The sequence below is a fragment of the Amblyomma maculatum genome, chromosome 6 (genome assembly GCF_055883805.1).
Source record: "Amblyomma maculatum isolate TAMU_Amacu chromosome 6, ASM5588380v1, whole genome shotgun sequence".
Classification (NCBI taxonomy): Eukaryota; Metazoa; Arthropoda; class Arachnida; order Ixodida; family Ixodidae; genus Amblyomma; species Amblyomma maculatum.
In genome coordinates this window covers 56,552,577-56,811,344 of record NC_139349.1, presented here as the reverse complement: position 1 = coordinate 56,811,344, position 258,768 = coordinate 56,552,577, and the positions used below count along the sequence as shown (strand labels likewise).

The following is a 258,768-nucleotide window of genomic DNA, read 5'->3' as shown; positions in this document are numbered from 1 at the left end:
TCAATATTGTAATGTTTTAGTACCTCCCACCGAAGCATTTGTATATAGCTCAAGAACACTAAACATTTCAGTAAAACAAGCTTTTGGGCGAGTTGGAAGCTTACATTCGACATAGCCGCAGCGAAAAAACACAATCACAGAAGGAAGACACGTACACAAGGACCAACGCTGCACTCACAACTGGTTTATTTCCGAGAAGAACGCGAAATATATTGCTTAGAACGCGCATGCGCGCAACAGGTATAACGAGAGAGATAGATAGATAGAAAAAAAGAATATATATATATATATATATATATATATATATATATATATATATATATATATATATATATATATATATATATATATATATATATATAAAACACACACATGTGCCAATGCCAACCGAAAACGAAGCTTGCACAGGAGAATACATTTCATCTGGCGCAGAAAAGCTCGTATTCAGACTTGTGCAAAACGATAGAAGCCACACTTATACAGTTTCCCCCCTTTTTTCTTATATAATACGACTCTAGCAGCTCACGTGCTGTTTGATTACTGCTTTTGCCTAGAATCTTTGCACTATCGAAAAGCGGCTTACAACGCATGCATGCCCTGCAGTGCTCAACCAGGTGCACATTCCGCCCTGCAGTGCTCAACCAGGTGCACATTCTCATTATTCTTTAAATTTAGGGCATGCATGCGTTGTAAGCCGCTTTTCGATAGTGCAAAGATTCTAGGCAAAAGCAGTAATCAAACAGCACGTGAGCTGCTAGAGTCGTATTATAAAAGAAAAAAGGGGGGGAAACTGTATAAGTGTGGCTTCTATCGTTTTGCACAAGTCTGAATACGAGCTTTTCTGCGCCAGATGAAATGTATTCTCCTGTGCAAGCTTCGTTTTCGGTTGGCATTGGCACATGTGTTTTTTTTATATATATATTCTTTTTTTCTATCTATCTCTCTCGTTATACCTGTTGCGCGCATGCGCGTTCTAAGCAATATATTTCGCGTTCTTCTCGGAAATAAACCAGTTGTGAGTGCAGCGTTGGTCCTTGTGCACGTGTCTTCCTTCTGTGATTGTGTTTTTTCGCTGCGGCTATGTCGAACACTAAACATTGTTTCTCTGCGAAAAACACCAGGTTTTCAGGGACAGAAATACCTTAGTGGCCAATAAATACCCGTACCTGTCTCGTAAAGAGGAGGCTTGAGATTCAGTTTACACTGTCATCCAACGTAATGTCTGATGTTATTTCCAGCTCAACTACTTTCATTTGATTGCAGGAGCTTCTACTGTAAGTTGGTCGTCAATCCAAACATTTGATGTGTTCTTGAATCATTGTTACATTAGGGGTTTTCGCTCAAAACCAAAGATGCTGACGAATGACTACGCCAGATTTCCTGCGACATGGAACCGTTTACGCTATGGCTTTGAAATGGGCCGAGAAGCGCGCGTGACAACTCCAAGCACAACGTGGCGCATGCAACAGCTCGAATACATGACAAACAAGGAAGTATCCGCCCTCATCGCATCAAATTGGAGGAAGCAAGCGTCGCTGTTTGTCTCGCTGGCTTCCGCAAAACGGGGCGGCTTATCCTGCTCGGAATTCGAGAATGCTACTGAATGTTTCGTCAGCGTGCTTTTACTGGACGACTTGATTTGGGACATCTGCGTTGTGAAACAGTGGCGGACGAAATTCGCTAAAAACGCGTCTACAAGGTGAGTTGCAGTGTATCCTTTCTTAAAAGCAAATTTATCGGAGTCTTTTAAAAAGCAGTGTATTTAGGGGGTTCAGCCTTCCAGGAGTGGCAGCTTCATACATTTACTCCGTTTCGCACGCTGTTTTAAGCACAGCGAAAGGCAAGTGCGGCCTGGGCCAACCAGAATAACGCGCACTACACGAATGTATTCCTACGCGCCTGCCGATAATGGTGTAAGATTGTGGTTGGAGCACGGAGCGCGCTGTGTGCGCCATTCACGTGGGACCACTCCTTACATTTCATAGTGCTTCATAAGAGAGTACTTGCTCATTATAATCTATTTGAGCGCAGCTATTCCACTGAAATGAAAGCTATAAAGCTTTCTGAAACTCGTCCTGGTCCGAGGCTCAATTCGAGAACCCTGCACCATCTGTTCAGAGCAGTCGCTCCGTCAATTCAGCTAACCAGACGGCTAGCAATCACATTTCATTAATAAATTTGCGTTGAACCAACGTCGTTCTCTAGCTTTCGGTCAATTTCCTCAACGTCTTAACATTTGATCGCTGCCCCGGGGTCAGAGTGACGAAATAGTTGATTGATCAAGAGTGGTCGTTACGGATCTTGACGATAAACATCTAGCGACGGCGTTTAAAATAAAAGTAGAGGGTGGTCAAATGGTGAAACTGAACCTCTAACCCAACAGGATGGCAAGTCTCCTGACCACCGAGCTCTGAGCCACCGAGGTATGCTTATTCGACTGGGGTAAGAAGCAGCATGTAGTGGCTAAAAGTTTGTCCATCTCTAGCTGAGGGTGCGACAGAAGATCTTTTAAAGCTATCGCTTCATACTCTTAACGTGAACTGAACTATCTCCCAAGTTTCCCTGACTCATACGGCTGACCTTGAGCGCAAAAGTCGCCCCAAAAATCATAAACATACCTGTGACAGATGGTAGATTGCAGGAGACATTGCCGGTGCGTGATTCGTCGGCCGGTTGCATGTCGTGGCGAGACTGCATGACTTGGACTAGTTGGTAGAGGCTTTGCGAAATATGTAGGATATGGAATGGGAATCAAGCCTGGGACACTTCAAGCCTGGGATGGAGGGAATCGAGCCTGGGATCCCCAAAAGACATGCTACCCTTATGGGTCATACAAACACGTTCGCAGGCTTTTGTTTAAGTGGGGCTTCAAGTCTATGCCAGGTGGTCTTTCACATTTTGTGTTTAGCTTGTGTACGACTGTATGCTGGTTAGTTAGTATTTGCGAGAGAAGGAAGGCACAAATCTCGTGATTAATAATTCAGCGAGCATAGTAAAGTGTATGTGTGCGAACGAGGATATGCAAGAGAAGCGAATGGTGACAATCATCAATGCTGTCCTGTTTTACGCTTAAACTCGGAGCCCAAGTGTTTGTCAATTTTTTCATTGAAGTATTCTAATACTAGGGTCAGGGAGAGAAGGTTACCCAAGCCCCTAATAACATGCACCACGTCGAAAAGTAAACATAAGTGGTATTTGATAGTATACTAAGGCAGGCCTGATTGCACTTCACAGCTCGCAAGCTGAACATTGTTCCAAACAGAGTATCGTAGCTTCCCGAAGAGTAAATCTTGCTGCATATTTATTTATTTATTTATTTTATTTACTGATACCGCAAAGGCCCCATTTAAGGGGTAGTGCGCACACTCGAATTATTCTGTCCATAAAATTCAGAAACATATTTTAGGAGCTTTGTACTTCACTGACGGTCATGTGGAGAGTAGAGGTTCTTGACTTTGTTGTGGATTGCTCGATGTGTAATCTGATTTCCCGCATTTAGGCGTGGATGGTTAGTGCTTACGCATATTTTTTTTCGAACGCAGGATGCGGCTGAGCGTTAGCACCTTGCTTAATGTTCTCGTGGTAATCCGTAGCGAGAACACACCCGAGCTGGCCTGCAGACATGGATCAATTCATGCAGACGAGGAGCTACTCCCTTTGTCACATTGCGACGCGTCTCTGCTGGCGGACGGCAGAGTCAGAGCCTCGTGCAGAATCCTCGTCTCTGCACCGCCCGAGCTCTGGTTCATACCGTCGGACCCCGAGATCATGACACTTGAAGAGGAGCTAGTGTCTGACGCCCCTGCGGACGAAAACATCACCTGCTTATCCCTGACAAAGACGACGGTGAAGAAATGGGATGACTTTCCGCCCGACATGGAAAGCAGCTACCAGCGCTTCGAGGAGTATCCTCAAGGCTGGACGGGCCCCATTGCGGTATATTCCCTCATGGTTTTCATCAAGCAGTGTGAGCTTGATTTAACGTTTAAAAAACCAGTGATAATTGGTGTGGCGAACTGCTCGAAGTATCAGATCAGTGAACATTCAGTGGACTGTAACATCTACGGTATAATGAATCTCTTCATAAATTACAATCCATTTCCTAACATTCCTAAGAGCGTTCCTGCAATACTTTCTAAATTGGTCTTATCCCTGGGTCTCGTTAAAGATTGGAACCTAGCGCACGTTGCCGTCAAGGTCGTGAATGTGACCTTCGCCGAAAGCGTAAAAAGCATTCCTTCTGAACCGATAAGAATTATTGCCTTCCTTCGGATAGCCCACATTATCTACTACAGATGCAACTTCAAACAGATAAAGCGCAATGACATAGCACATATGCGCTACATGAAGCAACTGGACTTCTTTTACGCCCCGATTAGTTCCATCCACCCTGAAGCTTTCGATCTCATACCAGACCTACAAGGCATCTCTCTCGAAGGAAGCAAGCTTGGGTCTGTACCTCACGCAATCTTCTCGCTTCGAAGACTGCGCCGTTTAAACATGGCGGCCACCAGAGTCCCAACAAACGTTACGTTTCAGTTTTGCCCAGAACCATGCTTGCCGATGAGATCGGTCAAAGAGTTTATTTTAGCTGGGACAGCGTTAAAGAAACTGCGCGACCGACAAGTTTGTGCATTTCCTAGCTTGATATTTCTCGACTTGAGTGATTGCACAGTCGAAGAAATCGAAGGCTCCCCGTTAATTTGCTTGGAGGGCCTCCGTGAACTCCGTTTGCACTCTAACCACATAACATCGATTAGCGAGGCCGCTTACAAAGGTCTGAAACGACTGGAGATACTTGATCTCAGAGCAAACTGGCTTAGTTTACTTTCTGGCCCAGCAGTTTTTGGGAACCTGGAATCTTTGAAGTCACTGTACCTATCTTCCAACAAAGTCCACACTCTGGAATCACCTGTCAAGGCAACGTCGGTGAGTTTGATTGACTTATCTGACAACCTCATCTCTAAATGGCGCTCACCTTTCTTTTCCCTGATGAGCAGATTAGGTACTCTTAATCTGAAGTCAAATACAATGTTCACCATAGACGATAGCATGTTGAACGATCTACGGAACATTGGAACAGTTGACGTTGTTAACAATTCCTGGGACTGTGGCAGCTGCTTGTTGAGGAACCTCCAAATTCTTTTGAATTCTAGTGCGAGAGCTTCGGCGGGTTTCACACTGTGTAGGGGACCTGAAATATATGCTGACCTGAAAACGGATGCCGTGCAATGGAACGAGGCTGACTGCACGCCTTTAGACTTGTATGCGGTAGTAGGCGTACCACTCATCCTCACCGTTCTTGTGATGTCTGTAATCAGCTACGGACTGTACACAAAAAGATGGTATTTGATGTACGCACTTCTGTATTTGCGAGTGAGGATAAGGGCCTACAAGCGACAGTCTCAGGGTGATGGCCGTTTTCTGTGGGACGCTTTCTTGTGTTACCACATATCAGATGCGAGCTGGGTTAATAACGTCCTTCTAGCTCGGCTGGAGTCGTCCCCTACGCATTTTCGTATCTGCATTGCCGAACGGGACTTCATTCCAGGAATTCCGATCGCTGAGAATATCTGTCGTTGCATCTCTCAGAGTCAGATATCGCTTTTTGGCGTTAGTGAGGGATTCTGTCATAGTCACTGGTGCATGTTCGAGTTGACCCTCGCTTAGCACCGTCTGTTTGAGTCGGAGCGAGACGATCATATTGTTTTTATCCAGAAGGGCCGTATTGACGAGTCAGAGATGGGTTTTATGCTGTCCTTCTTCACTAGGTGCAGAACGTACATTAATGTACCACCACCTGGGAGCGACGAGCGGCTTCAAAACTTATTCTGGTTAAAACTGCGAGCAGCATTCCATCCTTAATATTCTCTTCAGAACCCCTCATAGTCTAAGTCATGCTTTCGCGTCAGTACCACTACTTGGCATTGTCTGCTTGATATGGTGAAGTCCATCTTTTTTTAACTATGTAGCATGTCAGCTGGTTTCTGTGATTGTTAAGCCGACCTTTGTGATTAGGAGTCTACAAAATAAAATAAGTTTTAAGTAAATGCTTGGTGCTTCATTACTTTCGAATAGGTTTGTCATACCTATATGTCACACTTTACAACACGCTCTGCTTTCTTTAATTTATGTCATAAGCTTAGAATTCGAAGTACTCAGAAGGAAAGGAGTACTAACAATTTGCGATTTAAAGGGCTGTATAAAGTTCATGGTTAAAGATGCTTTCATTTCGATATGCTTAGATCATAATACAAATATTACGCGCGAACCTTTAAGAGCATTTTCACATACTGATATTTGTGACTCATTAGAGGCGTGGAAGATAAGCTCCATTTTCGTAACAGTTTACGGACCTGCATATTCATGTGGGGTCTTATTATAGTATGGCAACTCCACATAAAATGCCTCCAGCGTGGAGCCGGGGATTCTAATGTCTAGTTGATGAGGCGGAAATGCAGCGATGAAAATCATGATCGACGACTATGATGGTGGTGATGACTATTATTATATGCTTATTTGCCACTTGTAATGTTGCGTTCACAGCGGTTGAGGAGTAATATGTTTGTGAACAGTTTTATGGTCTGAAAACCCGCTGAATGTGGCAACAACAAATAAGAACGATTTTAAAACAGGCGCAAAAAAATAAATAAAAAAGAAGCGCAAAACAGTGACTAAAAATATAAAGAGAACAGGATATATATATTTTTTTTTATTTCGGCGCATGTTAGTTAAAAATATGTGACAGCGGAACTATATGCGATAGCCTGTACAAACAAAACTAAAAGGACGAAGTAAAGAAAAGGGAAAAATAAAACAAGAAAGCATCCGTAAATCAGCGGGCGTTTATCATCACGGCAATATCCCTCCGTTCTGTATTACATTTTAACGATGCCGAATTGACGGCATTAAACTAGCACTTCCTGCAGAGTCCTGCATATAAGTTTACCACTGCCTTCTGCCTCGGAGCAGCAGCAGCCTGTTGGAGCGCCGGCACACTGCAAGACGGGAAGGGATGCGGTTGTTACATAATCGGATGAGCAGCCGTCTGTTCCGCGGTCGGCTTCCGCTTGCAAGGGAGGCGATAAATACTCTCACTCATCCTTCCCGCCGCACTGTTCTTCCCGAAGACTCGCCACTGCATGCCGAGCAGCATGACCTTGTTATGGACGAGCCGCAGTCTGTCCGCCGTTTAAAGTAAGTCTCTTCTCCTGTTTTTTAGTTGAAATTAGCTGTCAATCTACTTGTATAATATAGGATTAAGATTTAAGAGTTAAATAAATTTCTTGTTAAAATAATACCTTCTCTCAGCTATATATCGCCTTTATATCGAAGAAGCTTCAATAAATTCAAATCTTACCTAGTGGCCTACAGTTGGCACTTGAAAGCACCTCGATTTCGCTAGAACAAACTTTTTATCTAGAAAATATTTGCGACACTTGGCTCGAATTCGGAACCACTATATATCTTATCCCGTAGCCCTGACTAATACTGTACTCAAGAGGCTGGAACTTGGCTCGTGAGAGTAGAAGAGCCGACTGCAGGGCGTTTCACAGGCTTAAAACAATACGATTCATTATCAATTTAAACAGCGCGAACAAGAAGACAAAGGACAAGATAAAAGGAAGCCACAGTACAAGCGCGGTACTGTGGCTTCCTTTTATCTTGTCCTTCGTCTTCTTGTTCGCGCTGTTTAAATTAATAATGAATGTGTGCCAACTTGCCCAACAAAGTATCTTGAAACAATACGAGCCCTTCATTTCCCTAACATGGTCTTCCGACAACCTTCAGCGGAAGCATTAAGCATGTTTCCACAGTTTGTCGGTAAATAAACTAGTAACAAAATCTATAAAAAAAATTGTCAGCAGAGGCCGCAGTGTAAATGAACTAACAGCCGTGCTGCTCGCGATTGTCACAAGCCCAAAAACCTGATATTACAGTTAGATGACCAAGTGCAGAGCTCCGAAAGCTTTCCAACAGCAGAAGGATGGACTTGGAAGTAATTGGCCGTATAGGCGTTAAAAAGTACTTCGTCGAGAAAACAGCTTAACGAAGCATACCCAAGATAAACCCAGACATCCTCAAATAAAGTTCAGGACTCGCACCAGTTAACCGAAATCTAAAAAAATTACTATCTATTCTGTGATGCGCTTAGATTACCATGCTGCAGGAATGCCTGTATGAAGTTCAGTGTTTCCATTTCATCCTTACATAAGAAACAGCATGAGAGAGAGGTCGTTGTTCTTATCTCATTATCTCACTAATACATTTCATTTCATTTATTTACTTTCAATGCCCGAGGGCATTGAAGAGTAGAATACAGTGGCTACGTACAGGGTGCTTCAACTCTAATCATACAGTTTTAGCTAGTGCGGAACAAAAACGCTGATGATCGATGATGAAGGCACTAGCTCCGGGAAGGTGGTTCCAGTCCTTTGCTGCTCGTGGGAGGAAAGACTCAGCTGCGCGTTTAGTTTTAAAGAAAGGAATACCGATTTTATGCGAATTAATAACTCGTGACGAAACGTAAGATGGAAGGGGTATAATATCCCTGCACCGACTGGTGTTATGAAACATATTTTATGAAACCAAAGACGAGCGTACTTTCGACGGCTAGCAAGAGATGTTAATTGTAATGTATTCTTCATAGATGTTGCGCTGGCGGTGCGGTTATGAAACGTGCCGAGTTATTCTGAATTAGTTCGAGGGCACTGATTAGGTTTTCATTGAAGGGATCCCAAATGAACACAGCATATTCCAGCCTACTGCGAACTAGAGATTTGTAGAGAAGAGGTTTCAGTGTGGTGGGAGCAGAAATACATACATTAATGGGCCGCTTAAGCGCTCGGGTACTTGAATTGCAGTCGAGGCAGAAAATGTGCGAAGGAAGATGACATTTCTACACATCTGACACTACATCGTTACCACAGCCACAGCAGATTCGCAAATAATGTTAGCCTAAAAGTTGTAAACAAAACACAAAAAGCAACGACGGGTGCAGTGACTGAAACTCAAAAGTGTTTATGCTCGTTTTTCGTTAGATTGTAAGCACCCGTGTGGAAGAAGTGATTATGTAGCGCCTACTTCAAAATCCTCGACTGTCCTCGGTGTCTGGACGCTAGCGCTTCATTTTTATCGCATTTACTTTCCATACAGGGTGATGTATTTCATGTGAAGTCGGGGAGGCAGATAATAGGACAGTGCACGTTAGCGTTAGAATAATGTTAGGAAGCCGCGGCTTGTTGGCGAAGAAACGGCCCGGTCAGCACGGGGAGAGGACGACACGCTGCTGCTCTCAAATAACGGTGGGCTGTTGATCCGCGCATGCATCAGCGCCCGCTCTGGCCTCGTTGTCAGCAGCATTAGCGGTGGCAGTGGAGCCGTCACATAGCCGCGGTAGCTTGTGAACAGAAGGGAGTTGAAAAAATTATTGCGAAAAAAAATAAAGATTTGGTAGGCGCTTTAGCTCCGCATTTAAGAGTTGAACGCGAATGCATTATTGGATCTCTGCTGTTTGCAAGTGCATTTGCTAGGTCTACATTTATTCACCTTGAGCCAATGAACCTTCGAGGCCGATACGGTGCTTAACTAGACGCCCAGATGGATCGCTATAAATGTCTCTGCCTGTACTTTGCTTCGTCTCAACACCACTCTGTTATGCTGGATATAATAATGGCCGTGCATTTAGAGTGAAGCGTATATTACTAGAAGCAGGTTCCGGTAGTTGAGCACTATGCCAAGTCTTTTGCCTCACATCAGACTTCACCTATTAGCCCATGATCAGCCTGCAACCACTTCTGGCAACAAAAATTTGTTGTGCAGTCCAGGTCTGGCACTGTGCTGGACATTACAACTATCGTTATATCGAATATTTGTAACCTTTATTTGTGCATCCATCATCGAACCAATGCGGCGTGGCAACCTTTTAAGGCCTGTTTATGCAGGGACATAAAGTTTGGTGCACCTGAATGCGCTACAATTCTTTTGTGACTGTTCCCCTGCAGGTCAGTTTTATGACCGTAATACTAAACTTTGTGCTTTCTACAAAGTTTACTTAGCACCCCTCTTTACTGGATTTTATGCAGAAAGTTAATGCATCTGAGGAGATTTTGACACTTCGATTTTCTAATGAACACTTGTCTTCTGGTTTGTATAAGAGTCGATACAGGTATATGATAACAATCATCTTTCCGCCGTCATTGCTACGTTCTGTGTACTTAGATATCAACAGTCGTAATGTGCTAACGCGAAAGTGCAAAATGCCAATTTCTTTTCGCACGAAACGTTTTCTATAAATTACACACCTAATCTCTACCTGTTAAGATGTTATTCAATAGAAAAAAAAAAACATTTTATACCTTATCTAAACTATCATCTGGGCGGAGTACCTTAAATGATTAAACACTGTTCTATTAGCTACAAAGACGCGATATAATTTTGGGTTGCGCTGCAAAGTAGTCTAAAAAAAGATTTTGTTTTAAATGCTCATAGTGAGCGTTACTTTGGGACTTCTCAACCCTATTATGAACCCTGTAACACACTTTTCTCCATTGAATCTTGTAGCCAGTGAGAAACACGCATGTTGGATCGCAATACGAAACCTCTTTTAACCCCGAAGCAATGTTTGCCGAATGAGGCCCCAACTCAGGAACATTTAGTAGAAAACATACTTTCTACCGGACTGGTTTTCGCTGTTCACGTGGTACTAGCTCTGCCAAGCTAGTGCAGTGTGGCCGAGTTCTTAATAAGTCATCCATAAACAACTCATTTCTGTACACACATAACTTCGTGCAGTAAATAAATACCACGTAAGAAAACAAACAGCTCTTCTGACCTTTTGGGCAGCGTGCCCGTCTGGCAGGGCGAAGGCGCAGGATCCTAATCCCAGCCCAACCGGATCAACCGAACTTTCTTTTCACTGAAATGCGCTCCTTCGGGAGCATGACCCCCCCCCCCCCCCCCTCCCTTCGCCGAATTTTACGTGAGTCCGAATATTATTTTACTTGTGCATGAATTTACATGGCTCAGTGTAGGCGGTCACTCCCTTCCGGTGTGGACGGGCAAACGGACGGACGGGTGGATAAATGAAGGCGAAAATTCAGCTATCAAAAGCAAACCTGCATTAAAGCCCCTTATTGTCCCATAGCAGTAGTGACGTAATACTATACGACAATGAGAGCGAAACAGTTACATTCGTGGACTGCATGTATGGGCAGTTCGCTGTGTAATAGGCAAGGAAGTACAACGGCAAACTCACGCTTTATAAATACGTACATGTTCAACAGCGGGCTTGATCCAGGGTCACAGAAAGGGCTACGAAATGGGTGCTGACGTTCAGCTTAACGTCATCAGAATGCATTGGCTACTTTATGCACTGCACTTTACCCGCTCGGCCATGAAATAACTACATTAAAAGGTGTTAAATAATAATGCTAAAGACGCTGTCCTACCAAAGGTGGCCCAAGGAAGTATTTTAGTTATATCTAATGGAGGGGGGGGGGGGGGGGAATTGCATGACGACATAGACGTCACTTCTGTGTTCTATATCTCTGTAATTTTGCAAGTACTTCGTTTCGCGCTTGTAAAACCTAATGAGGTCCAGATTGCTAGTGTCCCTTGTTTTGTAATAAACGTCACATATGTAAGCAGTCGAACAGTGCCAACCCATGGCTTGTCAAACATCGTTCAAATTATAGCACTTCACTAAACAACACAAAATGCGCCTCTATAAAGGCAGTACACTCGAGCGGTGTCTGGAATGAATCAGTCGTCTGCAAACAACTCCACATTGATGGTCATGCAGATACCACCTGTTGTGCTCTTTCTATGCAGGATGTTGCGCACCGTAGCCTTCTTGATGAGCAGCTTCGTGGCGGGTGCCATGGAAGTCGGCGGTGCATTTTCTTGCCGTCCGGAGACAAACTACTCGATGGAACTTCTTCCTTTAGAACATTGCCATTCGAGTCTGCTGAAAGATGGCAGGGTGAGATCCTCGTGCAAGATCCTCATCGAAGCCCCATCTGAACACTGGTTTATACCTTCGGACCCCGAAATCATGACGCTGGAGGAAGTGTTCATCTCTGATATTCCTCTAAGCAACGCAACGTCTTCCACCAAAGAGGTCATCTGCATGGGCCTCACAGAAGTGGATATACAGAAATGGGACGACTTCCCCCTCAGCTGGCAGTACCGCTACGACATATTTTCCGCTTTTTCATCAGATGCCATCGGTTCCATTTCAATATATTCTCTGCTGGTTTTCGTTAAACAGATGAAGTTCAAAGTAATATTTCACACACCAGTTGAAATAGCTTGTGTGAACTGTCCGAGAAACAACGGCAGTAAGGTCCAGGACTGTGAGGTTTATGGCTTCGTGGACCGCTTCACAGACTACAGCCCCATTCCTAGACAGGCGGGAAACGCCTCCGCCGTCGCCCTCCTTTTCGCCCTCTTCAAGGACTGGAAACTCGCTGACGTTTCCGTGAATAAAGTAAACGTGACTTTCATCGAGACTGTTAGAAGCGTACCCGGCTACGGGCTCCAGCTCATTGCATCCCTGCGGATCGGCCATATTGTCTTCTACAAATGCAACATAAAGCAGATAAAGCAACACGACATACCGCATATGCGCTACCTGGATTCTCTCGAATTCTATCACAACCCTATCACCAGTGTACATCCTTTCGCCTTTGATCTCATACCAGACATTAAGAACATATCGCTCATAGGAACTAAGCTCGCCATGGTGCCCGAGGCCGTCTTTTCGCAGAACAGACTGCACCGGCTGAACATGGCGGCCACGAGGGTGCCTTTGAACGCAACATTCGAGCTATGTGCATCACCATGTCCCCATAAAAGCACGGCAGAGGAGCTAGTTTTGGCGGGCACACCCCTGCACCAATTGAAGGACCGTGCGTTTTGCGCGTTTCCTGCTCTGCGATTTCTCGACCTCAGCGGCTGCTCCATTAGAAAAATCCACGGTTCCCCATTCGTATGCCTACAGGACCTGCGCGGACTGGACATGCGGTGGAACCTGATCAAATTCATTACTGCGACGTCGTATAGCGGCCTAAACCGGTTAGAGATTCTCAGCTTAAAGTTTAACTCATTCACCGCATTTCAAGGCAGAGAACTTTTCGGCTGCCTCCCATCTCTTCGACTGCTGTCACTGTCTGCGAACCGAATCGAGCGATTGGAACTTAATGCAACAGTGCCGGTACCCCTGAAGCTCCTAGACTTATCGAAAAACTTCATATCCAATTGGACTTCACCAGTGTTTAGTGTGATGAAGAGCTTGCATACTCTCATCCTGGAGTCAAACACCTTGTATACACTAGACAACGATATGCTACGGGACGTGGCACATGTAGGCGACGTCGCCATTTGTTACAACCCATGGGACTGCGGGAGCTGCTTATTGAATAACCTGCACTATCTCCTCAATAGCAGCGCACAAAAGTATGAACGCTGCGTTGTATGCAAAGAACCAGAGAAATGCGCTGGCGACAAGGCAGCCAACGTCGAGTGGAACAGTGCTGTCTGTGGCCCGGTGGACTACTACACAGTGGTGGGGGTGCCACTTATAATGACTGCTCTCGTTATTTCTGTCATTAGCTACGCAGTATACATCAAGCGATGGTACCTGATGTACGCGCTGCTGTACTTGCGAGTGAAGATCAAGAACTACAAGCGGCAGACCCACGCTGGCCGTTTCCTGTGGGACGCTTTCGTTTGCTACCACATTTCTGACTCAGCTTGGGTTAGGAATGTTCTCTTGGATCGGATGGAATGCCCGCCCATGAATTTTCGTTTCTGTTGTGCAGAACGTGACTTCATTCCAGGAATTCCAATCGCTGAAAACATTTGCCGTTGCATCTCACAGAGTCGCGTGTCTTTGTTCGTCGTTAGCGTGGAGTTCTGCAGAAGTGCGTGGTGCATGTTTGAACTGAGGCTCGCTCAGCACCGCCTGTTCGAATCGGAGCGGGACGAACATATAATATTCATCAAGAAAAGCCACATCGATGAGTCTTATATGAGTCCCATGCTTTCTTACCTCACAAGATCTAGGACTTATGTTGAGGTGCCGCCAGCTGGAAGTGATGATCGCTTGCAAGATTATTTCTGGCTACAGCTGCAAATGGCGCTTCAACAGTAATCACCCAACCCACGAAACTGCTAACTGTGGAACAGAAAATGGCTTCAGAAGGAACGAATTTTCCTTATCGCAAAAAATAGTGTTGTTTTGGCCGGTAGAGCATAGAAGGTTGCTTGAAAACACCATGCATCTCTTTACTAAATGAGAGACGGAATGCTTTAAGGACCAAATCTCCCATTTCGTTGATACGAGCTGGAAGCAACTTGTATGCTGCATGCCAGGAGGCGTTTTCGCAATTCCGATTCTGCACTCATGGCTGTCTTCCCATGTTCTACGTGCATTACCATTAATCCCGCTGCTCTATCTTTACTGACTCCCACTGCCCACGGTTCACGTACTGCGACTGGTTTTGTGCTTGTAGTGACAGCCAATCTCAAAGACATATCCATTGGTGCTATTCACAACATCTGCTTTCCTCTGTCAACGGTTTGCTGCTGGCCAATTGAAATGATAGATAACATGCGCTTTCTTTGCGACATTCCTATCCTGAATTGCATTATGTTCACCTTGATGTTCTGGGATGTGCAATAAACACTTTACAGCGAAAAGATACGTGAATAATTGGCGTTGTCCCGGTCAAGTCTCATTATACGCGTTCAGAAGAACTTATTATTTAGTATCTTCAGCAATTTGATGCAGTTTTTAAGAAATGTTTCTCATTTTCCCTCTATATATGCATACAACAAGAATTATGACTTTAAGTGAATTAGTGGGCAGGAAAGACGTGTGCAAGCTTTGGAGGAGTCGCGCTGTGGCCTACTGCCATATCTGTTGGCTGCAGGAGGCATCTGAGGTTCTTTAAAAGTCCGTCCCCTTGAGTATCTCGTGGTGCTCTTCGTTAATGTGCTGTCTACGTACGCCCTACACTTTGCGCCAGCACTTATAAACGTAAAGGACGGCTGATAAATTAGTAGAGCTCTTCCTGAAGTAAATATCGAACAGTGTGTACTGTTAATTAGCACGCAACAAGTTTAGCGATAAGTATAATTACCCAAATACTCCGGGCGTTCGATAACTGTTGCACCTGTCGCGGTACTTAATACGCGTAACCACTGCGCCACCCCGCCGGGGTGGCGCAGTGGTTACGGCGCTCGACTACTGTTCCCAAGGACGCGGGATCGAATCCCGGCCTCGGCGGCAGTTTTTCGATGGAGGCGAAAAGCAAGGCGCCCGTGTGCTGTGCGATGTCAGTGCACGTTAAAGAACCCCAGGTGGTCGAAATTTCCGGAGTCCTCAACTACGGCGTCTCTCATAGCCTGAGTTGCTTTGGGACGTTAAACCCCACAAACCAAACCAAACCAACCACTTAATTTTGAAGTGTTTACAACATCACAATTAAGGTAAAACAGCGCAAAAATCACGCACAGAACGCAGAAAGGTGAGGCGAACACAGGCGCCGACTGCATAACTTCTGTAGGTTCACGCTTTGACAAAGTTTTTTGGCCCTGTTCTTTACCTTGTTTAAGGACACTACACTCATGGCAGGATGAACCGATGGCTTCAACGGCGATGGCTTCAACGTAGTCACACTCTCTCTCCAAGATATTGGAGAGAGTGTAAATCGCAGATGTGTGTGGTAATGCATGAAAGGCATAACGGGGATAAGCGGTGCTACGCACCAACTTCGTATTTTATTAACTATGAAAATCGGCCATATTTTTTTTATTTTTTTTCCTCCGCGACTACCTGAGAACGTGTTTATAATTCTGCCTGTCAATCGTAAGGACACCGGAAGGCACTTAGGGAAGAGCGAAGTGACAATATGCAAAAAAAAAAAAAACAATAACGTAAAACTCAACAAAACGTCGATAAGCCTGTCGCAGAGCGTTATGCATAGCTACGAAAAGAAGTCTGCGCATGCAAAATTCTAAAGAAAACGAAATACAATGAATCTGCCGTCCGACAGAGGCGTTGCACCTTCTTGAGAGGTTGACATAAAACGGCATAGCGCAGCAGCCTTGCGCTGCAGGGAGCCGCAGATGAGCGAAAGAAAGAAACGCGATCGCACTTTCAGCTCTTAAGGAGTCTTAAGAGCGATCGGTAAATTTTTACACCTAAAAGAGACTTCTCATATCATTCTATCTTGAGCAAACCTAACGTAGCGCTGAAGCCTCTGTTGTGCTGAAAAACCTATAGAGGTATTACAAGTGACAACAGCGAGCAGGTAATTCTACTGTTTCTGTCATTCGTCACATAATGCCGTATTCTCCTGCACATAAAGACATTCTCCGCGAAAATTAAATATTCTTCACAGCGATATTGTAGCGCGCTCGTGTTGTTCGGTCTTCTCGTGTGTTTTGTCTATTTTGAGCTACAATATCGCTATGTCCATGCACCAACAAGACCAAGAAGCTACGCTTTTAAACGATAAGTATTCTAGTTTTCTCTCACGATATTAAATACTGAAATCTAGTTTTAACCAGCGAGACATTTGCTATATTGAATACTACAGGCCAACTGCCAATTGGTACTTGAAGCAAGCGTTCGTCACGTGATAGACTACGCAATGACAGGCGACTAAGTGTGTCCTTGGACACCTGCCGAGCAGCACAAGCTGGGCACAGAGGTAAAATAGTGAGAGCAGATGCGGTGCAACCATGTCTCGATGGCCGAATAGCAGCCTTTCTTTTTTTTTTTGTAGGCTATGTCATTGCAGTAAATAACGTTGTAAATTATGCGTACTTACGTGGCTGTCTATTCCCCGCTTCTTCACCAAACACAGTCACGAAAGCAAAGCGATGACACCAATAAAGTAGGCAAATTCTTTTTTGTTTCAGTCTTTTAGCTCTACCTTGAAAGGTAAACAACTCTAATTTTCCGCCTTTCTGCGCTGCAACATTATTCAGAACGCACTGTCTAGTATGAGGGCCTTCTTTTCGTTTTCTTGTATGATTTCCGAGTTCAACTTATTTCGCCAGGTTGAAATAAAGCGTCTTCAAAGTTAGGACAAAAAACAATAGAATACTACGCGGACAAAGCTCGTGAACACGGTGGCCTTTATTGAATACTCAGACATCGCGGTTAAATCAATGTGGTATGTATGTATTTTAAGCAACGAAGACGCCTGAGAATGTGCCGTTAAGATGCGTATCCACGTACGGAGCCCAGTTGTTTACCTGAGAGTCGCATAGTTTCAATCAGTCTGCAAGAAATTCTGGCGGGCTAATGCGAAATAGCAATCACGTAAAAATAAGGTCCATATAACCATTGGTAGGAAAGCTCTGAGGTAAGACTCTGATGTTTATTGTATTGCTTCCAGCGCTTTCATGTCTATCTAACACGATCACCATAGCGTAAAATGCTTAAGGAGCCGCCTGAAGCAAGGGAAGCGATTTAATGAAAACAAAGATGGAGAGGTCGGCCGGCGGCAGAGATCCTGGCCTGCTATTCCACACTGGGAACGGGGAAAAGGGAAGTAAAATAGAGTTCCTGCGCGGATGGAGAATGATGATGTCATAGTGCAGTGAAAGTATTTGTGATGGTCCAAGTTACTGAGGAGACCTCGCGCATACTTGAAAAGATTCGTCCCACTTAAAATGCTATATCACATGTGAATTTCAATACACACTGCATGCACACTGTATGCGGTCACTGTATACGCACCAGCACAGTTGCAGAGAAGAGCTTTTAACTTTCATTGCTGGCACGAAAGCGTGGACGCGTACACCACACACTGCGCCAGCCAAAGCTCAACGCACATGTATAACATGTTGTCCACACACACTAGTCATCACTGCACACATACCGGCACAGTTGCCGAAAGGGGCTCTGCATTTCCACATGCAGGCACAAAGATGTACAAGCGTACACCACTGCATCAGAACAAATAAAAAACACACACATTAACTTATTTCAGCAGAAACACGTATGCACGTAGGGCACGTAGAGCACGCACTGTAAACCGCGTCCTCGCGCACATCACAGTACACGCAAACGTCAAAAGCGGGTAGCTAGAGGGGTCAAGGAACAGTCTCGACTTGCATGAGTGACACCTGTGTGTGTAGCGTTCAAAGTTATATGCGGGTTGCCAACACCGCTCTCACAATTCTAACGCGGCACGCAGCTGCAGCCAAAAGTAATCGAGCACACTTTCGTCGGCATCTTCGGGCGGTGCTTGGACGTATGTCTTAGTCCGAAACAAATAGCTCAATAGGGGACTCAGGCTAGATTCGTCCATCTGCTCTCTGCGAATAAACGCCATCTGGTTCTCCCTGTCCGACTCGAAGAGCCGGTGCTGAGCCAGCGTCAACTCGAACATGCACCACCGACTCTCGGCGAACTGTTTGCTCAGCACGAACAAGGTTTTGCGGCTTTGCGAGATGGATCGGCACACGTTCTCTACGATAGGCAGCCCCGGAATGAAGTCTCGCTCGGCGACACACAGGCGGAACCGGAAGTCTGTTGATTCCAGAGTGGGCACGATGTTCTCGCGGACCCACTCGGCGTCCGAGCTGTGGTAGGAGACGAAGGCGTCCCATAGGAAGCGATCCCCGGCGCGCAGTCGACGGTAAGCGTTGACTTTGACGCGTAGGAAGAGTAGGAAGTAGCGGATGTACCACCTGTATCTGTACACGGCATACCCCGTCACCGAGCCTACGAGGAGAAGCATTATAAGTGGCACCCCTACGACGACGTAGTAGTCCGGTGGTATGCATGCCTGCTCCGTGCTCGGAGCAGCGTTCACGACGAGTACGTCAGACAGAGGCCCTTGGTTCTCGCTACAGACGACGCAGTCCGCGCAGCAGTGATTCCGAGCGGTTTCGAGCAGGAGTAGGGCCACGTACTTGATGTTGCAGTCGGTGCAATCCCAAGGGTTGTAGCAGATGCGAACACTCGTCAAGTTTGTGACGTCATTGTACATTTCTTCGTCTAAGACGCGGATCTTGTTGCCGTCCAGGCGCAGATCATCGAGATTAGCCATACGCGAGAAGATGGGTGGAGACCACTTGGAGATATAATTTGTCGCTAAAGTGAGTTTGGATACTGGGAGCCTGACGAACAACTCGGGGAACAGGACGTCGATCATGTTTTCGCCTAAATGCAGAACGTCCAGACTCACAAGCGGTGCGAATATAGGTGTGGCGTCGTAGAACACAATTCTATTCTTCGTAAGCTTGAGTGACGTCAAGCTTACCAGACCTTGGAAGGTCTCATTCGTTAAAGTAGTCAGTTCATTGTTTTTGAGTTTGAGCCTTATTAGACGTCCAAGACATATGAAAGGGGATCCGTACATCGCCCTTAAAGAGCAACGTTGCAGATTCAGGTTCTCTAGCAGAGGGAAGTTACAGAAGGCGCGGTCAGCAAGAAAGTAGAGCGGCGTCCCTTTTAAGTTGAGATCCGTGATCGAATTGTTCCTTAAAGGGCTTGGGGAAACAGTAAGAAAGAAAGGTTCGTTTGATTCTAGTAGTGTGTTTTTAACTCTCAGAGTCTGGAGAGTTCCGATGGAGAATACTGCGTCGGGTATGGAGCTCAGTTTTGACCTCAGAAACGCGAGTTTTTTCAAACTTTGAGTAGATCTAAACGCATCGTCAGCCACACTTTTTAGAGGCGTATCACGAAATTCAAGTTCTAGAAGGTTTGGCGCCAAGGATAAATAGTTCTTTGTTAGCGTGTCGATAGAGCAGCCAAGGAAAACTACACGTGAAGCATTTGCCAGAGTATCTTCATTCTTCAGAATTTGGAAAAGGCTGTCGGTACCTTTGGGAAAATTAACATTTCGTCCACGAGGAACATCGGAGATATTTCTTCCATTGGTTTCAAATGCAGCCCTGCAAATATCTGGAGATTCTTTATGCGCGTCGTCACGTTTGTCATCGAAGCCCTCGGTGGCTACGAATGGACTAAATATTCTTAAGCTGCAGCTCGTGCCATTTTCATGCATCACGCAGTCAACTAGTTCCGCAGAGATAAACTCATTAAACTGCACGATTTGACGGAAGTCTGATATAACATGTGCAAAGTGTGACGATGTTTCGTTCAGAAGTAGCTCATGACAGCATTCAAAACGAACACTCCGAAGTGACAGGCAGGCTCCTGAAATGACCTCTGTTTCCAAACTTGGCAGGATGTTGGACAGTGACGTCGCTACAGCCTTTAGGATGCCTCTTCGGAGAGTGTGGTGCGGCTGGGGTTTGGTTGTCATGGAGCACTCGACATCAGCATCGAAATTGCTTCTATGGGTCACCAAGCAACCTTCCAGGAATGCAGCTTCAACGTATTGGTCGTCCGTCCCTTTGCACTGTGACTTTTTCTGTGCCGTGACCATGGAAACCCATAGCACACCAATAAGAATTTCTGCTTTCATTTTTTCTGAAATAAAAAAAAAGAAAAAAAAAAGCCGCGGTCTAAAATGTCACAAAAGCAGCGATGCTTTCCTCCACCATTCTTTATGTGTGTTACTGCTGCCATGCTTTACATATCATATAGCAGTTATGCAAATTTCTTACATCTATAAGACGATGACAAGCATATTGGATTAGAACTGATCTTATAGACAGGCAAAAATATAGAGCGCACAAAATGTGAAAAATAAGCCATTTGGAATCAGCTCAGTGAACCCTGATTTTATTTCACTGCAATGAAATCAAGTCAGGGTTACTGATATAATAAACTCTTTCATATTTATAAATTTTACGCAAAGCGTTCCGTCCTGATGCCGTCGCCGCACCGTATCGGATGTTGTCGGGGGTTGTCGAAGTGGCACGAAAAAGGGAGACCTGTAGTTGATTGATAATGCTATAAAATGGATGGGAAGTGTGATGGGTGATTGGTGGTTAAAATTAAACCCATAAATTATAATCAATAATTAGGAATAGTTAATTAAATAGATGAAAATCATAAAACAAATAAGGAATTAAATTATAAAAAATTGAACAAAATAAATAAAATATAATACAAAGAAAAGAACGTTAAAATGTGCTCAGTCATTGTGTCGTGCATAACTAAAAATATAAAGTGTTTCGTCATTGTGCCGTGGTTCGTCGTGTTGAATGTGGTGGCTAATATGTCGCGGTCCATCGCAGCTAGAAAGCAGATGAAACAAACGAACGTGCGACATTGCATTTACTTCTGAGCGAAGCTTTAGCGCCCATTGAATTTCTGGTCTTCACCCTAAGCGAGGGAAGGGCGCCAGAAATCTGGCTCTAGCAACCGGCCTCCACGTGCACCTTTTTTTTTTTTTCGTTCGACATAGAAATTGAACTCAGTAGCTGCAAGAAACTAATAGTACACTCACGTTGTATTAGATGGGCTGCTATTTTTGTAAATCCCACTATTGTGGGTTTATTTAAGCACTTAAAAGGTGGTCGATAAAATGACGCCAGAAACGATAACCGATGGTCGCTGAGGGTAACAAACTGGATTCCAAGGGAAGGAAAGCATAGCAGGGGGCGGCAGAAAGTTAGGTGGGCGGATGAGATTAAGAAGTTCGCAGGGGTCAAGTGGATGCAGCTAGCACAGAACCGGGTTACGTGGAGAAATATGGGAGAGGCCTTCGCCCTGCAGTGGGTATAATCAGGCTGATAATGATGATGATGATGAAACGTTCTACAAAAGTCTACGTCAATGAAGGCTTACCTATTGGATGAGAGTGGATTTATTTCTTCTTAAAACTCTGCTTCCGCATCTTGTTCTGCCCAGAACCTCCTGCGAGAGAATACATGGAAGCTCGGAGAGATTTTCAGATATGGCACCGCTCTACCATGTTACTTAGTGGGCCTAGGTTGCTGATGCGGATGGTGCCGGTAAAGGAAATGGTAGTGGTGATCTGACGCTTTTCTGCAGTTACGGTTCTATAAAAGCTTATGAGAACGCAGGCTAGGTTAACACAATCTTTCATTCCTTTGCCTTTTTATTTCAACAAATCTTAATACAAACATTTAAACGAATACGCAGAATAGTTCATCGTTAGTCAATAAGGTTTAGCCTGATTTGCAGGACCATTGCATCGAGCACATTTAGGGTGTCTACGCTGTTGTCGTCATTTGTCTACCCAGCACACTTGCCGCAATGCAATACTTAACGACGTATTTCACGAGGAGCACGCTCTACACCAAAATGTGTAGTATCACACTTTTACACTAAAATCTCTAATATAACGTTCTATGAGTAGAAATTCGCTTTCCAAGGGTATTAGTCTTAAGTACTCTTTATTCAAGAGGACATGAAGTATAATTTGCACTACAAGTTTGTAACCACAGAAAATACAATGTACAAAATCCTAAATGTTTTTCACACAGGTAATTCGTAAAAAACATTTAGGATATATGTTTTTGGACGAGACACGTGTTCGTTATATCAGCAAATAGTAATAGCTTTTTTTATTTTTTTTGCGCGCGAGTGACTTGTGCATTATGTTATTAAATATTAACAGTTTACATAAAAATGCTCTGAGTATTGTGAAAAAAAAAAAATAAAATTAGCTATAGGGCTTAGCTTTAGTTAAGCCCGGTAGGTTGCGAAAGCAATAATAACATGGCTACGCTATAGTTCCGTTGCCGTTCTTCTGTTTCCTGTACGCGTCGTTGCCGTCTAGTTGCATTCCTACGTTCTTGACTGCTTAGTGAACACGTCGACAAATAGTCTTCACTGTTCAAAGCATCCATTACATTACATTCGGAGCCGTCACCCGTTGAGGACAGTTCAAGAGAAGCGCGACGCGCTCGTCTAGCTGCATCTTGAGCGCGCCGTCGAGCGAGACGTTGTTCCCGTTCTTAATCGTCTCTGCAGCCCGCTGTCGTTTCCTAGCTTCATCGAGACGGCGTGACTTTTCTTTCTGTTTATCAGGATGCATAGCGAGTGCCTCAGCTGAGCAAGCGTGGGCATTAATATGCCCATCGTTGCCTCCTCCTCCTCTCAGCTGCGAGAAAAGAGGTGACAGCAGTGCCTCCACTTGGTAGCAGCGCGGCTCCTGCTGCAGAGCGCCGTGCCTACCGACCAGCCGCCACGCGACGACTTGACTTTTAGCAGTCCATCTCTCGCAACTGGTATGACGTCACAGTGACGTCATCATCTCAGCCACGGCGCGCCGTGCCTGCCGACCGCCGCCACCCGATGACTCGACTTGGCAGCCCATCTCTCGCAGCTGGTATGACGTCACAGCCATCTGGGGTCATTAACCGTCAAACGTGCCTACCGGCCATGGCTACGCGAACGGCTGAAAATGTGAGTAGTATTGCTTTCGCAATAGAAATGCAATCCCAGGTGCATACCGTGTCAGCCGGTAAAGCAGGTAAAGCAATGCCAAAATCCACACAGGGGAGTCTCGTAGCGGATAACACGACACTTGCGCAGCTGCCGGAAAGTGATCCTGTCCGAAAGAAGTTTACATCCTGAAGATAACAACTGTGACCTTTAGAGCACGCAGGATATCTTTAGGTTAACGCTGAACGAAGCAAAGTACAAAGCGAAACATATCAGAGAATGCCTGATAGTGTTCCGTGTAGGCTCGGCACAGTTTCCCTTTCCGCGCTAAAATCTATTGGAAGGAAGTTGCCTTCTCTACCACTGCTGCTGTCCTCGTACAGAAACTTGCATGTAATTGCATCAGACTCGGGGGAAGCTCGCTGTTTCCGCTTGGCAGCAACGTGCGACGTATAGACGCCATGACACAAAGACACGCGCGTCACCTGACAGACTCCGGAGGGTTTTAAATCTCAACGCATGGCGAAACAAAAAAACGAACGTGATAGAAAAGTTTTTCCATTATTATCCAATGGATGACCGCAGCTATACAGGGAACGCGACTCTGAAGCAATAACCGGCTAACGATGAGAAAAGCTGTTGGCGCTGAAGTGGTAAGTACAGCTTCCCCTGCCTTAAAAAAAGTGCGTGCTTTTTACCTAACAGCTAAAAAATGATGAAGCAATACTACACGTTGGCTAGAACACAGAACTTCTCGCCGTAACAGAAACACCAGCAATCAGTTGAATACTGAGTGTCTGTAGAGGCATTTGCATATTTTGTGATGCTGACACTAACTTTGAATCCCGTCTTGAAAAAAAAAAATAATAATATTAATAATAAGATTTGCACACGGTTTTGCAAATGGCAACAAATGCTTGTGTCGGATCATCACCTCTCGCATATTACATATTGATGTCTGAAAATCCCCAGCCACGCCAAACATGTGTTCTCCGCAATTTAACTCACACCATTGCTGAAGCTTTTTTGAGTGAAAGAATAAATTTGTAGTGCCGGCTCAGGATAAACGCATATGAAAAGTTTTAACACGCGACAGTGGGTACTGTAATGATGCTTTTAATAAAATCGGCCAATTCGTTGGTGGCCATCTCATTTATATGAAAAATCAGTTAAACTTCTACTTCTTGCTACAGAAAAGAGCTTTCTGTGAAAAAACTTTACGATGTCCCATTAAACCGGTGCATAAAGTAACAGAAGTGCAGCGCTTTGCGTAAATAAAAAAAATCACCCCCTCCCCTCCTTTAACCGACTCTTCCAAGGATCAACCCTAAAACTATACCTGTGCCGAAATAACGATTAGAAGCACTTTCATGCCTAACTTGTGCCAGCACCGTGGGATTCATTACAGCCAGCCCCAACACACATGCACCAAGTTCCCGAAAGATGTGCTCGCACTCGCAAAGATGCCAATATTCTCTGCAATACAACCTCTTTCGTCACTTGCATGAGCCAACAGAAGAACGAAAAAACTACGCCACATGATGAACATCTTTGGCGTTGATGCACCGGAGGAGGGTGCAATAACACAGACCGTGAAACCATTCTTCCGCCGAGAACGGCACAGTGTGCAGAAGCTGAAGCGTTGGCACTGGCAACGTTGCCGAGTAGCGTGGGGGACTTGTCGACGACGTCAACACAAGGTCGCAACGCGCGGCCATGTCGGTTGCCTATCGTCCCGCTGATAACGCTACTGAGCCGTCGCCCTGTTGACACAATGGCGGCGGTTTCTCAATCCAGGCGGCGCCTACGGAGGAGGAAGTTTCGGTTTCCTTTAAATTTTAATGCGTAGATAGATTCCTGTTACAGGTGCTCATGAAAACAAAAGGGTAAAGGAAACGTTGCAAGTATGCAAGTACTGCAATGCACGACGAAACAAAGCTTCAGAACGAATGCGATTTAGAAACGAATCGAAAAAGAGAAAGTAATGCGAACTGTTTTAAAAGGAAATAAATGACATAAGCGGAAATAAAGAAAAAGAAAAGAAGGGCGAAAACGTATCAGAAAAACGAAATGAGACAAAAGAAAGAAGGTCATAAAGAATTTCTTTGTAATCCTACTCACCGTGCCCGGTGTTCAAAACGAGAGCGCACGCGTATTTTGCAGAAACAAAAAAAAAATAAAAGTCTTCTAGCCGAGGAGCGGTATGAAGCGCGGATCTGGAGTCGAAATGCAGTTGCGGCCGCAGCAGTCACGGGGACGTTTCTCCTAGCGTCGTTCTCAGGCCCGACGCTAGGAGAAACCGGATGAGCGTTTCACTAGCCTATCTGGCTGTGCCCCTTTGGGTACCGGACGGAAGTTTGTCACCGAGGCAGCGCAGGCTTTTTTATACCCCACGAGGATTCGTCTCCGCATCGGAAACAGCTCGCGCCTTTTTGCTGCGCGTCCTGCGAGTACTAAATTAACATTCTTTCTTTACGTGCGAGGAGAAGAAATGCCTGTGACGCCCTGTTGCTGAGTGCTAAAGTAGAATGATTCAAGCCTTCCAATTGCGAGATACATATTTCAATGAAAACGAGAGAGAAGAAAATCTCCATTGCTCGCGCCTAGCTTGCTGGGGAATAGCTATGCTACACTCGGGATAGCTGCCGTGCTCGCGCATGAGATTCATATTTTAACGCATTAGAACGCTTAGCTGAACGAAAATCCGGCGCTCTGTCTATAATCAGCCCCGAGTGGGCACAAAATGAATATTTGTTTATACGTATGACCTTATGCAGGATTAAGCGGCACGAACAGGTCAGCGTTGCTTTCCACTGTTTCATGCAACTCAGCCAACTTGTCAAGCAAGTCCTTCACGCTGTATTTTTTATCAACTTTCTTCCGTGCTGTAGCCTATCAAAACGGTACAGCACGCTGCCACTGGCACGTGCGAGCCCAGGTTCAAACCTGTGACCATTTTCTTCCTTTTTTTTTGCGACCGCTTTCAAACTCATGGGTGTACGGGCCCGTCAGCCAGGGAAAAAAAAAAAATCAAGAAAACGCCATCTGCGGAGCATGAAAAAAAAAAAATAAAATTACAAGGGTTCAACGCTGCTGAACCAAATATTGAGCGAAAGCATTAGCTGCGGGTGACCGAGCGTTCTTCTTCTCCTCTTTTTCTTCTTCCTCAGCCCACATATAAAGTCCCGCTTTAACCAACCCATATGAACATGCCTTAGTGGCCTATAGGGGTAATGTGACTGCCAGGGCCTTAGCAGGATGCCGGCCTGTCTCCTTTATTGTTCCTAATATATATCAATGACCTGCCTTCTAACATCAACTCCAAACTGAGATTATTCGCTGACGACTGCGTCGTATACCGCACCATAATCAACCAAGATGACACATGCGCGCTCCAACATGACCTGAACGTTGTCACACTGTGGTGCGACACCTGGCTCATGCCTTTAAATACCGACAAATGCAAGGTCACGACATTTTCCCGCCTCTATACCCCGACTAATTTTACGTACTATCTGGATTCTTCCCCGGTTACCCACGCATCATCGTATAAATATCTTGGTCTGCACATGACACCATGGCTATCTTGGACAAAACATATCGAAGCTATCTGTTCCGAGGCTTCGCGCACCCTGGGCTACATGCGACGTAATTTAAGCGATTCATTACCAGAAGTTAAAAAAACTGGCTTATTTAACTTTCATCAGACCAAAACTTGAATACGCGCAGCTATTTGGAATCCGTCACAAGCTTACCACGCCGCTAGCATTGAAGCCATTCAAAATCGCGCTGCACGGTTCATCACATCGACATATTCTAAACGATGCAGCGTCACTTCATTAAAGAAATACCTCGAGCTACCGTCCCTCGCATCACGCCGCCTCATATCTCGTTTGTGCCTTCTTCATACATTCTATCATCACCCACGGTCTAGACACTAGCTTCTAACTACACCTCCAAGAAAATCTTCCCGTCTAAACCACAGCCAGACTTTAACACGCATTCCTACCCGCACCCTAGCAATGAATAGCTCGTTCTTCCCCCACGCAATAGTCCTATGGAATTCCCTGCCTGAAAATATAGTCACCTGCACAGATAGAACACAGTTCTGCGATAAACTAAAAATCATATAAGCTAATAAGCGATTCCAGCTGAACGAACGACACTGCCTTATTTTCAACCTTTTATATTTCCTTAATGTTTTCCCCTGCTTGTTCTGTTTTTCTTGTACTTGTATTTGTTTGCTCTGTAATTTGCTCTATCTTTTTTTTTTTTTTTACATCGTTCACGACATGTTCCCGTGCTTGTTCTTTTTTTCTTGTACTTGTACTTGTTTGCGTTGTATCTTGCTTTATCTCTTTTGTAACGTTCATAATATGTTAAAAATCTGTAGCCTCCCCCCCCCCCCCCCTTATGTAATGCCTTCGGGTCCTACCAGCCCATTTGTCACGTGAGATGTGACGTCACAGCGTCGCGTGGGTAAGACTTAACTGCAGCTGGGTCACGCGAAGGCTTCAAATTGCGAGTAGTATTGCTTTCGCAGTAGAATCACATGGTACGACGGGTGATTTGAACCATTCCAGTGTGATAGCACGGAGGCTAAATTGTCATTGTCGCGAATGAAATGAGTTCGTCAACTTGAGCCGCTTAACGCATACACCTCCTCATCGGTCGCGCTGATCGCTAGTGGTCTTTTCTTCGCGATGCACCAGCAGTGGGCGTCCCCTACTCGCTTCTAGGTTGAATACTGAAGCACGAGGTAGTGCGCCACTTGCCCGACTTTTTTTCTTTATTGCATGAAAGTACTTCGAGCAATTTAACCAGGTCGCATTCCGAAACCTGTCAATACACAGTTACACCAGCATCGAACTCTCACTACCACACATCGAAATTCCGGGAGACATATACATGCATCAAGTAAAGGTAATCAGGCAGGAGGTCGCTATACCCTCCGCACCATAGCGCATTGTTCTCCGAACAGAGACTTCGATGAACGTGATCGCTCTGCGTGGCGATCTGTCATGCGACTCTTCCACAGGCTAAAAAAGTCACATGAGCACAAAAAAGTCACATGGCGCCTCAGAAGTTTCCATCGTAGCCAAACATCTTATAGTATAGGGCGTAATATCAATGTCTTTTTTGAGAGTCCGTTGAAGAATGTCCCAAAAAAACACTGCTTCACGCAATACAAAAAGCAATGATCTATAGTTTCTGGCTGCTGACACAGGCGACAGTACTGACCATGGCACAAAAGTCTCTTTCGCACGAAGCCACGTTTTGACAGGTAAGGTTGATGTGTCAAGTTCAAAAAAGAACGTCTTTGCGGCTGATTGTATATACATTCATTGAGCCCGTTTTAATACCCTATTGTCTAGAAAAGGGAGGTAAGGCTGCCAATACATCGGTACAGGAAATAATGTCTCAATAAGAGCTTTTGTCATCTGTCATCTGGATAGACTGTATAAAAATTCCAAGGAAAACCGTACAGTGAGGAAATGGAATGTTTTGGCAACTTCCTCAAGAAAACCCCACAAAAGACCCTTACTCCTATGACCAGTGGGCTTAAACAAATTAGGCAAATGGGCACTTAATCGTCTAATAAACACAGCTAAGAGGAAGGGATGGTTTGCTGTTTTAAAAAAGAAAAACCTTGAAACAAGCTGATGAACAAACAAGCGCTGAAGACCAGCTCCACCAGCCTTCAGAGGGAGAAACAAACTATCTCGACGCATATAGGCCACCATTGAGAGCGCCTTACAAAAGTAGCAAAAATTCTATGCATGGACTGTACTTTGTTTCTTGCACAATGCAACACCTGCAATACATAGATAAGTTTAGAAATCAGGAAGACATTGCAAACTTGTGCTCGTGCAAATAGAGACAGCTCCCTACCCATCCATGCCTGGATTTGTCGCCTAACTGATGAGATCTGAGAATCCCAGAGAGGCCCACTATTGCGATATTGATGCAAAGGAACCCCCAAATACTGTAGGTTTTCGGAATCCCACCTGATGTCGGCAAAAAATTTAGGCTTTGTATCCCAGTGACCTAACCAGAACCCCTTTGATTTATCAAGGTTAAGAGATGCCCCCGAACTATCACAAAAACGCTCATGTGCGCGCAAAACTTCAGTCACACTCTATTTATCAGTACAGAAAAGGGCAATGTCATCAGCATAAACCAAAACCTTAATTTCACATTGCGATAGTGAGAAACCACGAACTGCTTTGTTTTTTATGATACTACGAAATAGGGGCTCAAGATATAACGCGAATAACAAATGAGATGGAGGACAGCCCGGTCGAGCAGATGATTTGAGATGAATCGGTTTGGTTAAGCTTTGATTAACATTCAGTCTTCTAGTGGCCGCTATATAACATAGTTCAATGTCTTTAAGCAAGACATCACTAATGTTCGCACTCTCCAATACAGCAAACAAGAAATCATGACGCACCTTATGAAAAGCTTTTGCCAGATCAATCTAAATTAGGGCCACTTGACTGACCTCACCTAACACCGTTTCTATCACAGAACGTGCAATATGGATATGGTTTTGAATACTACGGCCTTTAATTCCACACACTTGGTGTGGCCTTATAAATCTAATGCCACAAGCTGCAGAAGAGAAGAAAGAACCTTCGCAAATATTTTATAATCGACGTTACATAAGGATATCGCACGGTATACTTTAACAGTTTTCAACCGAGATGCGTCTGTGGTCTTCGGGAATAGTATGGCGTGACCAGTATAGAACGTGGGAGGCAAAAAGTCTTTGCCATAAGCTGCACTGAAAACTTTCAATACCTAAGGCAGGAGCTAAGGTAGGCATAAAAGTTTTATAGAATTCGCTATTTAGACCATCCGGGCCAGGAGACTTCTGGCCCTGTAGTGAACAAATGGCCGACTTGACCTCATCTAAAGTAATGGATCCCTCAATAGTTGTCCGCTGCTCATCCTCAACACAAGAAATCAGACCAACTGTTTGAATCTAAGTCATCGTCCTGGAAGCCACGGGACATGCGCACACAGTCGGCTTCTGGAGGAGAGGAGGTCGCCCTTCTTTCCAGTGGTGGCTATAAAACCAGCGCGCAATAAAGCACGAGGGCTCCTTTTCCCTGCAACCGTGTTGTCATGTTCTATCGACTGTGACAGCCGATACAATTACCACCGCTAAAGAGCCACGCATAATAGTTAAAGAAGGCACTCAGAATACCAGGCGTGTCAGTGTACGTATCACTTGCGCAACGAATTTCTAAAACCTGCTTAGAAAGAGCAGCTTGCCTTTCATCACTAAAAGCACAGCGAGGTGCTTGTTCATTAGCGAACCTCTGTGTTCGCGACCTAATCAAGCACCCTGATACTTTTCTGTACTAAACTGTTGTAACTGTGCTTTAATATTGTTGATGTCATCAAGATACGACCAGTCTTTCCAATTCATATAGTTCGTTCAAAGTGCGCTTCAATTCACGAATGTGAAGCCGCTTCAGGAATGTAATCCTTGATGATGCTTAAATTGTAAGACTCTTAACCTCCTGTTTAAAAACATCCCACTTTTGAAAGATTGATAGATCGGCACGAGTCCACGTGTCTTTGAAGCACGCAACTACAGTTCAGTTCAGCTCAGTCGTTCAGTCGTGTACGACTCTTCGTGAACCTATAGACCATATCACGCCACGCTTTCCGGTCTCTCACTATCTTCCTAACATCACATAACTTCATCTGCAGAGCCTCGAGGATGCCATCTAACCATCGCGTTCGCTGCCTACCCCCTCTCCGGTGACCCTCAACCTTTCCCAACATCAAATCTTTCTCCAGCGACTCCTCTCTTCTCATCAGATTACCAAAGTAGCTGAGCTTTAACTTTAGAATTTGACCCTCCAATGAGCAGTCAGGGTTTATGGTCGACAGTATCGACTGATTTGATCTTCTAGCAGTCCAAGGAACTCTCAAGAGTCTCCGCCAGCACCACAATTCAAACGCGTCTATTCTTCGGCGGTCAGCTTTCTTCACAGTCCAACTCTCGCATCCATACATCACAACTGGAAAGACCATAGCACGAGTTATACGCATCTTGGTTGGCAGACTACTGTCTCTGCTCTTTACTAGGCGGTCAAGGCTAGCCATGGCTCTCTTGGCCAAAAGTAGGCGTCTCCTAATTTCATGGCTGCAGTCTCCTTCCGGGGTTATCTTGGAGCCCAAGAAGAGAAAATCTGTCACAGCTTCCACTTCTTGACCCTTGATGCTCCAGGACTTGATGGGGCAAGACGCCATGATCTTTGTCTTTTTAATGTTCAGTTTAAGCCCAAACTTCTCAATCTCTTCTTGCACGCGCATCAGAAGTCTCTTGAGTTCCACTTCACTTTCTGCCATTAAAGTGGTATCATCCGCATATCTAAGGTTGTTGATACGTTTCCCCGCAATCTTCACACCAGCTGAAGACTCGTTCTGACCGGCCTTCCCCATGATGCACTCAGCATATAGGTTAAATAGGCAGGGCGACAGTATGCAGCCTTGTCTCACTCCTTTCTCAATCGGAAACCAATCAGTAAGACCATGCCCAGTTCTGACTATGGCCTCTTGCCCTTCATACAGGTTCCCGAGGAGACAGATGAGGTGATTTGGAACTCCCATCTCTTGGAGAGCTTGCCACAATCTGTTGTGATCTATCTCAGTCAAACGCTTTCGCATAATCAATAAAGCAGAAGTAGATGGGTTTCTGGAACTCTCTTGCTTTTTCCATGATCCAGCGAAGGTTGGCAATCTGGTCTCTAGTTCCTCTGCCCTTGCCAAACCCAGTTTGCACGTCCGGAAGCTCCCGGTCCACATACTGCTGCAGCCTACTTTGGAAGATTTTCAACATCACCTTGCTAGCATGCGGAATAAGCGCGATCGTGCGGTAGTTAAAACAATCTTTGGCACTGCCTTTCTTTGGAATGGGGATGTAAACCGACCTCCTCCAATCCTGTGGCCACTGCAGGGTTGTCCAAATCTTCTGACATAATGTATGCAGAATGTTAACAGCGTCATGGTTGAGGTTTTGAAGCAACTCAGCTGGAATGCCATCAATTCCGCTAGCTTTGTTCTTAGCAAGGCTGGCTAAGGCCCATTCAACTTCACTTTTCAGGATGCCCGGCTCGAGATCAGTAATCACAACCGTCTTATGTTGGGTTTGCACATTCGGGTCCTTCTTGTACAGTTCTTCTGTGTATTCCTGCCACCTCTTCTTTATCTCTGAGGCTTCCGTGAGGTCCCTGCCTCGTTTGTCCTTTATCACGCCCAGCTTAGCACAGAAGCTTCCTTTGATATCTTTGATTGTCTTATACAGAGCTCTTGTGTTCCTCAATTGGCTGTTGTCCTCAACTGCTTGGCACTGAATGTTCAGGAAGGCATTCTTATCTCTTCTTGCTATTTTCTGAAAATCCGCATTGAGAGCCTTGTATCTTTCTTTTTACCCCATAACTTTTGCCATCCTCCTTTCCTCAGCTATTTGCAAAGCCTCTTCAGATAACCAGTTTGCTTTCTTGCATTTCTTTTGCTTTGGAACTACTTTGGTAGCAACTTCTTGTATTATATCACGCACATCTGTCCACATCTCTTCAGGCTCTCTGTCTTCTAGATCTAATTCTTGAAATCGATTCCTCACTTCAACAGCATATTCTGATGGAATTTGATCCAGATCATACCTGAAAGGCCCTCTAGTTTTCTGCGTTTTCCTCAATCGAAGCTTAAATTTGGCAACGAAAAGCTGATGATCGGTGCCACAATCGGCCCCAGGCCTTGTTTTTACTGCTTGTATAACGCTTCTCCATCTCTGACGGCAAAGAATATAATCAATCGGATTCCTGTACAGACCGTCCGGTGATGTCCATGTGTACAGGCGCCTCTTTTGCTGTTGAAAATGAGTATTCGCTATGGTCAGGTTATTTTCTTGACAAAACTCTACTAGCCTCTGCCCAGCTTCATTTGCCTCACCGAGACCGAACTTACCTGTAATCCCGGATATTTCTTCACTCCCTACCTTAGCATTCCAGTCTCCAATGAGAAAAAGGACGTCTGATGAAGGAGTGCGGTCTGAAAGGCATTGCAGGTCAGCATAAAATCTCTCAACGTCAGCTTCTTCAGCAGTTATGGTTGGTGCATAGACTTGGATAACTGTTATGTTGAAAGGCTGACCTTGGATCCGAAGTGAAATCATTCGGTCGTTTTGGGGGTTGTGCTTAGCACTGCTTTGCCCATTCCTCTGTTTACTATGAGAGCGACCCCATTCCTTCTCCTGGATTCGTGCCCACAATAAAATACATAATGGTCGCCGGAATTAAATTCTCCCATTGCGGTCCACTTGAGCTCGTTGATACCCAAGATATCAATTTTCATTCTGTCCATTACGCAACTACAGACCGCTTAAATATTTCATCCGAAAGAAGGGAATTATTTAGCTTCAGCGGTTGGAGTAGACGTCTAGTATGCTCGTTTGTTTCAGTGGATGGCGTCAGGTCAGCTTGGCGCATTGGTAAACGCACTCTGGTTAGAGTTCTCGAGAGGCTCAAATTCAAATCCTGCTCGGTGCTGCTTTTTTTCGTTTTTTTTTCTCGTTATTTTCATGAAATATGCCATTTGCATTTTAAAGCTCATAACTCCTTTCCGAGCTTTACTTTTCTTCTCTCAGCAACCAGGGCCGGTGAGTAATTGAGCGCCAGCCTGTACGACAGCTTCGCCCGGCTTCGTGCAGCATAGGTGAATCCTGCACAGTACACGGATATATAAAATTCAGTGTATAGTTATACCAGATTTTTTTTAATAGTGATGCCCATGACGAAGCAGAATCTTCGTGCGAGAACTCTGCCTCTGCAACGCCGTGTTTGTAAGCCGAGTCACGTAAAAAAAAAGACCACGTGGACATGCAGAGAGCATATATAGCTGCGACTACGAAGCCCTGAACCCGAATCGTGCCGAAAGGAAATTGGCCGCGTGTAGCACCGCCACGCGCAGTTTTTCTCAAACTTAAAGGCTCTCTTTCTGCCATGTTTGCATGATAAATCAGCTAATTTCGAAACAGAGCTTTGTTTACAATGCAGATATCTAAACGTAATGCACATTGGACAGCCTCCGGAGACCATTGTGTCATGGCGCTTCTGCTTGCGAGAATGTGTTGTGGCGGCAACACAATTATTTCTTATCCTCGCTCTTCTCTACCTTATAAGAGCTTCGTTTTCACTAAGGAGGGATACTTTTGTGATCAGTGCTGGTATTTTATTGGCCAAATTAATTTTTCTTGCAGTGTTCCCTTGCAGTGGAAAGTTGCACTGACGTTTTGTAAACATGTAATTAATGTTATGAAAGCATTCTAAATCCAACATTTATCTTGCAAAATTTCAGAAACATTAGAAAAAAGGGGTTTTAAAATACATTATTCATTATTGCTTGCACCCCCCCCCCCCCCCCCCCCCTCAACATTAAAGGAAATATTACTCGGTGCTACTCGGCGCCTTGATATATCTTTATTATTTCTTATGGCTGCCGTTGTGTCTAACATTGCGTAAGTCGGCTGTGCCATAGCAAATTGTTACGTGTGGTCATAGGTAATCAAGCAGGAAAGCGGTGCCTTACTTTTTCGTGCCAGGGCACCGCACTGTGTGAATACATTAAAGTTGTAGGCTTACACCTGTTTAAACTGGTCGTTAACGCCAAGTATGCGTCACTTTTATGTGAAACGCCAGCTAACGTGAATCTCGCATGAAAGTGACAAACTTCACTTAGTGCAGTGAAAATTGCCCTAAGTAATAAACACCGTGCCGAAGTCTACTGTTAGAACCAAGCAAAACAGGGGAATGAAATCTGAATACCTTTTCTAAAGCATGATAAAACAACGTTTCACATTTTTTCTGCTTACTTATTTCTGATCAACTGCTATTCGAACAGCAAGCATTTCACTTTTTCACGTTTCAAAGTATTCAAGGATTTCTCGTCAGGTGGACAGGAAGAAGACGGAAGTGATTCTAATCAGGGCATAACGGCAAACCAGTTGCAATAATTTGCCCACACGGACCCGGATATGTCGAACTCGAGGGGGGTCGTAAAATAGTTCGTTAAATCTAACTTTATGAAAATTAACGATAGGCAAGGTTGTCCGCAACCTAGACGCAATTATTTTTCTCTGATTCTATATAGTGATGTTCTTTTTGCAACAACATGCCTCCATCCGACGCGCTGACAGGGCACCCCCCAGCATTAAAGTTGCTAGGCGTTAATTACGCGGTATGGCGCGCACGTGTTGACCATCAAAGTATCAGTGGGGTACTACCGTAATTTTTTTTCTTTCTGCGTAAGTAGTTGAACGCATGCCAGTTTTCACAATTTAAAACTGGCTTTGCGTGTCCCTCGTCGTACTGGACCCCCCCACCCCTCATCAATGCGCATAACAATGGAGCGCTCGAATTCATCTTCGGACGACCGCTCCTCAAACTGAACCGAGACAGCTTAGGAAAGCTCCTACTACATAACTCGACCTCGCTGGGTGACGACCTCACTCATATTAAAACTCATGCATAAGGTTGATCTGTGAATTGCTAACCTCACTAAAAATGTCGACTTGTCGCCGATCTCACCTAACTCCGTGAATTTGAGGAGGAATTCGTCAGGGCGAAACCTGAAAATGTTTTCGACCTCTGGTTGACAGCTTTGCTTTTGACTTCTAAGTCTTGCCGGAGCTTTCCCGACTGATCCCGCTGGCCGAATAATGAGGTCCCGTAACATAGTACGGAGAAGGTAGGGGTGGCCAGCAATTGCCCTTTCATAGGCGACTGATGGCTCACCACTTTGTACACTACCTCATGAAGTGTGAAGCGTCGCTCGTGCAGCAATTGCCGCTTGAATGGCTCAAGGCTTCGTTTTTCTCCCCAAACCTGGATAAATCATTTTTTTTTAGTTTACAGAACATTTTGAAAAGAAAACTTGAAAGCAAAGCAGATGTACTGGGGGGGGGTCAAAAGTTCCCAGGCCACAGGGTCTGCTTCTGAGCAGTATAGTCAGGCAGTTACGACGACCCCAAAACTTAAAATACATGTGGATCATTATTCTAACTTCTGAGATCATTTATTTATTTATTTTTTATTTAGAACATACTACAGTCAATACAGACCAAGCAGGATGGCAATACAGGACAAAAGAAAATGCATTTCAGCGCCACCATCGGTAAGCAAAAATATAAAACGAACAGGGTACAGTGCAAACATATGATGGGAAAAATAAATGGAATCAGCAAATAGGGAAGCAAAAAATCAAAGCAGGGCTTTTCGTACACCTTCTTCAAAAACTGTTACATTATTAGCGGAGAAAACATCTTTTGGAAGTGCATTCCACTGGGAGACAGTGCGCGGAAAAAAAAAAAAAAAAAAAAAAAAAGAGCTCTTGAATCTGTTAGTACGGGCAAAGATTGGTTCCAGGTTGTGATGATGGGAGTGTCGGGTTGGACGACCCACGCGTGGATGAATGAACAATTGTGCATTGATATCAAGTTGGTGATTGCAAAGCCGATACAGAAATCGCAATCTGGAAATCATTCTTCTCGTTTCTAATGTCAAAATGTTGTTATCACTCATTAGAGACGATGGGGAATCTAATCTGCCATATGCATATAATATAAAACGAACTGCTTTTCTCTGTACTTTTTCTACTTTAGTTATGTCTTTTTTCAAGTACGGGTCCCACACCACACAAGCATACTCCAGCTGAGGTCTGATAAGCGTATTGTATGCTAGCAGCTTAACATGGGCAGGGGCTGACCTTAATTTAGAACGAAGAAAACCTAGTTTCCTGAAGGCTGATGCACAGGTTTTGTTGATGTGGCTGGTCCAGTTCAAGTTTTTAGTGATCGTGACGCCTAGATATTTACACTCATCCACCCGAACTATTGGATATTCGTTGATTTTATACAAAAACTGAAACGCAGTTTTTTTGTTAGTTACGCGAAGAAGAACGAATTTTTCTCTGTTTAATTCCATAGACCAAAGGCTACACCACTGGTGTACAGCATTAAGCTTATTGTTCAAAGCAATTTGGTCATCTATGCAACGAATAGTTTTGAATAGAACACAGTCATCTGCAAATAACCTGATACTAACAGATGTGATGTCAACTGAGGCAGCAATGTTATTAATGTAAATTAGGAATAAAACAGGGCCCAGGACACTTCCCTGAGGTACTCCAGAGCCAACCGGAAGAATTTTAGAGGAGCAGCCATTCACGTGGACGAACTGTTTTCGGTTACTGAGGTATGCTTGAATCCATTTCGCCATTGGTAAAGGAAGATGTTCTGAAGCTTTAGGACTAGTTTGTTATGGGAGACGCGATCAAATGCTTTGCTAAAGTCAAGAAATATCATGTCTATTTGCTCACCCTTATCAAAAGAGGATGCCACTTCGTGAATGGTGGTTACCAGTTGGGTAACAGTTGAAAGGCCTTTCCGAAATCCATGTTGGAAACACGATAAAACGTTGTTTTCTTCGAGAAATGCGATTATAAAGTTAGATACGATGTGTTCCATGAGTTTACATGTACTAGAGGTTAATGAAATTGGACGATAATTTCTAACATCAAGACGGTCGCCTTTTTTGAAAACTGGAATCACTCGGGCAATTCGCCAATCGTCAGGAAAAACGCAGTCCCGAAATGATAACTGGAACACATGAGTAAAAATATGGGCTAGGGGTTCTGCATAGCGACGCAGGAATACGTTAGGTACTTTATCAGGGCCAACAGAGGTCTTCACTTTAAGGTTGAGTAACATATTAAAAACACCTTCGTAAGTAATAAAATCGGGTGATAGATCCGAAAGGGAATAACCAAACTGGACGTCATCGCGTACCGTGGTGAAAACAGAGTGAAAGTACTGATTAAAGCAGTTGGCAATATCTGACGGGTCATGAGAAGTGCAATTATTAACGGATAACTGACTCGGTTCTTTTTTAGTTTCACTGAGGTACCGCCAGAACTTCTCAGGACTGTCTTTTAGAAAGCTCGGGAGTGAGTGAGTGAAGTATTTTGCTTTTGCATCGGCTAAGCGAGAGGCAAGCGCAGATTTAAGGGCTTGATGAGAGCTATTGAAATGACCGCTACGCTTGGCACGTTTTAGCTTGCGATGGATATGAATAATTTCTCGCGTCATCCATGGGTTCTTTTTGTTAGTTTTGGTACGTCTGTCTCGTACATAATTATCGAGGCAGAACTGTACAGTTTCCGTTAGTGCCTTCCATAATGATTTAACATTACCACATAGATTATCAGAGAGATGCCATAGTGTGTCCAAAATGGCTTGGTCATTGGCTCGTGAAAAATTTTTCACAATACTAATAGAATGTTCCTTGTGGTGTTGTCGATTTCCTATCGGAAATGACAAGTTTACGACATGGTGATCAGAAATGCCAGCGTCTACTGATACCGTATATTCAGACACACTTTTGTTGAGAAAGATTAAATCAAGAGTAGAACAGGCATTCCCAATAGCCTTAATGGGATCTCACGTGTCAGAATATGCTGACCAGAAGCAAAACATGCGGCTTGGAAACTTTTGACCCCCCCCCCCCCCCTTTGTACCTTCAGAGCTTACCAGAATATTACGGCACAAAAGAAAAAGAATGGATATATGAAAAGAGCAGGACTGCAGAACGTACTAACCTCAGTAACAAAATGCCAGGCAGCAAACTGATGTCCTTCCAACCGCGCCGGTGCCGTTACCTTTGCTTTGCGCAGGGAATGACATGATGCTCGCACCTTTATATGTACGGCCACAAAGTCTGTAGATTTCAGGAGTGAAGGATGTAGTCTAGCGCGCATGCAAGTTATGTTAGCGTCGATTTCATCGAGTGTCATGAGTACGAAATCGTCTGAGCACGCGATTGCCAGCATTTCCGGTTGTCAGGTGGCGAAGCAACCGATCTGCAACCGTCTATTCGACACAAGCTTTCCTCGTATTCCTTTATCTCTTTCCCTCCTTTCACAGACTTCCAATCATGTTCATCTCCCTTTGGATAGCACAAAAGAGACGCGAGGTCCGAATACGTCTTAATTCAGCAGTACTATTTTTGTCAGCGAGTGCTGTTTCGATGTGGCTTACGCTTGCTTACGTTGTCTTTAAGGGAATTAGGCGGACATGGAGTCAGTGCTGTAAAATCGAAAAATCGAACTGAAGATAACAGTTGTCTATAATATATTCAAGAGCAAAAAATAGATATGGGTAGGACAGGTATTGCGCAGAGCAGATAACTATTATCTTCTAGGGAATGAATTCGAAGAAAGGGCGAGTGCAATGTAGGCATCAAACACACATGCGATAAGATTAGGAATCCGTGGGCCGAGATAAGGTACTGGAGATTGGTCCAGAGGAGACCTATCTGGGGACCACAGAGAGAGTTGTGCTGTGATGAAAATATGCTAAGTGCAAAATTTCGAGATATGCACAGTGCTGTCATCGATGGGGCTTCTGCCAACACGCAGTTGACATTAAGAAAATTAGGGCACTTAAGTGGGTGCATAAATCAACTACGTCTTCAAAACAGAAACACGAGGTCGGAACTATGTTCTCAATGTCATTGGCTACCATAACGTGTCAAACATAAATAAACAAAACATATGATCCCTTTGCTCATTATTTGACTGCAGCTGTCATGCTCGGCAAGGAACAGTCGCATGTTTGTGCAAGGTCTGTATCTTCGGTACACGTCGGCTCAAAAAGTGCTGCTCGCCGCGCAAAGAGTGACCTACTACTCGTCGTTAGAGAATGGCAATGTCACTATTGTTAGAGCTTCATGTGCAAATACGCGCGCCACGTGCATGCACTCGTGCTGTGTTCAGCAACCTGGCCAGCATTCAGTACAAGATCCGACGAGTAGGACTGTAACACATAATTTTTCGATATAGTACCGTACACAGGGATATTACTATACCGACGAAGCGTGTCGAGCCAGTACACGTGAAATCATGGCTTGACGCGCGCCGCATATCTAGAGAATAGTAATGACAGAAAGAGATCATATACATGACGTGCCTTAACGGTCAAACGACGAAGCGGCCTCTGTACGAGGTCCTGCATGTGCACTGTGAAAGCGTAGATGTATTTGTTAGGACTCATTGCATGGGAGGGTGAAGGCTCCCTATGATTTGCCGTATCTACCCGCACAATTGTAATGCATAATTCCCCAAAATACCTTTAAAATTTTGAAGGTTACATCAGTGCGCGGGTCAAATAATAATAAAAAATAAGCAGCAAAAAGAAGACAAAGATGTGCGCCGATGGAATAAAACTATCTGCCGGAATAGCTAGTTAAAATTATACAGAACACATCCTTCTTGAATACAGTTCCCATGCTGAAGAACACATCGATAACTTTTATCTTAAACCCATGCGTATCACTCGCGTAGCTGCCCAGAACCATGATTCCAGCCCCGTTCAGAGAAAGCGTTACCCACAGAGTTCGCTCGAGACAAGCCACGGCGTTAAGAGGGAGTACAATCGCAGCAAAATGTTGCTATCTGCCATTTTAAAAAGCCTGAAGATTTAGCGTTACCGCATTGGTAAGTGGCCTATAGCGTTCGCCTGTATGGCCGCTTCTCATCAAAGCGATGCTGAGCGACGCTGTTGGCGACGGTTTCGAGTAGAGAGAGCGCCCTTTCCTGTGGCCTTTTCTAGACAGATGAGTTTGCGCAATTTTCGCAGTCCCCGCGGAAGCGATTGCCGTTTTTCTAGGCTAGTTTCTCCCTCCACCCCTGCTAGGGGCGCGACTATATTAATCGCACCCCGCCTACTAATGTAGCAGCTGGTGACGTCCGCCTGTAACCGTTCGGTTTCTTGATGAGCTCAGCCCCGAAATGAAAGAAGATTAAAGGTAACTTGAGGGCAACTTGAAAACTGAATGCTTTATCCGCATTTCGTGATCGCAGCCTAGGCGTGAACTAAGAGTTTAAATAAAATATGGCTTTCACAGCCAGAAGTATGGATTGTTCTCATTCATTGACGGTATGACGAGCATGTATGTGACAGATATTGCTGTAGTAAATGCAGAAGGTGATATTTGGAATCATTCCTTCCCGACTGCATCTGTCATACAGATGTGCGTCAGTCGAGAGACTGTGTCAAACGTCCCAGTAAAGGCAAATAAGGTTTCTGAGTTGTGCGTCGTAGCTATAGTGAAACCAACTTAGGCATATTGAAAGTCACGCGGAATAGTTTGCAGTATTTTTTCGTTCTCCAAACGCTGTTAATTCACTGAAATTTCTTTATATTGTTAAAGGAAACTTACACAGCGGTAAACGCCAGGTAACTCTCAGAAGCACACACCACCAGCACGAACCCAGCACGAACACCACACCAGTGCGTCGTCGTCATCTAGATATTGCGCGCCGTAACAGTATTCCCCGCGCGGGAGAAGCACTGTCCCGGTGCTGCCTACACAGGAGAACTTGAATGGTATGGTTTCAGACGGGCGACGTGCACGATTTCTGGATGAGGGGTTGTGGAAGGATACTTGGGCTGTAGAGAGGCGATCTCATAGGTCACATCGGTGACTTGTCGCAGGACGCAGTAAGGACCCACGTAACGAGGCAAAAGTTTCTCGCACATCCCCACACGGCGGGTCGGAAGCCAAAGAAGCACAAGGGAACCAGGAGGGTAGTGGACGTCTCGGTGATGTAGGTCATAACGACGCTTTTGTGAGCACTGAGACGCGCCAAGCCGGTCTCGAGCAACGTGGCGGGCGGCATCAGCGCGGGCGATGGCGTCCGAAGCCTAACTACAGGAAGAGTCGTCAAGAGGCAGTAAGGTGTCGAAGGGGAGTAAAGGGTCTCGGCCGAAAAGTAGATAAAAGGGAGAGTATCCGGCGGTATCATGGCGTGAGGAGTATATATAGGCGAACATGACGAAAGGTAAGGAGATGTCCCAGTCACGATGGTGATCGGACACATACATAGATAACATGTCGGTCAGTGTGCGATTCAGGCGCTCAGTAAGGCCGTTCGTTTGCGGATGGTAGGCCGTGGTGAATTGGTGACGAGTAGCGCATGAGCGGAGAAGGTCATGAACCACTTTAGAAAGGAAACAGTGGCCACGCTCTGTGAGCAGTTGACGCGGAGCGCCATGAATCAAGATTACGTCATGCAAAAGGAAGTCGGCAACGTCGGAGGCGCAGCTAGTGGTGGTTACAGCATATCGGGTAGTATAATCAGTCGCCACAGCAATCCGTTTGTTTCCAGAAGTCGACGTCGGAAAAGACTCAAGAAGATCGAGGCCCACACGAGAAAACGGTTCAGTCGGCACTGAGATTAGTTGCAGGGGCCCACTAGGTTGAAGCGAGGGTGTTTTACGGTGCTGACATAGCTCCCAAGCGGCGACGTAGCGACGGACAGAGCGGTAGAGACCAGGCCAAAAAAAAAATCGTCGTCGCACACGGTCGTACGTGCGTGATACTCCTAAGTGTCCTGCTGTAGGGGCGTCGGGAAGTTGGGTGAGGACAGTAGAGCGCAGATGAGCCGGAAGAACCAGTAAAAGGTCCGCGTCATCTGGACGCATATTGCGTCTGTATAATGTCTCGTTATGGAGCACAAACATGCTGGCGGAAGAATCGGGGTTGTTGCGCAGCTGGTCGATAATTGGTTGCAGGGCAGGATCATGATGCTGTTCGGAGGCGATATTTATAAAGTCCGAGATGGACAAAATGTAGTCGTCAGCAGTATGGTCGGACAAATCAGAAGGATCTACGGGATGGCGGGACAAGCAGTCAGCGTCTTGGTGTAAGTGGCTGGACTTGTATACCACAGTAAATTCGTACTCTTGTATGCGCAAGGCCCAGCGACCTAAACGGCCAGTGGGGCCCTTAAGTGAGGACAGCCAACACAAAGCATGATGGTCTGTCACTACACAGAAGGACCGCCCAAACAAATAAGGGCGAAATTTGGTCAGTGCCCAACAAGTGCAAAGCATTCCCGCTCTGTAATTGAATAATTGCGCTCACAGGACGAAAGCAGGCGGCTGGCATAAGCAATGACGTGGGAGGACCCATGCTGGGACTGGGCAAGGATAGCACCAATACCATGGCCGCTAGCGTCGGTGCGCAGTTCGGTAGGTGCAGAAGGATCGAAGTGCGCCAGAACAGGCGGTGTAGTGAGGGCGAAAATTAGCGTCGTGAAGGCATAGGCTTGGTCACAACCCCATGTGAAAGGTACGTTTTTCTCCAGAAGAGAGGTAAGCGGACGAGCGATGTCTGCGAAGTTCCGAATGAAGCGGCGGAAGTAGGAGCAAAGGCCAAGGAAGCTTCGCACGTCACTTGAGCTACGCGGGGTAGGGAACTCGCGCACGGCTCGAACCTTGTCAGGGTCGGGCTGTACCCCATTTGCATCAACCGAATGACCCAGGACTTTGATTTGGCGCCTACCGAAGCTGCATTTTTTTGGCGTTTAGTTGAAGACCGGCGCGGCGAAAAACGGCCAGGACTGTAGAAAGTCGATCAAGGTGGGTTGCGAACGTGGAAGAGAAAACTACGACGTCATCTAAGTAGCATAAACATGTTGTACACTTGAAGCCACGGAGGAGCGAGTCCATCATGCGCTCGAATGTTTACAGAGTCCAAATGGCATCACCTTGAATTGATAGAGCCCGTCGGGGGTGACAAATGCGGTTTTCTCGCGATCCCGTTCGTCGACAGCAATTTGCCAGTAGCCTGAACGCATGTCGATAGAAGAAAAATAGCTGGAACCATGCAAGCAGTCAAGCGCGTCGTCAATTCGTGGAAGAAGGTAAACATCTTTCTTTGTTATTTGATTAAGGTGGCGATAGTCCACACAAAATCTCTAACTTTGGTCTTTCTTTTTGACCAATACGACAGGGGACGCCCAGGAACTGCAGGAAGGCTCAATAATGTTTTGCGTCAGCATCTTGTCAACTTCTTTCTGTATAGCATGTCGCTCAGTAAGGGAAACACGATAAGGCCGTCTGTGGATGGGGCTGGCGTCACCCGTATTGATTCCATGGGTCACAACGGATGAAGGAGGGTTGAAATCTGGGTGAGTTGGTACATAGTCTTAGAGAATAAAAACCAGCCAAGGGACGAGGACGAAGGAAGACGATGTACACACTGAAGCTGGAACTAACAACTGTGCTTTATTGAATTAATAACATTTCCCAAGAAACCTTGCAAGGCATGCGCAGCTCGACGTCCAACACATAGCATAAAGGTGACAAAAAAACAGCAACGCTTCGGAGATAGCGAAGGTACTAGGGTCTTTGAGATAAATAACTTATTTCTTTTTGCATCAACGATATGGATGCTGTGCTAATACAGTTATCTCCTTGCATACGTATGTGATAAGCTTCAAGAACTTCGCGCTCTACCTTACCCTTGCCCCTACCAACAAATGTGACATTTGAAAACAGCGGATAACAGCCGCAATCCCTACAATGGCGAAACAAATTTTTAGCTCCGCTGATGTGTGACAGAGTTGTGATGCTCTCGCAGCCTATCATTAATACACCGGCGAGTTTGGCCGATGTAAACTTCTTCACATGTTAGAGGGATCTTATAAATAACAACGCTGGTGGTAACAAAGGACGTCCCACGTCCGCCGCTATGGCTGAGGGTGGCGCTAGTGAACACTCTCAAGGTTCGTATACAGACAACATAAAAACCCAAGAAAGTAGCAGGGGGGACAGCGGCCGATGTAGCTCAGTTGGAAGAGCACCGGACGCATTATTCGGAGGTCGTGGGTTCGGATCCCACCATCGGCACGTTGTTTTTTCTTCTACTTTGTGTCTAATTATCTTTCCCCTAAACAGATTACATTACGAATTTCTGTGATTATCCAAGTAAACATTAAAAAAAAAGACATAAAGTACCATTCCCAACGCTTTCCTTGGCCTCGCCGACTGTTGGCTTCTTTCCTTCACGTGTGGCACAAGGAATATAACAATCATCATGTCGCGTCGAGCATACAGGGGCCTTAGATCTGCCATGAGCAACACGAGAACAAAGACTTGATAGCTTGCAAGGAGCAGAGAAGACAACCTTAACGCCTTGCCTCGCAGCAACGTTTTTGATATTGCAACGAAGATGACGAAGCGGGCAGAGATGTGGGGCAGAGCGCTCGCGCCAGGTCCGTTGGCCATAAAAGCATATTTCATCGTCATGTCATCACGTTGCTCTTTTTTGTTGTGTCGCAGTGTTGCATCGCTTGTGATGCCAACACGTAACATTTGGTTGAGGTGCGGTTCATCCTCACCCTCGCCTTGCCCCGTCGAAGCCAACCGTACGCCGGGTCCATCGGCCGAGAGCCCATGGAGATCGCCGCCCAGCTTTACCCCAACCCTTTGTGCTCAGACCCGACCAGCCGCTCTCCCCAGCCCCGTCCGCCGCCTTGACCACAACACATGACGACCAGGAAGAGCCCAAAGCCGACTCGACCGACCCTACGACGAAGCGACCTCACGACCAACACCCCACGACCACGAAGACAACACCGCCGCCCAAGCCGTTCGGCGTGTCCATGAGCCTTGGCCTTCGGCAAAGGGTGAAGATTGGACCTGATGCTCCGGGGCAAGCATTCATCTTATCTTCGCATTCATTGTGATGACCAGCGTTTCATGTCCTAATCCTGTGTCTGTGTTCATTGTCACTTCATGCAATGGATTTCTAGCAATCGATCGGGACGATCGCTCGGTGGCCCCGGGTAGTGCTACGAAGATGACGAAGCGGGCAGAGGCGCGGGGCAGAGCGCTCGCGCCAGGTCCGCTGGCCATAAAAGCATATTTCATCGTCATGTCATCACGTTGCTCTTTTTTGTTGTGTCGCCGTGTTCCATCGCTTGTCATGCCACCACGTAACAATATTATGGAAAATTCCATGCACGTACGGCATCACCTCAAGTTTCCTCCATTCAGCTTCAGTAAGCTTGGGCACTTTTTCATGGCACGCGGATCGCGGCTACTTTGTAGCCGCGATCCTGCCACATCATTCAGAAGTGCATTTGGGAATCCTGCGGCCAGCAGCCGGCCAACCTGGTTGTCAAACTACTCTTTATTTGGTGGTGGCAACTTTTCTCTAGAGCACTGCGAAAGCAATTCATAACAATACCTCCCTTAACGATTTTAGAGTGAGCGGGGGAGTACGGTAACAACGCTTTATTGCTTCTCGGTAAAAAACACCAGCAGACGTGCCCATCGTCAAGAAAAGTTAGTTGAAGTTCTAAAAATCTTATCTTTTGGTCATTGGGTAGTTCGTACGTAAAACAAAGGGCGTTAGTGCAAGCCTTAAAAGCCTTCAAGACGTCGTTCACAACCTCATGAAAAGAGTCATTCGGTGGAAGTTTTAAAATTATCAAAAAGTCAACATATCTAAAAATTTTGCACACGCGTTTGTCAAGAAGAGAGCCTAGTAGTAAGTTGTCAAACTTTGCTAAAAAGATGTGGCACAGTACAGGAGCTAAGCCCCAATACAAATTCCCTTTTTCTGGATAAACAGAGCGCCCTTAAAAACTACTACGGTGGATGAAAGGTAGACTGTCAGCAGTTCCAAAAACACGTCAACCGAGACACCACATGCATTTTGGAAGGCGATCACACCGTTCGGTTCAATTAGTTCACGCACTGCAACAAAATGTTCGTCATGAGGGATGCTATAAAACAGGTCTTCGATATCAATAGAGAAGCCGCAGTTGGCTCCAGGTAAGCCGTTACCGAGTACCTGAACCACTTCAGCCGCGTTCACAACGTTGAAAGGATCCTGTACCGCGAGGGACTAGAGATGTCGCTGTAAGTACTGGGCCATAGACCTCTGCCAAGTATCAGCTTCTGTTACAATGGCTCGGAAAGGGCAGTCTGTCTTGTGGGTTTTTGCCGAGAAAAAAAATTTGCAGGTGTTTTCCTTTGCTAGTTCTCACTCTCTGAGCCATATAATCCAACTTGTTGGCTTCCAATAGTTTTGCAGCTACAGTTTTCAATTTTGACGGCTTGCGGTTTGTAGGCTGGAAATTCCTATCAATAGCTGTCAAGGCCTTCTCACCAAACGTGCTAGTGGGTAAAACCACAAACCCGCCCACCTTGTCTGCTTGAAGGAGTCAAGTTATTTTCGATGAAGTGGTCGACAACCCGTTGAAAATCTTTGCTGCTATTCGTCCGTGGCTTCCTATCTACCAAATGCAGAACGTCAATGCCTTCAGACAGACACCGCTGCTTCTCTTCTTTGTCAGCTTTCTCTGCTACACGATGCACCGTGGCTAAAAGTTCATGACTGGTGACTCTTGGCTCCATGCTATACTTGGGTCCATGCTGTAGCAGCTCATCAATTTCTTTAGGAACTGAAGCCCCTTGCTGATAAGTAACTGAATGTCTGTTTAGCTTTGACTGTTCCTTTCGTGGCAATTGCCGCCGCAGCTGAATCCAGTACACTTCAGTCGCTTGAGCCGCGGTACGTCGGTGTTCCTGAAGGCGGCGAGCCCCGGAAGGTTCGCTACGTCCAGTAAGGCACAACACTCGAAGCCAGTCATGCAGGAATCTCACCTATCTCCAGCACTCGGATTTCCAAATCTTGGTCACACGTTTCCAATGTCCCGAAGACGGCTCCAGGAGGCCAAAGAAGGCCACGAGCTCCTTGGGTGCCGAATTCCCTTTCAGGCAATGGGAGAGAACACGCGCTCGGCATGTGAGGAAGGCAATCGAGCTAACGCAAAACGCTGCCTGACTTTCTGGAGTGTTCACACTTAGAAAGATACCCAGAGAAGAAGAAAAGCATTGAAAGAGGGTTGAAATCTGGGTCAGTTGGTACATAGTCTTAGAGAATAAAAACCAGCCAAGGGACGAGGACGAAGGAAGGCGATGTACACACGGAAGCTGCAACTAACAACTGTGCTTTATTGAAATATTTCCCAAGAAACCTTGTGAGGCATGCGCAGCTCGACGTCCAACACACAGCATAAAAGTGACAAAAAAAAAAAACAGCAACGCTACGGAGACAGCCAAGGTACTAGGGTCTTTGAGATAAATAACTTATTTCTTTCTGCATCAACGATATGGATGCTGTGCTAATACAGTTATCTCCTTGCGTACTTATGTGATAAGCTTCAAGAACTTCGCGCTCTACCTTACCCTTGCCCCTACCAAGAAATGTGACATTTGAAAACAGCGGATAACAACCGCAATCCCTACAATGGCGAGACAAATTTTTAGCTCCGCTGATGTGTGACAAAGAGTTGTGATGCTCTCGCAGCCTATCATTAATACAGGTTTCTTGGGAAATGTTATTATTTCAATAAAGCACAGTTTTTAGTTCCAGCTTCCATGTGTACATCGTCTTCCTTCGTCCTCGTCCCTTAGCTGGTTTTTATTCTCTATCACAACAGATGTTTGGCCCAATGATCGGTCCCCGAAATCAAATATATCAGCGTACGACAGCAAAAGGTAGGAGAGAGCTCTGGCTTGGTCATCTGGCAGATCCGCAGATATCATGCTTGAAAAGAAGTTCGAATGTGTAGAAGCTGATATATGCTGCTCCGACAGATGCTGAGGCGTTAGAGCAGCAACTACGCAGTCCGCCAAAGGAACCAGATCAGCAAGTGCGATGCCAATGGGTAAAACTTGGGTCCAGCGGCTGAAGTTAAGGACGGGAAGAGAGGTGCGGTTAGCAGTGACAGTCACAACGGTATGAGGGAGTATGATGTTGCGACGCAGAACAACATCGGTAATTGGGCAAGTGACGTATGTGCCGTCAGGAATTGCGGGGAACGGGTCCAGTGGAACATAAATAGCAGCTTCGGGTGGTAGACGAACAAATTCGGCTGATTGGAGGCGGGGCTTGACATCGGTGTTTTCGGGCCAGTAGGGCAGGTCTAAGCGAAGAAGGCCAGTTGAGCAATCAATCAGGGCAGAATGGGCCGTTAACAAGTCGATGCCGAGGATCACGTCGTGAGGGCAGCGGTCGATAACAGTGAAGAGGACAGGGGTAGTGCGACCGGAAATACTGAAGCGCGCAGTGCACAGTCCCACGACGGTAGCGACGCTTCCATCGGCGACACGAACGACGGATGAGCGGCGGGTGTGACAACCTTTTTGAGACGGCGGCGAAACGATGAGCTGAGGACTGAAATTTGGGCACCAGTGTCAGTGAGGGCGGTAACAGGGGCACCATCCACACAGATGTCTAGAAGGTTGCGGCTATGAGCGAGGGTCAGCAGAGGATTTTCGGGCCGGGTCGTCAATGCAGCATCACCTCCGGGAGCTGCATTGGTTAGTTGAGCCAGAGAAGTGAGGAGATGATGGACGGTGAGATAGGGGCGAGCGGGACCTTCGGGTCTGAGGCGACGGTGAGCGGCTGGACATGCGCGGGGCTGGCGAGTTAAAGTCACGAGAGCGAGTATCCCGGAAATGGTTTGGGTGTGGATATTCGGCGCTGCGATCAGGAAAGTAGCGGGGTCGAGGTGGCGGAATCCAACGGCTGCGGCAATGACGAGAAATATGGCTGACACGTGAACAGTTGAAGCAGATTGGTCGGTTATCCGAGGTTCGCCATTCGTCCGGATTGCGGTAGCGGTAGCGGTATCGCGTCAGCAAGGGCGCAGTTGGAGCCGCAGCTGCTACCACCGGAACGGTGGGCTGGACAGATGGCTGTGCGTTAGGTTGGAACGAGGGCTGTGCGGAAGACTGGCCAGAGTTGAAGCCCATGTTCGCGTTGAGGCTCACATTATGAACGACAGATTGTATTAAGGCTATAGTAGCATCTGCCGGCTGAGGAGCGAACGCAACGGGCGCCATAGCTTCTATCTCTCGGCGAAAAATCCTGGTCAAATTGGAGGGATGAGATGGCTGCTGCAGTGTTGGACTGTCTTCGCACGAAGACGTAGCAGATGTATTTGGCAAGCGGTCGAAACGAGGAGTAATGCGACGGTGTTTTGCTTGCTCAAACTGCCGGAAAACTTGGATGACTGAGTCGACCGTCGGACAGTCTTTGCAAAGCAGCAGATTGTAAACATCGTTTGCGATGCCCTTTACTATGTGGCCCACTTTGTCTGACTCGGACATGGCGCTGTCCAATTTTCGGCATAAGGCTAGAATATCTTGAATATAAGACAAATATGATTCTGTCGAAGACTGGGCACGGGATGCGAGGTCTTTTTGTGCGCCGAGCTTGCGTCCGATCGGCTTGCCGAATAGATCGCGAAGCTTCTCTTTGCACATATCCCAGGATGTTATATCGTCTTCATGCGTCTCAAACCAGACGCGCACCGTACCCGCCAGATAGAAAATGACGTTTGCGAGCATGAGGGTCGCGTCTCAGTGATTGTGCTTGCTTACGCGCTCGTACATACCGATCCAGTCTTGTACGTCGACATGGTCGGTGCCGCAAAAGGTGCCCGGGTCACGGGGCTACGTCATGACGACTGTGGAAGCTGGTGGGGCCGCTGAAGCTGATGTGGCGTCGGATGGCATAGTGATGGTGCCAATCTGGCGGTCACTACGGAGATCCAGGTTTCCTACGGGTGCACTTCCAGCAATCCTCCACCGAATGTTAAGGGAAACTTACACAGCGGTAAACGCCAGGTAACTCTCAGAAGCACACACCACTAGCACGAACCCAGCTTAGCCTGAGCGTCATCTTCTTCACAACACCACACCAGTGCGTCATCGTCATCTAGATATTGCGCACCGTAACAATATCTGCCTTAAGACATAGACAGCGGAAGTGAATAAAAGGCTTCCAGGTCGAACTTAAAGCGCAGCCCATTTTCGCTTGGGAGCGGTTGAGCAAGTCTTGTAAAACAAAAACAATTCCAAAACCCTGACGGCCTTTGACATACGACGGACGACCGACGGATGTCTTTTTTCGTGGGTTCGGACGTCCATCGGAAATCCGTTTATGTTCGACATACGTACCGCGGACATCCTTCGGGCTATCGTTTGTGGCGCCGGATCATCTCCCACGGACGTCCGACGGACACCTAGAGGCGGACAGTGGGATGTTTCCCGGAACATGCTCGCAGGGCCCACTATTGGTGTAAAAACTTGCCAATAACATTTGTGTAAAGCTCAGCAAGCATGTACCACGGAAATTTCAGTTATATACTAGTGTCATATATAAATATACATATAGTCGTATGCATATAAATATAAGAGTAAAGCAGACAACACAATATGCAAAAGGTGTTTAAGTTTCCCGTTGCCTGCTTTACTTTCATTAACACGACAAAGCACTGAACAGCAGTGTGCAATTAAGACTTCCATTCAAGAGGCACTTATGCTAGCTGAGCTTTACATAAACGCACCGCCGCTGAAAGCATGCAAACTGCATAAGCATACCAGCATGGGTGCACAGTTGTAAAAGCAGCGTTTTGATTAATTAGACTTTACTGTGAAAAAATTGCATAAGCAGTTAACACTAAAAAATATTCATGCGAAAACTACCTGCAAAAATAGACAGAATGACATGGTAAAAAGCAGACCAACTCGATTACAAAGAATCTAAATGAATATTTTTTTTAAATATCCTTGGCCGTGACTGCTCTTCCCTTGAAGAGGTATAGGAGGAAAAGGTTATTATTGAAACCTAATATTTAGTAACTGGTAACGATATGACTGAATCCTCTGCAGAGAGCCTCATCAGGCCGGGATGCTGAGAGCCGCTACTATCCTGTGCATTCGCTCGATAAGCCGTTGCTGTTCTTGCAGGTCTCCTCCTCCTGCAAACGAAGGGAGAAGGAAATTCGTTACCTGTGCTGAACTTTGATTATATCCAAGGGCAACTGCCTGTTTCCCTCAATTCTTTTTACTTGATAACGCGAATAACAAAGGCGACAGAGGGCAGCCCTGTCGAACAGATGATTTCAGAGGAATCGGTTTGGTTAAGTTTTGATTAACAATCAGTTTTGTAGTGGCCGATTTATAGTTCAATGCCTTTAAGCAAGACATCATCACTGCACTCTCCAATACAGCAAATAAGAATTCATGACGCGCCTTATCAAAAACTTTTGCCAGATCAATCTGAATTAGAACCACTTGAGTGTACCTCATCTGACACTGTTTCTATCGTAGAACCTGCAATTCAGAAAGCTCTATTCAGAAAGCTCATATAACTGTCTATTCAAAAATCTTATATAACAGCAGCAAAACCCGTGCAGAATACCAATAGATACATACGAAGTTTGATCAGAACCTGGCATTGAGTATATTAATATTTTTAAGTCGTCTTTTTCAACTTGCAACTTTGTCCAAACATAGCATGTTTAAACTTTGGTGCTATGAGCCCTCGGCAGTGGCCAAGACTAAGAGTGCGCATGTAGGGGAACTAAGCATAAAGGATGCTGTATACTAGCATAAAGCACAACCACAGAAGGGCAGTATTACAAAAGCACTCATTGGTGGCAGAAACCTGCATTTCAAGTGGCTTAACAGGCAAATTCCTAGTCATTTTTTCAGCTCTGAAAAGAAGTAATCAATAATAACATCATTTAAAAATGTCACCCTTTAATTTCGTAAACTGATCAATATTTTTTTGGTTTCCATGTAGGCTTCTCTAAGACAATTTACGGGTGTGTCAGGAACATATAGATATCAACATGTAGGAGAGCAGAAAAGTGTCTCCTTAGAGCAGTCGTGAGGAAGTAACCTATGTTGATGCAACTGATAATATGCAAACCACAGCACCAGAATAAAGGTTTAATATGTGGCTAAATTAAAGCCCAATGTGAAAGAATGGCCCGCTGCAGTAATTGTGCAGTTTTCATGCATCTAAAAGAGTTAAAAGCAAAGTTATTTTTACTCACAGTGCTGTATGTGACATTAAAATAACAGGGCTTACAGTTGCACAAAACACAAAAAGAAAGCTGACATTAATAAGCTCCTCATATGTTACCGATAGTATGCAGTATGAATGTCAGATAGTTACTGAAATATGGTTGCATAATTCTGGCAACCAGCTATGCATGCGTGCGTGGATTTCTCAACTATGCACCACAAATTAGAAAATAAAGTACTAGTCTGTATGAATGCTGTTAGCTGTTCACAAGAAACATTGTAAAGACACGGGTAGATTTAAGGGGGAAGGTAGTGGGTGCCCCTTGAACTGCCCCTGTCCAAAGAAGGCCCATAATTTGACCCTATTTACTGTCGGAGACAAAAGACTAGACACGCAAACTGCAATCAAACTGAATAACTTTCGCTTCAGTCAGGCGTCTCAAACCATACTTGTCGATGTGAAGGCTTGACTTTAGTTCTCTCATGTGTGCTAGAGAAATACGTTGATAATTCGTTTACATCGCGATTCTAGCCCCAATTCTCCAGACGTACGGTAGAGATACTTTTGTCACAGATGGAACAAGCTACTGCCTGGGTAAGAGATTATAGTAATAAGAAGTGTATAAAAGACATGAGTGCTGTCATAGTTATACAGTGGGATTGGCATTGCAGTACTGCCTTAGGGCCGGGTCTAGGACATTACAAATGCAGGAGTTAGTACCCGCTTGGCTTCATTTGAATAAAAAAAAAACGAATAAAGGAAGTGGGAGGGAGAGGGGGGAAATATAAATCTACTTCAGCCGATAGTCATCATCATCATCATCATCATCATCAGCCTGATTATACCCACTGCAGGGCGAAGGCCTCTCCGAACTTCTTAATCTCATCCGCCCACCTAACTTTCTGCCGCCCCCTGCTACGCTTTCCTTCCCTTGGAATTCAGTTTGTTACCCTCAGCGACCATCGGTTATCCTCTCTTCGAACTACATGTCCTTCCCATGTCCATTTCTTCGTCTTAATTTCCACTAGAATGTCGTTAACTTGAGTTATTTCTCTGACCCACTCTGCACGCTTTCTATCTCTTAATGTTACCCCTGCCACTTTTCGTTCCATAGCCCTCTGGGTTGTCCTCAACTTAAGTAGAACTCTCTTGGTTAGCCTCCACGTTTCAGCCCCATAGGTGAGTGCAGGCAAGATGCAACTGTTGTATACTTTCCTCTTGAGCGATACCGGTAAGCTGCTAGTCATAATCTGCGAGTGCTTGCCAAATGCGCTCCATCTCAATCTTATTCTTCTTGTTATTTCCTTTTCATGGTCCGGATCTGCGGTTACTACCTGTCCTAAGTAGACATATTCGCCTACTACTTCCAGTATTTCGCTACCTAATGTAAACTGCTGTTCCTTCCCGAGGCTGTTGAACATTACCTTAGTCTTCTGCATATTGATTTTCAAGTCTACCTTTCTACTTTTTCTGTCTAGGTCATCAATCATTATTTGCAGTTCATCCCCCGAGTTGCTTAGCAAGGCAATGTCATCAGCAAATCGCAGATTACTGAGGTATTCTCCATCTACCCTTATCCCTAACTGCTCCCATTCCAAGTCTCTGAATACTTCCTCTAAACAAGCTGGGAATAGTACTGGGGAGATTGTGTCTCCTTGCCTAACACCTTTCTTTATGGGAATTTTGTTACTTTCTTTATGTAGAGCAGAACTATGGTTGCTGTGCAGCCACTATATATATCTTCCAGCACTTTCACGTACGGCTCGTCTACCCCTTGATTTCGCAATGCCTGCATCACCGCCGAGGTTTCAACTGAGTCAAATGCTTTTTCGTAATCAATGTATGCTATGTATAAGGGCTGGTTATATTCCGAGCATTTTTCTATCACCTTATTGATGGTATGGATATGATCGATAGTAGAGTACCGTTTCCGAAACCCTGCTTGATCCTTTTCTTGATTGCAGTCTAAGGTTATCCTGATTCTATTAGCGATTACCTTAGTAAACACCTTATACGTAACAGACAGTAAGCTGATTGGTCTGTAGTTTTTAAGGTCCTTAGAGTCCCCTTTCTTGTGAATGAGGATAATGTTTGCATTCTTTCATGCTTCCGGTACCGTTGATGACACAAGGCACTGCGTATGCAGGGTGGCCAGTTTTTCTAGCACGATATCAAGCCTTAGTTAGCACTAAAGATATTACGCAGTTATGTGCATGACTCGGCAACCCTTTGCTGCTTTATTGCAGAATTCGGCAAAAGACCTAACAATCTTTACAAAGGCATCTAACAAACAGTTATACAGAAATGGAAATAGTTAAAGGAATGAAAACAACACATCACATAATGCTACCACATTTCTAAGTGAAAAGTCTACCACTCTAAATCAACAAGAGGCAGTGTAATGGCGAAGACTGCAGACAGGAACATTCCCAAATCTGCATATCCTTAGCAAGATTTATCCGTCGCAATATCGGGACACCTGCCTGTGCTGTGGTAGCAAACCTTCGTTATACCACATCACGTGGAAATGCCGTAAGAACGATAGCTTTCGTAAATACCCGAGTGCGGAACAGTGGGAGAGCCGGCTCTCCAGCGGCGACCTGGGTTGCCAACAAGGTCTGATCCAGCACACCCAGCGAGCAGCGAAGCTCAGTGGAGCCCTGGAATAGATGCACCGACCCTGTGAGAAGAAGGAAGATAGACCTCTTCTTTCTCGTCTCCTACTAGCACAAAACCTTTCAAGAGCAATTAACGTCTTTCCTATCCTATACCACTCCAAGCCATACAAAAATGTGTACATTTATGCGCATCCACTGGACAGAAACAAAAAAGAGTAAAACTAGAAATTCAGTGTCTGGTAACACTACAATAATCGGATAAGGCTACGATTGTTAGTACCATTTTGCCTTTAAACTACAATGCCATACTTGTTGCAAGGTTAAAATATTAATGTTCATTGTCCCACTTATAGCAATGGAAAACATATCTGACTCAAGTCTGCAGAGAAAGAGCAAGCTTGACTATTATAGACGAACCCTCGGTTGTTTGCCTGGCATTACTGAGGGTAAATAATCTGACTGGTCAGTAGTCCGTGTATGAATAATAAGGATCCTATGATATTGAATACATCTGATTTTCTGGAGTGGATTTTCTTTCCTGGCCACATATGTGGTGCGCTATAATTTCTCTAGCTTAGCCCAGCTTCATGCGTTGAATACAGCTATAGTACGTACGCAGTCGTCCAGTGTTAGGTTGAACACTCGAGCGCGTGGCATGCGCTCTTCGAGATGTCATTGAGCACATCGCAGCCACACACCGTATCGAAGAAGCAGACAGCGTGCCTGTAGCGCACCGCCGTAGTAAAAGGCAGACGTCGTGAAGCAGCAGTTCATGATGCGTTTACACATAAGCCACTCTGCTTTGATGAGCGGCTGAGTACCGTAGCAAACAGAAGACATGACGCAGCAGCTCCTGGTCTCTCTACACATAAGCCAGTTTGTCTCGATGCACACCTGCGCACCGGAGCGAAGAGGTAGACAACATGAAGCTGCAGCTCCTGTTCCCTCTATGCACAAGCCACTTAGCCTCGATGCACGACCATGCACCGTACTAACGAAGCAGAGGACGTGAAGCAGCAGCTCCTGGTCCCCTCTACGTACAAGCCACTTTGCCTCGATGCGTGTCTGCGCACCACCGTAGCAAATGGGCAGACGACGTGAAGCAGCAGCTCATGGTTCCTTTACACATAAGCCACTGTGCTTCGATGGGCGGCTGCGCACCATAGAAAACAGAAGCCATGGCATAGCAGCTCCTGTTTCCTGTACGCATAAACCGCTTTGCCTCGACGCGAATCTGCGCAGCGGAGCGAAGAGGCAGACAACATGAAGCTGCGACTCCTGGTCCCTCTATGCCCAAACCACTTAGCCTCAAAGCACAACTGTGCTCCGTAGTAATGAAACAAAGGACGTGAAGCAGCAGCTCCTGGTCCCTCTGCTTCACTTTGCCTCGATGCGTGTCTGCGCACCACCGTAGTAAAGAGGCAGACGACGTGAAGCAGCAGCTCATGATATCCTTACACATACGCCACTGTACTTTGATGTGCGGCTGCACACCGTAGCAAATAGAAGACATGACATAGCAGTTTCTGGTCCCTTTACGCATAATCCATTCTGCCTCGATGCGCATCTGCGCACAGGAGCGCAGCTGGCAGACAGTATGAAGCTGCAGCTCGTGATTCCTCTATGCACAAGCCACTTAGCCTCGATGCACGACTGTGCACTGTAGTAACGGGCAGAGGACGTCAAGCAGCAGCTCCTGGTCCCTCTGCACATAAGCCATTTTGACTCTATGGGCATCTGCGCACCGTAACAAAAAGACAGACGTGACACAACAGCTCCTGGTTTCTCTACGCATAAGCCACTTTGCCTCGATGCGTATCTGCGCGTCTGCGCACCGGAGCGAAGAGGCAGACGACGTGAAGGTGCAGCTCCTGGTCCCTTTACGCACAAGCCACTTAGCCTTGATGCGCGGCTGCGACGGATGCAATGGCATTTCGCAAAGTGCAAGACACATATTCACATATTCAAACTAAAAGTGGAAAGGCGTTTGGACTTAAAGGTCCCCTGAAAGGGGTCACAAAGAAGGGTAAACAGCGCCATAACACTGATAGTTATTGAACCACCCATCATTCTCCGCAAAAATTTTCTATCTAGCTTCTGCAACACCCGAGATATCGGCGATTAAAAATGACCCTTCCAATTTTCCCTCTCAACTCGTACACCGAAGGGAGCCATAACAAAAAAACAAAGAATAGAAGCAAGTTCAAAGCTCCGCCCAGACATACGTCACTTTGACGAACTTTCGGTTGCCGCGCGCTCGCTCGCTGGCGTACTCGCGCCAACCCGTCCTCGCTCGCACACGCCTGAGGAGTTCGCCAGTTCGCGCAGCGACGGTTAGTGTAACCGTGAACCCGTGGTTATCCTACATGGCGGACCAAACCATGGTTGCACCACTAACCGCGGTTACCGCAAACCGAGCTTGACGACCTCGGTTTGCGGCGTTAACCGAGGTTATGACGGCGTCTGTTGACGGAAGCTACTCGTCGGCGCCCGAGTGCGCGAAACGTACGAGCGGGTCTGCTTCACAAAGTTATTCATTTGCCCACTGTATCACGTTTAAAGATCGATGTATAGATTATGGTGCCGCCCGACGTCTTCGATTACGGCCGACAGCGCAGCGACTGCGTACTGAAGCCTTGTCTTGCCTACAGTATCGTTTGAACGGCTTGTTGCTGAGCAGAACGTCAAAAAATACGCGGCCTTAGCTATGAAAGTACACGAGTTTGCAACGCTTGCAGCACGGGATGCCGCGAGCAGGCTGAGGTACGTTACACAATTAACGCGGGGGTGGAACGTGCGAGCGCGGCGAACGCCGGCGCCGTGCGTGACCGTCCCTAGTCGTCGCTAGGCCTACATTGTTTCGCTTCGAAGCCGCGGCGGTCGACGCTTTGGAACATGATCAACGCTGTCGTAAATCGTCTACTTATGAAACTGCCTTATAGTGATTCCTATCCTGCCATAGTGAAATAATTATAGGATTAACTCTGCCGACGCATTAATCGCAGAGCTAGTACGAGCAGATCGGATCCGCCGAAATGCACCAGTGGCAGCTGGCTTGAGCAGAAACTAGCTGGTGTCATGGCTATCGCTCTTACCAGCAATTTGCTGCTGGTCAGCGATCCTCACGAGGGCTTCATACTTGATCCGTCAGCAGACGCCATACTCCGTCAACAGACGCCGTCATAACCTCGGTTAACGCCGCAAACCGAGGTCGTCAAGCTCGGTTTGCGGTAACCGCGGTTAGTGGTGCAACCATGGTTTGGTCCGCCGTGTAGCATAGGATAACCACGGGTTCGCAGTTACACTATTCCAGACGCCAACAAATTTTAGCACGCTTTGTTTCGGACATCGGTGCTAACGATCCGCCGTGTCGTTCGCGAACGGTATGCGGGAGGAGGGGCCACAGCGGCGGTGTTTACGGCGATCGAGGAGGTGCTGCCATCGTGCGGTGCTTGACCGTGCTGTTAACGCCTCGTCGGACGACACTCAGATACTCCTGAAACCACGTTATATAAATAAGATATTTGTAAATGCAGCTTCGTTCTGCCGATCCCTGCGTCGCTTCGGTTGTTGCACTTAATGGACAATGGCCACCTAACCGATAAGGGCGGCGAGCTGTGTAACAGCCCGCACAGAGTTCGAGCAGCGCGCGAGCAGACGACTTTCGCAACTACCGGAAGTGTGTCCGTGACGTCATGGTTGCAGTGACCGCAGCGAATGGCAGCTTCTAGCAAGCCTTGCCAGTCAACCGACCCGTGACGTCACGGGACTATGAAATAGTTCCATGCGGCACCGCCAAGCGACATTCTCTCTGCCGCGAATTTCAAAAAACGCTGTTTTTAAAAATTAATAATAAATCGCTGGCTTTGTTCCAAGGAGTTATACTTTGCATCAATGCTCAAAAGGATGTGTTCTACACACTGAACACGTTTATCAGTGGTTTCTTGGGGGCCGTTTCCGTGGACCTTTAAAATACTAGCTATTTACTTCAAGGGACAATGCCAAACGGTAACATGGTAGACAATGGGAAAAGAATTTGCTGTATATGGATTGCTTAAGCCAGTGCTACATGCTACATGTAAGCAAGCTAGAAATATTACTGTTCAAGGGAAGTCCTGTGCGTTTAAAATATTACGATGCCCAAACACCTTCAACACTAACAATTATGATTTAATATTAATAATTTAGATAATGATGCAATACTCACAGGTCAAGTGGATGCAGCTAGCACAGAACCTGGTTGATTGGAGAAATATGGGAGAGGCCTTCACGCTGCAGTGGGTATAGTCAAGCTGATGATGATGATTATGATGATGACAATACTCACATTTAGTCATTCCAAACAATTATAATATGTCACCTACAACGACTTCTGGCCAATCCCCCACTGTGGGTATGTGCCATTATAACGAGGGAGAAGAAGAAATGCGAATTCAAAGGGATGCTGTTGTTCTTTTTTTACCATGAATGACAGTTTAGCCAACGGAGCTTTTTGCCCACATGCTGCTTCATGTTGACCTACGAAATCGGCTACTGCAAATGGGATCTGAAATAATTTAATGAAGCCTCATGATCTTCATAAGAAAAACGATGTCATACAGAAGTAGAACGCAAACACTTTCACGACATACTAAAAGCACTAATTGCACAGCTGTTTGTAGGATGACTCGGTACAGGTTTTTCTTGTACCAAGCCAAATATTAGCCTTCAAAAAGAAAAACATTACCATACAGAAACAGAACACAAACACTTTAAAACACTGAAAGTATGAATTGCACAGCTATTTCTAGGATGACTAGTTATGTGATGTTAGGAAGATAGTGAGAGACCGGAAAGCGTGGCGTAATATGGTCCATAGAGTGACGAAGAGTCGGACACGACTGAACGACTGAACTGACTGACTGACTTCTAGGATGACTAGGTTCACGTTTCGGATGTAGCCCACATCATGTGTCCAGCGGCTATCAGAAGCCTTGCAGGTGTGAGCATGACTCTATGGATTCATTTTATGGCTGTCACTGTATTAACAAGCGAAGGTTTAAGGCTACTTCAATATGATAATTTAAGAACATGATAAGAGCTTCAAGCATGAGACATGCTCAGTATCCTCCACTATAAGGTGCCCCATGGCTCTAGTGTAGCTTTGGCATTATCTCGCTGTCACTTAACAGTGAAGTTCTGAGGACCCTCTGTATATCTGTAAGGAAGTTAAGGACACAACGATATCAATTTTTGTTTTCATCTTACTGTTGCTTAGTTTACATGTTTTCATTGAGAGCCTGTGGCTTGCATGACCTGCCAGTATGCCTGTTTCGAATAACACAAGGCGCTGCAGTCACCAAAGCTCCCAGGCCGACTTTTTCAGGGCGGCGGTGTCAAATTTGTGCCGGAACAGCGCGCAACAACGGGTCAATAAAAAGACAAGCGCTCATTGTTTTATTTTATTTTTCTGTTCTTGCCTCTTTTTTTCCCGTTTTTCTGCGCTGTTCGGTCGCACATGCATAACCAACATACCCAAAATGCTGTCCTGATTTGTCAATGCTGAAGGAGAGCACAATCCTTCAGTTATTTTGCAGATACTGCACAGTGCTTACATCAGTTCCTTCTATAAACTGTAGTTGCCGTACAGCTCAAGAAATAAAGGTCAGCAGCTGGCCATTAATAAAACAACCGGGCCTAGCGACGTTTCCGTATGTGTAGGTACGTCGCACGGTAGACTCGACTGCAGAAGTTTTGCCCTATAGTTTTCACAATTCAGCACACTGCGGATGGGTTACAAATTAACTCCTGATTTAAAGCTCAGGCAAGCACTCCTCTAGCAACGGAGTACCTATATCAGAGTAATGCCTGCTTGACGCAATGTAAAAGGCCAAGTAACACGAAGGGACGAAGCAGCTTGCAAATGCGCTAAAAATTTCAAAACCGCAAAAAGAAACACACACACACAAAAAAAAGAGAGGGAAACCCGTGTAACAACCTGCAAATTGTGTAATATTGATCGAATGTGCACCAACTAGCCCAGAAGCAAGCTTTACCTCAGGGCTTTTTGGCAACGCTTCACAGCTGCATTTTCACCCGACAAACTAGAACCCGTAATCGAAAGCGCCAAGACCCTAATTCGAAGTCCCTAAAGGTGTTCCATCCGCAGTTTGCACATTTTCAAATCGCGCAGTGCAGTCAGAAGGCTGTATGTAGGGTTGAATCCGCAGTGCCAAATGACCTCATATAGTAGCATCACGCCGCCTCATGGCTGTCCCACCAAGCTTTTAACCACAGTCGCCACCAAGAGAGGCCGCTTTCATGCGTTATCATTTTTCTTCTTCCCACGAGGTGGCGTGACGCCATCAAGCTTTATCAATGACCGGCACGACCGACACATATCTTTTGCACGCAGAGGGAGGAAAAAGCCGGTGATGTTTTCATGCTAGGACGTTTTATTTTTATTGTCTTTTTGTTTGCAAGCTGGGTGTAGTCATATCCACAACGCTTCTACTGCAGTGATGTCACAACTTTACCCTTAATCCCAAGCGAGATCAGTCAAAAAATGTCTCCCTTCCTCCTCCTGTTTCAAGAAATAAATACTTCCACCCAGAGAGAGTCTTGCCACAAGACTGCTATCGAAAACGAAACCGAAGCCGTTACCAAGACGGAGTAACGGATGCGAGCGTCTCCTAGCGGGCGCCGGTCGTGGTCTGCTCCAGCGCTGCAGCGAACCGGCGAGACAAGCGGGCGACGGTTGGTGGGGGTTGCGCGAGTGAGATCGAGCTGCCGGCACGGGCTGCGCCGAGAGGAGACTCAGCGCGCAAAAGCGAGACCGCGGCAGTTGGGTGAGAGGGGCTGGGCACTGCCTGCGTACGGTTACGAATTCGTCGCGGGCCGTTTTGATCACGCAGAGCGCGGCTTCGGTGGCGCGCGCTTCATTACACGCCGTGTAGACTGCGCTTCGCCGGCTGCTAACGGCCACGCCGGTCGCGGATTCCTCTCGCCCAGCGTCGTGATCCTTCCCAAAAAACCATGGCGGGAGGATCGTCGTCCACGACCGGCAGAAGCAGCGGCGGTGTCGGCAAGGAGCTGACGCACTGGCTGAACGTGACCTGGGCCGATCTCGTGGAGCGACTGGCCCTGTTGTTCTACACCGACGAGTCGTTCGAGACGCTCGACTACCTCAACGTGATGCTGCTGGGATGGGCGCTGTTCGGTCTCTTCGTCTACGTCGTGGGCACACTCCTGGCTGATCGACTGGGTCGTCGGCGCCGCGTTGCCGCTCCTGCAAACCGCGTCGACCAGCAAGAGCCTGTCGACGAGACAGTGACCACCGCCTCGACGGCCGAGGAACTGCAGTCGTCGCACGTGGCTTCAGTGGCCCAGTGGTCAAAAGGTGCGAAGGAAGACGGTGTGCCTTTCGCTGTGTCGGCCTCGGGTTCGGACCCCGACGCCGTGCTCTGGACCAACCGCGTTCTGACGTGGGTGCTAGCGCGTGCAGACCACGAGTTCCTTTCCAAGCCGTGGATTCAGGCTCTCAATGAGAAGCTGGAGAAGTCGCCGCCTAAGGTGAGTTAGTGGTCCTTGTTTGCATCGTACTTCCAGCAGCAATCTCTTTGAAAACAGCAAGAGATTAAAGCAGAAGACATTAAGATGCAGATATGATCCTTTACAAGAAAACAAATGTTTCATCTGTTACGCAGTGCAGTACGGCATAGTTTTGTGGCCAACCGGCTCACTTTGGCAACATACTACAGCTGGAGCGCGGTTTGCCCTACGCGCAAGCAAAGCCGTGCTCCACTTGCGTGGCCTTACGACAGCGTTTCCTCTCCTGTGATGTCACATGGAAATCGGCACCGGTCGTATTCCGGAAGACGTCTATCGGCACCCGTCGCGACTGAGTTGCGCTACGCGCAATTACATCACACACGGTTCTACTCAGTTTTCGCTCACTTCTCTTCGGTGGTCGCAGCACTCGATCGCGTCTGTATTCACAAATCGAACCAGCCTGTGCACATCTGGATGGGATTTTCTCGAAATGTCACAAAGGATGAGTGCGGCAGACAGGGTCTTTCGTGGAGCGTGAGCGAGGACGATGGAAGCCGAAAGATAAAGATCAATCGGCATCCCTTCTGACAGAGACAAAATGGTGTGGAAAGATCTTCGGGAGTGTCAACAATGTTCATTCCACCCCCCCACCCCGCTTCCGCACAGACATACATGTGTGCGGGTAACTGAATTCTGAGGAAATGTGGAAGTCACCGCGATATGTTTGGAATACAGCACTGTAGTGCAGTACTTTACCTGCTTCGACACAAAGTAGCACTTCGTGCACGAAACGCGTGTGCTGAGCGCCCTTGCAACTCGCAGTGCCATGCCATGATCGACATCACCGCCGCATTCAAGCAGAGTCGCCACTTTCTGCAGTAGTTTATGGTTTAGGATAGTAGACCGTGGCACGGCGCTATAGAGCAACAAAGGAAGGTCACAATAACAAACGCGTGCTCAGTAATTGCTTTATTTGAAACTAGATACGTCACAATGGGAGGTTCGCATTTCGCTGCAACACATCAAGAAAAAAGAAGGACGTGGAAAACCTGTGCGGGAGAGAAACAGCTGTCCAAGCAGACGCGCGAGCTGCGTCGTCTGCTCCCTCGCGTGATTGGTCGTTCGCACAGTTGGCACGCGCAGCCTGTGCAGCCTATTGATCGCAGCGAGCCGTAGTTTATTTTCCACGACTTGCAGTTTTCTTTTCCCGTTTTTCTGTTACCCGCTTGCATGAACGCCGCTCAACACAGCGCAGTGCCGTATAGGATGCCTACAAGGAAGGTTCCACGGGATTGTGCATAGCATGCAGTGATTTCGCATGCTGGTGTCAGGCAACTTGGCTCGTGCTTTAGAGCAGCCGTCTTGCTCTGCTGTGAGGGCTGAAACAGATCCGCGCTGTTTCGGCAATGCTTCCGGGAGTTCATGCTTCCACTGACGCAAAATTGAGCAATGAACCTGAGGCGGCGTCGGATATACTTATCTAGCGCTGACGAAACTGTTCAGCACCGAAACCCTCGTTGGGCTGGGTTTGTCAACCTACTTAAATACATCGCTGACGCGTGCTGTACCAGAGTAGCGCTTATCTAGAAAAGCAAGGCTTGGCCCTCTCGACAGTGACCGCGCCTCTCTGGAAATGTGATATCCGCTGATATCAGTTAGCCAACGTCCCTTTGTACAACAGCCAGCTAGGGCGCATTTCAGTTCCTGTGTATAGATGCGAGATTGCATCTGGGGCGCGGTTGTTGTGGGCCGCGGACGTTGGCTACAGGGGGGTACAGATGGCTGTCGGGCAGTCCGGTTGTACCGCGGTCTTCTTCCATATACTTCCTTCACCTCTTCTTTCCGGAACCGCCAGAACATGAGAAAAAGCTTCGCAAGGAATCGATTCTTATCCAGGGGAGAAACTGGATGCATGAACCTCTGGAAGGTGCAAATGGAAACAGTAAAGGCATTGCGAAAAGGCTGAACAAATTGTAGTAAAAATTGGTTATTTCGCGCACGTCAATTGAGAATAAAGAATGTAAGACGGAGATATCTCGATATAAAATTTCTACTCAGGCTAAGAATGCTTCTGCGTTTGCTTGATAGTTTAGTTTGTGGAATTTAACGTCCCAAAGCGACTCAGGATAGACGCCGTAGTAGATGACTCCGTAAATTTCGACCGCCTGGGGGTCTTAAACGTGCACCGAGATCGCAAAAGCACACGGACGACTTACTTTTCGCCTCCATCGAAAAGCGCCCGCCGCGGCCGGGATTCGATCCCCAATTCTTGGGCACAGAAGTCGAGTGTCCTAACCCGCGTGCTTGAATACCTCCACTTAAAAAAAGCACCGGAGCTTTTTGATGTTCGAACTTCCAATATTCTTGTCAGAGATGACTGTTTAGGAGTCGTCATCATCAGCGCATCTTCAGAACAAATGGTTTGCCAACTCTCTCCTATATCGAAGTAGTGGCTCAGAATAAAATGGAGTCGATGCCTGCAAGTACGCGTGCTATTTGTTTAACGAGTTGCGATATAGGCAGGTCTTAGCAGGAGGGCCAAGAAAAATGAAATTGTCATCGCCTTATATTATCAATGAGCAGAATACAATAATCAGGTGGAATAATTGGACCATGTTTGGTCCGCAGTATGTGATAAATAAATAAATAAATAAATAATAACGCAATCATTGTGCAAAAAAACATCATGTAGAGCACATCAGTCATAATAGCAACTGGCAGCAAATAGAGAAAATCAGAGTTATCATGGAAATATCGCTCAAAATGACTAGATTAGAGCCGGTCAATCTTAATTCATCAGACTTTAGTCACGCGATCCAGCCGATCTTTCCTGATAGGTGAGGAGGTAATCGGTGAGTGACACCATGGCATATTTGCGGTTGTGAATTCTTTCTTTTAGTTCCTTGTTGTCTAAACACGCAGCCGCTTTCATACACGTCAGCTTATGGAGCAGATGTTTATCTTTTAGCAGATGAGACGATTTCAGCCAATAAATGACCTCGCCCTCCTCAGACCTCCTAATCACAGCGCCCAGGAATCGGGGGGGACGTCACAAATAATGCATAAATCATGATCAGTTATATAATTATGTCACTTGCTCAGGTAGCATCAAAACGTTGCGACAGCGTTGCTTTTTTTTTTTTTTTATAGTAAACATTAATCCATTGCTTTGTTGTGTCTTGTTGTCTAACATTCTGCGAATCTTAGAAAAGAAAAGTTGGAGTAACATTTTTCTGCTCTCATAGTCTTCTTTAAAAATGTTATGGATATATATGCCGCGATAAAATTGTAATGCATATGTGCAAGAATAGACATACGCCAAATTAGAGACTGCGCAAACTGGAGTCAGTACTGCAAAGGGCAATGTGAGTGGAATGCCCTACAATGCAGCAGAGCTAATAAATGAAACATACCCTCGCCCTCTAACGACACTATAGTCTCAAGCTAGCATCGCCATATACGAAGGGGGTCCCATAAATGATAGTGGCGAATGAGTAATATGAAATGTCCATGATGAGAATTTGGATCTGTGCAAGTAATCTATGGCGGGCACCACCTGAGGTAAGTAGCTTAGACAAGCTCTGGCGCGAAGTTTGGCAACCAAATTCATGCTTCTCACTTTATAAATGATCCTGCTTATGCTCGTGTATCAGCATGACGTGTCTGTGTTGTCGACTCATTTTCTCCTACACCGCGCAATATATATATATATATATATATATATATATATATATATATATATATATATATATATATAACAAATATCAAGCGGGAACGGATACAGCCAGTGGGTGTCAGACACGTGGCCGCTACCTAGAGACGCGCAAGCTGCCGCATCAGGAACAAAACCGAGAGCGGCCCTTCAAGGTCGGCAGGCAGCTGGGGTCAAGCGATCCCAGCCGCCGGCACTGGCCCAGAAGACGCACAAAGCGAAATAAAAGTAATGACTACAATATCAGAGGGAAGCCTCCTCGTACGTTTCTACCTCAAGTTGCTCGTACGCACTCCAAGAGAGGAAGGGGGACCTAAGAATGGTGACGAAATGAAAGAGAAGGAGTGACTGTTGAGGAAGCAAAGAAAGCAGGGTACAGCCTCATTTGGGGTGGAAAGAAGAATAACGGACAAGGAAAACGGCCGGTTTTCTTTCCTTTTTCTTTCATCCTCCTTCACAAGTCCTCTCTCCCCGGCCGCCAGTTCTCGGCTTGTTGTCGCGCGGTTAGACGCATCTTTTTCCGCCAACCTTGAAGAGTCGCGTTCATCCGGCGCGGCCGCAGCGAGCAGCCTAGACGTCCTTATATGCGCTGTAGGACGCAGGTCAAAGAGACCTCGGTTGATCTTGATTTCGTTAATCGTGGCGCCCAGGGAAACAGCAAGGATGTCAAGCATATTTTAAGCATGGTGCCTGTGGCTCGTGAAAACCTTAGCTTTATAAAAAACATTAAAAGTGTCGTTCCCTCCGCCTCCTCAGAAACTCTGTCCGGTAATTATGCAGCTGTGAAAGCCATACTTTCTTTTTCGTTGACGTGTACATCGTATATTGGCTTTGTCTTTTTTAGTTCATTACGTTCATTAGAGGAAAAGCGAGACAGTTTCTGACTGCTGCTAGGCAGGCATGACGAACGGTAGTGAGCTCGAATAATCTCGAAAATTTACAGAGTTTGAAGTAAGCTTTCTTAAACAGCGCCTATGTACAGTACTCACGGATTGAAATAGGACATTCGGAGCGCGTGGCCGTCGCTGAATGCAAGGCAGTGTGGTAAACAGGCCGGCTTATTGGCGACCGGAAGGAGCAGTTCTGCTTCTTAGATGTTCTCCCCCTCGAGCTATACCACAATGCAGCACCTTGGTTCCATGAGCATCCCCGGGCGGCGCTGCATGCAGCGACGGCCACGCGCTCCGAGTGTCCTATTTCAATCCGTGAGTACTGTACAGTTACCCTCCTATCCTTATAAAGCGTGACCTTGCAGCCTTCTACAGGAATTCCTCCTATGTGGACGCATATAAAGCCTATTATGAATGGTCGTTAGAGCCATTGCTGTTTTCCAGGTTGCATGGGTGTAACCTTAGTGCGGACTTTTTGCGCTTTGTTTATTTTTCGGCATATAGTGTCCTACCCTCAACGTCCTTGAGTAACTGTGGTCGAATAAGAACTTGCGCACTTCTGACGCGCTGCCACACAGTTACGATGCGAGTCCACTGACGCACTTCCAGCGAGCGATCTAGCCCTGCTATATGCGTGGCCAAGAGCTTGAAGAACCATATCCTGTCATGTAATGTTCATAACGGATCACAGATCGATCCCTAGGCAGTGTTTTGCGCGTGGTTAATGGCGTGACTACCGCCCATATAGTTTGCTTTTCAGCTCCCCCCCCCCCCCCCCCCCTTTTTTTTTTTTTACCCTTCATGCTATTTCATCGGTTGTTTACAATGCTATCGTATCGGCGAGTGTGCGAATCGATTTCAAAGCGCTGGATATAATCTGGAAAAACGCCGGCCGCACTGACATGCCGCGTTTGTTGACATGACCCCGGGTCTAGAATCCGTGTTGACGGCCGCTTTGTTTCTCCGTGTGTGCTCTCTTCTGTCGGTCACCGCTACCTCTTTCATCCGGTGGAAGGCGCAACACAAATGATTATCTGGCATTCGATTGTATTGTGAACGAGGGTGAAAAAGAGAAACCTCTGCTTGATGGAAAAACGGTGTCTTAGAGATTGTTCTGGCACTGCAGCTGTCTTACCTGGCCGTCAGATTGTTACCTGCAATCTTTAACACCCCCCGCCCTCTTCTACCCCCGCCCCCCCCCCCCCCCAAAAAAAAAAGAAAAAAAAAGCACACCTTCTTTCCATAACACTAAAGGGCTGTACCTAATGTGGCGCTGTCTCGCGCCGATCCTCCCACTTTCTGGCGATGTACGCCGTGGTTTTATCACGGGGCTAGTCGAGCGGTTGATTGATTACGGGTGGAGCTGTTTTCGTACATGTGCAGTTTATTTGTGAGTCCTCGATTAATCGTGATCTATCGGTCGATCACTGATCGGATTTGATTCAGAATAAAGAATTCAGAACCCTAAATGTTATCACATGATGCCGAAAATTCATTGTTTAACATGTAATCGAGTACAGGAGACGCAGGTTCTATTTTCGCAGTGAAATGAGGCGCACTACCGTAGACTACCGGAAAGCATTTCTCGGTGTGTATATCGAAAGCTCTAATTTTTGGGTGTCTTTAAGGGCGGAGTTTTGTATTTGATGCGCTCTGGTGGACCAGATTAAGTGCTAATAGATAAGGGAATAGAGTATAGCAGGCAGAAGAGGTAAATAATGTATGCTGCAAGTAAAGAAAAGGAGGGCATGTTCTCCATTGCCGTGTCGCTAACACAAATTTTTCTCTGACGTAAAAGTTACTGGGATGAGGAAAACTTATCGCGCGTATTTTAAAGTTCTCCATAATCTCAGAGCTAGAAGAACGCATCAGAAATGCTTGAAGGCCTGCTGGCCCTGTAGCAGGCCTTCAAGCATCTTGATGCTTCAGCGTCCGCACAATTTCCAATTAAACTCTGCATCGATCTGTAGCTTCGAGTTCTATCTGGAATGAAATGATTCGAGTTCGACGCCATTCAAACGAGGGCACACATCTTCGCAGCGGTGTTAATCATTCGTCACATAAAGCTACGTTCGCCCAGGGTGGAATTCCGTCACGCTTACCGTGTATTACTGAAGCTGCCGCGCCATCCTCCTCTTCGCTTGTTCTAACGGTGCAATTTGAATATTCATACGCTCAACGCGCCTTCGTCGCCAGCTTCTCTAAACATGGAGCTCAACTCCGGCCTTCCAATTGCGCTGTCATTTCCCATCTCGTCGCTCATTCTCTTCTTGTCCTCGTTATCCGCGTTGCTGCGCTCGAATATCTCAATGAGCGTCCACAATTAGGCTATATATATGCGTCACAGCTTATTTCTTCGGCTGATTCCCATTGTCTCAAATGCGCTTTCTCGCGTTAGCGGTGGCCTGGGGTCTTCTTTGGAGCCTGCCGGCTTTAGCCGGATATGCCTGAAATTGGCGAGCTCTCGTGGCGTATATTTTTGCGTACGGCGAAAACGAGCTTTCTTTCGTGGGCACTTCGGAGACTGTGTTTGGTTGCGCGTGTGTTAGTAAAGCAAGCCTCCCTCCGGCGTAACAGCGCCGTCCATTGTTTAATGTTTGGTAATTGCCTTTGCAATGATGAGTTCGTACCGGCAAGCGTCGAGTTAAAATTTAAGACAAAAATGTTTGCGCGCTTCCTTGCCCCTTTATCAGTTCAGTTGCTTGCAGCAGCGCTCCGTCTTTTCTTTTTTATTTCTTACTTTGCTGTGGAGAGAAGCACGTTTTGTTCCATTTGAATCTGCTCTAAGTAATTAGATTTTAGATTTTATTTCACTGTGCAGTTCTTGATAATGCTTTTTTCCTCCTGTAATTACTTTGTTTGCAAGCCGCGATAAAAGTTAAAATGAAGCAAGATTACTCGCTTAGTGCTGGCTTAAATTGTACTTGTTTTTTAGCGCTTACAGACAGCGCAGGAAGGGACGCAGTTCACAGGACAGAGTGATATAGTACAGTGCTCTGTCCTGTCAACGTTGTTCCTTCTTGAGCTGTCTGTATGCGCTAACGACCAAGTCCAGTAATTCACCAACTAGTCAGAAAAAGTGTTTTTGCAGGCTTATATCCTTTTCATGTCTGTGAAAACAAATATATAGTGCACTTGCGCATATACGCGGACTGCAGAGCTGCCTTTTTATCATACAGCTCGCTGCCACGGGTCTTCTATATAACGCGCGGAGTAATTTAAATATTTTAAACGAGCCAAAAATTTTCGCCGTTCATCCCGCGGCCGACAGCGAGCTCCTTTCGCCCCGGCTTGTGCAAATCGTTGCCGCGCTCTGTAGCTCTTTTCTCGGGACCGCGCTATGGCGGTTCTTCCTCGGGGGATAAATATTAAGAAGCTTGGTCAGCTGCCAAGGTCGTTCCGCCGCGTTTCTCGCTTCTTCGTTTCTTTTCTTGACTCTCCTACCAGAGCTCGAACGTCTTGCTCCCTTTCTGGGCTCGTCCGGTCTTCCTCTGCACTCCGCCCTTGAGCAAACGCGGGTGCCTGCTTAGTTTCCGCGGCTGACTTCATGAGCGAGTATATTGTAAACAGTCGAAATGCTGAACGGCTGCAAATGTGCGCGGGCGCTTTGACGGTGCGCTTTACTTGCGTCTGAACTGCATGGTTTCAAAAAAAAAAAAAAAAGAATGTTTCCCGAGCTCGATGGCGCAGTTAAAAAGGGCCGTGATTTTTATCCTCGTCTTTCTCAGCGCGAACATTGGCGCCCTGTACACAGTATATAAAGGTCTGGGGATATCGCTTGCCTTCGCGGAAGCAAGACCTGAATTCGAGAATATAAGCTATCCGGTAAAAGACATGTACAGGGCGCGAAAGCGCGTTCCAGGAGGACTACAGAACCTGCTTTTAACGTCATATATGAAGTGCCATGGACCTGTTCACTAAATCGACTGGCTTCCTCGGGCGAAGGATTCAGTGTCGGCGTAAACGCAAGCAGCAAGTTCGTCCTCCTTTGCGCGCGTGCGTGTTTGCTGCTCATCTCAATGCTGTCCTTGTTCTCAGTGCGCGTATTCCTTCCAAGTGACGGTACTGCAACCGCCCAATGCCAAAGATGCAACTTTATGCGTGTTTTTTTTCTTTTTATCTTTGTATGCTCCTTTATTCTGCCTCTCTTCGTTTATAGCGCTTTTTTCTGAGCCTTTCTTCCTTTCTTTTATATTTCTTATTTTGCCAGCCATCTTAAGTTTCTCCGGCGGCAATTTCTTTTCTTTTTTTATTATTATTTTTTTTTTTAATGCTTCGGTCTTGTCGCGCGGGCGATAACAGGCGCCGGGAGTCCCCTCCCCGGCGGCGTAACCTCGCTGCTCCGCTCCCAGCGTCGAGAGTGCGCGAAGGACGCGACAGTGTTTAGCGCGGCGGCGACGCGCTGCGCGCGCAAATCGCCCGCGGCAGAACGGAAGGCGACTCTCTCCGCTGCTCGCGCTTGCCTGCGCGTAACGCGGTAATGGGCCTGTCGCCATTTTGTCGGGTTTCCCGGGCAGGTTGACCCCAAGTTACGCTGACTAAACTTTACGCAAAATGAATGCGAGCTTTCGCACGAAGGGAGCCGCTTGTAGTGGGTGGGCCCTTGCTACGGCGAACCATTTCCCCCTGTCCTCACCGGCCTTAGCGCTGCGATTAAAGTACCCTCTCTGGTCCTAAAAGGTGAGATTAGTTACGAGGTACTTCAAAATTTAATCTTAGATGCGTAAGATAATCGCGACAAATTTAGAAGGCTATAGTGAGCACTTCGCGCACCGCTAGACACATTTAAATGTAGACAGTAATGACGGACAGCCTTTTGTCAAAAAGTTTAGACCCCAGGGTGTCTACTTCTGAGCCATACTATGGGCCCAGGTTTCCAAAGTTGCTGAAGGTAAGAATATTTTTCGTCCTACCCTCTCCAATGGCTAGGACTTTCACGATTGGTAAAGAAGCCATGATATACGGCTTAAAAGCAAACCCTCTGGTCTCTAAACTTTTTACAAAGCCTGTACATGTCAGCGCGGCCTATTGGTGTCAGTGCGGAACATACAAAGGATATCGCTTCAAGTTTTTCAGGCATTAGTTCGCCAATTCAGCAACTTATTTCTTTATCGAGGTGGTGCAGTGGTTTGGGCGCTCGACTTTGTGCCCAAAGAGGTGGGATCGAATCCTGGCTGCAGCTGCTACTTTTCGATGGCGGCGAAAAGCTAGGCGCTCGTGTGCTGTGCGTTGTCAGTGCACTTTAACGAACCCCTGACGGTCAAAATTTCCGGTGCCCTCTACTAATGACGCGTCTCATAGCCTGAGTAGCTTTGGGACGTTAAGTCCCATACTCCACCAACCTTCTTTTTTTTTTTTTTTTTAAAAAAAAAACTTTTATCGCATGCTGTTTATGATTGAGCCGAAGAGAAAAAAAAAGCAACCTGAGTGATGGAAGAGGCTTCAGCCGCTTGCGTGTGTTCGTATAACTATCGTGCGCGCTGCAGAGTCGGACCACGCCAATGGCCGGCAGCACGCAAGTTAAGAGCATGATGTTTTAATGATGTCGCCGGTCCGTGAATAGCGTGAATGTAACCGTTTTGCATTGGCGGCTTGTAAAAAAGAAAAAAAAAAAAGGAAGATATATATGAGAAAGAGAGACGATCGCAGCCAAGATACCTTTGTGTGAATTGTTGGGGGACAATGTTGGGATTCGGGCAGAAAAGAATGCAGTTAGGCTGCGAAAGAAACAATAAACAAAGGCAAACGGACTGCAGTGTCCTTATCTCACATGCACCTGCTGAATTAATACATGTTCATTACGGTGGACCAGCAGTGTAGGTTGCGCCAAATTGAAATTTTGTTTTTATAGTGAGAAGACACTATTACGTGGGGTCGAATTGGCTGCGTCGTCGGCCTGTCGATCTAAAAAAACGTTGAGAAAAAAACAAACAGCGAAACAAAGCAGATTCGAACGCGGGAATTTCGCGTTGGAAGCGTGTGCGGCACCTCATGGCTATCGCCTTTTTTTTTTTTTCTTTATTGCCTGACTTCGGCACAATACACAAAACCACTTACAGGCCACAATGAGCATTCATTAATACAACAATCAGCCAGGTGGGTTGTGGCGTCGTCATGCTAAAATTCTCTTAGGGTCACTAATGGCTCCAACTTTCCGAGCCACTCGGGAGCTAGCTATCGCCTTTTTGTTTTCTTTATTGCCAGTCAACATATTAAAAAAAAAAAAAAAAACGCACAGGAAAGCACTCACATCGGGCCTACCGATAACTTGGCGTTTTTGTTTTTTCTTTGTTACCTGTCTTCGACACAATACGCACAACACAAAATAACATTCGCAATAATTCCCTTGCATGCGGAGATTTTATAATGAAGCAATCACATCCGCCTTCTTCATATTAATATTCCCTCAGGGGAAACAAAGGCTCTACCTTCGAGTGCCATTCAGGAACTGGATAAGCTCTTTTGTGTATTTCCACAAACCAGTGCTTGTTTTTGCGGAAGTAGATTCGGGCCTTACGATGCAATAATGCTTATTAGCCTCCACAGTATTTGGTGCTCGAGAATGGCTGGATACCATTGTAAATCGGAGCTATCACTGTGTTTTAGTTCCACTCTTCTTCTTCTTATTGTTGTTGTTGCAGTTGTTGTTATTTTCGTAATTACAAAGTTCCATTTGTGCGTAGTGCATATAAACAAAACGCTATAGTATTGCCGTTTTAATGTGCATTTTGTAAAGTTGAGAGATGGTTTGACGTATGGACTCGGCCAACTCCCGAAACTTGGGCAGCCCATCCTCAAACAAGTATTTGCGCAAATCGGAAATTGAGTTGAGCGACGTTCAAAAACGTCCTGACTCATACCCGCTTTGTGCATAAGCTGTGTGAAAGACGAAGTATAAATAAATAATCGAGTGATATCATCTAAATATGTACAAGCACCACTGGGTCAGAATTAATTCCTCTACGGTCGGTGTTGCTCATAGCAACCACGGTGACGAATAAAACTCAAGCGGTCCATCGGTCAGTTTTCAAAGAACCAAAAAGCGTACTTATCCAGCTTGACGCTTTAGATGTGGCAAACGCAGGATGCACGAATGGTTTCCTAAGAAACAAATTATCGCAAAGTCCGATGATATCGTATGCGTAGTCTAAAACCCCGATTAACCGATGTACATCGTTGAGTACGAAGCGACACTTGCGGATTTTCTGCCGCAGTATTTCGCTGGAAAGTCAGGAAACGCTACTTGGGAACACTATTTTATTCTTCGCACCAGTAACCTCTTGCTTCACTTATAGAGTCTTGAACCACAGTGATAACATACTAGCGTAGACGTACAGCGCTTTACCGGACGCCCACTGCTCACGCACAGTGATATACGTGTAGGCCCTGGTGTGCGTGTGAGTAGGAGGGTTCCGTTAACCCGGTATGCGCCTACGCTATGGTAGGTCTTCGGCATGCCAAATCTCCCTACTATCTCTTTGTGGGAGTGCGAGCTATTTTTATTTGCAGCACTAAAGAGTCTGGACTTTTGTACAATTCTACCCTAAAAACAAACACGATTTCCCTCTTTCCGCTTTATTTTCATCGCCGTCGAGGATGACGGGTACATGGGCTTTCTTTAAGGAGCTCTTCAGTGAACGGTTAAGCCTCCCAGAAAAAAAAAAAAGAAGAAAAGATGATGGGCGTTCTCACGGTCGAGAGCGCAGAATGATGGCCTTTCAAGACAGCTCAGTTTCCTTTGCGGTCCCCGTGTGCAACCAGTTTTTTTTTTCTTCTCTCAGCCATAATGGAGCTCGAATGGTTGAACGGCTGAAATTGAAGGCTTCGAACAGTAGTCGATTACTGCGCGGTCTTACCTGCCCGCTTCCTGAGCAATATGAGTTGATAACCGGAGATATTGGTAACGATGACTGTGGGTAGTACGTTGTAAATGTTTTATCGAGCGTTTTTATAGCATGCATGAGCTCGACAGCTCTGATGCCAGATCTCAAGGTCATTTGTTTCCAAACACTTGACATTGTACTCTCGTGATGTGCAGCAAACATCGTCGTCTTCATCAAGTTCCAACTGCACAACACTCGCACTGTGCGCTGAACATCATCGTCTTAATGAAGTTTCATCTTCGCCGATTCTTCACATAACCTAGGTATATATACCATATCGCTAAAGACAGAGACTGCAGCCGTGTAAGACAGGTTGCAGAGACCATTGAACAATGAGAAGCCAGGCTCACCCGTTGCCGAGAAGCTTACCAAGTGCCGAAGCGAGCCAAGACCGAAGCGACAGCAGCAACCACGGTTGCGGTGGAAGCCCTAATTGGCCCGTCATTACGGCAACAAATCAGGTGTGTTCTACGCGAATGCCTCGGGCCCCCATCCGGGGGGCCGGTATACGGCCGCAGTCGTTCACAACGGGAACACAGTCGATGGCCTTCCTTACATTCAAGGCCAAATCTATAACACACGCTGAAGAGGTAGCCATTGCACTCGCCGCCTCAGACCACACTTTTAAATATATCACCGACACACGAGGGGCTTGTCGGAACATCGCCCAAGGGTGGACCACCTCCTTAGCCTACAGAATATTTCAAAATTGCTGTCGGGACACGGACCCCGCGTGCCGATATCTCGTCTGGGCTCCTAGCCACCAGGGTCTTGCAGGGAACGAGGCAGCCGACGCAGCCGCCCGCGCGCTTTCTCTCCGGGCAGTTTCCTCGGGACTCGAATCGGCTGAGGACGTCGATTCCAATCCGGCCTACACATTCAAATATATCGTATTTTTTTATCAAAACTCGCATCGCAAATGCCCTAACCCCTGCAAAGCGTTAGGAAAAGCGAACGAGAGGCTGCGCGCCTCTTCACTAACACGATGCTGTGCCCGGCAGTACTTCAACATTTTGACTCCCAATTCACTGGCCAGTGCCAGTACTGTTGGGAGGTGGCTGACCACATGGTATGGGCCTGCCAACAAAACTCATCCCTTCCCCCCATCCCTAACCCTTCCCGGGAGGACTGGGAGGCGACCCTGCTCGGCTGCTGTGACCTACAGGCCCAAAGGGCCTTAACGCGGCGTGCGCGGGCGGCGGCAACCGCCAATGGGGTCCCTGACTAGGGTCTCCACCCAGTATTGTAAGGCCGAGGCCCTTAAGGCTCCGCGTCAAACCAACCTTCAAATATACAATAAACGTTTTCACCACCACCACCACCACCACCACCGGCCGATCCCTAGTTGAACCTGTAAATTTTTTTTTATTAATCACGAGTTAACGTTCCGGCCTATCTTTCGTCATTGGCAAAGAAACGAGTTTAGGCTGCAACAAATATCATGACCTTAATTGCAGTGCGATGATATTGGATAATGAATGAATATTGATTCTTGTTTCTTCTGTGCTCTAGATGCATGTGCGCAGTCTTTGGAGTGCCTTTGGCATGACAAACACATTGTGTCTTTCGTGTCGATCGAGCTGCCCTAAATTTCTCGTTGAGGAATCGCAAGTCTAAAGTTCGCAACTAAAAAAAAAGCATTATGAATCAACAAAATAAAAGCTCCAAGTAAATTCTTCCTATTAATGCTGTCGCTATGGCCTGTACGATATTTAGGACAGTCTTGCACCTGAGGCCACACAAATCTCGTTCTGGTTTGCGCAGTACCTTCGTCATTATTTCGAATGAAATAGCGCTTCGAGCGTGTTACGCACCAGTGGCTGCCACGTTCGGCTGCACAGCAATGGTTCGGTGCCAGCCGCAGGAACTGCGGAGGCGAAATAACGTAAAGTATATTCAAATTTTTGTTCACGTTAATGCAGCCCGGGCGGTCGAAATCGATCCGCAGTTCTCATTACAAGCTTTCGTCTCGTACGTAAAATCTACTAATCTTTCTCGTTACCTGTTCGAACACCTTGTTTCGGAGGTCCACCCAAGTGGCACAGTGAAAGCAAAGCCGCAGCTGCGTTTCCTCGTGAGTCGGTTCCTTCCTCGTGCCACCCAATCGCTTCCTTCCTGCACGCCAGCTCCCTCCACCGGTCCTTCGGCAGACACGCAGCTAAGGGTGCGGCCTGCCGGCGGCGTAATCGTGGCCTAATTATACGGCGGCGGAAAGGCCCACTTTCCCGCGCGATGCGAATCAGCTCGGCTATACTTGGCGGGGACCGTGCGTGCATCGTCGTTTGTCTGGAGCGATGTGAAAGCGAATCGGCTGAGCGTTGACCCAGCAAGATTGGTGCTCGCGACTCTCACGCAGGGGCCGTGGCTCGCTCTGATGTTAAAGGGACGCTGCAGGAGCATCAGCCGCGCAGCTGGCGGAGAACGTGCAACACTGGCGCCGACCGTCGCCCTCTCCACTCCACGCAATGATATGAGTTGACGTGAATTGGTTTTTCTATAAAGCGCTTGAGCAGCGCGCTGCAGCGCAGGTAAATAGGAAGCTCCAGCTGCGGCATGCTCTGTGGAAAATGGTGCTCGTACCTTTCCGCTTCTGTGTCTATGCGGATGTGCCAGTGAGCAGTCGTTATCAATAAAGTGGTAATTTAAAAACAAAACTTCGTTTGCCCCGTAGAGCACGTGTCGTGTGCAGCAGAGGCACTTGCCCGCCAATGTGTGCAATAAGAGTCGTCATGGTGACAATCGGTTTCGCGTGGACCGGGAAAAAAAGTATGTTCCAGTGTGACGTTATGTGGCCTTTAATAATGGAAGTGGTGTAGTATGCTGGTTATGCGCATACGAATGTTAATGCTGAATTTGGAAAAGCAAGTGCGGTGGAGCTTTTTGATCCGAATAACTTGGTGAAGTTGAACGTGACTACCTTCGTATTGGTATGACTTTTCCCTGCACGTAACAGCAAGCTCGGGCTGGAGTGGAAATCAGGCTGCGCTGTCTGTCATAGTGCAAAGGGGAAAAAAGGAGGAATTTTTTTTATTTCTTTTCGTGATGGAGAGCACGAATTATGCTTGCAAAAACAGTGTTCCGAAAATGTAGCACGGTATCAAGGTGTCGATTTGTCAAAAAAAAAAAAAAAAACAAGGAATACCTTACGGGTCCCTGACAACATTTCTCAGCAGTGCCTCCTTCTTTTTTGTTTTTATTTTGACAGAGATTAGAGGCAATTCGCTATTGCCGGAGCCGTTTGTTTTCACTCGAGTGCTCACGTAAGCGTGAAATCAAGACCACACTTGCGTGCGTCATGAGCTACAGGCAGACCAAAGGCATCGCTATTTTCTCCGCAACCATTTTGATACCTGCCTAATAGGGAATAAATTTAAAGGTGCTGCGTGATGGCAAGTTGCGTTGAAACGATTTATTATACCCCAGTACCTGTCAAGCAGTCACATAGATTAAAGGAAATGGCTGGTATGCGTTCCTCACTTTATGCAAGCTCGCCTAACCACATTCCTGCGTTTAAGCACATTCCGCATCTCGTTATGCTTTCCTTCATCATTGAGGACGAAGTACAGCCGAGACAGCAAATCCTAGCTGGTATGCCACGGTGCAGAGGCCCAAGGACGGCAGTTGTGTGGAATCGCTATCCCTGACACGTCCGAAAGCATGTTGTGAAGGAAGGAGCGAGTGGATGCCCTGTCAACGACCGAGATGCCGGACTCGCATTCCTGGATGGCGTCGCGATAGTGGGCAAGACGCCAGCCAGGGTGATAACGACGTCCCTGTGGTTGATTCCACCCGTACCGCTGCGCCCTCCTAGCTATACTTTTGTTCGAGGCTTTTTCGCTCGAAGAGCCGTTGAATTACTCCGTTTGGCCAACTGAGCTGTGTATTGCTCGAGAGTTTTGAGCCTTAAGTCGTATCGAGACTATTTAGTCTCGATGACAGGAATCGTAGCAATTAACATTTGTCGCCTTCTTTGAAGAAATTCCTCTGCCAACGCCGAACATTCACAGCACAAGCACGGGTTCGGCTCCTAAGATATTAGGGCTATATAAAAATGAGCAGGCTAAAAGCGTTTCGCATTTGGGAAGCCTATGCTTTGGTAGGGCGCATCAAAACTAAGGAAACAAAAAATGAAAATAAAAATTCGGCTCCTTTCTAACCTCCATTTGTGTATTGAGGTGCCTTTTAATAAACGGCTGAGAGCCGCTGACGAACGCTACAGTCGTGAAATGCATTATACAAGATTCAGTTCTCGTGGTGTCCGAAACAATAGGTGGCTACACAGAATTTTTTTTATATTCTGAATCTAGGATCATGTGGGAGGTGGTGGCGATAATGTAATCATTTTTTTTATGTTTACGAACGTGTTTTTAGAGAGGCGATTAAATAAAAAGAAAGGGTACATCAGGGTTCATGGTCTCTACATTATCTCGCGCGTGCCTGCAGGGCTGCAGTGCAGCATCATCCATGGCCGGTACGGGACAGAGGCCTGAACAGCGTAGATCCGTGCCGAGAGGAATGGGAAACTTAGAAAGGAGGCGACTACCCGTTCTAATAAAGTCGCTTCGGAGTTCTCTTTGGGTTATCCGAACTTTCCTTCACTTTACGTCCCCTTGCTTTTCCTGTTTCATCTGCAACCGGATTCGGGTCTTACAGCAAAGCATGCAAGGCAAATCGACTGGCGGCCATCTTATCTCTCTCAAGTGCCGTAGTCGCTCTTCCTTGATTTAAGATGCTTGTCAACGTGGACGATATTTACTGAGGCAGTGCGTCCCGCCTTCTCGGCAACGCTGTCAGTATCTGTCAAGGAAAAATAAAATTTGCGACCATTGTTTTCTGCCTGTGATTACTCATCTTCGGGAATGTAACTGGGATGTTGACAAAAAAAAAAAAAAAAAAAAGACGCAACTGAAGGTTAAGCAGCAAGAAACGTTGAGAGGGTCTAACATTTTTACCTGCCGTGTGAATAAACTGAAATAACCTACATAAATATGGCACGACACAGTAAAATAAGAAGCAGAAGACCTTTTGTATATATGGAACAGGCAGCTGTGGTCTATTAGGCTTACATAGCTAGCACTAAAGATGCAAAACGTTTTTTCTGTATATGTATGTGTGTAGGAAGAGGGGGGGGATATAAAAATCATTTGATTTGCTTGATTGAGGTTAGCAAATCCAAAGATCCGAAGAAGGCAGCAGACAGCCCCAGACCGAAGGGTCTATAAACAGTGAGGAAAGAGTTCACCGTAAATTTGGCACCAAAATGAGTTGATGACAGCGGAGAAGTCGATTTTCAAAGTTTCAAACGGCGGGTGCCTAGATCATAAAACTGTACATGGCATGCGGTGTGCAGCCTACTCGATATATTTTCACAGCTTAATAGCTTATTCAAAAGCTACCTCGCCCATGAGCCTTAGTGCACCTCCTCAAGGACACTTGCTGTATGAGACTCATCTTTAGAATTGTCGCGGGTGAGCTGACGGTGTCATACTCTAATCGTGTTATCATATGTGCAGTGTGCATCATTTTTGTCATGTGTTATCTTACTGCGTATTTTAACCAGCCAATGAGTTTCCGTTCTGAGCGTTATAATTTTTATTCACCTAATGAAATCAAGTACCCCTACTGTGGGAAATAAAGTTTTACCAAGACAAACAGTTTCCAAGCAGCCCTTGTAAAAGCTGTCACCTATAACGGATCAGACATGCTAACTCTTAAGTAATATTTTCAATATGTATTTTTTCTGTACATAGAAGCGCAAATATCAGGAGCGGCAGTGCGCTTAGTGTTCTCATTTTTGTTTTCCATTATCGTCGAGGTGTCTGCGGGCGTTTTAACGCTATATAGACAGTAATTAAAACAAAAGGCTGACTTCTATTCAGCAAGAGATAAAGGAGCATTTTAATGATTGCAGGAGGGGTTTGCTCTATTTAACAAATTTAAGCTGATTGTCTAGTTGACACTGCATTGTGACAACACGGCACAAAGAACAAGAACATTGAGAGGAGGCCACAGCTGTCACTCGGGGATTTTCTGGCGTCTCTTCATACTGCGCTTATAATATGCACTTTGTTGTTCAAACTAACCGCAATATTTTGGTCTGTTTATATTTGAGTTGATGTAGCAATCCATTATTTGGTTTCCGAGCTTACCATGCACGAATGTGATGACACTAATTCGTGCCAATTCACTTTTCGCAATAGTAGAGCAGAAATAGTATCAGGTAGATAATGGATTTTGCTTTTATGTTAAACATAATTGCAAGCTGGTGCCAACGTCTTCCGCAGACGTTTGTTAATCATTGTCACTTTTAATCAAAAAAAAAAAAAAGTGTGCAATGTTCTCCTGTACGATTCTTGGATAGTTCCTATATCTGCTAATCGTGGATAGCTTTCAGTCAGTGAATGGAGCCCCCTGAATTACTTCGTATTGTGTTCGCGATACACAGTAATTAAGTAACACGCAGGACATGAAAGGCACCACTTTATTCGTCGGCTGTCGATGAATACCTGTGTATTGTCACTCCCCTTTTCTCGATCAGAGTAGTTCTCCGCTTGACGCATCTTCCGCTTTTTCCGTTGCGAATTTGAGTGCATGGACTCAACATGAGCTTAGTTGTTGAGCGCCGATACAATGGCTTATGCCTGTATACTTTATACTTGCGCTTGTAAGGAAACTCGGATCGGTAGCAGCTGCAGAGGCTATGTAAATAGCATCATAAGAGTGCAATTATCCCACCCTACGCAGCGAAAAGATTTTTCGGCCATTTGGCCCCTGTCCAAATACCCAGAGGCGTTCCCAACTGAAACATACTGTCTTTTTGGCAATACATTTGAGCGCGCCCCAAATTACGGGTATGCACCTGAAAATGTCGGCGCATTATAAATCTGCGTGAAAGCAAGGACATGATTTACAAATTACGGACAGTTCGAATAGGGTTAGCGGGTACTTTGACGCCGAACAACAATACAATAAAAAGCATACTATGCCAAATTATGCAGAATTGTAACCGACATACACGAACAGCATACATGTGAAACACTGCCTCACTCTTGACTGCAGTGCCTGCGCTGAAAACAAGCAGTAGAGCTATCGCTATCAGTACATCACTTGGATTACATTTAATGCGGTCTGGTTTTTCGGCTACAACAGTAAACGCGAAGCCGATTTCGCTTGTACTACGGAAAGACTTCCCGGTGTGGCTATATTTGTCAAATGAAAACGCAAAGCGAAACCGTAGAAAGCGCGGCGAATAGCCAGCGTTCGTTGCGCCATGGGCCGTGCCGTATGCCAGGGAAGTTCTCATATGCCGGGAAAGCTGTTCCTACGGGGCTATACGCGTCCATCCTATAACGACGCCATGTCGGTCGGGAGCTACCGAGGGCGCGGTGGTTGTTGCAATAAGGGGCTTTTCCTCGCTGAATCCACCCGTGAGAGAGCGGAGGAGTGCCGGAGTCATTTTTCAAGTGCCCTTGGCTGTCCGCATACGTAGCCCACAATTCGTGTTCTAACGACCTCTGAGCGCGGAAAATATAAGTGTTTTGCTTCTCAGCGCCGCAAGTTTATTATCGTTATTTTCCGCCCTATTCGTATTTATATTTCTTAGTGACTTCTCATTTACCGTGAAGCTTTCCACGAGACATATTACGATGGAGCCTGTTTCGAGACTCCTGTTTACCGATTGCGTCGCCATCGATTTCACGCTGATATCGGCGAAACCGAAATTGCAGGAAAGAGCGAATGCCCCAGTAAATCCTTTCGAGTGATTCGTCTTTCGTCCCGGTGTCAATCGATAATATATATGTTTGAGATTAGAAGCAGAGAGTAGGCTCCTTAGGAATTCTTTCATGGAGATGACCACGCAGCAATATAAGCGGCTTGCTAATACTCAATAATGTAGGGTTTTGGTTTATGATTAAATAAAAAAAAAAAAAAACGACGGAGGGAGTATACTTAAAGCGCCGGTCGTGGAAAAGATACTGCAACTTTTCGCACATAGAAGAAATAAAAGACAAGCGAACGGATGCCTTAAGTACTCCACAGTGTTCTTTTCCTTCTGCGTAAACTTAGAAATAGCGCCGAGAGATAAGCATCTCCGTTCGTACACGGGGACGCAAACTTCCTCTCAGGTGCGCGCTCTGATCTTGTATTTCTGGTCTGCTATCTTTAATGTTAGTTTCTTCAGGGGAGCTCCATGTAGAATGCATATATAGGGAACACCACTGTTTCTAGCAAATTATTATAGGCTTAACCAAATATAACATAGCCCGTGATTACAGTGTGTAAAGCCCAAGCTATCTTGAATAGGATAAGTTACGTGGGAAGAGTCTCCTCCATGGAACTCTGGTTTTGCCTTATTATGAGAACGATTAAAAATGGTCCTCATTTCAAGTGGTGCAGAGTGTCTAGTCTTCAACAACGGCGATGAATAGATCGTCCTCAGGAAACGCTGTACATTCTATAGAAAAAGCAAGTCGAGCTTTGATTGAGAGGAGCTTTCCTCCGTTCGCCAACTTGTCTTCAGTTGTTGAACTCCTCGCACCAGGTCTACACCGAACACGCGAGCGCTGCCTGCACACACGCACACAAACCGCCGATGACATCACAGCAGCCGGTGCGCCAGTTTTGGCTGTGGGAGGCGCTCTGCCTCCTCGAGCCGACGGTCTGGCCGCTATATTTAGCCACATCGCATGGTCCGCCGGGCAGGCAGGCACGACTTCTGCTGCTTATAACTGGGCTGTTGCTGCCGGCTAGAAGTCTTCGCCTTGGCTGCCATCCTGGAGCTTTTCACGCCCGACGCGGCGCGTTGGTGGTGGGCAGAAAGAGGATTCGGGTGCGCCGCTACTGGGCCGGCCGCAGCTGACAGCGCTGGCGTTAACGCCAGTGGTTCTACGCCAGCGCTCACTGAAGCCGACTGACCAACGAACGTGGCTGAGTCTCTGGAAGCGGCTAGAGCGCATAAACTCGCATTCACCGAGGAGGCCAGACGAAGTTCTATGCTTCTTGTGCGCTCGCTGCGAATGTTACTCCTGAATCGCGATGCGCGTCATCAGTGCTCGTCACGTTGGCGGTTTCCAAAGCTGCATTGAGTCTGCTAGAGGAAGCACGGAGTTGAACTTAATTCTTATGACGTCGCATTGCGTAGAACATATGACCTCTGTATGGTCCGAACCTGTGCTAAATGTGCCGCATATTCTTTTCATTATTGCGTAATACTGGGAGTTCATTAGGGGTGGTGCATGTCCTTACGGCTTACGTTAAACCTTGTACGCTGTTGTAGATCGTGCACTAGAACCAGTTGATGGAACTGTGAGGCCGGGAGCTATTTCTCTTAACCCGGTCGGTTCGTCGCTCTTTTATTTGTGAGGAAGTCCAGCATTCCTGTCAACTATGTGGACACATTGGCCTGCGGATTCTTCGCATATGTTGGCCGCTGTGGTAATGATTTGATGCGCTGTAGGCGCGAGAAATATTGTTTCAAGATAAATCACCTCTGCCTTCACGTAAACTTATGTAAAGCGCAACAGAGACACCACAATCAGACAAGAGAGACAGGACATGGTGCTTGTCTGATTGTGGTGTCTCTGTTGCGCTTTACATAAGTTAACGAGCGTGAACCAACTAGCCCAGCAACGCATTTTGCTGCCTTCACGGTTGATAGGTATACTTGGGGTCTAATGTTGTGGCAGTCTCGCGCGTTTTGTTTTTATGCAGCCATAAAACATCTCACACACTCAAGCATGTCAGGTGAACAACACGAAGAAGACTTAATAATCTCTCTTATTAGCGGTTTCACATTTGCAAAATATATACTGTCAGGTGCAAATATATACTGTCAAAAAGAAGAAATGGGCGTGGGCAGGACATGTAGTGCGAATGGAGGATAACCGATGGTCGCTTAAGGTAACAAACTAGATTCCAAGGAAAGGAAAACGTAGCAGGGGGCGGCAGAAAGTTAGGTGGGCGGATGAGATTAAGAAGTTAGCAGGGGTCAAGTGGATGCAGCTAGCACAGAACCGGATTAATTGGAGAAATATGGGAGAGGCCTTCGCTAACAGTGGGTATAGTCAGGCTGATGATGATGATGATACTGTCAGGTCTACTTAACCAACTCGCAATCTCACTCATATAGGCGCGACCATGGGGCCTGCAGCTGCATCCGCCCCTTAGTCTATATTTCGGACTTTAAAAAAAATGAGAGGGTGATCATATGAAACTTGATGCGACAACGCTGGATTGTATTTTGATTTATGCTATTTTGAAGATTTTGTTATGCTTACTCTAACTATTGGCTTCATGCGTGCAACATAACTTTTAGACGGGTACTTATCGGTGGAGTTTTGTGGGTGGGTGGTGCTTCTAAAGAAAGACGGCTTCACCCACTGACTCTTCACACAGATAAAATTTCCTTTATTTACACAAACGACGTCGACATTTTCGTCAGATGTTTATCTGACTGCTACCGCAGTAAGTGCACAATCATACCTTCCGACCTTTGCGCTCCGTGATGGAGATAAGTCATAAGTGCTGAGGTCCAATAAATAAAGGTCGAATGGTGCATTCCGTGCGTATTCTAACGATGACGTGTTGCCATATCTGGTTGAACTTGAATCTTTCACTGCCCGAGAACACTGCCCTTTCCTAGGACACTTGCTTTGCAAGGATACGGTAACTCTTCTATTCCAGTTCATTCCAATTTTTTAGACTTTTGTCATAGACTCGAACGGCAACGCAGCTGTTGCACTGCGGTTTACACGTTCGCCTCGTTTGCGAGGTGCTGGGCTCGTTCCCTATTGCCTATGCTCCAGTTGTCGAGTTGTCGGAATATTTCCCCCAGCGTTTGGTGCTCTTCCACTGGGCGAAACGGTTAGAAAATGGGTCTCTGCAGCTGCACCGTGGATGGACGAGAAATACCTTGTGTCATGATGCTCTATGGAAGAAGGTGTCGCTGCATCATACTTATCGCTATCAACGCTCCGCCATTATTGACTCGGGCAAAGAAATACTCATTCGGAACGGCAAATGATAAATACAGGAGCGCATAAAACGAACCATGGCAACTAAGCCGGCTTTGGACACTGTACTGCGGGGAGGGAAGGCAATTGAAGATGTCGCTGCAGCGGCCGCTTTTCGATGGAGGCGAAAAGCAAGGCGCCCGTGTGCTGTGCGATGTCAGTGCACGTTAAAGAACACCAGGTGGTCGAAATTTCCGGAGCCCTTCCATATGGCGGCGCTCATAGCCTGAGTTGCTATCACCACGTCGGTGATAGCATACACCAGGGTCGCTTAGTTGCTTAAATGAATCCGGTTAACGCTTTCTGTTATATTTCTGAAATCAGAGCGAAAAACTAGGCAAATGTAGAAATAAGCTATAAACAGCAGCGCTGTATCCTATGGATATTGCACATCTTCTGTCCATATTAATTGCACGGGTAGTCTGGCGAATGCCGCATTTCTTTTTTCAAATCATCTCGACGTAATCTAAATTCGAGCAAGTTTTGTTACTCCTTGCTTCCATACAAATATCGAAGTTTAAATCAGCTGATTCTGAAACATAACGGGGAAAGGCAGCACCCTGCATTAAAGAAAAAGAAAATGCATCTACTTCTAAGCTCGTCAGTGAATTAAGCCCTTGAAATTGTTTCACGTTTAGAGAGTGTAAGGGAGAGTGCAGTCTGCGCGCCGAATTCTTTGCCCTCGCGTGCCGTTTCACTGCTTTAATTAAGGAGCTTAAGTGAAAGAGGCGGCTCTTGTGCTGTTTTCTGTACTTGCTGTGTCGTCTTCTGTATAAAAAGGATCCCAGATCTTGCTGCCGAGCAAGGAAGAATCACGCACTTTGCATGCACATACAAGCGGACAAGCAAGCAGACCAGAAATAAGCGATCGTTAAAGAAAATCAAAACTGAAAAGCTTAATTACTTGATTTCAAGACATCTTCGCTGGCGTACGGACTTCGGAGAACTGTCTGCCCAACCCTGCTTAACGTAATGCGCTCTAGCTTCGGAACGGGGTGAAGGGAACCGAAACAAAGCTTGCTTCCGTCTGTGCCCGCTTTCATTGGGATCGCGCAGGCCCCCTCACCGCGGTGGCAGGATGTCTTCCACACAAAGGAGACACCTCAGCCCGGCTGTCTAGAGTACGACGGAAGACGCGACGGGAAGTCGCAACGACATTTGAATTCGTCCCCGGCTTTTCACCCGAATCGGAGCTAAATCGGGACGCGGTACGAGCAAGAGAAGTGCCGCTGCTGGCCTGCGGACGTCGCGGTGTTGAGTGCAAAAACAGGGCTCGCGGTGGGACTCGCCACAAGACGAGAACACCGGGTACGTGTGGAAAGATTGCTGGCTTCGATTGGGATTGCAAACTATACCATATAATCGCACGCCGGAAACAGGAAGACGTTTGCAAGACACTGTGGAGGAAGTGGTTGTGGGTTTGGCGGCTGTGCGTGTGTGCGTGTGTTTTTGTATGCGGCGCCCTACGGTACGTAGGAACGGAAACGGATAAATGGCTGTGCTTTCATGTTTTGCACGTCCAGCACGTATACTAAGCAGTAACGTCAGGTCATTGAGCCGTGGGGCGGCTCCGCGAATATGTAAAAACAAGAATAGACACCGTCGGGGACTAACGCTTGAAAATTAGCGCTGCCGAGTTTTGACCGGCGGCGGTCGTGTCCTTTTAGACACGGCTCATGACACTTCTCATCACCGTTATTCCATTGTCTAGTAGAGATAACGTCCTTTTTGTCTTACTGCGCACAAATTAAGCAATAAGCGAATGATAAAAAAGATGATAGGAGGAACACTTTAGATGGAGAAATGAGGATTGCCGACTTTCCACTCGCTCCTTAAGGAAGCTCGTTGGACGTCGCATAAGCGTCAACACGGTGATTCTCTGCTCAACTCTGTTCTCCAAACGTTTTCGTTTGCCTAGCCCTTTGCACATTTACCGTCTATGCTTTATTTCACGACGGCAGAACGCAGATATGAGCGATATAATTCGATTTTCTTGCCCCTGCAGATGGCAGCGAACGGGAACCGCATTCGAATAGACCTCATTCTGAAAGTTTGAACACAGGTAGTGCATTCGCAGGCTTCTAACGAAGACGTCGTCACGACTTGCTCAAGGAGGGCCAACTACGACTAACTTGTGGAGTTTCCCAGTCACCTGCCCCGGGCAGGCCGTTCGTCTCGCCTTAGTGCGCGCGAGACAATGGCCGCCGCCTCGGCGTCACTGGTCGCGTTCGTTTTTGCTTCCGCATGGGCGCCCACGTGGCGCTCATCGGCGCCGACAGTTGGCCGTCTTGCAGGAACGCGTTTGCGGCCTGGGATAAACGGCAGGCGAAGAGAGGACGCGAGGGACTGGCGCGTCCGACCGCAGCGGGCTAATTATTCCAACTATACCCGATCCAACTAGAAGCGTGCACTGGAGAGAAGCCTATAGTGCAGTTGGCATGGTGTCACGGTGTTTCCTTAGAGCTGCGTGACAGAACACAACTTATGGGAACTGACTGCACAGTGTTATGCTCTCAACATAAGATATTGGCGGGGAGTGCATGATGTAACTGATCTGTATGTTCGCTTCGTGTTTTCATGACGGTCTGTGTTAAAAATCAGTGTTGTGTGGTCACTCTCGTATCCTTGCGTCTTGTCTTGGCATGTTGTATGGAGTACAATGGAGCCAGAGTTTATATAGACTATGGTCTGAATGGGGGGCGGCGTTTTTTCAGAAAGTTTCTTTTTTTTTTTTTTTTTTTTTTTTTTTTTTTTTTTTTGGTAGGATTTATCGTCCCAAGTCGGCTGAGGCAATATGAGGGACATCGTAGTGTAGGACTATGACATTGCGACCATATGGGATTCTTTAACGTGCATTGGTATCCCGCAGCGGATGGATGTCTTGCTTTCCGCCTCCATGGAAAACTGTCCTCTTTCGCCGGGTTATAACATATGGTCCTTGTGTTCAGCAGTCCAGCGCTCTAACCACTGAGCCACCGCGACAGAGCGAATTCAGAAAGTGGTTCCCATGTAAACAAAGCCCTTCCCGATATCGTGCATGGTGTGCTTGGATCAGCAGCTGTGGCCAGGTCGTGCAGTGGCCCAAGATAGAGTCAGTGCTTTAGCCAAGTGCCTTATAGGGCAAGGTGTGCGATGCCTGCTCGAGAAATAGATACCAGGACCGGACACCAAACTTATGGTCTATCTGCAGTTCTGTTTTGCTTACCGTGCGGAAGGAAGATGGACGGGAAATTTCTAGGGAGTCAAAGATGCCGAGAACTCTGGATATCCGTCTAAGTATATGACAAGGAATTCGCAGAACTTCTCAGAAAATTGCATAGGTAAGAACCATGCAAGAAGCGCATGACAATAGGATGACTTCATTAGCTAACAAAAATCATGAATCATGGAGTGTATGGTCGAAGCTCCTTATCCCTAACATAAGGTTTCCCACGCTTAATTACCCGGCGCACTTGCTACCATCCGTTAATCGTCGCATTCGATCACCGTGTCGAGTATCGGCCGTAGCTCGTCCGCAATTTCACTGACGTGTTAAAACGTTATGAATTCTTTCCTCTGAGGGGCTGATGCCAAATTCAGTTTTCATAGCACTGCGTTATTTTAGACACACAAATCACATATAGGCGCTAAATTGCGAGCAGCTGAAGTCGACGGGCGTCTGGCGCACTGTGCTTCTCGCTAAAAGCCGAGTATAGACAGTGCTACTCCCATGGGGGAGCGCAGAGTGAGACGGTGTCCTGTCGAGTGCCCTCCGTTGCTCTTAGACGCTCTGACGGGCAGCTGACACGAGGATGATAGGACTCGCTCCGTCAGCGCGATCAGTGTCAAACACTTCTTGAGAGATGACGAATGTGACGTGTCTGGCATACCGTAAAATGAACCTTAACTTTCCTCGACCTCTTCCTGGTCATAGGGCATAACTGGAAAAGATGGGCTGTCATCCCCATCTCAGCTCTTCTCTGCACGCATTTATGCAATAGACTGAGCGCAAGTAACTTGGCACATAAGAAACCTGCTCCCTCCCCCAACTATAAGCTTCTCCCCGCCTTTAAAATAGGATTCTCGCTGTACCTTACGTATTTTGCCTCCCCCCCCCCCCCCCCTTTTTTTTTTTTTTTTGATGTGGTTGGCATGCTCTTCCTATTTTTGAAGTTATATATGCTTGCCAGTTTCTCACGCGTAAATGCACCATGGACAGTAAGGTATGCTACAAATGGAAAACTGAAAGCTTCGGTGTTCACTTGTGGGGAGATGAAAATGTTGTCGATATGAAGACTTGAGTTCCAATTATGAAGCGCGTGCATTTTGCGCCCACTTGACGCAGAGACGAGTCAGTTGCATGCAGTTATTCACAAATGGTGTGAGGAAAAGGTAGAGGACAGTGCAGGTATAGCTGTAATTTACTTTCTCTTATGTGAATGGAATGTGTGGAAGCTTGTTTTGTCGCATATTCCGCTAGGACATGTGTCGTGCGTGCATTTAACGCAGTAATAGGCGTCAGTATAAAGGTACCGGTTGATCATAAGGCGCGCTTCATGCATGAGTTACTCAGGAGGACAGTGAATTGGACTGCCCAATTTATAACCTCGAAACCGATCACCTCCGTGCGTAAGCACCGCGAAGGCAGCTTGGACAACGGTAATTTGAGCGCCGTGTTACTGCCCTTTTTTAGTTTTTTCACTTTCAGCTTTCATCCTCACCAGTGCTATTTTTCACTTCCTTCTTTCTTTTGTTGGGATTGTTAATAGAGCTCACAGTCGGCTTTCTTGTTTGACTAGATTTAGCATATTTCGTGGGGATGGCCCATGTACCGGTGCGGACAAAAGTAAACGGAGGACACTATTTTCATCTAAAAATTTTCACGCGTTGCATAATTGAAACTGACAGTCGTACTATGTGCGAACCGGTAGTGGGCGCCATTGTGCTCTTTCACTTAGACAAATATTGATTTTGTATCTTCAGTGTAGAAGACGTTATTTTAATTTCAACGGAAAAGCTTGCTCCGTTTACTTATATGTCCGCACCTGTCCATCTGATGTTCAGCATCTTAAGCAACCTCCTGCTACTGCAACACTATGTTACTAGAGGTGCCTGCCCGTTTCCTCTCGATAGCAGGATTTCTTTTTACCTTTTCTTATCCGCTTTTGCAATATTTAGATGGCAATAACGGAATGTTGTGTCCATTTATGCATCCTAGAGGGAAAGGGTCGGGTGTGAAAAAAAAAAAGTATGGCTTCTTCCCTCGATTTATTCATACAGCTGCTCGAACGCCAAGCGTGATCGTGTGCTGCTGGGAAAGCGAGGGACCACGCTTTAGGCAACCATGCTCGACACCCAGCAAGCCGACTGTCACTTGTTTTAATTGTTGGGTTCATTTAAAAACCCTAACAGACTTGACCAGTTTGGTGTGCGACTACTTTCATGACTGACTCCCACCTAGTATTACATATTGAGCCGATAAATTCTGCTCGACGGGATCCTTTTCTAGTCATCTAATCACTCTACTTTGGCATCCATCGAGCAGTAAGCCAGCGTTCATCGTTCACAGGCATTGCAGAGCTTTCTTTGATACATATCCCAATTTTAAGAGAATTCGGTATCTTGGCAAGTGTGAAGGACGCGCTAACGAAAACCACTAGAGATATACTTGCTACAAGGTCAACCTGGCTGCAGGAGTAGATTGCTTTTCCTGATTCTCGAGTGATGAACAATCGACAAGCACCCATACTTGAACGATGGCCTTAAACGCAAGTAATTTTCAGACGGTATGGGACCGTGTGTCACGGTCATCGGGATCTTGTATGCCTCTGCAACCCCAAGACCGCAGACGCGCAGCGCCCCTGTGCGAACCGGATGCCCGTGAGTTCAGCACGTTCGACCTGCTGCTCCGCCCAGGGCAAGCACTACTCGGCGCTCGATCTATTCCTAGAGCGCCTTCTTTCTTTGTGCAGGCCGGGCTCGTTTACATTCGCTCTTGCCTTTCGTTGCTATAGGTACGCCACTCGGCGGCAGTGGAGCACAGGCTCATTGACATGTTCCTCTGCTCCAGCGACTATTTTTGTACCGCTGAACGGTGCTGGCTTGCATAATGGGGTGCTCCCGAATACCGCTGCTGTATTATTGCTACCGAGACCTTTACAATTGTTGACTACGCAGATACCGGCCGGGGGCTGCATTTTGATGTGTCGCACCTCTTTCAGTGACAACGAGGTGCCAGAGCGCACACATCGTCCAAAATTTGTGGGATTTTAAGGAAGTGTTGGAAGTTTCAGGCCTCCTTTTGTTGTTGCTTTTGTCTCCTATTGCGTACTGTATCTATGGAGTTTACCGCATTTTTTAAAACATAATCCTGCCTCAACGACGATTCGTAGGCCGAATAGAAATTTGATGTCAAGGGCTAATCCGCATAGTAAAACTGTTGTAAGAAACTGTCGTAGCTTTACCCCTGTATGAACCAGCCTTGGCTCTCTAGTAACGCTCTAGAAAATTGACTATGTCGTATTTATATTTTGTGCTTCAGCAAACGTGCAGTCTTTGTCAAAAGTTTAGAGCCCAAGGGCGTCTGCTTCAGAGCCATACCATGTGGCTCATAATGCATTCCTAGGTTTCCAAACTTGCTGAAGGCAAGACGAGCTTTGATCCTACCCTCTTCAAATGCTAGAACCTCCACGATCGTTAAATAAGCCATGATATAGGGCTTAAAGGCAAACCCTTCTGGCCCTTAACTTTTTACAAAGGCTTTACGCGCAAAGTAATTATCTACTTGTATTTTTCCCTCGCGTTGTTTCCCATCCACAGTTCTTAGACTGGTACGCATGCGTCAAATTCAGTGTGTTACAGGCACATTTGCTACCATGCCCGATTAAATACCTTCTTGAGCGCTTGTTAGTAGTACGCATAAAGAAAGTTTGCTTGAAAAACGAACCACGCTTCTTGGATGCTTCGTTATCTGAGAAAAAAAAGTTAATCGTAAAATGTCCATCGTTGCAAATTCTGAAGTTGTCGGTTGTATGTTATCGCCTATCGAGATTTTTTTTCCATATAACCACATACTTCTCGCGCAAGTAGGAGTTGAAAGCCGTTCAGAGATGCGAAGGAAAGTGTAATAAACCTCGGTATAAAATGCAGCTACGGGGAAACAGCCTCATGATGGAGCAGTGCACTTTGCACACCCGATGTGTGAGCTGTATGAAACGTGACTGGTGCAGAAATGTTGTGTGTGTGTGTGTGTGTGTGTGTGTGTGTGTGTGTGTGTGTGTGTGTGTGTGTGTGTGTGTGTGTGTGTGTGTGTGTGTGTGTGTGTGTGTGTGTGTGTGTGTGTGTGTGTGTGTGTGTGTGTGTGTGTGTGTGTGTGTGTGCGTGCGTGCGTGCGTGCGTGCGTGCGTGCGTGCATGCGTGCGTGCGTGCATGCGTGCGCGCCTCTATGGAGCATCACTTGAAATGTAATGTCACCCTGCATAATCTGCGTCTTCAGGACTGAACTGCACAGATATATCTGATCCAAGTGGTGTAAAAAAGGAAAACGAATATAAGATTGCCGTTCCCTAAAGTTGTAACATCGCTGGCTGATAGGACAGAAATCGTTTCTGAGGGTTCCTGCGCAGACAAGTACTCCAGGCAGCCGCTACTGACACGTGCAGAAACCGGTGAGCGCGAAGCCGTCGAAACGGGAAATGAGGTTTCCTTTATCGATGGCCTGAGCATCTCCCTGGTGCATCGCAGGAGGCGGTGATTCATTATACGCGGCTCGAAAAGAGAAAGAAAGGAGGAGGGTGAAAGGCGAGAAAACGGACGCAGCAAAGGCGTAACAGGTCAGATGCACGTCTTGGGTCGCCGGTCCCGGAGTTTCTTTCCTGGCCCGTGTTCGGAGGACGGCGCTGACTGATTATCTTGAAGGGCGGCTGCCGCCGTTTCAAGCTGTCAAAACAGAGGAAGACGACGCAACCTTTTCTCGTCGCCCATTAGGATGGGGTGGAGCAGGGAAGGACACTGGTGGCGGGCCGTTTTGAATTTTTTGGGGCTGTGGAAGCCTGGGTGCGACCAACTGCGATGGTGGGTTGTGAACGTGCCAAAACGAAGTTTTAGTGTGCCACTATGGTATATACTGCTAGCGTATATCACTGCCGCCAGCCGCCAACAGACCATGCGCAGATGTTCACGTGGCCTTTCCCTGGCGAAGAGTGGGCCCTGCCAAGATGGCCCGTTTCTGTATGCGCTGTCGGTGGGCAGGGACGACGGTATACGCTAACTCTAGACTAAATCTGCCTAATTTTGACGATATTAGTTCTTTCTGCATTTATGAGAGAAAGGTAAGCAGCATAACGTATCGGTATCCATAATGGAGCCCTCAACACACCGTTCCGCCAGAGAACCATAATGCTATGCGGCAGGAAAACATTCAGGCTGCTGTCAGTGTTCCGAAAAGTGAAATAAGTAAGAGGTGAGTATAGTTTTAATGGAGAATAGCGGTAAAGTTGTATTGCAAGGCGGGAACATAGCTGATGCTGGCAATTTAAAGAGAGCATTTAAGGAGTTATTAGGCTTGGGGAAAGCTGTCACCGTCGTGACATAAAGGTGGTGCTTTTATCTGTATACCTAGGATGTCGCGCGGAGGCGCATGCGCCGTCGTTCCATTTTCGGCACTTTTCACTATGCACCTTGAGTACAACATCTGCACTGTGTCTACGATATGGATGGCCTTAGATATCGCGCCATAGGAACTTGGGATACAACGCTTCTCATGCCGGTAAGAGTAATGGGGAAAGGCGTGAAGTACAAGCAGCGTATGGTAAACGCTTCTGTGATTGCCAGACACGGTGTCCTGTTCTCTTTTTCACCACGTGAACGCTAGGCGTTATTTGTGTAGGATCCTCATATCAGAATACTTATATGACGAGGAGCTGTGTAGAGATGTCTCGCGCGCGTGTGCACGTGTGTGTGTGTGTGTGTGTGTGTGTGTGTGTGTGTGTGTGTGTGTGTGTGTGTGTGTGTGTGTGTGTGTGTGTGTGTGTGTGTGTGTGTGTGTGTGTGCGTGTGTGTGAGAGAGAGAGAGAGAGAGAGAGAGAGAGAGAGAGACCTGTGAGCGCTTGTTATTTCGTTTTGATATCAAGCCGCTGTACGGGGATGACAGCATTTATTCAGCGATTGTGATTGCGTAAACACACCCTCCTAAAAGTCCAATTTTACAATATCTAAAATTTTGGATGACGAAAACAGACGCGAACATACGAAGCAGCGCGACAACAAAATCTATTGAGCAGACCATTCTATCAGTAACGGCTGGGATCCGCCCGCGTCACTAAAGAATGAAAAACAGTGTCTGATATACATATTTCTTTATCCGCGCTTCGTGTACGTGGCGAGCCCTATATCAAATATTATTAGACGCAAATGGAGCGAAGGGGTAGCTTTCGTTCATCTGCGTACGGGTGAAGTGCGGCGACCTTTTTGAATCCGCTATGCGACTATCCGGCTTCCGACTCGAACGTGTGTAAATTGCGATGGGGCTACCAGCCCAAGCGGAACGGGCAGCAATCTTCGCAAGACGTGTCCGCCCTTCTGAATGCGGTTCGACCAGAGCCTTAACTTATTCCTGCGTGCTTCTCAAACATCATCACCATCGGAAGGGCGAGGCGCAGGAAGGTCGTCGCGTCTGGCACGACGTGGATCGAGTTCGCCTCCTCCCATTCAAAGTTCACGCATGCACGTGAAGGCTCAGCCGACTCGTACATTCCTCGTGGGACTGCATTAGAGGGGGGAGGTGCGAGGTCTTCTTTTGTAGGCGCGAGTGTGCAGTTTATTTATTGAATTTAGGCACTGCGTTGTAATTGATGGGCCTGCTGTGCACTTGGTATCTTCCTTTTGTTTTTAGTAATGGCAGTAATATGTCTGTCAAGTGAGAAACGAAACAAACAAATAGACATCGTCATCACAGCAAGATGAAGAACAAGAAGATGAATCGCAGCTGCGGTGGACAGTGATGCGGCACAGCGGGATGAGAGGGCTATGGCTGTGGAGACAACCGAACGACGCCTTGAGAACTGGATAAGGCTGACTAGATAAATAGTGTTGGTGGTGTTGCGCCACGGCGGGACATACTCCGTCACAGCAGAGAATTGACTTGGCTAGGACCTTACTGGTCCACCTGGTCATAGCCTCCTTTATACACTATAAATGAGGCTATGACCTGGTAAATAAGAGAAGCCTCAGTACCAATCCAATCTATTATCTTGACCCATGGCAGTCCACCGTTTGCGATTTGCCAAATGACGATATGCAATCCGCAATAACGTCTCGGTCCGTGCTAGCGCTATTGGTGATTTCCTTTCAGGAAACGGGGAAGAGAAATGGTTATGTCGGGAGGTGTATGCTAATAACGGAAGAGCTTAACTCCTCATGAATTGAAAAATTTTCGGTATCTAAACTGTTTTCTGCACCTGCCCTACGACCGCCCCCCCCCCCCCCCCCCTCTTTCCCACCTCTTTTTCCCGAAGGAGAAAATCATCAGTCGCACTCGGCCATGAAGGCTATGGCGCTGATGTCATCACTCATCAACAACGCCCAAAATATACGCATCATTTCCCACTCTCTGTCATAGTCGCTTACGGTGATCAGTATTTATCATGTCACGACATCCGGCTTGCGTACATCTCACAGTTGTTATACGCATTATGAACTTCTCCTATACCTACGCAATGCGTATTTAAAATTGATAACCCGATAAAGACATCAGCAGACAGGTGCGCCTGTATTTGCAAGTGCGATCAACACGGCCGAGAATCTAACGCTCGATACCGCGCTGACCGGAAGGAAAGTGTACAGCCGCCATATGCCAACGCAGCCTGCAATATTTCGTTCGACCAGACGTAGTGAGGAATGTGCTTTTGGGATGCGTACTGTGCTGATGTGGCTTGCTCAATTCACCACTTTGGCACGCTATGTTGCTGGCGGCATCGACATGCGATAAATTTATAAATATTAATTTTATACAAAAGCTTCAATACCTGATGTGACGCAGCATGAGGGACGAGCAATACATACAGGAAGAAGGGGTTAGGGATAGACATAGAAGAGGACAGGGAGTGGGCAGGACCACGACTAAGAGAATGGATAGAACCTGTGAAGCGATATGTTAGCGTGAAAAAGCTGTCGATGGAAACGGCTCAGGACAGGAGAAAGCGAATGAGGTACACTAGAAGCACCGACGCCACACAAGCGAGTTGATAAGGTGAAACAGGAAGAAGGATGTACAGAAGGCCGCGTTGCAGAGCACTGCCGTGTTACTGAGAGTTTCGTTTAATTTCGGCTCTAGGCAGGAAACTGCAGGCTTGTTGTGATTCGTTGTGTGTTCTCACGATGCGCTGCCGTGTTCAGCAGCTCCTTATCTGCACACGTGCTGTAGTCTCCTACCTGCGGTTTCGAGGGAGTCGCCTTGCAACGTTCTTGGCATTTCTCATGGGTTTCTCGCTTTCTGGGCGCGATAACGACAGCAGACGCGGCGTGCTTTCGTATCACTTACGGGGGTCCTTCTAGTAACAGCGGCGGTCGCGGAGAATAGGGGGAAATATTCTTCGACTAAAGTTGTAGTGTTTCTAACACCTCTTTTTTTTTTTTTTTTTTTTTTTTTTTTTATAGTGACATGGAAATCTGCAACTCTCGACGAGAAAAGAACGGTTAAGGGTGGCCCGCCAAGAAGACCCGCACGACCAGCTGCACCATTTTTTTTTTGTTCATTCTAATACTTGCTATGTGGCATAAAATGAGGCTGGCTTTAACGTAAAGGCGTGTAGATACCTATAGTCCCCTAGACTCTGGACTAACAAATTTCGCATTTCGAGTCATTATTCGATTCGCTCTCGCCCTGCCATTGCTAGCCTTCCTGGTTAGCTCAGTTGGTAGAGCGACTGCCTTGGAAAGGTGGTGGTCCTGGGTTCGAACCTCGGCGCTGGACGAATTTTGCTTTAACTACGAAGTTCCTGTGAAAGCTGTGTAGCCTTCTTTTTTTTTTTTGTAGTCGTATGGGCTGCGCTTAGGTGCAGGCGATTGAGTAATCACTCCTTTATTACAACCGTCCGTGATATAGATATGACACAACAGCCAACGATACCAGCGATTTCATTTGCTGAGCGCTTCGCTTTGCGATATCGTACGAATTGTGGTTTCTTTGAAACAAATTCTGCTAATTTTATTTCGGCGCTGCTGCGGAGTGCGTTCACCTCTTGCCTACGGATCTTCCGTTCCTTTTCTTCTGCACCTCTCTTTATCGGTATGGCATATGTAGTTAAGTATTCTTGCTAATAATTAGTTATCGCTTGCAACCTGTCGTCAAAATTGAGGCGCAGAATCGACGCTCATACTTGCCTTAAAACAATTTTAAACAATGTGATGACCGATACCGTTCACTTTGAGTTCCTGAGTATAGCCCTCTTTGTTGGTCGAAATTAGCTCCGTTGGGTAACCACACAACATGCTAACGTGTTTACTTAAGCACCGTAGCAGTCGACAAGCGCTTTTTATTTGGTTTGCAGTTCCTGCTTTACCGCTAACTGTAAAGTTTCAAAACAATTCGTTCAAAAATGCAGTTTCGGGCATGCGGACGTGGTTATGTAATAGTGAGAATGCATTGGCTGGAACATGACAGATGCCTCATACAAATCGCTTGTCAATTAAACTTTATCAGAATCTGTCCCCATGATGGACGTTTGAGAATCTGTACCAATTCCATACCAATCTATGCCCCGCCGGTGTGGCGCAGTGGTTACGGCGCTCGACTACTGTTCCCAAGGACTCGGGATCGAATCCCGGCCTCGGCGGCCGCTTTTCTATGGAGGCGAAAAGCAAGGCGCCCGTGTGCTGTGCGATGTCAGTGCACGTTAAAGAACCCCAGGTGGTCGAAATTTCCGGAGTCCTCCACTACGGCGTCTCTCATAGCCTGAGTCGCTTTGGGACGTTAAACCCCACAAACCAACCATCCATACCAATCTATACCAATCCATAATGATACCATAACATAATACCAATCCATAATTCATCCATAGCTTACCAATCCATAACAATTATAGCCCATCTTATGACGTTAGTCCTTTTTAGAATAGACAGACAGGGAGTGATCAGCCAGGTGTTTGGCGGCCCACCATGGAAATATACGTGAGGCACAATTTGTGGGAGGCTGAGGAAAGGGAGGTCGCGTGCTGCCGTAAAACACGATGACCGTCGTAGAATGCGCCACTATGTGTGTATGAGCGGCATTGCTCGTCCAGCGTCGTAAAGGGCTCCTATACACAGGGCCTGTGAAAAGGGCGCGCGAAGTAGATCCCGTATAAAGATACGCCGACAATAAGCCAGAGGCAGCGAGAAGAGGCGCACCCATATACCTGTATCACACCTTCCTGCCGCGCTCAGGGCGCCTGTGGGTCGCGCGCGCGCGCGATTCTATATAATGCGCCCGCTTTGCGGTCTCCATTGGACGCTCGTTGCCTGGCTGGTTTCGTTTGAAGCCGCCGTCGGCCTGCGACGCCGATTCCTGCGGGAACTGTGAGAGGGTGGAGGGGGAAGGGAGGAAGACACGCAAGTGCCTGCGTAGGTCTTCGTCGTGAGCAGTAAAGCGTTTGTTTGTTTGACACCTCTGAGCGCGAGCGCGCGTTCTTTCCTAGGGCGGCAGCAGCGGTTGTGCGGTCGCGTCAGTGCGCGTACAGGTGCGCGGTACTCCCATATATAGGCCGCTGCAGCCGCGCGCTGGGATGAGCCAAGTGCGGAAAGACAGATGTACCGCGGAATCTTGCGTCATAAAAGAAAAAATACTGTGACGCTGCGGCGGCAAGGCCGCCTTGACGCCACAGTCAACGCCGCGGCCCTCTAAGCGCGAACGCTGTCGCTTTGTTCTCGCTTTCGCAATTCCTGAGCCGCAGGTCTTGAAATTAGCAGGAGTGTATAGGATGGTACGTACTGTGTGTTGCCTTTTCGAGGTGTGTGTCATGCTGGGCAATTGCGATGCGCATAATGAAATGAGAGGCTCGGAAGAGGTTTGGTGTGGACGTTTCAATACATCTTGTCCCGGCCCAGAAGGGTACCATGACCGGCACAGAGGAGCAGATGAGAAAGCTTGTGTAATAAGACCTCTGTAAAGTGTTTTCTAACACTTCTGTAATAAGACTTCTGTAAATGTAAATGATTTCTGTTGACGCTGGTTAAGTATTCCATTGAGAATTAAATGCATAAAAACTGTGTTGCATCGCCTCGGCCGATCACCTTCCGCGTTTTACTGTCGCACTCTCGCGCTGTACGTTGCATGTCGTTGTCTTCGTTAACATCTAAACACAAAGCAAACCCACGAGCCGACAAGGCTAAACAACTGCTTTCGTGCGTCTACTGGGTTTTTAAATTCACTAAAACACCAATATTTTTTTTTTTTTCCTTTTTTACATGCATGGTTCGGAATTGTGGCAACGCTGCAGCAGGTCTGTGTGTTGGCGGCATGGAAGCACATTGTTAAGTTCTCAACGGAGCTCATTCCCGAACTTTCCTCTCTTACGGCCGTCGTTCAGAAAAGCAGAAGCTTCGCAGCAGTAGGTCGGGTGGAGTGTGAGGAACAATTGAAGAAACATGGTCCCGGCTACGCTGATGAACGGCGATAAGCAGGTAATCAAGATGATAATCGGGTATCGAAATGATCGCATTTGTTGGTACGCATCTTTGGGAGGCTAGCAAAGGACATACATCTACACTCATCTTCTATACCGACTCTAGTGTTATGCTGCGCCTGTACTAATCCTGTACTAGACTTCTTTACATCTTGAGCCTAACAAGGCTGTTAGGAAAACTCCTCACGCACGACGGCGCGCATACGGGCGAGAGAAGCAGAGTTCCGCGCTGAACGCGGCTAACGCCAATTCCGCATTCCCGAAGGTACAAGCGCCTAATCAATTGCCTCCGTTAACTGCCTGTGCCTCCGCTCGGAAACAGCGCCTGATGAAGGAAGAAGGCCAATTTTGGAGGCACCGCACGTCCAGTATTCGGCACACGCTCACACATACGCACGCGAGGAGGCGTGTGCCAAGGAGCTGTCGTATTTGCATACGCCGCATGCGGTTCGCTGCACCCTACAGCGGGGTTCGTAAGAGGCTCGCTGTCACCCGTCGAGGCGGAAGAACAGCTCGGCAAGTCAGCAGCCTGCTCAGCTGTTTTGAGTAGCCCGCTATTATCGTAGGGCTGGCATAACGCTCCGAGGCTCTTCCTCATTCGTGGCGCGAAGGATGACGCGTCGGTGACCGCAAATAAAGGTTGCATGGTGACCTCGAAACTGGTGGGACGTAGAGGAATGTTGAGCTTAATTATTTCAGCCTACGAGGTGGCGGGTGGGCTGGCGTGTGATTTAAGGCTGACGCTTAATTGAGTGCTTGATTATTCGCGTAGTTAAGATGTTAGCGTACACGTGATTATAATATCGTAGCTCGTGTCTACAGGCATGTGTTATACTCGCAAGAATGCGTGGGATTAGTTTTATGTGTAAATGCGGCAGTAATGAGGAGGGCATTTCAGCTCGGTTTCTTTTGCCGCGTTCAAGGAGATAACACGGTCCTTTGTAGATCACTGTTTTTCTGGGAAATTGTCTTGACTGCGCAGAAGAACTTTGGTCACGTGCCTTTCGCTTCACAAACGGCAGCAAGAACAACAAACATCACTATTTTATGGCACCATTAAAAGCACAGTGTCGTTATGGTCAGGCATAGCAAAGCCTCACAGGACTTGTGTTACAGCGTCTATGGGAGACAGCAGAGAATAAAGGCTAAAAGCACAGTCGGGAGCAAGAACTTAAACAATTCCGATTTGATGTATATTTTTTTTATTTTATCTCCGGCGCTTTCACGCGAGCCAATCTTTTAAATGTTTCCCATCCGCTAAGTTTTTTGTAGCAAGTAGCACGGTCGCCTGGAAGCGTTGCAGTGAAATTATTTCTAGCCATAGTGTCCGAGAAACTTTCTGCTAGCTGTACATGCTAAAAAAGCCAGGTGTAAAATGCTACATGTAGCACATACTCGCATGCAATTAAATATATATAATGTGAGCGTACAAGTGCAAGTTTGCGCTATTACATTTGCAGAGTTGTAAAGAAGCGCTACATTACAACATTACAACAAAACGCTCTATCGCATTACATTTCTCAAGCATTGCCTATAGTTTAAACTGGCAGCTTTGATATGTGCAGATTGATGGTAGGTACTACTGCTTTTTCTCATCGACAAATAATGTTTCTTTATGTTGAGAATGGAATGTGATAGTTAGAACGGAATAACCTGCTTCCTTGGCTTAGTCCATACCTGTACATGCGGCATGAAAGGCCACATTCTGAAACATTAAACTCTGCCATGAAACACTAATGGACGCCTGCAGCGAGATCTTTTCTCGTCCGAGGATTCTGTCGTTGAAGAATACGCTCGCGTGCACGTTGCGTCTGAATAAAGCAATGGCCACTGGGAGATGCGCGATCAAGACACGGCGCGGCTGGCTGCCGTATACCGACCAGTAAAAGCAGCGGCGGTGTTCGCCAGTCCGCCTTGCAAACAACGTCGTATATAGCGTAACCGGTGGCCCAATTAGTTCGCCGTGCACGGCTGGAAAGGCGAGCCAGGACCCCTCTTCAGCGAGCTTGTCTTTTCCCGGAGTCCAACGTTTATTTTTCCCGGTCTCTTTCTCTTTCTTCGGCTCTCAAACAAAAAGCTTTCCACGCCGAGCCGTCTCGCTTAAGCGCAGCAGCCAGAACTATTTCTGAAGGCAGCTGCAGACGAAACTTTCGCCGCGTATTCAGCCCAGCGAGTGCAAACTGTCTTCTGGGTGCGCACCGTACCCGCCTGCGCGGTAAGTGTTCCTCCATTCGAAAACGAGCAGTCTTCCAGTAACGTACACAACACGTATTGGCTCACTGTGAGCGGGAGCAGCGTCTTTAGCTGGGGCTTCTGGAAACTTACGTGCATACGCAAAGACAGGGAAAGGAAGGAAGGAAGGAGGAAAAGGATTCAAAATGCGATGCCTTTAACAAGAATAGAATCCGCCTGGTGCGCCCATTCGCGCATGCTGGGCGCAGGTGGATAAAAAGTAGTTTTTTTTTTTTTGAAGTTTTGAAGCCAAACAAACAAAAAAAAAAAAAGAAGCACAGAACATCAGGCACAAAGGGGTAATATTTTTGTGCGTGCAAGATAAAAGGCTTGCCGCGCGGTGTCGCAGTTGACTGCGCGCAGCGTGTCTCGCTTTGCTAGCTTTCAGGGGCTCGAAAAACTAAATCGAGGGTTAAAAAAAAAAGGACCCTCTCTTTTTCTTATTTGTAACATCTCTCTTGTCTCATCTGAAATCGCTGCACGGCTGCTGGGGATTTGGGTGGATTCGTTCTTCCCTTTTTTTGTTTGTTTTTTTTTTTTTAATTGTTTTTTATCCATTGTTCCGCGCAGAATGCAGCCGTATTGCCTCGTCGTTCCGTCTCTCGACGTAGCCGCGTGCAATGCTTTCGGAATGCTGAGCTTTTCACAGCAGTGGCTGATCTACCTTCTATATTGCTAGAGTTACTGTAAGCCTATATAGTAACTCTATATATTGCCGCCGCGAAGCGCCACTGTTCGTGAAACGTGTGTTGAGTGTTGAGGCTGGTCGTATTGCCCAGCTTGGAGTAAAGCGCGAGCGTCGAAATACTTCCGGCTTTTCACTAACCTGTTACACGGGAGGGGTGTAAGCGCGGATAACCAGACTTTATGAAAACAGAGTCGCGGCGGAGGTATTAATAAGAAGGCAGAAAGTTTTGCTAGCGTGTTCATCCCTCCTGCGTCCAGTCGTTTTGGGAGAAAAGAATGGGGAAACGAAACAGGTGGAATAAGTGTAGCACATGAAGTAATAGAATGAAACAATGTGCAGAAAAGCAATAACATGTGGTATTTTCGGCTTACAGATTTTGACTAGCTATGCAAGAACACGAGCATTTCTGAAAGCAAGCTGTATTTAGAAGGATTAGATATGCACTTTAATTTTACGAAAATGCAAATGGGTGGTGCTCTCGGATAGTTTCTAATATTTAATCGTTGATTGGAGATAAGAAAGTAGGCCAGCAGTTGTTATATAGTACGTTTGACTTGAGCCAGAACGTAGCCCACTGCGTTTAAGGTAATATGAACGGAGAAAACGTTACCTTGGAACTCAGTATGCGTGCAGGTGTTGCAAGTTTTTGAGGTTTTACCCACACCACTGTATGATGAGCGTTAGAAAGCGTGGCGAGCGCTGTTTCTGGTCATGTGGTTCCGATTTGGCTCGTGTGCGGCCCCAGAATTCATTGCGCTGAAGTAGCGATGACATTGGCACTTTTAAAAAATGAGCCGTACAGGAATAGTTAAAAAGTGAACCATTCAAAATTAGTTAACCAACCTGCTAGTACCATGTTTCGACTGCATTTTTACGCTTCACACCGCTATCAGTAGTGTTGTGACGACTAAACCGCTCTCCTAACTCATGTGAGGCCCTGCATGCAGCCCCTTAGTGTTCAAACCATGCGTTCTTTTCCTTATGGTTTGGAGCATATACGCGACCAGCGCTATTACGCATGAGCGAGTGGTCAGTCGCGGCGCCGCATGCGTGAACAAGGTGTCATTCCTTGATAAACAACAGTTTCCTCCAGTCGCCAGGTGCGCAAAAGTAGTAATTCAAACCGAAATGAGCCAGAGTTTTCCACACTTGACAAGCCACGGGGATTTTGGCGGCGGGAGCCCGGCGGGGACGGTTGCGCAGTCGGCGAGCGGCACGGTCCCGCCTGATGTACCACATGTACTGTGGAGGGGAGCCTGACGAAGACTCGAGCAAGGCCTCCGGAGATGGGTTCGGCGTTTTTTCGTGTATGGCGCCAGCTAAACCAAAAACGAAGGCCGCTGAGAGCGCCACATGCGAAGTAGTTGTGCGCACCATCGTGGGTGGAAAAATTTAACGCACTCAGATGGTCACGGATGCTTATATATATATATGTCTAGCGTTTTAATCCGGACACCAACCCAGGCACGCGCCGGAGCCGGCGCCGCGGGACGATGATGATGGTATGTACAAATGAAAGAAGATGATGATGGCATGTACAAATGAAAGAAGGTCCACAGAAGGCTCGCAATATATATAAGTAACGGATTACCAGTAATAAATTACAAAAGAACTTAATTGATGGACCCAAAACATTACAGTTTGTAAAAACGTAATGAATCGATTACCAAATTACACGTACATGGGATTGATTACAATTAATTGATCACAAATAATACAGTTCTTATCCAATGTCATGCCATCTGAGCTTCTTGCGACGAGTACTCATTAAAGTGCAAGACTGGCGCTTTATTATTGTCTAGTCGGTACTAGTAAACCTTACTGTTCATAAGTAGAAGGGCCGGCGTCATCGCAGTGTGTATATGGTTAGAATGAGTTTTCCTCACGGCGTACGACGCGAATGAGTCGTCCAGGCGAATCGCCCGAGACCATACCGAGCCATGCCTGCCAGCCCGGCGGCGGCACTTTCTGCTCGGCCGGTTGGCGTGTGTAGCGGCGGCACTATAGCGGCGGTGCGGCGGCATACTACTACTACGTACCCCACAGGAAGAGGAAAAAAGAAAACTCGAGGCGGCCAAAGCGGCGACGGCGCTGCCTCGTGTTTACGGCGGTCGCTTACGTACGAGTCGCAGGAAGAGGGCTTCTTTCTCCTGTACGTCCAAGTAATGGAGGGCTCGACAGAGCGCGATAGAGAATAAAAAGAAGAAAAAGGAAGAAAAACGGCTGCTTGGTTGCCGAAGCCTTAAATGGTGGCTGGCTGCTGCTTCTGCCGGCGTCGATACTGGATTGAGTGCGCCTCTACTACAGTAACTTTACAGCAGAGTAGCAATACTTGTAGCAGGGATGGCTTCGTGTCAATGTTCTCCTTTTCATTGTTTTTATTTTGCGGCTTCTTCTTTTGGAAGCGTCAAGGTCAACTTTCTGTGGCTGTCAGGAGACCGTTTAGTTAACCGCAGGGAATGTTATGAACCACGTTGCGTGGTGTTCATTGTGGTGTATGGCGCAAGTTACAATCTGCCGCAGTGAAACCTGGAGATGAGTTCTAACACCAACTAATCGGCGTGGAAGTTGGGTCTGGATTTCTGTGATAGCAGACGAGAAAGTGGGCGCCGGTCCTTTTCCTACCTATCACGCCTACCTCACACTGTCAGCGCTATTTATGTGCATATATGCGTATAGTGTAGAACTTGCGTATTTATTTCTTTTGATCCCATAACATGTCGCGTAAGTCACTACAGTAGTGAAACGTTTCGACAGAGGGACAGTGTGGTAGTGGTGACTTCACAGCTTCTCGCAGTTACGCGCGCAGGGCACTACAATAGTGAAACGTTTCGACAGAGGGACAGTGTGGTAGTGGTGACTTCACAGCTTCTCGCAGTTACGCGCGCAGGGCTCTGCAGTCGGACACGCACCGCTGGTACGGCAGGATGTGCAGATTTTGTGTTCGGATCGACGTAAATTTGACCAGGAAAGCAGAGTCGGCTGTAGAGCATAATTTTTTTGCTGCACACCTCCCAGAAATTTCATGCGAAATTTAATTAAGGGAGCACTTATGATTATTTCCACCTTATTTTGCTGGAAGTTTTTTTTTATCGGTGGAACACGTGCGTATGTGCCGACTACTTTGCCGGCAACTGGTCTAGCCGCGCAGTTGTTTAAGCACGGTCGCAGTGCGCTGATGTTTGAAAACGAGACACACATGCACTCGGTATTTCTTTCATCCACTGAATGGCATATGCGACCTTTGTTGCCAGAAATAATCGTATAATTCACTGCACAGAAGGAGCAGTGTATCAAGTTTCGCACTGTTACACCTTGGAATCCGCCAGAACGCGGTCATATTACCTAGATAATTTCAATTTACCGCGCAAGACAATCTTGCGCTCTTCGTTTGCTCACGATCAGTGTCGCAGAGGGCGAGCTTTGCCATTTCCTTTGTTGCGTAAGAAGCGCCCGAATGTATCTGGAATGAATGCAGCCACGCGCCTCTATTTTCACATTTTTCCAGGTTGTTCTAGTCATCTTTGTCGGCTTTATTCGCAGTTCGATTACGGACGAGCACGCTTGCTGCTATCGCCGCCTCTGAATTAAATCTATTTGCGGGTGCAGCCCAATAAAGAGTTCATTTCAGTGCAACCTCAGGATTTTCACATCTTGTTTTCGGCATTGTCACCACTAAGTAATATACCTCAACAGCTACAAGCACCATTTTTGCCAGCACTCTCAATTTACTCTACTCTACCCTACCCTACTCTACTCTACTCTACCTTACTCTACTCTACTATACTCCACTCTACTCTACTCTACTTTACTCTACTCTACTCTACTCTTTTGCCGGGTTGCTCTGCGCACGCACAAGAAAACTTATATTATTCTTTCTGGTATCCCTTTAGCGTAGGAAAGGGACTTGCAGTACTGCCGACTGCGAAAATTATATCACCTCACTGTATATATGATATGGTGTTGGGCGCCGCAGTTCTCATATACCGAATCTGGAAACGCCGTAATAGGCTCCTATTTTCCGGTGAAATAGCGCAGAAGGGTAACATAGAGAAAAAAAGCACCATAAAATAATAATCACCTCAGTAAAGCGCACAAAATCCGCCACTCCAGAGTTTGTGCAGGAGCAGCTCTATTTGTAACCCTCCCCAACTGCAGCATCTCTTGCTCCACGGAGGCCTCGGTAACTGGGCACCACCATGGAACGCGTATGCGTAACTCGCTACGCGGCGATTATCTCTCTCTCTTTCATTTTTTACTTGTCTTCTCTTTGCGAGTGCTCAATCTAGGGCGAGTGCGGTCGTATAGACCACAGCCGCTCGGGTTACTAGTGGCCAGTCTGCTTATAGCATATTCTTCTTCGCGCTTTTCCCCACTTCGCTCGACCATTATTCAAGAGACAACCTTTATATTTTTCTATCTGTCTCATTGTAATCGTCGCCTTTACTATCGTTGAGTAGCTGTAGGTCCACCGTCATTTGGCGCTGCCTCTCGTATACGTCTACCTTGCTATTTGCGCTTATAGTTACGTTAGCTTTTTGTCTCCTTCCCGTTGGGCGCAATTTATATGCGAAGCGTCCGATTCTCTCGACCCGCATGCAAACTAGTCACATGCGTGGGACGCACTCGGCACGGCGCGCGGACTCTCTCAGCCAAAGTGCAAAGTCCTGCTTGTAGCATTTCCTTTCTGTATTTTCTCTCACGCGCCGAGTTTTGCGTCTCTTTGTCTACTGGATTCGTTGTTTTGTCTTTAGTCTAGCCCATGCGTTCTACGCGGGCACGGGGAGATCCCAGCCGATACAAGACTACCTCGTTCCGACGTTGTGAAGAAAAATAAATGTTTCCGGTTTTTGCGTCGTCGAATTCGTTCCTGCTTTCGCTTTTCTACGAACACTTTTGTGTTTTCTCCCCCCCCCCCCCCACCCTCTCTTTTGTTTCCTGTTCTTTTGCATTAGTCTTTAGGAATTCCATCTGCACGCCGAGCGAACTCGAAGGGACTGGCGGCATGGGGCGCAAAAAAAAAAAAAAAAAAAAAAAACAGATTGTCACCTTGCAGTGCTTCGTTCTCTTTTAGCGTAAACCGGTTAATATAAATATATATTGCTTCTCTCCATGCCGTTTCTCCTTTAGCTTTTTTCCAAGAGACGTGTTCGAACGTCTTGTGCATTCGGAGTGCTGTTTACCGATGGGTCGGCTGCCTCGGTTATTTTGTATCCCACGGTGACCAAAAGGCCGAGGCTTTCAGATGGCTTATCGACGCTCTCAACGGTGCTTGGTTCTCATCGGCCACTGCGACGAGCCGCCGGATTATTCATTGCGTCGGCTTTTTGGCAGAACGGCTCCAAAGGGTCATCCGCGTAGAGTGCCTGCATTTTGGATACTTGCTGTATGCGCCTTTTCAAACACTCGAAATATCCTTGGCCGTTAAATGACGACTGCAAAAAGCAAAAACTGGTGATTTGGAAGTCTGAAAAAAAAAAAAAAAGCCCCTTCAAAAAGTAGTATTTGGTCAATGCGGCTTTTTTTAACTGAGTCGCATTTTAGTTAGAGAGATGTGTAAAGGGGTTTAAAAAGGTCATAAGAAAAGAAGAAGACTGCAAACAAACAAGCAAAAAAAATTTGTGTGGTGATACATTTTGCTGCGTCCTTGCTGAATATAATTTCTGATCTTTCACTCATGTTGCGCTCGCCGTCGTAATCACCTTCACAAGAAATGTTCTTGGCTTCTCGCTTGTACCTTACCCGATTGATTTCACTCAGCCGTATCGGGTCTATAGCACTGCTAATTAGTGTGCGTCAGTGTTTACAAATGAAACAGCGTCGACAACAGCAGGCGAAAAAATATGTATATACATATGAATATACCGGCGGGTCATTACAGTCACCTCATTATCCAGCAGATCATATCTCGCTGGCGATCCCGCCTCTGTGGTGGTTGGGATCCCCGCTAAGACCATTAGTGGGGGCAAAAACAAAATGGCGCCGCAATTTACAAGTACCGTGCTGGCCTCATTCGCCCGGCAGAGCTGTGGCTCGGGAACCTCGTGGCCTAAGCCGCGACCTTTCGCCACCGAGCGGGGTTTGCGCCGAGCTAAGCACGGTTCTGATCCGGGCTTACAGAAATGGGCCTCTTCGCTCGATATGAGGAGCCCGTACATGTTGCTGCTGCCGGAGGCAGGAACCAAACTCAAGCGGTGAGCAAACCGGCTTCCGACGTGGTGTCCGTATTTATAGACGCCGTAAACAGGGGTCCCGTTTGTTTCTGCGATCAGCGTTTCCGCTCGCAGCTCGAGTGAGCTCCAGGCCATGGATGATGAGTACTGACTTGGCGCGATTCTATAGACGGAGGTTGTTGTTCGCAGGTGAGGCACTTGCACCTAGAAAGGATGCTTGATTGTTAGGCGGAACAGGGCACGATTAAGAAACAAAAAACGAAAGGATAACACATGCAAACCTGGTAAAATTGCTTCACACATTTATGCTCTAGGCTTTAAACTGCTTCATCATTTGGCCTTAGCGTGGTTTAGTCAGTGCCTCAACTCACAGGTGCAAAAAATAATAAAGTGGGGTCAAAGCGGTGCGCATGATTTCCATCGTTGCCGTGAGTGCGGCGGCATTGAAGGTATTTATAGATTACGGCTTGTGTAGTTTATACAGCCTTATGAAGGGATCGAAATTTACCTGGTCGACTTGCATGATAACCAACTTATATTCGGTAAAACGTGCGGGAAGATATATTAAGTGGTTAGGAAGGCTGGCAATAATTATCTGGAGGATGTGTGCGTTGTCGAAGGTGTACAGGCACAGCCTCCAAGAAACCGTTGTTTGAAAATGACAGACTTAGTTACCTAAGCTATATTGAGTCTATAACTGATGTTTTACGGCCGAGAACTATGTCGTAAGTTCGAGTGCCGGCCACGGTAGCAGCTGTATTGCGGTTGAGACCAAGTGCAAATACGCCTAAACATTTTGTAAATTATATTAGTGCACGTCAAGGGAACCCGAGATGACTGAAATGAATCCAAAGTTTTCCGCTATGCTTCCTTCATTCCAAGGAGCGAAGAAAGTGCTCCGGGGAGGATACCCGAACGGCGAAGAGAAAATAAACGCACAAATGAAGGATAATTTAACATTAACACATTAAGAACCTCAATACATGCATAAGCGATCCAAGGATCTAAAACTTTAATTCAAATGCGCAGACAGGCGATAAAGTATCCAGGCAAGACATGCTGTGAGCCGATGTATGTTTCGCAGAATTAATGTTCGATGGATAATTTTCTACTGGGATAGTTTTCAATGAATAATCGCTCAGCTTTAGCGAACACTCGAGTGTCCCACATTGCGGACAAAAGAAAGCACAATTTGCTGATGGCAGCAAAGATGCCAAATCTGTCGGCAGCACTAGTATAAGCACCCGTAGAACCCGGCCAAGGCCTTTACATTAAAAGCACGCACGGTCAGGTATCAGTCAACAAGAAAACAGTTCAAAAAGAAGAAAAGAAGAGAAAATACTGGACTGCCTCGATCAACTCCTATCCGTCTACTCCAGGAGTACGGCCACCTTAACAAGTCGGCAGAATTAACTGCCCAACGACAGACAGAGCAAGAAAAGCTTCCCTTCTTCCTGAATTCGAGAACAATGCAGCCACCTCCATGGGTCTACTACCACCTTATTTCTAATAAGCCTCTACTCACCAAGAAGTCGCAGTTATCATTCCCAATAACTTCTTACGCAACACCTGATGACTGTATTGTTTACACAGATGCCTGAACCAACCTTAACAGGTGGTTCAGTTCCTTTTATAAGCTCAACCCACCCTCACCTGAACACCACTCGATCTTACCTTATCGATACCAAATCAGCTCGTGCCTTCGAACTGAAAGTTATCCTAAACGCCATAGAAGCGTTACCTGCCAACCCTACGTTTAAACAAGTACACATAATGACTCACTCCTGATAGGCCCTAAAACATTTAAAGAAAGTCCATGGCACTCTTAGGGTCGCACAGACTGTACATGCTGCTTGTCACTGTTACCCAGTGGCTATAACCATTCACTGGGTTCGAGACAACACAAATTTGAATACCATTGCAGCAGACGTGCTTTCTCATGCAGCAGATGTGTCGCAACCTATTCATCATTCCTTGCCACCGGATCCACTTCTGACCCATGTGACATCATCAGGACCCCTCAGGCAGCGTACGCATGCTCTAATTCCCTCGTGTAACGTACCTCCTTCCCCCCAATCTAACAAGGGTGGAGGAAGTATCTCTGAGACGGCTGAGAGTCGGAGTGGCCCTCACACCCGGCCTTCGACACCAGTGACAAAGTCCTATTATTCCAGTTCCCGACAAATGTTCACTCTGCGAAGAACCCGCTTGCGACACCATGCACTGTCCGGCATCTAATATGGACATGCCCAGGAACTTCGCATATGAGCAACACCATTCTACAAAAATCTGGACTTTCACCGACTAATGACTCTCATTTCCACTTATGGATAGCAAACAACATTTATGCACGCAGTTTATGTGAAGTCTTGCACATGGCTGCACTCCACACATTTCTGTAACTCTACCACCACCTTTTATGCCGTGTGGCAAACTCCGCGCAATAAATAAATAAATAAATAAATAAATAAATAAATAAATAAATAAATAAATAAATAAATAAATAAATAAATAAATAAATAAATAAACAAGTAAATAAATAAATAAATAAATAAACAAGTAAATAAATAAATAAATAAATAAATAAATAAATAAATAAATAAATAAATAAATAAATAAATAAATAAATAAATAAATAAAACAGAAAATACTTGGCTTACTACCACTAGTCCTTTACCTGTGTAGCAAAACGACTCAGGCTGGGGGAGACGCCGTAATGGAGGGTTTCGATAATTTCTAACACCTGGTTTTTTTTAACGTGCACTTACACGGGCCCTTTCCTTTTTGCTTCCATCGAAAAGCGACCGCAGCGGTCAGAATTTGATCCCGTGTCACTTATGAAGCCGGAACACCCTAAAGCCTGACAGTACAAAACAAAACTAAACGTCTTTCAGAACACAGACATATCGCCTATGTAAACGAGAAGCAAAACAAAAGAAAGAACACCTCCGAAGAGGGCCTATCGGCGGTAACTTGCGCGCACCCTTCCAAAAATTAAAATGCTTCATAGGAAATGAAAACGCAAGGCAGGCTTCTGTGATGCTTAAGTAAAAGCTTTGATGACGATGCGCTTCCATTTACCTTTTGAAGTTGCGAAATACATCGCCTTTGAAACAGATTGTGCAATGCCGTTTCTTGTTCTTTTTTTTTTTTTTTTTTTTTTTTTGCAGTGCGCTGAAAGCTGTTCCTGCATTGATGGCCACTTTCAACCTGTGCTCCTTTGACCTTTAATTAAAACACCTGCCGGTCTTTCTAATGCAAATTGACGTAACTAAGTGGCACCCGGTACCCCAGGCCGACGCGCAATCCGCGCACTAGCTTTCGTGCTTGTCTCTTTTGCGGAGCGCTCACATCGCGACTAAAGAAACCCTGTCCCCCAAATTTTGTTGAAGCATCCAAAGAACATAAAATTGCATTGCCTCCCCCCATTAAAAAAAAAAAAAATCTTAGCCATCTGACAAGCCTGGCTCCGTGGCAGTGGTTTTCATTCGTTCGGTGAAACTGACCCAGCGGCACAGAGACTGCTATAGGAATTAGACACAGAGCAGAGGGCACACGGGATGAGTCGCTAATAACCGAACGTTTGTCTGGTGTCTCAGTACTCGTGAAAAAATAAAAATCGCTCAGCTAGCTGCTGTCAGTAAACCCCGGAGTTTGTTTCCCATGCTCTTGTGTCTCGCTCGTAGCTCGCTTTTCATCTTTTTACCTCTCACCTCTGGCTTAGAAAGTAGACGACGAGAAAAAAAGTGAGGGAAGCCTGCGACCTGTCCTTTCGTGGAAGGCGGTGGCCGCGCCGTCTGGCGCCCTCGTCTGGTCGTCGTCACCTTGGCCGCCTGTCCCCGATCCGAGGGAGGCGCACCTCTGCGTGAAGGCTGCGCAAAACGCGTGTCTTATCGGGCGTTTCTTGAGCTCGACGCAGAAAAATACCGTCACACGCTGCAGCTATAGAGGATCACGCATGTGCACACTAGCACGTACACGTGGGACGCACTCTACGCGTTGCTCGAGGCCTCGGCTCTCACGTATACGCGTGTCGCAGCGCTTGGATATAACTACCCGCGACCTCGTCTGTATACGCTGTTGCACGCTTGTTTCACTATGATCCATTTTCACATGTGAGGCCCTTATTGCTCGTTTCCACCGCATATGCGCTGAGGAGATATGAGCTCAGCCATGTTCGCTTTATGCGGCCGCTTCGTGAGTCACTATTCCCAGCGCTGTCCGCTGACTGTAATACTGGTACTACCTGTGCGATGGGAACAGTTACCCCAGTTCATGTATCCCAGTGCCTCACAAACTCCTACGAAGCGAATTTAAAAGGCTGATAAGGTCAATTTACTCGATACGTGTATTCTTAGGCTATTCATTAATCAGGTTACAAGAAGGGTTGCTTAACATTCATGATACGTCTGTTTTTGCAAGCCAGTCGTTCCAGCCTAATACCAGCCATATATGATATATGTGTCCTACACTTGTAGCCCTGGTACCGCAGGGTTTTTATTTTTGAGTTGTAGGCGATATGATCTGTTGCAGTGCTCGCTATACAAGTGGTTTAAATTTAAAAGCTTGGTTTGCGGAGTTAGCGCTAGAAAATAAATGTTTTATGGTCATGTCTCTCGTGCAGGACTCCGTAAGATAAAGATGTTCTATTTTGTTGCTGTCAGCTCTGAGGCCTCACTGCACGGATTGCGGTGTCCGAAAGGCGTCAGGCATCAGCATACACTGCAGACACGAGTGGTGCTAAGACCAGTGGTTATAGCTTTGAAGAAGTAGTCACTTCGGTGCTTCACCTTGTTGCTATACGTGCAAGAATACGGTGGGCTTTTTGTAAGCATTATTCTCATTAGGGAGGCCCATATTACGGGGTCGGTAAAATCTAACTGCGCGCCGTTCAGGTTGTCATTATCTTTAAACGAACTGGAAAGAAGTTAACAAGGCGTGCATTAAAAGACGGCCGATTTTACATGGTGGCGTGCTCTACGTGCAGCACTGATGTTATTACCTTGTTGTCTCACTCTGACAACAGTCAGCAGGATCACTTTTTCTTTCAAAGCCTATAACGGCTCATTTAGCGCTTAGGCACCTCCCCGGAACACTGCTGCTCCGAATGAGACACTTATATGCTAAGTACGCGCACCAAGATGCATCAACTAGAAGGGGGCCGAGTTGATGCTTATTGGGGAGCTCAACTTCATATCCTTATCAGCAATTGGTACCTTGTATATTTTCCGGAAATGCTGCGCGACTTCTTTGCTCAGCATTTTGCTTCTATAAGGTATCGGCCGCGGTTTCCTACCTTTTGGCGTACATAAGAAAGAAAAAAAAAAAAGAAAAAAAAAAGCACCGACGCGTGATCTAAGCCTTTCAAGAAACAACAAACAGAGGATACTAGAGAAAGAACCCGTGGCAGAATCAGCCTGGTGTAAACAAGAATCGTGTTTAGCAATGACTGTAGCTCACATTGTTTGAAGATATACCAGAGAAACTGTCTAAGATGCAATCGATTTAAGGGAATAACGTCATTCTATACAAGACCAATATTGGCATGACCCTCCTGCGTGGATTCGTTTGACGCTGTTCCCACCAACTTTTTGATTTTGCCGTTTTCATAAAGCCTTCACTGTTCGAAAGAGGCAGTCCTAATGATCAACCTAGAAACAAAACAGGAACAAGGAACATAATACTAGTTCCTAATGTCGTCCACGCACAACTGCGTTCAAAATGTGAGTTGGTGTCTTCCCTCGCTGATATTTATAGGTATACAAACAGACAAGCGCAGCTGCATGGATAGAGCTATAGAGCGCTGCGTAGTTTTCGAACAGCTGCAGCGTCGCTTGACAGCGGCTGAGGAGGAAGACTCGCAACCTCCAGCTGCCTGTATTCTTTCGCTATGGCCTAGCTCCGCTAGTTGCGTGCAGTGTTCATAGAACGTTACAGAGGTTGCAGGAAAGCCAAACTGTCAATTGCAGTTCCACTCACTGCGCAACACACTTTTCAATCGCGTATGTCTTCGTGTGCGCGCAGCAGTGTTATGTTAGGTGCACCGACGGCACGGAAGGCTTGATCCGTCAGTGATAGTCACCCCAGAAGAAGACTCCGCAGATTTTCTTTTCATTAACATGCCTTCATTTGCAAGCGCTCGGGCATGAAAGGTCACTGCGCACAACTACGTATGGCATCTGTTGCCTCCGTCCCTGATATCTTTCGGAAGATTGATCCCTCCCCGTACACGCAGTGAACGACAAAATGGGCAGCATTTCAAGACGTCGCTGATGGCATTGTGCATCATGAGCACAATTTGTCATTCTAAACCCTGAACTGCTTCCTCGTTGTATTAGCCTGTTTACACGCTGAGCACGGCGATGACGACTCTGTGCAAGAATATTAGAGAGATTTAGCTTGCCGAAGGCGTGCTGACGTATACCGGTTTGTCATACCCCTCCCACGAAGGTGTAGTGGCCGCGATTGTACTCACCCCTGTCAATGCGTGTGCGCAGGAGGGGTACGGCAACCGGTAGTACGTCTACGTCAGTACGTCTCTGGCAAGCTAATCTCTCTATAGTGGGGTCATTTTACTTCCGACGGTTATAGACATTCGAACGGGCCTAGACAAGGAAGCGGGTGAGTAGTGAAAGTAATCTGATTAAGAAAGCGTCATTTTTTTTTTTTTTTTGAGCGAATCACCCATTACTTTCTTAATACCAGCATCACCTCAGCACCGTCTCTACTCTGCACTCCACATCTCCATGTCATTTTTCCGATTGTTTGGAAGGCAAACCGTCAAAGCGGTGAAGTGAGGCTCATCATGCATCTCTATTGCATCCATTCAACCAGCATCTGGGCTAGTCGAATGCATTTCTTATTCTCGTGAACACGAGTGCGGCCGCACTTGGCAGCCTTGCGGTGCCCCTGCGGCGCTGCACGAAATTGACCGACGCTGGCACGCGCCCGTTACGCTCCCCCACATGGATTCCTGAGCGCGCGTCTGGCGAGCGTGCGCAGGGACTCTCTGAACACGAGCACGTGTGCTCTCCTCTATTTCTTTGTACTTTGTAGCCGCACGTTGCCTGTTGTAAACAAAAGATAAGAGCGGAGTGCGAGTAGGGCGAGGACAAGGGAACGCCATCTGGTGACATGAAACAGAAACACATGTCTACAATCTTGGGTCGCTGACGGAAATGTCGTTCAAGAATGTTGGCATTTCTTTCTGTTGCCACTTCTTCTCTTTTTGTTGTTGTTCTTATTGCTGAGCACGCACAGGCCAGCGCTTGCGATGTTGATCAGCGGCAGCGGCGGAACTGACTATAGGCGTACTTCCCGCAGGAATATTCAGGGCAGGAAGCTAAAATTCCTTCGCAGTTCCGTGTTGCTCCAACGAATACCTTCTGTTTTTGTTTATTCGTTTTCATGATCCGGACAAAAAACGATAGGTGACAGTAGGAGGCAAGAACTCGTCACGATGTAGGACACTTCTGCATTGCCGTGTTACGTCGAAAGATAACAGAGCGCGACCGTATAATATTTTAGTTTGCCCCTCTTAGAATAGTCCAGCCCCTCCAGTTACATGGGTGGCATGTACCACTTTTAAACTGAAGGCAAAAAAATCAGCAGTGTGGTACCACTGCTAACTCAGGTTTCCCTCTTCTTCCTGCTTGTACGCAGTTGTGTTTTCCACGGCAGTCTCCTCACTTCATGGTAACAAGAGTCGATGCTTACATAAACTTCCGGCTTGGTTTTCCCATCTCAAAAGTTATTACGAAGCGATTAACACATGTGCTCACAGAGCAGCGAACTCGCCGCAGCGGTCTTCAGCTCTATTTATTAAAGTCATGACCACCACAAATCGATAGGCCACCGAAGGCCTATCGAAGGGGAATGTTATATTTTGTTAAAACCCTGAACACCGGGAAATTTTCCGGCACCTACCAGGGGGCGAGGAACCTGCACCTGTTTCATTTGTTGTTGGCACTTTTCTGAACGTATAGACTTTCTCAACGAGGGCTCACTAGACGTTATCATCTTGCTCGCTGGGTTGGCTGAGCGTGAAGTCAGGTGGAACCGGTTTTAACCGGTTTTCTGACAGCCCAGAGAGGAGGAGGCATTTTGACATCCTCCTCGCCCGATGCAAAAGTCTTTATTTCCTGCCACAAATTTGTAGCATAGTGAGCATGAACAGCTGTAAACAGTGCGTAAAGAAAAAAATATCACATGCCAATTGGTGTGACTAAATGTAGAGACACCAATGCGATCACTCAGTGCGCCCATCATGCTTCTGTTTAACTACTTCCTTGTGCCGCCACGCCCAGTGTACACGGCGGTGCCCCTTGACCGGTCAATGTTTGTGTATATATACATACGTAGATTCCTGCCTTGGTGCGCAGTCTCACGGCTAACTCGCCACGCAGCCTCTAATGAATCAGCCCGTACTCCGGGCAAGCTGCGGGGTTTGTCGATAAGGAACCCATTTCCCGTTGCTCCGTCTACGCATATCTTTCTCGCAGGATGCGCCGCGCAGCGGGAACTGAAGGCGTGACCTACACTCCATCTCAACAAATATGTGCAGTGTTTTGTAAGCTATAGCCCAATCACAAGCCGCTCGCACGTATAAGCAGCCCTGCGAACTCGGCCTATGATTGGGTAACGCCTGTTCTGTAGCCTTTGCTGCACTGCATGGCTTTGTCGAGGGAGTATATATAGTCGGCGCGCATGATTTGCGAGCGACGAGGAGTCGTTATTGTTTCCAATGAAATATCACCACCGGGCTGGTCCGCATTAATATTTGGCCTGCTGGGAAAGTGGGCACTCGGTTCCTTCCTTCTTTACTTTTCGCTTTCGTTTTGCTTCTTCTTCTGCCACTGCTTGTTCCCACTGCATGCTCACCTTTGCACGCCCAGTAACCATAGGCGCAAGCTGTCAGTCTTTTCGTGTAGGTTTTGTAGCCCAGTAAAGGTTGGTCGGGCCACAATAAAGATGCTCAAAATGTTGTGGGATTCGTAGCGTCATAATAACACATAAAAAAGGAAACCGTGTAATAATAGGTTGGCAGAAGCTGTTGAAGCGAAAAGACGTCTGCCTGTTTCGTGAAGCAAAACAATATAGAAACAGAAGCCCTTTAACGCTGACTGAGCAGATTTGTCAGGGCATAGGCAAGGTAAGCAACTCTGAATATTATGTACTACGAAGTTAGGCACAGCGGGCATACAACGCAGAGAAAGACAACAGGAAATATACAAGTTTCTATGTGCGTGGTCTATCCACTGGGCAAAATATGGGGCAGGCGTATTCCTTGAACGGGGTGGCGTATGAAAAAATTGGTGGTGGCTTAGCTTGGTTAAGCCTGTATATCAGAAGCGAAAAGCTTCGGCGATGCCATGGCTTAGCTTGTGGTTCCTTGGCGTAGTTGTGGCTTACTTTTTTTTCACGGTTGCATCCTATAGATATTCCATGGCTTATGAGCACGGTGAAACATTGATTATAGCCGTACATCACATAAGATTAAACTTTATTCTGATTTCACATCATCATCACCGTTAAACTTCTGTATAGACATAAACACAGCCCGGTGAAAGCGCGCGGCACCGGCTAAGGGTCAACCGGCGGCGTAGCGGCGGCGGTTGCGGCGGCAGCGGCGGCTGTGACGTCACTTGGTTGGCGCATGCGCAGCTGTGGCTTTTATTGCGAAAGCAATACTACGCCAGGTCTAACCGCTCGTCGTTGTGTGCCGTGTCCGTATCCATGGCCGTGGTCCCCTGGCAGGAGCCGCCAACTTGGGCTACCCCTATAGGTCACTAGGGCACGTTCATACGGCTTGGTTAAAGCGGGGCTTTATATGTATGTGTTTCTAACGACGGAGCACACGCGAGACTCGGAGTTGACTACCCTAGTGAAGCTTTTCGCTCCAAAAAATAATGTGCTCGTGGTAAGAACGGTATGATATATTGTTCCAGCCGCTAAAGTTGCAGTTTTATAAACATAAAGGCATGCGCAAAGCTCAGTCAAGCAGCTGATGAATTGCATTGCGGTTTATAGATGGTGATACAGATGTATAGAGACTAGGATGATGTGCTGTACTTTTACTGTTCCTTGGCTTCAAAAATGAGTATGCATCTTTCAAAGCATAGTAAGTGCGGAGCGAGGAATCAGTCGTAGGCTATAATATATATCACTTTCAAAATCGAGGTGCTCCCAAATGCTATACGTGTTCACTCTACAAATGCCTGTCTGCAGGCAAGCGACCTGCGGCTATGTTGTTTTCCTTTCTAGGGTAGATACTTTCATGGTTTTTGACACGGCCGAGCTCTGCTTTTTTAAGGAGCAGAGGGAACATGACGAGGTCTTTGCATATTTTTTTGTCGTCATTGTCAAGAATTATAGCGTGTCCTTTTGAAAAAAAAATTTCCCGTGCTCTTGATCGCCCTGCAGTACAAACATGCCGCGCGCTACGTTTTCTTTCTTTTTTTTTTTTTTTTTTCATGGGTCATAAGCCAAGAAGCGTGAAGACTCAAGAACTTGTGCATTTTCGTGTCAGTAGAGCTCGACTGTTACTTTCACAGTTTTGTCACCTTTTTCTCCATTGTGAACCAAGGCGAAGAAAGCAGTGTACCCTGACTAGGCGAATGAGTCGGAGTTATCGTGCAGCTTTTCATGGAAGATTAACGCAGGCTGAGAAGACACGAGTGTCTGACAAAAATATGAATGAGAAATCTTTCAGAGCCCTTGTCGACGTTGAGCTCCTTTACGGTTGTTGGGTCAAGTGGAACTTTGCCCTTGTCATCTTGTTCCGCAGAGTCTTAGAAGGGCGCTCATGCGGGCCTTCTTTTCATGTCGGCAGGCGCTCGGTGTGTAGCTTTTGCACATAGTATGGGCTACCGAACCGCCAAAGCACTTTGCTTGCATGCTTTTTTTCGCCTTTATGTGCAGAACCGCGAATGAGTCGTCTCTAATCGGGGTCTTGTAAGTCTGAAGTCGGCTGTTTTAGGTGTTTGTTTGTGCGACATGCATGTTACCTTAGCAGGGAGGCTGATGTTTTTCTAGTAATATTTTTTTGTAGGTGGATCAACTAAACATACTAATAGAAATGTTGCGCGTCTGGAATGGTTAGATTTGGTAAGCAATGTACATTTATCTGAACTGCCGAAACTACCAGACTCTATTAAAAGCAACGTGCCATGCACTTTGAGAAATGTATACAGTGGTGTGTGTCGGCTGGTAGACTAACTGCACAACCTAGAAGCGATAACTTGCGATGATTCTGGTTGGACGTCGCCGTGTGTGACACGCAGAAATGCAGCCCCGGAATTGGAACCTGATGCGAGTTTTGCGTGCTGCGGGAGTGCGGCTCTACATTGCTCGGAAAAGTGTCGTGCGTGAATTGTACACTGCTACTGCCTTTTCTGCTCAAGCTGGTTTCCCTAGCATCTGGTATTTTTCTAATGTCTTCCTTTTAATTTGTGCTTGTTTACATGTGGCCGACATTTATTTGTAGCAAACAAAGTTTCTATTGGCACCCGTGTGGGCCTAGATAATAAATGTCGTGTTCAGTTATTTACGCTAGGAAGCATTGTATATTAGAAACAAGCTCCAGCTTCAGCTTTAGTGGCAGTTATAGATAAGCAGTCATTTATGTTGCTGCAGCATAACAGGAAGGCTTGTACTCAGCACGTCTCTGTTTACGACGACCAGTGCACGAGATAAGGCTTCTGCGCAACTCATTCATTTTCAGTGCGAATGTGCGATTGTTGCCAGGTGCGCTTAACGCAAAATGCCGCTGCTATCTTTCCTCTTTTTGTTTTCTCAATCCAAATAATGGGAAGTAACGAACGGAAATGTATTTTAGCAGAGTATCAGGACGGACCGCGGATCATAACTTCCGCAGCAACTGCGATGTAGTACACACTTTTTTGCATGTCTCGGCCTCTAACGGGGCTGTCCTTACTCAGATCTCCTTGACACGCGGCCCATAGCTAAGATAATCGCGAAGATTCAGCATAGACTAGTAATTGCTCAGTTTGTGATGAATGGACTTTCTTCTGAAATGGAAACTGTAGATAGAACCTAACCGCTAATGTTCGTGAAAATGACTACTACCGGGAAATTGCATCTGACTGTGAAGAGACACGGTTCCTCGCCAAGGAACGACGTCTTGCTAGCTCTTTTGCTGTAAATGCCACTCGAATATGCACCACTGAATCTTCACGTACGGACGACATGAAATGGAATTCGTCATAACTTTTTACCATGCGGCCAGTGTCTACTCGCAAAGTGAGAGTGAGAAGTGCACATAGTTTCTTTCGAGTGTGTGTGTGTGGAGGGGGGGGGGGGGGGGTGTGGATTACTTTTGTTTCATTATTTTTACGGACTGCGGCCTTTATCGCTATGTAGACTCTTTTAGTTAAATTTCAAGCTGTATTTTCAGAGAATTTGTTTTCCCTTAGCAATGCCATGCAATGCAATGGTGCCTATAGTTGCTGCTACATTTAATTTTCGTCACCGCCGCCGCCACTGCTAGCTTCATGACAAGCTAGCCTTCGGCTGCGTTCATTGAAATTGAAATTCTTGTTGCCACCAGTTTAAGACATTTAAAGAAACGTTCGGACGCGCCGCGAACTCAATATCCACGTGCAGTAGTAGCAGTGATAAATATTTGTTGATTTCGAAAATAAAATTTCGAAGCAGTGAGCTATACGGATGTCCTCGTTATCTGCGTTGTCGACATCACTTCGTCGCGAGAAGCCGCCATCACTACGAGTACAGGAATGCTGCTTTAAATGTCACTGGAAATAGCATACGCAGGCTTGTAATTATTCAGCGTCAGAAAATTGACTGTACCCCTCCCTGCCTCCAGCAACAAATGGGCTGTGATGAGCCCATAGGTCGCAATGCTTTGAACCTATGGACGTTTATGCACGTTTCGCTACCAGTTTAAACTAAGCTTGCTTACGTTGCCAGCCTAACGGCATTGCGAAAATGCACCGTCGTCCCACGTCGCTATGCTGGTAATGGAACATGGGACGCATTCGGTACCAGGGTTAAGGTTGACAGTTGAACATTATGTCGGTTCATGCCTGTACCGACGACGTCGGGTTCTTGTTGTCCGAAGATCTTTCCACTTTTTGCTGGGCTACGTCTCTCTCAAATACAAGGAGTTTCTCCCGTCTCAAATGGTTTGGTTTGCGGGGTTTAACGTCCCAAAGTTACCCACGCTATAGCAGACGCCGTAGTGGAGGGCTTCGGAAATTTCGACTACCTGGGGTTCTTTAACGTACACTGACATCGCACTTGCTTTTCGCCTCCAACGAAAAGCGGCTGCCGAGACCGGGATTCAAACCCGCATCCTTGGGTACAGTGGTCAAGCGCCGTAAACGCTGCATCACCCCGACGGGGCCTTGTCTCAAGTGAACAGTGCAGATAGTTTCATTCCTCGCTCGCCTCGAAAAAAAGCGCTATGCGCACAGCATGCAGTGAACGACATCAAGTGTTGCTGCCAAGAGCAGTTGTTTCTTGTCTCTGCTTGATTGGTTCATGTCACATGTTTCCGTCCTTTCCACGTTGACACCCTCCATCTAGCACGCTGGCCATCTTAATGCCAGTGTTTTTCTTGCCGCGTCGAGTCATGGCCGCGCGCAACTGCATAAGTAAGCAACCGTACGAGCTTCATGTGTTTGCGGAAAGTCCACGTGGCAGCGAGGCGACGAAGAGTGAGAAATGCGACGTTGTTTGTTGTCAAAAGAGTTGTCGCATTGAAACGACGCTCAGATCGAACTATAAAGAAAGGTAATAAATATCGGAGATCTCAGCTAAACGTAGCGAAGACTAAAACAAAGTAAAGAAAGACGGTGTGTCATAGCCCGCTGAAGCCAACCGAGGGTTTCTGTGAGTCGTGTGGCGTTATGTGGAGTGCCTTCTCGTTTTCTGAATTATTAGTAAATACTAATTAGCAACATTTTAATTAATAGCTTCACGAATAAGGTGTCAAGTCTTAAGTTGCAGATCGTCGCTAAAAACGGCTGGTTTGCATCAAAGTACCATGTACGTAAGTAGTTTTTCTTTTACCGGCAAACAGGTATGACAGCACAAAATCAGTTTTTTTCTGCAAGGCTTTCCCCGGCGAGGCATTGTTTATGCACTGGGAAAGACATATGCGCTCTCAGCTGTTGAATGCAACATTTTTTGTTAGGCCAGTAAATGAAACTACGTAAATGGGCACCATATACGCTAACGCATCAGTCAGCTGTTTCTGAAAAGGATGTACAGCTTCTGAAGTGGCGCTTTATTCCCGAAGCAATGAACCAAACATTTAGGCAATTTCCCTCCACGTATTCATTTTGTTCAGCGAAAGAATAAATCGTGTGGAGTGCGGACTAGCCACGGGGCTTTTCACTACCCACAGTTGGTTTCACTAAGCTGGGACACTGTGTTCTTTTTAAAAGCTTGGTTACCTTCCACCGGGACACCTATCTACGTGAGCGAGATCAACACCTTGTTTTTTACAACTACGAAAAGAAAACAAAATGCTAAATTTCTGGAACATTAAACACTGCTCGTGTGCCTCTTTAGGTGCGATGTTTTTATATATATATATATATATATATATATATATATATATATATATATATATATATGTATACATACAGAGGCTGGATTTGTTAGGCACGGATCGCAGGGAATTACGGCAGTGATTTTGCGGTTGTTGCGTGCAAAGTAGGCTGCCGTGGCTGTTGCTCGGCGATAAGGGACGGGCCAGGGAACAGATGCAGGCTCACAAAAGGCAGCGAGCTGGTTGAAGGCGATCTCTACCCTTTGTCCTGCAAAATTCGAGTGTGGCTACGTAATCTGTGTTGTCGAAAGAGTGCTACTGGTCCTGCTTGCGATAAAAATGCTCCAGTGTTAACACACACACACACACACACACACACACACACACACACACACACACACACACACACACACACACACACACACACACACACACACACACACACACACACACACACACACACACACACACACACGCACACGGACACGCACACGCACACGCACACGGACACGGACACGGACACGCACACGGACACACACACACACACACACACACACACACACACACACACACACACACACACACACACACACACACACACACACACACACACACACACACACACACACATACACACACGCACACGCACACACACGAGAGAGAGAGAGAGAGAGAAAGTAAATTGGCGGCTGACTTGGGGGGTGCAACTCTTTAACTCTGAGGTGTTTCAGCCAGGCATTGGCGAGCATGCTTCAAAAAGACAAAACGAAAGAAAATCAAACGCCTCGAAAATACTGCAAGAAAGGCGTCACTATTTTTCATGTTTCCTCGACCTAGTGTATTAGGCGTGCGTTGCTTCTGCCTTTTCTGATTAGATCAATATGTAATATATGCAGAAAGGAGGAGGAGGAGAAAGAAGAGCGGGCAGGCATTGTGATTTCAATCCACTGAGATGATCCAGCTGTCATAACAGTGCAGGGAACTGCCGAGCCGCGTCTATGGCGCGCGGAGCATATGTGCGCGTGGTACAAGAGCTTGCTGTCCGCTTTTGCTGCCTTGGCCTGATCGGGTAGGCACCCGGCTGCTATAGCCTGTTTCGTGGTGCAACCTTCTCGGCAGTAGATGGCATCTGCTGGGACCGAGTAGAGTAATTGAATTTGAGACGAAGCCCATTGCCTGCATGCGAACTCCTTTGTGGCGCCTCGCCTGCGGCAGCTCGATTCTCTACCACAGAGCCTCTTTGTCGGAGCCTTGCCGTTGTCCTTCCGTTCCATGGTGGGGCTTTCGCGAGTTTTGCGATGCGTGCTGCTTTGTCCGGTGACCCCCGTCTCTTTGAATAGGAGGTGAGCGAGTAATTTCGCTCCAGGGCAAGTAATGCAGGTGCTGTACCCGAGAACATATATTCCTTTTGTTTGTTTAAATATTTTGCCATGTTTTTTCGCGCAACTTGTACAAGTAGCTGAGTTACAATGGTCGTAACTTTGGCACCTGCATACCTGCCTACTTTGTGATGTCGTGTATAATTTTATACAGCTTGATGACATCGTTGAAAAAGGAAAACATTCGTTATGTTGCGACTTGCGAGATACGACAGGAATTTCGTTTTTTACTTAGAAGGCGCTAACGAAGAGCCCAGTCCAAAGTAGAATAGATCTGCTCATGATCTGCAATAAATTCTTTCGTTTTCTTCAAATCGAATGCCAGCTCCCCTTTCTGTCCCCCAGCGTTGTGGTGAAGTAGCTAGGGACAAAAGGTGCGAAGATTTGCGAGTATATATTATTTTCAGAGCCCTTTCCGGTGCCGGTGATTTCTTATATTCCAGTTTTAAATGTTTAATTACGCGCACACACGAAACAACAATTCTCATGGGAATCCAATGCCATATTTTTTTACTCGGATGCTGTTAGTGCAGCATTTCATGAGTATCATATTTTAATGCTCATTAGCGTTCAAGTAGTTTCTCTGATTTTACTTGGATATACGATTCAACGAACTTGTTGTGGGGTTGAAAAATTTTTTTTTTAATTATCTTTGAATCAATAAAAGCCTGCAGAGCGAACGTCCATGCCATTAGCCTTATGAAGGGGTGCTTTGCCACAGCTTCCGTTGTGCAGTGTACACTGGTTTCAAGTCAGTGTCTTAGTTGTATACAAAATCATGCTGAGCTGTCGTTTCGCTTTTTTCGGCTTACGCTTAAAAACGAACAAGGATGAGCAGTATAATTAGATCCCATGTCTGCTGTACGCTTTGAATCGTAAGGCGGTTCTGGGCCTGACGCAAGGAATTAACACGATGGCGTTACACTTTCCATACGACGAAAAACCCTGCATTTCAGAGACAACAATTTCCATTAGTTGGATGGGTCTATGACATCACATTTACATCAAGGGGATCGCGGGGATTTGTGTGGGGTGATTTCACGTCAAAATTTGTAACTTCTAATGAAGTTGGTTAATTTGATTGCGCTATAAAGAAGGTTGATTTATTATTGAAAGTACCGATAAAACTCCGGCCCATTGTGTTGTTAAGCGAGCGAGCTACCTATGCGCCATGTAACCGTATTTTCTTCATAACGTATTATGGTATTATGAATAGTACAACAGGTCCAACTTTTCTGTGGAACATGCATGTTTACCAATGGTTGAGAAGTCCATGCAGGAAAATGATGTCATCGGGCTGGTAAGCATATGCGCGCAGCAAGGATAAAGGGAAACAATGGGGCTGACGCAACGGGGTTTCACACAGAGACAACTTCACATACTAGGGGGTTCAGTTCACAATGAGGTTATGTCAATGCGTTCTCAATTTAGTTACTCTCTCACCGTCGGCAGGACCGTTTTGGTAAAAATGCTGAGCTCGAGGCCATCACAATAGCAAGACTTGACTGGGACTTAAGGCTATAAGAGTGCTTTTTAATTGGCTGAATGAAAGGAAGGATAATATGCGTATTATCATCGTGTGTGTTTCCAGATTTTGTCTGTTGCTGACAAAAAAAGAAAGAGGGGGGGGGGGGAGGGGAGTGGGAAGGGGGGGCGCTTATAGGCTTTGGGTGAACGAACTTCAGTTTGCATAGCCTCAGTGAAGTGTGTAGTGCGCCATTGTTTCGCATGAGAGAATCTAGGAGCGTATGCGCAGTGTTATACGGTAGCTGCAGGGGAGGCCTGTCGCAAGTGTAATGGGCTAAGTACTCTATATCCGATAAAGCTTCTGACGTAATTGTTTTCAGGTCGATTGTTCACCCGACGGGTCAGTGACGTAACACGGGGGCGGCCGGTGGCGTTGTTACTGATCCAAAACAGAATTTGCGCCAGTATAATGAAAGGTAGTCCAAGTACTTGATGTGGTTTGGGATGTGTTTACAAATTGCTGTTAGCTGTCTTGCTCTCGGCTACTAGTTCTTACTATAATCGCAGGATAACGCTTTTCAAGCTCTCTTCCGAATGACTAGGTTATCTTGAACCAGCAGGTGCAACAAAACGTACTTCAGTTTCCTTATCTTGGCACGTACCTTAGCTAAACGCGTATGATTTGTGTAAACGAAGTGCCGTCGGTCAAAGTAGCTCAAAATATAAACGCTTTTTATTAAGATATTGATACCTTTTACGGTATACTTAGGTCTCGTTAGTGTTGTAATAGACAGGGTCAGAACGTTCGTCAATTTAGTTTTCTTGTATGTGTCGGCTGCGGGCAATCTACAGATAAAAATGCTGTTTCGCCTGTCTAGACCGTTGAGACCTACAATGTACAACTCTGCTCGAGGTATCCAAATTTGCAGAGTAGAGTGCAAGCAGATTAGGATACACGGCATAGTTTAGCGTTGCTGCCGCCTCCGACTCTCTCGCGGCTCTCGGTCTAAGAGCGATGCTGCTACCGGCGCGTCGACTGCAGCACTGGCTGTATTCCTTTGATCCGTGACACCGGCCTTAATTAGCCTCCGTAAATAACTTTGCCAGCGAGGGTACGTCTGTGTATTCGTGTGCCTGAGTGCGCTCGAGCGTGCGCGTTTGCTTGCGTGAATGATCCCCTTGCGCGCCTTGCTCGTAGCTGTTGTTGTTTATTTTCTTTCTCGCGCTTCGCTGTAAGTGCAGGCGTCAGCCTCTCTGTCGCTCCGGAGTGTCATCAACGCCAATGGTCTCTCATCCAATGTCTAAAAAGATTGAAACTGCGAAGCTTCAAGCACGCACGTCCGAACTTAAGGCGTGTGATGGTGTATCAGCAAGAGACGATGAATTAGCGACCCGTTTTTCTCTACATATCAAGCGTATATTTCGTGAGGTAATTCGAGAAAACCGAGACGTCTTGGATGCGAGACCATTCTGATTGTCAGGCAACGTGATCGCACCTGGCACACACAGGTTTCCATATGAGGTGTCCTCCTTGTTTCTTTCTTTTTCTTCTTCGATTCGTTATTTTTTTAACTGGGGCCCATGTCGTGAACGTTGACGGAATTGCAGAGCTCACGCAAATTGGCTGTACGCACCTTATAGGTGCTGTCTGCGTTGGAAGGGTCGTGAAAGCACCATAAATTGCTCCCAGCTATGCGTGCCGACGCCTCTTCGCTGCGCACCCTGCCTACTCACACCTTCTAAAACGTGCGCCACGCAGTTGTTTTTGTTCGGCGCCCACGAAGAGTGCAGCCGACCGCGAGGGACTGTATTGGAGCCTTCTTTAATTGGCCTTCGAAAAGCGACCCCGGCGACCCCGCCGAGCACAGATGTATAGCCGGTAACGAGAGGCACCCAGCATAGCCTCTCTTGGCATGCGGATACAACCGTGACCGTGCGGTTGCTAATCGAGCGCCAGTTGAGATACTTGCTTGGCATGTCTAAGACGGTACAGCAGTACACGAACCACCTCTCGACACATCGACTGCCTCCTCCAGTGGCCGAGGTCCTCTTCCCGCAGACTTATTACCAACCGTGTAGGTGTTAATCCGGTGTTATTGATCAGATGGCAGTTCTCTTGTTAGGGTAAATTGAGTCCGAAAGTAGGGAAGCTAAATGTGGCCAGGTGCTGTAGGGGAAGTAGGTGGGAAGAGATGGAGTGAAGGAAATATTCCATGGTAGGAAGCATTAGTGTGGCTAACCTTCGAAATGGCTAACTGGCGGTTCACACGAGATGCCTTGTTCTATGCTTACGTAGCATTCCTGATGGTGATTATAATTATGAAGGTGTAGGTATGCTAACGCCGCTTTGCTGGGAGTTATAGGATAGTTCAAGAGAAGGGCCTGGGGTAGGAGGAAGGGGGGGGGGGGGGTGCGGTTGCAGTGAGCTTTCAGTTCTACGCCGCTCAAAACAAGTTCCGGGATGGTCGGAGTCGAGCAGAAAATTTTTCGTCTTACATCTCTGGAGACTTCAGGGAGAGTAGTCTTAAACAGCTGCCGTAACCACCAATGTGGAATTACGGTCTCAGGTATTTCTAACATACATAGCAGTCCTTAACGTTAGAAAGATACGCAGCGGATTCCCTCTAGTCCCGTCTTTCCTGCTATGCCTTTTTTGTGTGTGCGTGTGTGTACTAAGTACTTATGCTTGGATACAGCAATGAACTAGACAAATTAGGAGCCTTAGTAGCGCACGTACGCCAGCTGTGCCTCTGGGGAGCAGAAACTGCGCAGGTCTGCCCTGACAGGCGAGACGTCACTGGCTGAACGCACGACAAGATTGGCCGCTGCCACTGGGGCCGTGGTCTGACACTTTACCCTGCTCCAGTAGTCTCAATTTATCGATTATTGGCTCGCTACTAGACTTGCTGGGTTACGGAGGTTTTCAACCGTGTTCCATATTTTAGGCACGTCTGAAAAACCAATCTCTATAGCGCATATCAGCAAATATTCTTGATAGCTTCTGTGTTGTATATTTAGTAACCGCAGACACTGCTCATACACACCGTGACTCCGAGCATAGCGTCCTTGAGCCGAACGGCTGTCATTACTCCTCGTCGTGTTCACTAAGAATAGTGCACCGCGTGTTTCTCGTATTTTTATTTTTCTTTTTATTTATCTTTCGCTGTCGCGCGACAGCACGAGATCGCACGAGTTCAAGCGTTGTGTGGCTCCTCTCGCCTGCAAGCGCGCTTTGGGTTGCAAAAATAGAATGATGAGCGGGAGGGGAAGAGTAGAGATTGCGGAAGTCATTCGGCTTTCGACCCTGCTGCTCCCGCTACCACGCCTGGTTCGGATTATACGACGTCAAGATTGGAGCGTCCTCGCTTTGCTCTACTCTCTAAAGTGGTTCCGCGTTCGACAAGCGACGTGGCGGAGGTGTTATCGTCGCCAAAGACCCGTCCTCGCTTGGCGGGCGGGAGAAGAGAAATCACGTCGTAGGTGTACCTATATACGGACGTCCCGTTTGTCAGCGCATAGAACACGCAAAGCACTGTTATCGCGGACGGGGGTGGCCGAGTTCCTCTGCGCTCAGAGTGAGAGAGAAAAGCGAGGAAGCGGCGGGGGGGGGGGGGGGGGGGGGGGGGGTTCGATGGCCCGCTGAGCGACGCGATGATTGGAAAAGGACGCACAGAGGAAAATTGTTTGGCAGGCAGCGCTCGCTCTGTATCCGTGTATTCTTTTTTGCCTTCACAAATACCAAGCGGTTAGACGGTGGCAGGTGCAAAGATGATTACATAGTATTGGAAGAGGATGAGCGGTTCATAGTGGAAGGCGTTGGGCGAGGAGAACGAAAATATATTTTGGAGACCAGTGATATGGCCAAGTGAAAAGGAATTTTTGTTCTTTCAGGGCCTGTTGGTCATTAGGCGAGCGTGAATGAAGCCACGTGATCTGGGACTAAGAGACAAGTGTACAATATTGTATTATACTCATTTACCTTTTAACCTAAACTGTCCTTTCTCTCTGTCACTCACCTCTTTGATTTCTCCTACCTATCTCCTTATTATCCCTTTATTTCCCCCGCCCCAGTTCAGGTGCTTCAGCTTATTTCGATAGCAGATACCGGGGCAGAAAAAAAATATTTTCCTTCCTTTGTTATTTTTATTTTATTCTGTTATAATAAAGAACCACTTACTACTATACTACTACTAAGAGACAAGGTATGGGAAATATGGAAAGGTGATGTCAGTGTTACATGCATGCAGGTATTCTACATCCTTCGTATTTCCGCGGAGCCCGCCGCGGTGGTTTTGCTCAATTTTGTCTCGTTTTGCCGATCCGTTACGCTGGCTTCGGCTTGTGGCACGTCGTTCCTTCTTTCGCAGCACTCTACTTTGTTGTCTATTGAAGGAGTAGTGGTACATATAAGTAAAAGTAATTTCGAAAGGAATGAATTACTTTTGCTCAGAAATTACTGCCAAAAAGTAATTCATTATATTACAAATTACTGAGAAAAGTAATTAAATTACAGTAATTTCATTACTGCAATTCAATTACTGCCATGTATGGTGTCGTAGTATACTGCTTGCAAGCGAACCCTGTGGGCCAGACAGCTTCGGCAGGGCTTATTCGTTCACTCCCGATACTTAAGCAGTAAACATGCTAGATCCCTTATTCAAGCAGCAGCTGATTTCATTCCGACGTCCCCACTTGAACCTTGGCGCTCGCTGCAATTTGAGCAAACTGTAGCTCGAGCTGCATGTGTTGAAAAGGTATTGTTCTTCTGTTGTAGCTGACAGGCACGAAACGTCAAACGCGTGGACGTTGGCGATGAACGACAGGCTCGTTTATTTTCGCTCACAAAACCCAGTTATGCAAAGAGCCACAAATAAGCATGCTTTAGCCGTGCCGACGACTGACACGCGGCCTTTCTAAAAACCGCCGTTCGGCGCAACGAAAACCGATCCCCAGTGAGCTCTTGTGTTTTGCTTAACGCCGCGCCCTCGGCTTGCCGCCCGGTCCCTGTCGCTGCTGCAGCTTTGGGGCACCGAGTCTCCGCCCAGGAATTCCGGCGCTTCCTTTTACCATTTCTTTCTTTTCGTTTTCTTCGAGCGCTGTTCATTCTTGGTCAAGTGCCAGACAGGGCCCCGGGTCCGAGACAACTACACGAGGTCGTTCACCCCCCGCGGCGCGCTCGCGAGCCGCACTGACGAGCAAGCAAGGACGGGTAAGAAAACAAAATAATAGGAAGAAAAAGAAGACGAAAAAGTGGACGAGAAAGCACCGCCATGGCGAAGAATGTGGACCTGAGGCGAAGGAAGGGCCTGGAGCACTGCCGCCGGTCTCGGCGTGGAATGAGAATGCACAGCCGGTGGCTGCCCCGCGAACCTTTTCGGCGACGCGACGAGATTGGCGCGTGCAGTACGCTTCCTTTTCTAGGAATATGCGCGCACGTCGAATCGACAACGCGGTATTTCGTTTCCATCGCGCAAACAGGAGCTTGAAAGCGAGCGACCTAGCAACTCCCTCTAGCAGGTTGTTTGAGAGCGTGTTGACAAACGCGATGATGGAGATGGTGCAAAATATTTATTTCGGCAATCGGAAGTTTGAGAGATGGCTACTCTTTATCCGAGATGCAATGCCTAGCTGCCTAATTTATTGCATCTAGGAGGTAAGGTGTGCTGTCACTCGAATACGGGACATTGCTACACTCGCTCCCATCGTTTGTGTTTAGTTAGGATGCAGAATAATAATAATAAAAAAAAATATTAGGTGGTGACTTCGCTTGGCTGAAAAAGGATATATACATACATGCAGGAACATTTTTAGCATTCGTTTAGCCAAGTTTTGCTTCGTTTAGCTTAGCGTCGCCACGTTTAGCCATGTTTAGTTAACTTTTTAATGGTTGCTTTAGGCTTCTATTAGTATGATGAAGTATGGCTAGTTAAGGTCTTTAGCGCTACTTTGTCGGATGAGATGGCAGACGGCAGTATCAGAAGAGTAGCGTGAAACGCTGGCCGCATGAGACCCCGCTATCGAGATGGCGGAGCGAAAATTTTTTCGACAGCGTGACATTTCGGCCGGAGGTTTACAAACTTAATTCTGTGCCTCCAGAGCGGCTGAGCCTGTTTGATACTTTGGCGGTACTGAGAAAGGAAACTGTGCCGTGGAGATGTGTCAGTGCAAGATTGGCACTTTCTTTTTTTCATTCTGCTCGTGCTGTACCTGTGTTAAAGCAGGCAATAAAGAGAGAGAGAGGGAGAGAAAAAAAGAAACAGATGGCGCAGTGATCCCATTGGCTATCGATGCTTATCTCTTTACCTCGGTCTGAGTTTGAAATCCACTGGCGGCGAATTTTTGTTTTCTTTGAAGCGGTGGCTCGAAGGAGGCTTCCCAACCAGTCCGGCGAAATCGAAGAATATGTGTGGCAATGTTTCTGCGCTAAAAAAAAAAAAAAAAAAAAAAAAAAAAGAACTGTTATCTGGTTCGCCTCTTGCGTGCACTTGAGCCCCCATTTCGAATATGCGAAATGTTTACTGGCCGGAACATGGCCTCTCAGGGTACAGAAACATAGGCGGCAGAGTGCAGTGTCGGCTGGTTGGGTGAGCGATACGGCATAAAGGATGCCATGAAGTTGTAAGCCAAAAGTTCACAGTGACCGGGAACGCATTTTGTGAGCTTTGCGAACATCTTTCTTGAGAACCCGCTTTCCTCTCTCTCTTCTTTTCCATCGCCGTGGGCGACCGTGGTTATTATTGTTTGCTAATCTCAGCAAAAATGTCACAGCACATGTTTGTTTTATATCATCGTTTTGTCTGCGTATCCACGCGGTACTCATTCAGATCGGGCCGCTAGTTAGGCGGACCTCGATTCTCTGTTCCAAGTACCTTGATTCCTTCCCAAAGAAAACTATTTTCCTTGCTTGAAACTGTCCCACCACCACCACCACCACCACCACCATCGTCGTCATCATCATCATCATCATCATCATCATCATCATCATCATCATCATCATCAGACCGGGGTTCTGTCCACTGCAAGTGGTCTCCAACTAGGGTCGTCCTCTGCGAGCTACGCATTTCCCAATCTCAGCACACTTTACTCATCGGCCTCTTGTAGAGGGAGAGAGGTATAGCGAGTGTATGCAATAGCTCACTTTTCTTTTTTTTTTTTTTTTTTTGTGCCAGCACCGAAGCTGGATTACAAGGCCATACGCTGCATGTCGCGCGCCTGTACAACGGCGCAGTTGGTGGTGCGTTTGCCCCTGCCTGTCGCAATCTCAGATCCTGCTCGGAGGAAGTTAACGAAACTTGGCGACGATTTCGCTACGTTACGAGCGCTGTTCTTTTGCATAGGCTAAGTTACATGCTCTTTTTTTTCTCTTAACTGGAGCGCGCGGGGCCCGGGGCATTCCCCGGCCCAATGGGCGGAAAGAAGACACGCGACGCGGGTACACCGGAGTCATTAATTACTAGCAGCTCCCTTTGGTGCCAGGGTGACTTAGTGTCGTCGGTTCTCGGCTTGCGAGCGCGCGCTTCGCGGGATTTAGAAGTGGAAGCGACGTGTTTGCACGCGTTCTGTGTACACTGTGTGTTCTGCATCCCGGAGAGCTGCTCCACCCACAATCACAATGCCTGCACAATGCCTTTGTGTGCGTGAAGGCGCAGCGCTGCCATAATGAGGACGAATCACACTCGCTTGCACCTGCTGGTATAATAAGATGCCATCGCCTTCTGCAATAACCCTCTCCGGGCTGTGAAAGCGAGCCTACACTTTTATTGCCGACAGGCAGCTTTGTACGAGCGCTCAGACATAAATTGGGAAGGGAATGAAGTAAAACCAAAGGTCACGGCAAGGTGATGCTTGGTTGTTCTGTTGCGAGAACCATGGTTAACCTATATGAAGCGGAACAAGGTTAAAAAAAAATAATAAAGCGACGACATTATCTTCGTTGTTAATCTTCTACACACTTTCATCTGAATTCTCGCATCTGAAAACGTGTCATGTTTTCCGCTTAGTCCAGAAGTAAAATCCCTTAAGTGGGCTTTATTAAACCGAGTAAAATCTTGAGCAACACGTTCACAAATGAGCTCCAGGTACACCTTTATTAAAGTTCGTTTTTATTCCCTTAAAATTTCTTCATAAAGTGCACCCTCGAAAAAGAATATGTCGATGGCTACTTCCGCAGAATAGCGTATTTTGTTCCGATATCGCTTTGCGTTTAACGTGCCGTTGGCACTCTTGTTACTCTTATCGTGACTTCTTGTCCCACGGGCTCGCTCTATGATTAGGCAGCGGAATGCTCTAATCACACATACAAAAGAAAAACATGTATAAAACAAAAGGCGATTGCGTGCTGTCTCGCGCACTGGCGTGACCGAGCTGTGCAGGGGGTTCTGTTGTGACTAGTGTTTCGCCCGGCTCGGCACGCATCCGGAAGGGCGGGAGCTTGCCGCCGCTTTTCAGTCTCGTTGACGTGCTAAATGTGAAGCCGGCAAGGAAGGCCGGAGACGCGCTCTTGGTCTCGGTGAGTGAGGTCTATAACCCGATCGAAGCTCACCGGCAGCCATGTTCCGCCGGGGTCCGTGCGGCCCATGCGTGTACATCCTGCCCACGTCACCATGGTTTATTTACCCCGGTTGTAGCCTAGATCGACCAGCGTTTCTCACGTGGACGCAGCGAACAATCACTCGCCGCCTTTGACTCTAACACGCGGGCCCTCATGTTTGTAGTAGTGAGGCGGAGCAGTGTTTTTTATGAATAAAAGTTCCAGTCTACCCTCATACGCTCTGGCTGGAGATGTTCGAGCGCCGACCAATCGTCGTAAAAAATGTCGTTGCGGTCATGAGCTCTGTGCGAAAATCGAAGAACACCACAAGTAGATAAGCGTACCATACGAAAACGCTCTCGCTACCTCTTTGAAAATTATGAAGGTTGCTAGCGAAAATCTGTTTTTAAGCTCACTGGCACCAGCCTTGAGGCCGAATTAAACATAAAGGTATCCAGAGTCCCTGCCCGGCTTCGTGGTGATAATTGGTTGGGAGAGAGACACCGAAAATGATCACTTGCCTCCTCCAGGATGCGACTTATACCAGGCCCACCCGTGTAATATTGTGACGCTCAGAAATGGAAGCAAGGGAAGAAAAGAATGACAAGGAGCGGCTCGTGTGGGACTCGCAATTGGACACACCTGGTTTTTCGATGCTCGTTCTCCGGCCAGTAAAAGCTCGCTCGTAACATCTTATTGGAGGTGCGCGGTAGACATTCGCCAGAAACGCCGAAGACGGATCCCCAGGTTCAACCGCGTCGAAGTCTCCATCTTGCTGCCCTGCCACCATCTGTGCCTACGATGCCTGTTGACAGCGACACTCCGAGTATCGTGTCTAGCAGCTCATGGCAGCATCACTGGGAGCCGCTCCTTGTGGATTAGTGCTTATTTGTGCACAGTGGATTTGTGCTTATCTCAAAAACAGAGAACAGATTGTTGATGTTAGAAACTGTACTTGAAGTGCTCGTCAGGTCACCTCAGGAGTCCCTCAGGGCAGTGTGCTAGGACGATTGATATTTTAAATTTATATTAATGACTTGATTGATGTTATTCCTGGTAATGTGTCCATTCGGATATACGCGGATGATCGTGTTATCTTCAAGGAAATTGTGTCCCATGATGATCATGATGTCTTGCAGAGATGCCTTGCAGAAATTACTCACTGGTGTTCCGATTGGGGAATGGAACTAAATGCGGAAAAAACTGTACTTTTACGCGTAACAAGAAAAAAAACCTGCTCGCATTTTTCCGTGCCCAACTTGGAAATAGAACTTTTCTCGAAGTCGACAAATACAAATACCTAGGCGTTACTCTTAACAATAAGCTCACATGGTCAACACATATCTCAGATGTTTGCTCAGCTGCGCTAAAAAAAAAAATTATGGTTCATAAAGAGAAAGCTTAAAAACGCGACTGTAAGAACTAAAATGTTAGCCTACAATGCAATAGTGAGATCTAAGTTAGAATATGCTTTCGAACTCTGGGACCCGCATACTATGAAGCACACTAAAGATTTCGAGCGAGTCCACAGAAAAGCAGTGCGATTTATATACGGGAAATATGCCAGGAAGGATTCGCCGTGCTCAATAATGTTACAAAATAGAATACACACACTCGAAATATGCAGAAAAATTAATCGTCTTGTACTACTACATAATACTCTTTCTGGAAAAAATAATATGACGCTACCAGCGTCTGTATGTCGGCCTTCTACGAGGAGAACACGACACAGTCATGAGTATTTGCTTGCACCGTTCTTCGCGAAAACAAATACTTACAAGTACAGTTTTTTCCCTCGAACGATGAACGAATGGAATTCACATCCCATTGGTGTATTTCAGTCCAACGGTTTCATGGTTGTATTGCAAACTCATTTTTGTGCTAGTTAGCGATCTTGACAATTCATTTGTGGTTCTTTTTGTGCATTATGTTCATTTCATGCTACATTTTAAACGCTTTTTTGTGCCTTCTTTCTGTCTGTGAATAGCCCCTCCTGCTTGGGCCAAAGTATTGGCCTGCAGTATTACTAAAATAAATAAAATAAATATTATAGCATTTCTTTTGGTTTGCAAATGAACACCGGAATAGTCGGTTACGACCGCACAGCACCATTATCACCGCAGTAAATATATTATGCAACTATAAACGTTGCAGTGAAATGTCACCGCTATAAAAAATTCCCTATCCTGACTTGAACCACCGACCATTCAGTCTTCAGGACCCAGGAGGGTACGGTGCATCGCTTTCACTGTGATAAAAAAGAAAGTCATCGGCAGTATGGCCACATGCCATCTCTTCGTTTCCCGTCGATCAAGACCGTATCGCACATCGAAATCCCCTTGATCCCCTTACCATAAGATCAAGGGGATTGTAGCTCAAAAATACCCATTAGAAATGAACGCAGTAAAGATGCTCTCACGTAAGCGATAACTTGTTATGTATTCCAGCGTTTCCGAGGAGCAAATGGACTGTGGGCATCAACTTTCGATTCTGATCTTATTGCGTAATCTGCACGATTAAAGTTTTCTGACAGGCAGCATGACTGGAATAATCGTGTTCGAGCTTCTCTATGCATGATCACGCACTACTGATGTGTGCGTAGGAATAAAACGAGGGGCCCTCAGTAAGCGGCGATATTTCTCTCTCGTCTTTTTGAGCTGTCGCGAGAGTAGTCACGGCGGGACGCGTCTCTATCGCCGAGTCTACGAAGCTATGCAGACTCGCAGAAACGTATTGTCACTTGTCCCATAACCCATCTTTGGTTAAATTACAACAGGCTCCGAGACAGGATTCACAAGCGCTTTAGGGCGTTAGTTTAGCAGCCTTCGAGTACTTCGGTTAGCCCCCGTGATTTGCTGCCTTAACGATGGATAGAATTTTATTGACGCTAAAATATTCACGGTACGGTTACCGCTGTGTAACGCGAGATTCAGCAATAGATGGTGAGGCATTTTTACTTTTCGACATGTCGGTGCAATGAATATGAGATATTCATGCATCTGTAGCAGGTAAATGGTTTTCATAAGTCCGCGCATCCTCAGCTGCCGCTTGGCAACCGGAATAACACTGCCATTCGAGCATAGACGCTCTAGGCGGCAACTGGACGCGCTGACCGTCCTTCTCCTCCAGGCGGAAGCATTAATTATCCGAGGAAGCGAAAGAGAGATGGACGCAAGATGGGGGAAGCCCCCGGCTAGGTGTTAAGAGCCGCTAGCGAAGCGTCGCATATGGCCGGCGTCGATCTCTGTCGTCCTCTCCCACGTACACTGCTCCCGCCGAGAACACCGTTACAACTTGCTTGTTCTCACTGTTTCGTGGAAAAATGCCGCAGCCTCAGTGGGCGTGTCTTCGTTGGGTGCGAGCCCTGTGCCTCGTCGTGAGCTCGTTTATATTCTATCCGGTAGCCGATTGATGACTGATTCAAGTTGCGACTTGCACATTTAATTACGACAGACCTCAGCCACATTTGAACGCAGTCAGCTGTGGATTAGTGGGGCTTGTTTGAAGGAATCGAAAATAATATTGCCCAGCCCGCACCGCCTAAGGTACAACGGGTTTCCGAGGGAGATATAGTCGGATACAATTGAATAAAAAAAAAAAAAAATAAGTGGCTGCTTCCCTTCGATCGAGGCTCTTCACCCAATGGCATCGACCGATTTTCATGCCGATTTTCATTGTTAATTCGACTAAATCATGGTGGGCTTACTTCCGTTTACCACACACTGTAGTAGGTCTAAGGGTTAATATGCATGACGTCATAGTAACCGACCGATGCCATTTGGCAGCAAAGGGCTCCTTAAGGGGGGGGGGGGGGGGGTGCAAAATCTGCTCTATTTTTTTTTTTTTTAGTAGTATTCGACTGTCTATAGGCATGCAGCCTGTCTTTTATTTCGAGACAAATGAACGTAGGATGGTCACGAAAGAATGATAGAGAGGTTCTCAACTATGCGCGCTATTCATATGCTCTAATTGTATAAATAAAATTGCTCCCCCTCCTCCTTCGCTGCTGCGCACCTTTATCTTCGTCCCTTCCTTCACGGCACAGTCAAAGTGTCCAACGTGAAGTGAAGCAGTTCTCGGTCCGAGCTACTGGTGCCAGCAGCACGGATGGCACCGTGCCAGCTTCCTGTTAAACCACGAGTAAACTTTGTTTTGGTTTGGTTCACGGGGTTTAACGACCCAAAAGAACTCGGTCTACGAGGGACGACGTAACCGGATAATTTTTACCACCTGGGACTGTTTAACGTGCACTGATACAGCAGTGCACGCGGGCGCCTTGGTTATGACATCTGTCACTGCAAAATGTTCGCACTGGATGTCATGGGCGCTTGTCTGCATCTTTAAAATGTTGAACGGCTGAGAACAAAAAAAAAATAATAATAATTTTTGCTTAAAAATTACAATTGTTAATTTTTGTGCAGTTGCTTCTTTTAAACCCGAGCAGCTTCCTTCAGTACCCACATCTGGAAAAAGAACATCGACCAGCGCCGAAAGTGCATCCAGTCAACTTAGGATAAGCCGCTTTCATGCGGTCTCCCAACATATCGTTACGCTAAGACAACAAGTGCGCGGCGAAGTGAAAAGGGGCGCCGAAATCCCATCTCACGGCGGTATACTCCGAATTGAGAAAGTACGGTATTTCATAGCAGAGCTCATCGATCCACCGCCATGCTCTTTATTTGTACTTTTCAGCGCCGTGTGGCTTGTGGCGGTGGCTGCGAGCACACCTGTCTAGCGGGCCACTTTGTGCGGTCGTCTTCGCTGAGCTGCGGGCGTGTTTACCTTGATGCGATCTGGCTTGCGCCTGGGCCAGTACCCGCCTTGTTTTTGTTTGTTTTTTCCTTCCGCGTTCCGGAGACGCGTCAGGTTCTGCACAGACCGCGCTGTTTTCGTGCGGACCTCGGAAGGGCTAGGGCAATCGAATTTGCCATCGGAGAGGGCAGATGTTTGCGCCCGGGCGCCATCGATAGAGGCTGGTGTTTATACTGCGTGAAATCGGGCAACTGAGAACGAAGTAAAACTATGCGGCTATAACTGGCACAAAGTCAGGGCACGCCTTGAAGAATAAAAAAAAAAAAAAAAAATGCAGAAGTTATCATACCATGTGATCCGAGAAATATGCGTTGGCAGCATTGGTTGCGCAGTGTTTGTAAAAAGTTTAGAGCGCACGCGCTCTTGCTTCCAAGTCATGTATAGTGCAGGTTTCGTAGCATCCGTGGAAACTAACTTTCGTTGTGGGGAATGGGTCTGCATGGTGAGCATATATAGCAATACCGAGAGACCTAGAAGCAATCCCCCCCCCCCCCCCTCACCTTCCCCGTCGCTCTAATTTGACAAAAACTGCACATTTCAATTTTACATTTACCGGCGGTGCTCTGTATATTTGAATTCCATTTCGGCGTCGCTGTTTCGGTCCCTTACGCTGGGGATTTTAATGGGTCTAATGGGTTCCATTTAGTAGGTGGGAGGAGGAGGGGTGGACATTCTTCTGGAATGCGGATGGCCGGTGTGTGGAAGCTCGTACGCAGCGATATATTATGTGTCATAGCATTAGTAGCCTCATCAAAAAAAAAAAAAAAAAATGGATGTGTCGTCATTCACAAAGTGACGTTCCCAAAACAAATAACTCCTTATTTACTGAACGGAAGTGACGTCATGATATCAGCAGTGACATGTATACGTTTCAGGCTATCTTCACTGCGTTAGTGTGGCCCCTGTAGAAACCTTCGGGGAAACTCATAACCAGCAACTAGCTGGACGATCCGACGGCATGCGTAAGTTTTGTGCAGCCAGACACGCAGAGGTCCGCAAGCACAACCGTGATTGACTGGCATGAAACTCGATGTAGAGTTATCAGCATTTTTTCAATGCCAACACGTAATATGCGTCCGTGTGAATTATTTCTACTCGCGGGTTGTCGGAAGTGCACCCACCGGAGGGGCCTCTAGAGGAGGCACCTTCCGGGAGCGCTGAGGGTTTGAAACCACAAATAATCACAGCTTTGGCAGTGAGAAAGTTAGCGTACGAGTGTTTCAAACTGAGCTCCAAGTGGTGCGATATAAGGGCTGAGTGTATATAGCTTAATTTTACTGTGCAAAAAACACAAACGACGGCACGGCCAATCGAAGGTGCAACGTTTATTTAACCTGCCATTCCTCATTACTGTATTGGTTGGAAGAGGGCATCTGACAGAAAAACGGCATAGAGAAGCCACTTTGCGGTCTGGCGATGCAATTAAGGGGAACAGATTCTTGAAAAGATGGGGATATTGAAACTGTGCTGCAAAGAAATTAATACAAAAGGTAAACTTTACAAGAAAATGTACAATATATTCGTAGTTGCGCGCAGCTCTGATCAAGAAAGACATTATATACGTAGATATTCAGAAACAGCTATTTTGTGACAACAGCCATTCGGCCGCTATGGAAAACCATATCCCTCATTGAAACCTGAAGGAAATATTTGTTCAGGTCATGACATTAATTTGTAGGCGGTTGATGTCTCCGCTTATTTAATCAGGACGGCTAGAGTACAGGAGGGATGATTCCCAATCGATAACGTTTTTAAAATAAAGGAAATGCAGGTTTGTCGGGAAGGTTACTAGAGTACACTGGAGTACGATTCCTCTTCGGGACGATATGAAGACTTCGGAAAGGGATTTAGATATGTCCCAATAAGCTTGTTTGCTTCTGTGATTCAAAAATAAAAGGTGGGGCATGGTCAGAGTAATGCAATGGTAATATTGACAAAATGAAGGCCTTAAAAACGCACAATAACATTATTCATTTGTGAATGGTAGGATAGATATCCGCGACTAAATAAAGGCACTGCTATTACTGTAGAGTATTGCAGTTTATGAATGGTAGGCTGAGTTTCAGTAATAAGTAGTTAGTTTTTTTGTCACCTCCTCGTGTAATTGGGGCATTTTCTGTACCTATACTTCGCCTTGTTCCGTCGGGTGCTGTAATGAACCTCTAGACTTTTCAGTGGCGTAGTCAACTTATAGGGAACTAATTTTTCAGTCTTGCTAGAGTAATGTTAGCAATTAATCAAGAAGGGCAATGCGTTTATAGGTGCCATATATTAGCGCCGCTTGCATTCCCGCGTAATCACGTTCTTATACAAGCAAATAGGCTATATTTAATTTGCTGCCATATTCAGGAAAAGCAAGCACAAGGAGTGTACACAATAGGTGTCCTGCATAAGGAGGCCAGACTGCGCCCACGGAAACGCGATCGACACAAACGACCGGTGCCAGGTATTTTGGGCCGTCGCTGACAGTCCTGGAATAGGAAACACAGCGGCGGCTTTGTGTCCCGTATCGCGCCATATGGTCGATACCCAGACAGGGCAAGTCGATTTTCTTCGAGCACAGAGCCTGCTGTGTTGTGCCCAGCGTTCAAAGGAGTGTCGCGCCTACTTCACGGGCCACGATTGGTGGCTTAGTTTTCGATCAGCAGCGTCTGGTGCCACAGGATTGCGCCTGTAGTGGTGGGTGGCGATGGCTGCTTCTAGTCGAGGGTTAGGTTTTCGTTCCGCGAGACACCTGGACAGGAACCGTATGAATGTCCCGGGATGCGAACGTTCAAAAGAACGGGCAAGGTACGATTGCTGATCGCGTCAATGACTGCTGGTAACCTCACTCTCGCCATAAGACGGCGGGTTCGTCGATTGAGTGCTTCCATTTCGGGATTGTTCGAACGGAAGTGACCTGGTTCTATCAACGCTGATTGTTGGGATAGTCGGTAGAGTTTGACCATTATGGCGAAGTCTCAAGCGCAAGAAGGACAGAGATGTGAAAAAAAAAAAACAAAAAAAAAAACAAAACAAAAACAATTCCCAGTCGAAAAAGACTACAGAGCTGTGTCAAATATACGACAAAATGTCCTGTAGTTCTGTCGTAACCATCAGATGTTTCTGTAGTTCTGTAGTACTTTTCTGTAGTTTTTCTGTAGTATATTTCTGTTGTCTGTAGTTGTGCAGCACTTTTTTGTTGTAACTACATACATTTCTGATGTTACGGCAGAATGTTCTGTTGTGATAACAGGTTTCCCGTTAAAAACCGCACAGAAATTCTGTCGTAACATCAGAAAATTTTCTGTCGTTTTTTTTCGACTGGGAAAGGGGCACTTGTCTTGTCTACCTTTCACGCCCCTCTAATTTTTGCGCTTCAAGCTTCGTCAAAATGAGCTGGTTCTAGCGGCGGGCTATCCTACAGGGCATTTAATGCCCCACGCAGCAGTTGTCAAACTTTACGCCACTTTTGTTTTATTTTTGGTACAAATCTCGAAACTTCATGTTCACACATCAGGTGTAGACGCAGTCTTAGTGTCCAATGGTGGAATACAGCACGCAGTGATTACTGCACCTTTAGCTTTGCAGGCGCCAACGCACGATCCAACGTGTTTTTAAGGCCGGGAGTTAGAGTGATTGAAGGCTTTACGCGGAGGAATGTTCGAATGAAGGATGCCCATGGTTTTGTTAAGTGTGGTTGGCAGCGCTCTTGTCCTAACGGCTGATGTGGTGTTCCTATACCCTGTTCGGTTCGGGCAGAGTCATTGTGGCCAGACACACGTGTCAGACACACGAGCCAGGCAGATACACGTGCCAAGTGCCAGACACACGTGCTTTTTTTATTTGTTTTTGACTCTGGAAATGCGATGCACATTTTTCTTTGTATCGAGTCATTGTATCGCAACTTAGCTTGAAGCGCCGCTTCTTAGATACGGAGGGCATTGTGCATGTAGTTTGAAAGATGTCTTTATGCATTTGAAGAAGCGTTTACTTGCCTCGGCTATCTCGCAGTGGCTATCAAGACGCCTGAGATGCCCGATGCTTATGGTCTGAGACATCTTGAAGTTCAGTGAAATTAATTTGACAAATATTCTTACTAGGCCTTGAGATATTTAGTTATTAATTTATTGCCACCTCAAATGCCCTTGTCGGGGTATTAGTGCCCCCCTGATTAGTTTATTTCTTTACTTCCAGGATCTTCTCATACTACCGTCGATATGAACATGGGTGTATATAATTTGTCTTATGTATATGTATCGGCGCTTGAGCTTCGATGCAGACCGCGTGCAGCTTAACAAAGACTCACCGTCATGTCCAGTCAACAAACATCAACAAGTACACTCAAGACAGCAGGGGAAAGAACACCTTTTTGTGACTATGACACGCCTACTTACGAAAGACGCGTTCTGTCCCGACGAGCTTACGCCAGAGCAGCTATTTCGAGGGATGCGCTGTAACGCGTTGGAGGAGCGGCTCGCCTGCCCGTGACGAAATGCCTCTCGCTCCCTTGGTGATATACATTATGTACTCATCCTCCAGGGATGTTGATTTAGTGCTGATTCCGGTCTTTTGTCCTTGCGTGGCGTCGCTTTCTGTACGATGAGAATCCGGATGTACGCTGTGTGAGCTCATATGCTTGTACAATGTCCTCCTGACAGCCTACACACTTGAAAAAAAAAAAAATAAAATAAGGCACGCTACGTTACGTGTCTTTGCCAATTATTCTTAACGAGAAACCATTATCTCCGCGAAAAGCTGTATAATTAGTATACGTATATTTTACTGAGGTGGTTATAACAGCTAGAGTTCGGTTAAGAATATGCAAACAAATGGGAAAGTTTCTGAGTGCAACTAGTAGGAAGTTGGTTGGCGAAAAATGCAAAGTAGATGGCTTTATTCATTTATATAATTATGTCTCTTTTTCTTGCTTCCTTTCGCTAGTAGCGGATGGTGACGAAAGTCTGAGACGTTGGTTCTCAACGCAAATTAATGCCGACTAGATGTGCGGAATAGGAAATCACAACCTTTGAAGCAAAAGAAAAAAAAAAAAAGCTACGCTTTGAAACAACCTTTACAGACACATTTGTCTTGCATTGGAACGAGTTCTGGCGCTTGATTTTCAAAACAGGAGCTTCTAAAAGCTAACTTTGTACTTTAATCGTAAACCATAGAGTACATCTTTTAGAGGCGCTACAAGACCACCGCCGTTTATACCTTGCTTGAATTCTTGCAGTACCTGTTTACCTGCTCGTGTCAGAACTTTGCATGGGCAAGGAAGAAGTCCGCGCTTTTTCTGTCCTACCCGAAACCTCCGTTTCGAACCTATGGACAGACGGGACGACAAAATCTGGGGCCTGTTGATAACGGTTTTTCATAACCACAGCTAGGCTGCCAAGGCACAAAAGTAAGAACACAACTTAGCGTGTTTTCGTAACTGAAAACTTTATTGCTTGAACAGCCGTGATAGGCAAACACCGCGACGTTTGGCGAGAGAAACAGTAGATGAACGTGTAGCAGCAATTCTTCATGAACAATCTATCAGAGCACACTCCGTCGCGTTATCGGAAGAATTAATGCCTTTCACTGCGAATGTTAGGACATGTCTGTTGTGTTTTGACATTCTTTATTTCTTACAGTGCCACTTGTGCGTTTTTTTTTTCTCTAATTATGTGGACAAGTTAGGTATTTATAGCGGCTGCAGTGGTTAACCAAAATACATTCCTGTTGAGAGTCAGTGCTGGGTTGTGTCCCGTCTTTCGCCCGTCGCGCTGAAGTTGTGGAAGAGACCACGGACGGGCCCACACTACCTTGGCGCTAGCAAGTTCTGGCTTGTACACCGCGCAGCAGGTTCTGCTTCGGACTCCTGATTTTGTTTTTCGCGTTTCGACCTCCAGTTTCTTTGTTAGGTACACTTTTGACTGCTCCCGTGAACAGCGTGAAGTGATCAGTGGGCGACAGAGAAGCTTTACCCAGCTAGCCAAATGTATCGACAAGAGGACTTGCATCGCCTGGTCTGTCCATTAGAAGACGAATACTGATGTAGAAATGATAGATGGCGGACTGATGCTCCCCACCCGACACTTGTTCAATTGATTTTGGACTGTAAGATATCCCACCTTCCCTCCCTGCCCTCAAATCTATGCCGCTATTATTGCAGCTTTCATTTGGGTATTACATTTGCAGATGAGAGGCAAATTACTATTTGCCTGCCACACTACCCCTAGTAGATTGCAATGGCTAATTGCAGCTGACGATTTCCTTGAATTCGAATAGTGCTTGAAATAACACCTCTCTACGCGCCGTTTTAAACAGCTCATGTATACAGCTACTTGTCACAGTAAACTACACGGCAGGCGCACCCAAACAAGCAATAATCCATACTTGTTGCAAATTTGAATACAAATCGGCGTCCTTCCGTTGGAACGGCGCATGTCCACTGCTGGTCATGTAAACGGCCGCGCCCTTGTGTTTTGAAATGGCTGACTGGTCGGGCGGCGTGAGTATACGCATGCGACCGAGGCCGTATGCAGATAAGAGGAGGAGGCGTTTGGCGAGTGAGACAGAAAATTAGTGAAACAAACGCTTGGGGGGTTCGTGTTTGGCATTGGAGCCCCGGCGCTTGATTCTTGCCGTATTGAGGAATATTCATGCGTTTGCCGTCCAGTGGTTAAGATGGGCGTGTGCCTTTATTTTACCGCGTTTTCATCCGTGAATCACCAGCTGTCTTTTGGGCATAACTATACCTACGGGAAGGACCGAAAGGTCGTCACGACAGTGGCTCGTCACGACGGTCGGCACCGCACGCCGTTGCTGCCGCTGCTGTTTCGCGCATGTCTATATATTCGCGAGCCACGCCCGCCCTTTTTCTTTACCCACTTATTTTTCCTGTTGAGCAAGTCTTGCGCGAAAGGTCGGCACGGAACCGCGGAAACGACGAGGAAAAGGAAAAAGGAAAAAAAAAAAAAAGAAAAAGAGAGGGACAGTAGTAATCGCCGTGCGTGCGACGTCTGTGCGTTTGCGAGAGCGACCACATCATTTTCCCGCTTTTCCTCCCTTCATGTAACATCCTGTGTACAGTTCGGAGAACGATCGCCATCTAGCGGGAAGATTCCGAGCCCGGGTAGTAGTGCCAATTTACCTACACCTGGCGATGCAGTGTACAAAATGCATACTCTCTTAATCTGGTTCCACATATGTTCCGGTTATAAGTGGTACTTAAAAAAAAAGTTCCACTTATAACTCATCAAACTCATTCGTGCTGCGAATGGGTTTGATTATAACTCAAACTTATGTGGAACCCGATTAAAATTGTTTAGCAGAGCGTCCCAATTATGAGGGACAGCAGCATGAGCGCGACCTGCATTACGCTCGTTTTTTTTTTTTTTTTTTTTTTTATATCGCATTTACTGTCCACTGTATGAAAGCATTCTTGTAATAAAGTATGGTACATGATTTACCGCTAATTTGCTTTTTATGTTTGGGCGAGAAGCTTACACGCTTCATGACTCATGACTGACGTGAGCAGGAAGTGTGAACATAAAGTGTGGAGGGGTATGGCAACAAATTATAGCGTGATTTGGTATCAAAATTGTGACGCAACTTTTAGTTTCGCTGTCTTCCGGTTGGTGTCGCACCATTTCGCTTCTCATTTAGCATCGATCTGCAAGTCAGGTTGGAGGCTAGTGTGAGATAGAGATTCGAACCGACGGCTTATGTGCCTCCAATTGTATGCCGTTAATCTTCGGTGCAGGCGTTCACCGAGAAGTGATATTGCGCAGTTCCTTTCTCCAGAAAACAAAGAAACAAGAAATTTTTTAGCACTAAACTCTGTACCAGTCTCTCAATGTTCAATCGCAGAGTGAATACATGCCAGCCATGCCAAAACAGTGCTTTCGCACGCCTTATTCGGTTCAAGCAGAACTAAACACCGGGTAATTATTTTTTTTTTTTCAGACACATATGCACACTAAAACCTAATTGTCTTATAAGGCTAATGATGGTTCTTAAAACGTTTATGATATCCTGGATGAGGAGGAGGAAACAACCTTATTTAACGCATTACTAAGCGTCAAGAATGTCCTGGGCCAGGGTCATCAAGGCCAACTGATCATTCAGCTGATCAGATGCTAACCAAGCCTGCCACGTCGGGGGAAGAGGGTGTGGAAAGTGGGGAGATTGAATTGCGACAGGGCATGAAATCATGCAATGTTCCTAGTTTGCATAGTGTTCGAAACAATGATATCCTGTGTGTGATATTGTATCATATATCTGACATGCTATGCTAGGTGGCGCTTCAAATTCCATATGTATACACGAGTCCGTTGTAGAGTGCGATCGTGAACAAAAGACATTTAGTGTACGCCTGACGAGGCCTCGTCTCCCAGTGCATTGCACCACTGGATACACTATCAGCCGCTCGCCCGGAAAGCAAGGGACGAAATGGAAGCTTCAGTCACTTTCACAATGCACTACGGCATACACAAAAATTCCCAGCTAAAGATAACCATGCATGCTTTTATTATATGGAATATCCTGGCTCATTGAAACTAACTGATGGCTTGCCTTGACCATTTTTTTTTTCATCCCCATCGTTAATTAGCAAAATAAATTAGTTTCATTGTTGGCATCAGGAAGAAGGTAATAATCCAGAAACTTCATGTAGTATTAAAAAACAGCGAATTGAAATTTTGCTCTAAGATACCGTTTACGTAAAGCAGTGTTTTCGTTGGCTTTAGAAAATGTCATGCGCAGTTAAAAAGCCTCCCACGTGACAGCAGTGCTCCTTCTGAGCACCGAGACGCATCGAAAACAGAATCCCCCCCCCCCCCCTTTTTTTTTTTTTTTTTTTTTCTTTTTTTTTTTTTTTTTTTTACTGGAGCGATCTACTCAACGGGGCTTTGCGTGAGCACTGGACGAGATGTATAAGCCAGCAGGTAGTCATTTAGTTGCTTTTATTTAAGGCCGTTAATAAGGCATCGCAAACAAATATTGTACTAAGCTGTTTTCAAGACCGTATACAACATATATATTGACAGCTTGTTACTGAAGAAAACAAAAAGGTCACCTAATTAATCTTTATTAAGTACGTAACGTGGAGAGCGATAACAAATTCAGCATTTTCGGCAACGCTGCCCTCATCAGCATGCGATAGGTATCAGTGGATTAGGATATTTTAACTTTTTTTTTAATCTCGTTTTCATTTAGCTGCAATACCTCGTATAGATATATAATAACAAATTTAATGAGAGAGGGCTCAGTTCAAGTTAAACAAAGTGACAAAGTTGTTGGGAACAGCCGAGTGCAAAGACTCAAGGCAAAGTAACGTGGCCATTATTTAGACGCCGTCTGCGCAGCTGGCAATGTAATGAAAATTTAGTGCCGATGACAAAACAATGGCACGTTGTTGACTACTCAGTGCAGTACTGCCATTCGGCAAGACGATCGTAAGTGGCTATCCCAAATACCAGGGCCTCTTAAAACTCGAGAAAGTCATTATTAGCTTAAGGTGTCCAAACCAGTTTAACGTTTAGAGACAGACGTAGGCGAGAACGATACCTCGCTGCGCACTGGCGAAGCAGCCGGACTTTATCGTCTATCGTTAGTGAACGACGCACACAGTAGCTAACGCGTCGCCACATGCCGGTGACGGAGAGCCACTGGAGGAAGGCTCGTTAGCGGAGTGTGTTGCATGACGGAAGCTGCCACGCGTGCTCCCCTTAAGTGCAGGCCTGATCGGTCTCCTTGCCCGCCCCTGGGCAGGCGCTGCTGCTGTGGCCGGGACAGTACGTGTGAAGTGGCTGGCATAGAACTGAGAGCACCACTGAAGCGACGAGTGAGGCCGCTCAGTCTTCGGGTCAGTCTCAGCTGTTATCTCATTGTACGTGCATAGGAAGGTCACGATCGCATAATGAGATCACTGTTGGTGGTGCTTGCTGCCAGGGGATGGGCGAGTGACTCGAGGACAACGACTGGATTGGGGCGGCGAAGTTCAGCCGTGCGCGGAAGAGAACTCCTGGGTGAATATTGACTGGATTATGGCGTGGTTCTGGCTAACGGATACTGTTCCCTTGCTCGGTCTAAAAAAGGAAGAACTGCAGGAAACATTGTTTCACAACAGAATTTTTGTTCTATTAGTGGCCGCGAACCTGCCGTGACAACCGAGTTTAATTTTGCATGTTGACCGCAGAAAGTACTACAGAACTGAAGACCAGAAAAGTACTGCATCAAAAACTCCGGAACTACAAGTAAGTGCTGAAGAAAATCCCGAGGTTACGACAGAACTGCCGAATACTTTGTCATATTTCTGACATGGCTCTGTAGATTGTTGTTTCTTCGACTGGGTAGAATGAGGAAATTATCGGATTTTTTTGTTCTTCTGAACATGGCCATGTAAACGGATGCGTGATAAAGAATACGCCACGCTCATTATCTCACTCAGAGCGACTTCTTGTCGATTTCCACGAAGCAGTGACTTCTGGCGGTGCTGCGATTTTCTTACTCCGCACTGTCACAAATGAGTGTTGAAGATAGTCTGACTGCCAAAAATACATATGTCTTATTTTCCGAAACAGCAGTGCTCTTGGCGAACAAAATCATCATCAGCTCTGAGCTTTGCTTGAGTGAACGAGTTCGGTTGTTCGGTTCAATGATTCCTCCATTTTGCCGCAATGACGCTTTTATGGCAAAAAATCGAAAATGAGTTTACCAAGCGTGTCTTCTAAGTTTATGAAAAAATTCAAATGTAGCAGCCATACTTTGAAGTGTATTTAGCCAGGTGCAAGAATACACCGTTCGCACAATCGCGTATGATGTGAAAGTTAGGCTAACCGGCGATATAATCTGATCTGGATACACATAAATATTTCACGATTCACATACGCAAACTAAAAAACCAGACGATCACATTTTTGGATAGAGACAGAAACCCTGCTGATCACCCAATATGCTTCCACCGATGCAGTCATGGGAGAAGCGTTGGCTTCGTTCGGGAAAACTTTCATTTCAATTTAGCTCCAGTACAAAAGAAAGAAATGCAAGCATTTCGGGATGCAACATTATGAAATTTTTGTATGCAGAAGCGAGAAAGAAAGTAGAACTATCTTTTGTATGAGCAAAACGTGCACTACTTGGACCGATTTCCCTTTGCCGAGTTCTGGGTAGAAAAGTGTCGGTTGCAGAATTTTGCATACGCATTGCAGAGGAGACTGCTTTTGTCACGTAAAAGTGGAAAGCAGCTCGAGTGGAGAATTATTTTGTTGATTTGGTTTTGGATTTACTCCGCTGCTGGCGGGAATGAAATCTTCCGAACTCGGTCAAGCGTTTTGTTTACGCCTCACTGCGGACAGGCACATATTTCCTCGGCGCTTGATCTCATTATTGAATCTGTCTGTCGAGTGCAACGTGTTTGCAAGGAACGTGCTTTGCATATATAAACACGACAAGGTCACACTTTGGTAGTATATACAAGCGTTCGGTTTGGATTGCGGAACTCGTAAGTATTCACTTCTCATTCAGCGCAGGGTTAGGTTGTAATTGGTCTGTTATTATCACACACACACACACACACACACACACACACACACACACACACACACACACACACACACACACACACACACACACACGCACACGCACACGCACACGCACACGCACACGCACACGCACACACACGCACACACGCACACGCACGCGCGCACGCGCGCACACGCACACGCACACACATGCACACACAAAAAAGAATAGGTGGAGCACAGTAAAAAAGATTATAGTAGAAAGAAAGGAAGCTGCAAAAATAAATGGTAGAATTTTAGGTCTTTCTCAGGGATTAAGGAAAGAAGGTAAGGAACCAAAAATGAAAGCGATAGAGCGTCATAACCAAACTGACAATAACGAATAGGCTTTGACATCAGCAGTGACCTAAACTTAATTGGACGCCTCACTCACCCTCAGGAAATGTACCACTGATATGCGAAAAACTCCAAACATAGAATCACAACATCGTGTAGAGACGATGATGATGGGGCGGCTTCAACCTGTGTTCGTCTTTTCTTCTGACGTTGCTATTTTCTTGCGCTCTTTTGTTTGTTCATAGCAAAGTTGGTTCCCACAGAACCGCTACGACCATCATAGTAATTAGGCTTCTTCGGTGACAGATCAGTATTAGTGTTAAAGGGGGAGCAGCAGTCGGGGCAGCTGATCTTAAGCAGCGAGCGGAGGGTGCCGACGCTCTGGCCGCGACATTAGCAACGCCAGCTAGTGCTTGGCGCACGCGCCCTCTCATAGCAGTGAACAAGAGTCAGCCAAACGGGTGCTACTTAGTGGGTGAAAAGAGTTCTGCGCGGGCTCAGGGGTAAGCGTGGCGGCCGAACAGTTTGGAGCGCTTGGCGCACCTTGGGATGCGGCGTGAACCTAAATAATTCCGCGGGACAGCCGCGTTCAGCCAAATTGGAAATCGATGCCGGCTCGGGTGGCAGGCGCAGCCGCTCGCTCGCAGTTTGGAGAGAACCCTTTGTAGAAGACAACCCGAGTGTGCTCGTTTCATCGCCTTCAACGACTGAGTGCCCCTTCTCTCTCGAGGTGGCGAAGTCAGAGCGTCGGCTTGTCTGTTGTGTGCTGTTTTTGTTTATCATTTAATTACTGGCCTCTGTGATGCTCTTGTTAGGTGTCAGCAGCTCTAACGTGACTGAATACAGCTCCACGTAATATGTCAACAAAGCGCGATTACGACCAGGAAAGAAGAAGAGAGTAAGAGAGTCCCGGCAACACATGCTTGAGATGCAGTACTGAAGTGCTCGTCGTAATTTCGCGTGGAATTGCGCGCTAGAAAACTGTCGAAATATATCCTTCGGAAACCGGAGTTGCGGGCAGCGTGGAAACGCGCGATTCTTCGGCCGTAAATTGTGTCGGTATCTTCTATCGACGGATTAAAGCGAATGGCGTGTGACTTTCGTATACAACAGTGCTCTATATTTCTCGTTTCGTTCAGGCTGTCCATATTTGCTGTGCGATGTCAGTGCACTTCAAAGAGCCCCAGGCGGTCGAAGTTTCCGGAAGCCTCAACTACGTCGTCTCTCATAGCCTGAGTAGCTTTGGGACGTTCAACCACAAAGTACCAAACCAAACCAAATCAAACCAAATCAAACCAAATCAAACCAAACTAAACCAAATCAAACCAAATCAAACCAAATCAAACCAAACTAAACCAAACCAAACCAAATCAAACCAAACCAAAACTTTCTCTGAGTGGCTTTTCAGTGATGGAACCATGCATAAACGAGTGCCGTCGGGAATGCTGGAGAGGCATGAGGGCAGTGAGGGGAAGAGCCGGTAACCTTGTCTTTCAGGTGCGTTTTCAAATGTTTAAATCACGCTCAATGCTCTGAAGAGGCTCTTTAAACGCCCTTTTTATTCCAATCATAAAAGCTCTCCATGAACGTCGTGCGCTCATTAAAAGCTTCTAAGGCCGGAGGAGCCTGTTGTGATAAAGCGGTACGAAATGCGGGAAGAGCTCAATGAGGGCGTATGAAAGTAGGTCGGATCATTTAATTTGAATGTGTCGAGTTGCTAAAATACGTTCTCTGTGAAAGAGGAAATGATAATTTCGTATTCATTTGCATTTTAAGAGTAATTAACTTGTTTACTGAGCTTAAAGACACCCAAGGACACTTGTTTCTCTGAGGAATCTCAGTGACTGTGAAGGGGCTATGCTGCATTTATCCTTTTTGCTACCTTAAAGATTGGCCCTTTAATATTCCTTCCATTCATGTTTTTCTCCTCAATTCGGCGTGAAAAAGGCCGGCTAGTGTCTGCTTTCTTCTTAAGAGTTTAAGAAGATATTTTATCTGCACTGTTTGGCGCTGCAACCTCCTAGAGGTTGAGGCTAAGAATAGAGTTTAAGGCTAGTGCTGAGGCTTGGAAAGCTGACATTTTGGTCAGTTGTCACAGAACCCATGATTGGCGTTGGTGCCAGAACCTTCAGAAAAAAAAAAAAAAAATCCCATTTCACGTGGATAGAGGTATGCCATTAAAACTGATGGTTAGGATGATATGAAAAATCCATGTAACATATACAGCTACAGACACTATAGGTGCAAAATGTGAGAGTAGACAATAAATAAAAGCAAATAGAAATATATGGAAGTAACCAACATAAAGTGTGGCAGTACGGACGTGCAGTACCAAAATAACGGTATCCAGGTGCTCTGTGGCATATAAACTGATAATCTACATTTTTTTGAGCTTCATGGACACATCTTTGTGTCATTTGCGCAGTAATATTCTCCATCTGAAAGGAACATGCGTGTTACAGTATATATGAATACCTATCGGCGATCCTTGGAGAGGGCCCTAATATGCGAAAGCACTTCCAATTCAAAGTGCTTTTATGCTGTATTCTGTCTCATTAAAGACAGGTCGTAATACTAGCAGTAGCCAGTTTTTGTCAGTTGGATGCTGAATTTTCAAATCTGTTCGCTCAGCGCAGCCTCGGCCGATGTTCAGGCTGTCGTACATGGGGTTGTCATAATTTTCCAAATCAGAGACAGGGTCGGTCCCAAGCTGTCTTGGCTTTCTTGGGCTCAGTTTTGCTTCTATACTTCAGTGTCGGTAAATTTCGACCAAGAATAATAATAAAAAAATGTGGCCCCCGGTGATGCGTAGCTAGGTGAGCCGCGAAAAGCGGATGAAACATCTATTGAGCGTATACCGTACAGCAGGATCTGCTGGCAGGTTGTGTACGAATCCTATGGCGCAAGCATAAGTGAGTATCAACAAAGCAAATACATCATAAAGCTATCGAAAACAACGCGTCTAAAATATCAGCCCGTCTGCAGCTTTGGAGAGAGTGTCAGTGTACAATAATGGTCTAAAGCCATGATGAAAACACCCGTGTTCTTCGCCCCTTATGCTTGCTTCTTCGTGTGCTAGCGACACGAACGATTGACAGCGCTTGAGTTTCTGTTGACAACGGCGTCGTTATTTGATAGGTCAAGGAAAAATCAATAGGCGTTCCTTGCAGAAAAGCGATTTTGCCGGATATCACTGCGGGGTTCGCTTCGTTCGGGGTTGTTTACGTTGTACTTCCGCAGTAGACACTCCGACGCCCTCTCTTTCATTTTAGCTCGCCAGTCGATCGCATATTGATCTTACCCTTCTGACCTGAAGAGAGACCGCGTGTCGTGCTCTGTTTGTCTGACGCGTTTTCACTTCCGAGCATGTTTTTGATAAAGTGTTGACATGACTCGCTTTACACATCTGCGATAACAAGGACAGTATTCCAGCTTGCACAGACATTATATATGCATTCTTGGGAGGGGAAGGGGGCATCGTCTTCAAAATTGGTATTTGCACACGACGAAATTGGCGCCTCATTCTTTTTAACCTTGCCAGAAAACGTGTTCACTCACTCAGTTTCGAGATGCAGTGGGTAGCCGCGCTGTTCGATCTGTCTTTTTTCTTTTTTCCTGAAAGCATCGTACAACCGCGTGAAAGGACAAAAGGACAACGGATTTAGGAAGAAAGCAACAGAACGGAGCGCGTGTGTCCCAAGTATGTATAAAGCTGAAAACAAATTGAGTGACACCGTAGCCGAAGCGACTACCGGAAGCTGTGTTGATTTGCTCTCTGCGAAAGCCGTCTTCAGATCATGATGGACCGTTCTCGCTTTCTTGTCGGCTCTGCAGCGTGGCCCGATTCGAGCGGGCTGCGCGCGCGCTGTTTTCTCCGCTGTGCACCTTGAAACCTTTGGTTTGGCGGTGTGCGTTGACGGCAGCCACATCCACTCGGACTTTCGGTCGTCTATTGTTCGGCTGTCCAACAACGCCCTTATCGAGCAGGTGCAGAAAGGGCGCGCGCTTGTCCCTCGGACCTTGTTGTCCCCGGAGAGCTCTCTTGGGTGCCGCCGCGGGTTCTATTCATTCGTCTTTCTCGTGGGGAGGGCGACGTCCAATCTCTTGAAGCGCGCTCGCAGATACGTAATCTTGACGAAGTGGCAAGGGGGTGGCCGTTAAGTGGACACAGAGAATTCCTATGCCTACATATTATGCGCTTTCGTTTTTTGTTCTGTCGGTGTTCTTTTTTTTCTTTTTCACCGGTGCCTTCGTTGTTGTGGAGCTCTGATTCCCTGATGACGTCGGCGTGTTTCGTCACGTCGCTTCCAAGGAGGCGGGCAGGCAGACGGAGCAGCAACGGTGGCAAGGTTCCTGTCGTCCTTGTTTGTCGTGTACGTGGTCAAGCAGGACGAAAAACTAGCGCGCTCAATTTTGGCCCTCGTGAACGTGCTGTGGAATGACTGAAGTCGACGCCAATCCCGTCTTCGGCCGGACGTGTCTTCGGGGTGCCTACACACTGTGAACGTCATGTTACGGCCACGAGTCCTCTTGATCCGATAGGCGTGAGTGTGCTTTCAATTCCATGGACGCGAGCGTTACTTTAAGTTACTGTTTATGCCAAGTTTAAGTTACGCATGTTACTATTCCATCGCCGCAAAACTCTCGCGATTAAAGGCGGCCAACGAAAATTAGTTTACTGCGAGGACCGTGAAACCGCGGATGCTTCCATATGATACGTTTGTGGTTTTGAGCTGGGAAGCTTATAATGTTAATTAGCTGATCGTGTTAAATAGTGACGTTTGGTTGAAGGAAGTCATCAGATACTATCTTGGTCACTTACTTTAATCGCTTCAGTGTACATCCGATTCTGGTCCCTTGTATGTCATCGCTATACAGGTGATGTCGATGAGCGGATAATTTCGACTGCTGTCCATAACGTGGTGTCTCTGAAGTGATTAGAGTATTTAGGAGCTTCATTCGGAGGGTAGCGTTTGTGCCTATTGTCCCCGCAAGTTCATAGTGAGACATATCCAGCGTACAAATGCGACTATATCTTTTGAGAACGACCGGGGTCTTTCGCAGCCCTTTGCCTGTGCACCGAAGGACAGCATTCATTCTGCTGTTCTTTTACACTTTGCATTAGGAGTCCTAGCAAAAAAATTGAACAATGATTTAATAGTATGCAGCCTTCGCGTTTTTCAGGGGCACAATGATGGGATTGCTTATATCTAAGAAATCAAAAATGAAACGTTGTTTAAATTTGTGTTGCAAAGCTAGGCGTTATATAAATCTGAATAGGCACCTCTTATCATGGTATGTCGTTCCTTGTGAATTCACTTCAACCCTCACTGTCATTTTAAAGACGAGATATATGTTACCTGCGACCTGTTTTCGTGTAGGTAAGTCAATTTTCCCCATCTCAACACATCCTTCTCGGAAGCAGCTCAAGCAAAGTCGCAAGGTCGTCCTTAAGTGCTGTAACAACTGACAGAGCTCACAGACAAGGATGGGTGTGATGTTAAGCCATTATTCCGAACGTTATCTTGGTGCTCCGCGCCATCTCAGGACCTGATAGCAGTACTCAGCTTTTTCTACCTCTACGCCTGTGGCCTACTTCTCACAAGAGGCACAGATGTCGTGACAGCAGAGCCGACCATATACAGCTTATACGTCAGAGACTTGAAGCTGCAAAATAGGGTCTGTAATAAGGTAATCCGATTGATGGCTCTACTTTGTTAAAATGTTGAGCTAGTGATAAGAGCTAAAAATCAGAGGATAGCATTTTGCGAGTTCAAAACCTGCGCTGAAATATTTAGTATTTTTGCGTGCACTTGACAAGTATAAGCTAGGTCAGTGACTAGGGGGAACCTTAATAGCATATGAAGCCTTCTTGACTCATGCAGCACGTACGGGACGTATGAAGACGAAAAAAAAACAAAGAAAGAGAAGAATAGTGCGCACCCAAAGGGGAACTTTTTCTTAAAAATTTATTGAACATTGAAATGAATAAGAGCAATCGCGCTTTTGGGGGAAGTATGCTTGGAAAATCAGATTGTTACCCTTCGTTGGCGAATTATCGATGACCTCTGTCGGCTAGTAGCATTCTTTACTTGTGCGTTGCATTAAAGCCGGCCCAAATGCCACTTCATTATGTCTGGAGCTAACGGGCTGCACAGGATATTTATTTCGATGGAGGCGAAAGCAAGGCGCCCGTTTGGTGTGCGATGTCAGTGCACGTTCAAGAACCCCAGGTTGTAGAAATTTCCGGAGCCCTCCACTACGGCGTATTTTACACAGTATGGCTCGCTTTAGGATGTTGACCACCATAAACCAAACCGGCCAAGAAAATTTAACGCTTTTATGATTTACTGCACGGGGCGATAAAGATAAATAACATGCACATCGCCCCGTCTACACGCTCCGCTGTTCGAATTCCTGGCCGTACTTTCATCTCGATGGCAATAAAATTGCATTATTCTTTCATTGCGCAGCCATGAACCATTCTAGTGTGTTTGCATTACACAAGCAGGGATGACTCTATTGTGCTTCAGGGGCGACCCTAGCTTCTCTTCTCTTTTTCTATACAGGTTAAAGCGCGACGGCAAAAAATTTTAACCGGAGCGCATAGTTGACGCGCTATTTCCAATTCTTCGCCCGCATAATTATTTAGGCTTATGCTTTGTCCGGATCTGGCTCCGCGTTTTCATGACCTAACAATGCTCAAATACTTGCAGGGCAGTTAGCCGAACTTTATTGGAACTCTAACCTCCTAGTGTTTTCTTATTTTTATTGTGGGGAAATATTCGTGATGATGTTCTGGGATTTCGCAATACCAATCACAGTTGTCAACGAACTCTTCCGCTGTTTAGCTCTTTGGAAGCATTCGGCTTCCGTGAAAGCGGCGCGAAAGCCAGTTCAGAGCGATCTGTTGTGCGAATGGATTCGCATGATCACTTGATCTACCAGCACTTAGGAAATATAATTAAGCTGGTGACGATGTCGTCTCACGGCCACAACAGCCTCTCTGATGAGAGGTGAAACGAAAGCGCCGACATACGCAATGATGAATAAATGCAGAATCGTACATGCAGATCATTCCTTTCTTATTTTTTAGGGACTGTCACCTTGACATCCTGTAGTATCTTAAAAGGAGTTAACTCTTTGGCTAGTTGATATCCTCGCAAAACACAGCACCGTTTTCATGGATGCATTCTTCGACAGAAGCAGACAGTTCAGAACGAGGCATTGCTGCTATGTGCATTTTTGCATTTTCGTATAAAATTTTTTGAAAGTACCGTATTTATTTTGTCTGAGTGTTGCATGACGTTTTTTGTTTTTCGTTGGCGCGAAACAGGTTCTTCAAGCAGAGTGAAAGTTTTACAAGGAGTGCCATTTCTTCCTTAGAATAAAACCTAAACGACTTTGGCCAGGATTAAAAATTCAGGACAGATTATTCTTGTGGAACGTGCCGAGAGCTTTTGAAGGGCATATTCCTATGCATCGGAGGAGAGCAGTATACCAATAGGTTGTTCCTACATGAAACAGTTGCGAAATCACAGTTTTCGCCGAAGAAAGTCGCATACATTTTTTTTGTCGACGTTTTGGAGACGCTTGACAATTTCTCCTGCATATTTTGCGCATTGTCATCTCTACAATTATCTTGTCAGTAGGTTCTTTTTTTTTAAGTATAGCAGTTATGTCTTAGTCTGATCGACTTTAACAGTGAATACACATCTGAGGTTACCTTCGGTGGATATGAGCAAAATTATTCATACTATGCAACACTTATGCGCTTTTGCTTATCTTCCAAAGTTCGAGACAGCTTCCCGAACTGGTGACCGCCCTTGGTCCAATCTCTATTGCCACTTGACTCTCGTACACACGCATCGCTGCTCGTACTGCTTGCCGTTGTTGTCGTCAAACATGCCGTTGTTGTCGTCGAACAGTGCGGTTAAACTCTCGAGATTGCGCGGTCACTCGGGTCGTCCGTGTTATCACGGTGCTAGACGACCGCCTGACCCTTGTTCCTTTGTTTTCCGCGCTGGCATTGTAGTGATAATTAAAGCTGTGCCGCTTTGCTAGGAAGGGTAATGACTGTTTCCTTGACTCCTTTCTGAGCGACAGCAGCAAGAGTTTCGGTCGATGCTTCCTCGGCGTTTCCCTGTGCGAGAGTGTAAATGTCGTTTCACTACGCCCAAGTGGCACGGCCTCTTTCTGCCCACGACGCACGTAATCGGCCGGTTAAGAAGAAGGACCTATTTACAAACGAGGACACTAAAAAAAATGTGAGCTTTCGAAAAGGGTTGCCATTAATATTTACCGCCTGGATGACAGGTGTTTCGTTGTTAACAAGTGATAACGTCTAGCGAAAAAATAAAATATAAACGATTCAGATATAAGAAGAAAGCATTTTTGCCAAAAGATATGTGAATACAATGGTTAAGAAACGTAAGTGATTCTAAGGGTTTCCAACGGTGTAGACGAACGAAGAAATATTTACCTTTGGCGACCTCACGCGATTTTAGTAAGACACACTGCGTGTGCTGCCATTTTTTCAAACATTCTTACGCAAAATGTACCGCTTCAAATTTTCTGCTTTCTCAAATAATAGAAAGGACAACGGTGGTGTAGCCTACCAGCACGATTTGTTCCTTTGCCCGCAGTGTTCTTCAGCGTGAAGGCAGCCATGTACGTAGTGTTCTTGCTGCCCACTTCGCCACGTGGAAATTTGGATCGCAGGGCAGCACTCGTACGCCGCGTCATAACCGACGACTACATACTCTGTTTTTATAACCTCGTCTGTACAGATCCACGTAACGAAGACTGCAACGTCTCGACGACGTGCGGATCGGATCGTATGCTTTACACGGTGCCTATAGTGTAAGATGCTAGGGTGAAGTCTGGCGTAACATTTAGAAAGACAGAGCGGCTTGCTCTTGGCTCCGTTAGAATCTTTAGCTATATCTTGGAGCGGTTTCTCCACAAACTGGTCCTGTGGCTGGTAGTGTTCACCAGCTTGGGCGACGTTATACAGTCCATGTTTTGCGGCATCGCGCGAACTGTGCAAATGGTGCAACGGTCTGCGCAACAGAGCGCAAACTGTGGGCTGTTGACGGTACCTCACTGAAATTCTTTGCAATCATCTCTCTCTTTCTTGAATCACCAACAAGTTTCTCATACTGCGTACTTTGACGAAACGTCACATCGATCAATATGGAATCTCATGCGGGAGGCAATTGACTACATTTCTAAAATGCGAACTGCTAGCAGCACCGCAATGGCTCTGCTAACTTTAAATCAAAGTAGCTGTTAGCACTATTTACATGCCGAAGGCAGCAGCAGAAGTTGTCACACTGGAGTTATGATCGCCCAGTATTCCGTGCAAAGCTGCTTTGCAACCCTTGCAGCATCGAAATGCAGTGGCTCCTGCCATCTTTGTTTCTTCATTTCACGATATTTCGACGTCAGAAATACTAAAACTTTTGTAGTGTTGTCTTTTACGGACCTCTTTCAAAGAAGTTTTGACTCACTAAAGGTGTTCTAGAAAGTTTAGCTGCATTGGCATCGTCTATCTTTGTACATGAACGGAAATAAGCTAGCCTCGTTGACCCACCTCCTACGCAGACCTTTGAGTATCCGTTTTGTTTTGAGACCTTCCCGTTTTTCTTGTTGGTAAAATTAGGATAGAGAGTGTCGTAATTGTTTCGGTAAAAAATTCTTACCACGTGAAAATGCTGGCTGAAAAGAACGTGCACTCTGTCATGCTTGCGACTGCTTTTAAAAAGGGCTAGAAAATTCGCCGTTGATTCATTACTCTCGAATATTGCCGTGTACAAGCAGAAAATCTTGAAAATCTAGCACCACACACTACACTCAGCTTCGTCCTCGTTTTCCTCGGTCGCAAAGAGGCGCACGAAGAAATATTACCTCTTTTTGCGAATATGCTTTGTAACGCGTGGACACATCTGAACAGGGGGCATATCAGACATTCAAGTCAGTACGGTCAACTGTATAATCTGTTTTCCAAACGTACGCTATATATCTCCGAAGTGCTACTGGACGTTGCTGCTAGTGATCGTCCACCATTGCAGTAGATGATGCGTCTAGGCTATGTAATTATCCTGGAAAGCCTTCACAAGAAGCTTGCACAAATTAATTATTAAGCAGCCTTAAAAATTAGTGTTTGCCGTAGGGTTATTTGGTTTCAGATATTTTTATCTCATGCAATGGCATCTGCGCAATATCTCGAGAAGCAGCGCATCCATTTTTTGTTGCTTTTTGGGGCGACTTAATTACGAGGATTGAAAGGAGATAACATAAATGGAGGGCCAGTTACGCCTCTTTCCGCTTACTGTGCTTGCAGAGCCCGTAAACTGAATCTTTTGCTGTAATGTTCACAGAGTGCTTTCGAGAATAATTAAATAATCGCATTACGAAAGTTTCCGGAATAATTGCTTAGCCTAAGTTCTTTCTTTCACTCTAGTGCCTTTTACTTTCTCGACCGCTGGTACAGAAGCCGACGAGAGTTTCTTAGGAAGGAGCAAAAGTCAAATATCCTCACAACCAGCGGCATAATAGTTGCCGCAGTGGAAAAAAAAATGCGAAGAAAGAAAAGGTTTAATGGACATTGTGCAAAAAAAGAACGTTGCGTCGCCATATTAGCAAAAATTGATCAGTATACTCGAAGGGTAGTTTTGGATATAATGATATCGATTTGTTTTTCTTTAGAAACAGCCTGGTGTGAGTGAGAATAAAATGAAAAAGGCTTACCAGAGTTGCACCGTCTGCTTCAGCATCTTCATACTGCTCACTGAGAACACACTAGGCCAGGAAACTATGCTGAGTTTGGACATATGATATGTTTGGAAGAGACATAACTCCTAGCAAGCTCAATATAATGCTTGAGGTGCATGGTATTTGACGAATGATCCCGGACGTCGCATTTACTGTGTGTGCTAAACGTGCGTGCAGTCAATAAATATAAAGCAATGAAAGACAGCATTGTAATCAAGTCGATTTTGCAACTCTGTTTAAAGTTGTTGAGATCTTCTTCCGGATTGGATTAATATATATATATATATATATATATATATATATATATATATATATATATATATATTTGCGACAGGACTAGAGAACCTTGGGCGGCGTGAGAACCGGTCTCCTTTAAGTGAGAGATATATATTCGAAGTTTACATGCTAATGGCTGCATTTTACTCTTGTCTGCAGTACGGATAATTTGTACTATTTTGGCTAATAAAAAACGAAAGATGTGTAAACTTGGACTGCCTCTCCATCAGTGGCATCCAGCAGGCTGACGCACGTAAGGCAAAACGACATCTCACGTCGATCACAGTGTCACAAAAATGTATGCTTAAATCTATTGGGGTTAGATATGATCATTGCGTCCTCATGATCGAAGTCCTGCACGACCAGTTTTGGAAACACGGATGCAATTAGTGTATTATCGATGTGTTAAACGAATCGTCAGTTGTTATTGTGTAGCAGGCAACATTCTGGAAAAGATGTGTAATTTCGCCAAACTGTCGGCTTTTTTTAAAACAAACTTAACCAAATATCTTCGTACCATGTTGACGGGAAATGAGAACTTGATCTGCCATAATAGACATCAAGAAGGTTAACGTCTTGGCGAACTTTCTATATGTGTTTCTTATTACTTTTATGGGCACACCATCCATCGTCTGTATGTTTGTGGTGTGACACGTGGATCAATATATCATACATAGGTGGGCGCTATGTATAAATAATAATCTATTTGGGTGGAAGGTCTCCGCTTTCGTTACCGAAAATTGCGAGATTTTATCGCGATTGGGTGGGGTGATTCAGTTTTACTGCTTCCACTGCTTCTAAAGGTGGAGAAGGAAAATGCTTTATAGCCGACCGTTCTTTCGTGCGATAAACCATGAGTAGGCGCCAGATTTCGTTCAGCAGTGTTGGATGCACCAGTTCATTCACCCCGTCTTGGGAGCCGGAAAGTGAAAATAAAAACGAGAACGCGCGAGAAAAAGCAACAACTGGGAACATAATTTGTCCCTGTCGACGACTATGCTCGTGATAGCAAAAGGAACTTCGTCTGACGGACGAAACTTGGTGCATACATGGCTTTAGTACTGAGTAATGGATGGCAGCAATCTGCAGTCATCAGGACTACCGAAGGAAAAGCGTAGCTAATGTGAGCGTGAGCTTCTCGTAAACCATTAGTCGTACATCTTCATCCCTCATCCCCATCCAAACATTTTTATTTCTTTCTTTATAGGAAGTTGCTAATTTTTTTATGCACGCGAGCTTTGTTGCTCTGCATTCCACCTCCTCCTCCCATGTTTCTTTCTGCGTCCTTTTCAAATCCGCCTCCTTTACAAGGCTGCAGGTAGTATAGCTTAACCTGAATAGCATACGTAATTATGATTCTTGATATACCTGTACGCCTCCGTGAATGTGTTTGTGTATGCGCGTATGTTGAGAATATATCCAGCTTCGCGCCAGTATCGCCAGAAATTTGTCAAAGCACATTATATTTGTACGCACTGAAATACACGAGCACTTAAGTCGTGATTTCCTATCGAAAAGTAAGAGTAATGTGAGGAAAAGAGAGAGAAGAACGTGCCTACACAAAGCTTTCTTCATTGTACGCAGTGCCTGCCCCGTTGTTTCAAGGTTGAGGGCTTTGCGTTTCTTTTTTTTTTTTTTTTTTCATAGTCTTTCTATATCTCGATTGTGTTTCAGTCTAACCCACGGGTCCTATCCGAACATCGCTACTCAAACCCCAGGGCACGTCTTATGTCTAGTGCGTCGTGGTCGGCTGCCTCGTCGGCATTAATGCGCCACGCATCGCACTATGCTCTCCCTATCCCTGCCCCGCTAGCGCCTTCCATTTGGCATGTTAGCGGCTGACGGCTGTTCGTCTTCTTTTTCTGCGCCCTATGACCCCCTAGGCGTGTCGCGCCCGGAAACGCACATTTCCGGCCATGACTGCATACGTGCTTCGTATAATGTCCCACGTGATCTGGACGCTGGGATTCTATATGGCCAGAGACGCTGGCAGTAACTTACGGTTTCTGGAGTGCTTTGCGCAGATTAGGATGTACGGGGACGCCTTTTGGGTACTTCAAGTGAGGTTACTTCCTTTTTGTCGCTTCTTCGCAGGCGTGCTGCACGACATATATAATGTGAATACTTCTTGTACTCTTGCTCGAGCTGTACGTGTGCGTAATGCATGCGTGCATGTATGCATGCGAGAGAGGAGGGGAGAGCTTTTGAAGCGAATCCGAAAATATATTATCCAGTGCGTTTAAACCGTCGGGTTGCCGCTGCTTGTAGGAACACAGATATAAAGATGGAAATAATGTCAGTTTAAACCAGTGCTAATGAAAACTCGTGGAAAAGGGATAAAGTGAATGATTTATGATCCTATACGGAACGGAGTGCCGTATTGCACCAAATATAACGACGTGAATAGCGCATTATCTTTAAATACAGAACAATAACGCTTAGATTGACCAGAAGGTTGCTTTTTGAATACAAAAAAGTGGCGGATAAGCAGTATTAGATTGTGGTCCTGATTTATGGTTTGTTTGCTTGGTTTGTGGGGCTTAACGTCCCAAAGCTACTCAGGTTATATAGACGCCGTAGTGGAGGACTCCGGAAATTTCGACCACCTGGGGTTCTTTAACGTGCACTGACGTCGCACAGCACACGGGCAGCTTACTTATCGCCCTCATCGAAAAACGGCTGTCGAGGCCGGGATTCGATACCGTATCCTTGGGCACTGTAGTCAAGCACCCTAACCTAACTGCGCCATCCGGTGTGTTGGTCCTAATTTATAATACGCACAATTGAAAGAGAGCGGAATATATTGGGATAGACATTTGCTCTTCTTAAAGAGAAATATCTCAATAACATTTTGGAACTCCAAAACTATATATGGTATATGATGTGTAACTTTATTCCCAAACATTATCCATGACGGACGTCGTAGTGAAGACCTCTGGATTAACTTCTACCACCAGGAGCTCTTTAATGCGCGCTGACATCGCACAGCACACTTTTACCTTGCTTTTGGCCTCCATCAAAAAGCGACCGCCGAGGCCGTCATCGAACCCTCGTCCTTGTGGTTTCAGCTTTCGACCACCGTAACCACTCGGCCACCGTAGAGAGACGAAACGTAAAGCGAAAAGAATGCAAGACTAGACCAGCGGAATACGATCAGCAAAGAAGTAGTCAATATCCTCTAATTTCACCTACATTCCAGAGTGCACCTAGATTTTAAAGCTTCTTTAAAAAGGACCACTAATTTTGACTTAAGAGAAAACAAAAATTTGGACTTGTGGAGCTTCCATAAATAGCAGGTGGAGGCATATAATAGTCGAGGCAAAAGTGTCTAGGATGGGCGTGAAGCGATGTGGACAAATAGAGTCGTGCTCGTCAGAGGTTACCTAAATTTACCAACACCCCGCCGGGGTGGCGCATTTTTTACGGCGCTCGACTACTGTTCCCAAGGACGCGGGATCGGATCCCGGCCTCGGCGGCCGCTTTTCGATCGAGGCGAAAAGCAAGGCGCCCGTGTGCTATGCGATGTCAGTACACGTTAAAGAACCCCAGATGGTCGAAATTTCTGGAGTACTCCACTATACGGCGTCTCTCATAGCCTGGGTCGCTTTGGGACGTTAAACCCCACAAACCAAACCATCAAATTTATCATCCACAGGGGTGGTCTCGAGCCACCGCCTAATATACCTACGCATCCTGGAGACCTTTGTCGCGGAGACTACATTTTAGTGCCAACGGCAATGGATCGCAGCGCTGTAGGGAGAACGTCAGGAATGCGAGATAAAGCGACTATCGTAAAGGAATTTAGCGAAAAAAACGAGGCCAGCAATCTCTGCTCTATATCTAGATACGTCGCTTTACGCACTACGCGTGCGCGCTCCCACAATTAGTCTGAGTGAATGCCTATTAAGAGGCAGTTGGAATAATTAGCGGTAATTGAAGGTGCTCGTGACTCTTAAGCACATCTCCCTTCTCCAAACTTGCCTCTACCGATTTGGTTTCTGACGGCGCAGCAAGCACGATTGGAAAGAACGGTGAAGAATTCAAGTCAGCTTTTACTCTAAGCGCTCTTCACTTGTTCGAACGTTTTCAACTTCGAAGGAGCGACGCATAGAGGGGAAGAAAAGAAAGGCGGAATGCTTTTAAAGTGAAATACGGTATGCAATCTGATCTAAACGCGGAAACGGAAAAGGTAAATGTAGTCGTCGTCAGCGCCGTCCTTTCTCGCTTTCTCAATAAGCCGTCCTACGAATTCCTTTTATTTACATCCTTGATCACGTGCCATCCGGCCGAAATGAGCAGCGGCTCTGAAAAGCTAATCCTAAGGAGCTGTTGGGAAAAGGGAATTGCGAAGCGTTGACTTTCTTTTATATTCTTCTTTTTTTTTTTTTTTTTGAGATCGCGTCGTCGTCGCTTTGCGAGCTATTCGGCCGTGACACTGAACGTGATAGGGCGCATATTGGTCAGGTATGTTTTGATAACGGAGAAATGAGAGAAGAACCTGCCCTCAGACTCCCTGTCGTCTCCTAACGAGGGCCAGATTAAAAAAAAATGAAAAGAAAAAAAAACTATTAGGAGGGTGACATAAAAAAGAAAAAGCAGACATGATACTGTGAATGCTCTGCCTAATGAGTGAGACGTGATCTGTATTGAACGTTCAAGAAAAATGGGGGAAAAAAAGAAGAAAAGTAGAAGGAAGGAATCATGTGGATGAAGGAAACGAGGAATAATTTATGTACTGTTGGGAACCGATGAAACAAGCGCAACAGAAACTTGAACTACAGAGTGGAAACAGTTGAAACGAGACGAACTAGATGTAGTGCTTCGTTTCCACGTCGCTTTTGGTTCCCAACCTTACCACATAGTAGGAAGGGAGTGAAATCATGAATATTCGCACCGATTGCATTCTTGGCTCATGCTGATTTTAATTGCACTGGTAGTGGGCTTGTGTACTAACGCACGCCAAGGCCTACATTACATTTTGTATGCAGCTACTCTGCTATGATGGGTTTGTAGCATCGAACTTGTCGAAGGTGCTTTTTGATTTTGGCACGTGCACAACTTAAAGCATTTTCATCTGCTGGCTTTGCAAATTATGCACCTGGTTGGGAAGTACTCTGGGTTTCCTAAAAAATGCGACAACCACCTTACTAGAACTGAGGAGCTTACTCCAAAGTGAGCATAATTAGTTTATAGATTTTTTTTTTTTTTTTAGAGAAGAAAAGTATAAGATACGAGCCAAAATTTTAATCATAGCTTGAACGCACGTGGTGTTAATGTTGTGTCGCGGCGCAGATTTTCAGAGTTCCTTTGCTCAATTTGAAAGGAATATGCATCTAGCGCCGTAGAAGCTCGTGTCTGTTGCTTCGATATGTGGTTATCTCGAGTTTGATGAAACCGCGAGTGTCAATAGTAATTGATGGCTGCGCTGCACTTTCGCTTGCGGAAGCTCCACACTCGCTGCAACAATGCGTCCCTCCCTCCCTCCCTCCCTCCCTCCCTCCCTCCCTCCCTCCCTCCCTCCCTCCCTCCCTCCCTCCTTTGTTTCTCCGACCAACTCGATCATCGGGCTTCCTCGCCGGTCGAGCCAGAGTCGGGACACGGACTGACGCTTATTGCTTTTACTGAGTCGGCGGCCCTTCAGTACCTCATTGTGACCGGAGGCCGCGGCCAAGCCGGAGACCCGCAGCTCCAGCCAACGTATGGCAAACGTACATCCTACGTACGGCCGACATACAACCAACGATGGGAGTGCCGTCCCATGTTCCAAAAAAGCATACAGACAGGGTAGGAAATAACAGCGTGGACAACACGCGCGACATTGGCCAATGGCAGGAATGGGATGGAGTGGCGTGGAGAGGAGGAGCGGCGCGAATGTTTCCATGGCGTCCGCTAGAGCTAGAGCTGCTGCTAGAGCTTTGGAAGGCCGGACGAGATTGGGCCGCCCGGTACGATAAAGCAAAGCACACACACAGAAGATGGCCGTGTCGGACAGATGAAATTCCCGCGAAGGAGAGGGAGTGGGTATACGAGAGCTTGCGGGTTATATGACGGGGAAGTGGGGGAACTGGAAAAACAATGGTCGTCGATGACGCGGGTCTCATTGTTTTCTTTTTTGTTTCTCGCTCTTTCTCTGCTGTATTTCCTATCACGGTACTACCCCGAGAAAGGCGAAGACGCGTGGACGATGATGGAGGAGGAGACCGGATATTGGGAGACTATTTCTGGGACAGGGACGATGACGGAAACCAGTACAGCATTCGCCACAAGCGCTGTGAGCAATTTGGGATATATAAAAAACACGAATCTGTCTGATGGAAAGCACACGGAAATAAAAAAGAATTGCGGTGGCTTTGGAAGTATGTGCTCGGAGGAATGAAAAACACGCTAATTGTTGGTGTGTATTGATCGTTGAGATTACCAAAGTAATTTTTTTCGATAGGCTTTGAGTTACCACGTAGTTTCAGGAGATGCAAGGTAGAAAGTTCACGGCTTGACTTGGGTGTACTAGTAGAAAGAGAATCTGCCGATCTCTTGTCAGGCAACGTGTGAGAATGGTTCAACTCCAGATATATTAAAGTGGGAGTGCCAACTGCATTCATCGTCTCATTTATTACCGGTCGTTTTAAAGCAAGCCATTTAAACACTTCTCTTTTCTCACTTCGCTCACTTCGTCTTGGCCTAGGCTTTGAGTTCAATCACGCTATTGGTGTTGTTACAAATATACCCCCCAAAAAGATAGTTTTTAAGGAAATTTTAATTATCTCTTTGCAGTGTTCGAGAAGAAGGAAAAAGGAAGTTTGCAGTTTTACGCAGTTAGTGTGGCGGTCCTATAACCTTTTATATATGAAAAGCCGTCGGCACGTTGACAATGACATGCGCCATTGGAGCCGATACAATGCAGTCGGTATATGCTTTTGTGGCTGCTGATAGCTGAAGTGCAGTTTGACTTGGCTTGTGTTTCGCTTGTGACTGACAGATGGGTAAATGTCGCGCTCTTGATGGGCCTGTCTTTTTGTTTTTTCGCGGTTTGCTCGTGGCCGCCGTCTCATGTACGCACAGAAAACACGTCGTAGTTTGTTAATTTCACTGACCCGTCATGGCGTGCGACAGTTCCCGCACCTGTAGAGCTTGAACTCGCTGCTTGAGGGAAATCAGTATACGAAACTAAAAGCAGGGAAAACGCAGGTTCGTGGTGTTGGTGAGGTTGGATAACAATTCGTCTGCTAGTTAGAGTTGTTAGAGAGCACGTGTGAGCTTTCGAACTTCTTGTCAGGTTGCCGAGGTAAGAAAACTTTTATCTATATCGCTCGCGAGATCGCAGCCGCGAGCGAATCGCGCCGAGACGGATCAGTCAGACGGAGATCAAAGACAGGTTATGTCGAACTGCGCTAGTTAGCGGAAGCCGCCGCAACCATGCAGAGCTTTTCGGCTCTAGCAGCCAACGCTTCTGCTAGAGCCGAAAAGCTCTGCATGGTTGCGGCGGCTTCCGCTATAACTAGCGCAGTTCAACGTAACCTGTCTTTGGTCTCCGTCTGACTGATCCGTCTCGCCGCGATTCGCTCGCGGCTGTGGTCTCACGAACGATATAGAGAAAAGGTTGGTGCTGACCTCGGTACAAACCACACTGTTCAACGGCCATATAAAGTGTAAGGCTTCAATTACAAATTATTAAGGTCGTGCCACAATTCTCCATACCCTGTAGCTTCTAAAACCGGCTCGAAGGCCCGCACCGGTTGAATGACATATACGTGCCGAATCCTCACAAAAAAGAAAAAGAAAAGAAAACGCCGACCATTATGACACGATAATTAGCCGGCAGATGACGCTACTTTTCAGTTTTGGGGTGCGAAAAGACGAGCCGACGGTATGACTCTGTCGTTTACTTTGCACGAAGTGTGCGACAAAGCCCTCGATACGAAGCAAACATAAGCCTGAGTGTACGTAACTCCGATTATTTCATTAATGAACTTCATTTGACTCCACCTATGAGCAACCGCTTACTACACAATCGTAGACTCGGGAAGTATGCGAACGCTGTAACGTAGAAGAATTACAATGTTGAAAAAAAAAAAATAACTAGGGCGGGAATCGGGGTCCTTTAGTTGCGAGACGATCAAGCTATACGTAGGTTATGAAGGATCTTTTTTTTTTCTTTTTTTTTCATACGTAGTATTTGTTCCACGCGGTTGTGTAGAGGAAAGACTACATACTCAGACTGTTTACGGAGCACCCAGCCGTCAATGACCTGCACTATCTGGACAGAAAAGGCAAGGAAAAGGCAGAAGGCCGAAAAGGATAAACGACGTGTCAACAGCGATACCTAATGTGGTTGAACGTAATTTTCATCATAAATGTACTATCGTCATGAAATGAAATGTTGACAGCAGAGCGCGTGAAAAACGGTCCACCTCAGGCAGCCTGTCTGTCGCCATCAAACATCGGCGCGCTCATCCGGTTTGCGATAGTTTTGCTTTTCTCGTTTTGGCACTGTAGCGCCACATTGATTCTTTCTTGAGATGGTGACTTGCGCCACGCGGTTTGAGTTATTGCAGTCAGACGCTGATGACACGGCGATAACGTTAGTGAAATCAAAGCGCTGTATGCCAGCGAGAGAAGAGTTCTCGCTTCATCCACGCGTGCCACAGCCACTTCCCGAGCGTAACCGCCATGCGCAAGTCCCCATCTCTAGAAGGAATGAATGTGGTGCTCCAGTTGGAAAAAGATAAAGCAAGAGCATAAGAAAATAGTAGCAAAACTATCACAAACCGGATGAGTGCGTCTATCTTTGATGACAACAGGCAGGCTGCATTAGGTTGTCCGTTTTCCATGCGCTCCGCTGTTCGCATTTCATTCGATGCCGATAGTACTTTAGTTGGAGCGCTATATACGGCTAAACTGAATTCTAGGTAGAACAGGTCACGAAGATACGTTATTTCAGGTGTTAGAAGTTGACGTAGGGAATGATGAATGCGTTAGGATCTTTGACTTAGTGCTGTGTCTTGAGTACATATAATGATGCTAAGTGTAATTGAGAGTATGTTATTACATACAGAACGGCTTTGTCATCAAAATGGTGACTCTTTTGACAACAGAACATGTCGGAAAATAAACAGCACTTCAATATGGGGGAATAAGAACAGTGTCCCGGTGTACGAATGTTTCCAATTGCTTTGCGTGTGTGTGTGTGTGTGTGTGTGTGTGTGTGTGTGTGTGTGTGTGTGTGTGTGTGTGTGTGTGTGTGTGTGTGTGTGTGTGTGTGTGTGTGTGTGTGTGTGTGTGTGTGTGTGTGTGTGTGTGTGTGTGTGCGTGCGTGCGTGCGTGCGTGCGTGCGTGCGTGCGTGCGTGCGTGCGTGCGTGCGTGCGTGCGTGCGTGTGTGTGTGTGTGTGTGTGTGTGTGTGTGTGTGTGTGTGTGTGTGTGTGTGTGTGTGTGTGTGTGTGTGTGTGTGTGTGTGCGCGCGCGCTTTATTCTCAGCTCCGCGGTCGAAGCCTAGCGAGCTCCAGCAGGAAAGGACACTGAAGCTTCGACACTGTACCGACACTGTGTTCCAGCAGGCCTTACAACGCCCATAATGGCTCAAATCTGATGTCAGTACTGAAATAGTAGATACGATCAATTAGGCGCTCAATCTCGGCTCAGGTTTGTAGCACTTAAATTCATATTTGGGAGAGGGGTACATGGGGTCATTCCCCTCATGTCCACTCGGCCTCTTGCCCATGTCAGTCTGGACAAGGAGGCAGGAACCTCTCTCCCGTGAGCCCTGCCATTTGCGCTGTTAAAAGGAGCGCTGCAGTGCACAGGGTTTGCAAACAGGAAGAAGGGGAGAGTCCGTGGGACGGAGGGGAAGGAGCAAAATGCACTGCTGGCACGACTGGGACGGCCACTGCGCCTACCCGGGAATCGATGGGGAGCCCGGAACTAAAGGCGGGCCCGCCGCGACAGCGCGGCGCCGTCGCTCGCTTTCCGCCTCCCACCACCCGGCAGCGTAGCTCGATGCGTCGCCGTCGCTCGACGTCGCCAAAGCCAGACCATTGTGATGCACTCTGGAAGGCAGCGGGCACGGCAGAGGGGAGAAGGCGGGGCGGACTGTGTGAGGTTCTGTGCGTGGAATCAAAAGGCGCCGACGCGTCATTTGCTCCGAGGTGTATACGTTCTTCATGGTGGTTTCGAACGGGCCGGCGACGATTACACAAGCGACAGTGCGCGATTCCGCCGGATGGTCTGCCGGTAGAAAGCCATTGCTTTCAGCTCAGACCGCAGAAGTGAAACCCTTTTTCCTGCAGTGTAGGTGGTGATAATTATATCAGCGGCCTCCCTGTACAAGCGTTTGAGAACGTGTTCGTTAGCTGTTGAAGTGCGTATCAAGAATTCACGTTTCAAAAAGTGCATTGCTTTGATAAAGCTAGAGAAATCAGGAAAACGCGGTTGTAAGAAACATATAGTTTACGGAATTACGGCAAGGAAAAGAGAAGAATGGATAGATGCCGGAGTGTGGTTATCTTACCACATTGCATTGTTTTAAACATCGGTTGGCGGCAACAGGCTTCAATCGTATGACGTACTTTCTCAGTGAAAGCCCTAACGTGGCCAAGTGACTGGCTATTTACTTTCGTTCAAGCATGTTCACGTTCCTGTGCAATCAGTTCAGTGTGTGCGTGGTTTTATTAATGTTATACGCCTCCTGATAGTGGGTCTGACCTTACGTAAAGCTAAATTTATCTCTCTGGGATGTCCCGGTTTTGGGCTTTTTTCGGGATGGAGAACAGGAATCACACAAGAAATAGCACCAATAACAGATTTAGTCATGAACTGGATGGCCCCGCTCGCCTAATGGTCTGGAGGCGGTGTCAGGACGCTGCCGTGGTGATTCGATGCTTGAAGTCGGAGATCAGCATCGCTGCATGCCTCGACGACAATGACAGCTTACACGGCGAGCTGAATGCGGTACCGGGCAGGACTAAGGAACCATCTTCACGTTCGCGAGTAGTCGTCCCTCGGGAATCGCTGTGACAGGCTTGCATACTACTGAAATGGAAATTCAGTGCCAGCCGCCCGGCTTCCTGGGAGAAAGAAAAGTAAAATGCAGGCTGTGCTGGGTTTTGCGTGGGTTTTATCTGCTGAATAATTTGTTCTCCGCACAGCAGTCACAAAGAGGTCGAATAATTGTTCCTTGCACCAAAGAATTCGCGCGGTTTGAAAATATATTTTCGTGTAATAATGTTCGTCTACTTTTCGGGGAGCCTCGGTAAATGTTCGTTATGTTCGTTATAACCTAGACGATAATTCCTCTTTTAGATTACAACATTGCTCGCAGCAGTTACTTTATTTGTTGTGTGCGCGGGTTTAAGGGTCTGGTGACGGAACTTCCATTTCTGCAATGACCATGTTCGTGAACAAAAAAATAAAAAAGTAGAAGGCCTCCTTTATACTTGTCAGTGGCTCGACTCGCTGTTCTTTTTTTAGATATTCTTTATTTCTCTCTTTCAAAAAATGAAAGAAGGAACTGCGACAAAAGGCGGTTAGGCCTGACGGGGTCACAGTTCCCCATACAGTTCACAGCGGCGCGCAACACGGAAAACAAACGATAACAGAACATTACAGCAAACGTGGTAATTAATCATACTGGAGTAAAACCTAAAAAAAAAAGTAACAGTGTACACTGTACACTCAAAAAGAAACAACAGCATATGGTACACAAAACACGGAAAGGAAAAAAAAATTGTACAGTAGCATAACATGATGAAAATTTGCATTTGTCAAATACAAAACCAGACTAAACAATTATTCCACTTCGGAGAGTATCAACTGCTTTTTTATTTCTTTTTTAAATCTGTGTTTAGAGAGATTGAACATTGAACATAGGGATGGGTTTTTGAGAATAGTTGGAATCTGGTAATTAAGTTTCTGTTTACCGTAATTTGTCCTTGTTTTTGGGACGAGGTTTCTGTGTTGTCTGAGAGGGTATTTAGTAGGAAATCGATTAGGAGAGACGGAGAAAAGCCTATTGCTATGGATATGTTGTAACAAGCGGTATGTGTAGACTCGGTTAGCTTGAAGTAGATTATGTTTTTGGTATAGAGGTGATGTTGGTAAGTGTCCCGGTCTTCCATGATAACCCTCAATAGCCCGGAGTGCCTTTTTTTGCAGAATCAAAAGCTTGTGATAATTGCTATTTGTTGTGGTGCCCCACACCAGTGCACAATAAGATAACTTAGAAAAAAATAAAGCATAATACATAGATACTTTTAATGAAACAGGTAAAAGGTCACTGGTCCTGTAGAGACAGCCAACAGTTCTGCTAAGATCTGTGGCAAGTTTAGAAATAACTTCCTAAATGGTGGTCTTATGATTTGTGTTTGTTTTCCCAGTGCGGTTTCCTCAGAATTTCACTGTCGCTTTGGTACCCGTGTTTTACGGCTGAAAAAAAAAAAAAAAAAAGGAAGACTGAATTATTCAGATTTTTTTCCTTCCGTTGATTGCACCTAATATTGGCCGACAGACATGCAAACGAACTTGCAATCGTTTCTGTCGAAAACATTCAGGCCTGCAGTCGCTTCTGCCGAGCTTAATGGCGAAGCGGTTTGCTTATCATTAAAAAGCCGTTTTAACGAATTTGTTACATAATGAAATGAAATATAATCATAGTGGAAAAGATAATGGCCAGCGCGGAAACGACAGCGCTGGAGCTGTGTTTCTCTGCTCTGTATTTTTCTCCTGCCGTGCTGGTATTCTAAACGCTGTTATTCTAAACAAAGACGTGGATGACGCTGTGTCAAGTTGACGAAAAGTTTATTATGTGTCCAATCGGGCTTTGTGTACAGCTTTGCTTTACCTTCCAGTGCTGTCGAACGATCGATGAGCACAATTTTTCGCAACGGGTTGATTTCGACGTAGTTTTATTAAAGGTAGAATAGTTTCTACGGACCGACCTAGAACGGCGTAATTCTTGTTTCATAATGGGAGCGTTCGGTGCATGTAATGGCGTCGCTGATCTGAAGAATCGAAATTCGATTCCAATATAAGTGACAACGCTGTTCTGGCGCCGTGTTTGCGAGGATTCGTTTGTAATGGATGCCCACCCTTCATTCCATTTGGCGTTATGTCGGCATGACAGCGGTATCAAACGAAAACAACGGGCCGTCAGGCACAGAAATTGCACAAGGAATCGGAGTCGATCGCCGAAAATAGCCATCGTTAGCCGTCTCACACACCTGCTCGCCACTGGCTGGATCGCGCAGCCAATGCTGAGATTCGGTCGCCAACCAGCCATTGGATTGGTAGCTTCAAACTGACGCTTCCCACTTCATGACCTAACAGCAGCGACCAATATCGCAAGCCTAGATGCACCAGAAATGAAAAATGGATCTGTGGAACACGGTGCCTGGTTAGAAGTAATACAACAACGACAACGACAACAACAACAACGACAACGGCAACGACAGCAGCAGCAATAACAACAATAACACTACAGTAACAACAAACAACAACAATAATAACAATAACAAAAATAATAATAATAACAATAACAACAACAACAATAACAACAATAACAATAATAATAATAATAATAATAATAATAATAATAATAATAATAATAATAATAATAATAATAATAATAATAATAATAATAATAATAATAATAATAATAATAATAATAATTTTGAGGCATAGGTAGCTTTTTATATTAGCCGTCGGGGCATGATGCTATCCCTTATGCCACACGGGAGCAATCATTTTCTGGCTTTTTATCTGTATTTATTCTATTCTTCCCGACTCCCTGAGCTTTTCAAGTACAGGTGGTTTCTGCTCTCTGCTCTTTCCACACTTGTAGCCTGTATTTCACCGATTCAATTTCCCTTGTTTTTTAAGGCCTCTGTGATGAAGATTTATGCTCCTTCATTTCGTTACAGACCCATGCAATTGTTTCGTTAAGCAGCCAATTTATATAGCTAGCTGCTGACTAAGCATGGGGCCTCCTTTTTTCGCTATATTTGGAGATGTCTCAAGGAGATCTCGTTTGTTACAGGTCTATAAGCTCCTCCAGGAAAGCCTCCCATTTGCCTGTTGTGACACAACATAGAGTATGTGACCTAACAAATGGTGGTGCTTAGTAAGTTACCCCAAATGGGATTGTACCGTACATCATTAGTCTGGATGCGGCACTCCTCGTCGTTCAAACCACTCAGGACGGTTCGCTCTGTTTGCTCCCCGCTATTGCTCTCTGTGCTGTATACGCAGTTTTACTGAGGTCAACTTCAACTAACCCCATTATTCTCTGCGCCTTAAAATCTTCCGAAATATGCGCCGGTTCCCCTTAAGTACCGGCATAACGGTTGCGATAACAGTGTGTACGTCGTTGGCTTATGAAATTAGAAACCTCGTCACTATCAAGATTGTAATTTTAAAACTGAAGTGGTGAAGAAATAGCTTCCAAACTCTTAGCTCGGTTTAGGACCCGCAACCACGGCGCCGCTTACAGGTTACTCTCAGCTGTCAAGGCCAAGAAAGCAAAAAAAAAAAAAAAAAAAAGAACAGAAAGGAAGTTGCTAGAAATTCCTTCGACAGGTGTCACCATCGAACACCGAGAGAAAGGTACACCACTCGCTGCTCGGAGCGGGCTTTCGCAACCTGCAATATTGAATGACTCCCACGATGCACCGTGTCCTGAACCGGCCGACGAGTCTGGCAGCTGCTCGGCGCAACGACACGGTCACGACACGATACGTAGAGAGACGGCCGGGCCCGTGCATCGCCGTCGCGCCCTGACAAGCTGTCCGCGCAGCGCTTTCCCCCGAGGTGCTGTCGGTGTACCGTCATGCGGTGTTTGAAAATGGCATCGGAGCTGCGGGTGCCCAGGTCGAGTCATGCATAATTAGAGAGCTCCACCTGACCGTTCGTGCGCGCCATACATGTGCTTGTTTTTCATTCTACCCGGTTCGTGCTTGCAAGATCACTGATTAGGTGTTACAGAATGGATATCATGACAGTTCGCTAGCGAATATTATCCCGTCGGCTGCATCTGGAAGACTAACCCGCTTAGTAAGAACTTGGAAGTTGCCGAAATTATAATTGCAGGGCGCGAAAATTAGCCGTAGTCACGCTTACTTTACGCCATAAAAGGTGATGTGAACACAAATACGAAAATGGTAATTCAAATTAAACAGAGACATGAAAAATACTTTCGCATTATTTAAAACAACACTGCTCTTTGTAGAAGGGACCATGCATTTTGCCGATTCGTGAGAATACCCCGCGACGTTCCTATGAGTTTTAGGTTTAAGTTCGGCGTATAGCTTCTTTCGCTTATTAACTAGCGCTTGGAAAGAAGCAACCCGCTGTGTGCAAATACAGGTAAAGGCGGTGTCTTGTTTTGCAATATCCGGCGATAAAGAGAGTGAATTTTGGCCAGCATTGGTAGGTTAGAGCGCCAGAATGACAAAGAAATTACATTCTCTTGAAACGGAGCTTTTATAACCAATAGGAAATCCCCTAAAATTAGATAGAGGAATCGATGCCATCGGCTGTTTTTATCAGCAAAATGTGAGACGGCAGGATGTTTTTCAACGCTTGTCCGAGGCTATGTTTACCGCCAATTCCACCTAAACAGCGATCGCGAAGTCCTTTCAATTTTGACGTCAGGTATTCTGAAGTGGAGCGTCAGCAAACAATAGCCCATTTTAAAATTAAATGCATTTTTTTCATTTATAAAACTCGATTGTCGCACTCTTCGTAATTAAGCAGTTTGCTCACCAATGAAAGTGCTTTTATGATTAGGAAATTTGAGCTTAAAGTGGAATTTTTTTTTATAGCCGAACAAGCAACATGATTATGAAGAGTCAAGAATCGATGCTTATTAAGATAAAAATTGCACGCAATTTCCTTAAAGTTCCGCCGATTCGGCGTGTCAAATATCGTCCCTGGAAAACGAGCAGCCCGGAAGCCCTGCGCTAGCTCGCGAGCGCCGTTGAGAGCAGTGTCACCTCGCACGTCACACGCAGGCAAAACGGTGCGCCTTTTTTTCTTTGGGAACGCGCGAGCACTTCGCCGGTTCGTGGCGCGTTGTCAACACGAAACTACTGCGTGGCAGGCTTTACGGAAACCCCTGCTACTGGTGTTTGTCGACGCGACGGTGCAAACTCGTCGACAAGCTGTCTGAACGAGAGGCGCTGTCGCTGCCGTTTCACTTTTCGAAGGCGTGCTTCGGGTGGCACTGGTTGAGTGGTCTTACCAGGTAACTTTCCTGTGTTTGTTCCTTGAGAGGCACCCGCAGCTTGCCGGTCGAGTTGATACGCGCTTGCCTCTTCACGAATTAGCAACAGAAGCAGGAAATGAAGAAACAGAGGAAGAAATGTAAAAAATGAAGAAAGAAAGAAAGAAAGAAAGAAAGAAAGAAAGAAAGAAAGAAGGGAAGGAAGGAAGACAGGAAGAAAGAAAGAAATGAGTGATGGGAAGAGAAATTAACGGAATAAACAGAAAAAAATAGAGGTGAATCAAATATCGGGGAGATGGAAATAAGGAAAGGGAGAAAGAAAGAAAGAAGGAAACGAAGAAAGCGAAGAAAAGGAGAAATGAGAGAAATGAAGTATAAAAGAAGGAAGAAAAGAAAAAAAGTGTTTTTCTTTTTTTAACGGAATAACAACCTGCATAAACCTTGTTTTCCAGCTGTTGCTTTGCATGTGACAGTTCCAGATTTGCCGTCCTGTGGTAATCGGCTGTTCGCGCTTCATGCTACATGCAATTAGGTACTGACCAATTTATGGTCATGTCGGCGTCCACTCGTGCAGAGAGGAGTGCACTGCTGCCATTGTGCAGTCACCGCTCAAGTCCGGCCATGGCTGAGGCTCCGGTGCTATTAGAAATATTGCATGGTTAAAAATAATAATTTTACGTTTTTTATTATTTTTTTGGTAGAAGGCGGATATATAATCCAAGCAAGTGAATTAAAAAAGAACTACAATAACCTGAACGCAACTTGGAGGAACACACGCGATGTGAGTTCTGGGAGTAGCTCACCGCTTTCTAATTACCGTGCTTCACCAGCAGGGAAGCTTTTATCTCATGGCGTCAACTCGCTACTGTTAAAATGTCTATACTTGCCGCCAAGGCATTCTAACTGTGTCCTCCACGATAGCCTACCTACGCCACATAAGTGTTTTTTGCCTTCATACCGGGACTTTCTGCCAGCTTCGGTAACTGGATAGCAATGTCCCTCGTGGCACACCGGTGGCCACTTCGAGATCAACGAGTACAGTGCGGTGTGTGCTTTTCCACGTACTCTCCATGAACCTCAATTAATTGCGCGTGCAAGCAGTAATCATGCGAAAAGATTCTATCCCATTAGCATGCGAACAATGATTACTCTTGTGGCATGCTTTTCCCTGCGTATTTTTCTTATCGACTAATATTTTGGAGTTTTTTTAAATTTTTATCACCAACTAAAAATAAAATTTTTCTTATCTGGATCAAGCTCCTCCCCGTTGCTTCTAGTTGTATACAAGGGAACACATTTAATTTTGTACGGCACTTCAGAAGCTAGCGATCAAAGGGAAACTTAAAAAAAAGTTTCAAGCGGGCTTATAAACGTATGGCTTGGCTTGTTAAATATGCAATAAATACAGAAGTGAAACAAGTGCATAAAGTATTGCAACGCGGTTGTGTGCAAGGCTGAAATCTTCACTGCCTTTTTCCTTAGTACTCTCTTTATACAGAACGAAATGTCTCACGTGAACATGAATAAACGTGAACTAAGCTTCATCTGTTGCGAAGTTATGACTGAATGTAATGCGCACTATTTGCTATACAAACTGCTTGTCGCATTGTTTGAGGTTGCAGACGGATATGGTTTCCGTGATAACTAATATTCAAAAGCGTAACGCGAGCGGAAAAAAATTTTATAACCATGATTTTTATTGTTTCCTTCTTTCTCTTTTTGCAGAATAACATCGTTGTTGAGTTCGAAAACATCCATCCCGACAGCACAAAGCCGAAGTTGCACGATGCTCAGGTTGTGGTGGAGTCCAAGGAAAGCCTTGTGAGTATGTAGTGAAGCAACGAGCTTTTAAACTGACGCAAGGGTTTCTTGTAATTTTTTTGTGAAAATACCTTCCTTTTTTTTATGTATGTTAAGATTTTCTACCAAAACGACAGGGAAGCCGTTTTAATACGCGGCCCTCTAACAGATAAATAATGATTTTTGTCACCGTAAATCCCGACATATGGCTTACTACACGCGCAGGTAGCGGGGATGTGGGCATCGCTTTGAACTGCTAAAGGATATTTACAAGAAAAATGGGGCTGGAGGAAGTGGTTGGGGCGAGTGCTCAGGCGAAGAGAAACATTTCAACAGATGAATATAATGTGCAAAAACGTCGCGTGCTATTTGGCTAGACACGGAATTCTTGGTTGCTGGTTTCATTCTTCATGAGCTCTACACAGTTCAGGTATAAAACGTGCTTTCGTTCGTTTAAAAAAGTTAAGATGAAAGCAAAAAATAATATCTCAAGGCGGTAGACCGTGGGGGGCTGCAACCCTGCGCGACTGAAGTATCACCATTTGAGTTCATTTTTAAGGAACTAAAAAAAAAAAAGAAAAGGCATCTTTTGAGTGAGGAAATTAACATATGCATGCTTAGCAATTATTACACAATGTACCTGTGTTCCTTCACACAGTGGTAAAATTTACGAACTTGTGAGTGTTTCTTGTGCAAAACGTGGCTCCTCGTACAAACACTTCGTTTTTGTCGCATGGGTGGAATTCTTGCGGCCTCTTGTGAAAGACGGGCTGCGCCGAGGACAAAGTATGGCAGTTTCAGCGCACGCTACGCAGAATTGCCAATTCTGTTCCTGATTCCGTGAATGTGAGAACCGAATAGCGAAGTTTAACCCTGCCTAAAACTTGTTTGTGACGTTAAAAAATGTAATGATATTTCAAGTCACGGTGCGCAGTTGTCTGACGTGTGACGACCAGTGAGAGGCGGCCAGCATGTATTAACAATGCCTGCGAAACAGCCAGCAGAGCCGCACTGTTTAACCCCTTGATGCCGAAATCACGAATGTATGAAATGAACAAATTAATACCACTAAATTATGGAAGGTAATGTACCCGCATTCAGAAGGCAGTGTGAAAAGTTTGTTAGCACCTTCATAATTGAACAAATCGCTATGTCGGTATAGCAACGATTAGCATTTTGATCCATTTTTAGTAGACACTCCGTGTTGTTTGAAGGACCAAAATGTGAGATTCGGAACAAATTTGAACGCCCAGAGACATAAAAAAAATGTCCGTTTTTCCACTCGACATATTCTTATAACTTGAGATGGGCAATTTTAAGGCGCTGACTGGAACCCTCACTCCGCGTCCACTTCAAGCTTGCTGAATGTCACGCCACACATTTTGACTGAGAAGCGCAGGATACTGATAACTTGTTGACCTGGAACTTTAGTACACAAAGTGCAAATGGCTTGTAGCTTTTTCATGATACTGGGCAGAAACATGGTTATAATTTGAACTCTGACCTGCTTCTCTCCTCTCCGACTTCGTCTCTGGTCTATACGCATAACCCAACGCCTCGACGTGTATTTGTATTCATTTGAGGAGCCGTTTTCAGTTCTGGGTATTTTTTTATAGCAAAACATACTGGCTGTTAACTTTTTGTCTAAACTTGACGCGTCTTTTAAAGGAGTTTGTAATCTGTTTTCATTACTAGGTAGACATAAATGTGAACAAAGATAGCAATCAAGAGTACGTCAAAATTACGCGCCTTAAGCGTATAGAGAGCAAAAATTTGCTCAATCAAGTGGTTTTGCAAGTAAGCTGCAATCAAACGCTCATGACTGCACACATTGGTAAACCTGATTTACGTCAGAACTTTGTCTTTATCGTTAAATGCTTAATTAAAAAAATGATTATTTTTGGACACAAACATATCACCCTCTATCGATTTACACCAATCATTAACCTCTACCACTTCGCAATTACAACTGCTGCGGACACGAATATGCGTGTTTTGCCTGTACTTAATTACCTAACTAACTTATTGGCTTCATTATTTTTTTGGACACAACATTACGTCACCGTCTATCGATTGACAAAACTGATTACCCTCTACCGCTTCTCAATTACTTACAACTGTTGCGGACAACTTTTACATGTATTGCCTGTAATTAATTACCTAATTAACTTATTGGCTTAATTATTTTTTAGGCAACAACATTACGTCACCCTCTATCGATTGACACCACTCATTAACCTTTACCACGTTTCAATTACTCACAACTGCTGCGGACACGGCCTGCGGACGCGGTTTGCGGACGGAAATCTGTGAACATAGCCAAGTATAATGCTTTCGCGTTAAAAATGCAGCTTCCTGGACATCTTAGCGTGCATATAAACTAGGCCTGAACATATAACATTTAGGCATTTCCCAGTGTCACGACATTCTGTCAGTGTGGATTTTCTCCTGTTTTAGCGAGCCTGCGATGTGTGCGGTTTCATGACGATCGCCACACCTCCGCTAATACAACCTCCCAATGTTCCAGTCACAATAACGATTTTGTTTAACTTCCGCTTGCCATAGGTGACAGGTTGACATTGCGGTTTGTCTTATGTTGTTCTTTGCACCAGACGATCACGACTGGAGTTACCTGCGAGCGATTGATTTTGGTAATCAAAGTCAAGAAAACTGACGACCCGGAAAGGAGAGTGCACCGGTACAACCTCCTTGTCGAGAAACTCAACGGAAAGGCAAGTTTTCGAACGCTTTCACTGGGGTTCATTTATTTCAGTGTTTCTGCCGAGCCGTTCTTTGCGCTAAAATGAAAGCTGTTTACCTATATTAGGCTGGTCATAAATAGAATGAACTGAACTGCACGGGAGCACACGGCGGTTAGCTGGGAAATTGTGACTCGTAGTATACCTTAAAACTACCTAAAGAGACGCAACATACGAAAAGAGAAAGAGGCCGGACTATCGATTAAAATGTTATTTCGGTTTTAAGGTGAGCCAGCACCTATTCGTTCAATCGTCAGCCTTGCTGGCTAGTAGTCGTCTAGTGCGTGGCGTGCTTGCTTGTGGACTTCAATATGCAAATCGCGCAAAAATATTAATAAATAAAATTACCAGAACAACGACGCTGGTAACATTAGTGACAGCATTTAAATTTGCACAGCACGTTTCAAGGCACTAAACGTGTGCTTGAACATGCCCGTACTGGCACTCAAATATATGTAAGAAAGCTAAAATTGATTGTTTTTAAACTTAAAAGCAAACGTTCCAAATTATTATCTGACGAGTCAAAAAGTAAAGAAAACGTATTGGACTCTATTACCGCACGCATCTTTTTTTTTTTTACTTTGCGTCTTAAAGGAATCCCGTAAACGTTTATGGCCGTTATTTTTCGTAGTGTTTGTAGTAGTGGCAAACATACTTTTTCTCCAAAAATTTCTGTATAAATATTGCTGTCATCGTACGTCATACATTATACGCGTATGCCAAGGCAATTGATAAACTGGCTATGATAAATTGGGCATGCGCTGCTTGCGTAATACCCAAGGCCCTGCAGAAATCACAAAAAAATCATTGTTTAGGGCCTTATATCTCAGCCAGACAGGATGAAGAGAGCAAGACGCTTGGTATTGGGCAGCGGCATGTAGGTGCTGCTTTTTATTGGCGGGTAGACTTAATTTCAGATGGTGGGATGCAGCCTGGAAACAACGTACGAAATGGGCTGGTTAATTCTAAACACGAATTGCTCTGGTTCTTCATACAGTGTTCTAAAGCACGTTGTAGCCTCACAAGCCTCGGGGGTGATTTCGACCACTACATGTGCGGAATGCTGTGCTGCTGCCAACACGCTCCTATTCCGAGCTCGAATCATATTACGTTGATGTAATCAGGAGTGAACGGAAACTTGCAAATTATCTTTAGTTTAGCAATTAGACGAGCGTTCGTCGGATGAAACCTTCGTAACTGGAAGGACTACGCATATTTTGAAGAAGCAACCCATTTCTGTCATGAAAAAATCTATCCGCGGGTTTGGGCAGCATAACAAGTCCTGATTAGAGGTTGCCTTAATTGACATGACAATCCGTTGTATGTGCTTACAGGGTAATTCATGTTTTAATGTAGGCACGGCGAAAAACAGTTTAGAAGAATATTCAGCTTGTTGCTGCAGTGTTTGTATTACAAAGAAGGCTAGGGAAACGCTGAAATGCGTTGCATTAAAGTTCGCACTGAGCATGAAGTGATCCTTCTAACTGATCTCCTTTACAGTTGAGGATATGCTGCATTAGCACGGAACAGCTGTTCGTCGTCCGCTTCATTCAGCGACCAGACGTCAAGGTTTCGCTCCAGTCCTCGGTAGCTGAAAACGTGAGTATTCGTCGATCGCGGCGCTTTCAAAGCAACATTTGCATTTTTTATTGAAACACAATTTCTATTGAAATCGAAACGAACTGAAAGCACGTTGATTATCTCAAAGCGCCATATGTAACCGAGCGAAATTCAGGCGCTGAGCAAAGGAAGCGAGGCAGTTGCTTTGTGAATGCACGTTTCCGTAAAGAACACAGTGCACTGCTACGAGGGAACTTTACTCCTGCCTATATATTACCATATCCACCAGATCTACGAGGGCCTATTTGAACCGTGTGTGTGTTCTCAACAGGGTACGACTTCAGCAGTAGGTTATGGCGGCATGGTGGCGTTGTCGTGAGCGTCTGGTCTACGTTTCATGGGTAAAACTTGCCAGAAGTGAACCAACAAAGGAGAATATGCTTATACTCTGTACTATCTACATGAATGCGTACATTATTAACTGTAGACCAGCTTTGAACAATAAATAGGGAAAGTTCGTAACATGTTTTGGAAACTAAGTTACGTACATACGTTGTCAAGACCCGATGAAATGAGAGGATTGATGCCTACCCGCAGCCTTGATGTCAGTTTGACGTGCGAACTTGTTCGCGCTGTTTTTTTTTTGGATGAACTTCCAGTCATCTTACTGTCTTAACGTGAGTGGTGTTCTGCTCCAGTGAATTTCGTTTTTGTTGTTTCCTTTAATTGCAGCACGGAGTTTTCTTCTCAGGGAAAAAATGTGTATGCACAACTATCGAATAATTTCACTGAATAAAGTTTTTTTTTTTTTTTTTTTGCGGGGAGGGGGGGGGGGAGAAGCCATTTTATACCTCGAAGTTTAAAGGTCCGAAGCCTTAAAGGTAGCGTTTTTCGCAGCTGATGTTTTCTCAGCGAGAAGCTAATTTTTGCGTAGCAGACGCTTGACTCTTTTAGCACCGCCGCGGAGGAAGAGCAGTTGTACTCCTTTCCCCGCACTTCACAACATTTGCTCCTCAGCGCTCGTGTTCGTGCTTCGCATGGCAAACTTTCTCGCATATGTCTGTCGCGCTTCGTCCCAAGAAAACCGTGCATTGCTGGGAAAACCAGCGGTGGCGCGAACGAATCGAGGAGACTTCGCATTCACAGAGCTCTGTGTGGGTTAGAGCTGATCATAATCGTTCCAATGGTTAAAGCTAGCGTGTCAATGAGCATTTGGTTTGAGCACAGCTCGCATGTAATGGCGAACCCTTCTTCAAAAGTACGCTGCATCAATTTTTAGTCAGGCTCGGTGTTTTGCTAACGCTGGCTTCGATGGTGATGCACACATTTTCGTACTTCAGGCAGCGCATGGGTACGCTGCTGAAAACCTCGAGCGCTGGCATGCCGAAATCCTGGCGGACAATGTGTAACGCAATTTCCTGTGCTCCGGCACTTAAGCAGACCGTCTTCAGCGGTGGCTGTATATGTGCCTTTCTGCACACCTGGTCTTGACGGCGAATGCCTGGAGTTTTACTTGGTAACCGCGCGGGCTTAGCAGCAAAACAATGAGCCGCTTTGCGCTACTTTTGCATTTTTATGTTGATGAACTTGCGTCTCTTTCTAGCGGCGGGGTAGAGCGGCACTTGAGCTTGGGCTTTATGCATGAATCAAGACATACGTTGCTGGAAGCGAAAGAGATGTCTGCTGAACCATGCTTTCACGATGATGACTGCGCGTAGCGTAAGACTCGGCGCAGCTAGGCTCTTCGGCTGAGGGTACTTCATTAACCTTCGCCAGGATCTGTTCTTTTCGATTTTTTTTTTTTTTTCTGGACGGCAGCATAGCTTCCATATGCGTGCCTCTCGATGTTGCAGTTACGCTGTTTTGCCTCTCTTCTGCAAAGCCGCGTTTTGCTTCTTCAAGTGCAACTTTTTTTTTTTTTTTCCTACAGCTTCCTATACTGCTCTTGTAGGCGGATTCGACTTCGGGAGGGAAACTTGTCGTTTTCCGCGCGGGTGAACTAATGTTCCAAAAATCGTCTCAGATCACCTAAGTTGATCTCAATACGGTGAATTTCGTCTTTTGGGCACTTCCATACGTAGACGAAATTTAAAGCAACTAATAGTTTTAATATAAATTTATGAATATCACTGTGGAAACGTTTATGTTAGGTCTGTCTGCGTGGTTTTTTTAAACAGTCTTTATTAAACGCTAAAAACTGCACATGTAGGCAATTTCGGCCGTCAGTGCGTTACATTCGTGAAGCTTAGTTGCCCACCTTTAGCGGCTTGCTTTCTGCAATATTCAATTCGCAGAGTTGTGCACACGTGGGGCTAACCACGTGGGACAGATTTTTACAAGTCTTGGGGAGAGACAAATAAGGATGATCACGGCAATTAAAAAAAATACTGTTAATTGAAAATTTCGCTTTAAGCTGCCGCAGTAAACAGTGTTTCTGTCTCCATTTTTCACCTTTTTTTTTTCTTGATTTTACAACTCAGGTGAATATTGAACTATAATTTAATTTGTCTGCCTTCCCACGTTCCATAAGCTATTGGAATAACCTTCCTGATGACGTTACTAATATTAGTTATACTGCAGCGCTCAGAAATGTGTTAAAGCAAGCCGCCCGCGTGCTGTGCTATGTGAGTGCACGGTAAAGAACCACAAGGGGTCGAAATTTCCCGATCCCTACAATACGGCGTCTCTCAGAGTCATAGTTGCTTTGGGACGTTAAACCTCATAAACTAAATTCTACTAAACTATTTAGAAACTATTTCTTCAGCAGCTGAATATAACATTTCTGAAACGTAGAAAACAGAATACAATTGTAATAAAAATGTATGCAAAAAAAGAGGTTATTTTAATATTTTGATCCTTCTAGGGAACATACTGGTTTTCAGCAGCTGCTGGTACCAGCATTTTTGCAAATGGGCTTTTTTTTTTTTTTTTTTTTTTAGTGAAAACAACTCTGCTGGGACCAACACAGTTGGAACCAGCAGAAATTTTGGCCCGATTAAATTTCGCAGGCAGCTTCCACTCGGAACGATAGGAATGTATTGTTTGTGCTTATCAACTGTACGTGGCGCCCCATTCATGAAGGCATTCCTTGGAGAATGCGAGGACAATGCCTCAGGCGTCGGTGCAAGTCTGTCAAGTAGCGTGGCGTCAACAGCGCTGTCTATCACCGATTAGTTGGCGGACGCTAGCCGTTCTCATTGTTCCATGCCCTCCCGTGCATAGAAGCCGCACTCGGTGGACCAGCGTGCCCTGGACGACGTGGTGTTGGAGGCTGTGGTGGATGCGCTGTCTTACACGGTTGCCGACATCAGTTGCTCAGGCCAGACGGACTTCCCCAGCTTCAAGCATCGAGCACCTGTGGCTGAGATTATTCAGCGTACGCAGCTGAGTCAGTTGGTGAGTGCAGATTCCGTAACTATCACTTGGAGTATAATAAATATTGTTCGAGATGTCGCTGCTGTGCATTTCTTGTAGCTATACGAATAATAATGAACCAAATGAAGCGATGGCCGGGTACTAGAGTGCATGCCCAAGCTATAGCGGCGTATACAGAGGAAATGTGCGTCTTTGCCCTAAATAGTAAAAACTGCATCTCCAAGAGATAGGAGAGATAGGAAGCGAACAGAGTTGGCCAGAGAGTAAACGGGAGTTGCTGACATTTCTGACCAAATCAAAAAAATGGGCATGGTCAAGGCATGTAATACGGAGGCGAGGTGACCGATGGTCGCCGAGGGTTACTGGCTAGAATACAAGAGGAGGCAGACGTAGGAGGGGGCGATCAAAAGTAAGGTGGACGCATGGGATCAGGACGTTTGCAGAGATAAGAAGGCAGCATTTGGGTCAGGAATTCGTTAAATTGAACTGATTAGTAAGAGAGGCCTCTATCATGCGCATGGTGTAGTCATATTGGTAGGGTTGCTGCTTCTGATGATGATTATTATGTTGAACGCGGGATTACTTTGCGTTGTTCGCTGCTGTCATATCGACAGACAGAGCGTAGAAAATACGCTAAAATGGAGGGAAGCTTCTTCCCGCAACACTACACTTTAGTGGTCTTGACAGCTTAGTCAGCAGCGCCCAGATGTACTTAAGAGAAAGCGGTTCGTCTCATGCTGACAGGTGATGCTAGGCGCATGGTATCAGCGTGACACGTCACAGATCTTGAAATATTCTTTTGTCTACGAATGTTCCCTGTGTGCATGTTGTATGCGGGTTTCTTTGCCTTTTGAGGGGCGAAGAACATCAGGCCATTTGTTGGGATGCTTGGGTGCAAAGTTTTGTTTAAAGAGATTGGTACTTCTATATCCGCAGCGTAGCTACATTTTTCTGTCTTCGCGCATGCGCTTTCAGGATTCAGCAGCGCCGTCTGCAAAGGTGAAGCACGACCACCGACTCCTTGTCAAGGTCATAAAGGCTTCTAATTTAGGTGGAAGCAAGGGTGAGTTGCGTGAGCATGTAATCACTGCATGTTTGAATGTGGACGTCAAGACGCTGCTGGAAACCTTTTGCGCTGTTTAAACCATTTTGATTCAAGCTAGACGCCGTCTTAACAACAACAAAAAACAAAACAAAACAACAACAACAAAAAAGATTTGACAGTTTTTTCGGCGTTATTAGGCGTTTATGTTTTTATTTAAATTTCTTTAAAACATACACATAGGTGTGTTGTTACGGGAGTGGGTGAAGAGATGTTGACACCTATGTACAGGTCTGTTAAAGTTTCTAGCTGTTTCTATTTGTTTCCCTGTTTCTAGCTACATTATAGAACAAGAACAAAGATACAAAATCGCTTGGAAATAAACAGAGACGAAAACATCACCAACAATAAGAACAGGTGATTGCCTTGTCGGGAAGCTGAACAACATTATCGAACTTTTGTCTGCGAATACGGACGCAGTTCATTTCATTCGCATAGAGATTGCGGGAGGTAGGGAAACAAAATGGATTAGCGCACGATCTTAACTATTTTGGACCTAACCTATTTTAACCTATTTTGATGGATGTGTCTAGTCTGGCGAGTGCATTTAAAATCAATTAAAACGCCGAAGTGGGCTAGATGGAACGAACTAATACTTGAAATAGCCGGGGTGAGAAACACGATGGACAGAGAAAAGGCGCCGTGTGCGTCGTGTTCACGGCCCGTCCGTGTTTTTCGGGATGTCTATTTTAAGTATGAGCGCATTATAATTTTATAAATTTCAGTGACTTAATTTAAAGGAGGTAGGAAGTACTAGGTGCGAAAACTTCAAACGTGTAGCGTCGCTTGACTAGATATGGTATGAAGACGTGGATTGGGAAAGCTCAAAGGGTGAATCGGCATGCTTCAAACGTTATAATGAAAATGTACAAGGTAACGTACAACAGCCTCGGGAAGGAACAGCAGTTTACTAGCAGATTATGACAAGCAGCTTACCGGTATCGCTCAAGAGGAAAGTATACAACAGTTGCATCTTACCTGTACTCACCTATGGGGCTGAAACGTGGAGGCTAACCAAGAAGGTTCTACTTAAGTTGAGGACAATGCAGAGGGCTATGGAACGAAAAATGGTAGGGGTAAAATTTAGTGATAGGAAGCGTGCAGAGTGTGTCAGAGAATTACCTCAAGTTATCGACATTCTAGTGGAAATTAAGAAGAAGAAATGGGCATGGGCAGGACATGTAGTGCGAAGAAAGGATAACCGATGGTCGCTTAGAGTAACAAACTGGATTCCAAGGGAAGGAAAGCGTAGCAGAGGACGGCAGAAAGTTAAGTGGGCGGATGAGGTTAAGAGGTTCGCAGAGGTCCAGCTAGCACAGAACCGGGTTAATTGGAGAAATATGGGAGAGGCCTTCGCCCTTCAGTGGGTATAGTCAGGCTGATGATGAATCAATGAATGAAAATGCACAGCAATGGTTAATAAACGATGAACAAGTGGTTTAGTGATATCTGGCTAGGCCGGGCAGAAACAAGGAATAAAGATATGATTATTAAAGGATCCAGAACCTCTATTGAATTGCAGGCTTTGAAATCAATATTTGCAAAGCCAAAAAAGTAAATGATGCTTGATTCGCTTTGAAATTTTCAGCTCATTATTGAGCTGGATTGCTGCGCTGCTAAGATGCATAAAATGCGCTTCCACACACAATTTGCCGCGTGCAGGCTGCAAGGAAGTGTACTGCGTCGTGGAACTCGACGAACCTCCCCATCGCTGCACGACGACCGTTGTCAAGGAGACGACTAATCCCTTCTGGGATGAGCATTTCCTCTTGTGAGTTCCCAATGCACTTTAATCCTGAAGGGGTCAGTGATATGTGGCGTTACTGTTTTTTATGGGCCTCAATAAGGTCGTGATATGTTGAAAGGGAATAGCCAAATTTTGCTTATTAACCCTTTGCCCTAACCCTTTGGTCCGAGGCAAAAAAAAAAAAAAGGAAGAAGAAAGAAAATAACGTCAAAACCTGTGCTTTCGGAGAGCATCATTACTTACGTAAACGTCAAATTTTATAAGCTTGTTTCATAAGCGATGATGCGCAGCGTGTGCGAGTGCGTTTATTTATTTGGCTATTTGTTTACTGCACGAAGGAATTGTCCGGGGCAATTAGGACGTGTATTTCGACTTGTCCTAAGCACTTCAAGCATGGAGGAAGGAAACAACTTAGGAGAGGCCCTTGCCATTCCAAATGCATTGGAGAAAGTGTGGCGGAAGTGACGTCAAAATTTGGGATTAGCCAAGTCGGGCCATTAGCAACGGCGACGCGTTGCTATGAAAACTCGGGCCACTAGCAACAGCGTTGCTATGGGCCCTAGGTACGCGAGCGTCGCGGAGAAGGGGTAAAGGAGGAGGAGAGACGTTGCAGCGTCCGGTCGCGGCGTGGCCGCGTCGGCTTCAAAAAAAAAAAAAAATGACGTCAGGGCCTCTCCTAAGCTTTCCTTCCTCCATGACTTCAAGTGAGCAAAATAGGAAGATTTCTTTTTTTTTTCTTTTTTTTTTTTTTTTAGCCGCATTTATCATTGTACACAATGAAAGAGCACTATATCTTGGTATGTCCCTCTTTCAGCACCCTCGACCAAAACTCCTCAGAAGTACTGTTCGAGATATATGACAAGAGCCGGCCTCAAGGAAGTAAGTACAGAGAATGGGAAAATAAAAGCAAAATAAGCGTTCAAGAGGATGCAAGCGTAGAGACACACATCAGTACGCGCCTACGGGCGCACTGAGTGCATAAATTTGATGCAAAAATACATAAGCGTTCTTTACAGCGTTCAACAATATAATGCTGCCCAATGCAAGAGTATAAAGAAAATAATTTTAATGTAATCATGCACTTGTTTGATAGTCTATTGTGTCAATACCTTGCACATACAAAAGTGCTTCGTGCGTACGCCACCAATGACTGTAGTCTGAAAACGTAGGTTCACGTAAAGAAAGTTCACCTTCATTGAAAGGAAATCGGTAATATGATATTTTAACACTAATGTATATTAAGGATTTTTAAACTCAGTCTTCGCAACGTGGGTTCATTTCCAGGCTAATTCACCGTGGCTACTGGACGCCTTTTCATAGAAAAACGTCACGTAGCGCCTCTCTCCTTTCGTCGAAGAGAAATGCGCTTGAAATTGGTATTTCAGATATATAACAACATGACCGGAAATATCAAATAAATTTAAGCAACCGCACTGTATATCTAAAAGAACTTATCATTACTTTGTAACACAAGAATACCAGACTATAACGAGCCTTTATGCTAATTCCTGTATTGCGGGAACTGTAACAGAATGGAATCGTTTTTCTTTTAATCAAGTGGGCTACAGTAACGAAGATCTGTTTTCTTTCTTTGTAACACCCCTGTTTAAGCACCCTTTGTAACCCCCCTGTTTAAGTACCTCTAAATAAAGAATTACCTCAGGATCAAAGGCAGCAGAACATTGAATGTAAAACCTCTACTTGACAGTGAAGAAGTCAGCATACTCTTCTTGTGAGAGTCTCTATTCTCGCTGACGGAACTCGGTCTCAGTGTTAAGTGACGAATGGCGTACTGTTTGGCATGAAAAACGCATCGAAAGTACTAACATGTGATTGATGGGCAGCAGTGACTTGGACGCCAGCATCAAGATGCGAGTGGTTTTATTACAACAATTTGGGGCTTAGAAGTCAGTAAAATATGTTTTGCTGTAACAAAAAAGAATTCTAAGGACGACACGATACTCTTCATAGCGAAATGTGATCGCAGCTGTTAAAGCGCTTTTGCGATGCACTGAGGCAAATAATTCGAGATATGCTTGTATGTATGCATGTTCAGTAATAAAGCACTTTTTTTTTGTTTTCTTTTTTCAAGAACCAAAGGAGGTGAAAAAGAGTCACGAGCGAGAGAGTGGTGCATAGCTCGTGGCTCTTCATTTTCTTCTTTTGAGAAACTCGCTTTCGCTCGTTTACACCTGTAACGGCGATAACGGTGACGAGGCTGAGGTGCGCTCTTAAAAATCGTGTCTCAAAGACAACAGTTTTATTAACGGCATAAATTTCTCTTTTATTGCATCCCCATTTACACAGTGTAGCACTTTCTTTTTCGCTTAAGATCTGGCTTTGTTGCGGCACCAGATACTTTCGGTATTGCAACAGTGGCAATAGGGACGATAGAAAGTCTTTTCCTGTCTGTGCACGGGCTCCATGCCGCCATTTTAACTGTGTGCAGCGCCCGTTGGGGAAGTTGCATGGTGCCTCACCTGGCGCTAAGTATGGCGCGGATCACGCAATCAGTTCACCCTGTCCGTATTGTATTTAAGCCTTGCGGTATATTTTATGGCGCGTAAGATTACAGACACGCTTCCTTTTCCAGACAACTTCCTCGGCCTTGGCATAGTGAGCATCTCGGAACTTAAGAGAGTGCCCAGCCAGCGCCAGATCATCACGCTGCAGTCGAGGCCCTTGGAATATGACAACGTATCTGGTTCTCTTACCGTTGAGGTAACATTGCTCTTGGCCTTCGTGCTCTTATCAAAGAACACCGCGAAATTTACTGGCACTCCTTGAGTCTGATCGCTGGACTTTTGGCAGACGGCTAGAGTGCTCTGGAGGACAAACTTTGGGGCCCTCTATTGAAGCTGAGAGAAAATTAGTATAGCGTTAGCATAATAATGAAAATTATGTTAGGGTGCCGCAAATAGCTTATCCGCATGCGGATATTTAGTACAGAGATCCGAAATTGCTGAACAGGGTTTAATGTGCATTGTGGTGAAAGCCTTTTATCAGTGGTAGCTACTTCTGCTGAGTTGCAAAGTAGCATATATTAGAGTCTAGTCGAACCAATTAATACAGTAACAAGCATTTCCACCTCCAAAATTCTAAAGAAATGCGTCGGTGAATAAAATTATATAAAATATGAAACGTAAACTTTGTGGCGAGGTCTAGTTAAAGGCTAGCAATGCCGGAATTATTTGCATAAGTTCAACATAAATTGCCTAATTAAATGTTGAAATGTATAACATACATAAAACATACTAAACACCTGTCACAAAACGCCAAAATATTTTTGTTTCGTCCCTACAAGTTGTGCACCGTTCCGACCAATTGCGGACGGTAGGGTAGCAGATGGAGACTTCATTGGTTTGTTTTTGAAAAAGGACTAAAATTGGAAATAAAACAAAACACTGTTTATGCAGGCCCACTTGCTAGGGTTGTTTCAACTGCCATTCCCTATCCCTCGCTCTATTTCTCTATCTCTCATAGTTCCTGTATATGGAAGGATCTCAGATTCCTGTGGTAGCAGACTCCCAGACGGCCACAGAATTTGCCCCTCACTCACCACAAAGCCGCATCGTCGAGAAAAACAGCCGAATAACCTCCGACGGAAGAGTCATCACCACAACCACCATCAAGCGATCGCCGACGACTGAAAGTGAGCGAACTCCTGGTCATGGTAATCTTTTCGGAGCTCAGCTTGTTCAGTGACGAAGTGAATGCTCCAGTTCCCAGTCAGCTTTGAAACTATGTAACATCACAGCGTAGTAGATAATGACGGCTCCGATGATTTAGTGGCTTGTCTTGCACGGTGCGAACGCATCGTGCGTATCTAAAATTATTTGCCTGTCAGCGGAAGTAGTTTTGAGCTCTCCTCATTCTAAGAAGATACCGACTGACCTCGAGCGGTGTCTTTTGTCAGTTTCGTTGATGGCTTCTTGTCAAGATAACCGATGCGTTTCAGTCGGAATAGAAAAATGAGTTTCTGGTTAGGTACAGGTGCTTTATTTTTTTTTACTTTCATCGCCCTCATTCTATGCATTCATGAATAGACACGCAGCCTAATTGTGGCTGTGCGACTTATAAAACGCAGCAGTAAATCTGGAGCTTTACGCTTCAGACATAAGGAAATTGAAATTTTTCAACAGAGCAGCATTACATTTAAATCTAACGGCGTGTGCACACAGCCACGCCTTAAATACAAGACAAAGGGATCATTCAGACAGGCACGTTTGTGTTTCCTAGCACCTAGCAGAATAGTTGGCTGATTTCTCTATTCGGCTAATGTGAACAACTACTCTGTCGACGATAGTTGCAGAAACAGGTTTTGGCTGCGCTGTCATATTTAAAGGTACAGAAACACGGGGGAGCATAAATGACAAAGCGGAATTTCGTTTTATTACGGCAGGATCGCAATTGTATTCCGCACACGTTTGCTTGCCCTTCAAAGGAAGAATACGTGCCGCTATTGGCCACATGTGCTCCCGATCGGGGTTATCGGGGCTGTGTGCCTTAGGCCGCTTTAAGTGATAAAACGGCGAAGTGACGCTTTCTTTTTTTTTTTCCTTTCTTTTTTTTTGTTTTTGTTTCTGCGGACAGACAGCGCACGTTCCCGCAAAGACTGAAGCCAGATTTGCAAGGCTATCTTTGTAACGTTTATTGTAGAACATATTTCATCTCGCCGGCGATAACATGCATGATATAATGTGGGTTTCGTTCATGAGAGGTTTTGTGGTTAAAGAGCTGATTAAAATAAATCAAATTGGGTTGGTCATTGCACCTTGTACAAACCTGCTGGTTTGAAGTTTGCAGGTGGGCCTTCACCTCAAAAATGCCTATCAACAAAAAATACATGGTGTTAGATGTGGCGTCAGCATACTTAAACGTGGTATTTGTATGGAGCACAAGCAGTAAATTAAAATTTTGCTCGAAGTCAGCTCTGTGGAAGAAAACAAAAATTATTGGTCCTCGAAAGATTTTTCAAAACGTTTTGAACAATCGTATAAATGATTGTTAAGAGTTAAAAAAAAAATGAAAGGTGCTTATAATTGTGAGGGGCTGTATATTAGAGACTGAACATGATATATCTGTAAAATCACGCGGGATAGTAAGTGAAGAACTTGAGGATAATACAAGGTTCACCAACAAACAAAGTGCTTATGCTGTGTTGCCTATATAAGCATCACAACTCTTGGCAGACCTAGCGGAAGAGCATCTTGTTATTAGCAAACGGCCGCGTGACTTTGGAGACGTACGTACGAGACCAGATAACAAAAGTGAAATCGCAATATTCATGTTAATGCCTGTAAAAACCTGATGCGCAAGTGGCTGCTCAGTGGTCCGAAGGACCTTTGTTTGTTCGCTGTTCACATCGCCAAGATGTTCTGCCTAACCTTGGAAAATATATAATCAGGCACATCCGTAGACCACTGCAGGGCTGAAATTAGCGAGCTTTAAAATAGGGCGACACTAGCGGTTAGGGTGACAGAGAAATAGCAGTGCGACACTGCCTATGCGTCCCCACCTAGTCGCACCCTGCGCCCTTTCAAGGCAGTATTCTGCGCATGCATGCGCACTGGCGCCCTGCTATTCCCCTGTCACGCTAACCGGTAGGATCGCCGTATTCTAAAATACGCGGTTATTTCTAGGCAACCGTTTGAAAATATATGCAGAAGTGAGACTTTTGCAGCGCTGCAATATTGCCTCGAGACTCTAGAACAAGCTTATTTGCGGTCGGACATACAAGGTGGTTGCGATGACTGTCAGCAAGTTCTAAAAATAGTGTTTATCAAGACAGCTTACTTTTAACATTCCCAGTGGATGCATGCGTCAGAATAAAGCTCATGCGTGTTAAGTAGTAGGCTGGTTGATCTTAATCATTGCTTCTAGGCAGTTGGTTTATGTAGAGGTTTGTAGCCCGTGGAAATAACATTCATATTTCTGTTCAGTTTTTTTCAGAACGTTACCTCTACTGCTATCATTCAAGCAGCTAGGTAATGCGCATGCGTCAGTTTCATCTACGCCTCGCCACAGTTGCGCTGTAGAATACCTTGCCGCTACTGAGTTTCGAATCCGCGCCAGAACGAACAGATCAGCTTCCTTGACCAAACCACTAGAACGCTATGCTATGGTCTACAGCCTATCGCACCTCGTGTAAGACTGCAACACGCTGTCGCTCTGTGCAGCTCACAACGTGCTTTTCACCAAGTTCTAACTGCAACTCATTTTCGCGCTGTGCGATGAACATCATCAGAATCATGAAGTTTTATCTCAGCCGCTCCTTCATCTAACCTAGGTAAATAAGGCATACACATGCGCCATTTGGGCGAATGCGGGCGAGGTACGTGAGCTAATAATGTCGGACAAATCCACCAGGTGGTGCGACCAAGAGGCGGCTTGGTTTTTTCTATTTTCTAACATAACAGTGGCTGGGTGAATAAACCGGCGGTGGAAACTAGCAAAAAACGGCTGGAAGATTGGTGGCTTAAAAGCAGAGAAGTGACATAATGTTAGGAGCAAAATTTAATAAATAGAATGGTGGTTTAGTTACCCATCCTAAATCAATAATTCAGATATAGGGAGAAAAATGAGCATGATAGCTACTGCTACCACCCCGTTTCAAAGGGGACGCTCCTATATTCCATCCATCCATTCCATCCATCCATCCATTGACGTACAGAAAGCTACCCTCGCTAAAGACAGAGAACGCAGCCGTGCCAGACAGGCTGTGCCGAGACCCCCAACAAAGAGAAGCCAGACTAGCCCGTTACCAAGAAATTTACCATGTGTATAAACGTGCCAAGATCGAAGCGGCAGCAGCAACTGCAGCTGCGGCCGACTGCTACCGCTCGTTGAACTTTTTGCAAGGCTATTTGAACCTCTACATTTTTTAAACGCCATTCTCTTTACGGCTGCAGTGTGTGGAATTTCGGAGCCTTATTCGTAAGCACACTGAGCTGCCGGAGTCGGCGCTAGTTATTCCCCCAGTACGAATAGCACAGCGGCACACCAGAAACCTCGCCCACTAGCAGCTCCCATCAGGTTGCTGCGACAAGAAATGATGGGATAGGCGCGCTGCGGTTTAATGCGCGCTAGTTGGCATTCCTAGTGCTGTGTCTGGCCGCGCAGCATATATTTCGCTTGAGAATGCAACCCCGAAATTTCTCGCCTTGCAGCAGCCATGAGAATGAAATATTCGAAAGTTTAAAAACTGGTATAGATACTACTCTCGGTGGCCTTCAAACTTCGAAAATCATGAGTTTAACAGAATTTTTTTTTGAAAAAATTAAGTAATTAAACATATTTAACCAGCCTGCTAGGTAACACGTCTGAGCTGTATTCTAGCGTACACCTCCCCGTTGACAAAGCTAGTCGAAGAAAGCACTTTGCTAGCGCAAATAAACTCGTTTTTAAAAACTGATAGCCTAGCGGTATGTGAGCCTCACGTAAAGACAAGGAAAACGGTAGTGCAGTGAAAGCAGCTAGTATAATTTGTGACGGTTAACGTTCTATGCATGGGTAACTTCGTATAACTAAGGTGTTCCTGTGTCACATATTAACATTCTATTAATACCTAATGCCTGTAGCATGTAGCCATTTACTGTGTGTTCGTGTGCGTGTGCTTCCAATACACATGTGTACACATTATTACACACTTTAGGTACAAAAAACTTCCTCCTGCGGCTCACGTTAACTGTGTTGCAGCAAAATAATTAATTTCAGAGTACAATTTCACATTGATTCGAACTGCGTTCGTATGTAGTTTTTTGGAAGCACGAAATATGATGAAAACGATGAGTTGGCAAATAAATTGAAAACGTGGGCATATTTAGTGGCTTGCATTCTTCATGCCTAACTCCATGTGAGCACAAGTGCTTTTTATTCTTGTTCCTGGGGTTTTAGTGAAGCTTCATGGTTCCCCATTTACAGCTGGCTTCTCCAGCAGAGCGTAACCTGGTAGTGAGCATCAAGATCCAAATCATAAGTTTTCAGCGCGTTGCATAAATTAGAACTGTTAGTAACTATACGGACCATGCTTCAAAGAAAAATAAAGTTAGTGTTAGGCTCAAAAGAGATTGTAATGCTATTTTGCTTCACCGCTTCTGTTTATGGGGAAGATATATTTGCAACTATTTCACCGAGACTTGCTTCTTGATTTGACTTGCCTGTATTATGCAACCTGCATTGTGTAATTTTTGTTCGGACTGCATCTGCACGTTACCAAATTGTTCATTTTATGCATGCTTGTTCCTTACGACCCATGCTTGTGTAGCTAAAACCAGAGACCTCGAGTGGGAAGCTCTTCTTGCCATCGAGGAGAAACTGCGCCTCATGGAGCCACAGACGTCGCCCGTAAAGCCACTCGACGAGTCTATGGTCGAGTTCCTTCGAAGCCAGATAGCCGGCAACTCCACAGATGGCGTCGGGAACGGCAAACCAGCGGTGACGGTTTGCGATGCTGTTGAACCACTGTCAAATAGCACGGGTGCGAAAGACACCGTGACTATCAGCCAGGAAGAGCCAGCCATTACAGCCGTTGACAGTACAAACGCTCTCGCCTCTGCCTGTCCTTTGGCAACAAAGGACCCAGACACGTCAACAACCCTGTCGTCTGACAGCACTGACCTGTTCTCAAGGCAAGATGGCGACGAACAGGAAGATCTAGCGAACGACGTCCCTCCACCTCTTCCGTCTTCACCTCCACCAGACGTACGCGACGCGGACGACAGCGTCATAGATGACGACGTCGATGTGGATGACCTTGTGGTATGCAAAGTTAGGAAAATAGTACTTGCTAACGGCTACGACGGAATAGTGAATGATGCCTCCACTGAATTCCTCGCCACAAAGTCAGCTGAAGAAGGCACGAGTGATTTATCGTCGGAAGAAGAGAGCTTAACTGACGTCCAGGGCAGTAGAACCTCGACATGGAGCAGTACCTCGGGTGTGGATGGCTTGAAGGCTAACGATGGCGCCCCCAATGGTGGTCCAAAAGCTGACCGAAACGGCAACATTCGCCACGATGGTGAGAGTCTTTTTCCAGGAAGTCGCAGGCCTTCTCGTTGCCATTTTCTCTGTCTTCCAAAGGGCGCGCACCGGAGCCGGCTGCTCCCCCTTCTTGCGTGTCTGCGTTTTGTGCACGTGCACTGTCGTTGCCTCCTCTGTATCTGGCTGTGCCTGCCTGTGCACGTGCTGCCTATGTGTACTCTACCCCGTGAGCACCCTGCACCATCCCCCGCCCGCCTGTGGCCTGTGTTCTGGGAGACTGTGTGGTGACTGACTGCACGCCAGCTCGGTGGCATGAAGCTCCGCCCCTCTTCTGCAATGGTGCATGCGGCATTTCTGACACTCCCTCTCGTCTGTGTGGTCTCGGCGGTGGTTCCCGCGTCTGCTTATGCCACTAACATTTTCACCCGCTGTGTTCATCCACTAGCTGCATTTCAAACTGTTTTATTTGTCAGGATTGCACAAAATGACGTGCAGGCTCTGAAAGAACTGGACGTTGGAGTAGGTGGTATGTGTTCATCATGAAACCCTTAAATCATGAAGGTTTATTGGTGAACAGTGTACCTCGTTAAGTGATTGAAAGTGAAGTCAACTAGAGGGAATTAAAGCTGGATGCAGCACCGTAGATATGACTGAAAAGCAGAATGAAGATAGCGCACTGGGTATTATCTGGGTTCGTTAAGAAACTGAATATTTGAAAAGCCCTGCTTATTAAAACTTGTCCCGCTCTTTCAAACTTTTGGATGAGGAATACCGTTGTTGGGTTTTCATGCAACGTATACCTCTCTACCATTGTTTGTTGCCTATCCTATAACACGAATTTAGCCATTTCGAAAATGCTATCTGTAAAATATTGCGGGGTGGCAGTAATGCCTATCTATCAGCTATTGTAGTACGACAGAGTTCTAGGGCAAATGTTTCGTGTATGCGGCTTTGGCGTCATTGGCGTAAACGAATGAATGTGAGGGTGTGAGCGTGGAAAAGCTAAGAGGCGGCGAGCAGTCAAGTGCAAAGTCCGCATCAGTGGCGCCCGCTCTGCGCCGAACACCTATGTAGCGCCTGTGTAGCGTACCGCCCTCGTGTTCGCGGCATACTCGGTGCTCAGTGGCGCGCACAATGCCACGCCAAAACTGGCAAAGCGGATAAATTCATCTTCCGTGCACTGAAATGCGAACTCGTGTCTCAGGACGTCGCGCTGCACAGACGCGGGAAGTCGGCAATTTTTTTTAAAACTGCTGTGCCTGTAAGGTATATGTTCAGTTTCTTTATGTCCCTTGAAGTAAAGAAATGTCCTTTAAAAAAGACTTGCTATTTTCTTAGATGTCTTCAGCGGAAGATACTGTATTGTACCATTCTCTCCCTGTGTCTTCCCAACTGTGCGGGATAAAATGTGCGTGGCGTAAGATGAGTGTCATCGAGCTTGTTATGGCACCGTTTGCATTGTCTGTTCGCCGGTCATTATACAGACGGAGTTTATTTCATCTCAGAGCCTCAGTATTTTTGCATTGTTGCAAATAAAATGAGTTTCAAATCGCAACTAGTCAAATGATACAGTTCTCTGATATATATATATATATATATATATATATATATATATATATATATATATATATATATATATATATATATATATTGGTGCGAAGTATTGGCTTTGAGCGCCGATATCTGCACATACAACTTATATTACCAAAAATTCAGGTGTAGGTGCAAATGATGAGATATAGAACTGAAAATATACTAAGAAGTTCGTTTTTCTGAAGGATTCAGCTACCACTGGCTCTTTTATTCTAAGCAGATGTCTAATGAGCTAATCCAGGATTTACAGTGAAAAGGCACTAAGTAATCTCAGCTTGTGCGATGTGTCTTTGGGAAAAGCCAAATATGAAAGTTCTGAAGTAAAAGCATTCTCAGGTGGTGTTTCTTTGCATTTCTGTGAGCGCTGACACCGGTCTGTTTAGCACGTGCTATCAAGATTAGAAAGACAGGAACACGAAAGGGGGGTGAAACTTTCTCTTCGGATGTTTATAAAGCTTATTCGACTGCTTCTTTTGGAAACACTTGTCCACCGGGAAGATAAAGGGTGTAGGGCTTAATGTTAAATATCGGCGATGAAGCTGAAGCGCCATGCTACAAGAGCGGAATAACTTATCTGAATAAATTTTTAACTGGAGGGTCTTGTACATTTCATGTAAATATTGATTATCTTAAGGGTTGGTTTGGTTTGTGGGGTTTAACGTCCCAAAGCAACTCAGGCTATGAGAGACGCCGTAGTGGAGGACTCCGGAAATTTCGACCACCTGGGGTTCTTTTAACGTGCACTGACTTCGCACAGCACACGGGCGCCTTGCTTTTCGCCTCCACCGAAAAGCGGCCGCCGAGGCCGGGATTTGAATCCGCGTCCTTGGGAACAGTAATCGAGCGCCGTAACCACTGCGCCACCCCGGCGGGGTGATTATCTTAAGAGGTTAACCGGGAGAGGACTGAGAAGAACAGAATTATCAGAGGCAACGTTGTTATTGAAACTGAAATTAACACCTTTCTGGAATACACGGCCGATAATTATACGTTTATATTTTACAGTGATTGATGTTGACTTTTAATCAAACAGAATGAATCTGCAAACAGCAGCACAAGCGCAGTGTGGAAGCTATTGGTGTCCACGCACGCAACGCCGTTATATGATGCTATTGTTGCGTAGACAGCGCCAACGACATACCTTTCAGGAAATTACTGTACTCTTTAAAGTACTTGCAATCTTTTGAACACATTTTATTGAAATAGGCTTGCATACAAGCGCTTTCACTTATTTATATTTGCCATTTATTGTCAGTTCCTTTATTTTAAACTCGGCGAAAAGCATTTGAGGGGCTTCCCCAGGGATTGAAATCAGCGAGGTTTTTAAGTCTCAAGACAGTGATGTGGGATGAATGTTGCGAAGTGGTAATCACAACGGTAGTCTACAGTGTAAAGAAATTATTACGATTTAAAGGGCGCCTTCAGAAAAAAAAAATGTGGGGGAGGGGAGGCAGTGTGTAGAGAAACCACTGAAGTATGGCCACTATTTGGCATACGCAACGCCGCTTCATTTATTTCAGAACTCTCCTTTGGAGTTATAGAACGATACTTGTTGCTTGGGCAACAAGACAACATGTTCATACGGATCTGAATGAAAGATAGTGCGCGGCCAACAAATCAGAGCTAAAAAGTGTTGCCCAGACGCAGTGGGAAGCGAAAGTACTTTTGATGCAAATAAAGAGGAATAATTATTGTGGTTTGGCAATCACTCCTAAGTACTTCAGACATGTGGCACTGCCTGGCGGGCTGCTCACAAACAAACGAAAAAAGGAAACTTACACATGTGCAGAAGTACCACATTAAAGTGGATCCCTAGCCGCTACTCAATGTAGCGCAGTGTCGCAGTGTCGAATTGTTCTCCTCTGCTCTGGCAGAGGGTACCCGCTTGTCATGCTTTGCCGATTACGAAAGGAGCGACGTGTCTTTAAACTAAAATCTACCGTTGTCCGGTCTTCTTCAGAATGAGTGTCCGCCTCCTTTGGATAGAGCAGCAGCATTGTGCAGTTAGTTAAAAATCAGTCCTCTGATACATTTCTTTCTTTGTGGAGCGTACGTCTCACGTTTCATACGTCATGTGCACAAGGCGACGACAGCTTTGCGGTGGGTTTGGTTGCACACCCGTGTGATTTCAGTTCAAATGTGGCTCATGGAGATTCCGCGCATTTATCAGATATATATATCGGGCCCAGTGCCCGGAGCTGATAACACACGTTTTCAATGTTCATTCTGCCCAAAACAGATGGAGGGTCACTAGCGGAGGCGGCTCTTAAAGAACTGGAAACGAAAAACAGGAGCCCCACAGCGACCAAGAGTACACTAATTATCCACAGCGTTCAGAGGGTGAGTACTGGGCCTGGTATATCGCGGCTTCAACTGCCTGGGATGTTTAGACAGCGGCAACTGTTAAGTTGGCATTTTGGTTGCTAACAGAGTGCTTTGAGATCACTAATGTTTCCAAGAGAACTTTGGCATGCTTTCTGTGGTTCCGGTACTTTTGCATCATTATGGGATACACGTATGAGCCTGTTTCAGTATTTCACCCGACTTCGTCTCGCACATACAGTCTGTTAAAAGTTTAGAGCCCAGGTGAGTTCCCTCCTTTTAAAGCAATGAAACTTGTAGGGCCAATTGGTTCAATTTTAGGGTCTTAAAGACTGCCACGCTAAGGGACAAATTTGGAAGCAACACGTCCCAGTCGAAAAAAACACAAGATATTTTCTATTGTCAGAACAGAATTTCTTTGCGGTTTTTGCAGTGAAGCTGTTGTGACAACAGAAATTTCTGTAGTGACGACAGTAGAGTACTACAGACTACAGTACGACAGAAAGAGCAGATCTATAAGAAAGTACTACAAAACTACAAAAAAGTCTGATGTTTAAGACAGAAATAAAGAATATTTTGTCGTATTTGTGGCTCTGTTCTGTAGTTTTTTACGACTTGAACTGACTGCATACAAGAGGGCAGAAATACGCGTTGCCATTGCTGCTTCAAAGTGGTTTAGAAAAGAAACACTGACTTCCTAGACTTTGGAGTAGGGGAGGACACAGCTCCTCTACGCCTAGCTTAGCAACACCCCTGGACTGTAACATTTCGGCAAGGGGTACATACCGACTGATTTATTGTCGGGATTTGTATTTGACGAACTGCAAGAGATACCTGTTGCTGCTTGGGCAGATGACTAGTTCCGCAGCAAAGCGGACATTATGTATAGGTGCACCGAAAGTAGAACAGAGCACGGGAGCGGTGGCCCAACTCGCCAAAACTGCACGCCATGCGCTCTGTCATCACGTGCACAACAGGGAGCAAGAAAGCGTCGACATATCCGGCTGACCAACATCTATGTTTCGATGCTCACTCTATCAGCGGCCATTTCCAAGTCGCGCTGCTGAGGCGAATCGGCGAGGCTGCTCGGCGGAATGGCGCTTTTGCTAATGTCTTCACTTTCAATCTAGGTGACCGCCGCCCTGGTTAAATTTAAAACGCCTTACTCAATCGATCTATAAACGTAGATCAAGTAATATGCGTTTGTGACCGCTATGCGAAGCTGTAGTAACGGTATACAGAACAGTGGTTACAAACTCATATTTATATAGGGTCGCATTGGGAAAATTTCGTCCTTCACGGGCTACCAGCCGGTAATTACAAAAGAAACAATCGAAATAAGAAATAAGTAAACCAAAAACACCAAATAACAACAAAATAAACAGAATGACGCGATACAACGCTTTTCAAACTCCACACTAATTTTCTTCTAGCAAATGATAACGACACTCGGTAAGTGCGTGCTCCCTTCCGCCTAAATTCCAGATGCTCGCCAGTTCATGGTGAATTGGACAGAGCTACTGAAACGGCACAGCGATTCCACTGTCACTGTCAGCGATTTCACAGCCGCTGTCACCTACCCTCGAGAGGAAAAAGTATGGACTTAGAGATGATAGTGAGGGCGGGTTGTCTGAAATCTCGCGTTTCAAGGCAGTTAAGGTCCGTCCGAATTCCGTGCTGAATAAGGGACCAGTGTCTCTTTTGATTACTACAAAGGGCGCTTACTGTCTGTGGGCAAGGCCTTTTAGTTGAGTTTAGCTGAAAACGAGGCTGGTAGTGAAGCTGACTAGTGAAGCCAGCTCGTGTTTTCAAAAGCCAGGCTGAAATATTTGTAGCCGGCCGCCCGCATTACAAACGTCCGCGGGCCGCTTGTTTCCGAGCGCTGGTATTGAACAACGAACTAGATCGAAGCCGCGCGCATCGGGAAAGCACCGCGTCGACGAGCAGCACCGTCGAATCAGCGCAGAAGCGCGGTTTCGCTCAAGCTGCCGGTAAGGCTAACATCACAACATTGAGAGGGGTCAGCCGGATGTTTTAACGCCTTCTCGCTCTCTGCTGCCCGTCCGCTGGCCGAGCGCCCTGGCAAACACTTCCCACTTTGCCCTCGGCTCGCGTGCTCTTTTTTTTTTTTTTTTTTTTTTTTTTTTTTTTGCGGTGCACCTTATTGCGCTTAATAATTCGACGATTAGCTCGATAAAATAATAAACACTTTTTTTTTTTGCTTTTCGCTTTTATTGCGAAATTGAAAGCCATCAACACCAAAGGCGAGCCGATTTTTCAGATTTGGCTCGAAAATATAGAACGTAAAAAATAGGCATCCTAAAACTTTCAGTTTACTTTCACGCTCTGCGCATTTCTAAAATGACGTTTGTGTGCGCCGGCGTTATTATTATTTTTTTTTTTTTGCCAAGGTCGTGTAACTTCTTCTACGACATCAATAAATGCACGAACGATTTCTGCATAAAAAGTGCTATCGACGCTATTTCATAAATGTGCAGCGCGTGAAAATCAAATCATCGAACTTTCAAGTGCTTATTTTTGATGTCGACATTTAGAGCCAAGTCTTTGATTGAGGAATACTGAAAGAAGGACTCACCAATGCTTATGACGGCCTTGAATTTCGAAAGAAAATTTTGCCGTTCAAATTTAAAAATCAGGAAGTTGAACAGTTATTTCAGTTACTCAATTATCTATTCATTGAAATATTTAAAGCACATAGTGTCCGCATTGCTCTTCACCCCACACACATCTTTTTCCAAGGCAGCTCTCTCTCTCTTTGTCTTTTTTTTTTTTTTCAAAGCACGAACCTGTAAATACTTGTTAATCTGTGAAAAAACTTAAAGGGCCACTGTCCAGGGAAGGCCCTTTTCAGCAAAGGAGCCCAGTGTTTCGGTCAGGTACCGGAGATAGTCTGTGCAAAATGCTACAGTGACACGCGCGCCGCAAAGCATCGAAAATACAATTCAAAGCTCTCTCATGCTCTCCTTTGGGAAGCCAGCTTCCTCGTTTCCTGCGCTGGCCCGACGGGCCCCAGTAATGACGTACGTACCGCGAACGACGTCCATTGGTCCGTCTCGGTGACTGACGGGAGAAGGATGGGTGTCTACCGCTCGCTGCCTTTGTCGCTGCGCGCTTTTCCCTCGCCACGGCCAGACTGAATCCAGCGGCGCGCGCTCCCTCGGCCGTTTTTTTTTTTTTTTCGCGCTCGCGGAGTGCCACGTCCCACCTCCCGCCAAACGCCGAGGAGGAAGGGGAATTTGTCTTGCGGAGGCTAGACGACCTCGGGCAGGAGAGTAAAAAACCTTTGCGAGGGAACGGAAGGAGAGAAGCATGACAGAATCGGGTGATTGCGGTGGCTGTAACTGCGTTATTACTTACTCTTTTCAAAAAACTTTTGCGGCCTTGCGTTCTAGAGGCGAAATCTCACAGTCACCATGGAAGAAAATATTTTCGACCGGAGGGTGGACAGTGGGCCTTTAAGGCGTCCAGGCTGGCGGGCCGAAGAAAAGGTCCAGTGTAGCTAAGTGCAACAGATGTGAGTTCTTGATCACTACCAGCGTAGTGGGGTACTGGATGTAACGTGGCAGTGAAGCTACATGAAGTGCGAGCGTTGAAACGACAGCAAGGCATTCTACTTCCATTTTTACGGATGCTATAACATGAACTGCCCAATCTTCGCCGACGCTTTCCAGGATGTGCAGAACACTCAGTTTTCCGCACTATATGCGGCAATTCGCATTGAAATCTTCTAGAGAGTATATCTTGTAGGCTGGGCTTGTGTTAGGCTTCGTGGCTGCATGCAGTATCTAGGCATGAGAAATAAGCGTGTGTGTGTGTGGGTGTGTGTGTGTATTCTCTAGCGTTTCTAACCGCGTGCCTTTCTTTTTGCATGTGCCTGAATAGGAGACTGCCTGCCCGAGTTTGAAGGTACGTTTTGCAGCTCGTGTTTGCTTGCCTTTACTAACTTAATTACGTGCACACAACAAACACAAGTGCACACGTATTTACTCGATGACAATTTCATTGGAGCTGTCGACGCCTTTTACGATAGCGATAGCGAAATACGCGAATAGTAAACTACTGCGAAAATATTGCTAGGGATATGCACATAAATTTCGGACTACAATTTTTAATTTTATGTGTTCCTTGTATCAACCACCGTCGACTTGGCGTTACTAGCCAAGGAAGTTTTGAAAGCGCTAATTGTGTCCTCCGCCGTTCAGAGACAGAATTAGTTGCACTGCAACTATAGGCTGTCACACTTGTGCTTTAAAACAGTGCAGTACCTTAACCTGTAGCATTTGCACCATACGCCTTGTGCAATTTCGCCATTTTTTACTTCTTAGTGCGCCGAATAAATTAATAATTTAGCAAGTACACTTTGAAAGCAAGACAATCAATAAAATGCCGGAACGTTTTTACTCTAATATTTCTTGTATACTAGAGCAAGCGAGTATGCTTATAAACTTTATGCGTTTTAATGGAAGCGGAAGTTAAAATCTTTATTATGTATCTGACGCGAAGGGTCAGCCTTCTTTATTTTTTAATGATTGTGAAAATCAGGGTTTTTCTATGCGGGTTTTATGTACCAGGCGCATTGTCCAGGTTTTACAAGTCAGTCGTTCATGCAGAGTGTATATTGCTTCGATTTTGTCACTTGTGGACTGTTTTGACAGATGCGCGATATGTTCTCATAAACGATTCTGCTGTGCACCATTCGTCTCTGTAGGTGAAAATCGACAAGGAGGGACATTGGCGTGAGGTATCTCAGGTACTGAGTCACACGTGCTTATTCACGGACGGCACTCGTAACGAGTGACTTGCTGCTTTTTGTAACCTCTCGGTTCACGCTGCGCTGTGATGTCGTGCAAACCTCAGCGCTTCATTCATTTGCTGCTGAGCCTGCTTTAAGTTAATTTATGCTGCTTCGTTTTTACCTTTGTTACAGTTTCTTTAATTGCCACATTTTCTCAGTAAACTGCTCTTTATAATCTTGCGATGGTATACCATCATAAAGCAATCAAATTGTCCGGGGCAAGAATATATACCTTTTTAAAATAATCTCGTGCAATCTTTTCGCGAGGGTAACTTAAATGCGGTTCCTTACGACACTCAAGTAGTAACATCTGGTTCGCAGTCCTAGGTAAATATATGCTGGCAGTTCTGACGTAGCTGTGTTACCGCTATTTAGCGTTTGCTCGGTATTATATAAATATCATATCCGAGTACTTGAAAACTTTATACATCTCATACTTACCAATAGCAAGGAGCAGCGGACACGTCCTACTCGAGCGCTGTTTGAGCTGATATAAATATCGTATTGGTACTAGTGACGTGAGGCAGCGCTATTACTTGGGGACGCAGCTACCGAGAAAGTAATGCTCTGGCTAAAAGAGAATGCGGCGCGAAAGTAGCGAGAGCTTCTCGTAGCATCTCTCGTTGGCTTAAAGATGCAGTCTATCTCTCATTTTAACCAGAATATATGTACCAAATAAAATGGAAGTTATGGACAATAAAGCGTTACTAGCTATAACCCTATTAAGCTCTGATGCTTTTGAAATAAAATGATCAATGATGAATTAATTTCGACGCAGACTTTATAAAGGTATTATGAGACATGTATTGTTTATATAAAATCGCGAGTTCTAAATAGAAGATTTTTTTCTTTCAGTTAAAATATTTCCCCTAACAACCCGTAACACAAAATTTCATTCTCAAGAGCGAAAAAGAAGCTCAAAGCGTGCTTCCTGAAATAAATCTGCTATAATGAATTAAACTGTGAGCGCATTAGGAGTAAATCTGACCGTATTAAAGCTGAGCCGGAGCACCCTGTAAACTCCCTGCCATGGCGTCCGCGTTTCGATAAAGGCGAAAGATAAGACGCTTGTGTTGTGTGCTATATCAGCGCATGTTAAACACCAGGTAGTCTAAAATGACCGGAAACGTTTCAGCACGGCCTCCCTCGTAGGACACGTGTGGCTTCGGGATTTGCCACAATTTGCCAGTATTGTCCAACAATAAGTCTTTTTCAAAATGTAGTTACACTACAAAGACAATGTAGACATTTGACTGAGACTACACTTTTCTAATAGCTCGATATCAGTGTGTATGTCTATTTTAATGCAAGCGGACGTTCTGGACGCGTTTAAGCAAAGAAAATAAAATTCTCTTTTGGTGTTTTTAGAAAGATAACTTTTCGACCTAAGTGCACTCACGTTATCATCTCCCTGTTATTATTTGCTTTAATAATACCCAAGAATAACACAATATTGCAGTACATACAGCTAAACCAAACTCTAACCTGATAATGCAATTCGAAATGGGACAGCTGGTATGAACTTTACCTTGTTATCCCGCGTGTGCTTTTGATCAAAATGTTTTAAACAAACATTTCGCACAACTGTGAAGTGCTTTTAGTTTTAAAGCTTAGAGGTGAACAAATGAGCAATAATTCAACCAAACGGAAAATACAATATGGTTCCTTCTACGCTATATTTGTTAGGGTTCTACGCTATTTTTGTTAGGGACGCTGAGTACCCGTTAAATGAAACTTTTTCTGGTATATAAAGGCATGTTGCGATATATTCACTATAGTGGGGAAAACGCTATAACACACTTATAACAAATCATGGATAGAAATTGACGTAGCTAAGCAATACTGTTGCCGAGTGGTCTAAAAAGGCTACGAAACACCACAATATTTGAAGGAACGAAACTGTTCCGCGGTCACACTGTTCCTTTCTGCGCTCGAAACATGTTTGTCAGCACTGGAATTGAGAAACATGTGCCTCGTGCCTGAATCTATAAGGACCCTTGACAAACCGCAATATGCTACGTGTAAATAATGTAAAGTAGGAAAGTAGAAATGAAGATCCCCAGTCACATCTCGCAAATTTATTAAATATTATGGCTTGCTGGCCATGTGAGCATCACAACAACCAGCGCGCTGTTAAATTCAAGGGCTCGCCAATATTAGCAACACGAGTAACTGTCTTTTCTGCGTGCACTTGCTTCAGCGTACATGACAGCAGAATCATACTACAAAACTAATGCTATGACTACAACGTGTCACATGCTTTCCACTAATATTCTAGTATATAGGCTGTACCGACAAGTAAGTAAATCCCATTTGTTATATTTTTAATAGTGGAGTATACTTGTGATAGTTTGGCGTCGTTTTTTGGTACCAATCCCTGAGCCGCGCGCGCGCGCGCACACACACACACACACACACACACACACACACACACACACACACACACACACACACACACACACACACACACACACACGCACACGCACACGCACACGCACACGCACACACACACACACACACACACACACACACACACACACACACACACACACACACACACACACACACACACACACGCACACACCAGAATGTAACTACCTTTAAAATTTATCTCTGAGATTATATTGGGTGCTACGTGGGACACACCAGGCAAGTGAGTGGTAGAATACTTCAACTATTTAGCCTGTTACCACATACGGTAATTAACTTAATTTTTTTTTTTTTTTTTTTTTTTTTTGGGGGGGGGGGGGGGGGTCTGCTGTATTTGGAGCATTGAAGGTTGACCTCCAAAATATTATAGTCAAGAAAAAGTTTCTTGAAGGAAGTTGCGGGGTGCTTACGAGGTCCGCAGAGGCCAGCCTAATCGGCGGATTCACATCGTAACACAGCGCAGCTAAATCGGGCGCGTCGGCTGTGGATCGCTCCTCCTCGACGCTGTGAGGCCAGATTGCGAGCGAAATGCGCGAATTGGGTACTGACGCGGCGGCTATCAGCGATTCCGCGCTCAAACCGAAATTGACAATGAACCACCGCGCGCCCGTCTGGCTCGCAGGTTATGCCAGAAGTGACGAAAATTTCTAGATGGAGCGATCTACGCCACACCCGCACGCTAGCGCTGTGTTATGGTGTGAAACCGCTTATCAGGGGGACATTTCTGAGCATTGTACTGCCCGCTACAACGTACCCCATGAAATAAAAATGAAAAAAGTATACCGTACTTTCTTAACAAGCAATCTAATTAAACCAGTCTGCCTCTTTCCTGTATCCGCCTTATCTTACAATATAGCCTCAGGACTAAAGTAAATCTGGAGCCAGGTACCTTTCTTTAAAAAAATTGGACATTCTGAAAAAACACCGGTTATGCTATATATTAGAGCGCCTCATCTAAAAGTAACCGAGTGTTTTAAAGCTACGGTGAGCCGGCCAGAGAAACCGACTAAGAGTCACCCATCATAACTCTATAGCACTTTTCGCTATAAAATTTAATTACCTATATTTAATTACTGGAATGAGGAAAAAGTGTCAATACAAAAGTTCTAGATCACCAAAACCGGCTAGCTACGTGATTTTTATCATGGTAAAATTTACATAGTTCTACGTATTGGCCTTCAGAGAAAGCTGTCACATGAGCAGCTGCTATTTTAAGTCATTTCTAGTGCGTACACGAAGCTCGAAGCTTCATCGGAGAAAGCACTGCTGAGAAAAGCGGGTTATATAATCAGGAACACGTCTCTGGGCTTTTAAGTGGCCTGTCGTCATGACGAAAATTTTATGCTCCAGACTTCATTTTCGGCCGGTAAAAACATCATGTAAACGTTAGCTGGATGGAAACAGTGTAGCTTGCCGTTCTCCGAGATTTACAACTATACACGCAGTATTGCGTGAGAGAAGAATACAAAGTCGAAGGGCATATGTTCGTAGAACAAGCTGTAGTTTAAAGGGACAGAACATCGATCTTTAGGCATCCAAATTTGCAGCGAAAGCTACACTAGGCTAGTAGAAGAGCATTTCGTGGAGCCGGCAGAGACTACTAGTGCGCATGCGCCGTTACCACGGCAACCAGGTGCGCCGTTTCATAAGTGCTCCGCCGCTGCGCTCGCAAGACAGAGGAGGACGAACTGGAGACGGAGGAGGACAGTTGCATCAATGCGTGCCGCCGCGGAGACCGGATCGAGTGGAGCAGGAAAGCACCTGCCGGCATCGTAATGCGCAGGGCATGAAAGTGGATTCTGCATAGAATGCCAGTGAACTTAGATGCGTTCAACGAAATGCTGGTTGTGTTCAATGCAACGTTCGGTCGCCCGCAGCCAAAGCTTTCGTCCCACATTCGGTCCTGTGTAATGCTGTTCATTTTATAAGTATTTTTATTGGAAAGGCCTACGAAAAAGTTTGCGTATAATTTTTTGATCAGTACACGCATGCACTAATTTTTATATAGGTTGATGCAGGAAACTATGAGCTGCGACCAGGATTACGATTGGACATCGAAAAAGCTGATCTACCGAACACTAATAGAAATCTCACCCTCCGGGAAGCTTTTAGGCATTTTTAGTGCACAGTACCGTCCATTTCAGTTTCTACACTCAAAGCTGTTATGACACAGGAACATATGTCTTTTAGGGCGCCGTTGTGACTGCTTCTTCCAAGGAAGTCACTGTGGCGTCATCTAGTGACAAACGGTAAAAGCGCATCATATACAAATCAAAATGAGACGCGATTTTATGGTGGGCGCATCGGAGAAAGCGCAGAATGTGATCTGAAAGAATGAAGAACACTGTGCACTTAAAAAAAACAGTTGTATTTTCCCCGTGATGAGGCATTGTAGAGTATTACAGTGATAATGTTGGCTCGCTACTCGGAAAGAAGTTCGATTATATTTATGCGATTTCTTCGTTTCTTGGCTATGGTAGTAGTCGACCTGCACTATATTGGGCAAGATCTTTTCAGTTCCGTCATAATCTCATCGTATATTTCGGACAGTGTTTTGTCCCTTTAAAGCGTCCCCCACAAAGAGCACGAAGCGAACTGCATTTCTGCAATTATTTGTGCAAGCTTCTTTGAGTTGCCTTGTGTGCTCGCTGCCGAACCACGAATCATGCTTTCCACATCGCTGTGGTTGTTGCTATGACTAACTCGCTAATACATTCGGCATTGTCGACGCAGGTGGACGACACATCTCTCTCCATCTCGCCAAGCAGTCTGCGAAAGCAGAATCAAAACTCTGCCGACAGGAGCGTCTCGTCATCCTGCAGCGAGGTGGAAGGCGAAGGTAATGTTATCCTGCATAACCTTGCCGACAGAGGGCGTTGGGGTTTAACTTGGAAGAGTTAATCATGCTGCATATGCTCTAACAGGGCGAATATGCAGGAACATTAACCGTTACAAAGACTATACGATCGCAGTGTTAACATCGGGGCAAAATAGTCCTATTGATTTAGCAGTTTTATGCCAAAATGTATTTCATGCTTTTGGCTCCTAATGTCTGAGCGTGATGGTTGTATGAATATTTACAGTGGTTACTTATTGCTTATAGAGATCATGGTCATCAGTATTAGTGGACATAACTAAAAGCGTACCCGAAAGTATTGAGACCGTATTAGTAGCCTTGACAAGTTTTCGTTAGGTTTTAATATGATATTTTGCCCTTGTCGCTTCTTTCTTACGCTATAAGGTTCGGCCTCCCGGCTTTGTTGGTGCAAGGAAAAAATGTCTCGCTGTTAGTGTCAGCGGGCTCTAGTTGCAAGATGCGATGAAGCAGGGAGCAACGTTGTTGCGGCTACGGCAAAAATATATATAAAAATCCCATTTCACGAAGCTGGCAAATTACGTCCCTTCGTCCCTGTCGTTTTTTTCGCGCTGTTCTACGCAAGCAAATTACGCACCTTCACAAAGGAAGCAGAGTCATCGTTTGAAGATTGAAGACGAGACTGCATGCCTCCGCTGGTTCGTGTGTTAAATACAAAATAACGAGAAATATTTCTCAGGTGCATGAGGAAATTGATTACGAAAAGACTGGAAACTCTGAAACACTTTGTATATGGGGAAACATAAAAAAGAACCAGTTCGTCTGAAAAGAACGAATGACAAGAGTCGTATCCGGGGCTCCATTTCCTCCACTGTGCTTTGAGTGAAAGTGCAAAAGGCAATTAGGGGACAAGTAGCCGAGAATAGCGAATAAACCACGTGCTCATCTTCTTCTTTAATAATGTTATAAAGTACCGTGGAAATGTAGCGCGTACTGAACACCAGGGCTTTTACATAGCCATTTCAGTAGGTGAGTATTAAGTGTTTAGTGGGCGCGGATTGCACAATCTTCAAGCATTTGATTGTTTTTTTTTCTGTCAACCATGCATGCGGTATAGCTTTCTTTTTTCCACGTATTCTACACAAAAGCTTAGAATCAAAAATCCTCATCACCAATATCAGAAACTGGAAATCTCTACCCTGCCTCCGTGCCCGTGTGAGTGACTAGCCACTGCTATTGAAAACCGTTTGAAACCTTGTCTACTCCAACTATACTACTCCAAGCGTATATCTTGCAGCGCAACACCATGGATTTGTTTTCGCTAACCACATTATATTGTGCAATAATTTACTTTCTTCTTCTCGAAATACGGATTCCTTGCCAAGCTAATAATTGCCATTGGCCGGACACATTTTGCCGTTCCCATTGGTGCAGGTGGGCCGGAGAAACCTAAGAAGCGGACGTTACTAGGCAAGATTCGAAAGAGGCTGAGCTTCAAGAAGAACCGCTCCAAGTCCATGGAGGCTCGCTCGGATGCTGACGCGCACAGCCGCAGTAGCAGCCGTAGCATATCTACCGACCGCTCAAAGTCGGTGCCGCTTGGAAGTAAGTGTCCTTAAGCGCAACAGTGGAATGACCCGAATGCTTTTTCACGCGCATGCGCTTTCACCTGCTTCTTTCGCTAAGCACAACCGGGCACTGCCGCATGGAGAAACGTATTTTTGTTTATCACATAGTCATCTTGAATTCGCGTTAAATTCGCTAAATTATTTAACCTGTACAAAAGTGACCCCTAACAATCGTGTCGGCTATCTCTTATGGATCAATAGCCTACTTGCTGCGTCTCTTAAATTACCGAATAGTTGCCGCTGATGACAACGATTACGCCTCTGCGTTCTTAGTAATCCTTAGAATCCACGTAGTTTCCCAGTCATAGAGTTTTCTTGGCAGGAAATACTTGGACGGCCAGAAGATCAAATCAGTCGATATTGTCGACCATAAACCCTGACTGCTCATTGGAGGGTCAAATTCTAAAGTTAAAGCTCAGCTACTTTGGTCATCTGATGAGAAGAGAGGAGTCGCTGGAGAAAGATTTGATGTTAGGAAAGGTTGAGGGTCACCGGAGAAGGGGTAGGCAGCGAACGCGATGGTTAGATGGCATCCTCGAGGAGCTGCAGATGTTAGGAAGATAGTGAGAGACCGGAAAGCGTGGCGTGATATGGTCCATAGGGTCACGAAGAATCGGACACGCTTGAACGACTGAACTGAACTGAACTGAACTGAACTGAACTGAACTGAACTGGAGTTTCCCAGTGGTATCGTCCATTCGGGGATTTAATTAGCTGCTAATGAGTGGCAATCACCGCTGCCACGAAAGAAGGTTAATTTTGGCGGTTTCTTGCACAGCCGAAATGAGGTTTATTAATTCGTCGTCGCTTACTGTCTATGTGCTTGGAAGATATAGAGCGGAAGCGCACCGCCGAAAACAAGCATAAAAATATAGCATATTCTTCCAAACCTTTTCTTGGGACAATGATTGCGAGGGCAGAACTTGTGGTTTATGAATGGATTTTATGTTTTATAGGAAGGCTGAGGACGGGTCGCAGTTGGCTTGTATCAACCGAGTACCGCGACCTAATCACACAGACCACTCTCGTCGAAAACTATAAAAAAGCCAAGACAACATGCAGGTTTTGCCTTCAAAGACAGATATCGCAAATAAATGCGTGCGTTGACACCTTTCTTTTAGGGCGCTAATTCCATGAACCGCCATTATGTTCAAGACACTGCAACCCATCTCTTGTAGGGACATCGCGAGTTTTAATCGACGGGAGAGGAGTTTGTTTAAAACGCAATGACCACGGTTTCAATGATTGGAAAGCATAAGTTATAGCCAAAAAGAGGAAGCGATGAATTTTCGCTGAATAGAATAATTTGATTCAGTTTCCCTCTGTCCCGTTTAAATTGGCGAAGAAAGGGCTCAGACGATTAGCGAATTCTAGCGTATTCTAGCGAATTCTAGCGTATTGTATCGCGGCTTTCCAAGTAGTCGGGATGCATCAAGGAGAGTGGATATATAGGGAGTTTTCTTCAGGTGGTAAAAAAAAAATGTTAGTAAGAAAAAGTTTATTTTCCTCGCATTTATTTTAGGTTGTTATGGGGGCTACGGCAAACGCCATGTACAGTAGGTATCACACTTAGTGGGAACGCGGCTCCCCGTGGCCACACATTTGCAGAGCTCCTGTATACGGTCTGGAATTAATACAAGTGCACAGTGGTTGTGAGAAGGGGAATATCGAGGTGATGCTTTATGTCGTGTGGCACTTCGCATGGGTTTCACTACGGGTTTGGCCGCGATGGTTCTCCGCATGTGCTTAGCTTGTGGAGCCGTGTTCACTTAAATTGTGTCTGAACCCGTACACGGCCAAAAGCTTATTAACTAAAATTGATAATATCTTTCAGTTTTTGCATTAGGAGTTTGTAATTGCAGGGTTTGAGCTCAGCCATGAAAAAAGTATTGCCGAGCAAAAACAATTTCTAAAAAAATGTGCAGCGCGCTTTACGAGGCGCACAAACTTAACCCTTAAAGGTGGCTTCACACCGTAACCAAGCGGCAGTGATCGCATATGACGAATACTTCATCCCTGTAGTTTCTTTCAGCACTACCAAAGTTATGAGCGCAGAGGCGAAGATCTGACGCTGCGGAATGTAGTACCAGAACAAAAGGGCCATACAAGTATAGGGTATAACATGTTTTAAAGTGCGCATTGGCGAAAAGCTATTTCAAATTGAGCATTAACATGCGCTGGCGTTTTTATGCGCTTTTTCTCGAGTTTAGCGTTCGCGCCTTCATTACGGTAAAATTGCGTTGCTAACATATGGCGGTGCGTATGGAAGCAGGACGTCTCCCTTCGAAGTGAACTTGTCGTTGTTAAGTTTTTAGTATATTCAATAATTATAAACGGCCCAAATGACTTTCGTTTGACCTCATATTACCTAAGGTATCATCCGTGAGGCCAAAATAACATTTTTGTTTTTAATTTTGTGCGGGGGTTTTGCCCCTCCTATAGGTATAGCAAAAAGGGTCGGTTCATCTTCAAAAAGGTATAAGAAACCAGGTGGTGCCACTAGGCTGAAATTGCTCAAGCAAGAGGATGGAGTCTGTTTTATGTGTAGTAAATGCCCAGAAATAATTGAACATCACCTCTTATACTGGAATGTGTTCGCATCCATCCTGATGTCAATGCGAGCACAGCCACTTTCTCGGGCCTTGAGGTTTAGAGGTAGCAAATGAAATCTGAAAATTTGCTGTAGTTGTTACCAAGAAGTGCTTGGAGGATTGGCGGTTAAGTAGCAGGAAAGGTACGTAAAGATAATGAATCAGTATTAAAAATGCAACTTAATGATAAACATACCAAGAGAATGAAGAAATTTGTTAACGTTGATGATTTGTTTTTTTACAAACATATAAAGGCGGGTTGTGTATAGTGGGAGTTGTCACCACCAAGTTTCAAAGGAGATGCTTCTAACTTCCATCCATCCACCGCGGTCTCGTTTGCATGCGCTGAACAAAAAAAAAAAAAAAAAAAAAAAACGTGGTCACGTCAAAATGCTGTTTTAGAACTTCCGAATATTCTCTTCCGAATTTGACGAGCAGACAGGATGCATTTATACTGTTTTGCAACCACATCAGCATATGCGCTGCGAGCAAATGACGCGCAGACGACGTTGCGCAAAGGAAGAAGTTTAACCCACTCTCGTGATTGGCAGAAGCATGCGTGTCACACATTTTCTGCCCGCATGCCAGCGTGGTGCGATGGGGTGTTGTACGATCAGTTTGTGGCTTGCGGTCCAGCCGGATGGTTCCAGCGCTCCGATTTTCGCGCCCACCATCGTCTTCTGTAAAATAGTATGCTGCCGCCAGCACGCAACGCTTTCAGTGAGAGGGCGCAACCATCGTGTTCCTGTCGTTCCCGCTTTCTACATCTCGGCACAGTAAGCTTGCCTCGGAATCGCCATCGTGGAAGCAACGCCGCGTGCGCGTTTTGGTTGGCATCACTGCAGAACAAGCGGAACGGTCACGACTAGCTGCTAAGCGCCTATATTTCAGCATTACAAAAGCACAATGTGCGTCAGGAACGTTTCAAACGCGGACAGTTAACTGATTCATGGAAAACAAGTCGTTCGAATTGTAAAAACTTCTGCAGTGCATATTTCTGGGCATTTGAAGAATCTGCTGTGTAGCTTATGCGTGCGGAGGAAACTCGCACTAAACAGCTATTACTCGCCGCCCCTTAAGATCTTCGTGGGTGAGCATTTGCTACGATCACGAGCGACTCCAAATAAAGCATTTCGTGAGACCGCTGCCGCATACACTTCGTTGGTTTGAAGAGCGCTCTGTCAGCTCATCGTGTATGTACAGCTGGAAGCAAAATGAAAGGGAACACGGGAGCGCGTGGCATCCGCGCTTTGCAAAGCGCTGCCACCAACACAAGACGAGAATAGTTGGCACCAAGGGTACGCTCGGAAAGAGGAGGCGACCAAGATTACTTTGGTTGCATCTTTACCACTGATTTATATCACCTATCGGTGACAGCGCATTTGAAAGCGTGGAGGCCACGCGCTCCCGTGTTCCCTTTCATATTGCTTCTAGCTGTACCTACGTGATCACAGAACTCAAGAAGACTATTACTGCTTTTCGCTATGAAAAAGCACCCGGAACCACATTTCTTAGTGGACTAAAGTTCGGGCTATTTCTCGCCGGAAGAACTTCAGATAACTGTTTCTGCCACAAACAATCACCGTATCTTACATAATTCAAATCTGCATTCTCATAACCTCCTAAAACTCTCATAAAAAAAGTGCGCCGCCACGACGGCTTAGTGATTACGGTGACTCTACTAAGCCAGCAGGCCAGAGTTCGACCCCAGTTGTGGTGCCGCGTTTTGATGGAGGCGAAACGCAAGGCACTTGTGCACGTGCGATGTCAGTGCACTGACCAGCCATATGATCGAAATTATCCTAAACTTCCACTACGCCATTGCCATAGCCTGAGTCGATTTGGAACATTAAACCGCATTACATAATCGAACCAACAAATTATCCAGTTAAACCTGTTATCTGAGTGTAAGCTTTGTTAAGCATGGCTCTACATCAACCTGACGCCTGCGCCGAAGCGTTGACGCAGCCAGACTGGCACATACCTCCTCCATGACCAAGCTGAGCAACCAAGCGCTGGCGAAGCAGTTAAACCCCCCGCCTAGTTATTTTTTTCATGGTAAAAGGGTCAGAGCCACTCTTACCCGATTCCGGCGCACAGATACATCCTCCTCCCGAGTGAGATTACGAGGGAGAGGGTTCGAACACGGAGGAATTAGAGTGCGTGTTCGCTGGCGCGAATTCTTTCTCTTACCCCACCCCCCTTCCCACATCCCATCTCCCCTTCCCTCTGGACACCAAGAGTGCCGCCACGACTCAGGCCGGCATAACCCGCGTGCAGTATCCCCTCCCCAAGAATATCCCAAAGTACTCATCATCATCATTCTTTCTTGGAAACATGGTTCATGAACGAATCTGAGGGAAGAGGGGAAGGTGGCGGTATGTCTGATGTGTCAAAGTGTGTCATTGTATCCAAATGGATATTATGTAGACCGTGAGCATGGCCGCGGATCCATGTATACGCATAGGACAGGGGTATTTTTTGCAGAGCTGGTAAATGGATTTTGTAATTTGGAATATGCGCCGAACAGCCTTAAGCTGCTTAAGGGCAGCTAGGGAATCAGTGTAAACATGAGCAGTATCAAATGTGGGTTCCAGTGGGAGGAAAGTAATTGTGGTGTGTCGCCTGAAGCTGCAAGGAAGGGGGGCGCATGTATCCACGCTATGTGTTGCGCGAGATTTCAGATGAGGATGGGAGGGACTATACACAGCGGTAACTCCCTGCAGTGCTGTGTGTGATGCATCAGTGTATATTATGCACCGTGGAGGTAAATGCGCGGCTGATATCGGCGGCGAATCAGTGGAGCGATTGTCTGTGGGTTGGTTGACAGTACGACCAAGGAGAAAGAGTCTGTAAGCGATGGAGCTGAAGCTACATTTTTTGTGCTCTGCTTGTCTCACGCTGGTCGAAGAGTTTAGTTAATGTATTTAGTTGAGCGTACTCTTGAGGACTGGTATGGGTGTAAGACGACGGAGATAGGTTATGGCGCGATAGCTTCAAACGAGTCCCATTGACGACGGGTGAGGCAATGAAATTGTGCCTAGTACACTATCCGCGGCTTAAGGATGCAGCGCACGAGCTGACGAGCAGTATCAGAACGCGCTCAGCCTGAGCGCATATAGATATGCGACGAATCAGACCAAGTGTAGCGTGAGCCGATTTATGGGTAGCGTTTAGCCAAGGGGTCCCAGTCTCAGATGTATGAAGAAGACCTAGAACACGGACATTTTCCATTTGATGAATTTGAGAATTATCTACTATAAAAGTAAAAGGGGCTGCTTTCCGTAAGCAAGATTTGTTTCCTAGTTATGTAGTGTTACAGCGGAGAGGCTGCGAGCGAGCGCCGTAGCGGCGCCTCTCCGCACCGGGTAATGTGGAGTGACGTCACTGACCGTGCCTCTCCTCCAGCGGCCCAAGGTCAAACGCATGAGTCAATGATTTTGGGAGTTGCAGTGCCAAGGGTAGAGATCTCGCTCCTAAAGCAGATTACTGCCATGATGAAAGTGTTACTGTAGTCGACTGAAAACGTTTATTGTTATTTTTGTTAGGTATAATCAGTCTCATTCTATTTTACTGATAGCCTTAGTGCCGCTTACTGCTGTGACTTATGACTTCAGCAAAACCTACGTGCGCATCTTAGTTGAGGTCAGGCTAATTATTGCCACTTCATGCCAGAGCGCGGTATAAAGCGGCATCAAAAATTACGTTTTGAATTGTTGTGGCGTGCTCCTCAGTGACACAGCCGGCAGTTAGTTTATAATGGGCGGAACTTGCTTTTGGTAGCACCATGAAAACATGATCGTTAAAATTGGTGAACCGTTTCATGGATGATTGCATTTAAATAGCTTCATTGCCCGTTTAATTTGTACCGGCCATTCTCCTCAAGTAGCGCAAACTTTTTCGCTGTACTCCTGCTGCCATGCTGACCTGATGGCCTAGAAGAGTAACTCCTCAAGCATCCTACATGCAAACGACTAGAAAAGAAGTGCCTGACTTAATTAGCTGCCATCCTTTAGGCAGATAGTACCTAGATGCACGTACTTTTTTCTTTCCTTTTTCTTTTTATTTTCTATCCGCAGCTCACATGCTTTGCATTGCATTGATTCCAGAAACACTGCAGCATGAACATGCTTTCTTGCACTTTACTTCGTCGTTCTTCCTTCCACTGTTGCCCTGTCTCTCTCTCTCTCTTTCGCTTTTGCAGTGCTCAGGCTAACGGTATACACCTCTTTCTTCTCTCTATTTTTTCTTCTCACTATTTTCACGCATTTTCTTTTAAATAATGCGAGGCACTCAAGGACACAGTCACATTTTTCTGCTGCGGGCAGCAGCCTAGAAGTTTGATGTACGATTCACGAATGTTTTCTTTTTTTAGACTTACTGTACCCATATGCTCGGTATACAAAGCAGTTACCCGGACGGCCCTGGAAACGAGGGAAATCACAACTCAGTTTCGACCAAGAAAGACAACACTTCGCTTCTTTAGTTGCAGAGCAGCCGTAAAATGTTCAACATGAACACCGCGTATAAAAACTGCGAATCCGGACCCAGATGCTTAGCCGTGAACCCTTCAAGGAAATTTAGCTCCGGTAATGAGTGTATTGATCGCTTGTCGGAACTTTCAGGCTGCTGCTCCAGCAGAGGGCGCAGCACTTTGTATGGCGAAATACAGGGCGTTGTTAGTGGAAGAGTTTTCTTGGAGCACGGGAAGGTTTTTATAACTAGGAGGATTTAAAAATCTACCCAATCTGTGGCGCTGCGTAGTTTGATGCACCATTTTCCTTCCTTAGTGTTTTGCGTTGTATGAGTTTGGAAATTTAGAACCACCTACTTACCGCACAGAGAAATTTCTGTCGTATTTATTCCGCGTGTTCCAGAGGCCGGTTCGGGAGGTTCACAGTTATAACACTACATTTATCTTGATGAAAACTGAACTTCTCAAAAGTAGAACGTCACTGCTTTTTTTTTTTTCTCGTAAATCTACTACCGGCTCTTAGCCCACCAGTTGCATTCGAAGCATTACGTGTAGCACCTCGTCACTTAAACTGGTTTTTAGCAACGAGAAGCAACACGAGGACGAAGACGAAGATGAGACATGGTGTTCGTGCGTTGTCCTCGTCTCCGCCCTCGTGTTGCTTCCTCTAGAATTGTTTCTTGAGAAGTGAGGCCAAAAGGCAGTTTGTTAGCTCGGCGCCCTAATTGTTTCATATTTTTTTTTTTTTTGAGTCTTGTCAAACCGGGTGTAGTAAATGAGCGACATGTATAACGCGAAATATTCGTTGAACTTAACCACTTTTAAGGGACTAATTTTTCAACATGCGGGGCGCTTCATTTCTATTTCGGTCGCAGCGTTTGCAGCAGCTTGAGGCTCCAGGCTCATATTAGAGCAAGATATAAAAACCTGTGCTTTGTAAATGTGTGTATTCTCTACGATTCCTTGTCGCTCCAAATTAATGACTGTATTGCATTTTTTGACTCCGCATGCATTTCTGAGATGTTGTTGCATAAAAGGTAAGGCCTAAATTTTCTTGCATCACTCTTTACTATTTGTTGGCTCAGTTATAGGCGCAAGCAGCATCTCACATGCTTCAACCTCATGTTGCAACCAGCGCCAAAGCCTCGCAGCGTCATTCTGTGCTAAAATACATGTACAAGATGAGCGAATAATGAGGTTGCAGTATATAGGCGCGAAAAATGTGAGCTTCATCTAGCTAATACTACTTGGTTACACAAGAGGTCAGAACAAAGCTGTTATATTGATTTTATCGTCTAGCAGTGCTGCGATTATCAACCCGCAATGCTGTTAACTAGGGCATTGTTTACATTAGTGAGCTCAATTTCGTCCAGATCCGACTGCCGTTTTTCGACACATGTTACCAGTGGAGAAGTTTTGCCACTGAAAATATTAAAGGAGTCCTTTCAGGACAGCATGTAACCGTACCTGAGAAATCAAATTAGCTGATAATAGTGAGGCTATAAACAAAAATAACACATGAGATGAGCAGTTTATACATGGCTAGAAGATAAAACAACTTGACTGTTAGGATCTAAGAAGAGGGTGATGAAATATAGAACTGCCGCAATCCTTTTCGAATGAGGATGTTAAAACGTTGCAGGCACAAATTTTTTTTGCAGGAATTTTAACTGGTTAGTCGTGTTAAGTAAACTGATATACAGACCACCAGGTGCTACCCTAAAGAAACAAGATCACGGTGTCTGTAAATACATAAAAAAATAATGAGTGAGGGGTTTCACAAATTGCTGTAGATTTCTCTATTTTTATGTTTGGAGAAAAGTGTCCAGATTTTCTTTGCAGCCGTAGGACAGCGCTCGGTGGTCGGGGAGAAGAAAATGATTGGACTGAAACATCCGAATTTGGGAATCCTGAACAACGCATTTAGATGACCTAGTTAACGCGATAGCATTAAGCTGCACGCGTTACGCAGAAAATCCGGAGTCGGTGTTTCGGCGTCGGCGTAGTGAGCGAAAAATCACGAGCGTGGCGTTGGCAGGTGGTGGCTAGCAGCTGACATGGCCGAGAGGTTGAATGAGCTGCTCATTTGGGTTGCTCATTTGGGTTGCTCATTTGAGATGGGAACGTGGAATAAGAATAAACCTTCCAGTTGTTATTGAATGCCTAGTCTGGCACGCTACTACTAGGCCACGCAGGCGAGTTCATACGGCTCAGTTAAAAAGGGGATTTTTATGTCGGTCTCATCATATCTTAATGACGGAGTCTAAATGTACCGCTTTATTGATCGTTCTTGCTGGAGATGATTTTCTAGATTTTATCCATTACAATTAGCTGACTGGTAGAGCAATTCTCCTGATTTGGGGAGAGTACGAACTTTTTGTTCGCTGCGATGGTATTGAAAATGAGGGTAGCTTGCAGTCGGGCTGGTGATATAGAGGGATTACTCGCTTGATTGAAGTAGAGTGATTTTACAAGGCATTCTCATCTAGCTGCTCTAAGTATTGTTCGGGTCACTTTAATACAACATGCATACGTCATTTTTAACATTGCAGATGTACTGTGCAGACGCTTGAGCTTCTCTACAATACACCTGCGTATTAGGTGTACAAATATTTTCACCTTTCTTATCTAGAGCGTTCTCAGATAGGTGCCCATAGATCCTCCCATGTCCGTGAGGTATAAGCTTGCATTCTGAGAGACAGTTGTGTGAAAATCATTCAAGGCTGTTTCATATTCACTTTCGCTTCCTCTCCATAAAGTTAATATCATCCTCACAATCAGCGTTCTCAGTATGATGCTTGCTATTTGCTTTTATGCTTTGCTTAGCGACGTGAAATCTTAGCCTTCATGTATGCATGGTGGCTTTATGTTGGTCAATGAAATAACGCAGATGTTTTCTGGTCTGCGTCTTACTACAAGTTTGACACATTGAATGCAGCAGTAAGATAGCCTAATATGTCGGGAAATCGGTGAACAGCTAAAAGAGATGCAAAGACCGCTTACTCACTTTAGGCCCGTATTTTCTGGGTTAAATATGATCTTCACTAAAATGATCCTTTACTTGCATGATTATTTTAGGTAACAACTTTTTTTTCATAAATGATGAACTGAACAAATCACATTTATTTTCTGAGTGCACAACGAGGATCTCCTATTTACCAAGGGCATTGCTGGTATTAGTGATTTTCGGCCATTTTTTTACGTGTGGTAATTTTATTGTCTCGAGAAACGTCAAAAGGAAACAAGAGAGAGCAAAACTAGTACCGAGGCCTGGTGTAGGCCTTGATCCCAACGGATAGCGAATATGCCACTAGGCCTTTTGGGCACCTTACGTGCGGTAAATAACTTTAGCTACACTAAAAGCTGTGGACGGATACCAAAATCAATTGCACAATGTTTCTACCAAGATTTTAGTTGCGTAGAATTCTAATCAAGTGCATATTAATTCACTTCACTGCTTTTATTGAATCCACTGTTCATGGGAAGGATGAGGAAGGTGAACTTTCTTTTCATACAGTCATCCAGCTTATTCAGTGAAATTCATGTTCAGTGAAGTTTGCGTTAGTATTTTTATTTTCCTTAGAGGATCTCTCCTTTCACATGCGAGCACATTTTTAATTTGTTCTCAATGTGTCACTGTACGAAGAAAAGCGCTCGTACAAGACCTCCACGAACCTCCAGTAGCCAAGCGTTCCTTGCTGGCTTACGGGCAGACTGTCCGGTTTCCGTCATAGGGAACAGAGGATCGATCCTTGCACTTGACCGACCAAATTTTCTTTTCAGCACAATTGCTTTGCTCTAATACCTCGGTCATCTGATGTGGTTGTGACAGCACAGACCCTTTCGATCAATAGGAATTAACATGTTGCCGGCATAGGGATTTGCTCTGAAAGGTGCCTCTACAACTTTCATGTTAAAATGCACCTTGTATGCGTTTTAGATACCATCGTTCGTGCTTGACTAGCGACAATGGCGATCACGAGAACGCAGTGGCTCGGATAAGATATAGGTTACGTCCTATGTCTATATATAACGCGCAGTCATGCGTATTTATTCGAGGTCATTACATACAGCAATTTGACTGCAAGGTGAATGTCACATCACGTTGTCCTATTACAGCATTGTCAAATTCCCTCCCACAAATATTCTGACCTATTGATCTGTATAACTGTGATCTAAATAGGGAACATCCAGTAGCTTTGCAATGCAAGCCCGAGCCGAGGCTGCTGGCCAAAAAGCCCTATCGAGCAGTTTTCTTTCATAATTGAATGGATTTCTGTCTTCACACACGAACTCAATTCTTGATAATGTAAGTCTCATTGTTTGCGGCTGGGACATCTTTCATTTTGAGACTGCTCTTTTTATGAGGCTACGTTCTGTTATGCGAGGAACGAACCGCAGAATGCACAGGCACCATTACGGCATTGAAACTGAAAATAGTAACACGCATTGCTTTAGTGACGCCGTGTAATTCACTGGTTTATTACAATGGGTCCAGGTGTTCCGCTGTCGTGATGTTCGACTTATCTAGGGTAGGAGGGCTTGGAAAATGAGCCCTCGGTCTCACCTTGAGTAAATAAAATATACCTCATGCCATGACACTCTTTAGCCAAAGCTGCGCGTGTGATAGAAAATCCCATTAGCATCAGCAGCAACAACGGTTCATGATTGTTTGTAAAACACAAACACGAATAATTATTTTGATATTTACCTTAGCTTAGGCGCGAATTCATTTAAGTTGTTATCTGACCGAATGACGCTGTTATTGTTGTTAGCGAACAACTTTTTGCCGATGCACGAACTGTATTACTAAATGCTAAAAAAGTTAGCCTATCCTCCTTGCAACTTGCTTATCAGTATTGTGCCCCTTTTGCCACCATAAAGCCGTTATTTCAGTATTTTGCGTCATGCTGTGTACTGGTGTAATGCTAAGGTGTGTATTTTGATGTAGTGGGGGTGACAACATCGTGAACAGTGGCCGAGCACACTGGCGTGGAAATAAAACTATTTATAAGGCTTACTTCCGCCCCCGAAGACCTGAATGACATGGCGGCAGTGATAGCAATAAAAGGGCTCGGCGGTCGTCGAGCAGGATTACTGCCGTTTTCGACTGCGCACAATATAAATATGTCTATGAACGCTCAAAATGTAACACTAAAAGTAGTTACAACAAAGTTTAACTTCTAGTCCGTTTAGGAATACTATGGCGCAATGAAACAGTCAAGCACTAAGCGTAATTAAGTGATGTATTGATATCGAAACTGAAGGTAGAAGCAATTATTTCGGACGCTATCTAATCGGTGTCCGTGGGGACGTTTGACGAAAACTCTTGCAACCCATGCCAGCGTGATTGCATATTATGCGCTTAGCACGCAACGTAATCTTGTGGTAAAGGTTGTGGTTTCTTGGATTCATCTTTTCCGCACAGCCCGACAAGGATGACTAGGCTGAAAAATAGAAAAACGCACAAGTGATTGCTCGACGGTTTTTATTTGTGGCCCTATTGAAAATTGCGTGCATTTGATGATAAGTGACTGTACGTTAGTGGAAAACTACTCAAACATGATTTTGCTCCCACGAGGAGAACACTTTGAATTTGGCGCCATCTGTTGCGTGTTTTTATTTCTGTCTCATTCTCTTATCATGTTATTCTGCAAACATCGCAAGAACTCTGCAAGGACTACTACATGCAGCTGCATGTAGGCAGCAAAGCAAGAATGACATGTGTTTCTTTACCGCAGCATCGATTATAATACACATCGCTGTATTTGCTTCTGTATCGTAAGTGGCCAAAAAAGCTGTACTACTCCCACCAATCAAGTTTGAACCGGCGCAGTTTCTCCAGGACCATTGATCTGAATTTACGATTAAGAAAATTCACGTTTAACCTCCACATGTACTCCGGCGTTCACATGTTTATCCTGAAAACTAAATGATCCTGCAAGAAATTGGATTCTGCATATCATTCTTATTTGGTTGCTGACGAAAATTCTATATGTAAGCCTTGAGAAACTTCGTCATCGCTGCCCTTATCACAGAGGGAGCAAGAAAGGTGAACATTACCCAAAGCTAGTAGGTGCACCTGTATATCGAAGTAAATGGCAACTACTCTGAAAGCAGCAGGGGCCTGACAATTCTTTATGTAGTTCAGAATGTTCTTTTCCTGCGGTCGTTTACTGACTTTGGTTTTTGCTTTGTTCCTTTTTCCTTTCTGTAGGAAATACTCACCTGGATGTTCCAGGTAAGAGCCCTTCTCTATCATTTGGTCTTCCACTACCCAGGGCATGTACGAGCATATGCTTTACTTTTATATTGGTGATTAAGTGTCAACCCTGCCATCGCATTACTTACGCTTACTTGAAATGATTGCACTCGCTTACTACAGTTACTATATAGTAACGCTTACTTTCAATGACTGCCCTCTGGATTTGGCTTTTGCTACTGGGGCGGTGGTGTTCAAGTGCCTGGCAGTTTGGAATGAGTGATTCTTAATTTCTTTCAAAAGGTGTATACCGTTGATGAAACAGCTGTGGTCTGGTTTTAAATCGCATTGACATATCAAGGAATGCAGAAAGTTCTGTTATTACACCAGTACAGTAGAATGAAACTTCCACACAAATTTCACTGGTTTATGTCGCGTAATTTGGGAAATAAGCAGGCAGTATTTACCAAGAAGAAATTATGTTCTTGCTGGTGCCTCTAGCTCTGTAGAGGGCTCTGATATAAATGTTTAGGGGACCTCTGATAACGAGTGTGCACTGGCCTTTGATGAACATGGAGAGTAAAACGAAGGAACTAGTATTACACATCGATCAATATTGTCTGCAACCATTCAGGCTTCTAGTGGAAACTTGACAACGAATTCATATCAATTCATATTTATTTTTGCACGGGCTCCAAGGAGCTTCACCAGCTGCAGTCTGGTGTTCTTTATTAATTTGTTTTGTGTGTGGGAAGACGTCCTCATGGCTCATCTTAAGTACGAATTGAAATGAATTCGGAAAGTTCAGTGGTCGGAGGGCGCATACAAGAAACTTGCAGCCGATTTAGTTGGATTGGCTAAATGCAAAGCAGTGCACTAGTACGTGAGATTTCCCATTTCATTTCACTTTCGGTTCGAGGACAGTGCTTCAAGGTTACATGCAAGACGTGCGCTCTTAGATTGACAAAGTTAAGACGACAACACGAGCAGCTAAGCGCGTAACCGTTCGTGTCCTCGTTTTTAACCCCATCTTCATCAAAGTAAGCAGCGCGTATGTCATGCACGTAATCGTGTTGAAACAAGCCTAATATCAGCCACGTATTAGTTAATTTAATTGGTAGGCTTCAGGAAAGAAGCGGAAAAGATTGTGGCAAGGGCCTTGTTTCTAGCGCACTTTATATACTGAACTGCTTGATGCTCCTTAGGAGAAGAATGCAATGCGGTGTGCTCTGAGTCCGTTGTCCACGGATGATGAATACGACGGCATGCAACGCCAGCGCTATATAGTGTTAGTTAACCCTTAGGGTTGATCGGTTGCGGTGAAAGCTTAGTTTTTTTTTTAATTCACTGAAAAACAGAAAAACTCAGCTATGCTCTAGTGCACTGACCAGCGAAGATGATCTGCGTGCGCCACCGTGAGTTTAAAAGCCAAACCTAGTGGGGAAAAAAATCGTGTTTTTTTTTTTTATTTCTATCTGCGGGTAAAGCTGGTTTCAGATAAATGCACAAATAAAGCTTAGCGTCGGACTGAGAGCACTTATGCTAACGCACTAAAATTCGCGGAAGCATCGCGTTTAGAAGCTGTATCTGCCTCACTAATAATGTTAGAAAAAATGGCCGGACGTATTGGGCGGCTGCTTCGCGTCACGCTTAAAAGCCGCCATCCTCCGGTTACAGCACCGCTTCGACGCCATCGCAAACGCAGCTGTGCCAGTCTGTTGATAGCTTTGCTTTGAAAATCACTCGTTTATAGAACTTGATTTCTGCCTTCGCTTTTTTCAAGGCACATCAGGCATTCAAAATCAATTCATAAATATTAGGTGCGCAATAAAGCGTGCTTGCACGAACATGTATGCCAGCTTGTATTTATTTAGTATGAATATGCCAGACGGTGTGCAGAAGCTGTCTTGAACAGTTTTTGAAGTGATATCGAATTTAGCACAACCGTACATGTCGTCTGCAACTTGACGGCTTAGTAATCAAGTAGAAAGTGTTAAGGCATGCTAGCTGTTTATTCAGTTCACGTGGATAGAACAACACTACCGCATCGGTGCAGCATAGTCGTAATATTTTAGGGACAGTAAATGCACAAGTCTGCACTCGGTCCCACAGTCGTTTCTCTGCTTACAGTAGGCCTAAACTAGCATTCATATAATTTTCTTCTGCGTTTTCTCTCCTCCCTAAATCCCTGACCACCCGGTTGTATTCAGCTACCACCCAAACGTAGAGTTACAGCACTTTAATTCCTTCATAATCTACATCTCACCATTGTTGCAGTTGATTTCGAATACAATTCCTGCTCAAATACTCGTAATGCGTGAAATACGACAGGAAATGAACACCCTTCGCCCTCCCTCATTTTTTCACTTTCAAGGATGCAAAAGCGCCAAACAATTTTGAAAGCGTTTTAAAAAAATGCAAGATACACATTTTTTTTTTATAAAGCTAATAGCTCGTATATTAGTACATATCACTCAGGTAAGTTTCTAAGCGTTCATAAGTATTGTTGCTAAAAAGGTTTCGAGGCGGTGCATTGTATAAGACCATTAAAATATATATATTTGATGTCACAGTATGAAAGGTACGAGCACTATAGAGTGAAATGAGCTGGTGATGTTTGCAGCTCATTATTATCACCATTCTTTTGTTTTTTTGCTCTTAAAGGCCTCTTTTGAGCATTACATAAGGGGAGAGATACTTATTGTTTGACACTTGCTATGTCACCATCATTCGTGGAGTTGAGCAAATGTGTTTTGTTGTGTCCAGGCGTCCGCAACAATGGTAGCACGAGAAGCAGTTTCAGTGAAGGGTCCGGCATCAGTGCCGCCTCCAGCCGGACCTACGTTAGCGACAAGTCGCTGCTCGTCGTCGAAGCTAAGGAGAACGGTGTCCTGAGGTAAATGCCCCTCATAGTAAACTATATGCCCTGAAAAATTGCATCGTTCAGTGAATGAACATTAGATGACATTAAGTGCTCGAGGAGCATGTTGTGTGCGAAGAAAAAAAGGGAGATATGTCATGATCAAGAAACACAAAAGACGAATGAATTTAGCAACAGCTGACGGATGCCTTCAGTTTCTGCTGAAATATTTGCATAGTACCATGCCTAAACATGCATGGTCCAGAAGTTGGCATAATGAATGGGACTTTGAAATTAATCTAATAACAGCTGTTTTCTGCGGCTGAGGTCAAGGTAGACGAACAGAGCCATCTTATTGGCTGAGACAATGTAGGCTGTTATCTTGGAACGTCACCGCTCGAGTGAGATCGGTAGCGTGCATATTCTCCAGATTTGTTGGCTTACCGCCAGCACGCTCAGTAGTGTATACGGCAAATGTACTACTTGTAGATTTTAAGGAATTAATTTATTTTCACACGTTCTGCACATCAAGCGTTCTTCCCGTGGCAAGTACAGTAACAGGTTACTACCGCTTCCAGGCATTACCTGATCCCTCCACACCTGGCACATCGCAGCAAGTGGCGGAGGAAAGGCGTAAAGCTGCACATCTTCAATGACCACGTATTTGTGGCCAAGCATATCCCGGGGTAAGAAATGACACAGCAATGATTACCTTATTTGGAGACCACTTAGATGAAAATATGTTAAGTTTTACTGTAGTTACAGCAAACGTCACGTGGGTGCACATGCTCAATGCTGTAGATGAAAATCTACGTTGTGTCTTCGAAACTCAATGTCTTGCACTTAAACGTTTATTCTTATAAGGGCGTTATTTTTTTTAATTGTAAACAGCTGTTGAGTCAACTGGTTTTAGCAATCATGCATAAATTTCCGTTTTTAGGGCCGTGGGTTGGGCCATAATGTCAGCATTATGCTTTCGCAGAAAGCCGCTCCTGCAGAAATGGTCTCTGCATTTGCGGCAAAATGTGTCGATATATTGTACACCCGCGAGCTCGTGTAGGCTAGTCTTCATTTGGCTCAACTGTGCCTTGTGGGAGCCCTGCGATACTACTACAGGAACAGACAAGTCGCGAAAATTGTGCGACAGTCTTTGGTTTGCGACCAGAAAGAAATTCATCAGTGGGATTGTTCATACCTGCAAGCGTGACCTGCGAGTCGCTGTTACGAAACGTCTATATCTGAGCCTAGTATTTCGAAACTGACATTGCTTGCAGTGACAAGCCATATTAAAAAAAGTCAACTTCTCAGCCACAACTGAATGGTTTAGTGGATTTTATGACATCATTTGCTGCGGCGAAAAATCAAACAGCAAATGACTGGAACCTCGAAATCTATCTAAAAAAGTATCTAAAAATTATCTAGAAAAGTTTAAAAGGTGACGCGACATCTGGCAGTTAACAGTTAGGGTACTCTGAAATGGTATCTCGTCTTTTCCTGCCTGTTACATCACTACTGCGATGCTAGCTGTTGAAGAGAAGGTCCCTCACCTTGGGGCTTGGAAACTTCGATACCCCAGAGATGGCGGAGTCGCAGAGCCCGAGGTTATGCCGTTTTTTTTTTTTTTTTTGTTGTAACCATCTTATTTGGGCTTCGCGCTTTCTTCACCATCCTCAGTTGGGATGTGGAGGAGAAAAATTTCCAGGAAGGATGCTTCATGACAGCGAAAATTCGAAACCATTCTCGATGTCGTCTTCTGCGGTGCAAATTATCGTAGAGGGCAACATCGCGGGTTTAACTTGGTATTTTGAGCTAATTTATGTCTAATTTGCCGCTCACGTATTTGGTGAGACGGCATTTTGAGGGGTTAGATAAACAAGATTTCTGTTGCGGAATTTGCGGACGTATTGAAGGAACTGATTCCCATATTTGTGACTGCATATTAAATAAAGTGATGTCTCATAACATAGCTAATGACCAAAACATGTTGCGTAACGGCTAATAGCTCACTTCAATTTGGGCCTTTAACTACATATTCCTTCACCACTGTAAGCGGGCTTGCACATTTTTCTTTTACAGCGGAGTTCAATGCCACGTTTGTTCAAGGCTACTGACAAGAAGGCTAGGGAAACAAGGTTACGTCTGCAGAGGTAAAAAAATCTCTTTAAAACTTAAAACCTGTACATTTTTCTCTTAAATTGTTGAAACTGTTGAAAAATCTTACATACTTGGATATTTCAAGCTTAGTAATTTTAATTGCCTTTAGGTCTCTTTTATGACAAAAATAGTAAACAGGCCACATCTTTTTGAAATGCGCAGAAGCTTCGGATCGCTCTCTACAGGCGTATAAACCAGGAACTGAGTTTGGATGCCACGGTGTAACGCTTGAAGATTTTGCTTGCCCAGATTCGTAATAATAAAATAATGAAATTAGCTAAACCAATGTTTTCAAAACATTTCCATTTGGCTTAACTGAGTGTGAAGAGTATTTCGGTAGATTGCCTAAGGGCGCCTGGTAATTGTACCCAATTCCTTCGCTCTACCCAAATTCTGCAAAGCAGGGATGTCAATAACATGTGCTGTAAGTAAATGTGGCTGGCTAACCGAGTTACCATAATATACTGACCAGCATTCACGTCATTTTGTGCCTAAACCTCAAGCCCTTACATATGTGATAGTCACGCTATAAATATGCATAAGCATGAATAATGTCCCTTTTTGCGAGCGGTGTGATATTGTTGTAGTGGCAGTGCATGTTAGATAATGGTACCTGAATATTTTACCTAATTTACACCTATTTATAAAGTATTGGCAGCATTCTTAAGGTTTTTTGGCTTAGTAAATAATAAAGGAACTGAATATAAACAATATAAGTATGCTTATGCACCCAACAAGTATTAAATGCATTAGTGTTACTTTTGTGCTTACTGGACTTATCAGTGCATATATTTTATTAATTTTCATGTAAAAGGCATCTGATCTAACATAGTTTGCTGGCCATCTACAGAAAGCATCATGTACTGAATTGTGCACTGTATATCTCTTGCATTTGCAGTAAGTGGCATGATTATAATGAAACACCAGTACATGTTGCTCCAATATGAGCGCTGTATGATAGAGATGTGTGTTGTATTTGTATGCGTTTAGACAAGTAAAGTAGCACATGTTCAGTGTACAAACACAGTTGCGTTTGGAACGTGTCTCATGAGAATGTTCTGTATGCGTTTCAGGTTGTAACCTTCTTTGCCACAAGTCATGCCATGTCAAAACAGAGAGCATATGCAACAACAGTTCCGTGGCGACCATGCAGATGTATGTATAGGTGGCGTTCATACTACTTTGTCTAATGAGTGGCTGAGTAGAGCATATCACCACGTTATCTTTGTTGCCTGAAGCCACAAGCAGAACGCTGCTGATGGGGCTGTCAAATCAAATGTAAACGCCACGATACATCCGCAACTGAACAGAGACTGGATTTGCTTGAGCAGGCTCAGCCTTGTTTGTGTTGAAGGCCTCCAGAATATTGCGATGTTTACGCACCAACCGGTTTGAATTATAAAAGCAACTAAGTAGCAGTGCGAAAACTGGCTGTAGTCAACATAAGCCGATCGTGGAGCGATATCGTTTTGTGGCTAAGATGATCTTTTTCTTAATGTACACAAGATTATGTAAGAATGTATTTTACAACTGGATATGCATACAAATGCCTTAGTGTAACGTCTGACATCTGTTATTGAACAGCATTATGCAATGGATCTTGAGAATTATTTCATGGTTCTCGTCTTTTCTTTTATTTACAGGGACGTGAGTCAGCATTTATACTATTTTGGCTTTTAATGCTGTAGAGAATTTGATGCCGCACTTCTTTAACGCTACAGAAGCAATTTGATAGGAACATTGGCTGATGGTAGGAATATCAGCTCTATCATGCACATATGAATCATGAACTCGGAATGGAAATGGCCGCAGAAAACAAGAAGTTTTCGTAAAATTAAATATTCCTTGTCAGCTCTGAAAAAGCGTTTCATTTATATTATTATTTGGCATTTAATTGGTCCACTATGCTGCAAACTGTCATTACCGCTTAAACTTTGTACGTGTTTTGTGGCCATTATCTGAACTTTGGACTGGTTAGTGCAGTTTATAAATGAGAGATTAGAATGCTATGCTGTATGCACAGTGATGGCCAATATAAAGCTGAATTCTTAGCTGTGTTCTGCAAAAGTAGCCATATGGCTTGTCAAATTTTTTTAGGACAGTAATACTTGCAACTGAATTAGTACACGCTTGTAGTTTCAACATTTGTTCCTGCTTCTTTCTGTACCATTGAATGAGAAAAATAAACAAAATAAAGTGTTTCTAGTCATGAAAATTCGCTACTATATGATGTGTTACTGTTCTTAGTTAAAATACAAACAAGTTGTGCATTCAACAGGAAGGCATAGTAGGATTTTTTTCTTGTTCATGGATTATATTTTCGATGAGAAGTCTTACCCTTGAATATGGTTCGATTTAAGCTTAGCATCAAGCAGCTTAACATTTACAGTGACATGTTGACCAGTCATGTGCTATTTGTGTAAAGCTATCATCACTCGGCAAACTTTGAAAGTGAAGAATAATTTTGCTATCCTTCCTTGCCTACATTACCCTCAGGAATTTTATATTTGTTACATTTTTTTCTTGCTTTATGGGCCGTCATGTACATGGGCCAGTCTGCACAACATCTAACATGATTACGGGGTATATTTAATTGCCTTAAATATACTGAATAATTTTCACTGATATCAAATAACCAATAATGCTTGGTCTGTTTTCATGCGAAACCTTATGTTGTCTCGTAAAAATTCATATAGAAATAGAAACTCTCATTGAGCTGATATATGGCCTGAGTTTCGTCTTTGATGCCTGCACTATGCCTGAGATTCTGAAAGGTGCTTCTTTGTCTAAGAATCCTATCATTTTGTATAGTAACATTCATGTTTGTCTGATAGCCTGCTTCTTAGGGATATTAAATAAACTATTGAAAGTGCAGAAACACGTTCGTGTGTAAAGAAACAAGGGGCTGGGAACGCCAGTACCTTGCGGTGAGAGTTGTAATGATGCGTCGTTTTTTTTTCTTTATTGCTTCAGGTTTGAGTTTTCTTTTTCTTTCGGGAGCCTGGAGGCTGCTGGGAAAATGCACATGAGCAATTTGCGATGTGAGACAGGCTTACCCTTTGTTTTCCGCACTCTTGGCCATTGTTTCTGCACGCTTATCCTACTCCAGCATCTCCTGTTCTGCACTTGTAGTTGATATGCAAGACGTTCTTCGCTTGACACATAAACAATTTTTCTGTAAGGATGTATTAACTGCTTTATCGTGAAAACTTTTAATTGAAATTATCATGCTCTTTGGTGTAGCCTTGAGTTTAAGTAGAAAAAATATATAATTAATGCAACTGCTTCTTTCGATGAAAGTAGCTGCAAGAAAGATTGTTTGTAACAGTAATCGAAAATGATGAAATTCATTATAGTGCTGCAGTTTTAAGCATAGAAAGTGAGAAGTAATAAAGAAATGATGGATAATGAGTATATCGATTTAATTCACCCATGCAGTCGCATGCTTTCATGCAGAGTATTGATTGTACCCCACTCATCTTAACGGATTTCTGTGGAAATTGCTGAAAGCTACAGTGCTATTATCAGAACGTTTTAAGATTTAAAGCAAAATTATTTCATTCTTGCAATCACCTAAGTATTTCAAATTATTTTTTAATATTTAATAATTCGAGCACGGAAGTATATCTAAAAAATCGCGACTGCGTGTTTTTATCAGAAAAAAAAATTGATTGAAAGCATTTTCTGCCTACAGTACCTTGAACTACAACCACCGTTTCCGCAAGCCATTCGAACAGTTTACTTTATATGATAGACTATTTGTTTCTTAGTTTCCGCTAATTAGTTTTTTAATATATTTGGTTTACTCACTTTTATATTGATTAAATACTGTTCATGTATGTTGGCACCGCTAAGTAGTAGCGCTAATCGTTTGTGTTCTGATGAATGGTATGGACTGTCTTTTCAGGGAACCGGTCGAAGACCCGCATCCACCGCACGTGAAGACAAGTTGATGCGCACAATCAGAAGTTGTTGTGTAGGAACATGACGCTGCGCAAAATGATGTAGAGTACAGAGCACAAACTTACTATGCTCGCCATTGTGTCGACTTCAAACAAACTGCTTTGCATTACTGCCTCTTATTTTGCTTATAACTTTTTATTCGATTGCAATGAACTGCCTTGATTCGATGTAAAGTTTTTTTTTTCGAAATATAAGTGTGATGCTGTTTGTATTTTAGAATATGTCTACAAAATCAGGGCATCTGGATGCTTCCTCAGCACAGTTAGGGAAATGCAATGATATTGAGGCACTAAGGGAAACAAGTTTTGACAGAATGTTGCAACCCCTTCACAATAATCCTAAATCAATCGTAAATCAGTTCGTTGTATGGAAGCTAGATGCTAACTACAACCCACTGTGGAGCAATACTTCTGGTTTTGGTAACTGGGCAACATTCGTGACTCTAACCATGCTCAGTACCAAATACTGCAAGGTGAAACTGCAGTTCGGGAGGAATGGACCACAGGGTCATATTTGTTGCCAGAACAAAGGGGCAGTTAATGTGAATTGGAAGGGAACAAGAATTTTCCTTTGCCATGATCAGGCTCATGGCCTATTACATTTCGTTCCACGGCAAATCGAACCGACATTGAGCCTAGAACCTCTGACGCGAGAATAGCCTCTGATCGTCTCAGCAGATAATGGGCAGTGTGCCTCTCTAGTCGTCGCAGTACCTGCAAGAGCTTCCTATAGACAGATGACGACAGTAGGCACGTGTAGGGAAGGAGTGTTCAACTTAGCGAAGCATATGAAAGGTGCTCTTCGATGTTATATGAAGCAGTTCCAAGGCTGTTGTGAAGAAAATCTTCTGAAAATGTTGACCTATTGTGCTGGGAACGAACGTGCAAGCAATGACCAGTGATGTGAAGTAGCTTGCTTTTCATTGATGTGGAAGACCTGAAACAAAATTCATGTACCAAAGCATCTTGAAGTAGATGGTTTTGGTTGTTTTTATCAAATGAAACTTGACCTACAAAGTTGTATAATAGCACATCTGGCATAGATTTCCAGTTTCGTTGCTATTTTCTAGCCATTCATCATTTCTGCAGCCTTCACCCATTCGACATTCTTGCTATCATCACCAAGTTAGAAATCTCGTCGGGTAATAACGCCTGTCACTGAAGGGGACTGCTTAAGCTGCATATTTCGTTATAAAGGCATCTATGCTGTATGCATGAAGTCAGCAATATTTGTAGTGCAATATGAGTGTTAAAAGCTGTTTTTAAGGGAGTGCTACAATTTGTTCTTTTATATATATGATTAATAATGTACATAACACCTAGCATGGTTTTTTGTTATCTTCGCAATGACAACAGCTTGTATGCATTTCGATATCTGATGTTTATGTATGTGTTCGTATGCCATGAAAACATGCGCGATCTTGGCTAAAGCTTTATTTGCAGATTTTTTTTCAACTTAGTTCAAATGCTAAGGAGAGAAAATGTTGCCTCCCTCTGATATAGTGCATCAAGATTCTTTTCTGAAGAATTTTTTTTTTTTTGGTGACACGTACACATAGATTAAACAGCAAACAACAATCTGCTTTTAAGTGTGTGCACCTCAGCAGCAATATGAGTGAAGAACCTAAAGAACATTTGGACGCTCGCCATTTGCTGTAATTCTTAGTTTGCATGAGCCTATATATTTCGATGTTTCTGTTTCCCTAAGCTCAGTGTTGTGTTACGCTCTGATAAATGGGTAACTATGGCAGCACTCAGGAGACCTGACAGACTTGAGTATGGTTAATATAATTGTAATTTTATTGACATTTTAGAAAGAATTATCATGGCGTTCCTCGTTTTCAGGGCTTAAACAAATTTTTCTAAAATATATGCTTACTCCACCTAGGTTCAGCTCTTGCTTGGGTGCCTTCGAGTGAAATCAGCTTCAAAAACAAAGTGCCTCAAAAAAGGCTGCAGGTTCAGTTAACATTATCCTTTTGCGCAGACAATGACCGCTGACTTCGGAAATGTCATAGCCTTTAAAGATTGTGTTTTTTTTTTTGTGAAAATTGTTGAATTTGAAATGGTAGTGCTGTCTAAATGTAATAGTGCATTAAACTAGCAGATGGCCGTTAAAATGATAGGAAGCTGAATGTTTTCCTATATATATATATATACATATATATTAATGAGGAGTTGCTTTGTATACAATGGCACCTGATGGGATATAGGTCAGCCTCCTCAAGATATGTGCCTCATATAAGTACGAGCATGTACTTAAGTGATAGTCGAAGAACACATGAAAAGGAAAAGGGAGCCATATCTTCAGAGCACAACACAAAAATAGGTACAGTACTCACGGATTGAAATAGGACATTCGGAGCGCGTGGCCGTCGCTGAATGCAAGGCAGTGTGGTAAACAGGCCGGCTTATTGGCGACCGGAAGGAGCAGTTCTGCTTCTTAGATGTTCTCCCCCTCGAGCTATAATACCACAATGCAGCACCTTGGTTCCATGAGCATCCCCGGGCGGCGCTGCATGCAGCGACGGCCACGCGCTCCGAGTGTCCTATTTCAATCCGTGAGTACTGTACATGTGCCTCTCAACAGAAATAATTTACGGAAGCTGCATGTAGAAAACTGCGTCATCGTACGACGCTGATGATGCCCGCACCGTACAGAGACTACCATCATGGATGCTACCCGCCGAAAGAGTAATTATAGCAGGAAAAATCTCTGCACAGAGAAAAATATGTCGCTATCGTTTCTAGTCTATGGATGAACGAAGTTGTAGTAGGCTGTATGTATGAAAGAGCTTAAGACCACCAGCAACTGATACAGCCGCCAATGAACTCTTGACTTTGTTGAAACGTTGGCAAAGTTCAAATAAGTAACTGAGGAGATGGAAATGGTGCACTCGGCGACATTCCACCAGCTGCTGAGCGACTCGAAACTAGGTTAACTCACTGCAGTTAAATGGCAATGGGGCTACTTGTGTGCGAATTTGTCCAGCAGCCGGAAAAAAGCTGAAGTGCGCGGAAATCGGGTGATAAAGTTGAGGCAATGCCTTTTACGCATTGTTTATAGTATGTGAAGATTCCCCTAAGGAAATATTCTTGAGGTAATAGCTGTTATACGTTATTTAGTATACGAAGATTCCCCTGAGGAAATGTCACATGCAATAAAAGACTGCTGCAAAGAGCTTAACACCTGATTTCGAGGTATTGTTTACGCCGCGGAATGTGTTTGGCTTCTGACTGGATGCCAATGTGCTCTTGCTGCTGGGGAACAGCCGTGCGAATGCGTTCTTTTCATTGTGGTGATCCACCGCTGTTGGTCGACGTGCAGAAGTGCTGCATATTTCATGAACAAAAAGCGTTTCAATGCTGTTGCAGTAGTGCTTTAATATTTTGCTTTTGTGTGAGCCAAGGATATTTAAAAGAGCTGGCTACTGAAATGTCTATACTGCCTTGTTGATGATTGCAGAAATGCAGAGAACGACTGTTGCACTTAAGCGTACCTTTGTATTTCACTTCACCTCTTCGAAGTGTATGCTTGTGCAAAATATTTTCTGCACTCTCTGATAAATGTTTATTGTTTTTATTTACGACGGCCATACGATACTTACTTCTGTGAGGTGTGTCAATGTATGAAGCGAACCATACGATGTTGTGACCCTGAACGCCACGTCCGGTCGCAGGACAAAGCTTTCGCTCGTGATTTCCCTTTTTTTTTGGTACCGCTATATCGAACGACTATCTTCGTCTTCGATCGAAATAAAGAAAAAGATTTTCTTTTACTCACATATGGGTCATTAATGTTTCGCGACGTTTTCCTTGAAGGCAAGTATTGGAGCCCTGTTCGTCGAAACGACGGCTCGAATCTTTTAGTTTAGCTGCATGGATGTGAATTGAAATTGACAAAGAAAATGTTGCTCTTGCAAGCAAAACAGAGATTCGATGTTTATGATAAACGGTGTTCTGAGTTCCCCTTTCCCAAAAACTATCCACTTGAGAGCCGGAAACAATGAAGGTGTACCTAATTAGGCTTTTTGTGTCGTCGTTAGAGCCTTTTTTTTTTGCAGAGGTTAGACGTCACCTGCCCCAAGCGCAGAAAATATTGAGTAACACACTCACACGCTCTCTCATAGGCATGCGTTCCTGCAAGCATGCACCCACTACAATTGCTGTATTGCATTCAGAATAGTTTTTTCAGAGAATATGTGGTTAGTGGCTCAATAATCCTTCTTTATTATTATTTTTGTGTTCGTGTTGTTGGAATCTATGTACATTGCGAGCATGTCACGACGGTGTGATTAGATCGTTCAGTGAGCCCGTTTGTCTGTGGGTGGTGAAGCGGTGTGATGAATGATACTGCAATGAGCGAGCCGGGTTTCAACGACATTGGACAAAAAGGCAGGGATCCTGTCGCTGCGCAATTCACCAGGAGGACTGTGGCGAAGAAAATTGTATGAAGCAGGCCACATCTCCAGCTGTAGCAGGCGGAAGCACACGGGTTTCGGCATATATCGTGTGAAGTGGTCAATGCCGACAATGATCTATTCGCTGCCATCAGCAGTTTACCGAAGATGTCCATAGAAGGCGATTCCAATGCGCTCGACGAGTCCAAGCGGACACAGGAGAGGCTGCAACTCCCCAGCCGAGAAGTAAGACGACAGGCTTGTTGCTTTGGCAGGACGCGCACGAGCGGATGCACTTGGGAACAGAGGTTATAGCCGTAAGCACGGTTATGTCGAATGGCCGACGGCATGGCCTGGACTGAAGTCAGCGCCGCCTCTGGAGCCGGTATGTTTGTGCATGGCCGATAACGAGGAAGAGCGCGCATCTTCTTACAGCCTTCGCAATGGGGTCTGTTTCCACATCCCTCTGCACTTCAGTGGGGTTGCCACCTCCTCCCCGCTCCACGTCTGCTACCGCCGTTCACGGGAATTAAGCGGGCGCTCGCTCCCCGCTCCACCCACATAAATTACAACGAGCAAGCCATCACATTTTAATCCATATAGTTCGCAAAAAATGCGTAATCAGCGTTTAATATTTACGATATATGAGGCATAAAATGCAGATAAATTCTGCGCATGGGCGCTTTCTTCAGTTTGACTGAATGATGGTCGCGTATGAACCGTCATATACCGGATGTCCAAGCTACCGTTAGCCATAAACATTTTTTTGCAATTAACTTATTAGTCATTAAGATAAGTTTTCTAATTTACAAAGTATTGCTTTTAGACAATGTGACTTGCGAAGTTGAAGAGAATCTTCTTAGACCCCCATTCCATTTATTACCGATAAGGAAAGCCTCACGTGTGTCGTTTTTCTAAGCTCTAAAGAAAGCCCGCGAAATACAAAAAGTATCACGTGACTAACGCATTCGTGCGCCACGATTGTGGTGCTCTCAATCGTGGTTTGAGAGAACGAAGTTAGCTGCGGTAGTGACTCGACAACCCAGTTCCAGCGGTAGGCTGATATGTTGGCGATGGTTGCAGCCAGCGCGGTGAGCTCGCTTCGGCTTGCACCGTCACGAGTGCTGACTGCTTGAAGCGGACGAAAAAACCACCGCAGACATATCAGCCTGCCGCTGCAACGATTCATATTTTGATGGTTCTAATGGGCGGATTTTGTTATAAAGACTTCATTCGCATGTGAAATACACTTGTGGAATGCAGCTAAAGCAACTACGTTCTGTTTCCTTTCATTTCGGCGCTGCGTGCACTACGAAACCACGGATGACAGCGCGAAACAAAACGAAACCCACCTGTCGGCGCTGCAGCAGGCGCGGAGCGAATAGTGAGCAGGTCGCGCCCCTTGCGGCGGCGGAGAGCGTAACTCAAGGAGAAACTCTCCCATTGCTGCTGTGCCCCGCCAGGGTGGTGCAGTGGTAAGACGCTCGACTACTGTCCGGAGTTCCCGGGTTCGAACCCGACCATGGCGGCTGCGTTTCGATTATAGTGCCTATTGTAGGCACTATAGTTTCGATGGAGGCGAAGCGAAGTGGCGTCCATGTGCTGTGCGATGTTAGCGCATGTTAAAGTTCCCAGGTGGTTGAAATTACTCCGTAGCCCTCCACTTGGCTCCCCTTTCTCTCTTTCCACTTTCACTCCCTTCATCCCTTTCCTTACGGCGCGGTTCAGGTGTCCACATAGCAAGTGTGACAGATACTGCGCCTTTTCCTTCCTGTGAAACAATATTATTATTATTGCTGCTGCGGCTATTGAGAAGCATGTTGAGAACGCTATAGGAACGAACGCGCACTCGCCGTCGAGACCGGCCGTGGTTTGCGGCGGCTGATGGTTCTCTCTCCGTCTAAGTCAGCGCAGTCTCGATGGGCCAGATGGGCCGTGCCGCCGCGTTTCGCTCGTAGCTACAGTCAAACACCAGCGCGCAGAAAACAAGTTGCAGTTTGCTTATCGCGGTAACCCGACATGGCGTACGACTGCTCGCGCTCTTTTCAAGTTTTGCCTCATTACTGCTGCTTAAAAGAAATAAGTATAGAAACGCTGGCTGATGGCGTGTGTAAGGTTGGATGACAATATGCAAGATAGAGTTTTTAAGCTTCCTGCGGCCAAGCTTCTTGCTTCTTGGGTTCAAATGACTTCTTGAGCCGCCCTAAGGCCAAACTTGAAAGGCGCGCGAGTATAGTCCCACGCATTGTCGGGTTGCCGAGATAAGCAGACTGCAACGTGTTTTTATTCGCGATTGTGTTTGACCTTAGCCACGAGCGAAACACAGCGAGTCGGCTGCACGGACCCATCACGCACGTGCTTACTCAAATGGCGGAAGAGTTGTCATATCAAACTGTGCACCCCAACTATCGTCAGCCGCTGTAAGCATACCGAGACCATGTACCAGCAGCCCGCGTTTCGCTGCGGTGGTGGTAGTCCAGGCCACGCTGTCGAGCATTGTGGTTGAGCGCGTTGACGGCTGCACATACTGCGTCTATAGTAGTCTGTCTAGGCGTATTCGAGTGTAATACGCCTCGAATACCTCGAAGTGACCGCACTGCCGTTCGGTGTGCAAAGCTGTGCATATTTGAGACCGTCGAGAAGCCATTTCCGTTTACTGGAGATGTTGAGCCGGTAAATGTAGTGAATCTCATAGCGGAAGGCTTGGCGGCGAAGGGCGCGCGAAGAGGTAATCGTCGACGGTTTGGAGGTGCAGTCGAAAATGGAGACCCATGGACCCTTCCGCTGTTCGGCATGCATGTCACTGATGTTGAGCAAAGGAGCTACGGTGTCCAAAACGGAGAGGCTGCAAAGATCAACTGGCAGTGAGGAGCGAGACAAAGCATCGGCGCCTTGATTCTTGCAGACAGATTGGTAGATAACACGGGTATTATATTCTTGAATACGAAGAGCACACCAGGCCAAGTGGACAGAAAGGTCCTTTGAAGATGAAAGCCAGCAAAAAGCATGGTGGCCCGTGACCACGTCAAAAGGACAGCCGTGGAGGGAAGTGCGAAACGTAATGAGGGCCAAGCCCTCCTTTTCAGTAACGGAGTAGTTCTACTCGGCTTTCGTGAGTGTGCGGCTGGCGTAAGCTATCACGAAGTCATCGAAGCCAGATAGGCGCTGGACAAACACATCGATGAGGGGCTGATACGATTTGTGCCCGCATGCACTTCGGTTCACTCTAAACTCAAAACCACCCAAAGAGGAGCAAATGTCCCGCGGCCTTGCACACTCTCGAAAAGGTGCCTTTTTTACTCCTCAGAAAAGAAGTACCTGCATTACTCTCGCGTAAGGGGAGGTATTTAAGTTGTTTAAAGGAGTAACCATTTTACCTCTCCCAAGAAAATGGTTCTTTTAGGAGTATATGTCGGGTTACTGAGGAGTTATCGTGGCATATAATAGCACTGTTAAATACTCCTTGGCTCATTCCTTTGAAGTAGTTTAAAGGGGTAATTTTAGGAGTAATTTTACTTCTATAATGTAGCATTCAGGATGCCAAAGGAGTATAAATAACTTCATTTGGGAGCTCATTTAAATGCAGTACTTCCACACAAGCCTAATTTTAGAGCTTTGTGTTCTAGAGTGAAAACTGATGTCAATGAGCGCTTTTATTGCTGCAGAAGATTACATCCCAGTATTTGGAAACTGGCTTTGGAAGTTTACAGAGAACGAAAGGTGGACGGCCTTGACTTGCGCTGTATTTGGGCATCCAGTCTGAAATTCATGAAGAGGAAAAACAGCAGATGGCACACTTTACCCGTGGAGAACGCGTTTTGAGTCATTTCTTGTCGACATTCAGGCATCTATTTTTATCGCTGCTTAAATGAGATGACTTCAAGGGAGGCTCCTTCTCCAATAAAGAAAAAAAAACACACTAAAGTACATGCATGAATATAAGCTTGCAAAATATTAGATGGTTCCGGTTCAGTTTCAGTCAAACGCAAATAAATAATTAAGGATATATTTTATTAAAACCGCCATTGTTGAAATTATTTTTTTTACAATGGACGATTAGCGCCAGTACTACATACCTGTATTAATAACTAATGTACTGACAGAAATCTACCCGTTCCTAATCGGCTGAGAGCTGCTGAACACGTTTTTCAGTATATTGGAAGCTACCCAGTCTTTTTCATGGCCATTGAAGCAATGCGGCATATTAAAACAAGCGTCGCTCGTGGACCTTTTACTTATGAAGAATAAAAGTGAAAAAAAAAATATATTAAATTGTTAAAGAAGCAATGGTACTTTCGCATTGCTTTTAGCTGGTGTACTGCCCAAAAATGAGCAGTGTGACTGTTTTTACACGGCAGGATATTCCGATGAATGAGTTCCTCGTACTTTCTAGACGAACGTTTAAATTTTAATTGAAATTATAGCATGTGAAGTGAAGACCCGCGTCTTGCATACAGGAAGTGGAAGATATATGATAACCCCCGCGGCGCGTTGTTAGGACATAGTAGTTCCGCGTACGCGTCGCGGCGGGGTACAAGTGGGAGAGTTTGAAGGTTCATAGTACTAGGGTGCCTCACTGTACATTGTAATCCATTCCGATGGCCCTCACATCATTTTCAACCAGGCTTCTATTCTAAGTGACACTTCAAAAATTCTCCAGCTATCACGTTTTTATTTTACATAAACCCGACTTTTCGGAGCTGGCTCGGCTCTGGGTGCATGACGCGGGGCTATGTTCAGCTATAAGTAAAGGAACAGAAGGGGGGGGACCATCCTGCAACCTTCCTGCTATGTACTTATAAGGTCTTCGCTCCTTCCTGGCAACTTCACAGAAGAAAAGAAAAAAGACGCCAGCGGGCAACCCTGCATCATAGGTCTTGCAGCTTTGAGGCTTCAGCCGGAGAACCAGCTGTGACGCCAGCCAGACAATCCGAAGTGCAGCTTCAAAGTTCCACTTGCCTATTTGGCTCGCTCACGTGGTCTTACAGCTTCGCACAAACAGTCGGCCAATTAGCACTCAGTCATGTCACTTTACTTTGTGACGTCATCTCAGCAGCTTTGATGCTCTGGATAACCTTCTCCACCGGGCAATATTTTTTTTTTCCCGAAGTGGGGTCGCTTCTAATGCTGATGCGTTAAAAGTCTAGTAGTTCGAAAGAGAAGGCCGTGCGATTGAAACTTGCAGGTGTCACACTGTGCAAAAGTGGTCATATGGTCTCAATGTATTGCCAACGCTTAAACATGGGTCTTCTCTTTTTTATCTCCACGTTGGCCATTTTTGGTACTGCGTATATAGGATCTGAACCTCAAATTACGAGAAATAATTGGCTGTCACTCTTTTTCCTCTGAAAAGATGATATTTGGCAAGGAACGTTACTTGGATAGGCTGGATCGATACGTGGAAGCAATGTTTTAAGTAAGACATTTATTAACTATCAAGTTTTCGAGGGATGCAATTAAGGCAATCAAGTCAGAATGCTGAGTTAGTTGGTATGTCGTGAATAATTAAAAAAAACTTGTCCATGTAACGAGGACACATATTTTATCCTGCCTTCTTCTGTAGAAGGTAGGACGACAATTAAGGGCTGTGAAGAGTGGCATATATCACCTCCATCATAGTGGGGCGTAAGCTGTCGAGCTCGGTCGCGATGCCGACGCCAAACGGTTACACGGGCTTGCAGATGCCACTAATATTTACTTAATCGCTTCGTATCCGCCTGATCATGCAGTCCATGCAGCTGTATTCGATGTGAAGCACATTAAACTCTTTAAATTAAACCAGATTCCGGCATCGGCGGCCGCTTTTCGATGGAGGCGAAAATCAAGGCGCCCATGTGCTGTGCGATGTCAGTGCACGTTAAAGAACCCCAGGTGGTCGAAATTTCCGGAGTCCTCCACTACGGCGTCTCTCATAGCCTCAGTCGCTTCGGGACGTTAAATCCAACAAAACAAAAAACAAACAAACAAACAGATAGACGATTTATAAAATGCGTGAAGCGCGTTTGAAGAATTCAGAAGAAAATATGCACTGAAACGTCCGTTAAAGTCATTTGAATGTTTTCGTCTGAAACGCATCTCGAAATCTAGCATGTCTCGGTCCGCCATGGAGGAGACTACTTGAAGGTACAAGTTCGGCAAAACAGCCATGTGAAATACGGGCAGTAGCGACAATGGATAACCCCGAAAAAAAAAAGCTTATCCAGACAAAGCCTCTCTCTCTCTATCGTTCGTATTCAGAACTAGATGAACATACGTTTCTTTGCGATTTCAGGAGATGGCGCCACAATACCACATCGGTTAGGGAGCCTAGATGATGCGCTGCCGCCCGTTTCCGGGCGGCGGCGCAACATGTTAGCTTCGATTAGGGAACCTACCTTCGATGCAGCGCTGCCGTGCACCCTAGCTCCTTAATATCGGTAGACCAGCAATACATGCAGTCGACTGATGGATAAAAAGTGCGGCAGAATAACAGCCACACAAAATTTGAGTCATTGTTACAGCCACTTAATTTTTGGCATGTTTTCAAAACATCTTTTTGTGTTGTTTTAACTTCACTATAGTAGGCAAGCAGCATAAGCTGTGCAGCCTATAGGCTGCACAGCTTCTCTGTCTTCTCTTCTTCTCTGTCTATATATAGACAGAGAAGAACGGTTCGTTTAGAAATGTATACGCAGACACCAAAGGGGTGATATGCATTTGGCACGCATTCTCAGGTTATCCATATTCAAACTGAGCTAAAAGCACGACGACGGAACAAAGCACACAAGCACGACTGCTGTTTGAATAAAGAAAAACAAAAACCAACTAGGCTAGCTCTCTGTGCTTCTAAGCCATCATGAATGCCAGTTTGCCAGAAAAGATGCAACTTTACCAGCAGAGATGGACAAATGGCCACATTTTTGGCTTTCCTCCCTCATCCAATTATTCTCATTATGTAAATTCCCTGGCACTCCTACGCGCTCACTTCGTAATATTTGGTGGTACTCCCTCGCCCTCCCCCTTGCTTCGCGGGACCTTCCCACGGCCTCGACCTCACGTTCAGCAGTTTTAACATTCGAGTTATTGTTCTTTATCCGCTTTCAGATGTGTCAAGCCGCGTTCGTATATATTACTCTTAGCAATTGTCATTCCTCGAAGCTTACAACTGTCGCGAGAATCAACGAGGCTGTGTTCATGCTGTAGCCGATCACTGGGAAGGGCCGTGCCCAGTGCTTTTTCCGACAGCAACTAAGGCGAACTGCGCCATGAAAAACGGCGCCAGGAAAAGAGAAGAGATATTCACTCAGCCTTGAAATTGGCGGCGGCTGCCAAGGCGGATTTCAACCAGGAATTCCTCTGCGTTGCCCGTAAAACAGACGCGCTGTCATAATTAGCATTTAACTATTAACGATTTGCCCCTGGTTCCAATCAGATTTTAGCGGAGCATTGAACAGGCATACCTGGTTTTAGATTTTAGGAAGCGCGGTTGCCGTTGATGCTGGGGCGCACCACATCCAGGTCATTGGTCACGTAGCTCTAAATCGATGGCGTCATTGTTGCGTATAGCGACGTCCATAATGCACGTATCACGTGATCGTCTCCCCAACGCCACCTAGACAGACAATGCCATGACATCTCCTTCTTTCCTCACGTCTGACACAACAGATGTGGTCGGCATTTGCGTTACGTGAGAAACGTTACGTTAAAAACGTTGCGAGCAACATTCGCATAAGATGAATGATTACTGTATATCAAAAACTAAATGTAATATCAGACGCTAATATTGTTTCATCTTGACATGATACGAAAGCAGGCCTTTGTCTTCATGGGCACTTTTCGCGGTTTTAAATAAAAAAAAAAATGATATACCCAGGATCGTTTTTCAGCCAAGGGATGAAAAAAAAAAGAAAAAAGAATCGTATAGCCGCTGTTTTACTCAGACGTCCGTGACTCCTGCTGACGATGTAAATTCTGTGTGAAACACATTTATTCTCGCACGCTAAATACATACAATGGAGCGCCGTACTTGCATCCTCACAAAAGAATTGGCGAGTGCAATGGAACGCATACAATTCCTCGCTTTCACATCCTCCACTCGCACATAAAACACCGCTGCTTTCCGTTGGCATAAACTATCCTAAAGGTTCATCTCTCTGTCACTTCGTTGCTCTGTGCGAGGAAATGAGGTCCTAAATATCCTGGAAAGTGGTTCCTAATAAGCATTGGACAGTCATTCGTTGAAAACAACAATCAAACTTAGGCGCACAAATATTTCCGGATTAAAAAATAAAAAGATAGAATAAGAGCATACATGCACGATCGAAACAACTTACACCGTCGTAAATCACGGGCAAGCTAGGTCGCTAGGTCATGTCGTTCCCTAGCCGAGGCTCAATTATTCCCGTCCATCCTACTTCGTCACAAAATAATAGTCCTTGCTTTTCTAGTTTATGGGGAATGATGCTACCCGTGTAGCGACTCGCTGCTTTCAACGCCTTGCTTCTGCCAAGACGGCGACAGGCGAGAACGAGACGGTCATAAGGCATGTGCGCCCTTAAGGGACGCTCAATGGCGGCTTCACTTCACGCACAACGCGAGCGATATTTTTTAATCACAGCGCTGACGCTAATCGTGCTTTTTGAAATTCTAAAACTTCATATGATCGTTACTAATCGCCAGATTCAAATCTATATAGTTTAACCAGGTGCCTACCTGGAACTATGAAAAAGTTAACTGTTTCACTGTAGTTAATCGGCTTATCGATCAGTTACCGACGCAATTTTCTTCTGACGTCCGTCAGCAGTCGCATTAAACGAAAAAGCCATCTCCTGCCTCAAAATGATTATTTTTAATGTTAGTGAGGAGCTTCGGCTGTCTCGGAATGTACATGTCATATTCTTTCGTCTGCGTTTGTTTCAGGTGGTTTCCAAGATAGAGAGGGCCATGTTTGTTGGTGCTTGCTGAAAAATTCGAAGAACACGTTATGCGGCTGCCCTCCTTCGAATTCTTTTTTACGACCACCATTAGTGCAGAGCAATGAAGTCCCTAGCTGGAGAACGAAAGATCAAAACAGGCCACCGTGTTTCTACACTCTAGGTTTCACTCTATGCCGACTCTACACTGTTTTATACCTGGCAAAGTTAAGTTTTTAAAGTACTAAATTACAAAGCTAAATAATTTCCTATAACCCTGGGAAAGTAATTACAGTATCTTATCACTTATTACTCACAAATACTAGCAATGGTATACAATAATTGCTTACGAAAAATAATGCACTTACTTATATATTAGTCAATGTTGTTTCTCTATAGCAAAACACTGAGCAAACGGAGCAAACGAAACACCTAAACCCTTCCTCTGGATATCAAAGAGGGATTATTTGGTCTTCGCTGAAGCCAAATCTCGCGCAATTATATTTCCTCATTCTTCTTATTTACTAAAGTTATGAGTTTAAAAAAAATGAGGCATTACGAAGAAATAGCAACGAAAAGAGAAGCATGACAGAGCAGTCATAACTATCACTGCGTTCAAAACAGAGAAGAGCAGCGAGCCGAATGCCTTGCGGCCTGATTCTACGTTCCTTCTAGCAGCTTGCGAAGATAAGTCGTTTACTGCTTTGGCGGCCCCAACAATTTTCCTCACGCACGCAAGAGAAATTTGCATTACCGCCTAATTCCCTGCGCCTCATGTCGGATAGTGTAATTGTGTTTCTCTGTGCCCTTAGCCGAATTAACTAGGAGTGCATCTCCACACATTCCGGGCTTATTTCATAAGGAGGGTGCGCCATCTCCACTCGGCCGCAAAAGCACCGCCCTAAATCTTGCCTCTTTTGTTGGCGACGCTTCCACCGCTGTTCATCTCTCCTACACGCGCGGAAAGAAACCCAAGAACACAAGACAGCGTTGGTCCCGGAAGCATTAACTTGCTGAATAATTTTGTACTTGCAAATATTTTAAGAGGACGCATCTTTTCCACGCGTCGTTCCTGGTTCCGAAGCGCCTCAGCGGGCTTACGAGAGATTTATAGCTTTTTCTGAAACAATGAGCGGTAATGCATCTTAGGAAAGCCTATTTAAAAAGAAATATTACTTTTGTTATGAAATTATTCTTTGAAGGTGCTGTATTGCATTACGAATTACTGAAACAGAATTGTCTATTTTTAAATTCCCATGGTTTAGTTATTGTAATAATCAAGCCCTCCCCATTACATCTGCTTGTGTGTTGCTCTTTTGTTCTTCCTAAGTGCCTATAGCTTCTTCCTTTAGTAAAGCACTATACATGTGACCGTCCATGTGTGCACCAGGTAAGTCGAAGAGATGATGGTGTTGGGTGGCAGCCTCCCCTTTTTGTATGTGCGTGTACGTTCGCAGTTGAATACACGTTTAGGGGGGGAGGGGGGGGGGCAGAAAGTAGACCTTTATCATATGGTATGGGCTTGCCACGAACACCCAAGCCATACCTCGTAAACATAAAAATGAACATCGTGGGCGGATTGGTAGGTAGCCATGTATAGCTCCGACCTTGCGGCACAAAGACCTCGGGCAGCGGCTTCAGCCAACGGAGCCCCGGACTGAGGACACGACCAACCCCACTCTTAACCCATAACCCGTTTACCCAAATAAAAGTTTTATACTATGCTACTACAAAGGTACAACAACAAAAAGCTCTCTGTCTGATTAACCTCTTCATGCAAGACAATACTTGTCCCATCCCTCAGTGTGCTTACGCACACAAATATCCTGTAAATATGCATTTGTGGTTTGCTGAACAAGAACGACAACAAAAATCAATGGCTCTCGTGTTCAACGACTCGACGAAAACGCGTGAGCTCAGGCGTCGTTGCGTTCTGATGACAGGTTCTTATTAATTCTCCCAGAGAAATTTACGATTTTCATATTTTCCAGTTATACGCTGCACGTAGTGCGGCAATACTGGATCCCACTCACACATTTTCATTGTCTTTCTCACAAGTGCATACAGTCGCAAGCCACAACATTTTGCAAACGGCCACCCGACATATAGTGCTCCGTCTAACCTAACAGTGCGAACTTATCCTATATGGTAGCGCTATCCTATAGGCCTATAGGCTAGTAGCGTGTCTGATTCGGGATTCATTGCTCCTGGTCGATTTGAGTCCCATCTCATCCTTTCATCTCAAAGTAACTGGCCGATTTGTCAGATCCTGTAACGTCACGCGGTCGTGTGACGTCACTCAATCCGCAGGCTTATTAAAGCCCTACCACGTGGCCTGCCAACTTCCACCTGTCAGGGCTTCACCTCGCGTTTACTCCTCACACTATACGCTCTCTGCAGCATGTCCTGATCACGCCTTAAACGGATATTTCCCTTCGCCTCCACCTCGACCCTTCTCTTTCACTTATGCCTGCAATGTTTTCTGGTTTATTCCGATGAATTGTTCATATGTTCATGTATTACCATATGCTTCGGATGTTTCCGTATTCAACTTTTGAGAACGCGCATTTTCCTAGCCTAAGCTGAACACTCACCAGGCATACATATCTACACTCCACTGGTAGATAGCAATCTGGTTCCCTTTCATACAGAGCCGGATTAACATTCATGAGGGCCCGGTTTAAAAAAAATTAAGCGGGTCCCTTTAACTCCTCGCCTACCTCGCCGACCGTGTTGTCATGTTTGAAACCTGTAAAAATAAGTACAAGCGTCTCTCGGCCTGGCGCTCGGCTTTCCTAGGGGTATCCGCTTGGGAGAAGCTCCGTAAACCCCGCTGCGCCCCTGGTGGACCAAACCCAGATTCGAACCTCGCAGCCTGCAAAGGTGGCTCATGTTTGTCTTTCAAAGGTAATTCCTTTGAGCCTCAGCTGCAGGAGTTGAGTGGTGGTGGGAAGGGGGGCTCAGCGGGGTTTACGGAGCTTTTCCCAAGTGCACACCCCTAGAAAAGCCGAGCGCCAAGCCGGGGGACGCTTGTACCCGTTTTTGTCGGTGGCTGTCCGGCGGTGGGTTTCGAACTTAACACTTAACACTGAACAGTTGGGTTCTCTGCACACATACCATATTTACTAGAAAAATTCGCGGACTGTTTATGAATATCCCTGAGCGTACGCTTTACTTCAGAGCACACTGACAGACGAGCGTTTAGACAGCTATATTATAGGAAATGACAGGCCGCACAACATCCTCCCGCAAAGATCAAAATACGCACTCATGAAACATTTAATACTCGAGTGGTTTTTTTCTTGGCCAATTCGACAGCGCAGGACGATTTGCTGCGTGTGTGCAAAGACGAAGTTGAGATACGAATTTATTGTTCATAAGCGGTTCGCAAAATTAGTGCCCTAAGTGCGCTACCAATCAAATAATAGTTTTGTGAATTCATCTAGTAAGATGAAGCTCGCAAAAGGCAACGTTTCTACAACAACTGTAATATGATGTTCTCTATGGTGACGCACAATACAGCAAATAATGTTTATTACTCCAAACGTTGTGGTAACGAGGGAAGCTACACCTTTTCGAAATGGTGGCACTTGTATAAATTGACATCGTCACTGAACTATCACAAAATTAAAGTTTTAACACGCTCTAATAATCAGTAATATATATTTACATTTTTACAGATTATCCATATTGTAAGGTAACGCGAAGGTCGGACTTGGGGAATCAGGCTTTATTACAGACCTGAAGCCTTGGTCGCACACTGCAGCCAAACACACTCCGCGATGACGATGGGTATCTACAAGAGGGAGCAGGATGAAGATGAAGCAGCACGTTCAGCAGTGTGGAAGATGAAGCGCCACACAGTGCTCACAATATTTACAAAGCCAGTATATTCGTATTTTGCACACAACTTCCACTTTTATTCTTCAAACAGAAGGAAGCACATCTGTATGCATCGCACAGCTTTTCCGCTTTCACTTTACAGAATAAATTCACATTTTACGTGATAGCATATACGATTCACTGCACCGAGAAGCCGCTGCCACCGTAGGCGGTGGTCGGAAAATATACGGTTGTACGGCAAATAGTGTAGAGACTTAAGCTCCATCTTTAATTGTATTATCAGACAGCGTTAATGGTACCTGTTTGCCGCTTCCTCATGCATATTCTCTTTTGCGTACATGCACTTTCTTTTACAATAGGGTAAAGCCTAATTAAGCCGTACTATCGCGTCTACAAGACCGCTTAGGCGTCCTCCTATATTTTACAAAAACATTACGTGTTTACACAATAAAAAAAATATAGGTTTAAATTTTCACAGGAATTCAACTTCCAAGTAGGGCGCGTATTCACACAACATTTCTGATTTTATTGCGAAAGCAATACTACTCTAGGTTTCGAGCCTTTAACGTAACGCGGCCGGTAGCCGTGTCTTACCCACGTCACGCTGTGACGTCACACCCCACGTGACACTGGGGTGAGAGCTGGGCTACCAACTCAAGCGGTCAGCAGGAGCTGCCAGCTTGGGTCTCTCGTTTCACATGGGACGGTTATGTCAGAATCAGCCTGCTAGGACCCTGGCATTCACGTTTTCCCTATAGGCCACTAAGGCACGTTCATACGGCTTGGTTAAAGCGGGGCTTTATATGTGGACTTAGGAAGAAGAAAAAGAGAAGAAGAATGCTCGGTCACCCGCAGCTCAATATTTGGTTCAGAAGCATTGAACCCTTGTAATTTGTAATTCCACTTTTAAGCAAGTGGATAGATGTAATTAAGCTTCCATAAGCATTTTGGAGCCTTTTGCTGGGAGCGTTTCTTGGTGACATCTCCTACGTTAAGCTGCCTGCAAATCTCACGTCTTTGTACACACAGCAACTACAAATTACTGGGGCGGCTGTCAGCTATGGGCAGTCGTAATCTCTAACTAAGAATTTATCGCTTTCTGCAAAACTTTCACTGCTTCTCGAAAAAATAAAACTCGCAATTGAGCTCAACAGCAGTAATGACAGAGGTGAGTTGGATTACCAGCTTGTGTCAGCTGACCCCCGACTGAAAGCGAGCATGAATCCGTTTATTCCACTTGACCACCAAGTGGGACCAGCTGACTTCCAGCTTGTAGGCATCTGAAACCGGTCAATGCCAGTTGAGTACCAGCTGGGAACAGCTGAAACTTAAGCCCCTGAGAACCAGCTAAGAATATTTTTTTTTCGTTGACTTGGACGACTACAAAGTTTTGTATTTTGATTGATAAAATATGAGGCTGGCTTTGGGATTAAGCGCACGATCCAACGAATAGCTTTTAGAGCATTCTATGTTGCAATACCTAAGCTCGACTTTTAACCGTAAAAAAATCAGCAAGACGATGATTTGTCTATTTTTGGACCAAATGTCGAGGCCCACATCATTTATTTTTTTTTCAGCTCTCGGCAGGCCCTTGAGAACGGTGGGCCCAGTTCATTTGAACCCTTTGAAACCTGGGTGATCCGGACATGCTTTTATTTCCGCTCCACAATGATCTGCATTCTATTTCCAATCATGAGCTCTCACCATCCTGTCGAAGTGTCTTTAATGATTGCTTTCAACTGTAGTTGTGATATACGACCTGACTTCTGGAAACGAAATGGTGCAGCGTTTTAGCTTTGTGCGTAACCGTTGGGCTCTGTTCTTCTCTGCCATAACCGAAAATTCTATCATGCTGTTTTAGGTCTTTTATCATGCAGGAGCTTCAAAACTCCGGGAACTTGGAAAAAAAAAACAAAAAACAAAAAGAAGCCTCAGTTCAGGCAGTTAATATTGGCCAGCCCTGATGGCTCATTGGTTAGGGCGCTCAACAGCTGAGCATGGGCATGAAGTTTCGATCTCCGCGATGGCCGTCTGTCGATGGCGGCGTTGTTTACAATGCGTCCTTGTACTGTGAGATATAGGTAAACTTTGAAGGACCTTAAGTGGTCGATATTACCCAAGCCCTCCGCTCAGGCATTCCTCATAGTCGATGTTGCCCTTGGATGTTGACTCACATATAACATACTTATTATACTACACTGCCCTAAAACTGTACCA

The 258,768-nt window shown here is 45.4% G+C and overlaps 3 protein-coding genes, 1 long non-coding RNA gene, 1 other non-coding gene and 1 pseudogene across 11 annotated transcripts; 4 read left to right on the top strand and 2 right to left on the bottom strand.

The window, feature by feature from the left end:
* Nucleotides 1-1,450: 1,450 nt before the first annotated feature.
* LOC146185811 (toll-like receptor 2) lies at nt 1,451-6,050 on the top strand (annotated as a pseudogene). The gene is made up of 3 exons (XR_014708038.1): nt 1,451-1,699; nt 2,384-2,442; nt 3,543-6,050. The product of XR_014708038.1 is annotated as a toll-like receptor 2 (transcript).
* Nucleotides 6,051-7,076: 1,026 nt separating this feature from the next.
* Nucleotides 7,077-14,716, top strand: LOC146185810 (toll-like receptor 2). Its single transcript, XM_084606746.1, has 2 exons — nt 7,077-7,197; nt 11,833-14,716. Exons 1-2 carry the CDS (start codon nt 7,166-7,168, stop codon nt 14,153-14,155), a joined length of 2,355 nt encoding a protein of 784 aa, XP_084462872.1. The 5' UTR covers nt 7,077-7,165; the 3' UTR covers nt 14,156-14,716.
* A 2,754-nt stretch (nt 14,717-17,470) lies between these two features.
* LOC146185809 (toll-like receptor 2) lies at nt 17,471-25,559 on the bottom strand. 3 transcript variants are annotated; one of them, XM_084606747.1, is made up of 4 exons: nt 25,418-25,559; nt 24,888-25,100; nt 21,731-21,799; nt 17,471-20,464 (listed from the first exon to the last, which is right to left on the bottom strand). In XM_084606747.1, the coding sequence occupies exon 4, from the start codon at nt 20,457-20,459 to the stop codon at nt 18,195-18,197; it is 2,265 nt and encodes a 754-aa protein (XP_084462873.1). In that variant the 5' UTR covers nt 20,460-20,464; nt 21,731-21,799; nt 24,888-25,100; nt 25,418-25,559; the 3' UTR covers nt 17,471-18,194. The 3 variants fall into 3 exon arrangements, with proteins under 3 accessions (XP_084462873.1, XP_084462874.1, XP_084462875.1); XM_084606748.1 differs by lacking the exon at nt 24,888-25,100 and having other exon boundaries at nt 25,418-25,558; XM_084606749.1 differs by lacking the exon at nt 17,471-20,464.
* A 19,433-nt stretch (nt 25,560-44,992) lies between these two features.
* Nucleotides 44,993-45,065, top strand: TRNAM-CAU (transfer RNA methionine (anticodon CAU)). Its single transcript has one exon. It is a non-coding gene; the product is annotated as a tRNA-Met (tRNA).
* A 17,327-nt stretch (nt 45,066-62,392) lies between these two features.
* LOC146185807 (uncharacterized) lies at nt 62,393-240,958 on the top strand. 4 transcript variants are annotated; one of them, XM_084606741.1, is made up of 22 exons: nt 62,393-63,224; nt 181,971-182,066; nt 184,658-184,777; nt 186,305-186,403; nt 189,587-189,760; nt 190,715-190,802; nt 192,504-192,612; nt 193,403-193,467; nt 195,182-195,309; nt 196,072-196,240; nt 200,855-201,607; nt 205,403-205,503; nt 209,389-209,412; nt 210,215-210,256; nt 215,465-215,570; nt 216,981-217,151; nt 230,457-230,480; nt 233,208-233,337; nt 233,880-233,987; nt 235,378-235,448; nt 236,529-236,610; nt 239,363-240,958. In XM_084606741.1, exons 1-22 carry the CDS (start codon nt 62,688-62,690, stop codon nt 239,406-239,408), a joined length of 3,243 nt encoding a protein of 1,080 aa, XP_084462867.1. In that variant the 5' UTR covers nt 62,393-62,687; the 3' UTR covers nt 239,409-240,958. The 4 variants fall into 4 exon arrangements, with proteins under 4 accessions (XP_084462867.1, XP_084462871.1, XP_084462869.1 ...); XM_084606745.1 differs by having other exon boundaries at nt 236,529-236,614; XM_084606743.1 differs by lacking the exon at nt 200,855-201,607.
* A 6,497-nt stretch (nt 240,959-247,455) lies between these two features.
* On the bottom strand, nt 247,456-252,374 carry LOC146185806 (uncharacterized). The gene is made up of 3 exons (XR_014708039.1): nt 252,130-252,374; nt 251,257-251,408; nt 247,456-247,576 (listed from the first exon to the last, which is right to left on the bottom strand). It is a non-coding gene; the product is annotated as an uncharacterized LOC146185806 (long non-coding RNA).
* Nucleotides 252,375-258,768: the final 6,394 nt, after the last annotated feature.

What these genes read in the sequence shown, in the direction of transcription:
- LOC146185809 (XM_084606747.1), bottom strand. Translation starts at nt 20,459, where the DNA reads ATGAAAGCAGAAATTCTTATTGGTGTGCTATGGGTTTCCATGGTCACG.
- LOC146185807 (XM_084606745.1), top strand. Translation starts at nt 62,688, where the DNA reads ATGGCGGGAGGATCGTCGTCCACGACCGGCAGAAGCAGCGGCGGTGTC. An exon ending in TGGAGAAGTCGCCGCCTAAG is followed by an intron (nt 63,225 to 181,970) that starts GTGAGTTAGTGG and finishes CTCTTTTTGCAG; the next exon opens with AATAACATCGTTGTTGAGTT. An exon ending in TGGCGACCATGCAGATGTAT is followed by an intron (nt 236,615 to 239,362) that starts GTATAGGTGGCG and finishes CTGTCTTTTCAG; the next exon opens with GGAACCGGTCGAAGACCCGC.
- LOC146185810 (XM_084606746.1), top strand. Translation starts at nt 7,166, where the DNA reads ATGGACGAGCCGCAGTCTGTCCGCCGTTTAAA. An exon ending in CAGTCTGTCCGCCGTTTAAA is followed by an intron (nt 7,198 to 11,832) that starts GTAAGTCTCTTC and finishes CTTTCTATGCAG; the next exon opens with GATGTTGCGCACCGTAGCCT.